This window comes from Misgurnus anguillicaudatus, chromosome 7 (genome assembly GCF_027580225.2).
Source record: "Misgurnus anguillicaudatus chromosome 7, ASM2758022v2, whole genome shotgun sequence".
Classification (NCBI taxonomy): Eukaryota; Metazoa; Chordata; class Actinopteri; order Cypriniformes; family Cobitidae; genus Misgurnus; species Misgurnus anguillicaudatus.
Window position 1 is genome coordinate 24948175 of NC_073343.2, and position 273702 is coordinate 25221876.

Here is a 273702-nt window from a genome sequence, read left to right on the forward strand (position 1 = left end):
CCTTTCCCAACGATGCAGATGGGTGGGGATACGCCCAAATCTATGCCAATGTTTGCAACAAAGGAAAGTCCCCTGGTACAATTGGATTTAGCCAAGTAGGGCATTTTTTCTGCATCAACGTTTTTTTGCATTGCTTAAAACATTGGAAAACCTAATCTTTTTCCTAACTATGACCTGCCTCAGAAGTGAAAAATAGGCCCTAACCCCAAAAAATCAAGAATGTTAAGTCTTGCAAAGCATGTTATGCGTGTCACAAAAGCTAGTAGTCGTATAAAAGCTATTTTGTTCCCTCGTTTCTCAATGCCAAAATTTTCAATTTGTGCATTTTTTCATATCTTTGAAAGATGAATATAATGCATGCATTTGAAAAATATTGAACCTTTTTAAAATGCCTTCTGCTTTCACTAACAATCTTTCTCTCACATACTGTAGAAGTGCTTGGTAACAGTTGTTGTTCTCCATCCGTGGCCCGGGCAAACAGCCTTCACATGTCTGAAATTCCCAGGTCTGTGTGTTGCCAGGCTTCAGCTGTGTATTCAGCAGTAAGGAGAAGTTCACTATGGTGACTGTCTCCTCTCTCCTACAGAAAACCGCTCACCGCGGTCGTCCATTAGTCATAATGGCGTGGAGGCACATCGCTCTCCTGCGCTATCTTGAAGCAAAATAAAGGAAGCAGGTGTGGGCAGGAAATTAATGTAAATCCATCAGTGTTCAATTAAGCCTGCACACAAAAAAAAGAAGGGGGTGGGGGGAGTAGAGCATCCTGCACGAAACCTACAGCAGCCCTTTTCTTTGTGCAAACGCCGGCCGCCATTCACTTCATTCGTCTCTTTGTGCCGAAGACAAATGGAGGCAACTTTAATTATGAAAAAATTGTTGTATGAATTTTCCAGGTGCAGGTTTTTGTGAGAAGCCGTCGTGGAGGTTTCACCATTTGGCTGTCAGCGTGGTATCATGTGTAATTCTGTGTGTAGTGTGCATGTGAGTGTGTGTGTGTGTGAGTGCCTGGAGGGGCAGAGAGCATTGGCCCTCGGTGCACAGCCTGAAAAAGCACTCTAACCTAATTTGTTTCTAATTACAAAAACAGGAAGTGCACCTGCCATGTATCAGGCCTCACTGGTTCTGACCGATGCACGGAGCGCAACAGACTTGAGATGTTTGAAATGTTACATTTGTTTCATTCCAGTCACTGAATTGGAAGTGTGGACCTATAGGAACCGTTTGAATGTGTGGTGCCTTAGATTTACAGTAGCAAAACATAGATTGCATTGATACAAATCTGAAAAAATAAGGACGTTAAAGACAGATGCTGTTATATGTGCCTACCTAGATGCCTAAAATTGGCCCAAAACTAAAGCAACACTGCATGCATCGTTCATGGATAATGGACCCTGAGAATGCATTGCTACATGCTTATAGTTAAAGAATTTGTTCAAGATGATGAACATCACCAGATTTATTATAACAAAACATAGACTGCATTGACAAGGATGATGGTGTTATATACAGAAAAATTTTGCAGCTTACTAGGATCTCTACCCAAATAAAGAAAAATTGCATACATTTCATATCCACACTGCAAAAAAAAAGACTTTCTTACTTGGTATTTTTGTCTTGTTTTCAGTAAAAATATCTAAGAATATTTTTTACAAAGTAATTCCACTACTTTAAGCGGTAATGAACCTGTAACGAAGTATTTTTTTTTTAAATCAAGTAACGCAGTTACAATTACTGAAATTTAAATTAGTTGGTTACTCACATACTCTACTTTGTGATAAATGAAAACTTGCAGACAAGATAGAGTAGCGTGAATATTTTAAATGCTTTAAAGGGGACATTTCACAAGACCTTTTTTAGGATGTCAAATAAATCTTTGGTGTCCCCAGAGTACATATGTGAAGTTTTAGCTCAAAATACCATATAGATAATTTATTGTAGCATGTTACAATTGCCACTTTGTAGGTGTGAGCAGTAGATGTCCTTTTAAATGCAAATGATCTGATCCCTGCACTAAATGGCAGTGTCATGGTTGGATAGTGCTAATTAAGGGGCAGTATTATCCCCTTCTGACATCACAAAGGGAGCCAAATTTCAATGACCTATTTTTTCACATGCTTGCAGAAAACGGTTTACGAAAACTAAGTTACTGGGTTGATCTTTTTTTTACATTTTATAGGTTGATAGAATCACTGGGAACCCAATTATAGCACTTAAAGGAATATTCCATTTTCTTAAAAGAAAAATCCAGATCATTTACTCACCACCATGTCATTCAAAATGTTGATGTCTTTCTTTGATCAGTCGAGAAGAAATTATGTTTTTTGAGGAAAACATTGCAGGATTTTTCTCATTTTAATGGACTTTAATAGACACCAACAATAAATACTTAATTCAACACTTAACAGTTTTTTTCAACGGAGTTTCAAAGGACTATAAACAATCCCAAACGAGACATAAGGGTCTTATCTAGCAAAACTAACAAATTAATGTCTTTGTGTCAGTTTATTGTTTACAATGGTCCGCAAATGTGCATTTTATATATGTAACACGTGACCTCCCTACGTCACTACGCATTTACGTTAGGTCGCGCTGGACCGGACCTTGACAAAAGTTGTGCTTTAAAAGTGTATATTTGTTATTTTTCTTGTCAAAAATGACAATCGTTTTGCTAGATAAGACCCTTATGCCTCGTTTGGGATTGTTTACAGTCCTTTGAAACTCCGTTGAAAAAAACTGTTACGTGTTGAATTAAGTATTAATTGTTGGTGTATATTAAAGTCAATTAAAATGAGAAAAATCCTGCAATGTTTTCCTCAAAAAAACATAATTTCATCTCGACTGAACAAAGAAAGACATCAACATTTTGGATGACATTGTGGTGAGTAAATTATCTGGATTTTTCTTTTAAGAAAATAGAAATATTCCTTTAAACATGATTTTAATGCTGTGTCCACTTTAAAATATATTTATCTTAAAAATATTTCAAAATATACAAAAAATGGCAAAAAAATATATTTGTGAAAAGTATACATGTAAACATATTCCAAAATAAGTTTCAGCAAATACATTTTTGGGCCATTTTTTGTATATTTTTAAATATATTAAAAAAATTGCCATATGGGCATTTAAGCTGGTCTCCCAGCCTTGTCAAGCTAGTGTTCAGCTGGTTTAGCCTTGAAGACCAGGCTGGTTTAGCTTGTTTGTAATGATACTGTGTGTGCATGCGTGTGTGCTGTGTACTTTTTGTGTTTCGTAGTGTATTGTGAGTATTGCATCATTAGCTTAGCATCATGCTAGTGCCAAACACTATTATAAGTGAGACGTTTCTCTCATACGTTTCTCTTGAACAACTCTACATACTTGTATTTATAACGTTCATTTAGTATGCTGCCTTTGAAGGCATTTGGCAAACAGCAAGACTAAGTTTTGGAACAGCGCATGTGATGTCAGGTCTATGGTGCGCTAATGTAATTATCACCCCATCACTTGAAAGTCCAAAACGTTGCTTTGATTCACTCAGATGAACCGTAACAGCACATGTAGTCTGTGAGAAGGCAACGTTTTATGTAGCTGCGCTTTGAAGAAAAGAAAAGAGGTGACCCACATCTCACCTGAAGACAGAAAGCTCGTTTCCAAGTCAGATGTGAGAACGAGTGAGCCAAACTCTGAGGGTTTGTTTTGAGACGTAACACTGTATGCTAATTAGCCCATGACATCAGCTAAGGGCTAAGAACCTTTCAAACAACGAGATGCAGTGAACGAACACGAGCGTATTGTGTTTCAATCAGTACAATATCATCATTTACAATGATATCAATGAAAACAAACTTGGTTTGGCTGTACAACTGAGGTCATTGCTTTTCATTAGTCTACATGGTTCTTTGATTTGTAGATATGGCTCGGCATGCTGAAATAAGTCCATTGCATTTCTGAAAGATGTCACGAGCGGCAGCTAACAGCCCTCTCTTCGCATGAAAACAGCAATTCCTCAGCCGTGCTAAGGTGATATTGATGTATTAGGAAATTATTAACGCATTCAACCCATCAAAGACATGCTGTTTATTCCTACTGTGAGGTAATAGAGTGGAATGCAGTTTGTTTTCAGTGGGATCGGGTTGTGGGGACCTAGCCTGAAGGTTATATCCGGCTTTAATTGCTTACCAAGGGTGTATCTGGGCACTAAGAGAGAGCGACAGGCTCCACTAACATCTATTAGCAAAGGCCATGGGAAAAGAGTCGGCAAACAGTCGTCCCTGTCAGGCCTTATCAACAGACAAATCCCCACTGGTTCTAATGGCTCGGTTTTGTCTGCCTTTCATTACGTTAACTAACAAGGCAGGAGCTTGTACCTCTAATGTGTCACTTCCTGTTGTATTGTCCTGGCAAGGCGGGCGGCTTGGATGGCCACAGCCGGAAAAATTCCACAGATCAGAGGAAACATTAGCCTGGCTATTTGCTCACAGAGGTGAAAAGGATGCATGCCAAGGAAACTCTATGCCCTTCGTCACGGAAAAGCCTAGCTATTGGGTTTGTTTAAGCACTAATCCTAAATTAGATTAGCCGACTAATAAATTGACATTATATCTTCTTATTCACATATAATTTGAAAACAGGCTATCGCTGCCGCAACATTACGCCAGCTTACCCTGCACAAATTCGCAAACACGCTCTGCAACTTTCATCTTATGAGTATTAGAGTCAATGCTGGCCTAATGCGATAGCAAATTTAACAGGAGCTTACGGAGGATTTTTTCTTTATTTATATTTTGCAGTACAGGCGGGAAGGCTATCTGAGTGGAGACAGAAGCCACAAGGGCTGGGGGTGCGTTGGTGGTGGGTTGCAAGGGGGAAAGAGGCTGTTTGGCAGTCTAGCCGATCGTAGAAGGAGCAGGTCAAGTTGTCGGTGAAGAAAGTGCTGGGTTTCCATGGCAACGGGAGATTTTCTTTCCCTGTGTCCCGGGGTTAGGGCGCCATCAGCAGTGTGAATGTTGCTTAAGACGCAGTGCAGTTCAACCTGTAATCGCCCCCCGATTTATTTTTAGGCTCTTTAAAGTCTGCCTGAGGCTACACAACAAGACATCAGGAAATACAGCTGTGAAGAGAACAAACTGATGAACACTCGGCCATGACGCTTAAATAAATTGTATTCGGTAGTTTCATTAATAATTACCAAAAATTGGACTCATTCTGAAATATTTTTGATTTATTGGCTCCCTTTAGAAAGTGAAATAAATTGAATGCGTCAGGAATATTGATCACATTTGGTGGTCATGAGGAGGGCAAATTATCTCGATTGTTTTTCCTACACTGTCAAAAAAATTATGGTTCCAAGTTGGGATAGTGGGGCAGTACCTTTTTCAAACAACATGATCTCACGGAAAGTCGTGTTATAGTCATGAAAAATGTGATTAATTTATTTGTGTCCATGGCATGGGATTCTGCTTTTTTGTGTTTTTTTGTGTCATTTGCACGAATTTCTATAAATAGTTTTTCGTGTCCGTGGCACGACTTTCTTTTTCATGTCATTTTATATGTTGTTTTCTCCTTTTTTTTTCCTATTGTCGCATCTGGTGACTGTGGGGGCCATTTTAGTACAGTGAACTCATTGTCATGTTCAAGAAACCAATTTGAAATGATTCGAGCTTTGTGACATGGTGCATTATCCTGCTGGAAGTAGCCATCAGAGGATGGGTACATGGTGGTCATAAAGGGATGGACATGGTCAGACACAATGCTCAGGTAGGCCATGGCATTGAAACAATGCCCAATTGGCACTAAGGGGCCTAAAGTGTGCAAAGAAAACATCCCCCGCACCATCACACCACCACCACCAGCCTGCACAGTGGTAACAAGGCATGATGGATCCATGTTATCATACTGTTTACGCCAAATTCTGACAGAAATCGAGACTCATTAGATCAGGCAACATTTTTCCAGTCTTCAACTGTCCAATTTTGGTGAGCTCGTGCAAATTGTAGCCTCTTTTTCCTATTTGTAGTGGAGATGAGTGGTATCCGCTGGGGTCTTCTGCTGTTGTAGCAAATCCACCTCAAGGTTGTGTGTGTTGTGGCTTCACAAATGCTTTGCTGCATACCTCAGTTGTAACGAGTGGTTATTTCAGTCAAAGTTGCTCTTCTATCAGCTTGAATCAGTCGACCCATTCTCCTCTGACCTCTAGCATCAACAAAGCATTTTCGCCCACAGGGCTGCCACATACTGGATGTTTTTCCCTTTTCATACCATCTTTGTAAACCCTAGAAATGGTTGTGCATGAAAATTCCAGTAACTGATTGTGAAATACTCAGACTGGCCCATCTGGCACCAACAACCATGCCACGCTTAAAATTGCTTAAATCACCTTTCTTTCCCATTCTGACATTCAGTTTGGAGTTCAGGAGATTGTCTTGACCAGACCACACCCCTAAATGCATTGAGCAACTGCCATATGATTGGTTGATTAGATAATTGCATTAATGAGAAATCAAACAGGTGTTCCTAATAATCCTTTAGGTGAGTGTATACATTTGGTACCAATATGTTCCTCTGAGGAACTAATTTGAACTCATTAGGTGCAAAGGTGTCCTTTTTGAAATAAAGCCCCAGCGACAGCTAGAAACCAATTTTTGACCATTCTTTCAGTGTAGACAGCACAAAGAGTAGACTTTTGTCTTATGTCTGCTACTTGTCACCTTCTTATTCTTAAATTAATGACTCTTTCATACTGTATTTGTCTGCTCAGAGTCTCAAAATTTGCTTAGATATGCCAAAGTCTTCACTAACATCAAGTTGCAGATTATTAGATAATGTGAGCTATGCTTATACATACTGTAGTATTTTTTTGATGTATACGCAAACCACAAGTAAACACTTGTTAGTTCTCCTAAACAATTTCTGGAAGTAAATCGGCAACATTTCCATTGGAAAGGCTCAATATCATTATCTTTGAAACTTTTATTTGATCTGAAACACCTTTTGATCTGATTAAATCTTTTTAAGTATTGGTTAAGCTTGTTGGAAACTTTCTCCTCGTTTTGTAGTTGTGTGAACGAGGGGGCTACAGTATGGAGAGAAAAATCCTTGGCAAGCATCATTAGTGCATGTGGATTTACGGTGCCAAAACGACTTTATTTATGTTTGAATGGCAGTACTCAGTTTAGGTTGGCACAGCTTGTCAGCTGCACTCGTTGGCTACCTCCAACTGTCACCGTGTGCCCGTGATGTGCCCTCACCTGCTGCTCTGGGAATCTATGAAGGAGAGGGAATCCTGCTCTGGTCCTGTTAACTCCCAATTTAATGCTTCAATAACTGTACGCACCAATAAGTATAAAACAGACTCTTGTGGAGCCAACTGAGGAAAGGTATTTAGGCACAACGTCAGATAAAGAATATGCGTGAGTCATCGAGTATCTTCTGTGTATAGAAAAGTATTTGGATGGTCTTTAAGCTCAGCCCAGCTGCTTTGATTTGCTGCTTTTAGAAAGTTGTGGGGCATATGTTTAGCTAAACCAGCTTGAAATATCACATAGACCAGCTAAAACCACATCAAACCAATTTAATATGTTTTTAACAGTAATAAGATGATTTTCCATTCAAGTGGCCAAGCTGGTTCTTACCTGGTTTAGCTTGCACGTTTGGCTCTCAGTCTAACATAAAACTTATTTTTTTAAAACAACCTAACCAGACGACAAGACCCACAGACGCTAAAACCAGATAACCAGTTTAGGCTGGCTTAAGTGGTTTACTTAAGCAAGGCTGTATTGCATGCTCACGTGTCTTCCAAGGAGATAACTCTGTCATACACTTTAGGAAGGGTCAACAGACACATCTGTTATCAGTTGAAAATAAAGTGCATGAGAGCATTCGCCAGTGTTTTCCATCTCTGTTCGAATCACTTCAAAAAGATCATTCCAACTTGGCATTCATTATATATATGTATAATTTATACTAGCATGTTTTTATACATCACAGCCAAGATTGCAGCCTTTAAAGGAAGAAAAGGCCTTTTCGTTGAGTCTGTGGAGGCTCAACAGAAGATCATCGACGGCCTGGGATCCTTCAGCTCGCTGCAGCTGGTGGAGGGATGGGAGAGGAGAGAGCAGCCCTGCCCTGGCAGCAACAGATAACAGCTGATACTGGGACTAATTTGGTAATGTGCAGCACCGCTGGATGACGTGAGCTGCAAGCTGGTGGTGTTGCTGATAAAAAGCATGCCAGCAGAGATGAGTCCTCGTCGGGATGCTGGTCTTAGTTTTGTGAAGTGGATATTTGTACGTATCTGTCCACAGTCAGGGCGGTTATGTATAAACCTATCCTAGTTATTGATGTAGGCAAGCGCTGTGTAGAAAGAAACATCATAAATTTTGTTTTCGTAGCATTAAAACTCAAAAACAAAGGGACGGACAGTTTATGAATACATTGCTTGTTGTATTTGTATGTCTCAGTGTTTGATTATTCCAGTAAGCCGGCTGCTTAGTGAATGTACACACTAAGTTTATTATTGTTGCATGTTGTTTAAATCAGTGGTGGACCCTAAAGGTGACATATTTGTCCAACACAGCATTTTAAAATAAATAAAATGTTAAGAAATGCACTCAACTGTACATCACATGAATTTTGTATGCAATGTGAATTGCAATGCAGTTCACTGTAATAAAAAAATGCAGCATGACGTTTATGAAGCCTTATTACAAGCAACATAGACAAATTTATCTTGACAAATTAATCCCTATTGATGTTTAATTCTTAGAACTTAGTTTGAAATTGAACACATTTGTGTCAGTCTACAGCACAAGCCCCACTGAACAGATGTCGTATCTTAACACATCATCCACACTGAACACACAACCTGTTCATGGCAGCCTACACAACACAAAAAGAGCAGATTTGTACTGTGTGTAGATGTGTGTATATGTATTTCTTGCACTTTGTAATACATGTATACGGTGTCTTTCTGTCCATCTTATGTCAGCACACGTAACAGTGCAATGTGTTGCTATTGACCATAAAATAGAATTATAAAAAAACTAAAACATACTGCACATATGCAACAACATGGCACACTTCAGGTTCAAATAGTAGTTCTGTGGGTCTCGATTGAAAAATCATTTCAAGGCCTTCTAAAAAATAACAAGTAAAGAATCATATCATCTAGATCTAGAGAAGCCCCTCAGGGCTATTTATATGTGTTGTCCCACCCAGGCGACCCTATGTTGTAGCTTTGGTAGCCCCATATGAAAATTATAACAAATAAAACCAAAAAACAAACATGTTCACTATAGTAAAACCATGGTTACCGCTAAGGCTTGACATTAACACCCGCCAACACGCCAAATGCGGGTAGATTTCCGCTGTGGCGGGTAATCCCACTAACCATTTTGGCGGGTTGAATATATATTTTTTATTGTAGTTTTCTTAAAAGTTATGCAAAATTATAAACAATGTGCAATGCAACACTGGGAAACTACAACTCCCATGAGCACTACCTGCACCCAGCGCAACGAACAGTAGAGGTTATTTACCATAGAGAGCTCAAGCGCTGATGGATTTGCGAATACACGGGACACAGTCTTCGGGAAAGTGCATGGAAGTGATTGAAGAGATTTAAAGAGTACAGGTATGCATACTCTCTGGGCAAGAGCGGAGAGAAATTCATAGCGCATACCTGAATACACACGTCCCAGTTTTGTCCGAAGTCAAGGGAAATCGGCGAGCGGAGAGGTTCGTGCATCATGTTTGTCAGTAGAAGAGCACCTTGAAGTCTTAAATCACTTAAAGGGATAGTTTGGCACATTTTCAGTTATTTTAGAAAATATCTTAGATGTTTCAGTTAATCAAATGTAAAGTTACGGGGTCCACTCCTTCAAGTCCAAAAAATGTGCATCCATCCTTTGCAAAATAAATCCAAATGGCCCCACGATGATAAACAAGGGCCTTCTGAGGGTAATCCCGCCGTTTTGTTTTAGAAAAATCCACATTTAAAACTTAATAAATGAAAATAACTAGCTTCTGGTAACACCGCCATCTTAGACTCCTCTGTATTCAGGAGAGTATCAGCGTAGTGTACACACTTTTCTTAAAGATGTATGACAAATTCGGAGGGCGAGGCACAAAACAGCAGCAGAGAAACCTCCATAAACTGCATATGCTCTCATCCTGAATGTGGACGTGACCAAGATGGCGGCATTACCGGAAGCTAGTTATTTTCATTTATAAGGTTTTAAAAATTGATATTTCTATAACAACACTGCACGGATTGCCCTCAGAAGGCCTTTGTTTACCCCCTGGAGCTGTTTGGATTTATTTTGTGAAGGATGGATGCACATTTTTTGAAAATTGAAGGAGTGGACCCCGTAACTTTACTTTTGATTAACAGTAAACATTGATTAAACATTTTCTAAAATAACTGAAAACGTGTTCGTCTGAAAAATGATGGACATATGCATCACGCAGGGCTGGGGAGTAAATCATTTAATATAATTTTTGGCTGAACTATCTTACTAGCATGTTTTATGCACCTAAATATATGATATGATACTGACATACCTGGTATATACCAGCTAATAAATGTAGTCTTAATTTGGGTGCTCAATCTGCATTTGAAAGGGTTTTAAATTTAATCTAGCTAAATCACCCTAACCCTAACTCTAATTAAAGTCATTTTAGAATGCCAAAGTCAAGTTTAATCATATAAAATGTATTTCACCAACAGCAAAATTGTGGCCAGTGAAAATGCTGACGGCTAGTAACTTTGGAAAACAACTAGCCACTTTGGCTGCATGGTGAGCAAAACAGTAAATGTCAAGACCAGGGGCCGGATTCACGAAAACATTCTTAAGACAAAAAATAAGAAAGTTCTTAAGATAAATTATAAGAAGTGCGTAAGAATGTTCCTAAGTGCAATTCTCAAACATTTCATAAGAAGTTCTCAATTTTTTTCTTAAGAATATCTTAAATTTGTGTCTTAAGAATAAAATGACACACTTTTAAATGAATTAAGATACCCTGCTAATGAGGTAACAATACACGTATCCATTAATCTTTTGACTACCTTGCGATCATTAACGCGATACAAACGAGTGATGCATCAACAGGATGTTATTCGCTGTTTTAACAGAGGTCAGCTTGTATTAAGGCGGTGCGGTGTGTAAATATAATTCCATAATATCTCAATCGGTTCGTCATGCGGGTCGAGCGCTCTGGGTGTGCGTGCTTCACTCTCCGTGCCCACGGCTTTGTCTCCTGCGCTCACGCGTCAAGAGACGGACGGGGAGGGTGAAGCGTGCCCGCGGTTTCGGAGCCCTCGACTTTCATGATGGAGCGATTACCGGTTCGCCTCCCGCTTAGAGCGACTTTTAGCTGTTAAGTAATTTCACAATAAATTTAGGCTACTACGGAGGAAGTTAAATGTTTGCTAATATTATCACTAATACTTATTTGTGTTTCATGACATATTAAGCCATAAAACTTCATTATATGCGTGTGGAATTTCTCTTTAAACTAATCTATGTGAAGTAAACTGATTAAATTCTCATTTCAGACTACAAAATACAACTTGTCACATTTAAAACAATCACATTAACTCATAAAACATCTTACATTTTGAGATTTAAGACTACTGTAAGGTTATCCTAACTTTAAGATGTTATTTAAGACAGTTTATTTTTCGGGAATTGGAATTCTTCTTAAGTTTATTCTTAAGAACATACTTAAGGAAAAAAATAAGAACTTTCTTAAGAAGCTTTTTTGAGAATACAAAATATTCTTAACTTTTTTCTTAAGCTTGAATTTAAGATAAAAATGGCAGTTAAGAAGATTTTTCTTCTTAAGAATGTTTCGTGAATCCGGCCCCTGGTTACCACAAATTAATCATGGTTTTACTACAGTAATCTGAGTTCAATCATAGTTTCTGTGGTAAAAATGGTAATATATACACCAAATAACCATGATTACTACAATTTTATTATTGGTTATTTAATAATAATGGGAAAATGTTGAATGGTTCCCTTAAGGCAAAAGGTAAAGTGTTTGGGACAATGGGTGCTGACAGGTATCCATGCTTGATAAAACTGTAAAAATAACGAAAATTATTTACAGTGTATATAACATGTTGGATCTTTGCACGGTTACAGCAAGAGCAGAAGGACAAAACTTTGACATGCACACATATACAAACATATGAAGAGTTTGGTTCCAAAACGTGATAAACGCCATTTTTGAAAAAAGTGAGTTACTGCCAGAATCAGTATTATATCAGGTCAGTATTTAAAAGTTCATTCTTAATTTTACGCAAACTCCAATATCCGCAGTGTTATTCTGTCATCTTTTCTCCCCTTTTTCCCAAAACGCGATAAACGCCACTCCTCCTTTTCTACAGAATGTAATAAATCCTCTCCAGTCTCCACAAATCACAGCGCACCATTCCATGCATTGTAAACAAACAATGGCGTCGCGTTGAGTACACAAAATCCTAGTTTTCCTCATCTACTTTGTACTTCATGATCAACAAACAAACAAAAACAAAATAATACTTTAATGGCATTGATAAACCTGTGATGGTTTTCTGTGACAGGAAAGAAACGTAAGCCTTCAACATTTAATAAGTTATGTGAGAGGAACTCCGGAGACGATCGCTTGTTCTCCCGACAGCATCAAGATTCTCTCATGCTAACACATTGACCCCAGGGGATCTTATGAAAAACTTTCCATAATTTTACTCAAAATAATAAATCTTTGAAAATTAAGTTATGGATTTGAATTTTTTATGTTTTTATAACCTAAAGATGCTATGTGAAAGTTTGTAACAGAAAATAGTGGTTTTCATTTTGTCACTTTCTTGGCATAGAAAACACATTTTTACAGAAATTTGTCAAAATGGATTTATTGCGTTTTGGAACCAAACTCTTCATATACACAAACACAATCACGCACAACAGACCCCCAGGTAGGAGAAAAACCGAGTGAAGTTACATAGCACATTCAATTTCCAGTGGCATACGTAATATAAATGTGAGGAGAGAACAGTGGACAGTCACTGAAAATGTGTTTACTTATATTCTTCATAGAAAATGAGCCACGGTCAATGAGTCTGAGGTTGAAAAAACAACTAATTCCTTAATATTTCTTTTAGTAAACATTAAAAACAGGCCTCACAAACCCGAACACCACACATGGGTTAATTGTGTTTAAATGTATTTTGTATTTTATCCTAGATGTATTAAACATTAACACAACTCAAAATGCTAATTTTAGGAAAAGCACTCAAAGTTATTCTCGTTTTTGCAGGGCATTCATTTATAGAGGCATGCTAAATTGTTACTGATGGGCAATGTCTGTATTCAGAGCCAGAAAAAGTATTATGTTAATAAAAGATACTGCTGGAAGAGTGAGAGTTTGGTAATACACAGGGATATTAATAACAGCATCTGGACTATGGACAGTGTTATTACCATTTAAATTAAGGCCCTTGAGCTGAGGGCCTCTCAACTGAGCAATCTTACAGTTAACTACACGCACATGAAACTACTGGGCCCGTTTCTCCTATTATAATTTTTTTATACATATATAATTATTGTTATTTTGTGTTGCGGTTCATTTTCGGTTTATTCCCAGCACAGCACAGGGTGGCATGATAAAGATTTATATTTTGGATCATTGTACCATATGTTCGCATAGCCTGTTTAACCCACAAAAGGGGAAAGCATTATGTAAATACCACGGTTGTCAAGGGTGACAGATTGACATTACCCGAGAGAGGCTGTAAGAGGCCGGCCTGTCTCGATGTAAATACGCCTAAATAAAACTGTTCTCGGAGCAGTGTTGGAAAAGTCTCCCATCACAATGACTGGGAAATGTCTGTGTCACATGTGCTATCCAAAGCGGACAGATACACAGAGCAGCAGTGAGTCTGCAGGCTTGGCCGCCACACAACGGCAGACATTTCTTACACATTCAGTCTGTCCCACGTTTGAGAGTGCATTGCAATATCAAAGCGCAAGTAGACCTCAAATCCCTGATCTTTTCATCAGCGGGATGCGGTCATGGATATCTGCTAGCCAGCAGATGAGATGTTATATTAGTAATGCAGTGTAGTTACATCAAAACATCACATCCTGATTATTCAGGCAAATGAGCAGGATCGCTGGAAAATGAGACGCATTAAAAGAGAGGAAAGGTGCTTGTTATGACATCCGATTTTGATTTGCGCCTGAAAGGTTTCAAGTTGTAGAATTAGCTGGGTAAAGACATGTGGCGTGCACCGGCTAATCTACACACAGATCTGTGCTTGCTCGCTCTCGCTGTGAAGCCAAGAGGCAGATCTGACAGCAGCTAACTAGCACCCCCTTTTGAAGTGATCGCATCTGTTCTTAACTGCTGAATATTTGAATATGAGGAACGAGTCTAAAGCATGATTCTTTATCATGATTAATAAATGTGTTAGCTTACATGAACTTACAATGAGCAATACAGTTTTTAACATTTATTTATCTTTGTTAATGTTAGTTAGTGCCAATACAATTGTTCATGTTACGCTGTCAGAAAAAAATAATCAAAATCGTCCCTATCTGTCACTGGGGCACTACCCTTTCAAAAAGTACACTTATAGAATTCATATTAGTACCTCAATTGGTACATATTGGTACCAAATGTATACATATATGAACCTAAATGGCACATGGCCTTTTTAAAGGGTACAGCTTGGGAACATTTTTTGATCACTCTCCGACAACGTTTGATTTTAAAAATGTATTAGTAAATGCTGAAACAAAAATAAACTAAAAATAACAAATGCTGTAGAAGCAGTCATTGTTAGTTCCAGGCTGCAAGCAATAGCCATCATTTCGCCATCTAGGTTAACTTTAGACCCAGTCTAGGCTGGCTATGAGTAACCCACTTCTAGCCAAAATAAACTTGAATTTGGTTGCATATTGTTTTTGCCAAAATAACCACCAGCGATATTCAATCATTCAAGTCAACAGTGAATACAATGTGTTTGGTTTATTTATTTATTTTTATTAATTTATTTTTGGCTATGTTAAGAGTTTATCATTATGCCTTGTTTTAGCATAGATGTCTTTTAAACGCAAAATTGCATGTTGGATTCATATTAGCTAATTCAGTAATAAATACAACCTTTTTGTAAAGTCTTGCCAAAAATACAATTTTAATGCAATGTTATCAAAATATGTTTGTCCTGTAACTCTTTCCATGCCATTGACGAGTTATCTTGTCAATTAAGAGAAAACATTTTCATTAAAATAAGTTTTCCTGTTAAATTTTTATGTCAATCTGCAATACCTCGATTATCCACTAGATGGCACTTACCCAATTTAAGCCAAAACGTTATTACAAATTTTAAACTCTGTGTATGTTTTTATGATCATTCTGAATCTGATCTCTAACAAAATCCTTCCCAAAAAACAATTATTTCAGCTTTTTGCTTAAAAATTTGTATTTAAAAAAAAAAATCCCAAATTTTAGAGTTTTAAAGGAACAGTATGTACGAACTGTATATCAATTAATCATAAAATGGCCCTGATATGTCACTAGACATTAAGAGATCATTTTCATTTTAAATACTTATATCATTGACAACAGTGGTCTGGCCAGGATATTGTCATGTAAAAAGTGGAGTTGCAGCCCTCAACTGATGTTTATGTTGTCATGTTGTGTATTGGCCACCGGTTGTGTGATTGCAGTACCAGTTTTAGCCACAAGTTTTGTGATTGCAATACCAGTTTTGGCCACAATCCTACATACTGTTCCTTTAAATAATTTTTTTTGCCCGTTTTGTTTGTTTGTTTGTTTATTGTTTGTTTGAAATCAGAGGTTCTATTCTTTCATTTTATATATTTGTATGTTTATATATTTTTAGAAGAAATTTTTGCTGGATAGCATTTTGTGAAACTTTTGTAAAAATCACAAAAAAAAATGGGAATGAGTTAATAATAAACATTTCATTCAATGCCCTAAACACTAAAGGGACAGTTCACATACAATAAAATTTTTGACATTAATATTTAACTTCTTTGTGGAACACATACGGCATATTTCTCAAGAGTTTATAACTAACTTTCATATCAAATACTATTCAATCGGAATAATGACATATTGGCATCATATTTACATCCGAAACGGCATGTTTTGTTTAATTACGTTTGGTTTAATTGTGTCAAGGATGCAGCACAGATTTAATAATATTTTGCATATTAAACAGATTAAAATACAAGTCAGGCTGGGTACACACCAGAAGATTTTTTACATCTTATAAGATTGTCAAAATGTGATAGACCACAAACATGAGGATAAAAAAATCCTAGATTTAACCGTTTTGCTCCTATAGTGTGTGGTGTGCCACTATGAGTCAAAGACAGCACACCACACACAAACAGATTTTTAACTCGACAGTCTCGACTTTGAACACAGGAAATCCCACAAAATTTTGCGAGACTTCAGAATAAGCATGGCGGATGATATGCAGGAAGACATTTCAATGATAGTGCTTGGAATAATTTTTACAAGACACTCGTGCTGTTGCCACAAATCAACAAGCTGATCCTGCATCTCTGCTGTCCACATCAACTTCACTTTGGCCGTTTCTCAATCGGAAGGCTGTAGCCTGCGGAGGTCGCATATGCAGGCTGCATACGTAGGAAACCTGTTTTTTTTTTCAAGTTAACTGAGCATTACATTTGCAAGTCATAAGTATATTACAACAATATACGATAAACTAGGAATAATAGTCAAATTTATAACTGTTAATATTCGGAAATAAGATGACGTCTTTGCAGTCTGGAAATGCGACCTACGGATTGAAAAGAACCTTTTGCTGCGCCATGACTGCGTCCGTCTTTCATCATCTCGCTTTCTGATTGGATATGGTTTCGTTTCACATGATAATCTCAAGAGCCTGCTCACGTTTGTCCCTAATATACGGCTATTTCCTACTTTCCCCCGTCATTCATTCAGATGTATGCATTTGGCAGACGCTTTCATCCTAAGCGACTTACACTACAGTCAGCTATACATTTTAATCATTACTGTAATTGTGTTCCCTGTGATAAGAACCTGTGACCTTGCTCTACAAACTAAGCTACAGGAACTACTGAATTCATATAAAAGTCAAAGTAAATAAACCAGCAAGCTTGCACTTTGCATTGTGTGTTGTTGCAAGTCACTAGTTCAGCAAATATGTGGTCAGATAATGTAACTTCTCAATAAACAGCATGTACAGTAAACCAGCCCAAACACTATTAACCCGCCTCTCTGAGGGTCTAGGATCAGGGTACAAGCTCTGAAACTATCAGTCCGCTATAGAGATCTGCCTACAGGGTAAGGATGGAGCCGAGACCCCTGGGCCATCACAGAGCAGTATGGGAGCGTTCCGATAAACAGCTCAGAGAGGATCATGGAGGATCCGTGGGGAGGGGACCCTCGTTCTATTTTACTTTCCCTTTCCTCACTCCACATGCCTGTGCACAGGAGCACCATATTACAGCGCTGATCTGTGTCTGTCTGTTTTTTCACAGAGTTTGGAACTGCTGTAGGTCAAAGAGGAGACTGGCGGGCCGGGGGTGCGTGCGGGCTGGGCGAGCATTAAGCTGGTCAGGTGCAGCGCCACCAGTGATCATTAGGGTTACAGCTGCTAGGGCCAGATTGTCTGCTGCCTGTGCCGGGCGAGATGTCTCACCCTGGGAAAAAGAGTGAGCATCTGTCTGTCCTTCCCCGTAGACACGAACCTCCTACCAGCCTGTCCAACTCAGCCCGACTGGTAACAAGGTCACCTAGCTTTTTTCCTCACTTTTTCTCACTACAGTATGTTAATGCTGGTAAATGTTGTATGTTTAAATGACAAGGATGCAGTTAAAAAAGTTTTTCTTAAAGGAATATTCCATTTTCTTAAAAGAAAAATCCAGATAATTGACTCACCACCATGTCATCCAAAATGTTGATGTCTTTCTTTGTTCAGTCGAGAAGAAATTATGTTTTTTGAGGAAAACATTGCAGGATTTTTCTCATTTTAATAGACTTTAATAGAGCCCAACATTTAATACTTAACAGTTTTTTTCAACGGAGCCTCAAATGACCATAAACGATCCCAAACGAGGCACAAGGGTCCCATCCAGCGAAACGACCGTCACTTTTGACAAGAAAAACAAAAAATATCCACCCTCAAACCACAACTTCTCGTCCAGATCCAGTCGTGATACGCCAGCTGACCCCACGCAATACGCCATGACGTCAAGAGGTCACAGAGGACGAACGCGAAACTCCGCCCCAGTGTTTACAAATGTGTTGAAAGAGGACCGTTCCTACGTTGTTGTATGTCAACTGATACTAATTAATGTCTTTGTGTCAGTTTATTGTTTACAATGGTCCGCAAATTTGCGTTTTATATATGTAACACGTGACCTTCCTACGTCACTACGCATTTACGTTAGGTTGCACTGGACCAGACCTAGACGAAAAGTTGTTGTTTAAAAGAGCATATTTTTTATTTTTCTTGTAAAAAATGACAATCGTTTCGCTAGATAAGACCCTTATGCCTCGTTTGAGATCGTTTATAGACCTTTGAAACTCAGTTGAAAAAAACTGTTAAGTGTTGAGTTAAGTATTAAATGTTGGGCTCTATTAAAGTCCATTAAAATGAGAAAGATCCTGCAATGTTTTCCTCAAAAAACATAATTCCTTCTCGACTGAACAAAGAAAGACATCAACATTTTTGGATGACATGGTGGTGAGTAAATTATCTGGATTTTTCTTTTAAGAAAATGGAATATTCCTTTAACATTTTTGTTAAATATCACATACACACGAAAAATTTTAGTCAAAATTATCCACGTTTACAAGGATCCACAAAAAAGACTAAAAAAGATATACTATGCATGTAGGCCAGTAGTATCCTCCAACCCATACGGTTGTTTAAGTAGTCCACACCCCCTTAAATATGACCCAAAGATGCGTTTAATAAATTAGCGCCTCTTCCAGCAGCAGGTTAAACTTAATAAATTGTGGAAATAAAAAATTATATATTGTGGAATAATTTTGCAATGATGACATGTATTGGGATATGATTTTCAATTTAAGACAAGGATTAATTCTATTCATATTACACGTTATACCATTCAGGCATTTTAATAATACTAAAAGGCAAAAAACATCAAACATTCAGTAGGATTATAAACCTTATAGGGATCAAATCTTTAAGCAACCTTCATAAGGCCAAAGATCAGAGAACTTTCAATATAAATGCGAGGATTTGCTTATTATAATCCATATGAAAGTGTCTCTATTGTTGATGATTTTAAGATTAACTGCGTTTATAATCTCAGCTAAAGTGAATCGATGGCTATTAATCAATGTGAGTGAGTCGGAGTTCTGCTATTACAGAGTCTCGTAATGAAATCACATCCCAGCTTTAAAAAGCCGCAAATAGCATATGGCCGGTTATTAATCTGTCAAAAGCAAGATTCTGCAGACATACTGGGGAGCAATTAATCTACATCATAAAAATATGGTTTTAAGGCAAATGATGATTTTATCGGACAGCAGATTGAAGCAGAGGTCAATCCTACTGCTCTGGTGGCATGGAGTCAAACACCAGCACTTGAATTAATGTAAACACAGTGGGTTAATCGACTCTATAAGAAACATAGAGGGTGTTAATTAGGGATGGGCATTTTTCAGTAATATAATATTTGAGTATTTGAGCTTTAAAAAACAAATATTCAAACATTTGTTTATTTAAATGACGGTAATTAAGACATAATTGATTGACATAATGAAGTTTTATGTATTTTTCAGAGGCACGAGGCCTATGGAGGCAATTACAGCAATATATGTGTGTGGGGGGGGGGGGGTTTGCAAATGTGGTTTACGGGGACATAAATAGTGTATAATGACATGTTATCTATGCTATAGAGACAGAGCGCAGCGCGTCACAACCTGAAAACCACGCCCACCGGGGGGGAAAGCAATCCAACCGTCTCCATTGACTTTGTATTGCGAGAGGCCGCCTCCTTATCATTTCTGGCTTATAACAAAAAACTGAATAATGCCTAAAAGCTGCTGTGTGACAATATGTACAGCTAACAAGCCAAAGAACCCAGAAATAAGTTTTTATAAGCTGTCGAGCCGTAAAACCCAGTCTTTAAGGAGAATAAAGTGGATCGCCGACTACGTTTCCCCCTATTGGACGCAGTTTTACTAATAGGAGTACTATGAAAAGTTGCCTGTTTCCATTTCTGTGTCTTTAAACGCTCGTTTTTTGAAGTCGACAGCTCATAAAAATGTTTTTTTTTTTTTTTTGGCTTGTTAGATGTACACCTTGTCACATCAGCTTTTATGTATTATTCTGTATTTAAGTTTAATCTGTAAATAAGTTTTTATAAGCTGTCGACCCCAAAAAACGAGCGTTACAAAAATGGATACAGTCAACTTTTCATAGTACTTCTATTAGTAGAACTGCGTCCAATAGGGGGAAACGTAGTCGGCGATCCACTTTATTCTCCTTAAAGGCTGGGTTTTACGGCTCGACAGCTTATAAAAACTTATTTCTGGGTTCTTTGGCTTGTTAGCTGTACATATTGTCACACAGCAGCTTTTAGGCATTATTCAGTTTTTTGTTATAAGCCATAAATGACAAGGAGGCGGCTTCTCGCAATACAAAGTCAATGGAGACGGTTGGATTGCGTTCCCCCCCGGTGGGCGTGGTTTTCAAATTTGCATAACTGCGCTCTGTCTCTATTACCATTACCACAGGAAGTGTCCCCATAAACTGAAACACTAAAAAAACATACTAAATGGAAGTTTTTCATAGAGTAAAGACTGGCAACAGGTTTTTGTGACATTGGGGTTAGGGATTGGAGTAGGTTAGGGGAATAAAATATAACAGTTTGGACAGTATAAAATGCATTGCGTCTATGGAAAGTCCCAATAAACCATGTATGCCTGACTGTGTGCGTGCGTGTGTGTGTGTGTGTGTGTGTGTGTGTGTGTGTGTGTGTGTGTGTGTGTGTGTGTGTGTGTGTGTGTGTGTGTGTGTGTGTGTGTGTGTGTGTGTGTGTGTGTGTGTGTGCGTGTGTGTGTGTGTGTTTGTCTCACATTTTTCTTTTCTTTATTGTTTGATTGACATTGAGACACGTCGGGCCCTATTTTAACGATCTAAGCGCATTGTCTAAAGTGCACGGCACGCGGTCTAAATGGGCGTGTCCGATGCCAGTTTTGCTAATTTGACGACGGGAAAAATGGTTTGTGCGCCGAGCGCAAGGTCGAAAAGCGTTGTACCCATTCTAGTAATGAGTAATGGTGTGTTTTGGGCATAACGTGTAATAAACCAAAGAGAGTCTTAGCTCTCATCCCCTTTAAAAGCCAGTTGCGCTGGTGCTATGTCTAATCCCTATTTAGATGACGGACTTTGTAAACTGAAAACTAAGCGGAGGAAGAAAACCCCCAGTTTAAGAATAGTGTAAAAAAATTGTGTTGTTTTCATTTTTATTGAAAATGTTATTTTTTTTGGATAAAAACTTTTGTAAGACGCCACCCATCGGCCCAACGAAGGTATCCAATGGCGTGGTGAAGGGATCACATGTTCTTTCCTTCCGTAGCGCTTCTAGAAGAATAATATTTATTTAATTTATTTCTCTGATCTCTGTGGTTAAATTATAATCTGACTCCAATTTAATAAAGTAAGAATTTAGTGTATTATTCCAATTATCTGTTGATCATAATTTAGATATTTGATTATTTATAAATTCCCATAGTCTTAGTTATTCGTTCATTAGGGACCCGGTATCGCACAGAGTATACGCCGGCCGTTGCGTATATCTCACGGACACAAAATTGTCAGTCTGATCTTAGTCAGAGGTTGCCGGGAAAACTAATATTTTTATGTCTGGCCGCTCCATGCTTGCTCCGATCATAAAAATTGTTACTTTAGTTTAGCGCTCATGCAACTTGCTAAGGCAGGTGATAGACATAAATCTGAGAGTTTTAATGAATGTGCCCCATGCTCCATTCGACCATCAAAACCCCAGTGTGATCATATCCTGACAGAATAATCTTGCGGTAATACCAGACTCCTTCTAATCTACTAGTCATAATAATTTCTGAAAGAATTAAAATAAATCAATACATTTTCAGAAGAATTAAAATGAATCAATTATAACAATTTATTATACCAGGCAGGTTCCAGCTTAAAGAATATCATATAATACAGAATATGATTCAATTCCAATTAAAATGATCAACAGTTGCAAAAGTTACAAAGTCATACCTGGCAATAGACACTCTGGCTACAGAGTACTTCTATCATGAATATAATACACATAAAGTGGTGTAGGAAGATTCTTGTTAAAGGTTTCTTTCATGATGTTTGAATACACACAGAGTGTGGGAGCTTCTGGGTACAGAATGGCTCCATAAGGTTTGAATACACACAGAGTGTGGGAGCTCCTGGTTACAGGATGCCTCCCAGAACATTTTGCCACGCCACCTTTTATACACAGCTTGAGACAAAAACATAAAAACCCAGTTTGACCTGTACCAAGTGATACTAAAGTACACCTGGTCAAAATCCAGTTTGACCTGTGCCAAGTGATACTAAAGAGCACCTGGTCAAACTAGCCAGAAGTATCTGGCAAAAACCCCACCTCTACAAGAAATGCATATTTTATCCTAAGTTCTAAAACCTTGATCCATCTTATCTTAGACTTATAGAAATGAGACCTTTTTACTCATTGCACCATGACCTTTAAAATGAAGCCAAACATGAATATAAAATTGCAATCTCAGAACAACATACATAATATCATATATATTTCAGCAGATACCCAGTGATGTGAGCCTAAAGGCTAACAGTGCAAAATACTTTGTGATGAAGAGATTAGGAGCGCAAAGAGTTTCATGTCTGTAACCAGTTCAACCTGAAGGTCAAATTTGGGTTAGCAACACCACCTGAGGTTTAATGGCTTTATAGTGTCTCTTCATTAATAAACTTAAAATTTATTATATACCAGCTGTACTACACTTTTAAAAGCCGTTTTCTTTCAGTCATAGAAGTAAAAATAGCAGGCTTTTAATTGCTGTAAATGTACGTAATATCATAAAATTATTTGCAAATATGCAAGAAAAGGTTTGTACTGTAAAAATACTTATTTGTAACAAGAGATAAAGAATTTACAAACGTCACGTGCAGAGAGCAGCGTTTCAGCACTGGAACAGCGTCATGGGATTTTAAAAAAGCATTACTTAAAATCTTTCTCATCTCACCATATCCACAGGTACAGAGTCATCATATACAATAAATCTGTGGGGTAGCATTTAAAAAACATTTAAAAACAGATGCATTTGTTTAAAGCAAAGCATTTATTTACTTACCACAGGTGAAGCAGCTCTTTGCGCCTTCTAACGTCTCATAATTGGTCCTCATTTATGTCCAAGAGACTCAATAATAATCTTTTACATTCAATCCTTTAATCTTTTCATATTTGAAAAGCGTTTTTGTGCTGCTGAGCATTCATATGTGATAAGCAAACCTGCGTTGTCGTTCCGTTTATAGGCGCATATTACTAACGCGCTCTTTAAATAACAAAAAACATTGAGTTTAGACTAGGTTTTTGTTGGTCAATGGCGTAGTCTATTTTAGTTGCCTCAAAATAGCAACGCGCCAACAATGCACCTGAACACACCTCGTTTTTAATCAGAACGCCCATGGGCGCAAACATGGGCGCAAATGCATTTGCTATTTAAACAATGTGGCGCTAAATGTGAAAATTATAATTGCGCCGGGTCGAAACTAGCAAAATACACTTGCGTCACACTTTGTGCTGCATTACGCAGATTGTAAGATAGAGCCCATACAGTTTTATGATATACTGGAATGCAATCTAATATAATGTTTCACATCAGATATTTTTACTTAAGACATAACAGATTATATATGTGTAAATTCTTGTCAAAACATATATTTTTAAAACTGTATTTTTTCTATGAATGCATATATCAGGGTCACGCATTTATGTGCATGCTTCAGATGTGTCTATTAGCATAAGGAAGATTGTTTTCGAGTCTTGATGCGTTTAATTAAAAACTCTTTTAACATCAATCAGGTCCTAAACTTTATATCTTTCTAACTATTTTAGCATCAAGCAAGTCTGTGATGCGGCAGAGCACGTCTAAAAAAAATAAAACGCATGAACCAATGGACAAATACAGACAACCCGGCGTTAAAACTCATATTTACATATTTAAATTAGTCTGCCATCTCAGAAAATCGCAGATTTTAATTTTCTGTCGATCTTAGTACACGATGTAACTACAGAAGAGTCAAGTTTTAAATAGGAAAATATCGAAACTCTTTGGTTATTTTTAGCGCGATGCTAATGGTCTAATCAGATTCAATAGATTGTGCTAAGCTATGCTAAAAGTGCTATTGCCAGACCTTAAGATCAGCTGAATGGATTCCAAAACGGTAAGAATCAATTTTTAACTTTAGGGAAGTTGGAAAATAAACATATTTTCAAAAAAAAGTGGAATGTCCATTTAAAAAGCATTACGTGAGCAGTACCCTTAACCCTGCAGTGGGGCATTCAAACAAAAGAAATATTCCAATAGCAATTTTTCTATTCAAATTATTATTGCAGATTGAATATTTGGGCATTCGTGTACATCCCTATTGTGTAAATCTAGTCTATATGAGACATACTCGGGAGCAGATAATCTATATCATAAAAGTATGGTTTAAAAGGGAATTATAGATTAAAGCAGAGGTCAATCCACCAGCACTTAAACTAATGTAAACACAGTAGCTGTGTCCCAATTCGAAGGCTGTGACCTTCAAATAACGTATTATAAGACTAGTACCAATTCGAAGGCTGCTTAAAATAAAGCCTTTAAATGTGTCCTTATTTCTCCGTGCTGCTAAGGATAGAACAAAAGGTTCCCTTACAGCCTATAGGCTATTACGAAATTTACTGCCGGATATTCACAGCTCACGGCTGAATATAACGGATAGATATTTTTTAAATAACCATTTAAAACCTTAATTAAATAAAAGTGTATTTAGCAGAAAAAAGTTTATAAGGTTGATTAATTTAATATACTGTTGGTTAGTTTAATCTACATTAATGTGTCATATTTTCTAAAATAGAATTAATATTTTTCTGGTTCCATATTTATTTTAATACGTCAGAAACGTCTCCGCTGTGTCCTGCTGACAGCAGGTGACTCAAACTATGGATCCTCCATAGGCTAGACCGTTTCATTTCAGTTCTCTTTGTGGACTTCAGAGGCTGCGACCTTCAAAGACTGAGTGCTTGCCTTCTGAGGTCGCGTGCTTTGAAGGTTGCAGCCTTCGAATTGGGACACAGCTAGTGTGTTAGTCTAGTGTTGATCAGGATTTTCTTGCATAAAATGATATTAAACAAAGTCTTTAAGTTGTATTACTAAATTCAAACAAAAATATATTTTTAATGTAGTGTGAAGTGTGATTGACTGGAACGCATAGAGGTAAGGTATACATTTAAACCTCCGAATTTGTCTCGTATCCACCAGTTCAGTAGTTGATATCAAATCTGAAAAATCACTGTCCCATGTGACCACCACTGTTCATTTAACAAGGCAAAAATAGAGAGCAATATACATTTCTCTCTCTCTCTTTCATGCCAAAGAGCGAGAAAGAACGAGACCGAGAGGGAACACAAGACCAAACAGGTGTGACTCCAACTTTCTGCCTCACAGGAGAAAATGAAGCGTTGTCAAGGACATTGCACCTGTGCTATTGTCTGCAACAAATGGCTTTTAAGTGCAAATTTCTGCCAGGCTTAAAGGAGGACTGTGGCCTTTGCACTTATATTCACCATCTGAACTCATACAATCTGCATAATGGGGTGGGAATCAAAATGAGGCTCCAATGGAGCTATTAGAGGAACACAGAACACATCATCCCATCCTGATATATTGCATACATGCTGCATCTCTTTGCAACACTTCATATATTTACATAAATATGTATAATGTATGATATTGTATGGTAACAGAGCTAAACAGTCATGTAAAAATCTATTTAAGTGCAAATACAGTGGAATAACGATTGAAAGGCATGCGACACATTTCAGGGCCTTGTGCTGAGGAAGGTCCTATTAATAGATGGGTCAATGACGTGACGTTAATTATTTTGTGTCGTATTTATGGTTCCATTAAATGTAAAAGGGTTAAAATTTCAAAATAAATTTGCAGATTACTTGCATACATTCTCTTTATGATGAGCAAATCTAAAATTTCTGTTTTTTTATTTTGAAAGAATATTTGGGGGATAATTGCAAAAATGTTAATGTGGTGAAACCAGTCTGTGTCAATTGGTGTAACTAGTATTTTTAAATATATTCATAAAAAATGTGGTTTATCTAGTTTAGTGTAATATGATTTTTTTAATTTTTACATAATTTGTCAAGGAATATTTAGAAAAAAGAGCTGTTTTCAACATATGTCAGGACAATAATTACAAAAACACATTAAAATTTATATTTAGACATAACTATTACATTTTATTTTTGATGATTACGCTTACATGCCATCAAGGTGGATAAAATATTTAATATTTCTCATTCTTTGGCACAACTGGCGGTTACAGAATTTGACATTTTCAGGTCCCTTTAGTCTTAACTTTCATAAAAATGGTGCAAATGTAATTTTTTATTGCATAAAATTAACATAAATACACTATGTGAATTAATATATACCAAATGCATGCTTTTAATAATGCAAGTTTTTTAAAAAAAAAATTGAATTTCTCTGCTAAACCGTTTTTGTCACTGACCCAGCTGACAATTTGATTAGGTGAAAAACCATAATAAAATTGTAATAAAAATGCAAAAAATTTTAAATGGACATTAAACATTAAAGGGACACTCCATTTCTTTTTCTTTTTTTAAATATGCTCATTTTACAGCTCCCTTAGAGTTAAACATAACATATTAGCATAATCCATTGAATCTGATGAGACCATTAGCATTGCACTCAAAAATGACTAAAGAGTTTCGATATTTTAGTCTATTTTCTAAAAAAGTGGAGTGTCACTTTAACAAGTCTTTGTCTTTACAGAATAAAACTATAAAATAATAGCCTCATGCAAAGCATTCTGGGATCCAGAAATCCTCATCAAAATTTTTCGTTTTTTCCTTAAGATTTTCTTTCCCAGAATCCTTTGCATGAGGCTGTTATTTCAGTTTTATTCTGTAAAGATAAAGACTTAGCTATTCATAATTGAAATCAAACTTTAATGCATAATTCGATTTCACAGATAGGATCACATTTTTATCTCCAAAACTGGATGCCACTTCCTACTACTTTTTTCATCATATTCACCATATCAGTTTACAGACAACTACAAGTGATCATATCACCTGAATGAAGCGGTTATAAAAATAACTAGTAGCATCGCTATTAGAATCAGGTCATAAATAATGCATGAATATGCTGATGCAACTTTGTTGGATCTCAAAAAGGCGTGAATTTTGAATGAACCTGTAATGCCCCAGGATATTTGATGTAATATGGTTACATCTTTGAGGAGGGGCATGAATTGAACAGGTTCTACCAATGGCATCTTGTGTTCTCGCTTTAATGCGTGTTGCTAACGTGTTGCATCAGTTGTCACTCGGCAGGTTTGTTTGCTAAACTGTTTTACGTACCGGCGTGCTGTTTTTAAAGCAGGATTTGTACCTTGAAATTCTGTTGAATAAAATTATACATGAGCCTGTGTTGTTAGATGAAGAATAAATTCAGTCTTAAAAACACGTTACAGTGATCTAACCCATTTTATGAATTAAAGATCACAATAGTTTGAATAGTCACTACTCTCAGAAAAAAGTCACTTGGATGGTACCTTTAAAGACGGTACTAATTATGTACAGTTATGCAACACCAGTATTTACCTCTATAGTACCAATGAGTACCTTATGCACCTTTTAGTTACAAAGGTGTATTTTTTTAAAAGTAGTGCCCCAGTGAAAACTTTTGTACCTTCTTGTACTTTTATTTCTGAGAGTGTACTTACTAAACTATTTTGTGTTTTTGTATTATGTAAGTATAAAAGTTGTAAATAGTAAAGCTTTTGGGGGGGCATCATTGGCTAATCTAAATAATATTGTTGGGTGGTCCCATATAAATGATTTACCGTATTAAAGAAAGTAGTATTCACATGCAAATCAAAAGAGGTGTTTCATCAGCATAAACTAGATTATATCTGCATCTTGTTGAATTTTAGTCAATCTTCTTGAAGGGTCTGGTTTGCTACACTGTATTAGGTGACTCAGCCTTAGTGTGATGCTAATAGTTTTCCAGGGGCGTCTGCATCAACACCTACTGTATGTGCTGCAACCACACTGCAGCAGTATGCAATGGCACAGTACACAGCGCCTCACCTGAACGTACTGTGAATTATCTTCATACATGCCATCTATGAGTCATTTCCACTTTTTCTGTTGTTTTCCATAGCAAGTGAAGCTTGCATTGATCAGCTCTCGGTGGGTACACCTCATAAATTCAGAACCATTATGTTTATTAGTCTTCATGGCGTGTTCATTTTTCTCATTGTGTTAGATCACTTCAGATGCCAGGTGGCTGCCAGATATATCATACACATTATTTAGTGTTCATAATTTAGTTGCATTGATCTGTGAATACTTAAAAATAGGTTTAGGCCTATTAAAATTCTGAATTTGGATTAACAGATAGTCTTTCAATGTCTATTTGATTGTCAATGTCAATGATTTTTTTAAAATGTTACATGGATTATATGATATTATATATATATGGCTATATTTGAAGAGCTCAAGTGTAAAACCCTCTATCTGACATGTTTTCTTAAAATGGGTATTTAAAGGTGCAGTGTGTATATTTTTGTGGCATCTAGTGGTGAGGTTGTGCATTGCAACCAACGACTTAGTCCACTGCTCACCCTTCACTTTTGAAACGCATAGAGAATCTACATTAGCCACCACGGGATAAACATGTCATCGTCGGAGACATCTTAGTAAAAAAGTTTGTCCGTTAAGGGCTTCTGTAGAAACATGGCTACACAAAATGGCGACTTCCATGTAAGGGGACCTTCGGTGTATGTATATAAAAACATCTCATTCTAAGGTAATAAAAACATAACGGTTCATTATAAAAAGGTCTTTATACACCCCTGATCATATAGTTTTGTATATCATTTTGCATTTCTGTCAAGAGATCCTTCTAAAAATTACACAATGCCCCTTTAAATAAATAAGTATTTTTTATCAGTCTCTTATGTTTATGTTGAGTAATTTCACTTTAATGACTAAGAAAAGGTTATTAGTCAGTAATTGAAATGCCTTATTTTCACAAATGTCACTTTTGTTTTGATATTTAACGTATTTGAATATCTTTTGCTGCAAAACCCTTTAAGTGCAAAAATCTCCACTTCTAATAAGTATCCAGTCACCTTTCTAAATAAATGTAAAAGGCCCAGAAATTTGTTCAATATTCTAATACATTTGGTAAACCACTTTTAGCTGGGTCAAAAGCTCTTGCATCTTGACAACGTTCGCACACTGCTGTTTTTTCTATTCTTTTTTGCTGAAAAATCGTTCTATACTGTCATTAAAAAAGTACAAAACTGGATACATTACCTTAAGGACCTATTGTGTACCTATAAATGTACAGTTAACTGTAAATTAAAAAAATTAACTGGTACAAAATTATTCCTTAAGGTACACAAAAGGTCCTTAGGGTATAATATGGTACCCCAAAAAGTTCAACATTTCAATGTGTTGTATACCCATAAAGGTACGAAAATGAACGGTGACACTTAACTTAAAGGGTTGTTCATAAGACTGACATGACACCTTTATAATCATGACATGACACATGTCATGAACATGAAAGAGATTTTATGCACATTTATGACAATTTTCATTAAGTGTCATTTGTTCAATTATGTAATTTTTAATGACTGTTTGAGATGTCTTTGTTATGACAACTTAACATAAACCAATACATCACAACTTGTCATAAATCTGTCATAAACATGAATAATTATCAAACTTAAGAATCTACCTAGTTTTATGGGTTAACATTACATTAAACTGTCATTTAAATGGCATTAAGTGTTAATACAATGTCAAATAATTTTAAATACCTTAACAAAATGCAACAGACAGATCAAAATATTATGTGTAACTTTATGTATGTGCACAATACATAAAAAACTGACAACTAACAGAACTTGTACTTCCCCACATAGAGAGGTCAGGAAAAAACAATTAATTAATTTAATTTAATTTAATGCAGTTAACTTTGCAGCGATATGGACCCAACGCTGCATGGCTTAACTTATTATTGTACGGTTTTCATTTAATTTTAGGTAAATCAGTCTCCAAGTGCAATAAAATATAATTTTATCAATTTTAATTATTATTTTTATTGAATGATTGATTTTATTTGTGAAACACAAAGAGGAAACTTAAAAAAAACATTATGAACTAAAGAATATTCATGATGTTGTTATAAAACTATTTGACAGAGTATTAACACTTTTAAGGACAAATAATATTTGTACCACTGTAGTTGAGGTCAAGAAAATTACTAAATTACTAAATTAATTACTAATTCAATTTGTATCACTGGTAAAAAGTGGTCAGTTATGCTGTCTTGGTAATGTCAAGTTGTCATGACAAGTTATGATGTATTGGTGAATGTCAAGTTTTCACAACAAAGACATCTCAAACAATATCATCTTTGCATTAAAAATGAAATAATTGAATGAACGACACTTAATGACAGTTGGCATAAACGTGCATAAAATCTCCTTCATGTTCACAGCACGTGTCATGTCATGATTATGAATGTGTCATATCAGTCTTACGAACACCCCTTTAAGTAAAGTGTACCAAATAACCCTTTGAGGGTACCACTCCAGCGACATGAAAGGTAAAATTTTGTACTTTTTCTGAATGTACTGATGCCAGGATTAAGCAGATTTAAAGTGATTATCTCATTTCTGATGGAAGTGGCATGTAGCGGCTTTTGCACCTGAGCTCTTCATTTACATATAGTCATTTATTATTCAAATATTGAATGACATTCATAAAGTAGTAACCATCTCTCAGGTTATCTTTCATCGCTCTGGCTAACACTGCAATGCTATAATATGCATTAAATCAATTCTGCACTAGAGCATTAGCTGGGCTTAATCTGCTTGAACTTTTGAACACAATAAACATTTTCGCACAAATACTTACATTGGCAAGGCAAACAACAACGCAAACCCTGAAGTCTTGTTCTCAGCTAAGGTAGATTATGTGCGGCTGCTGTGTAGAGCATCTCCTGGGATACTTTAGATGCAGAGTAATAAAACTCTTAGCATGCCTGTGCCAAGTTGGGACATCTGCTCACCTTATCACAGATAAGTGGGGGTTTGTCCCAGCATCTGTTAGAATTAATCCATTTTGCAAACACAGTTATCCTAATCTCCTAAATATGCCTCTCGCAAACCAGCGACGCACGAGTATTGCGCTTTTCAAGTTTTTTACATTAAGCGTTAAGCTAAAAGGCACTAAGCGTTACTAAAGAGCCAAGGCAAAACGTTTTAAACTCATCGCCCAAATGGTAAGCCAGCGTCCGAAATGGCTAAACCACACGGAGGCCTTCCGCTGTACCTACCGTCTCCTCATGCATATTCATGAGTTGCCTTCTCTCTTTTGTTGTCTGCCTAGTCAGCAGTCACAAAGCACATGGCGAAGGTTGGCAGTGCCTTGCCTAGGTAGAGAGGGGCGGTGGACGGAGGCAATGGCAGGAACCGGGACCTGTGAGGGCTGACTGACGTTTCCATCTGTGGCGAAGGCTGGTAATTATCGGGAAGAGGAGCGCCCGCAGCAGCGCGCCATCTGCTAAGGGGGAAACGGCTCAATGAGGTATGATCGGGCTCCGCAGTGCCGCCGTGCCATTGCCTGATTCTGACATGAGGGCCTCGCATCTGCTGCAGACGGGCCACGGTCGTGCCACGCATGCACACACTTGAACACATCCGCGGTCTGGATGCAAGGCATCTGACAGGAGGGCGGAGAGCAGCCAAACGCCCTCTACGACCCAGATCTCCATCTCCTGTGTGAGGCCCGTGCGACATGAAGCTTAAATGTGCCAAAGTTTCCACGCAGCTGTGATATAGTTTGTTTGTTTGCCTGTTTGTCTCTAATGCGTTGATTTTATTAAAAAATGAAAATTTGGGAATTGTGCACAAGTGGGAATTAAGGCCATGTACATCTTTTTCTTGGGTATCCATTGCAGCACTCAACTGCCCCCAAATCCTATTCAATCTCACATAAATAACAGTCAAAACAGCAAACCACACTAACCAAACTGGCAAACCAGCTTGCGTTCATTTGTGGAAGTCATAACAGCATGAGAGTTAGTAATTAATGACACGCTGTTCATTTTTAGGTAAACCGTCACATTAACGTCATTGTTACAAGGACATAAACATAGAATCAGATTGTATGTCTGATACGAGCATGGAACCGGATCTAATGAGCAGATGAGTAAAGCTGAAGGTGTGGATATGGGGTGTGAATATGCGTCTGTCGTACGGTAACACAATGCAGATGTAGCACATGACTCTCGCTGATGTATATCTGATTCATCAGAGTAGCAGCACATTATTTTGAGTTCAAGGAACCTGGTGATGGAGCTTTACAACTCTTCTCCACCTGGCAGGTGCAAACTCCCCCCTTTCCTGTCTAACTCTGATGGCTCTCCCCACACTTCCTGCAGACACACTAACATCCCCATTAACAATGAGCATGCTGTACTGGCCTCCTCAGGGGGCTGCAAAACCCATGATGAGGCTCCATGGTCTCCCATTGCTATTATCTACCGTATAAAGACAGCTGCACGTATGTGGAAGGGAACTTGCATCACCCACCACTAAAAAGTGGTACTTTAATTTGGAATCAGACTGAACAATGGTGGACGGGGGGTGTTTGCATGGCAAGCACAAAACAATTCAGTAGCCCATATGCAAAAGCCGCCCAATGCCACCTCCGTCAATATAGAGATAATGATATATGTTCATCAAATTCCTTCACTTCAAATCCGCTTAATACTGGCCTCAATCAGGTCATTCAGAAATGCTGCTTTGTTGGCAGAATCCACTATATGCCATGTCTATTATTTAACAATAAGTCCTTTAAATGCACGATAGATGAAATGGATGATGAACGATGGTGTGCAAAATGTGGATCAAATTTAAACTTGTGTCCCTTGTAAGTACTAAGGACCTGAACGCAACCAGAACGTGGCAGCGACATGGATCACAGCGCCCCCCAATGTGTGGTTCCGAATCATTTACAATGTTTCCAGCTGCATCCCTACCGTGGGTTCACACCAGCCGCGTTTGAGGCGTCAAATTCGCGTCTACCACGTCTAGTTTGACGCTTGAACATTTTGAGTTTACTCGCTTCATTCGCGTGTGAAAGCCGAACTAGATGTGGGAATGAGGCGGAATCGCGTCTACCACGCTAAACGCCTCATTCATTGCACAAGACCTCCAGACGTGTGTCAACATGTCTTCACATTGACTTAACATTGAAATTACCATTAGTCATTTTGTAAAATGTGTACTATGTCTATAGGTTTTTGCCCAAAAATCTTGAATGCACTTAGAGGGTTTTGCAGCAAAATACATTCAAATTTGTTAAATACCACTGAAATGATTAAAGTGGCATTTGTGGAAAAAAGCAATTTAATTACTGACTAATAACCTTTCAATTGTCTTTAAAGTGAAATTACTGAACTTAAACATAAAAAATGCTCATTTACAAAAAATGTCAGATGCACTTAGCCTACTTATTCCTATCTATCTATCTATCTATCTATCTATCTATCTATCTATCTATCTATCTATCTATCTATCTATCTATCTATCTATCTATCTATCTATCTATCTATCTATCTATAGAGAGATGAAACTCACGTATGTCCAAAATGGTTACTTTTCAGGAAATGAAAAAAACACTGTATTTCAAAAGCAGTCGAATGTAGCGTTGTCATACTTGGTACCGCATCTTTACATGTAACCATATTCTTGCCAGTGTAATGATATAATCCACATTTGACCAAAATTGAGTTTAAATGGACAGACGTGCATATTTTACAGTAACGGTGGTCGATACGTGTTCTTCCATCATTAATTAAAATGGCCAAGTTGCGTTTCATATTGGCAGATGAATACGCTCAGTTTATTAAATAGCCTATGTCTTAGTTTATTAATTACGCTTAGTTTATTTAATATTAATTATACATTTATTAAATGTCTCTTGCAAACTATGAAGGGACAATGAATCAATACACGGACATGGTAATGCTAGACAGATACTTTGTTTGCACAGTCCTACTGTAATTTTGTCACTCCTAGACGTACGTCTGGCGTCAGGGGGGAAACGTTTACCTCAATGAAGGAAAGTCAATAGTCCCTTTCACACATACAGTCTTTACTGGTAATTTACTGGTAAATTGCCGTTAACATGTCATGTGTGAACAGAACCTTTCTGGTAAATCAGTGCTCCCAATTTACCAGTAAGACAGGTTGTAAGATTACCAGTAATTTACCGGTAAGCGCTGTGTGTGAACGAAAATTATAGGGTTACCGGCATTTAGAACGGACGACGTCAGACCGTGATGACAGCTTCATGCCAATCATAGCGTTTTAATACAGATGACGCGTTTACCCCCGCAGTGTTTACTGACGTTTCCACACACATGCTGCTTGAAAGTTGAGCACACCTGAAGTTTACGTCCACATTTCTTCAACAAAGTTGTTTAAAACAGCTTACCGCCGAATTGCCGACGTCCTTAGCACGCCCTCTGTGAAGCCTAAAGTGCAAACTGTTGTTAAAAACGCATTTTCAGTTTGACGTCGTCTCATTCAATGTTGTTTGGTCATGAGCAACTTCGCGACTGTTTACCACAGACGTGAAAACAACAAAATACGGACCGTGGTTATGAACAACGTGGATTGTTTACAAATACAACACTGAGCTCGCCGCGTGCTACAGGTACTTCCGCTTTCTCAACGAATTTACCGGTATTTTGATACTGATGTGTGAATGATGTCTTACTGGTAAAATAACGGAACGCCACTGCGTGTGTGAACAGCACATTTTTGTATTTACTGGTAAATTCATTCTGGTAAATTCATGGTAATTACCAGAATTACTGTGTGAAAGAGGCTATTGTCTCACCAGGCTATGTTTATTCGCTATCCAGTGCTGAGCTTCAATGAAACTTCACGAGACCGGTGAGATGCTTCCATCGGGCGGGAGATACGCGGCGTGATTGACAGCTTTGACACCAAATGGATATACGTGAAAATCAGATGACATGATTTCACAACTTTTCATTGGCCATTAAGATATGTGAAGCATACTGTATACGGAAATGAACCTGGACATTCAATCCGTCGAAAAATCTAAAAATCGGCAAAATGGACACACGTGGTTTTCATCGGACAGCAACAATATAATATATCAGCTATGTCTGGCTCTCTCTCAGGGTTTTTTTCCTCCTAGGACTTTTCCCTCCTGACAAAAAAGCCTGGAGTTTCTTTCTCCTAGGGTTTTTTTCAACCCCTGTGCAGTCAGCAGACATTGGCTTAACTTAGCACCCTCTTTTATGCGTTACATTATTACTACGCTCGCTAGTACGATTTAATCTTAGCCGCTGTATTTTGCTGCTTATGTTGTCCATCTATTTTTTTTTGCTTTTGAACTTTGGAGACAGAGGTGGGGCATAAATTATACACTTCACCTTTAATTAATCTTCTTGGTTATGAGTCTTAAAGATAACGTTCATCAAACCGCATACAAAACCATAAAAATGTGAAAAACAACTAACATCAAAAGCACGCATGGTAATATTTCAAAATCTCATCGTGTTTCTCTGAAATGTGATGAGATGCATCAAAAATGCATGCAGATTTCCAAACTGTACATAATCTAACTTTTTAAAACTTAAACAATCTCTTCAAATCCTTTCAGTCTGCCACATTCCTCCAAATCGCTCAATATTGCAGTAGCTCTTTTCACCTTTGCGGTTCTGTGTTTTCGCGCCGCACTTTAGTACTTCTAGCCCCATCTGTGGCTGAATAAAAGAGGAGGAAATAACTTAACTCCCTATCACAGGAATTTGTCAGACTGTTTGGACAGATTGGTAGAATACAAAATGCAGCGGGGAGCTCTGATGTGGCGATAAAGAGCTCCCCTTTGATCATACTTTGCCTCCCCCATCACCACGCACATGTGTGCATCAAAATCAATTACATCATATACTGGGAGATGGGAAGCTAACCACCAAACTGACAATATTTCTTTGTTGGTGTAGTTTTGAAATCAGTTCCCCTCTTTTAGATCGTGTTTACGATCAGTGGAATTTCTGCGTGCATGTCAAAGCAACAATATATCAATGTAAAATGTACGAGAGCAGTGAGCACTAAAGAACCACAATGTTACCGACTTCATTCAGAAACTGCTTGCACGTTATTTCACAATTAACGTTCAAAACGTTCAGTGATGGGAAAAAATTGGAAATGCGATTTTTCTCTTTTTGTTGGAGTGGCTTTTTAGATGTTGCCAACACTTAGGAGAAATTCACGGCAGCATCAACAGCGGCCGTCTCCTCATTCAAAAGCATTAACTCTGTGCCATGTGTCTAACAAACAGAGGCCATTCTACAGCCCTTAATGACAAGGCAGGCGCTCCTCTTGCCTCCCTCTCCGCTGTTCAAATTGCTCTCCAAATGAAGTACAGCTGTGCCGACCAGGTGCTGCCATCCCTTTCAGAGAACAGGAAATTATCAAATCCCCAAATTCCTCAAACACAGCGAATGCCGGCTGCCTCCTTGTGTCTGTGGGTTTTTATTTGCGGTTGGTAGCCTCACATTGCCGCGCGTGCACTATGCATATATTAGTGTTGATGTGTATGGTTGTGGTTAAGATTATCAGAACCCTAGAACATGATGGGCGAACTTTTGCAGTTAATATTTTTCTTCTTAGTCACTGACCACATGCAATTCAGTTGTGGTTGATAATGAATAATAATGTAGTGCTGCATCATACAGCGGGGAAAATGAGTATTTGACACATCAGCATTTTTATCAGTAAGGGGATTTCTAAGAACAAGAATACAAGATGCATCTAGAAGCTGTAATCACCAACAAAGGCTTTTCTACAAAGTATTAAATAAAGTGTTTAATACTTATTCCCTGTGTAATTTCACTTTATTTATTATGACTCAACTTGTATACTTAAATGTTCTGATTTCTTTGTATGAATTCAATATTTGGCTTTATGGCTACATCTGATGGAAATTTTGTGTCAATAGACCACTTAGAAATCCCCTTACTGATAAAAATGCTGATGTGTCAAATTTACAATCCATGGTTAAATTAGTTAACCGATTTTTTTAAATGCAAGACCAGGAGTTGCTCAGTGCAGTTTAATCTTCCAGTTGCGATTGTGAATACATTTTTAAGTTACTGGAAATCCATAATTGGGTGGAAAAACAGCAATATAAGGCCTACATACAAATAAACATATAATAACGGCCAATAAATGTCGCAATTAATTCTCTGTGAATTTATGGAAATTGACTGTACATTTGATAAGAAAGTAAAACTACGCCTTTAAGCGGCCACATCCTATTTGTTCATTTAATAGGTTTAATAGATCGACCCACAATCTACTATATAATAAACAGCATCTTTATTATTATTTCCCACACATGCACACACCAACATAATAGCAGTTTTCAATGCGCTCTGCTCTTTTTTACTACACTTGTGCATGAAATGAGAGCAAACATCACGTTTCCCATTTAATGCAGCTGATGTGTATGCTCAGCTGGTCTAAAGGTAGTGCATGGCCTTGTGCTTAGGAGAAGTGCAGCTGTTAGTCTCTCCATTAAGGTCCTTATTCATAATACACAAAGCATTTCCATAGCCAGGCTTCATATGTGCACCCTCAGCTGGTGTCCCACCCCAGGCAAATCCCATTCGGGCATCGCTCCAGCCAGATGTGCACTTCACACCATAGCCTTTGGGTCAACACATGTTAAAGGTGTACACAGAGGCCACCATACGCATCAAAAAGATAACAATCAGCCCTAACAGTTTGAAAATTACTTTATTGTACAACCAAGTGATGTGCAGGCATCAAATTTTGTGGCTTTTAGTTTAAGTTAGCAGTTAGCTTTAAGACTAGCACCTTTGATATGCTAATGTACTTATCAAAGTCTTTTGATCGTGAATTAAAACATTTTAGCATTTTATCCAAAGCGACTTAAACTGTAGGTATAGTTCATTTTTTAACACGTACGGATGCACATCCTCGCAAAGCATATTTCATTTCACTCAAACACGCACATGGGTATTAGACACATGTAGTATCTATACTGGACTATAAGGGGTCTGTGAGGAGCAGTTAAGAAGGTCTAAAGAAGTGACGCCACAAGTTAAAACTCATATAAACATCTTTGTACTCTTTCATGGTACATTTGTATAAATGAGGGAAATGTATTTTCCGGACTATAAGTCGCATCAATCAAAAAGCGTCATGAAAATGACAAAACATATATAAGTCGCAATGGACTACACAGCGCATTTATTTAGAAAATTATTTCACAAAATCCAAGCCAAAGAGCAGACATTTAATTTGGAAAGGCGCATTATTCAACTAAACAATAGCACACAGAACAGCAGGCGGAATATGTGTCCGTACATGTTAACGTAACATTATCAGTTATTTACACATTAGCATACTGAACACACCCGGAAGGCTGATTAGGCTAAATGAACAGAACAAGCATAAATACAGGATCATCATATAGCGGACTCTCGCGGCTGTAGACCGTAATGATGTCTCTTGGTTCATATATGTCAAAATTACAGTAATTCATAGTGACTTACAAGTCGCGCCTGACTAGAAGTCACAGGACCAGCCAAACAATGAAAAAAGTGTGACTTAAGCCCGATTTATAGTCATGCTTAAGCTCTACGCCGTAGCTACATCGTAGGTTATCCGTAGCCTGTGCATAGCTCTGCGTAGCCTGAGGTGCACCTTGCAAAATTTTTAACAATGCGTCAGATCTACGCGGACCGCAAGCGCTGTGATTGGTCCACCAGAACCCCTCCTGTCAGGTAAAAAACTGCGTCATAGGTATTTCCGTTTGCGACGGTGAAAACAAAGATGAGCCAAGTTGAGGGGTGATTTAACTCAAACTGCAACAAAAGTCGCTGTTTATTTACTTCCAACATTGCTGTTCTTCTCAAATAATACACAACAAGTTGCTGTTTCTTCTTCGTTTCTGGGTTAACTTTTTAAGCTTCTTCTTTGACGGTGGCGCTGCTACTGTGGTTACACGCGTGGTTACTGCCAGCGGTCTGCGCGTGTGTTGCACGTCAACGCGGACAACGACGCAAAAGTATAAATGAAAGCCGACGTGGAACCTACGTCGTCGCGGTTACGCCATAGGACCTACGCACAACTATAACGAGCCCTTTACAGTCTGGAAAATACGGTACTTCCTGATCTCTTTGCACAGTCATATATGGCCTCTATTAACCCTTACAATGGGTTAATGCATCAACACGACAAAGAAAACTGAGCCCAATAAGCCAATTCATGGTGATAAATTGTAGATTGTTACCCATTTTTTGTTAAAAAGTGTCTTCCAAATGCATGGAAATAAATAAAGCTACATTGTGTACAAGCTTCTTCAAAAAGTAGAATTTAACATGTTGGGTTTTTAATAGACTTAGTTAAGCACCGAGACCGAGCACAATCTCTCCTCATGTTTACTTCTTCAGCATTTGCATGTGTTTCTGGCTCTTGTGCCAGGGTCAGACGGTCCAGGTGGATGCCTGGCTGATCAAGCCTTTTAACAGCAAGGCTTACCGGGATCACAAGACGCGACCATGCCGGCTTTTATGTCCCCTTGTGCGGCTAAGGGCGACCTGAATTGAAAGTAGCAAACCCCTGCTGAAACCAGATAACCTCAGATGGGCAGTCTCTTGGCCTGCGATGAGCCTCTGAATAAGAAAGCGCGCTCTTTGAAATGCAGAGATCCATAAAGAATTGAGAAGTAGGAAAGGAATCAAAGGATTCCGATTGGAAAGCGGAGAGCGAAAGTGATTCCTGAATTAAAGATGAAGAGGAAATGTGTCAGGTTGTAAATGCCAGAAGAGAAAATCAATGTTTTTATACAGAGACAATAATTCCTCCATAACATAGAGGAATGAGTGACAGTATACAGTATGATGCATGTATGATACTTGCAAAGTGTTCGGATAATGAAACTTTCAAAAATTTGTCTCGCATGTCGGTAATCTTTCCTCTTTTATCCCAGCCAGGAGAGGACAGACAATGGCAGCAGTCCTTGTGAGATAAATAAAAGGGGGGAATATTGTAATGCGGTGCCGACAAAGCGTTCTGGTGATGGTGGCAGCTGATGGCTATTATGTCCAGGTGGCCAGGGTTGCGCTGGGGCTCACAGAGAGCCTCCCAGCTGCCGGGATTCTTCGCATGTCAATTAGGAGAAAGGAAAGCGTGTTTGCACGCTTTACAAGGACACACGGCACTCCGTGTGTCAAATTGGCAAAAACATAGAGATCGTAAAGAAACTCCTGAAGGGGCTTAAAATACTAAGTTCATCAAGGTCATTAAGAGCGTTTGCATGGTAAAACTGCAAAGCAACAATGTAGAGCTTGAGATGAATTTGATTTCAATCCCAGTTGCTATTCCACTTGGCAATGACTGAACTGAATTCAAAGCTATTAATTGTGCTTTCACGTTATACATTAATATAAAGGCTTTTCTCCATAGGAATTAAATGCATGATGGGTAGTGCCACATGCCACTTAGTACTTCTCTATACACTGGTCCCTAGCATTACCCTTTGCACCTAAAGAGTTCATATACTGTAAGTACCTCAGATAATCAAATTTGTGCACAGGGTGCACAGTACCACATATGTACATATTGATACCAAATGTATACATAATAGTCTAATGCTTTGTCCTCCATTCTTTACTGTGAAAGGAGACCTGGGTTGAAATCGCAACCTAACATGGAGCATTTTAAAAAATCAACCGGAACAGAACTAGACAGTATACCATTTTAGATCACCTTTCTACATTCAATGTAATCGATCATGCTATCAAAAATGCAAACAAAAATGTATCCAAGAGTCAAATGAATTGGCACGAGGCTTGCGATCACACATTCATTCTAAATCGCACATGGCTGGGTTTCGTGTACCCTTTGATATCTGGTAAAGGTCGAAGTATGTTGAGACGTTAGCTGTTACCCTGCTATGCCTGCCACTTTATAGCATGTGCGGGGTCAGAGGGCACGGTGCAAAATTCATACCCTGCATCGCACAGCCGGTTCTGTCTCTGTCTGTGTTCGGGTCTTTTTGCATTCAGTCGTGACAGGCCTGGTGTAATTGGCTCAGGGAGGTGAATCCGTAATCACGTGAGTGGCACATTCCTCGCTACATTTTGACACAAAAGGTGAGGGAGAGGGTGCGTGTCAGAAGTTGCCATAAGGAGTAACCTTGTTAAAGGCCAGGGCGGCACCAGCGATGTGTTTCTATTTTTGCCATTAAATTGCGTTGGTCCGAAATATAATATATTAATATTTTTTGAAAAAAATTTTTACAGATAGCAATAGACTTATATTCTGGGAATACATCATGTATGAACTACAAAGGCATGGACATGCCTCGAAAGTTTTGCACATAGAAAAGCCCACACACAGACCATATACTGTAGATCCATATGGTAAAACTAGACTTGTCTTCATACTGGCCGAGACATTTGAAAAGAAACGCATCGTTCCTCGGAAACTCGGTCTCGGATGCAGCACACAGATGGTTATTATGGAGCTCCACATAAATTGATTATGTTGGAAATTAACTGTTGCTGTCAAAGGCAGCCGCCAAACCTGTCCCAGTGTGTCCCTCTGCCCGCTGATGCATAGTATACAGCTGATGAACCAGATGTTGCGCCAAGCTCTTCATTTTTAAGGTCAGCGCAGACGTGTTTTGGAGGTCCTTACTCCTAATCTTGCCTTGTTCGGTGAGCTTGTTAGCCATGTGTATTTGTCCGAAAGGAGAAACGTTACATTGTAAGACAGTTGAGATTGAAGAGCATTCTGATGTTTGTTTTAATGCACGCTTTTTAATAAACACTTTTTATTCATACCTCAATGGCGGTAGATACCTTTAAAAACAATAACTAATAGAAAATCTTCCCTTCTCAGCCTTTCTGTTCCTCACACCTAAAATATCACAGCAAACAGCCATCTGCAGAACACATTCTAGTCTTTGATTGGGAGCGCAGGCTACGCTCGCCGCGTCTGGCAGAGGATGGAGTCCAGGCGCATGAATATGGATGCTGTCAGGTGTAAAAGAGTGGGGTTCTGTGATGCAGTGCTGTCTGTGACACATCCTCTGCTCAGCTCCCTGCTCCAATCACACCCCAGATGTACCAGGGCTGCTGCTGCTGTCACTCAATCTGCGGCCCACGGTGTCTGCCAGCAGCAGGAGCCTGGGTCCCCATCTCTCAGCTTTGACAGAATAACACTTAAAGAGATACAGACGATTCAGGCGACCTTATTCAAACCTATCTTCCAACCTGTACGAGCGTTTAGGTCATAATGGACAATTCTCTAAATACATCCCACAGAAGCGTTTTATACTGTAAATTACCGGCACCAAGTACCCTGTTCCTACGGTATATTATTTGGCAGCATGCATACATCCTAAATCGACATTCAGAGTTTATGCTGTATGGGGATATGTAATATAAAATAATGTGTTAATATAAAAAATAAATGCATGCTTTCTAACACGTTACTCTGTGGTATAAATATATCACCTTTGGTTATCTTCTCATACACTGTAAATAAGCTTCACCTTGTAAGAAAGTACTCTTACGGTTTGGCCCATCGTTTATTGTGGTATTTTGGGACCTACCCGTGTCTCAAAGCGATCCTGAGGGGTGGCATATCACATTTGTGGCGCTTTTCCATTGCATAGTACCCCACGGTTTGGTTTGGGCCGGCTAACTTTTGGGGGCTTTTCCACTGGGTGCAGTACGTAGTTCCCGATACTTTTTTTACTACCACCTCAGTCGGGTTTCCAAGCGACCCGAGCTGATACCAAAACATGATGCGAAAACATTGTAGATCACCGATTGGTCTGCAAGCGTCACCGCTATAATGTAAAAGATTAGCTTTGACTTTATGCTAGCTTGCGGTGTCGCGAGTAAACTTGTTGTCATCTGTGCTTTGCTTTAAGTTCGCAAACTCGGGCAAAAAACGGCCCATTCTAAGGTAATAAAAACAGTTATTTATAGTTATGTATATTATATTGTTTTTCTGTCAGGGCTTTGAACCAGAATTTTTTCCAAATTGGTTTGTTCCAAACAGAAACAGTATTTTAGCATTTACGGTTCAACCCTAAAATTGACGTTCCTGAACCGGTTGGAACAAAAAATAAAGTTCCCGAACAGGTTAATAACGTTCCATGTCAGCTGTGGGACATTCAAATAAGTAGGCTGATCATTAGGACATTAAATATCAAGTCTCTATCTTGTCATCAAAAGGCTACATTATGTAAGCGGCATAACTGTAATTCTGACATGCCTACATTTTGTTGAGTGCACCTAAACACGCGCAAACACAGACGGAGGACGAATTCCAAACGACGCTTCGGGAAGAAGATGCAGCATAAACAGTCGCTCCATATAAAGTGAAAATTACTTTGTTTTTTAGTGCCTTATTCGTCAAATATACTTTAATAGACTACAGTATGAGATACAGTAGCGCAACTCTCTCAAGTTTATACATCAAGAGTTCTGATCTTTGAAGGGCGGAGTTGGACCGGACACATTCAACCGCATGTGCATACAGAAAATTGCTTAGCATCTTTTAGCGGTTAAATTGTTTAAAATCACTCAAGTGTTAACATTTGCAAGCCTTTGAAACACGTGCAAACAACCTGATCTCACGAATTTCCGTGGCATAGTCATGGAATTTTGTGCTCATTTTTCCGTGGCATTCTCACGGATCTCCGCATTTTTCCGTGGCCCTGCTACGGACTGTCTTTTTCCGTGCCATTCTCACGGATTGGTTACTCAACTGTTTTGTCCTATTTTCTTACCATTTTCGCTTCGGTTTAGGGTTAGATTTACATGAAATGACATCCCTACCCAAACCCAACTCTAACCCCAACGCCAGGCAACAATAGTTTAAAGTTTAGAAAATATAAAAAAATAAATCAGAAAAAATAGTATAAACCAATAGTTAAAGTGACATACTAACGCAAACACCAAATCTAACCGTAAACCGAAGCGAAAATGGTTTGAAAACAGGAAAAAGCAGTTGAGTAACCAATCCTTGAGAATGCCACGGAAAAAGACAGTCCGTAGCAGGGCCACGGAAAAATGCGGAGATCCCTGAGAATGCCACGGAAAAATTAGCACAAAATTCTGTGACTATCCCACGGAACTTTGTGAGATCATGTTGCGTGCAAATGATCAACTTTCAACAAAAAACTAAACAAAAAAAATAACGGTATGAACCGGTTGCCATTATTTTAAATAAACGTTTCTGTTCCAGAACATATATTTTTTGAAAGTTTCTGGTTTCGTTTCTGTTCCTTGAAAATATCAAAAGTTTCTAGTTTTCGTTCCATGAACCGGTTCAAAGCCTTGATTTCTATAAAGAAATCCTTTAAAAGTCCCACATGGCATCTTTAAATATATGACAATCTGTTAAATCAACTGTTGTTTTTTGCAAAAGACAACAACTATGACAATGGCATATTTTTTAAAAGAACACTTCCTTTGTACTTCCAATCCACTCAAATGTAGATGCCTCTGCTCTATCCTTTTCATCAGAAACAATGTACAAACTCAATTCTTCACTCTTTTGCATGGAGATGAAAAGACGCCTTTCTTCTTTTATGCGTAGGTAATATAATTGTTAACGTTATTTTTGATAACCTTGGTTATTTAGTCTTATGAAAGCACTTTAAAGATGACAACTTCAATGCTTGAATTTATTAAACTTCCAGCTAACATCCTTGACGACAAATAAGTTAAGCGTCTAATTTTTTAAAAAGTTTTAACAGCACAGTTTACAGAAGTTGATCTCACCCATAATCCCTCTGGGGTTTTTTTCCACATGGCTTTGTGAATCACTGCCTAGGATATGGACATCTATTTATTGTGCGTATAAAAAGATGGAGCTTTCTTTTCTTTTTTTAATGCGATGTTAATGGGATGCGACACGAAATATGAAACATAAGTAGAGGATGCTCTGCAAACCCAGATGGGGCCATTTAGCCTCTTTAAAATATATGAGAAATTAAACACGCTTGTAGGGGAAAGAAATGTGCTTATCTCATTTTACAAAGCACTCCCATAGTATATCTGCTGGTATCCAGGCGAATGGAAACAGAAGCGAAACAATGTTGAGATTTTGGAGCAATGTGCACTCATTGTTGCCGGAGTTAGATTAAGAATGAGGGCTGAGATGAGGGAGGGGGTGTGGGTATTTTTCTCGTGATTCATACCCGGCTGTAAACGGCGAAACTCTCTATTCCGGTATATCAGAACCAAACACCTTGGCTGATAGATGCTGTGAGGTGGAAAATAGCTAAATGAAATTTTCTGTGCTTAAACGGCGAGAAACGGTGAAAAATAGAAGAAGCGATATTCTCCAATAGCTCTGCCGCAATCCCTCTTTGTCCTGAGAGGCCTGTTTGCCATTCTGCACGATTAACAATATTATCTGTACCTGCCCGCGTCTGCCGGCAGACTGCACGCCATTGTGTTCCCGTCAGGGGTGAATGCCTCGGGCCTGGCGTGACACTGACGCCGGGCCGTCAGGTGCCACAGGGTTGGCTTCTCCCAGGTGGGACTGTGCTGGCATTTTGACCGATTTCTCAGCAGGGGGAGTGTGGAGACCCCCAGCAGGAGAGAATACGGGGGCAGTAACTTCACCGACACCTGCCCAAAAGGTGTGCATGTGTGTATGTGTGTGTGTGTTTGGGCAGTAGTCCCAATGGGTGTAGCATTTGTACAGTGTGTACAGAGCTCCATCTGGCTCTTAGGTCTGGAACAGAAAAGCGGTTTAATAGCCATTTGGATTACTTTATAGGTATTGCTGTTTTATCTAGTCTTAGCACTGGACAGCATGCCCATAGGCTGTCCATAGCCCGTTCACTGAGCACAGACAAAAATTGATATTGCACAGAAAAATAACGGGTACAATCAAATTGGTTGGGTGCTATGCTGTGAAATGAGGGCAAATAGGTTTCCATTGGTCTGCTGGGCAAAGTTGTGTTTATAAGCTACCAAGGCTGATGCAACAAACACTTCTGAGGGAGAAATAGTCACCAGATTCGCCAACAAACGCAGGGTACCAGAATCGTTAAAAGTTTTGTTTGAAACACTTAGTATAGTTCACAACTATACTTAATATTCCTAAACCTAACTATGTATTCTTGTAAAGGCTTGTCTGTAAAAAGCGTTGCCAACTTTGTCCCTACATTTAGCGAGTTTTTACAAAAATGTGCCTAGTGACAAATCAAGCAACATTTTGGTAGAGCGATAGCTTCAGATCTGTATGCATTTCAAGAGCGAGTTTTTGCCTTCCCGGTACATGCATGCACCTCTAGAGCTAAGCAGTAGCAAATATATCAGACTATACAGAGCTGACGCGTAAATAAGCTGCGTACAAAATGGCGTTTCCAAAGACCAGGCACTTATCTTTGCTCCTTATTTGTTTTGAAATTGGACATATAAACATGAACATAGCTCTGTTGCATGATGGACTTGATGGACTGGTTAACACAGGCAAACCTGTCAACATGAAAATAAGGGAAATTTTCCAACCCAACATTAACCTCCCTCCTTATTCCACGGCCCACTTAGACAGGTATAATCTATCTCAGGACCCACCTAAATATTTTTTATAAAAATATGCAGATAAAACATTAAGAAATACAAAAAGAAATTTGTTCTCATTTAGGAGAGAATGGTTTATCTTTTCAATGTATAATTTAAATTTAAGTTTAAGTTTAATTGCAATACCAAAAAAATACGCCCAGGGATTTTTTTACAGAAAGATTAAAAACACGGAAGAAATACGAGAAAACATTTAAACAGGATGATAGCGGGAAAGAATGATAAAATACAGGAGAATCGTGGCGCAATGTGACAGCACTGTTTCTTTTTTTTTGATAGTTTTTGCCCAACACAGTTATCATTTTCCATTATCCAGTGCAACATTTTTTAAATTACAATTTTTTCTCGTTTTAATGGACTTTAATAGACACCAACTGTTGACACTTGACTCAACACTTAACGGTTTTTTTCAGCGGAGTTTCAGGGTGCTGTGAACGATCCCGGGCGGGGCATACGGGTCTTGTCTAGCGAAACGATTGTCATTTTTGACAAGAAAAATAAAACTTTTCGTCTAGGTCCGGCCCAGCGTGACCTCAAGTAAATGGGTAGTGACGTAGAGAGGTCACGTGTTACATATATGAAACGCACATTTGCGGACCATTTTAAACAATAAACTGACAAAAAGACATTAATTAGTATCAGTCAACATACAACAACGTCGGAACGGTCCTCTTTTTCCATACTTGTAAACACTGGGGCGGAGTTTCCCGTTCGTCCTCTGTGACCTCTTGACGTCATGATGTATTGCGTAAGGTTGCACTGGCGCATCAAGACCGGACCTAGCCAAGAAGTTGTGGTTTAAAAGTGTATATTTTTTATTTTTCTTGTCAAAAATGACAATCGTTTTGCGACAACTTCAGGTACTCAAAATGGCGGAAGACAAGTTTGAGATGTGAGTGATGTCAGCTGATATTCATTAATCGGAAGGTGCACAGCGCACACTCTTCTTATTACACACACAGGGTACAGGCCTACCTGTTTTTCATGGCATTTGCAATGTCTGTAGTGTAAGTGCTGTCTTTTTGGCTCATTTTACTCTCTGTAGCTGTGGGTGCAACACTATGATCGAATTTCCAGTTACAACAAATCTGATACTTCCTTTTAAAACCTAGCGAACATTAAAGTCCTTGATGAGAAAAAAAGAAAGAAAAGAAAAAACAATACTCTCCCCACTTCTTCCTTTCTTCTTCTTGTCTCTTTCTCTGCCCAACAATCCTATTCACTCAGAATAATTGACTCAGCTGCAGTCTTTGTGATATAATAACCAGTTCACCTCACTGAATAACATTTCAGAGGCTTAGCTTCAGTATAAAGCTAATTGTTGCTGAAAGAGAAAGAAAGCAGTGCGTGTGTATGTGTGTAACCAGTGATAAGAGGAAAGGGGACACACACGCTCACTCCAGGCCTGCGTTTGTGCTAAAAGTGACATTTATTTCTCACTGTTATCCATGGCCCTCCCTGTACGCCTGTATAAAGGGGAATAGGCTCTGAGCCACACTTTTTTTTCTTATTACTTTTCAATAACTACACAGTTTCTTTTTCTCTCCCCGCAGGCCCAGTCCGGTATCCTGCTGAGCTCAGATAGGCAGTGCAATATTCACAGAACCTCCATTTCTTTCTTCCCTTTGAGATATAGTGTTATGGTACAGGACAGCTTTGCATTGTTTTTCAGATCTTTATTTCTTCATTTTCAAACCCACTTGGTGCATATATCAAACGTCCAGTAGATTGCTATTAACACACAACTACTCTACAGCGGTGGTTGTATAGTGTATACTGTATATTGTGTATGCTAAAGTATCATTAACAATAAGCACAAGTATTTTGACCAAATGGGTAGCATTAAAGCAATACTCCACTTTCATTAAAAATCCCAATAATTTTTCCCACATGACATCCAAGATGTTTATGTCTTTCTTTGTTCATTGTTTTTTTTTTTTAGCAAAACAATCGTCATTTTCGCAAAAAATGTACGCATGACGTACATGAAACTACCGCTCTAGTCTAGTCATCGAGACATTCACGAGGAAAATTCGCATCATGGAAGGGGCTTCTGCGACTTCGCTCGCTTCCTGTAACCAAGTCACTACTGGAGCAAGCTCCTGATTGGTTAATGCGGCTTGTTTTTCAGCCAAAGTTCAAATTTTTCAACTTGCACGTTTCCCGTGACAACGCTCAATTCGCGCCACTCATGCAAACTAGATGCGCGAATATGGTGGAATCGCGTCTACCGCGCTAAACGCCTGATTCGTGCCACGAGACCTCCAGATGGGAGTTAACGTGTCTTCACATTGACTTAACATTAAAATCACTCGGGTTTGACGCCTCTACCGCGGCTGGAATGAACGCAGCATAAAACAGATGTATAAAACTAACAATTTAAAATGGATTTAACTCACAGTCTGAAAGTTTAACTCTTTTACTCCTTGACCTTAAAACTGTTACCTATCATAACGCTTACGTTAAATATATTGCATTCAAATATATTGTTTTTTCTTTCTTCATTGTAAAATAACTCCAAACAGCGGACATGAGAAGGAGAGACAGGTCTCATATACTGCTTATGCTTTAGCTAAGGTTTCTACTCACCGCGCTTTACGGCAGGTTGCTCACCAAGTTGAGCTTTACATCAATTTGCCAGGACAGTTAAGGTCTGTGTTAGTACAGTATTCCCAAATATCGGACGAATATCGATACAGAATATCGGATCGGCCCACCCCTATAAATTTAAACGCCATTAAAACTGTAAACTGTTGAGGTACACTTAGGTCAACAATATGGAGAAAATGCTGGAATGTTTTCCACAAAGAACTTAATTTCTTCTCGACTAATCAAAGAAAGTTTACTTTAAGGGTCCATTATACTTCTCCGTAGGACTTTAGGCGTAGCCTCAATGGTGTAGGCATGCAGCAGTTTTCATATATACGTTTGCGTCAAAATCCACTTACACATGCAAATCGCTAGTAGACAATGTTCTCACCGTGCGTGTCATTGTGTATAAACAGTATCAAGGCAATGCCAAAGAAGAAGAAGCTTATTGTGTATGATGTTGAAGCATCAGCAGTGATGGAGGTAAAGACAGTGACTTTTATTGCAGCTTGTGTTAAATATCACTCCTCAACTTGGCCCATCTTTGTTTTTACTGTTGCAAGCGGGAAATGCATATGAGGAAATAATGTTTTTTGGCCTGAGCTTGACTTGAATCACAGCACTTGCGGTCCGCGTAGACCGGACGTGTTGTTATGTTTTTTAAAAGGTGTGCATCAAGCTACGCACAGCCTACGCATATTGCATAGGTCCTATGCAAAACTATAAATCACGCTTTATGAATAATGACTGAATTAATGTTGAATTAAAAGTAGTTGTTTTGAGCAAATTAATACAATAATACAATTGGCTCATCTTCGATTTCATTTTAATGAGGGGTATGTTGCTATCTGTGAATCACTTTGTCTTGAATAGTGGGAGGTCTTTTCAAGCTCATGAGGGATTTGGGACAATTTCCCTGGAGGTCTCAAGCTTCTGTTCATTTTCCAAATTTTCTTTGTTTTTCTTGAAGTCTACTGTTTCACAAAATGTGTCTAGTTGGAAGAGGGCAAATGTATTATTTTCAATTGTTTTTTTTTAATTAAAATTTGCATTTCTTACTGTACTTAGTTTATTACCTTTGAGATGAATGTTTTGCTCCATTTCTTTTACGCTTTTGTCAAAGTCACTCTTGGTATCACAGATCTGTTCCTGTAAATGCTATAGAATCAACCTTGAAATTGATGAAACAATTCCCTTTGGGAGAATATCATGTTTTTAATTCTTATTCTGCATTCCCAAAAGTATTGTAAGTTGTATAGCTACTCTAGGTGTAAATGAGGCTTTCGTTCCCTGAAGGAACATTTGATCTTGGACGTATGCATTGTTGTTTAATGTCTGTTCTGTCATTTAATTGACTTTTCATGAAGGTGCTGTATCTGGTCTCAGGCACAGAAGTAATACCCGAGTAATGCAATCTGTGTTGGCATTCCCATTCATTTCAATGGCAGTTGCTCGGGTGGTGCAAAACCCTTTTTTTGGGATGAGACAATGAATATAAATTTGATCTGGTAAATGTTGTTGATTAAAATAAGGTGCCAGCATTTAAACTAAAGGTCTTAGCTTAATATCAAATGCAAAGATGAAGATTGTGGTTGTAGCTAATCTATAGTTTCTACTAGTATTAACAATTACCTGAAAACCTTTAGCTGTGTTTTCCTAGTCATTAGTAATATTATTTAAAACTGTATTTTAGTACCGACAACAAAGTTTAAGGCTTTCATCAGCACTTAAACATTAAACAGTTGCTGTGGGACCTGTTACTATACAGCTTGCAACTTTCATAAGTTAGGCTTATATATAACATGAACAGACAGATGCTGTGCCTTCAAGCTAGAATTTTGGCATTCAGATGCTCGAAAGTAGAAGATGATGAGTCTTTTACAGATTCAAACATTCAGATTCGTTGCATCCAAACAAGATGAATTGCCTTGGTGCAGCTCAATTGGTACAGAGCTGGTATAGTGACCAATGAGTTTCAGGTTGAAGCAAAACAAGGGGTGGCCCATGAACACAACATATAGTACCTAACCCCTTGCTACTGCCTGAACATTAGGTCGTGCTTTTGAGACATTGTGTATATGCACATGGTACAGCCACTTTTCATTTGAGTTCTAGGGAATGCACATACTAAGTGATGAATATCATGGATGCATCATAACTATATGTCACGAAGACAAATTTCCCCATGCCTTGTTGATAGAGACCTAAGTGTCTAAAATGGTATGAAGGAGAAATCATGTGAAAGTCAGCAGATCTGGAGTGGATTATGAGGTCAGTAGATATTATCACATATTGTACATATTGTGTTTAAGCCCAAAAAACAATAACTCAGTTATAAAGTCTCTCTGTGTATGAACGCCTTGAAGCATGCACATGCGTTACGCATATGCGTAAAAAGTGGACGTTACTTCAGCCTTTACAGTACAGTGCATACAAAGTACACTTTTTCTGTGTGTTACCTGTGGATCGAACCCACAACCTTTGCAATTCTGACGCAAAGCTATACCAACAAAGCTACAATACAAGACTATTATGTAGTTCCCTTACAGCACTCGTCTCTCACTTTAAATATTTGAGATGCGAGTTGAACACCTGTATGTGTGCAAACAGCTGGGGTGACAAATGGGGAGTTGGGGATGACACTCCTGAGCTTGCTCACAGCAGAGTGGGAGGTGTGAACTGAAAGTCCCACCCAGCAGTTAAATCCCTTACGATCCAATTTGGATATCATGTGAGAGATAGTTATACCGACAATAAACTAGTTTTGTCCAAACTTTAGGTTCAAGAGAGGAGTGCTTGTAACTTCAAAGATGAAATGATTCATCGTTGGGTTGAATAACTTAGAGGCTTAGGGGCTATTACATTTCGTGTCTAAAACCATGTGGAAAACGCGAACGCGCCGCTTCCCATCCTTATTTCAAATGCGCTTTTACGCGACATTCTAAAAAAGTTTTAGTTTTTTAAACTGGCTACAGCACCGCCACACCTGGAAAAAAAGAGCGCATTGCAACCGTGTGCACGTCACGACCGCGTTGCTCTCTATTTAAAGGTGCAGTGTGTAATTTTTTAGAAGGATCTCTTTACAGAAATGCACAATAATATACAAAACTATTTTATCAGGGGTGTATAAACACCTTTTATATTGAACCGTTATGTTTTAATTACCTTAGAATGAGACGTTTTTATCTACAAACCAAGGGTACCCTTACATGGAAGTCGCCATTTTGTGCCACCATTTTTCTACAGAAGCACTTAACGGACAAACTTTTTTTTACTGACATGTTTGACATGTTTGTCCGGTGGCGGCTATCGTAGCTTCTCTATGCATTTCAAAAGCAAGGGGTGAGCATTGAACAGAGCCATTGGTTGCAATTCGCAACCTCACCACTAGATGTTGCTAAAATGTACACACTGCGTCTTTAAGAGCGCTTGCCGTACTGCTACATTCAAAATAACGTATTTGCATGTGCAAAAGATGCAAAATGTGAATCGCAACAATAGCATTTTATTTAAATGCGACAACGCTGTATGTCTAAATTGATTGTCGACATTTTTTGGTTTTCAATATTCTCATTCTACTATATCACCGTGATATGAAAACCCCAATTGTGCATTATTTTAGTTAACTAAAGAATCGTCTAGTTGGTAAATGTAAATATTTTATGCATCCATTGATATTTTTTAGCACTGCACCTAAAACATTTCAGGTTGTAACTGATTAATTTCAAAAAAGTGAGGGGAAGGTTATAATGGTAGAACTGTTATAATGTACTGTTTTAATTCCCTGGTAGAACTGGTCTACTATAAAAATAACGATATATAAAACAGGTATGTATTACACAACATTGTAATTCTCGGTCAGTAAGTCGTATAAGCTGATTCTTGGCTGCTATCGACGTGGCGAGTCTTTGTACATTAAAGGTCCGCTTCCCCTACTTTTTCTTCTTCTCTCTACTCATTGTTCCACATGCCAGTGCTTGCACGGGCCGCAGGAGTCCGCACGGCAGATGGGTGCCTCGCTTTTACATCTCACTTGAGGGACTGGAAAAAACAGCGCAATCTGCGACCCACAACGCACCATCGGCTGAGCCACGCGAACGAAACGGGGCGCAGCCCAGATTCTTAACAATCCCTTTGAATCCCCGCTTCCCCCTGCCTGGACCTTCAAAGTGTGCCCAATGTTTTATTTATCTGATGCAGGGAGGAAATAAAGAGCCATACCCCTTCTGTTTCCTGAAAAAGTCGGCCGTTATCGAGAACAAGGGGAGGGACGACGGGGAATCGCACATGTCTTTGAGAAAGAACTACAAATCCCAACAGGCCCGCATGGTGGAAACGGACCAGCTGTCCACAGTTTCGGCAGACCAGATCTCGGCGTCTCGATTATGAAATCAAGAAATAATGAGGAGTAAAGTGCAGGCATGAGTGTATTCTCCTTTGTTCTTGCGTCTTGACAGAAGTTATTTTTCTCCCGTTGCCTTCAAGCTGTGGTCTGCGGTTGCCAATGTTTGGTGCAGGACTGCATTTGTTCCCTCAGACAGAAGACTCGTGGCCTGCCCTGCTTAAAGCTGTCATCCAACTCCCGCCTTGTGTTTTATTCAATTTTGACTGCGGCCCATACGCCTCCCATACCAACTGTCATCATCAAAATTGCAAAAGTCCAAAGCAATTAGACTTTTTTGGAGACTTTCGGATAACTTCTGTTCTTTTCCGCATTATTATAGACGGATACATACAATCCTTTATGAAAAAGCTTCTTGCAAAGTGAGTTTTTGATGAGTTTTTTTCTTGCAAAGTTTCATAAAGGCCACTTGAATGAATGAAAGGCCTTACTCGGAAACATATCGCACCTGCTTTTTTGAGGGGGCAACATTTTGGCTCACATAGTGAGCTAGACAAGACAGAACTTGACTAAACACTAAAAAAATACTTGTGTGAAAAATATTTTAGGATTGTGACATAGATTTGGTTAACAAAATGTGATAAACATGTATTTTAGAGCTGCCTCACGTAGATTAGTCGCGATTAATCGTTTGCAAATTAAAAGGTTTTGTTTACATATTAAATGTGTGTGTGTGATGTGTATAATAATTATGTATATGTAAATGCACACACATGCATGTATATATTTAAGAAATATTTGCATGTGTATTAACATTTGTATATTTATTTACATATAATTTATATCAATATTTTTTTCCTTAAAATTATACATACATGTGTTTGTATTGATATATACATAATATTTGTTGATGTACTGTGTATAATAATTATGTAAACAAAAACTTTTCGTGACTAATTATTAGGCAGCCCTCATGTATTTATTTAAAGAGCTCAGATGCAAAACGCTCTAATGCTACGTACACACCAAATGCGGGGCATCGCGGTACTCGCTTTAGATTACTCGCCGGATTTAACTTCGTGTCATGCAAATTTTTGTTCAAGTTGAATATTTTCAACTTGGCCAAAGAAGCGTTTGAGGCGAACAGCGTGTGTTTTCGTGGCAAATGCGCCACCCATTTCGCGTCTTTGCATTGACTTTGTATGTCATCTACTCGCGCAAATCGTTGAACTCGCATCTGGTGTGAACCCACATTAAGTGCGTCTGACATGTTTTCTTTTAAATTAGCATTTTTAATCAGACTCTTAATGAATTCTGCCAAGAAACTGGTATTTCTGTATGGCTTGAGGCCGGGATTTAAGTGGATTTTAAGCAAAAGTATTTGATAAATGTACAATAAGTGCTGAGAGCATTCTGTTAATATCATTATCTCATTTTTGATGGAGGTGGCATTTAGAAGCTTTTGCATCTCCTCATATACACCTTTATATTGCAATGCTCACTCAGCAAGCAATAGTCGTTATTTTACCCTCTAGGTTAACTATAGACTATATATAGTCTGGCTATGAGTAATCCACTTTTAGCCAAAATAACCTTAAATTTGGATACATTGGTTTTGCCAAAGTAACTTGCGAGATATATGATATTCCATCATAAAGGCAAAGTCAACTGTGATCACAAGGCGTCTGGTTTCAGTTATTTATTTATTTCATTCATTTTTGGGCTACAGTAAGACGTTTATTAAATTTTCACTGACAGCCCAAATTTTGCCTTGTTTTAGCCGCAACGTCTGGTGGTCTATGTTTTATATTAGATGTCTTTGAAATGCAAAATTGGTTGCTGGGCACCATGCTGCATAAAAAAACATCGTATTTAATGTAAACAACTCATTTTGTGTTCCCTTGTTGTTTTATAACAAAAGGTCAAATGAGTTTCAAGCTAAGTGGGTAAATGTTTAAATGATGACTTTTCAGTTTAGGAGCAAATGATCTGGAGAATAATCTGCAACTTCATAAAAATGTAGACATTGTGATTTCCTACACATTGTTTAAAGCCAGCGATACACAGCAAGATTTTTGGCTGTCCCAGACGAAAGATTGCCATCGTAAAAAAATAGTTGCGATTTCAGTGATCGTGGCTCTTTATCAACATTGGCCTATGTCGTACAGTGACAGGGGTTCAAGGACGCTCGTTTTCCCGGTCTTGCGACCAAAGATAGCCTATGATAGTTTTCTGACAGTGTCAGAAATTCAGCATGATCTGTGTTTGCTGCTACGACCTGCGTACCTGTATTTGTTTACCAGTAGCGCACGCTATTGACGTTGTGCTAACGTGTGCCCCAGCTGTCACAGCCTACGATTCAATTAGTGTCATCATCGCACAGTCTACAGGCTTGTCGTACCCAAGTTTAAACGCTCCATGTCGCACAGTGTGATAAGCTAATGATCTTACAAAATGGCAAAAATCGTGCAGTGTGTCCTGGGCTCAAGAGCTTAAGGGTTTTAAAGGGACACTACATTTTTTTAAAAATAGGCCCATTTTCCAGCTCCCCTAGAGTTTGGAATCCATTCAGCTGATCTCCGGGTCTGGCGGCACCACTTTTAGCATAGCTCAGCATAATCCATTGAATCTGATTAGACCATTAGAATCACGCTTAAAAATAAGCAAAAAGTTTCAATATGTTTCCTATTTAATGACTCCCCTTTTATGACTCTTCTGTAGTTACAAAAGTGGTACCGCCAGGCCTGGAAATCGGCAAAACTGTTTAACTCTAGGAAGCTAGAAAATGAGCCTATTTAAAAAAAAGTGGAGTGTCCCTTTAATCTGTTATAAAGATAGAAATGTATATATATTGCACTTATAATACACCTCGTTCTAAAATATAAAGAAGGGTTTGGGAATTCTGTAGTTCCATATCTATACCTTCAGAAAAAAAGTCAAAAAATGGTCCCTTTCTGTCACTGGAGCAGTACCCTTACAAAAAGTACACCATTGCACCTAAAGGGTTCATATTAGTACCACAAAGATACATATTAGTACCTCAAATGTAAATATTGATACCAAATGTAAACATATCTTTACCTAAATGTACTGCTCCGGTGACAGCTAAGGACAATTTCTGGACCATTGTTGTATGTTTGCAAGTAAATAAAACTACTACTGTGCCTTCCGATGACTTCTGAGTTGACGTACGTAAAGAAAAATAGCTAATATTTCAAGCTTTTACAAAGACAACAGGCTGTTGTAGACAGATTTTAACTTTTCACGACACAGCAAATGAGCAAATCACAGCAGGCAGTAAAAGCGGGCAGCATTGTCAAAAAAGATTTAGATATGAACAAAAAAAGCTGACAGCGTTAATACGGAACCAAAAAGAGGAGCGCAACCTGGCATTCGCTCAAATTCTGCACCTGCACCTTAACAAATGGAGCTCTCCTGTGAGCTTCTCTGGCTTTCTCTGACTCCATCTCTCACTTCTATTCAGCAAAAATCTCTCCTCCTGCCCTACACCCAGGCTCTGGGCGTCATATTTGGGGTGTTTTTCCCTGCTCTGCGTGTTAATTTGGACCCAACCCTGAGGGAGATCTATGGAGTAGACCTGTTTGGGAACGCGGTGCCAGGTTTGGGGCGGAGTGACACAGCGAGCAGTAAGAGACACCTGGTCTGCCTGAAGGGCGAGCGAGAAACTTCTTCGCACTTTCTTTCTCTTTCTTTCGCTCGGAGAAAACAGCTGCATCTCACAGCCATTTTACCAGACTGGCTCAACCTGGGCCATCAATCAGCCAACACCTCCTTGGTGAGAGAGAGAGAGAGAGAGAGTATAAGTGAGCAATTAGCAATACCTCATTTGCTTTGGCACGGATGTTCAGTACTTTCACACAAGTCTCAGATCAGCTTTGATGGTCTCAGCTTGTTTACTGAAACTTAGTTAGTAATGTTTCTAAACAGGATTTGAAACCGTGTTGACAGAAGCACTCAAACTTTCAGTGCTGGGCAGGAAATATAAGAGCATCTTTTGTCTTATCAAGAACCAATTTTGCTATTAGGGATTCACCTGCAAACTATATTTTGTATTTTTTTGTGAAATCCATAGGGAACTTAGGAAACATTTGAAGAGTTTCGTTGCAAAACGAGATAAATCCATTTTTTAACATTTTTGTCAAAACATGTTTATTATTTTGTTATCATTATTATTGTTATTGTTATTATTTTGTTTTATGGTGCTACTTAGCTGTATTTTTTAAGTTATGAAGGTTTAAATCAAAACAAACCAACTGCAGTTGCATTGAAATTAATTGGAATCCACAACCAAAAAACGAGATTTCTGAACAATTAAAAAAACGGTGGTTATCTCGTTTTGCAACGAAACTCTTCATTTATACATTTAATAAATGTTTGATTTCAAATGGTATTTTAGAAAGATTTGTCCATTCAAATTATATGAAAACTTAGATCCAAAACCCTCTAAGTGCATCTGATATAATTTCCTGTAAATTAGCATTTTTAATCAGGTTCTTATGTTTAGGTTCAGTAATTTCACTTTAATAGCATTAAGAAGGTTATTAGTCAGGAATTGAAATGCTTTATTTTTACAAATCTCACTTAAAGGAAAACACCACAGTTTTTCAATATTTTACTATGTTCTTACCTCAACTTAGACAAATGAATACATGCCTGTCTTTTTTCAATGTGTGCACTTGGTCTTTGTGCAGCGCGTCGTGTGTGTGTTGGCATTTAGCCCAGCCCCATTCATTCCTTAGGATCCAAACAGAGATGAATTTAGAAGCCACCAAACACTTCCATGTTTTCCCTATTTAAAAACTGTTACAGTACATGAGTAGTTAAACGAGTAAGTATGGTTGCACAAAATAAATTGTGGGGATATTAACGCAGATAAAAATTAGAACTATATTGTATGGCGGAAGAGCACGTAGTTTGCAGCACTTCGACCTCAGCGAGCAGTAACATCATCACTCCTGACTGTCAATATTAATGCCCCCGAGGTCGAAGTGCTGCAAACTAAGTGCTCTTCCGCCATTACAATATGGTTCTCCTTTTTTATCCGCTTAAAAAATCGTCAAGTTTTATTTTGTACCACCATACTTCCTCGTGTAACTACTCATATAACAGTCTTTAAATATGGAAAACATGGAAGTGTTTGGTGGCTTCTAAATTCATCTCTGTTCGGATCCTAAGGAACGAATGGGGCTAGGCTAAATGCTAACAAATTCACGACATGCTGTACAAAGATTAAGTACACACACTAAAAAAAGATAGAAATGTATTAATTTTTCTAAGTTGAGTTAAGAACACAGCAAAACAGGGCCGGGCAGAGACCATTGGAGGGGCAGGTGCTCAAAGAATAAAAAGGGCACTTTGCTCGCTGACACGCAAGCACACAACTGAAACAAATAATAAAGTAATACAGAATAGAAAGATGATAAGTCTAACGTTTTTCTTTATTTTCCTTGCAAATAGAGTGAGACAGAAAAATCTATATAGACTGAGTTTTATATCTATATATTTATGCATTTGGCAGCAGCTTTTATCCAAAACGACTTAAAGTGCATTTCATAGTGTTTGTGTGTGTCAACACAGTATATGCAGTTTTGAAATTATATGATATTATATATTGCATTGTGACATTAAGATATTATTACGTTTACAGGCTTGTGTTTTTGTTGTCATATTTAAAATATAATTCTATTCTATTCTAATCCTGTTCGAAATTTGTATACAAAGAGAGTAGCCTACATATTTTAGTTTTGAATCGTGTTTGTGTTGTGTTTGTGCACACTTTGATGCCTTGATGACAGGGCAATAAAATAATGACATTCATCTCTCCTTTCATTCATTTCATGAAGCCTCTACTACTTATTTATTTTCAGGTAAACTAAAACTGGTTGCAAAGCTGGAGAGTTTTTGATTGAGTTAATAATTTAGCACGAGTATAGCTATATTACCCAACATCAGCTCCCATTGTCTTTTATCAAAGGCGAGTCCAGGAATCGTAAATTCAATATGAAACAAAAAGTAAGAGTTTTTTTTACCGTATTCATCGGATCTTGCTCTTCCAACAAACTCCGCGTGACAGGTGGATGACATTAGAACAGCGCGAGAGCGATTTGAAATCAAACTCCTCCGTATGATTTCCCGAATATTTCTCGCGGTACTTTGATGTCATGTGCGTTTTGTTCTTGCATTGCTGCGTGAAGTTGAGCACACCTAAAAACTCGAGACAGCTACCTGTATGAACTCACGGCAGAGAACCTCCTTGCCTTTGCTTCATCCATTGTTTTTATATGGGAAGAATGTTTTATTTTCAGCGTTAGAATTACAAGGTGTGTCGTGTGAACCATAGATATGTATATAAAGGCTAGATGGCTCGTCCGCGCTGCTGGCCAATTGAGTGCAACGTCCGCATTTTGGCGGCCATCTTACGACAGGGCGCTCGCTCACTCGTAGCATTGAGTTTTAATGATGCAGGTACTTTTAAATGACCATAACTTGCTTAATTTTTTACCGATTTTCAAACGGTTTGGTTTGTTATAAACGTCAAAGATGTACATATGACACTGCATACCTATACTAAAAATAAAAAATAAATTCATGAAACATGTTAAAGCATCCAGAATTATAGCCACGTTAATAACGTTTGTAAAAACCCAAACCGTTTGAAAATCGGTAGAAAATTGAGCAAGTTATGGTCATTTAAAAGTACCTGCACCATTAAACTCAATGCTACGAGTGAGCGAGCGCCCTGTCGTAAGATGGCCGCCAGGTGATGCCGTTAGGGACTCCGCCTTGAGCCATCTAGCCTTTATATACATATCTATGGTGTGAACTACCTGAAATGCGTGTCTCCCGCCGAATGCGTGAGACTTGAGAGCCCTGTTTGCATCTAACGTTCTAGAGATGTTAATACACACAGACAGCAATAAACAAAAGCTGTGCATGCTCTCCTCACGTTGTTCTTGTAAAATAATAATAATATAACGAGCATACCGCTTCGGTTCAATGCCGGCTCGAAGGGGATCCTCCCTGTACTGTGCACCGTGTCGTGCACGTGTGGGCGCTGCTGCGCTGTGAGCTTTCCCTAAAGAGATTGTCCAAGGTCAATACGTCATCATGTGACTAATTTTATTTGCGGCTAAATTATTTTTTATTAATTTTACTAATAGTTATATTGGGCAGGCCTTCACAAAAGGGCATTTAATTGCAAAAAAAATGCCTTGACAAAAAGGGCACTTTGGTCATCCAGGGGTAAAGGGGCAGGTGCTTGGGCACCCACCGCCCCCCCCTTTGCACGTGCCTGCAGCAAAATATTGAAAACGGTGGTGTTTCTCTTTAAGTCATTTCAGAGGAATTTAACAAATCTGACTGTCTTTCGCTGCAAAACCCTTTAAGTGCACGCAAGTTTTTTTAGCAAAAACCTCCACTTTTAAAAAGAAAAATACAAGTCTTTGGACAACACATAGTAGACAGTTGCAAAATCACTAAAGATGCAACAAGAAACATTGCAAATGATGAAAGTTAAAATTAAGAAACTGAACCACACATCACAGGGGGCGCTGTGATCCATGTTACTGTCACATTTGGGGTGTATTCAGGTCTAAGTACTCATAAGGGACACAAGTTTGAATCTGATCCACGGTCTTTCGCGAGCCATGGTTCATCCGATTTATCTTGTGCTCTTCACGGACATTTCATTTAACGGATTCTGCCAACAAAGCGCTATTTCTAAATTTACTGAAATTAATATATTACATCCTATATATTTTTTGTATTACAGTATGAGAAGTTTGTGATTGTGAGTCATCTTTTCAGTTGTAGAAAAATTACAGATTGCAATATAAGCTTAAATGAACAGTATGTCAGAAATTTATATCAATGAATCATAAAATGACCCTGATGTCACTAGACATTAAGAAATCATTTTCATTTCAAATACTTATATCACTGACAACAGTGATCTGGCCAGGATATTGTCATTTAAAAAGTGGAGTTGCAGCCCTCAACTGATGTTGATGTTGTCATGTTGTGTATTGGCCACCAGTTGTGTGATTCCAGTACCAGTTTTAGCCACAAGTTTTGTGATTGCAGTACCAGTTTTGGCCACAATCCTACATACCATTCCTTTAATATGATCCTAATGCTTACTTGCAAATGCAAACACTTTTTGACAAGTGGGTCTGTTTTATCATAAGAGTATGCAGTATGTCTGCACTTTACAGTACCAAGCTTACTACACACAAGAAGGTACTTTTCGACCACCTTCAAAGTACAGTACATGCTTACAGTGTGCAGTCCTCCGTGCCTTAAGAGTGAATCTTCTTTTAGTCAAATAATGTAAAGTTGCAGGAAGAGTGCTCGTAGGCAGAGCCGGTGACAAACGGACCCAGGCACGTACTCCGCCACACAACTTGGTCAGCACAGATGAGTTGTGGGAAAACAGGCAGCTGCGGGTGGAAGAATAGACCATAAGGCTCAAGCGCTTGCCAAATTTCATCATCTATTATGGATTGCCTGAGAAGCATACTCCACTGCGACCGGGGGCACGTCTGAATCATATGCAATCGCAAATCAGCGCAGCGAGCGCTGAGATATTGGAGATGCACCCTGAGCCTGCCTGGCTTTACAGAATTTACCACGTTACAACAGAATTAAAGGATTTTGATCTTTAAAAAAGGCTTGTATTGAGATACCCCTGCAATTTCAAATCAGATATAAGGAGGATTTTCTGACTTATTGAGAGATTTATTGCCTAGTAGCTCAGAATGTTAAGCATATGATAAATCCAATTAACTTGTTAAAACTATAAACTATAATAAAAAGCATCCAAATCTAAATTGACAACACATTTGTGTTTAAAAACCTCTGAATACATACATAAAGGATCATAATCTAATTATGAAATTTGAAGCATCAACATTTGATTTTATTCATTAATAAAGATATCAAGGTATTTTCACCTGATATCACATATTTTGTGCAAACGTCTTAGGCCACCACCACCAGACTTGTTGTTTTAGAAGTTTAATGTCCATCCATATAGATTTCAATCTATTTTATTAAAGGTGCAGTGTGTAATTTTTAGAAGGATCTCTTGACAGAAATGCAAAATAATATAAAAAACTAAAATATCAGGGGTGTATAAACACCTTTCATAATGAACCGTTATGTGTTTATTGCCTTAGAATGAGACATTTTATCTACATACACAGAGGGTCCCCTTACATGAAAGCCACCATTTTGTGCAGCCATATAGAAGCCCTTAACGGACAAACTTTTTGTCTCAAACGATGACATGTTTGTGCGGTTGCGGCTACCGTAGCTTCTCTATGTGTTTCAAAAGCAAGAGGTGAGCAGTGGACTGAACCGTTGGTTGCATTTCGCAACCTCACCACTAGATACCACTAAAATTTTCACACTGCACCTTTAAGATACAAACAGAAAATACAGGAAATATGTACAAAAAAATATATTTTTAGGACTAAATGTCTTCTTTAGGCATCCTCGGTGTTTAGTGTGACCTCTCTTGGCACTAAACACATCTTGAGCGTTTTTTGAGCAGAATGAAGTAAAAAAAAGACTAATTTCTTTAAAATTAGAATATAATTTTATTTATGTTTAACAGATCCTGCAGTTTCCTGCTATTGCTCAAGTGGAAGGGGAGTTTACCCTAAATACTTGACACTTCAGCTTATACTTTTATACAGTTTTTAATACTACATACACATTTCCTGTATTTTCTGGTTGTATTCTAATAAAGAGATTGAGAAATAATTATATATGATCACTATACAATTGCAAAAACAACAAATCTATTTGTGGCCAGAGTTGTATAGTACTTAAGTATTTTTAATTTCTACATAAAAGTAAATTTTCAATTATTCGTATTTTATTAGTGTTTTTCTTTGGGAAAATTATTATTATTATTCTTTTATAAAAATTATTATATTATCATAATTTTTACTCCACAACATTTTATAATTTCAAGTTTTTGGTTTATATTTAATATTTAAGTACATTAAACATCTAGTAATTTTTTGTACTTTTACTTAAGTAAAAAAAAAATTTGTACTTTTACTCAAAAAAGTAAAAGTACACAATGTTTATGTAATTAGGCATTAAATAAATTTTAATTTGCAATATATAATGAATACACAGTATGATTTTATGCTTTAGAATGTAGTGAACATTTTTTAGTAAAGAAAAGTAATTTTTTTCCCAAGACAAACACTCTGATAAAGCACAGATGCTTGGAAAATGTAACTAAAATCCTTAAGTATTATACACCTCTGTTTATGGCATGGTGGCCTAATGCTGCGTTCCGACCATCTGCGGTAGAGGCGTCAAGCGCAAGTGATTTCAATGTTAAGTCAATGTAAAGACGCGTTGACGCGCGTCTGGATGTCTCAAGATGCGAAGTAGGCGTTTAGCGCAGCAAACTTTGGCGGAAAAGCGCGCCAATCAGAAGCTTGCTCTAGTAGTGACGTGATTACAGGAAGCGAGCAGAGTCGCAGAACCCCCTCCCATGATGCAAATTTCCGAGTGAATGTCTTGATGACTAGAATTTCACACGCAAATAAACTCAAACTGTTCAAGCTGCAAACTAGGCACGGTAGACGCGATTTTGACGCCTCAAACGCGGCTGGTGTTAACGCTAAGACTTTTGCACAGTAGGCTACTGTATATAGGATGGTAATAATAAACAGTAAATCACAAAAAAATACTTTAGCTGGGCTTGGGTCACAAATAACAAAACTTTACTACAGTTACTACAAATATGTGCAATCCCAAGGTATTTCAAAGAATACCATTTAACTTTTTGTGAATTTACTGGTCCAAAAAAGTACATGAATTACCTAAAATGTGTCCAAGAGACTAAAGTAATATACAACAATGCAGTAAGGCATAATAAGTGCCTACCTTTCATCATCTAGAGTGCGCAAGCCCACTCGTAAGAAGCCAGTTATAAGAGTTTCGATATCTTTTCTGAGGGACCAGTTTGGCAGGCATCATCTCCACACAGCAGTCAATTGCCATGTAAATTACAGGGCCCGGGTAATAAAAACTGATTTGTATATCACCAGGAGTGGAGAGTGTGTCTGTCTTGTAAATTTAATTAAACAGCAGGTGCAAAATCAGGTCATATGGCTTTGATGTGCCCCATGTGAGAATGACAACCAGACAAAGATCCTAATATGGGCAGCATTTACATATTTCTGCGTTGGAACAGCTATCACCTTGAATCCCTCCACCCTAAAAATCCAACAGGATTCAAATGAACCGCCTGATCATCTGATTTTGCACCAAAATAAACGTTTAAGCTCTTAAAAACAGCTTTGACTTGCCTAATGTTGCATAAATGCACCTATTATTGTCGCCTCACCATTACAGACACACTTCAGCTGGTTATGGTCTCACTACGAGGGAAATTAACCGATGCAACTAATATGCAAAACAAAATAAGGAACCAATAGAAAGCACTATCAAGTCACACTAAGATTCCACTCATGCAAGCACCAAAGCCAGAAATTCTCCTTTTTATTGGACGATGTGACCTGTGACATCAGTCCCACTTCCTTCCCCACAGGACCCTCTTGATTTGACTTGTAAGAGGTGTCAGAGCCTGACCTGATGGCAATACCCATCTTGTGTTTTTACTTTCTACTTTCTTGCCTTTTTCGAGAGGAGGTGCTGGATAATTACCACCTAGGATGTTGCCATCTGCGCCGCCTTTTCACGGTCTGTTAACTTGCCTCTCAAAAAGTTTTCTGGTGGCAGGGGCCACACATGTAGGAGAGAGCGCACATTCAAGGATCATTAAATCTTGTGCTAAAGAGGATAGACTCTACTTATGGCTCAGAGCAGTATGTCACGCCACCCTAAAAATAGGGCATTGCGAAAAAAAATATTCAATTCCATGAGCATCATATGTTTTTGAGAACCGAGGTCACGTTATCTCAAACCGGTCCAAATCGCCCAAGTTGCCCTGGCACACAGTGTCCTTCTAAAGTCAGTCTGACCTTTTCCACCTTATGTCCAAATATGTGGAAAGAATTCCGATATCCGAGAGTCCAGTGACTTTACCGCTATTTTCTCCAACGTTGCCGCCGACGTTCTGAACAAAAGCTGCTTATTGTTGTTGTGAAAATCTGTTATTAACAAGCTGTCTGACATATTCTTTGTGAAACCCTCACTTAGGAAACCGCCGTGTCAAGCTGAGCAAGTTTTTAATGAGAAATGCCAAGCAAAACATGCCGTACTGCTGCAGGAGCGACGAGGGGGTGCAGGTGCATGGCTGGAAGCGGTGAATGGCTCAATAGCCAAGAGAGAACATATCTGTGTTCAGGATCTCCTCTGATTATTGCCACATATCATCGGAGAAATGAAGCAACATCAACACAGGTGCACAGCAGTGGCTTATGGGAGCCAGTTTGACATGTTTGGTGAGAGTCCACGCTGTTTTATTGCTTGTGATGCGTGCAGAACCACCAAAACATCAGACGTTATCTGATATGAAGCAGTTTATCAAAGCTACAATACAAAAATCTAATATTACACCAGATTTTGATCATGTGGAGCTTTTAGCTGATTTGATATAGCCAGTTGTGATCAAAACAGACCCGAAACAAAGGTGAGCTGCTTTTTCTCTGTAGACAACTCCAGATCCAGAGCCAGCCTATGTGCAGTAAATTCCTCAGCTACGCTCCAGGTCCTGGGTGTATCCATTGATTTATTTGGATGTGCCTGAAATATTTCTAACCAGAAAGTGTCGGTCCAAAAGAAATGTCACGGACGCAGCTGAGAAAGCTTATAAACTCAGGTGAAACACTCCAGGCATCAGCAGACAGAGAAGAAAGGTCCTACAAACAGACCTGTACTGCTGATGGATGTGACAGTTCTTCTTCTTTATAATGAATTTTAACCGTTTCAAAGCAGGATATGTTGACAGCTATGTTCAAGTAAGCTGCATTCAAAATGTTTGCTATGTTGAAAGTTTGTATTATACAGTATAAGCGATGAAGTTGACACAATCTATTCGCTTGCATGACTTGTAGGTGAATAGGACAGGTAGTGTGAGCATGTTGTATCATATGTAGGCCTGAACGTGTCTACACTGCAGTGCAGACCTGAATCCATCATCAACCTCATCATCTTTTACTATTAACCTTTCTCCCCTGTGGTGATATGCTCACGGTTGCGGCATACAACCTTACTCCAGTCAGTCCAGTGATATGCAAATCTAGAGCAATCTGTGACTTACACCAGTATATAATGGTTTCGGAGAGACATGTGATACCTTACTTTGTTCTGATGAACAGAAAAGAAGATATTTTAATAAATTATGGAAAGCACACAGCTGATTGTAACCAAAAACAAATATGATGCAATTCAATGGGTACTATCAACTGTGTGCTTAATGGGCCCTTATTTATAAACCATCCTAAATATTTCTCAAAAATGCATATGTGTAATTCATAGAACAAACGTATGCACGGAAAATTAGCGTACCTCTTTCTTTCGGCTGTGAAATAAATAAAAAATCGCAAATAATCTTGAACTTGTGCTCAACGGAGCAGTTTCAGATCTCCGCCTTTAAACAATGCCAAATTAGTGTCATCGACATATAAAAGAGCGCCTGTCAATAAGGCTGTCACAATGATTAAATAATTACAGATCACCACAATGATTGCACATCTCTTTAAAAAAACACAAGGGGGAGCTGCAGCGTCTGTATAAACGAGACAGTATCAGTTGGCGCTCCTTACTGACAGTGTAACGCGATACATTGCAAAGCCATTTAATAAACAGCATTTAAAGAAATTATGCAAAACTTTGATATTAGTATGAAGCAATTCCAAATTTAGGGAAGTGAAGGATGCTACTCTTAAAGGCACAAAAGAGGATGTTTCCACCGACTGAGAATCCAAAGACCATTACTGAGTTTTTTTAAATGAGCGCATGCGTAAGAACAGCCTCCCTCCTTCACAGCTCATTTCTAGGGAACGCCTTCCAAAACTCGTAGCACGAGTGTTTGTTTACCACTGGCATATGCTGTGTCGAGTCTGTGGATTCATTATGTGAAATGATATGATAATAAACACATAAGACGTAAAGTTAGATGAGTCAACGCTACTCCCATTTCAACTAGCATGTAGCAGACTGGTCAGTGCCTTACAACTACAGTACAAGTACAACGTCAATATACGTGAATAACAGTACAACAATAATTATTTCACAAAGAAAGAATAATCACTGTTACCTGTCGAGGAGAATTTTTGCAAACTGCGCGTCTGTCTTGACACCTCTCTGTTCCTTCATTGCTCTCCAGCGTTGAAATGTTTCTCCAATAACGACTCTATTTAGATTACGTTATTCTGACAATTTTCTCCTCTTCTCAGTGACTTAAAAAGTCTTTCTTTTATGTCCTCCTTCGGGTTTCTTCTCTTCCATGGTGGAGGAGGATTCGAGGAGGAAAGCAGGAGCAACAATGAAAACAAACCGAAACTAAAGACGGAGTTTCATGAGCTATGCGCATGCGTCACTCGTGTAAAGTTACTGGAGCGTGCACGTCTCTCACAAGGAACGTAAAGGCAGTGATTGACAAGCCAGAGGACCAATCGTTGACGCGATGATTGCGTCAACGATTGGCTAATGTTTTTAAGGCCCTACCTTATGCACAGATGACATATATTAATATTATTACTTTCAGTGCACCTAATAAATATCATTTTGTCTTTTATCATTTAGTAAAGACAGTTTCAAGTAATATTGCAAAAATGTATTAAACAAACATCCTCTTTTCACCTTTTGAGGATCTGTAAGGAATTGATTTTTTTGCAGCTAATACAGACATGTGGTCCAGTACTAATATGATCTTAGTAGGATTGGTTATTATTTAAAGCCTGTTTTGGTATAGTCAGTTTATTTTGAAATATATATTTGTGTGAAAATTATTTCATGAACAAACAAAAAATTATGAAAATGAAATGTCAAAGCAATAAAATAGACAATTAATCGTCACAATTTATTAGACAATTAACTGCAGCCAAATTTCATAACTGTGACAGCCCTACCTGTCAATGTTCAAATCCTTTTCTAGCAGCAAGAATGGCTTATATTTCCAAAAACCTGCAGCAATAAAAGGTGCGTACGTCTCTTTTCCACGTCAAAAAGCATTTCATAGATGTGAATGTTGCCGTGGATTTTTGCGTACACACACTCTACGATCAAATCTGTGCATACACTTACTTTATAAATGAGGCCCATCATCTTTTATTAAAATATCTTCATTATTTATCACAATACTTCCATAATATTTGTTTTCCTACTATATAAGTCAATGGTTATAATCAGCTGTGTGCTTACCATTATTTTTTATAAAATATCTTCTTTTGTGCACTGCAAAAAATTATTTTCAAGAAAAAAAATTCTAAGTATTTTTGTCCTTTTTTCAGTAAAAAATATCTAAAAATTCTTAAATTAAGATTTGCTTGATGAGCAAAACGACCCAAGAAAATAAGTCTAGTTTTTAGACCAAAAATATAAAATTTAAGTGATTTTGTGCATAAAACATGCAAAAAAGCTAATTTTTCTTAATTTTCTTGAATTTAGTGTTTAGGAAAATGTTAAAGATTTTTTTGCTTATCCCATTGGCAGATTTTTTTTTGCTTGTTCTATGTACAAAATCACTTAAATTTGATATTTTTGGTCTAAAAACTAAACTTATTTTGTTTGGTTGTTTTGCTCATCAAGAAAATGCAACTTAATTTAAGAATTCTTTGATATTTTTACTGAACACAAGACAAAAATACTAAGAATTTTTTTCTTAAAAATCATTTTTGCAGTGTGTTTATCAGAAAAAAATACATTAATACAGGTTTAGAACAACATGACAAATGATGACATAATTAAAATTTTTGGGTGAACTATCACTTTAATGAAATTTATTTATCCAAGTTCTAGAGAAGCACATGGTCATGTAATTCATCCAGTCAGCGCAAAGAGGTCTCTCTATATAACCTTTGCGTTTATTGTTTCGGTCACATGCTGAAACTTTTTCTACGTACTGTAGTTTTTATTGAGTGTTTTAGGCATGGAAATACTAATGGTGCAAACAGGTTCAGTTCTAGTAAGTTCCCATGGTTACTGATACTTTGGTTCCCTCACTTGGTAAAGAGATGCAGTGCAAACAGCCCATAAACAGTCAGAATATAATGTTTGTGCAATATGTTTTTACTTCATTATAACAAAAACATGAGTTAAATATCAACAGTTCATGTGAAGAACAAATTTAGGTGAGCCCAAGAGCCTAAAAAAAATTTATTATAAAAGGTGCGTAATCGTATAGAAGGCAAGAAAACTGTGATGGCTAATTAATATTAAAGGTGATAATGAAGGGATTATTTTTTCCAAGACGATAAGCAAATGGCTGTTAATTACAGGTGCTCTTTCTCTCACTTTATGCAGCCTTTGACGCAGCACTGACAGAAATAACCCCTCATTAGCACTTAATCATGTTAACCTGACTGAGTGTTCAGTGATGGGGAGCTAACTCGATTTTGCAACCAGAGATTGATTTCTTACAATTAAATGAACAGGTGCGATGCTTGTAGAGTTTCAAAATTAAGAGTTCTGAACAATCTCACTAGTTTATTTTAAACAGAGTTGATTTCTATAATAACTATTTTCACTTCTTTCCACATTTTATGAAGATCACAGGGCTGGGTATCGATTCAGATGTTCCAGATCGATTTCGGTTTCTACTCACACGCTATCAAATCAATTCGATTCTCGACTTAATTTTCGATTCCGGTTCTCGGATCAGTTTTTATACTCAATTCTCGATTCAACTCAATGAATAAAGATTTAATAAAAATACTATATTCATAAAAAAAGAACAGTGAACAGCAGTTTACAAGTGGGTAATTAATAAAAAGAAATTAAAAGCCACAACACTTTCGTTGTCGTCTTGTGAAATCTAAAATGCTTCCATACTTCTGACTTTTTATGTGAAGGTGGCATCAACGTTGATGAAGCACCTAAAACTGCCATTTTGAGCACCAAATGAATGAATGACAGGCTTGCCTCTCTCGCTCCTTGGTAACATCGCGCAAGGCAAAAAAGAGGGTGACATCTAGTGAAGAAGACTAGTAATTAGATTAACGTTAATCCTACGTTCAATGTTTGCGGAAATAAATATAAAAGAAAAAAATCGCTTCTGCTCTTTAAGAATTGATTTTTAATCGACCACATTTTCAAAAACAATTAATCGAAAAATCAAATTTTTTGCCCAGTAAAGGGCTGGAAATGTTTCAACATTTTAACTTAAAAAGGTATTTTTTTTAAAGATTTGCACAAAGCAAGACAAAAAAAATGTATAGCTTACATAAAAAGGTCAATCCTATAAAAACATTTATTCCTACTTAATATCCCTACACACTGCAAAAATTTGCTTTCTTATTACTTAATTTTTTTGTCTTGTTTTCAGTAGAAATATCTAAAAACTCTTAAATTAAGATGCTTTTTTGATGAGCGAAATGACCTAAGAAAAAATGTCTAGTTTTGTAGAAAAAGTAGGAAAAAAATATTTTAGAAGTATTGTAATAAATGATGAAAAATATATTTTGATAAATGATGGTACTAAACACACAGTTGACAGTACCCCCCGGTACTCATATCGCAAAGCTTCTGTAGTCCCGATATTGCCTACAGTATAGGTGTATGGTTGTAGTTACCTGCATGACATGGTTAACCTGACTAAACATGGCCTTATAATCCACTGGTGTACACAGGGGTTATTGATGGTCACGAGGGTCCTATGGCATCAGGATGGCAAAGTGCACAGTGAATGTAAAACTGAAGGTGCAGAATAAAGAAACCATCACTCTGGTCGTACTCTGCATGCAAACGAAAGTAATGACGTCATCTTCTCTACATACTGAGTTGTTATATTATGTTTGCAGCCTTTCTAATGAATGATGTGTGGCCTTTTTTGTACACAAAAGCAACAATATGGGTTGGTTGGTTGGTTGACTGGTCAATCATAACAGCTAATAAATAGGTACACCGTCAGAAATACAGCCTAACTGTTACCTAAAGATAAAACATATGCCCCCAAATTAAGTTACTGTAGTACCAATAAACATGAAAACGCAGCCACTAAATGTTACAAAATAAGATACCAATCTGGACACAGAGGCACTGCGAACCAAGAAAAGCCACTAGATTTAAATTTTGGCACATTTCAGTAGTATTGAATGAAATGTGTTTTGGTCAACAATTCTAGAATGTTTAACGTTACCTTTTTATTGACGTTTTACCCCTGAAACTATAGGACGTTCACACTACGAAACTTTTCATTTTTCTTTTTCGTAATTTTTCAGGTTTGCAGCTGACATACTTAATATAACATAAGAATTAATTGATTTTACCTTTTGTAACCGGAATAAAAAGGCCTACCTGTGACGCGAGGAGGATGAGCAGGATTGCGGTCTCATGCTTAAAGTCAATTCGTGCGCGTGACCAATCACTGATACAACAGCGCCATCTTTCCGTGACGGATTGATTTACAACTAAATCTACTGTGAATGATGATATATATACTGTGTTCAGATAGGACATCATTTCATTTTGAGGTATTCAAAGTATGCATATTTTGTTTCGGTTGAGTTTAGATTGAAATTGACTTCGGTTGTCTGCAATAATACGTCACCTACTTAAATAAACAATATGAGGGAACATCATGATGGACACAAAGATTTTTTTAGATTTTTTCCATTATACTGTAAGGGTTGGTCTAATTATTTGTGACACTGTCTGTGAAATCCAGGCTAAAATGTCAATTTTTAGGTCAAAACATCAAAGATTGATTTCACTTTAATCTCAATATTTAACATTGCCTTATTTAATATTAAATATATTCTTTTTTCACTTAGTTATTCTTGAATATATAAGGTTATATATTTACAGACTGTTCTTTACCTTATATCAGATGATTTTACATAGAAAACAAATCTCAAAGAAAATACTTTATCTGAGTTTTACATTCTTTTCTTTACTGTATTTATTCTGCAATGTAAGGCATTTTTCCAGTACTATGTATATAGTGATTTTTGGTTGTTTGTTTCCATATGCTACATACATTGTTTTCCACCATTTTATGCTTGACTGGAATGCATTTATCATGTTAATAAAGCAGAAATTAAAAACCTTGTCTATAATTGAAGCATCAGATTCCTATAGCTACACACTACAATTGTCCCTATACATTTAAATGCTTTTCCTATATTTGTTGATGACTTCACAAAAAACACATAAGAAATGTTTGACAAAAAAATTTGAAAAGACTGCTTATTTTATTTATTCTGCATCCACACCATACAGCTCCAAATAAAGAGAAGTGAACTGGTTAATTGTTCTGATGTATTTTAAATGTTTGAGGGTGCCGACCATAAACTGAATATCTATTCTGAATGAGGCTGGATGACAGAAAGGTCACTTAACCATAATTGTGAAATAGTAATTGCATTATTAATAAATTCAAAACTCTACTTCCTATGAAAAAAAATGTCCTTCCAAAACCTAAGCAAACGTTCGTGAATGTAATTCTTCTCCACTGTCAGCGACAGCAGAACATAAATGTTCTCATTTTCGGCCCACCTTCATGGGTCTCAAAGAAGCGGTGCTGTTCAACTATGCTTTTTCAGTCTTTGCAGTATGATAAACAATATAATGCAAGTCCCTTGAATGATTATGGCAATACTGGTTTATTCTTTCTTCGGTTAGTCATCAGCCTTGGCCTCCATCTCTTCTGCATCATCATCTCCATCAACCTCTGCATTCTCCCTCTCCAAACGCTCCAGCTGCCGAGCCAGTTCTGTCTCATCCGTGTCCGTTACGACTTTAGCCTGCAGGGATAAGAATAAAAATACAAGGCAATAAGCTCTATACAACATACAAGTAAAAACGATTCGAAACACCCGAATATATCAGGCAGACACTTAACAAGTTAATATTTCTCACCTCCATTTGAATGTTGAAGACACCTCTTTTCTCCTCAATCCTTTCTTTAATAGCAGCCATGGCCTGATTGAGAATAGAGAGACCCTCTGTGCGCTCTAGTGTGGTTGTGGTCATAACATAGCGAGGAGGGGCAATCAAGTTGATCTGGAACAAAAACAATGTGATAATGAACAAGTCTGGATCACAAAAATGTGTGTTACATGCATAGGTGTACATACAGTGACAAGAAAAAGTATGTGAACCTTTCGGAATTTCAGGGTTTTCTGAACAAATGTGTCACAAATGTGATCTGATCTTTATCTAAGTCAAGGGTATTGACAAACATAATGTGTCTATAAATAATTACACAAAAAATTATTCCATGTCTTTATTGAACACACTCATTGAACATTAAAAATGGCAGTGGTAAAGTAAGTACAACATTCAAATGAATAACTGGTTGACCCTTGGCAGCGACAATCTCAACCGGGCACTTCCTGTAGCTGTGGATCAGATCTGCACATCGTTGGAGGAGGAATTTTAGCCTATTCTTCCTGACAGAACTGTCAAATTATTTAGATGTCTCATGTGTATGGCCCTCTTCAAGTCAATCCATAGCATCTCTGTTGGGTTGATGTCTGGGCCACTCCAAAAGGTGGATTTTGTTTTTCTAAAAGCCATTCTGTTGTGGACTTGCTCCTGTGTTTTGAGTCATTGTCCTGTTGGATCACCCACCCACCTTCTACACAGTTTCAGTTGATGTACAGACATTCTCACATTATCCCGGAGAATTTGGGAATTCACCTTCCCCTTATTAATTGCAAGCTGGCCAGGCCCTGATGCGGCAAAGCAGGCCCAAATCATGATGTTTCATCCACCATACTCTACAATTGGGATGATGTTTTTATGATGATATGCCGTGCCCTTTCTATACCAGATGTAGCGCTGTGTGTTTTTCCAAATAGTTCATCATCTTAGTTCATCATCCGTGGAGTGTCAATGTGCTCTTTTGCAAACTTCAGGCGTGCAGCAATGTTCTTTTTAGTAAGCAGTGGCTTCTTGTGTGGAGTCCTGCCGTGGATACCCTGCTTGTTCAGGGTTTTACATATTGTAGACTCATGAACAGAGATGTCAGCAAGATCAAATGATGCCTTTAAATCTTTGGCTGTATTCCGGGTTGTTTTGGCGAGGCATGGCTTACATAAGCGTGTGCTTCTTGTGCAGAGCAAATTCCAAAAGTTTAAGGGGGTTTTATCAGTCAAAGTAGCTGTAGTCCACACCTCCAAACATATTAGGTGTGTTCGACATCGGCTGTGGCTGGATGTAACCGATCGGCGAGATTAGCCGCGTGCAGGCAGGGAGGAGCTGAAAACCGAGACGTGAAGTCGGACGCGCTGTGGTTCCCGTAGCTTGCTGCATTTACGCCAGGCATGGCTGATCACGTGCCGTTTGCTTGCTTAATCGCATTAAACATGATTTGTAAGATGTAAACTACATAAAAAGTGAATTATACTGTTTTGAATGTCCGTGCATGAGCATGAGTGGAACTGAAGAGGCTTACAGCATTTGTTTTTACAAGAATAAAGTTTAACATAAGCATATATTATTTAAATATCAATGGGGTCTACGTTTTTTATACATTTTATTTAGATGAAGATGACACAATATAACATCGCGACTACATGAAAATAGCTTTAACTGTTATAAAAATACAGTTTTGTGAGCATTTGTGGAACTGAGGGCGTGAAAATAAACACGAAATACACGTGATTGTTGTCATATGGTGAATCCGACCAATCGTGAAACAGCTGTGTCGTCATTACAGCCCGTGCAGCTCCTCTTCGGGAACTGCGCTGGCTAACTCTCGCGGTACTTAAAAGCCATATGACACAATCACGTGCCTGCAGCGCCAGCTGAAGTCGGACAAAAATACTAACCGGAATGCACTGCTTCAAGTCAGCCGCCGATCGGTCTGCGCAGCGCCGCATGAAGTCAAACACACCTATTATCTTAACCAGACTCCAGGTGTGCAAAAACTTGACTTCAATTACCTTTTTCGAGGTCATTAACTCAAGGGTTCACACACTTTTCCACAAGCACTATGAGATTTTTTGGTTGTTCTCAATAAAGACATGAAGGATCAAAAATCGTAGTGTTATTATTTTTATACGCATTAGGTTTGTCAATACCCTTGACTTAGAAGATCATCACATTGTATGAGAAATTTATTCAGAAAACTATGAAATTCCAAAAGGTTCACATACTTCTTCTTGCCACTGCATATGGCATGTAAAGTCACAAAAAGAAAATAGTGTTATGTGATCTTGTCTGTAAAATCCAGACTAAAGTCTCAATCTAATTATGAGATTAGAAGCATTAAAGGAATAGTCTACTCATTTTCAATATTAAAATATGTTATTACCTTAACTAAGAATTGTTGATACATCCCTCTATCATCTGTGTGCGTGCACGTAAGCGCTGGAGCGTGCTGCGACGCTTCAATAGCATTTAGCTTAGCCCCATTCATTCAATGGTACCATTTAGAGATAAAGTTAGAAGTGACCAAACACATCAACGTTTTTCCTATTTAAGACGAGTAGTTATACGAGCAAGTTTGGTGGTACAAAATAAAACGTAGCGCTTTTCTAAGCGGATTTAAAAGAGGAACTATATTTTATGGCGTAATAGCACTTTTGGGAGTACTTCGACTCGCCTGAAAAGTCCGCTCCCCTTCTCACTCTCATAATGGGAGAGGGAGGGTGTTACTGCGCCGAGTCGAAGTACTCCCAAAAGTGCTATTACGCCATAAAATATAGTTCCTCTTTTAAATCCGCTTAGAAAAGCGCTACGTTTTATTTTGTACCACCAAACTTGCTCGTATAACTACTCGTCTTAAATAGGAAAAACGTTGATGTGTTTGGTCACTTCTAACTTTATCTCTAAATGGTACCATTGAATGAATGGGGCTAAGCTAAATGCTATCGAAGCGTCGCAGCGCGCTCCAGCGCTTACGTGCACGCACACAGATGATAGAGGGATGTATCAACAATTCTTAGTTAAGGTAATAACATATTTTAATATTGAAAATGAGTAGACTATTCCTTCAAGGTTTGATTTAAATCACTGATTTCAATTTAATTTCAATATTAATAGATAAGCACCAATATATTGGTCAATAATCGGTATCGGTCCATAGAAGCACTTTTGGCCAAAGATTAAAACAGTCAAAAGTCATGGCCGATATATCCTGTCAATCAAAAGAGGACAGAAACATGCAATGAATTTGAGCTCTGTGGATAGAAAATGTAAAGAAACATTACTAGCTTAATGTTCAACATTAAATGGTCATCATATGAATAAATAACATTCATTTAATCTTCAGAATTTAGTTAATATTGCCACCAAACTAGCGGCAGATATCAGTCTGAATACTTGGCTATCAGTGGAAATATTGTATATCGGTGCATCTTTAAATATTAAAGATATCAAGTTTATATTTTCACAAAATGTTCTTTACATTAAGTAGGATGATTTATGTAGAAAAAAAGTAAATCACAAAAATTGACATTAACTAGGTTTTTCCAGGAAGGATCGCATATTATTACAAATTCAAAGTAGTCAATCTGGGCACTAAGTGCTAATTGAGAAAAACTCGTACCTTGATTGGCATGGCCTCTGTTGAACATGCCAGTCCAGCCCGCAAAGCCTCTTTGACTGCATCAATGCCTTCATAGCCATAGCAAGCCACCTCAATGTCTGTTTGTGAACATTAAAAAACAATTTAATTACTTAAGTTTCATTTAGTTTTTTTTATGTAAATGTTTTGTATTTATAGTTTATATATATTTCCAGTTTATGGCTATCTTAGGGTGACAATACGTGCCATTCTTCCCGGACGCGTCCTGGCTAAAATTTCGGGTGCGTCTTCCCAAAGCACACATCATCTAGGTTCTCACATTTCAGTTAAAAACATAAGACATACAATCATAGTTTCATTCTTACCTTAAAATGTAACGGGTGCTTTTCTGAAATAAAACCTAAAATAATAATAAACCTCAATGACGTATGTGGTCAACAAAATATGACTTCCAGAAGATGCACCCGAAATCCTGGCCAGGATGCGTACGGGAAGAATGGCACGTATGGTCACCCTAGGCTATCTATTGAATAAAAGTCTGACACCTGCTCTTATTTTGACAGCTTGGGGAGTGAGGCGTCTGTTGATGTTATCAATCAAAACGGCCCTTTCCTCTTCTGTCAAATCTAGGTCATCTAAAATGGATGTGTCTCTACAAAAGAGAAAACAAATCACTTTTAAAACAGTTTACACTGAAAACAAGTTCATATATAAATTCAGACGATTCATACTTACGACACAGCCTGCTTGAAGATATCGTACGCTCCGTATCCAGGTCGCTTGTATTTTTCGTCGAACACCCACGCCGCACGCTGGTACAGACTCTCCAGCTGTTCATCTTTAGTGTACTCCAAAACTTCAGCTACATGCCTCAAAATGCTGTAAACCTAAAACAACACATTTGTTGATAATTTAACCATTGTGAACCAGGTGGTCAAAGGATATTTACCAGTAAATAGACAAAATTGATAGATCAGGAATACTCACGGTTTTGGATTTCGTGAACTTGTCTTCGCATTTAATGGCCTCTTCGGGTGACACTCTTCGTTTGGATAAATCAATGTAACCTGGAGAAAAAATATATATATTATATTTTAGATTATAATAATAGTTTCACATAATTATGTAGGATGACATATTTTAGGTAGACAACAGTAAATTACAAAAAAAGACTTTTAACAGCTAGGTTTTAACAGGCAGGGTCACAGAACAAGCAACATAAATTGAATGCAATGATCCACACCTTTCTCTTTATCCACACGAATGACCACCACACATTCATTGCGTCCGATACGGATGAGTTTGTTGATGGATCGGATACGTCGTCTGGAGAGCTCGCTGAGCAGGATCATACCCTCGATGTTGTTGTACTCTAATAGACTCACATATGCGCCCATCTCTGCGATCGACCTTACATTAACCATAACTACATCTTCCACCTCCGGAAACCGGTGCTGGTAAAATCTACAACTGAGCCCGGGCATCTTGAACCTGCTAAAAACAAACACACAGTCACATCGGTTTTTTTTAAGCAGAAAGAGCTGTCACCTCGTGCTGTCTATGTAGGGAGCGTACTTGGTTTTGAGATACAGCCGATGAATTACTAGACAACGTTTAACGTTACTGTTAATTACATTAACAATTAGTGGAGATAAATTCCCAGGTAAAAGAATATTCAGATACAAAACACTTAAACAAAGTATCTTGTAAGAATAAAAACTACCTATAATAATTTGTAAATAGCGAACTAACAGTAACTGGTAGGAGAGTCATTCAACACAACCCAGTACTTTCTCGGAAATCAGTCACGATCTCTTTTACTTACCAATGTGCTGTAAATGGGTAAATTGAAGTTACTTGTAATCCTCTACTTGCTGACGCAAATCCAAGTGCGTATATCAAAAAATAAGATAAAATCGATGGACTAAATATCCGAAGCTTAGTAATCTATTTCATCAGCATGTTAGCATACAGCCGGAAAAGGAAGTGCTTCATTACTTTCTCGTCTATCTGCGTGTTGAGCGGCTCAATAGCGCCATCTAGCGTTTCGGAGCTATACGGTTTAATTCTCAGGATTTGTTCATGACCAAAAGATTAAAACGCATTATAACATATTTTATTATGCTCTTAATTATTTTATTACTCTAATTTTGTTACAAACCTGTATACATTTACTTGTTCTGATAAACACAAAGCAAGATATTTTGAGAAAATGTTTGTAACCAAACCGTTCGTGGACCCTATTCACAACCATAGTAGGAAAAAAGAATACTATGGAAGTAAATGGGGTCCACAAACTGTTTGGTTACAAACATTTCTCAAAATATCTTCATTTGTATTCATCAGAACAACAAAATGTATAGGTTTGTAACAACATGAGAGCGAGTAAATGATGACAGAATTGTCATTTTTGGGCGAACTATCCCTTTAAAGGGGCAGTTTCCTGGACAGGTATAAGATTAATTCCGGACTATTTTTACAAACATACCTTCACAAAAACAATACTGGTGTGCATGTTAAGACACACCAATGACACTGATATATGTTAAGATGTGTCAGTGCAAGATGTTTTTTTTAAATTAAGACAGCACAAATGGGCAATTTAATCTGGGACTAGGATAAACCCTGTCCAAGAAGGCGCCCCAAAGTGTATTATAGCCATATATATTTAATTGGCATATATTTCCTGGGATTCGAACCTATGCTAATTGAATGCTCCACCAATTTAGCAACAGGAACAGACAAAAAGCTACATAGTTTATCCACTACTACATGGTTTTAAAGTAAATGCTGCCAGACTGTGTAGTGACCTTTGAGCAATATTTTATGATCTAATGCCAACTGACTGAATACAAGACATTTGGTTTAGACAACCATGTTTCATGTTCCCAAAAATTAAAATTTGCCCATATTTTACTCACCCTCGCCATCCTAGGTGTACATTAGGCCAAACACAGTTGGAGTTGCATTAAATAACACCCTGGCTCTTTTCAGCTTTATAATGGTAGTGGATAGTGCCCCATTATTAAAGCTTCAAAAGGCATATTTATCAATCAAAAAATACTCCATAAAGTTATTAAATATGTCTTCTCAAGTGAAGCAAAGTAGAAGAAAGTTGAGGGTGATAAAAATTTGGGTTAATTTTAATTCAGGGGTGAACAATTCCTGTAAGATTTTCTGATAGAAAGCCCGACTAAGTTTTTGTAAACCAAACAGCTTATTTTTCAGAATTTGGATAACATGGCAGATTTTTATCCATCAAATCCACAAAGAGGACAAAACAACACGCATTCTAATAATCTGTGCTTTAATTCACTGGTATAATTAATACAAAAACAGCTGAGAAGGAAAAGGTGATTCATCTTTTACATTCATTAACTCTACTTCCAGTTCACTGGCTTGTAACTAGATCACATGAGACTGAGGTGTTGCACAGCAGGTTACCGCTCTGTCCATCATCATACATGAATACAGAAACCAGACTGTAGTGCACAATAGTAAAAAGCTTAAGGGTGTTGTCAGACTGATCTATTACATTTAAAAAAAAATGGAGACTTCTAAACACACATTGAAGAAATCAAAACGGTAAAAACTGTTTTGCAGAACAAATCTTACTAAAGCTGTTTTCAGGGTGTGCTTGAATCAACTACAGAGATAATACTTGCCAGCAATAACTGACACACAGTCCTTCATTTTAAGAGGGATGTTTTAGGTGATGTACTGTACATATACTTTCTGTTGATCATGATCAAGTGTTCCCTACTTCCAGCATTTGCTCTCATGGGCCAAATATACACACACAAGAGAAAATCCACACATTCACAAGCATATGCACAAGCACACACGACATGGATCTGACGTTTCATATTAAAAAAATTGGAAAAATAAATTTTGCATAAGAAAAATGTTACGTTTTCATATCAATCAAGCAGATCCTCTTAAATGCTCAATACTGTAATGCATTTATAATTTAATAATGTAATTCTACCAAAATGGTGATTTTTATAACTGTACCAGTAATTTTTACAGTATTACAATAAAAATTACTAAAAATGCAATTATTTAAGTCATCACAAATTACAGGCGGTACAACAAGTACTTCCTGATTATTTTCATATAAAACAGTAAGAGATTTTTAAATATTGAGTATTTCAGAGAACAAACCTAATTGACTTTTTCATAATGCAAAAAAATCATTCATGAGGATTCTTGAGATTGACCTTATTGTAGGGTATTAACCATTTATATTAAAAGCATAATACACAAGCTCCGTGTCAGTATTGAGAGCCCATAAAACGCACAAAATCTTCAAATGCAATCAATCAAGGGAAAATGACTTGATCCAAGAAAACATAAACAACTTGAAGACGTGCAGAAACGTAGACTTCGGCTTTGTTGACGCTCAGATTGTGAACCTGACTGTATTGCTGTCAAACACTGTTTACAATACTGGTTACACTTCTGAGTGTTGGAAGTGCGTGTGAATACTGAGATGGACAGCAAAGACCTTACAGACTTTCCACAAACATTTAACCTGAAGTTTACTACCAAACTCCGTCAGTGCTCATTGCCACTCTCAGGCAGCGCCACAAGGGTAGAGAAGGAAGAGGCATACGTAGTCACTTAAACATTCATCCAGTTTAGTGTCTTGGAAGCTTGGAAGAGTCGTGCTTGATGAGAACATCTGATATATCCGCATAACTTTGTACATCAGAAATTAAAGGCAATTAAAGGATTAGTCAATTTTTGTATAAAAAAAATCCAGAAAATTTACTCACCACCATGTCATCCAAAATGCCGAGGTCCTCCCCTGATCAGTCGAGAAGAAACCATGTTCCCCGAAGAAAACATTCAAGAATTCTTCTCATTTTAATGGACTTTAATGGACCCCAACACCCAACAGCTCCAATGCAGTTCAAAATTGCAGCTTCAAAGGACTCTAAACGATCCCAAACGGGGCATAAGGGTCTTATCTAGCGAAACGACTGTAATTTTTGGCAAGAAAAATAATCTAATAATCAACTTCTCGTCTTCCTCTGGTCCTGTGACACGCAACCTCACGTAATACGTCATCACGTCAAGAGGTCATGGATGACATATCGAAACTATGCCCAAGTGTTTACAAGTGTGGAGAAAGAGGACCGTTCCAACGTTGTTATAGTCGAATGATACTAATTAATGTATTTGTGTCAGTTTATTGTTTAAAATGGTCCGCAAATGTGCGTTTCATATGTAACACGTGACCTTTCTACGGCACAATTTCTACGCAATTACGTGAGGTCGCGGTTTAAAAGTGCATATTTTTTATTTTTCTAGTCAAAAATGACAATTGTTTTGCTAGATAAGACCCTTTTCTTGTTTGGGATCGTTTATAGTCCTTTAAAGCTCAGTTGAAACTGCAATTTTAAACTGCATCAAAACTGTTAAGTGTTGGGGTCCATTAAAATGAGAAAAATCCTGGAATGCCCTCCCCAAAAAACATAATTTCCTCTCGACTGAACAAACAAAGACATCAACATTCTGGATGACATGGTGGTGAGTAAATTTTTTTAAGAAAATTGACTAATCCTTTAAGCAGAGAACAATAGTGTTTCTCCTATTTAAAGGGTTACTTCACCCAAAAATGACAACTCACCCTCATGTTGTTACAAACCGATATATATGTATTTTTTTATCTGATGAACACCATTCATGAGCCCCATTCACTTCCATAGTATTTTTTCCTACTATGGAAGTGAATGGTGCTTCTGATGGGTTTGATTACAAACATTCCTCAAAATATCTTCCTTTGAGTTTATCAAAACAAAGATATTTACACAGAGACATAAGAGTGAGAAAATTTTGACAGAATTTTCATTCTTGGGTGAACCATCCCTTTAAATGTCTGACAATAAGTGATATGTTTGGATTTTGGTGGAGGGCTCATGACGTTCACTTGTCCACACATATCCCTCAGCTGGATTTTTATAACAGTGGCCCCTTTATCGATCACAATTCAAACCCATCTCCACATGTCCATGAGTGTTTTAAAAAATACATACAGAATATATTTACAATCATAAATAGTTATCAAAAGCAGTACAGAAGCCCTAATTCTACTGCTGCACCAAGTGCTGCTAACTCTCTCACAGGTCTCTGGAATGTGGGTGAGTGGAATCAATAACACACCATGATCAAACGAATTATGACGTAAAAACTATCATTGCCCCAGCCTGGTGACAGCATAGTGCAGACAGACACTTCTGTCAGGGTCTGAGGTGGCGTAGTGTCCTTATCTAGTGGAATTTTGTAGTGTAAATACATGAAGTCAATGACTGGATGAAAGATTTCTTCATTTACACCCGTCTGTAGATGCGTCACACTGTCTGGGTGGGATTTATTTCAACGCAGCCAGGTTGAGGGGACCCACTGAGGTTCAGTGTCCAGTTTATCGATGAGGCGAATCAGCTCCTGATACGACTTTTCCAGGTCGGTGTTCACGATGGCGGCGTCAAACAGGTGTCCGTAGTTCTGCTCCATCTCGCGAGCCTTTTCGATGATGTCTCTCAGCTCCTCGGGCTGACACAAGAGAGAAGAACATGGGTGTAAGTCTTTCTTGCCTTTAAGTTCTCTTTATTTAAATTTTTGTTAATAAATGATTTGAAATGTATAATGTTTTTCCAGAGAGTTATTCTAAGTTGGGTGTGTAAGATACCAAAACCAATGTTATGTCATATTAATCAGTGTCTTGTTGACTAAAACATGGCATCGCTTTGAAATATGCCTGCAGCTCTTAGCAACTGTTTTGGTGGGCTAAAATATTTTGACCCAGCGGGGTTAATTGTAACGCTGTGTTACAACGAACCCCTCAGCACTTACGATATGAAAACCACAAACGGTAGCGTAATTCTTGCCGATGTTTTAAATAGGCTACACACGAATGATTGCTGGCTGCCAACAAATTAAATGTGCATGTCTTATCAAAAATCGTGTGTCAAATTTATTTCTGTTAATATCTTTAATATTGATTGAATAAGATTGAAATCATAATGAAATGAATGGCTAAAATCAGACTTTGATGCGTATTATCTCAGAATTTGATTTTTGAAACTGTAGTATGGTTATTACAGACTGGGTCACATATAAAAAAAAAATTTTTGTCATAATTGTGCTGCTTTTTCTCCCATATTTAGATATTTGTATCCATTTATAATTGAACTGTTGTTAGAAAAGGGCTGGATGAATGAATACAGTGTGGATACCCGTCTATTATAGACAGATATATAAACAACATCCACTTCAAGTATATAGACAAAATAGTATTGAAATATATGCCTGCAAACTTAATATTTAGCAAGTGCTACAACTAACCCCCTACCTGTTACAATTAACCTCACCTATGGGGTAAGTTGTAACGTTTGCACTTCTGTCATGTTTGGTGTAATTGTCCAAAAATGGTAAGTAGGCTACTAGAAACAAACTTCAAATGTTCATTTGTAGCAGAGATGTGTGTGTTGCTTGTGTAAAAAATATCATTATAATCAATCTCAAATATTTTTTGAATGATTGAGCCAAAACAGAAAGCGTTAGGTTGTGCCCCACTCTCCTCATACATAAAAATTGTACAGTACAATATTAATTTGCTTCTAAAATAGTTTAATATTGACACCCAAAACTTTTCCCACAGTAAATACAATATTGTGGTGGCATTCATGTGCTCTCAAATTATACATATGATTACTTCAATGTGACCTCAAGGTATGTGAGAGCTAAAAGTTGATGTTTACCTTTGGATTTTTGTTGTCTTTAGCTAGGAGTGCCCTCAGTCGTTCTTGCGATGGAGGAGCGATGAAGATAATGTAAGGCTTAAGGTCGGAGCTGCGCAAAACCTTTAGAGACTGAAACGTGAAACAGATTAATGAGTATTCACTTTTTACATTAAGTTTTACAAAGTTTTTGTTTACATCACATTAATACATAATTAGTTGTTATGCAGCCCTATAAAGGGCACATATTATGTCCATTTTTACAAAATGTAATATAAGTCTCAGGTGTGCCTAAAATGTGTCTGAAGTTTAAGCTCAAAATACCCCACTGATAGCACATTAAAGCATGTCCACAATGCCCCCATTTGGGTGGAAGCAAAAAAGCTCTGTTTTTATTTGTGTACCTTTAAAGGATTAGTCCATTTTCCCAAAAAAAATCCAGACAACCAACTCACCACCATGTCATCCAAAATTATGTCCCTCCTTGTTCAGTCGAGAAGAAACCATGTTCCCTGATAAAAACACGTGACCTTTCGACATCATTACGTAATTACGTGAGGTCGCGCTGGCTCGTCACACAGCCGGAGGAAGAAGAGAAATTGTGCATATTTTTATTTTTCTTGCCAAAAATGACAATCGTTTCGCATGCCTCGTTTGGGATCGTTTAGAGTCCTTTGAAACGGCAATTTTAAACTACATTAAAGCTGTTAAAGCGTGTGTTGCAGGTTAACCACCACTGTCGATTAATGGGTACATAAATCACTCAAGATATGTGTATAATTTTTAAAATGTCTCAAAAATGGTCTTAAAGACCACTTTTTTTACGTTTTTGGTATTAACGGTTTTTTTAACGCAATTCTGCGATGACGTCACGTTGGGGAGAAGTGGAGAAAGACTCAGCCAGAGCCATAGAGATAGATGAGACATTTATTGCTGTTTAATACTTACGTATATAATTTGGAAATCATATATACATCGTAGGAAATATATAATGTGTTATACTGCAAAGTTACCTTGCTAATTATTATTTATGATATATGTGGAGATAAATAAAACTTCGCAAATCTGCTGATTTGATCCATTCATGTCCTGACCACCAGGCTAGAGATTTTTAAACATCCTTAATCCACACTTACTAGTCTATCAAATAATATCTCAAATATATTGTTTTGTGAAATAAAAGGATGCTTTGTTATATTGTTTATGTGATTATAACGAATCACACGATCATTTTAAATGCAGCAGCAGTCAGCAGCTGCAGTATACTCGGATCCGACCGCATACTGTAATAAACAGGCGTTCGGCGGCTTTTTACATCACGACAGACTATGCCATTTGAGGAGGAACCGCTCATTGATCACCGTATTTTTATAAATCCTGTACATGTTTGGGCCTGCCGAACAGGTTGAGCACTTTTATATACTTTGTTGAGCAGAAAGGCTGCTCACAGTTTGACCAGCGGGCTGCGGGAACCGGCTGCACATCACGCCGCCAGACGGTGTTGCTAATATAACTCGAAATGTATAGCTATTATCAGATCGGCCCACCGGGAAATAATTAAAAAGTTTCTGTAGAAACCTACTGGCTGTAAGAAAGTGAGTGCGTTTGGGTCGCTGGTCCCCGCGAACAGACGTGACGTGCTTCACTCACCTTCAAGGATTAGAGACATGCTGCCAAATCCGTTTGTGCTGAAGATCGCATAAAGTTACACCCATTTCAGGCAGGATCATTGACCCCCTCAAGCCAGCATGCACGAGTATGTTAATTGTTTATTTACTTTCTACACGAAGATATGCTAACCTTATGCTATCTGGCTGTCTGCCTATCTCTCTATACTAGCCTATCCATCTGTCTATCTATCTATCTGTCTATCTATCTGTCTGTCTATCTGTCTGTCTATCCATCTGTCTGTCTGTCTGTCTATCTATCTGTCTATCTATCTATCTTATCTATCTATCTATCTATCTATCTATCTATCTATCTATCTATCTATGTATGTATGTATGTATGTATGTATGTATGTATTTATATATTATCTGCGCTATCAGAACTGTACTTTACTCATCTTTCTACAGTATAGTCATTCTCAATGCTCTCAAGGCGGCTTTGGTAAATTCTCTCCCCAGCGTTACGTCATACAGTGCGTTGTGAGGGAAAGGAGAATCATTGCAAAATGCTGTACTTTTTCATACTTTTTCGGGTTTTGTGATACCCAACAACATAAAATACAATGGATAACAGTTTAAATGTTTATTATCAACAAGCAAATTGCACAAATTCGTTGAAAAATTTTACCTGCAAAACGCCCTTTAAGTGTTGGGGTCCATTAAAATTAGAAAAATCCTGGAATGTTTTCCTCAAAAAACATAATTTCTTCTCGACTGAACAAAGAAATACATGAACATTTTGGATGACATGGTGGCGAGTAAATTATCTGGATTTTTTTAGAAAATGGACTAATCCTTTAAATGCAAATAAGCTACAGCTCCTTACTGTCTTCTTACCAACAGACAGTGAGCACTTTTGGTTAAAAATAGATATACTTCCTGTTAATACAGTCTGACACAATAGTATTAGCATTAGCGCTACAATGTGCTAACAAACACAATGGTTTGGGTAAAATAAACCAGTCAGTGGCCATGGGTGGGGCTTTGTTTCTGTGATGTCTAATGGCGATTAAAAAGGGTGGATTTTTCATACTAGGGTTGTTGTGTCCACACACTCCAAATACACATTTATGTCCAAATGTATGTTTTGAATAATATGCACTCAACTACACTCCGTCCGCACTCACCTGAGTGTGCACACACAAGAGGCAGATCTTGCCTGTGTTAATAACTTGTCGGACCGAGTCCGTGCTAGTGCCATAAAGGTTCTTCTCAAACTCTCCAGACTCGATGAACTTCCCCGCCGCAGAGTCCGTCTCAAAGGCCTGACGGGATACGAAGTGGTAGTCACGGCCGCTCACCTCAATATCTCTACGGTTTCTTGTGGTGTCTGTAAGAAAGAGAGGCTCTTTTATAGGTCATGACGGAAGATAACATACTGACAAACTATAAATTCTTTTTTAAAATGTAAGATAAACAGATGGATTACGTTTCAAAGTTTCAGGTACTTACGAGGGACAGCGCCAGCAAACCGGTCTGGCTCACTAGAAAGAAGTCTCTGTCTGAGCTCATTCTGCCCGCAGTTTGGCGGGCCGATCATGGCGATGGGGCGCTTACGATTGGCTGGCTGGTGGTACAGTGCCATCTCTTCATATGTGAGAACCTCCTCATTATCAAAGTCTGCAGGAAGAAGGAGGAAAGATACAAAAAATTTTAGGAGCACCTAAAATACTTTCTTTTTATCTCAGCATATAGTCACATATGCAGGAAGTGCTAATGTCTGTTTGAGGTTCAGGTTCCTCTAAAGACCTCTGTATTTGACTCACCATCATTTTTGTTGGCATTGTACTGCATCTTCTTTCGCTTTTTCTTGTTCTTTTTAGCACACCAAAGTTTTCCTGATAAAACAGGAAATACAATATGTGGTTATAAAGGATGAGTTACTAATACTCTAAACAAGAAGGTTACTTATCCAATATCTGAAAGATTTTTTACTTAAACAGTGTACTTTTTTCTGAGTAACCTGCCAAAATTGTTGCATTTTTGAGATGAGCATGTTTGTTGCGTGTCCCTCACCTGATTTCTCAGGCTCTTTATCCTCCTCTATGGTTTGCTTCATTGCCTCTCTCTGCTGCTGGAAGCTTTTACCTGGATCATCAGATATAAATCAAAGTTTTAGCTGCTTATATGTATTTCAATTGGCTTAAAACAAAGTTTGCAAAGATAACCTGAGAAATACAACACATGAAAAATGACTACGTTTCAGTACCAGGGACCAAGCCGGCGAGAGGCTGGTTGTCTTCGTCTCCATCTCTGTAGGCCTGCCACCAGTTAGGGTCATCTTGGCTGATGATGTGGAGGATGTCGCCCTTTTGAAAACAAAGGCCAAGCTCTCGACAGGGCACGTAGGGGTCATCTGAAGGGTCGTAGTCAAAATGTGCTTTCACGTGCACCTGTGTGGAGAGATACAATGCATGACGGTAGCAATATGTGTTTGATTCCTTCATTTCAGTTCTGAGTTTAGACTGACGGCCTCACCACTGTCTCTTTAATGGGAGGTGGTTTGATCTGTGGGCTGGGGATCAGAACAAAGGTCAAGACGCCATGCATGTCCGCCTGTTTACGAAGGGAAGAACAAATAGTACTGTCATGGATGTATTGCTATTATTAGATTTTTGTAATGTTCATACAATTTTATATGAATGTTACTGTTTTTATTTATTTATTTTCTCTCACTTTATACTTAAAGGGACCCTCCACTTTTTTTGAAAATAGGCTCATTTTCCAGCTCCCCTAGAATTAAACATTTGATTTTTATTGTTTTGGAATCCATTCAGCTGATCTCCAGGTCTGGTGGTACCACTTTTGGCATAGCTTAGCACAATCCATTGAATCTGGTTAGACCATTAGCATCGCGCTTAAAAATAACCAAAGAGCCAAAAATAGTCCCCTTAGTAACTTCCAATGGCAGTGGACTATTTTCGGCTGCTGAGTAATATCATTGCGCCTCCTGCAGCCATGTTACAGCAGCAAAGTCCTTGATTATTACGCCAGAATGAGAGTATAGTTCCTAGCTGTATCTGCCTAGAAAATCTCAACTTTTAATTTTCTGTCGGTCTTAGTACATGATGTAACTACAGAAGAGCCAAGTTTTAAATAGGAAAAATATCCAAACTCTTTAGTTATTTGTTAGCACGATGCTAATGGTCTAATCACATTCAATGGATTATGCTAAGCTATGCTAAAAGTGGTACCGCCAGAACCGGAGATCAGCTGAATCGATTCCAAAAAGGAAAAAATCTAATGTTTAACTCTAGGGGAGCTGGAAAATGAGCATATTTTCAATAAAAGTGTGTCTCTCTAAAACTGCTGTATTTCTCTCTATTTCTTACCAGGATGTCAAAGACCTCATTGACATCTTTGCCACGAATCTCCACACCATTTATCTCTAGGATTTCATCTCCTTCATGCAGCAGGCCACTGTGTTCTGCTGCGCCCCCCTTCACAATTCGGCTGATGATCACGCTGTCCATGTCGTTTCTTACGGTTGCTCCCTATGCACACACAAATGCAGAGTTTTTAAAATGTGTAATCATTTACATGCATTTCTGGGAGAACTATTTCTTTAAGCTAAAATACAAATAAATGCATTGTTGTCCTCACCAATGGGATGTCCTTAGCTTTCTCAATCCGCACAATCTTGACAGTCTCTCCTCCCCACTGGGTGAAGGTTTCGCTTGAACTGAAGGAAGGAGCGAGTGGCTCCAGCTGCATCTCTTGTTCAGCTATACTGTCATGGGCCACCATAAGAGCCTGGAAGATTCATACAGAGCGAGAGAGATGAAGAGCAGCTACATTCAGGATGAAAGCCACTGAACCTTTTCACTGGCAGCCCATTTCAAAACTCAGAGTAGCCATGAGCTTGACCTTGATATCTAGTCAGATCAAAGAGCTCTCAGCCATTTAAAGAGGGAATATGATCACAGCTGTGGGCAATAGCACAACAGTGTACAGGAGACATGGATAGAATGTGTAGGACTGACTCAGAAATGCAGTCGTGTACATTAAGTATTAAAGTTTTTAGGATTGTTAATTGGCAACCTAACTGGATGTGATGGAGACAGACCTGCATGTGAGGAGTTGTGAGCAAGCTGTTTAGCTCCAGTCCCTCCTTCTGTGAACTGTTGTGTAGCATGGCCTGGACCTGTGAGGACAGTGGATTATCCCAAATCAGATCCAACAAACCAATACAGCACTACCAACGCTATTATACCCCTACTGCAGTGGTTCTCAAACTGGGGGCCGTGAGATGGTGCCACGGGGGCCCCAGTTTTATGGCATTTTATAAAATTCATAAATTTATCATAAAATTAAGGTGTAAGGAATTTGTTGCCGCAACATGGCTGCAGGAGGCAAAATTATATTACGTAGTGCCCGAAAATAGTCCCCTGCTATTGAAATATACTAAGGGGACTATTTTTGGGCAGTGCATAATATCACTACGCCTGCTACAGCCATGTTACGGCAGCAAAGCCCTTGATTGTTATGCCGGAATAAGAGTATAGTTCCTAGCCATATCTGCCTAGAAAATCACAACTTTTAATTTTCCGTCAGCCTTAGTACACGATGTAACTACAGAAGAGTCAAGTTTTAAATAGGAAAAATATCCAAACTCTTCGCTTATTTTTTTAGGCACAATGCTAATGGTCTAATCAGATTCAATGGATTGTGCTTAGCTATGCTAAAAGTGGTAGCGTCAGACCCGGAGAACAGCTAAATGGATTCCAAAACAGTAAAAATCAAATGTTCAACTTTAGGGGAGCTGGAAAATGAACATATTTTCAAAAAAAGTGGAGTGTTGTATAATTTAAAATGTTTTGTTTAATTAAAGTTTTATGTCATACATTTTTTTGAGGGTGGCACGAAGGGATGGACCGTACACAAGGGGGGCACAAGCCGAAAGTTTGAGAACCACTGCCCTAGTGTAAAAATGTGAATGACCCACTGTTTGAAGGACAATTGAACTGAAGTAGTGATTTTATAGATAATAAACATAACAGGATATCAAATTGTACTACATTAATTTGCTTGATAAATGTTCCTGAACGCATGCATGATTGATCAACGCACATTCATTTAGCAGACTTTTTTATGCGTACGTGGGGGTCCGCATGATGCAATTTTCGTGATTAGAAGAGTGCACACATACTGTACGCACAAAGCAGGATTTGACAAGAGAATGTAGTATGTAGCCCAGGAGATGCATATCATTTTGTCTCAATGCACATGTGTCGAATGTCTGTCTACGCATACGAGTCAAATAAACTATACTACGCAAGGCTGTGCATTCGACCGTGCATTTATAGGCTTTACTCTGGATTTTACCGTGTGAGCAGAATACAGGTCAGTGGATCTTGTTTTTAATGAATACAGAAGACAGAGCGGCTCACTGTTTGTAATTGTCCAGCACTTAGTAAGAAAACTCAATACAACAACCATCAGTTTATCAACAATGAGCTTCTCATTAGCATTGCACACAACAGTGAGTCTATCTAAAAGCCGTTTCACCAAAAATTTGATTCATTAGTGCAAATACTCACACCGTCAATCATTTCACCAGCTTTGAGGGTTTTTTTAGGTTCACATCTAATATTTAGTTACAAAATTATACTTAATATATTAAAATGCTTATTAATGCTGGCAAAGGTTGTGCTTAAAATAATGTGTCAACAATTTTCTCTGTTTTTTAGAACTTAAAGTGTAATTGCAGCCCTTGTTATAGGTGCACCCAAGTTGAGTGTTGACTGATTTATGCAAACAATTCACATTTTGTTTTTATTGTGTCCCTACACATCTTTTGTGATCTTAAAGCTACTTAGCAAATCGGTAACTTGCCAGCTGGCAAAATGTTGTTGATCACTGGATAATACAGGATTTCATTTTCATTTGAATCAATAGATATAGCAACATAAAAAATAATTTGATCTCTCACGTTGTCTCTCGTCAACTGTTGCTAAAAGAGGCAATATATTTAATCTGATCATTTAAATAGAGCAGGTGAAACTTGACTTTCATATGGCAGAATGGCTCCATGAACCTATTACAGGGACAATCCCTCTGGAGTCACCTGAGGATAAGAGCCTTGCTCAAGGGCACAATAATGATGGCTCATGATGAGACTATATGTTGAAACAAAGGGAGCGTGCACACTAAAGCTTTTACGCCGGCAGTCGGCGTATGTTTTAAATTGTTTCCAATGGAAGCGTAGCATTTTTCAAAAAAGCCAGCAGCTGCCGTTTCTTTTTTGCGCTGAAAGCCAGCGCTCTGCGTTTTTTTCCGCGCTGAGCATCGAAACATGAAAAATATTCAACACTGAGTGAAAGCTCAGCTTGTCATATCAGTTTTCACACGGCCTCCAATTACAGTGAAGGAGGGGCGGGACAAATATCACAACAACCAACCGGCGCATCGTACAACGATTCATAAACAAAGCAGAAGTATCACTGCAATCAACGGGCTCAGCTGAAGAAAGCTGGGAGTCGGCGTCCACCTGGGATTTTCAGGAGCGTTTAAAAGCTTTGGTGTGCACAAAAATAGACTTTCCTAATAGAATTACCTGAACAATTAAAGGGAAATAGGTGGCCTGAAATATCACACCAAAAAATAAAAAGTATTTATTTGGTCAATCAGAACTCTTTATGTCTGTCAAATATCAAATATAATAAATATCTTGAGATCTTTAAACCTTAAACAAAGACTGTAAAAAAGATGGACGTTGTGTCCTTGACGTCACCCATAGGTTTCTGAAGACCGTTTTAAAAGCTTAAAGTAGGCGTTGCCTGCGTTACCGCAGATATACAAAAAGTGGTAAAACTCACGGATATACGAAAATGGGTAAAAAGGCAGGACATGGGTGAAGCTGAGGGGACTGGTTGCTGAAACCATGCCCGCCTAGCTCGACTCTAGTGACAGCAGTGGCTGTTCAACCGTCACTCAAGTGGCCACGGCCATAATTATGCAGAACTTTAAGGCTTAATATCATTTAAACAGATGATTTACAAAAAATTCACCCCCTCACAGTTGTAATAAAGAGCAAAATTACATATACAGACCAAAAACAATTTTAGTACCAGGCTGTAAACATATTTTCTACTGTAAAGTGGGGCATTTTAACATGGAGGTCTATGGGAATTGACTCTATTTTGGAGCCAGCCTCTAGAGGCCAGTCGATGAATTGCAATTTAAGTCACTTCTGCATTGGCTTCATCAGAGAGATCGGAAGGTTGCCCCTCATTTTTAAAGCATCTTTTTTTTTCAAAAAAGGACTCCATGAGGTACAGACTAACAGTTGAAAACGAAGCGAAGGTGTTAAGCCATCCAAGTTACAATTAAGCACTTGTTGCCATGCAACCCTGGAGCATCAAATAGGACGTTCTTGCACCTGTTATATGCATGAGGTCCTTGACATCAACTAGTTCACAAAACACTTCAGGGGCTTCTTCTTTTCAGGCTATTTGCACGTATGCTGACATTATGTCTGTGGAATGCTGCATCCAGCCATGAGTAGATTGAGGAATTCAGAAGAAAATGCAAATAAGCCTCGTCAGGGCTCTGTTGTTTGTTTTTCAAGCCCCTAGTCTTGTCAGCATTTAAAGAGGAAAAAAACTCTGTCTTCATTAGTTTGCATGTTTAGTTTGTACTAGTCTGATCTCATATGTGACACAGCATTGATATAACACCTCGGCCTCCGTCACAAATCTGGACCTACTACAGGCTGACACTGTGTCAATTTCCTATTTTTCATATTATACATGCACAAATTTACACCTTAAAACGCATAATATTCTGAAGTGCTCGACCTTCTGCATCCATCCATACATGTAGCAATCTCCGCTCACCTCTTGCGTGAGGGTCTGTGCATGGTCCATCAAGGGAAAGGGAGGGCTGGGCCGGTTCATATAGTGGGCCACAGCGTTGTGGATGTTGAAGGCTTTCTGGAAGTCAGGCTTCTGGACCAGTTGGAGAACCAGCTCCACGTCCTCCTGACTCTGAGAGTCATTTAAACAATGCTGCACCTGCTTCAGGGACATCAACAGCTCCTCCAGATCTGAAACAACACAAACGAACACAATTCATATTCATGCTTGTCAAAGCTCTGAAAATCCTACATCAAAAAACTTCAAAGAAACAATGGTACATGCCTCCGAATCACTCACCTGGAAAACCGATGACGTTGCCACAGGCAAAAAACACTCCCCCATTAAACTTTTTACAATACTTTTTCCAGACTGCATGTGGCTATTCTAACGCTTTTCTTAAGGAATGAACTACAGCTATGCTGTAAATCTCTTCTCTAGTGTCTAAGTTCACAATGAGGGAACGTTGAGACATAATGGCAGTGAGACATGGGGGTGTGTTTTCCTTTGCAAGATGTGTAATGCCTAAGTGGGTGGCTAATAAGAGTTATTTGTGGGCAAATCAAATATCCTTAGTGTTCCCTCTGCACTGACCTTAATGAAATTTTTCAAGCATGCTTGTTAAAGCAAAGGTTTAAGTCCACATAAATGTTTGGGCAGTCCAACTTCGGAGGCGATAAACAGCATAACAAAATGCAAAAGAAAGAACGAAGAAAAAAAAAGAAAACAGCAAACGCGGCATTCTGGGTCAGAATGTTTCATAAAAGGCTTTTTAATTAACCTCCCCCTCCGAGGGTCCTCTCCTCCCTCCCTGAGGAATTTCACAAACACGCATCCCTCGGCCATGACTTTGAGGAGCCATGCCGAGTGCCTCTCTCATCCGCACAGTAACTATGCTTTGCACGCTGGACTTCCCCTAATGTGAAGTCCATTCAAAATCAAGAATTCACTTTAGGGACTGAATGCGTGTGTGTGTGTGTGTGTGTGTTTCCAAACCTCACGGATCAAACTCCAGAAAAAGGTTTCATGCAGAGAGGAACCAAAGAGAAGGAACACACAGTTGAAACGACATCAGAAAGCAGAAACAGTTGAGCTGCAAAACTGAAAGAAATCTGTCCAAACCAGATATGAATAATGGGGCGTTTAAGTGGACTTTGGTGCTCATTTATTTTCAAGACCTATCTGTCTCTGGCTCTTGAACGCTCTTAGTCATCAGTTACATGGCCTTGAGGATTCCTGCTCTGAATTCTCTAAGAATGGCTTCACTCATGCACGCTTATTTTAGCAGTCAAGTGCCCTTCAGATCCAATGCATCATCTTCAAACCCATGTCATATGACCTTTAAGTAGTGGTTGACTGATATGGGTTGCTTAATGGCTGATGCCAACAGCAAAAACTATTTGCAACAACAATTCACTAAAAGTACATAAAAATAGACAAAAATGCATCCGTTAAGAGATGCAGAGACAACGTGAAGATAACAGAAGAGTCACCCACATGATCACTACAGGTCAACGCGCTGTGCACTAATCACTAGGCCATAACTCTGGCTAATCCACTGCTGGCTGCTTTTCAGTAAACAGGTGTTAGGGGAGGGACAAATTTATCGCCCCAATCTTCCGAAACAATGCTAATTAGCAGTTTATGACACCCACCTAGTAAAGCAGGTGGTGCGGTGAGGCTCTGCAGGCCTCCCATGGAGCCTCCGGAGCCCTCCATTTGCTCAAAGGTGGGGTTATCGATTCCCACTTTTGGATTCTGGGAGAGCTTTTTGATGCGCATGGATGAGTTGAGGTCGAGCTCCTTGCGTCCCTCCTCCTCCCGTCTCCTGCGGTCCTCATGCTGCTGCCGAATTCTCTCCAGCTGAGCACTGCGTCTGACGGGCAGGGTGCGGGCACCCAGGTCCCCGGGGCAGTCCACCGCCATCTCCCTGTGCTTCAGCCCCACTTCCTCCTGGGCATCCATAGCCACGCCGCTACCTCCCCCACCGTCTGATTCAGTCACGTAACCGTTCATGTAAGAGGTGGTCATCATGGCTGTGTGTGTGAGTGGTGGTGTGTGGTGAATGCGTGGGTATGTGTGCGTGTGGGGGTTGATGGTTAGCAGGGATGCTTTCTGCATTGTGTGAGGGCTGATGCCATGACAGCGTGGCTGAGGTCAGTAGCGGCTCCAGAGAGGGAGCCACACCTGGAAGAGAAGGGAACAGAGGTTAGAGAAGGATAGCTGAGCCTTAACCGGCAACTTGATTTGAGATTTTATTGTGAGGAATATCCACCATAAGTGACCTTTGACCACAAAACTAATAGTAAAAGGTAATAAAAAAAATGATTTACACATTATTACACATCAGCTGAATAAATAAGCTTTCCATTAATGTGTGCAAATAAATAAAATGTTGTCCAAATGAAGTCCTTAGCAACACATATTACTAATGAGAAATACATTTTTGGTATATTTACTGTACGAAATTTACAAATATCTTCGTGGAACATGATCTTTACTAGGGTTGGGCATCGTTTCAAATTTATTGATTCCGATTTCAAATGTGATTTATTATATTTATTATATAGATCAAAAATATTTATTTGCTGGAATTATTTACAGCTGAACACAAAAAAGGACGCTACATAAAAACTTTTTAGGAGCTCCAAAACTTTTAAACAAACATGGCTAGGCTACCTCAAAATTATTTTTAAATAATTTTCCCACGTAACGTAACACCTACCTAAATGCTGGTGACTCAACAACAGAAAATGCATGCAGCCCTTTTACATAAATGCTGTGAGCCTTCCTTTTGAAGCAATGGAGAAAGGGGTCTCACGTGTGGCATGTGCCGGTGCTGCTGTCGGCGGCGACTAATGATAAGCACTCGACAGAGTCGGCACTCGAGATGCACAAAACAAACATCAAACGGTGCATTTTTTTTAATCCGATATGATGAACCAACTGCAGATGCTTTGCCATATTGCTGGTGACAATGTTTTGTCTGATTTTTGTCACACTTTAGAGCGCCTTCCACCATAGTCCATCGTGCAAACTAGAGGTGGGCGATACATCATATCACAATTGGTTTAGGCAAAAACGCGATTTTACGATGTTATCACCATTCTATTTCATGTTGGTTTTTTTAAGACTATTTTGCCATTACTGAGCCTTAATACAGCCATACTAATGCCCCCATTTAAAAATTCAGTCCTATAGATGGGTTGCTTGGCGACGTCATCACTGCTTGCGCACGCAACCGAGAGGCAGAAAGAAGAGACGTGCCTTGTGTTGTAGGCTGGTAGCGGTGTCTGTAAGGCAAACTGCCAAGGAGTTGTTGCGTGGATAATAGTACCAACAAAGCCAGTGTTGGGTGCCTGATGTTAACATACCAGTAGATGCAACTATTACGTTACTAGCCTAACATTCAGTAGGGCCAAGCTCAAATCGCGGCAGTGGCAGCTAGTAGTGGCACTTCCGGCAACAGTAGTGGCACTTCCGGCATCTGGCTCATTTTGAGGCATCTTGTAGTGGCACTTGAGGTATCTGACTTATCTTGTTTGTGGCACCTCCGGCATCTTAAGGCAGCTAATCGTGGCACTTCCGGCATCGGACTCATTTTGAGGCAGCTAGTGGTGGCACCGTGACTTTTTGAGGCAGCTGACAGTTTTTTGTGTCATTTAGGGGTGGCACTTCAGCGTCGTATATTTGTACCAGCTGTTTTACGCAGTTTTTGTGCTGTCATAATGTTTGCGTGCTGGCTGTCAGTCGCGCATTCCGAGATTGCTCGGGAACTAGGTGCCACCACTCTTGGCACTATATGGCATTCGCGGCCGTTCTTTAATTCACGCGGTGTGTGTGTGTGTTTCTGTTTGTGTGTGTGTGTTGTCATGAATGTGCGCGCACGCTGGCTGACAGTCGTTTGTAGGTGCGGGCATTTCGAGATGCCACGGTTACTCTTGAGATGCCACACTCTGATGTTTTCTTGACTTTGTTTGCAATGGTGGATCAGCTACTTTTCTTCACTTATCCTAAATTTTTTAATGTACTGTAAATGTCACAAATCAGTGCTGCCCGGACGACCTGGTAGAGTAATAATTAGAATAAGAAATCATTTGTATTGCGTATGTGTCAAACACGGCCATCCGCTGGTAGCCGCGATGACTATACTTTGAAAGCTTCGCGGACGCGCGAGCAGAACGTGGAAAAAGGTATTCACGGCTCTTACCTCGCCTTCACGTAGCGTGTGCCTTGTCGCGTACTTGATGTAGGCACGAATCATAATACAACGATGTTTCCGAAAAAGTGGATAGTGGAGACATTTTAATCGTTCACAATCAAATATCATCATATCGCACACCCCTAGTGTGAATTGACTAAGTATTCGAGCAAAAGGCAGTAACTTCGTTTTTGGTTGAAAATTTGTTTTTGATATTTTGGGACATTCAAGACCTCCTTTATCATGTGGATAAGTATAGAGTCAATTAGTTGTTTTTTCAAGAAAATAAAAATCAAGAAAAAAAATAACTGACAACTAAAATCACTAAAAAGTCTAAACTTTAAAGTCATTTTTCTAAGTTCTAAAATAAATCGAGTTAAGGTCTTTTGTCTTTGTAGGGCAGAATAGATCAGGTGATGATCACGTCTTGGCAGATGACGTGAAAATTATGTGACCGCGCAGTATGGAATCGTAACGTGGAAGTGAAATTGTAATTTTATAACAAAGATCTGATACCTTTCTTATGGACCCGAAATTCGATTCCCAACCCTAATCTTGACTTAATGTTCTAATTTTTGGCATCAAAATGATATGGAAATGGCTATTGCTACAAATATACCAAAGACTTATGACTGGTTTTGTGGTCCAGGGTCACATATCATTACTCCAAACCAATGTACATATCAAAACTGTATAATAATGGCCATATAAAAATAAAACCTATGCAATACATACTTGGGTGCATAATGCATATTCTCATTTATTATTTGTATTTATTGAAACGCATGTTTTTTTATGTTGATCAAAACTTAGATAAATTAAAGGAAAAAAATGCCGTTTTTCAATATTTTACTATGTTCTTACCTCAACTTAGATTAATTAATACATACCATCTTTTTTCAATGCATGCACTTTTAACCTTTGTACAGCGCTTATTAGCATTTAATCTAGTCCCATTCATTCCTATGACTCCAAAAAAAAGTTTTTTTTTGTGCCACCATACTTATTTGTGTAACTACTCATGTAACAGTCTTTAAATAGGGAGACATGGAAGTGTTTGGTGGCTTCTAAATTCATCCCTGTTTGAGCCATAGGAGTGAGTGGGGCTAGGCTAAATGCTAACACATTCAAGAAGCACTGTACAAAGATTAAAAGTGCACGCATTGAAAAAAAGGTAGGTATGTATAACGACACATTACATTACACAAGCTGCCAAAAAATATGCAAAACACAAATGCCTCGACATTATCACAACAGGAAGTTATGTTCATGCGGATACCTCATATAACACTGTTGATTCATTCCTGTGCGGTTTATGGCATTCATCCCTGCATGAGTGTACAGTTATTTAAGGAACTGTTTCAGATGAATAAAAATGTCACATGCATTACTTTCCCTAAATAAAGCTAAACAACCACCACAGGCACAGAGAACTACAAGCACACACGCCTTTTCCCCACATTAAGGGCTTTGTGGTTGTTTGTCAGCTGCATGAGACAGACCAGATCTTTCTGCTATCTGCCCCTTTATCATCCTCATTTCTGACAGCTGACACTTACGAAAAAACCCAAACCGCATTCTCACCCCCACCCAAGAGCCTGCAGATGTGAGCGGCCACGACCCTTAACCCCGCAAGCTTTCCCTTACATCCTCTCAGACGGATTTCAGTCACAAACAGCCCTGAGTCACGTCTCTGTCACTTGGTGAGACGTGATGGGGAGTGCATTAGAGGGGAGATGCTATGCTCATGTAATGAGAGTATTCATGGAGTAGTGAGTTAAGATTTAAGTGTGCTTAAATGCTCTACTACTGAATTATGCATGAGACACCACATTACGTGGGTGTCTTCTTCCAGGAAAAGGATCTCATAGGATAATGGAAAGACATGGGATCACACAGTGAGGATAACGGATGGGACCTTTGTCCCTCTTTTGACCCTCCCTCCATTTTGCAGTTAGGTCCTCATGTCTCTGACTAATTTTTTGGAGGAAACAAAGTAAGAACCTGTCCACACTTTAACCTAAAACACATAATCACATGGCCTTCTGTCAGGGAGGAGGAAATTGCATAAAAGTTGTAACAGTTCAAGTGGTGAGTGAAATAAAATAACTAGATTTCCTTGTAAACTTTTGGCTCGTTTATCTATTCATTCTGACCTTAGCAGAACATTATATATGATACCAGACTTTCAAACAGAACCGCCATCCTTCACTTTCTTATCTTTAACACTATCATTCATTTAGTCTACTTTCCCTCCTTGCTAATGGATTGCTCCTCTTACTTCTACCATATCCTCCCTAAGCTCCCCCCCTCCCCTTAGCCTGCTCCGAGATTACTGTGCCGCACGACTGCCTAACCCATTGCCATGACAACAGCTTTGTCAGTGGTTGGGAGGTCCGAAGGCCTAAGAACCAAAGAAGAAAAGCACAAAGACCCATACAAACACACAGGGGGGAGAAGCTACATGGAGATCCTCACCCGTGTTTGCCAGTCAGTCTGGGAAAAATCCTCCAGATTGAGAGAGATTCTCGTCTCTCCTTACCCGTCTGCCTCCTTGTTTCCTCTAGGTGATAAAAGCTTGTCTCTCGACACCACCTGAAAAAGAAAGAAATTGTGAGGAATTTTAGGGAACAGTACGACTGACCTGTGTACAAGAAGGTATCTGCTTTATAGACAATCTAGAAAGGCTTATCAGATAAGAAAAGAATTTACTGACTGTGTTTATATTCACATGAACATTAATTTAGTAATTAGAATTGGGTAATATGTGAATTCCAGAATAAAGTCTCATGGGTAATTCCAGCTTTATGGATGTGTCATTTGCAGTCAACGCTTGTAATATATTGTTTTTAGAAAATGCATTTACTACCCATATACTGAACCACCTGTTTATATTTTCATAATTCCCTGATGATTGAGTCCAAACATCAGAAAAATATCAGTCTATACTCTATACTCATGTTTTTTAATTTTAGATGAGGGAAATATGCAGGTATTATTGATGTAACAAATACATACTTTGTAGGAATTCTGTGAATTAAAATGTACAAACCAGAAGCAATAATACCCAACAAATGGAGAAGGGGTGGCTCTTTAACATTTAATATTAATTTTAAGTATTGTATGCGCATTTATAAGAAATTGCGTTATGAATGTGACATTTCTCCGTTATGGACAAGACAATTTTAAAATTTGCACTTACTTAACTATGGAACATAATAAAAAATGCTTTAAAAACTGTAATCGAGGCTTTGCATGGATATTTAAAACACCAAATATTTATATCGGAGATATCAGTAGGGTTAAAAACTTTTTGACATTTGCATAGAATAATTATTTTTAAACATCAAAGTTTTATTTTACTTCTTTGACATGGCCAATAATTAAAGATATTAAGGTTATATTTTCGCAGAACTTCTTTACATTACATAGACCGAATTTATGTTTACGTCATATATTCCAATAATCTATGCTTCATGTAATGGCGCACTCACATTATCCAAACCAAACCAAACCATGCCCCAGCGCGATTGTCACCCCCTCCCTACTCCCACAGGTGCACGCACTCACCCTGTACTTTTTATCGTTCCGAGTCCGGGCGCGCTTTCGTCATTAAGATGCTATTGTTTTGAAAAAAGCATGAAGTAAAGCTCTCACTGAACACTGGAACCCACCGTAATGATAAGTCTGTGTTTTTTATTCGGAGTCGTTTGGTGCGCGATTACAGACAGCCCTCTCACATGTCATCATATTGCTTAGTTGATCTGTCACGTGCGCAGCTCGGACATTCAGGTAACCCCGCTGGGCGCATCAAAAGGTGGCTGTGGTGTGAGCGCAATCGCGTTCCGCCCCACCTCTGCAACCCGGCGGCGGCGCGATTAACCAATCCGCGCCAGGTCGTGGAACAGAGCGATCACACTAGTCAAACAAATCAGGCTTTGGGGGTCAAACGCGCCCGAGCGCGGTTTGGTTTGAATAGTGTGAGTGCGCCCTAAATGTGTTGTAAATGTGGTCAACAAGTGTTACTATTAGGTGTGCAAAAACTCCATATGCGCTGCAGTCGAAGAACCATACACACGCAGCTATGAAACGCAGCTCCAGGAAATGGCTTAAGGATATATTTATATTGCTGTTCATCAAACCTTTTCAGGTATTTTCATGATAATGAAGAATATGTATAATGATTATGTTTGACGAGTGTTGCTTTTTCAAATGCATGTTATAAATGTTCATTTAAATCGTTTAAATTAATGATCAATCAATTGAATAATCGTTTACAGTAATAGTGCAATAAGCCTTTACAGCAGTGGCATATAGCCAATGACATAAACGTGTGTAAAACTTCAGCTTCCTCACGCCAATTAAAAGATTTTATTTTGTCTACATAACATGCTAGTGGGATTGTAAAAGGAGTCAATGTAGTTGGTTTTTTGATAAAAATCATCAATTTAATCTTGTAATGAAATAATGACACAGTATAACTCCGCCTCATATTGGCACTTGAAGTGGTCGCATGAAAGTCTATGCGTCTATGATAGGGCTGTGCAAAAATATCGATACAACTAACTATCGTGATAGTTAGCTCTATCGATAGTGTATATTTCGATCTCTACTATCGATATTTAAAAAAAAACATCAAATTCCTCTGTGTGCGTCAAACGACCTCCTCTGCCGCTGCTGTAGTTGTCACTGTCCAGTTGTCTGCCATATACGGCCTTTCGGACAATGTCTCGGAAGTTAAAGGGAGTGAGAAAATGGCTGAAAATGTAAAAACAGCTGCAGCTTTCAAAGAGCTGCAGGTGTTCAGCTCTAATTTTTTACATTTTTGATAAAAAAAAAAAAGAAAAAGTATTGCAATGTATCGTAGCATGCAATGTATTGTATTGTATCGTGATGCACCGTATCATGGCACATGTATCGTGATATGTATCGTACCGTGAGGCCTTTGCCAATACCCAGCCATAGTCCACGGCAAAATAAAAGTTTAAATATCATCAAGTGTTATTTTTCTAGTTGTTCACCTCGCTGATGATTGATACACCGTTGTTCTAATTATATCAAAGAAGCCCACAAAGGGCACTTTTTCCGTTGTCACCTCAGCTCAGACTTGCGGCGCACTTTCAGCAAAGATGCATATATTATGAAGACTTCAACTTTCTATGGAGACCTTCACGGTTCACGTCACAGGTGGTTCCCACTGCGCATGTCGGGGTCAGAAAAGCCATTACAGCAGATTGAGTTGCGTATTATTCTGTATCGTCAAAAATGCCTACTTACGTCGTGGGCTGTGAAAATCGCACCAGGTCTTCCGTTAAGTTTTCGCGATTCATGCAGAATCTCAAAAACAAAAAATACAACATCTGCGGCTGCAAGCAATTAACGTGCAGACTGGAACAATGCAAATATCAAAGAGGCTTGTGTTTGTAGTGCTCACTTCATTTGAGGTAAATCATCATTTTTCAGCCCTGTTAGATAAAAAGATAAAGCCTGGATGGTATGAACAGTTTGACCCCATGCTGCGCGCGCACCCGATAGTCATTCAATGTTTACAAACCTTGAAGGGGTCTATTAGAAAACCCATAAGTGTTTAGTGTGTAGCGCCTCAGCCAGTCAATAATAATGATCAATGATATAAGTTGCGAATGTTCAGAGTGTAACAACAGTCATTTACAGTTTACATTTTAGTTTCTTGCCAGAATTTAAGATTACATTTTAATCTGTATATTAAAAATGACTTCTGGTCTCCTTCCCGGTGTATAGCAGCTTTGCTATGCTAATCTTGCAGGCTTCCCTAAAGAGGGTCTTTGTTTTCATAATTAATATCTTCAATTGTGTCCAACAGAATTTTTTTTTAAAACAACATGAGAGTGTGTAAATGATAAGAGGTTTGTCATTTTCAGGTACACTATCCCTTTAAAAATGAAACAAATCAATTTAAAGTCTTCTTATTGTTCTTTTGGGTGGTATTGTTAATGACACAAATGAGAATGAATTGAGTGAGTATCTTTAGTACTCGCAGCACAAAATAACAGAAAAAACAATCATCATTGCTTATTCAGAATATTATCATGTACAGAGGAATAAACATACTTTTGTGAACACATGAATATTACAATAACTAAAGATCTTTTTGGCTCCAGAAAAGTCGTTTTATCAATCAAGTGACTTTAAAGCAAACAGCTCTCGAACATTGTAGCTACTCGAAACAAGAGTGTGATTTGTTTACATTCCCCTTGAATGTTTCTATTTTAATACCCATAGCAGTCTATGATGTCATTGTTCTGCTGCAGTGACGGAGCAACAATCCCATAAAGCACAAGGCAGGAATGCAAAACAGCCTGGGAACAGCATTCCTGATTCCTCTACAGACCAGAAGAGAATAAGGGGACTATTGTGTGACTATATGTGTGTGCATGGTTTCAAGGTCACATTAACAAAATAAGATACAAAGTGAGATATTACATCAAGCCCTCTAAGCCACTGTTGTTTGTTTGGATGTGATGGTACTATCGACAAACGAAAATCCAATTAGTCTTCAATAAAAGGTAAGCAGATTGCAGCTCTACACCTCCACACAGACGCTTCCTGAGAATAGCCAACTTCCATGTGAGCGCAACACACTCCCTGCATTATTCAGGTACTCATGGTGATGTCATTGTTAAAGGTGCTTTTCCATTCTGTTGGCTACAGATAAGAACAATCCCAAGGCTGTCCGCTACACTAAATCAGAGTCAATGAGTGATACTGAGCCAAATCAAACAATACCCCTACTGACAATGCCAAATGGCTGGAACATTTATATAACAGCCATCTATGTTCATGAGAGCAGCTCAGGTGGAAGAGTGAGGAATAGTGCTGTCCAGGGTCCAAAATTAACCTTCAAGTACCAAAAGAGAGTAATTTTACTAGCTTGTAGGCCATCTTTTAAGGAAGAGAAACATAATACATGGTTTAAATAGCAATGCAAGGATGTCTGATCCTTGCTACTTGAACTGTGAACTCTTTATCACAGATAAACAGATATGCCGATTGTTGTGCATCTTACAACAACTACCTACCTCAGTTATTTAATGTTTAAATGTTAGGTGAATAAGTTTAGTTAGAAAGACAAAAAAATTCACACATAGAGGCAGTTTTCACCTGGTATTAAAGGGATAGTTCCCACAAAAATGAAAATTCTGATTTCTCACTCTCGTGTTGTTACAAACCTGTATACGTTTCTTTGTTCTGATGAACATGAAGAAAGATATTTTGAGGAAAGTTCATGTAGTTTGGTTAAAAACATTCCTCAAAAGATCTACCTTCGTGTTCATCAGAACAAAGAAATTATACAGGTTTGTAAAAACATGAGAGTGAGAAATTGATGACAGAATTTTCAATTTTGGGTGAACTATCCCTTTAAGATGCATTTTGGTTTATCGGATCACAAGTGGACAACGCCAAGTACATGTGTAAACTGGGTGTAAAAAGTTTTTGTAAACGCATTTGACCGGATTGCTTTTGTGATGTAGACGGTGGAATGTGTTCGAGCAGCAAAAAAAAGACCTCCTACTCTCTGCCTATTGATGTAATGTATTGTACACTGGACAATGAAACCTGACATCTAGCGCAAGCCCAGAGTGTTAAGCGCGACCTTTAGGTTTTTTATTGATAAAACTACTAACGTTGTGCAGCATGTTTACTAACAACACAAGAAAGTGGACTTGAACATAATATTAGTGAACGTCAATTTAAACCCGTCATTTCTCCTGCTCGCGGTTAAACGAAAGCAGAGGGAGTCGCCCACAGACCATCCCCTAACTAATCAGAACAGAAGCAGTCGAAAGTCAAAACTGCCATTTTTATCTTAAATTCAAGCTTAAGAAAAAAAGTTAAGAATATTTTGTATTTTCAAAAAAAGCTTCTTAAGAAATGTCTTATTTTTATTCTTTAAGAATGTTCTTAATAAAAATTTCAGAAGAATTCAAATTCTTGAAAAAGAAACGGTCTTAAATAACATCTTAAAGTTATGATAACCTTACATTAGTCTTAAATATCAAAATGTTAGATGTTTTAAAAGTTAATTTGAACGAGTACTCGATTAACTGGGGGCGGGCAATCAAAGGGGCGGGGCGTATACGTCAGTGAAAATGAATATATTTTTATTAAAAGCACTCAAATAAAACTTAATTTTGAAGAACAATGACCACATACTAGATTATTGATTAATTAAATGTTTTTAACAGAAACTTCTAACAGGAAAAGCTGCTTGATAAAGTGAAACTAAAGGGTTAATAAACACAAAGTGATGCGCTTTCTTTATGACGCACTCTACATAATATTAAACCTTATATACAACATAAATGTATTATACAACATGCATCTATCAAACACATCAAACACGCACACAGTCTTTACTACCAAAGGCGATTGTAATGCTAACCAGACATCCAAATGCCGCCAAAACCACACACAAAAAAAATAAACCCACATAATCATTGTTTTTGTGATCGATCATCGATGCCATGTTCGAGTACTTAAAAACACATAAGTATAATATTAGCTAACATTTTACTTCCTTCATAATACATTCATTGTGAAATTACTAACAACTCCACTCAAAGACGCTTTGATCGGAAGTCGAACCAGCAATCGGTCTGTCATGTGAGTCGAGCGCTCCTATAGCCTGGACACACTTCACCCTCCGCGTCTGTCTCTGTGGACGCGTGAGACGGAGCCGGGCACGTAAAGTAAAGCACGCAGAGTGCTCAACCGTGTTGGACCGATTGGTAGATTAAGGAATGATATTTACTTACACACTAGCTGGCCTCTGTTACAAAAGCAAATAACATCTATAGTCTTATCACATCACTCATTTATATAGTATATATCACATTAATGATTGCAAGGTGGTAAAACAATAACTTGACGAATATAACCTCATTAGCAGGGTAGAAAAAATTATTTCAAAGCTTGTCATTTCATTCTTATGACAAAAATTTAAGATGTTCTTAAGTAAATATTTAAGAACTTTTTAAGAAATGTTCAAGAATTGAACATTCTTACGAACTTATAATTTATCTTAAGAACGCTCTTATTTTTTGTCTTAATGTTTTCGTGAATCCGGCCCCAGGCGTAAACATGAATGTGTCTTTCTCGTCCACTCGTCATCCAATCTACCAAAATGCATCTTAATTCCAGGTATAAACAGCCCCATAAACATTCACATCAAAATGGGACATCTTTCTACAATGTTTCACCCTCCTTTATGACACAGCATGCAGTCGAGAACCTCAAGATTGAAAAACATATAAATAAAGCCTCTAGCCATCTGCTGCTCAAGAGCTTAAGTAGCCTACTTCAAACCCTCCTGCTCCATTCAGTAGCAGTCTGGCCGGGGTTCAGCACACTAAGCTTCTGGCCTCTTATACTGGCAATTCGGACATCTGGGCTCTTACTAGTAGAATTTTCTTAGCTGTTCCAACCCGGATCCAAAATGTTTATTTGGAAAATGTTTCCAGGTTGATGTCTGACAAATGCAAAAAGAAGTGCAAATGTTTTCTACTACAGAAAAATAGAGATGTGTTTGGGCAGATTAGGAAGAGCAGGTTCAATGCAGGTGCTTCCCCAGCCAGAGCAGGTGCAGCACGACTGGCTACAAGACTGTGGGTGTGGCCCTTTCACGTCAGCCAATGGGACACAAGCATGAGTAGACACCGAGTCAACAACCCTGTTGTTTTTCATTCCACCTGAGAAACTGTCTTCACAGATACTGCGGCTGTGAACACACACTACACAACAGATATGACATGCTCTCGCCAGCCGCATTCCTGGCAACCTTTTGTAATTGAGTAGTTTTAGTAAAGCAAACGAAAAAGAAAGTCAACAGTGTTAAAAAAGTGATCAGATATAACTTTCACAATCGGCCTGTTCAGTTCTTACTGATATGATATTCTTAGTCAGAAAAATTATAAAATAGAATAAAACAGGCGCTGTTAACTAAAGCAAAGAAAATGACTTCAACTCAAGAACAAAATAATATTATTTATGTGCAAGAAGGTTTGGCCTTGGCCTTGTAGCCTCAGTCCTGCACAGGATGAACCAGTTTTACTGACAGACATGAAACAGCTCGCCTCGAGGAGTGGCAGTATGGAAAACAACAATACCTAAACTATGGGAAAGGGAGATACCTATGCATTAGCACCTGGGCTTCCTAAATTCCCTTCATCACCCAGCTCATAAATCTTTACATTTACAGTTACATAGTGTTTACCAATAAACGATAATATAACAAATACCTGGGGACCACTAATTGATACTGTGTCTGTGAGGTGTCAATCTCTGACAGATGTGGATAATGAAAAACCGAAGAAATCTGGTAAGACACTAGACAGGCTGACACTTCCATGGCTGTCACTATAGAGAAGAAACAGACCAGGATTGTTATCTACCCCAAAGCTCCAGCTCAACATTCCAACACCCAATACTAACGTACCAAAAAAATCCAGATTCCAAGCTACTAAGAATCGAGCACGTACCACTGAGTACCAGGAGGAAGACAAATGCCAAAAAAAGAGGAAAAGAGAAACACAGAAGGAAAACTCAGGCATCAAAGCGAAATATGAAGCTACAGAAGTTTGTAATCATGCCAAAGAGCATAGTAGGAACCCACCTATTAGCAAAAATATTGAATTTATAACATTTGGCAACTGCAGTCCAGGCAAGATTTAATAGAAACAGCTTTGAATTTGGAAACAGAAAACAGAATTAGTGCATGACCTTCATCTTGATGTGTGTTGTCAAAGCTGTTAATGAGTAAACCATTACACTTGCCAGTTAAAATCTTACATGGGAGACAAAAGTTGAGCGTGCACCTATGCATTAAGAATGAAATATTCAAGTAGGTGTGAAACCTAACTTAAACTTTTTCAAAACATCAACCTCTCAAGTTAGCGAGGTTTAGTTATAATTTTGTGCAAGAAGGTTGTTGTGGTTCATTTGAAGTTGTTTTTGACATTTACAGCGGAAGAAAATCATTGGTTTGGAAGGTGTGTTGACGTTGTAATTTATAGCACCCATCAGATGCAGTGAGTGTGATCCGAGGCTCTTCCACCCTGGCTGGATTTCTTAACCAGGACCAGCCAGGAATCCCTTAAAGGAGACCCTTAAAGGAATCAAGTGATTTACAAGGATTTCCTCACTGCCAGCATTATCTGAGACGAGCAGTCATAATTTTACATGAATCAGTTATCAGCTCCAGTCATGTGAGAGATAAAAGCTTTCTAATGATTAGTTTGAACACATTTAGGGGACATCATGCTGTTGTGCACCTTTACAGGCCCCCTGAAAACAAGCGGTAAAATCCAGGTCTAGACAACAGGCCCAAGGCTGGTTGGTAAGGCTCTCGAAGAGAATCCATCAAGACAGCAGAGCTTTTTGCATATTAAGAATTCCTAAGGGGACACAGACAGGTCAAAAAGAACACAGTGGTTCTGAATAATCTTGGCACAGGTCCCAGTCCATCCCATACCACTGCCAATGTAATAAGAAGACCTGTCTACACATTCATACCTCTACTAGCTGGCCAATGCATCATACATGTCTGGGAATAAGGCTGGTACACTTGAGACTATCGGCCTAATTGTAAATTCCTTACATATCTACAGAATGTTTGCTGACAACATTTGATCCTGGTATTTGTCATAGCAAAGATATGAATGAGTGGCTGATGAATTTAGGTGTTTAAAGCTGCAATCCACAACTTTTGCCTCTCTATCGAGATCTCTGGTTTTTGCAGTTATTTTTGGAGTTATTGTCTTTATGTGGGTTGTGCTTCGGCATTGTACATCAACATAAAAGTAAGAAATACTTTCTACAAGTCATATCCAAAAACATTTCTTCTGAACAAATTATAGATCTGTCACTTTTGTTATACCAAACTAAAATATAAAATCATGTTACTGATGTCTTACCTGTTGCAAAAATCAATCACTGCATCAGTATATAATCCTTTCAGATCCCGAAAAGCCTATATGATTAACTTTTGTTTTGGCTCCATCACTTTCCCTTTTTGACTCCAGGCTCTCGGTAGTTCAAGCTTTCTTGGTTTTAACAACGTAATCATGCAAAGACAAATTACTCTTTTACCAGTGCGAATCAGGGAAAGGAGAGTTTAGTTTTGAACACTGATTTTTTACCAAAAAAAAGGTCAATGCCAAATTTAAATTACCATGCATTTTGCAGAGCATTCAACTCTTCTACAAAGTAACATTTAGGCCCTGTGCCCACCAAAGTGTTTAAATGCATCAAAGTGCTCATACTGTGGGCACTTTCCAGTTTCATCAGCTGTGCGCTTTGGTTACTATGATACTTCTGTTTTATATTTTAGGCATTGTAGGATGCGCCGTTGGTTGGTGTGGTATTTGTCCAACCCCTCCTCCACTGTGATTGGGTGGATGAGTGAAAAGTGAAATTAACAAGCCCAGTGTTTTCCACAAAGTTGGACAATTTTTTCATGTGATGTAGCACGCTAGCGCTGACTGACTGACTCTGGCGCAATTTCTGATCACACTGCGCATTCCACGCCTGAGCAAAAGTAAACCTTGCTCAAGCCCACATCTGCAAGCCGGCCAGGGCACGATTAACCAAACCGCGCTAGAGCATGGTACAGAGCAATCACACTAGTCAAACTAACCAGGTTTTGGGGGTCAAACGTGGCTGGACACAGTTTGGTTTTGATAGTGTAAGTGTGCCCTTAACTGTGGTTTATCACACCCGAGTTCAGTTTCTCTAGCCAAACCCAGATCAGATAGATTACTGCCTGTTCGCAATCAAGAAATCACTTAAAAGAAGTGAAGTAGACCAAAAGATCTTCAAAAGCTACACATCATGTTGAGATCCAAAAAAATTCAGGAACAAATGAGAAAGGTTGATAAGAGCCATTATCCACAAATGGCAGAAACATGGAACAGTGGTAAATCTTCCCAGGAGTGTCCGGCCGGCAAAATTACCCCAAGAGCGCACCAACAACTCATTCAAGAGGTCACAAAAGACCCCACAACAACATCCAAAGACTTTTAGGCCTTACTTGCCTCAGTGAAGAACAGTGTTCATGACTCCACCATAAAAAAGAGACTGGACAAAAATGGCAGAGTTCCAAGATGAAAACCGCCGCTGAGCACAATGAACATAAAAGCTTGTCTCAGTTTTGCCAGAAAACATCTTAATGATCCCCAAGACTTTTGGGAAAATACTCTGTGGACTGACTAGACAAAAGTTTAACTATTTGGAAGGTGTGCGTCCCATTACGTCTGACGTAAAAGTAAAACAGCATTTTATAAAAAGAACATCACATCAACAGTAAAATATGGTGGTCTTAGTATGATAGTCTGGGGCTGTTTTGTTGCTTCGCTGATTCAGGACCTGGAAGACTTGCTGTGATAAATGGAAGCATGAATTTTGCTGTCTACCAAAGAATCCTGAAGGAGAATGTCCGGCCATCTGTTGCTGACCTCAAGCTGAAGTGAACTTGGGTCCTGCAGCAGGACAGTGATCCAAAACACACCAGCAAGTCCACCTTTGAATAGCAAAATTAAGACTTTGGAGTGGCTGTGGAATTCCTCCACAGCGCTGTAACAGACTTGATTGCAGTTGTTGCTACTAAGGGTGACCCAACCATTTATTAGGTTTAGGGGGCAAGCACTCCACACAGGGCCATGTGGGTTTCGATTTTGCTTTCCATTAATTAAAATCTGTATGTTCTGTTTACTTGTGTTACCTTTGATTAATATTTACACTTGTTTCATGATCCAAAACATGAAAGTGTGAAAAACATGCAAAAAAAAAAAACAGGAAAGAGGCAAACACTTTTTCATACCAGGTATGTCCTACAACATATTCTAGCATCCCGGGGCTATTGTGCCTTGAAGTCGGGCTACCAAAATGCATCTCCGCCCTGCCTGTCAGGCTATCTTGACTTATAGGGAGGAAAAATATATTTAAATGCTTATGCGTTCTTTCTGAGATTTGGACTCGCTATTAAAGCTAAAGTAGCCTCTATTTTTCTGTTCGGAAAAATTATCCAATCTTTAACTGGAAAAACATTATATGATCCAAACTGTGAGTTTTGGGACCCATTGAATCACTATTAAATGGTAAGTATATTCAGTGTGGAGATGAGCAGGCTTGGCTTGCATGGAAATGTTATGTTTTTGTGTTTGTTAAAAAAACAACAATAATAGCAGAGAAAACATTGTGGTCAGTGGCCCAATAGGCTTTGAATTAGCAAAATTTGGCCCGTGGTGAAGTGTTAATTTCGTTGACGAAGACGAAAAATATTCGTCAACGAACCTTTTTCACGGACGAAAACTAAATAAAAGTCAGATATGATGACGAAGACTGTAACGAAATATAACTGACACTTTAGTCAACGAATAAAAATAAGACGAAAATGTTGGGGCGGGATGAATGGAGAAGAGATCCAATCAGAGCTACTCATTTTGTGGGACAAGTTGGGAAGAAATCCAATCAGAGCGAATCTTTGAGGGTAGGTTGATCTACGCAGGCAGCAGAGGCATTTTAAAAAGCCGCGGCAAAGTTCCATTTTCAAAACAGGTTGTTTACATTATATTTAGTTGTACAGTCTTATTTACCCAGCTTTGGCTGATTTCAGTTGACTTCGCTCGTAAGCAACATGCTAACGTTTTGCGGTGCACCTGGTCCGAAGACATGTCTCATTAACAACAAAATTGTCAGAGCTAACGTCTAATCTGGTCACACTTCAAATATGACAACAAGACTGCCTGTAAAGACGACTCATCCAGAAATACATGCTAAGGTTATTTTATCAGATAAACCACTGTGTTTTCGCTAAACTTGGAATAACATTGAAACTAAAGGAATACATAAACCTCTGAACTGTATTGATTGTCTGAATTAATACGGAGTATAAATAATCAATGTCCTTAAATTGAATGAAATGTGTAACGTTACTATTATAGTAGATGTTGTGCTGTTACATGACTGGACAAAGTGCGTGCTTAAGTGCCTGTGTGTGTCTCTGTCTGTGTGTCTGTTCGCGTGTGTGTTTGTGTGTGCATGTCATTTAGGGAGAATGCATATCTTTTTCATGGACCATGTATATTTTTTGGGTAGAGCGGGCCTTATGCTTGTTTTAAGTTAGATTATTTTTTGTGAAAAAGCCACGTTCAGTTTTTTTGACATTAAGAATAAAATAAAATATGTGTTTTCTATAACAACCATTAAATCTGTGTCTGTATTGCATATTCAAACCATTCCATAACAACCTAAAAAAAACTTAAGACTAAGACTAAAAGATTTCAGATTACTAAAATAAGACTAAAACTAAATGGTGTGTTATTCAAAAGACTAAGACTAAGACTAAATCAGAATTTGCTGCCAAAATTAACACTGGTGATGAAAACTAATTGAGGAACCCTCGATCAGGAACTAATTGAGGAACCCACATCAGGAGCTAATTGAGGAACCCAATATCAGGAACTAATTATGGAACCAACCAACATCAGGAAACTTCAGTTAATATTTCAGAATCTGAAGTTTATAGATATTTCAGCTCAGTTAGAAGCAAATCTTTTTATGGATGACTGTAATTTGATTATTTTATGTGTTATTTGTGTTTTGCTAGATGTTTTTTCTCATAATTCTACATTAAAAGTAATGTCTTTTTGATTCGGGCTACTTGCATTCATTTCGGGCTACCAAAAACTCCCATGGTAGTATTAAACTACATCTTGTACAGGCTGACATCATAGAGCCAATGAAGGAACGTCTCGAATCCTGATGAGTAATCTGATTCTTGCGTATGTTGGAATTAACACCCTCTCTCACTACACTGAAAAACAACACCATGTCCCCATGAAAGATAGCTAGATCAACTCAACTGAAACAGATCCAAAATCCTGTATGATCTGTTATATGTGTATCCATGTAGTAAGGCAATACCTTTTCCATTACAGCATTTTATTTTTATAACCTTTATGGGCATGCAATGACAGGGAAAACAAGATTATAAAAGGAACTATGTAACAATAACATTTTTGCTAATATAATCAATAATCAGTATACAACAAATGACCTATTTTGGGTTAAATCATTTAAGTCCATGAACTAAGAGTAGAAAAGGTTATCTCCCAGCTGATACATGTTAGATAGACCTGCCTCTGAGCTGAATTATATCCCAGCATGCAGTGAAGAGTTATCTTTAAACAACACAGAGCTGCCAGCTAAATCACAGCTTGTGATTTGAGGAAATGATAAGACTGCAATTGTGCACCTTATGGAATGGTGAAAGCGAGCCTGTGCTGGGATTTTACTTTTGGTGACTTGGTAACATTTGAGAAATTACAAAAATGTTTACAATTCTAATACAAAGAAATAAATGTGTAGACAGTCATTACAAAAATGTATGTGTGTCAAATGTTGTCCTTGTATGCTTTTGCAAAATTAGATTCTGTTTAACCTGTTACTGACGTGACATACACCAATAACTAAATGAGTTGATTTTAAGGTATAAAAGTTATGCTAAATCAGTTTTGGGACGATGCAATATTAAACATGCAAAGTGCACACCTCTCATTCAGTATGGTGAGTGAACTTCTGCAGCTAGAAAACATATACGCAATAAGAGATCATCGCTGAATCTACCTCCTTTACTAGCACATTAAACTGTCAGATCCTTTTGCACGTGCCAAAAAGTGGGTTGATGAAATAAACTCGACCACTTAGCACATCAGGTTTTATATGCAAATAAACACTGTGTAAATGCCTTGTAAACACGCATACCAGTGAGTTAAGACACTGACACGCTCTTCATTCATGATACAGGATCCTCAATTCATTAATAAAACAAGAAAGATAAAAGTGTTACTTTTTAAAGACCTGTCTGGGCTGTGGGATACATTTACTTCACCTCCCAAGTAATTCACAGTCATAAAGTAAACTGATAACGCCCTTTCCATGTCAGCTTTGATCCCTAGTTTCCTACTAATCATTCCTGTGAGAATATCACATTTCTGCATTAAACCAACGACCATTCTCAAATGGTATCGGAAAACAATGCCACATTTGTGTCCAAATGGCTGTAATGAATTAAATGAACAATCAATAGTAGCCACATTTGTCGACTAAACAAACTTCCACACTATTTCAACAGGTTGTTTACGGTGATCGCTTTGTCAAATATCCGGTAGCTTCAATTCACAGTGACTTAATCCACAACGACAAGGTGTTTGTCTCGAAACCTAGTGAACTGCCAGCGTTGAACACAATTTGGGGGTATTTAACGCGCCAACGATGCTCACAAACGCAGGCTAGAAGATAGCCAGCTTAATATGTTATAGGGGCATCTGTTGTACGAGCTTGATATGTACTTTAAGAAAGAAATAGTGAAACGAAATATGTTAAACTTTTACAAACTGTCTACTGGACGTTTAAAAAGCTTTATTTGAGATATTTAATAGTGTGTTTTGCCGTTATTTGCATAGCTAACACGGCTAGCTCGTCACTTCCCGAAGTGCAGGGCAGCTTTTCTTTTCCAGGCAACCTGTTGCAAACACCACCTCCTCTGTATTTAACAACCAGAAACAACTTTAAACAAGCACGTAACTTACCTTTTTAGTCAGTTTTGCGAACCCTTTAGTCCAATAAGTGTATAAATACTTCCTAACTCGCTGTTTTGTTCACAGATACGGTGTTTTCATGTTGTGTGACGGGTCACTGCTGCTTGAGTCTCGGGACTGCGTGCGACTGTGACGAGAGTGGCTCGACAGCGCCTCTGGCAACCGAATAAGACGAAGCTTCTGATTGGACAGATCTGCCATGCTTAAACTCCACTGTCCAATCAGGCGTGGCTTTTCTTAGGACGGAGAATGGGATAAAGCTTCAGTTTCGATTATGAATCTCATCTAAATATTCGGATTATTAATGCATAGGCTTCCATAAACTGAACTGATCTATGTTCATGTTAATTTATACAATTCAGTATACACAAATTTTATTATAACTATGATAAATAATAACTTTAATAATAAACATTTAACAACTAATTAAATAGGATAGATACATTTTATAAAATTATTGATTATTATAATTTACTGTAAAAGGAGAACCCAAACTGTAAAAACATCAAGAACATTTATTAAAGGGACACTCCACTGTTTTGGAAATATTCTCATTTTCCAATTCCGCTAGAGTTAAATATGAGATTTTTAGCCGATCTCTGGGTCTGGTGGTACCACTTTTAGCATAGCTTACCACAATCCATTGAATCAGATTAGACCATTTAGCATTGCGCTCAAAAATAATAACCAAAGAGTTTCAATATATTCAAAACTTGACTCTTCTGTAGTTACATTGTGTACTAAGACCGACAGAAAATTAAAAGTTGCCATTTTCTAGGCAGATATGGCTAGAAACTATACTCTCATTCTGGTGTAATAATTAAAGGACTTTGCTGCTGTAACATGGCTGCCGGAGGCGCTATGATATTACGCAGCAGCTGAAAATAGTCCCCTTAGTAACTTTCAATAGCTAAAAGTGGTAGCGCCAGATCCAGAGATCTGCTGAATGGACTCCAAAAAACAGTAAAAATCAAATGTTTAACTCTAGGGGAGCTGGAAAATGAGTATTTTTCAAAAAAGAAAGTGGAGTGTACCTTTAATCATAATGGCACATCCATATTATTTATATGTTTGAAAATAAATGACAGATGAAGAGAACTAAAACTTGAATCAGCTTTGTGTTTATTTAAAAAAAGAAACTGAACCACGTTCTTTACATAATGATCAAGAATTTTAATTCTCGCATTTGATCAGTATTACAGAAAATGATATTATAGTACAGAGTTTTTCAATATCTTTTCAATACCTTAGTATATGCCTCAGTAGTGCTGGTCACTTATCTGTACAATGTCACTCTTGCATTTTTTTGACTGTACATTTTATGTAATTCGTTTAAAAAGGCTGTCAGCACTTAAATAAGCTGTGTCTTCATCTTAAAGAAATAAAAGTTTCCAGGAAGCTCAGCCTCTAGGAGTGGGCCGGGCGAGTTTAAATGTAAGGGTAGTGGGTAAAATAGAGAGTAATAAGGGCAGAGCTATGAGGGCGAGTTTATGATGAAGTCTGCTCCAGGCCAAGGTAGTCTACGGGTGCGTTTAAATAGCACAGAATTTACACAGACCCGTCAGAAGAAGTTTACTGACTGGTCATCGACTGCAAAAATGATGTTTCAAAATAAAGGATCTGTACAAAATCTGCATTACCCAGTAGCACCCATTGCCTTTCCAACGCCAAGTACTCACCCCCAAAGCCCTGGCTTTTGGCACTGCGCACATAAACACGACTCACAATTTAAACGACAAGCAAAGCGGTTTTGTAAACCCTTTATAAAGCATTATGAAGTCTTATGGAGCATATAATACTAAAGGGAAAGATAGCTGGGTCACCTTGGTGCACTTTGAGGAGAGATGAAAAGATCCACGCTTTTGTCATGGAACCAAAGGGGTCTCTGTTGTAGTTTAAGATTTTTTCATCCCTCAGTGACACATTTTCTACCGATGAGAAAATAAGCTTTCTGATGGATGTGTGAGAGGCGCCAACAGCTGTCTATTAAAATGCTACCGCTATCTATAAGTTCTAGCATTGAACACACAAAGCAATTGCAATGAAAGAGAACAAAGTTGCTTAATATGATAATATTCATCATTATATTAATAATCATAATAATTATAACAATATATTACAGAATAAATCTCTTATAGTTAATATATATATATATATTTTTCACTTTAAAAGGTATAATATTTTCTCTCTTTGAAATACTATGATGTCTTTGAAGTCATATTTTCATAAATTCACGTATTCGTCTTCATTTGAAACGTTGATTATACTGGATCAACTTTTTCCAAATCAATAAAAACTAGCTGTGCCGTTGCATATTACAGAATAGTAATGATATGTGGACATGCACCACTTTCTTGCTCTTCGCTTGGTCTGTCCCTTAAAGATGACATCATAGTCGCCCTATGACCATGACGTCCACAACTTCGCCTTTGTGCAGCTCCACGTATTGCTCTGTTTTCGGAGGCAACATCAGAAGGCCGTTGGCACTGCGCATGCTCATTAGCCGACTACTCATTTGGTTTCCTGCAAAACATGGAGAAACATGCTGTTAATATACTTATATTTACTATACTAATATACTTGCCATTCAGCAGATATTTTTAAAGGGACACTCCACTTTTTTTGAAAATATATATATATTTTTTAGTTCCCCTAGAATTAAACAGTTGATTTTTACCGTTTTGGGATCTATTCAGCCGATCTCCGGGTCTGGCGCTACCACTTTTAGCATAGCTTAGCATAATCCATTGAATCTGATTAGACCATTTAGCATCAAGCTCAAAAATAACCAAAGAGTTTTGATATTTTTCTATTTAAAACTTGCCTCTTCTGCAGTGGCGGTTCTACACGGAGGCCAAGGGTGGCCCGTGCCTCTGTAGACATGTCCCTGGCCACCCCTGTGGCCACCCCATGCTGACCAAATAAAAAAGTAGAAATTTATTTTGATTTTACACGCGAGCGCCAAAAGCGGAACTAATGCGACGCAGCGTTCTTCACGGGCAAATTAAAGCGGCGCACCCAACCACTGTAGCTGGCTGCGGGTGCTGCTCGGCGAGTGTCTCAATTCGTTCACAATCTCCCGATGTTGTGAATGTGTATGCAGGTTTGGGCACTGGTAAGGACTCTAGATGACTTGACATTGGGACACAGTTCACTTGTTCTCCTGTGACGTGGCTGCGTAAGCGCGGTGATCATTCACAGCTGTTACTCATCAACAACCGGTAAAACCAACATCTAGCTATCTTTTTAAAGTTTACACATTGTGAAAAGCGCTGTAATTATGCTCTTACATATACGTGCATAACATTGGAGTAATATAATTAAATGTTACATATAAAAATGTTTACAGTTTAAAATAAAAATTATTTTAAATATTGATTAGATTGTGGTCCCTAACTGTCTAGCAATGTGTGTTTATAAGTAAACTAAAACAAACGTTTGTCTTTATAAAAGTTTGCATTTCATAAAGTTTATTGAGTAGGCTCGCATGCTTTTCGGTTGGGGGGCTTTAGAAAAGACCCCGGCTCCCCTTTTGCACCTGCACTCACTCTTGTATTAAATAAATATTGATATGATTGTAAAGTAAAATAACGTTTACGGGGCAGTTTCCCGGAAAGGGATTAGACTAGTCCTAGTCTAAAATAAATGTAAGAGCTGTCCAAACTGAAAACAACTTGCAATGCCATATCTTAAAATACATCAGTGCCCTTTGTTTTGCTTCAAAATGCACACAAGTAATGTATTTAGTAAGGCATGTTTGTTAAAACTAGTTATATTTCCTAATTAAACTAAGGCCTAGTCCTATCTTAAACTAATTCCTGTAACCACCCCTATAATCTTTAAACATAATTTCTTGCCATTTTTATGTGCCCCTCTGGTAAAACACTGGCCCCTCCTTGGCCCCCCTAGTGAAATTTGTCTAGAACCGCCACTGCTCTTCTGTAGTTACATCGTGTACTTACACTGACAGAAAATCAAATATTGCTATAGGCAGATATGACTAGGAACCACACTCTCATTCTGGTGTAATAATCAAGGACCTTGCTGCAGCAACATGGCTGCAGCAGGCGCAATGATATTACGCAGTGCCCGAAAATAGTCCCCTGCTATTGAAAGTTACTAAGGGGACTATTTTCGGCTGCTGCGTAATATCACTGCGCCACCTGCAGCCATGTTACGGCAGCAAAGTCCTTGATTATTACTCCAAAATGAGAGTACTGTATAGTTCCTAGCCATATCCTAGCCGTGTCTTAGTACACAATGTAACTACAGAAGAGTCAAGTTTTAAATAGAAAAAAAATATCAAAACTCTGGTTATTTTTGAGTGAGATGCTAATGGTCTGATCAGATTCAATGGATTATGCTAAGCTATGCTAAAAGGGGTACAGCCAGACCCGGAGATCGGCTGAATGGATTCGGAAGCTGTGAAAATTGAATGTTTGACACTAGGGGAGCTGAAAAATGAGTATATTTTCAAAATAAATGGAGTGTCCCTTTAATTGTAAAACTATTTATGAAATTTCTGCTTGAGCAACATGGGTCAAAAGTGCTTTTAGGGATATAATGTTGATATTGATTTCGACTGCGATTTTTTCACCCCTTTTCCACCAACTGGGTTCCAAGTGTACGTGCTGGAGCAATTGGTCAATCCATACATACACATTTCAATCAAAGAAAAAAGCATTAGCATTTTATCAACCACATTTGTATACCTGTGCTCTGTGCCCAGGGCAGTGGTTCCTGGTGATGCCACGTCAGTATACAGCGATGATACTCCGGACGTGGATCCAACTTTACATCACAGGACAGCTGCAGAGAAATGGGAGCAATAATGATGAGATCCCAGCACAACAGGTGCATAATGTACGGGACACTGAGATGTGCAGTTTGCGTACCCTGGCTTTTATGATGGTGGGTCTTGGATCCAAAATCCCCTGCATCTTTCTTAATGCAGGGATGACAAAAAGATTACAGGTTACAACAGCTGACACTGGGTTACCTGAGAGAGACAACAAAAATGACTGTTGAGGTGACTGTGTAGGTACAGAGTTTAAGGCTTTGGGATGGAGGTCTGGGGCAGAATGTCTGTACAAAAATTCAAAACAGTTGTGGATCATCTAATGTAGGTGCAGGTGTGAATGTATTTGCTAAGAGTGTTTTTGCAGATTAACTCGAGTCTTTCTAAAAAAAAGGGGATCTGGGTTATGGCTATTCTAACTGTATGACTTCAGGAGTTCACAAAATTAAGATCAAGGAAATAAATTAGGTTTTCTTTTCAATAGCATGTTATTGTAGGTAAAAATCATTTCCCCCCGATTTCACAGACAAGACTTAAGCCTAGTACTAGACAAATGGTGCCCTTCCACTGCACGGCACCCCACGCTTTGGTTTGATTTAGTTTGGGTCGGGTCAGCTCACTTTTGGGAGCTTATCCATTGGGCGCACTACGTAGTACCTGATACTTTTTTTAGTACCACCTTGGTTGGGGTTTCGAGCGATTCATGCTGATACCAAACGTGACGCGAAAACATCATAGATCACCGATTCGTCTGTGAGAATCGTCACTACCAGTGTCATCGCTATAATGTAAAGATTAGCTTTACTTAGTGCTAGCTAGCTTGCGCTGTCTCGAGCAAACATGTTGTCATCTGTACTCTGCTATAAGATCCCAAACTCCCTTTTAGCAATGAATAACATCCACAAGTTGAGAACCAGGAAAACCATAACAGTTTTTTTCAAGGCTTGCAGTTTGTAGCGGCACATTCGCATTATATGTGTATATGCAACTTAAATGAGGTTCAGTGGAGCGCGTTGACTGACAAAGCCATCTGTGTTTGTACAGAAACTGTCATGTGATACAGAGGTAGTGATAAACACGATGTTAAAACATCTTTGTGGTGGTCTATTTTAATTTTGTGACGGACTGAGAAATAAATGAATGTATGGGGATGTTAAGCATTCCAACAACGCTCTCATTTGTACGATACAGCAGCAGGCAGTGCAAATATAACGATACGCCTATAATCCCTCCCACTAAACTCGATTGAAAAGCTAACAAAGCCAACCAAGTGAGGTGAGCTGACCCGACCTGACTCAAACCAAACCGTGGGGTACTATGCAATGGAAAAGTGCCATAAAGCACATATTTGAGCCATCTCAACTGAAAATAATCGTAAAATATGCCAACAATTTTTCCCAAGATACACACCAGTAATGTCTTTTTTAAGGCATGTTCAAAACAGATGCTTAAACATCTTAATTTAACTAAAGGGCTCATTATACTTCTGTGTATAGCCTACGCAGGTTCGTAGGCTACGCGTCAGTTTTTATTAATACTTCTGCATTGTTGTTCGTGTCGACGTGCAATTACACATGTAGACCGCTAGTAGGCAGTATCCACGCGTGTAACCCATAATAACAGAGGAACAGTTGAAGTCGTAAGTGGAAGTCCGTATGAGGAAATGCAATGCAGACATTATTGACCTGAGTTGTAGAAGACCAATCACATTGGGACGCTGTTACATTTTGGGAGCGAGGCACAGCAGGCTATGCCATAGGCTACTGCCTACATTCGCGTATCTGCATAGGCTCCACTGTACAATCGACGCAGAAGTATAAAGCCCACTTAAGTCCTAGTCCTGGCTTTAGCTAAGCCTTGTCTGTGAAACCAGGCCTTCAAATAAAAAAAAAACAATTACGCATCTGGCGGACACTTATTGCAAGCGACTTACAGTACAGTGCATTCAAGCTGTATATTTAATCAGTGTGTGTGTTCCTTGGGATTGAACCCATGACCCTTTGCACTGCTAACGCAATGCTTTAACAGTAAAGTTACAAGACAAGGCAAGCTAAGCATCCCTTTCTATTTTGTTGTGCTATATCTAGCTGTTTTTGAACACATGAACATATTTTGTGTGAAAGCCCTATAAGTCTCCTCTTTGATAAGGTGTACCCCACACTACAGAAATTAGACATGGTACAACAGTGTGTCAGGTACAAAGCTGCCCTTCAACACATCAACAGGAAGGAAAGACTGAAAGCAAAAGGAGGACATGAGGAGAAATAGGGTAGGAATTTCTGACAAACAGCAGTTTCAAGAAACTAAGCCACATCACAGTACACAAACAGCAGGCTTGGGGTCACCACAGAACTAGCAGCTACAAGTAGAGCCATAAACTCGAAAGAAATAAAAAGCACAAAGCTTTTCTCTCAGAAAACAGAACAGAAAGCGTCACAGTTGATGATCAAAAATTAGTTTTTGCTGATGAGTTCCATTCTATTGTGTTTGAGATGTTGTTAGATTAGTCAAGGCTTTTCATGGTTTGGGATCTCAAGTCTGCCATAATTTTAAAACGCAAAGAGATTTTAATTTCAATATTGTTCTGGTTCAGAAAACCAGTTAATAATGGTTTGGGGTCCATTTCCGTTTTCTGAGCTCAGGCTGAAGACAGGGCTTATTTTCTTGAATTAAAAGCACCTACTTCCACGTGTGGGAGGGGGCGCGGGAAGTCTGCTGGCCTCGATGTCACTCAAGGGCGCAGCCTCCAGTAGAGTCGCCCCCGTGTCTCTGTAGGTGAAATTACCTTTAAAGGGGAATATAAAAATTGCCACTGTCACCTCTGCCTCAACTACCTGGGCTCTGAAGGTACAAGGTGGGAGCACAGTGGGCTTGGGGGCAAGCTTGGAAGACGAAAGACATGGACCAAATGTGTGGGGCTCATGTGTACAGGTAGTGAAGACTGCGGGCTGATACAGTACCAGTACCATTTCATGGTATGGGGACCATTTAGACATCTGGCCTGAAGGTGGGACTTAATAGTAAAGTATGATAATATATTAATGCGAGAAAACCTGTTTTTTGTGTGTGATCAGTGTTTCAGTTTCAGGAGTAGGTAAGAAAGACACTTTCTGCCAGTCAAAACAAAACTGTGCCATTCATTCATATACACAGACACACAGAACTAGTACAAAACACAGCACAAAATACCTGGAAGGGCAAAGATCAGTTTTCTGGCACCGTCAATGTCTAAGGTGGCAAATGTAGTAGGCAAACTGCAAATAAAAGAGAAGAAAGCACATCAATGTTTATTTTTTCATATTCTAGATTGCTCTTATCTCAGACTCCACATTCAAAGATGAATCATGGAGAGTCTGATCCACATTAGGCCTCTGCATGTATGGGCAGCAACTGGATATGATGTCACAAAGTGTTGCTTTTTTATTCACACACCATGGATTCCGACCAAGCCACAATCTTCCAGTCTCACGGAGGTGACTTAAACTGCAGTTCATTGAATTTCCAACTTTAAAGCAATAATAACAATAAATGCTTTTGGTATAAAGCTATTTATTTGAATTTTTTTAGGGTGAATTTTTTTATTTCATCCATCTGAATTACATTAAGCCTTAAATTTCTGTATAATTAAGGGCATGGCCACTTGAGTGACAGGTGGATTGCCTCTGCTGTGGTTTCATCAATTAGGCACCTCAGCCCACCCACATTACGCCTCTTTGCCTATTTTTGGTTATCTGGGATTGACGCGCTGTGACTCGCTGCCATGATAGCGACACCAGATCCACCCACTTTTTCAAAAATGCTTCTCAGAAACCTATGGGTGACATCACAGAAAGATATTTCATATTTACAAGACGTGGAATTGATATGAATTGGGGTCAATAGCCCCCACTTCCAGTAAAGAGAGCCAATTGTCAAACATTAACAGAAGGACATCCTCTGGCGGAGGGACTTGCGTGTTTTCCAGAAAGTTCTTCAATCAACACTTAAATCAATACAATTTTTAAGTTTAATCAATTTGAAATTACAATTCATTTAAACTTTCTTGACTAGTAAGGAGTTGCAATAAATTATAAAAAATAAGTAAAAATAACTTAAGCTAATTCAACTTTATTTTTAGCCTGGCTAACACCAGACCAGTCTCAGAGAATGAGACGTGGCCCGGGAACCACATGTTCATTTTCTTGTATTTGAGGCGTGGTTTACGAATGCCCAGAGTCGTTTATTGGGCGCTATGAATGTCTATCAAATGCGTCTGTACGTAGCTCATAGCCAATCGGTGTGTCGCATAGACGTCGTCATCGTCTTGCTGCTCCCTCCCCCTTCTGTGATTGGGTCCCTAATTCAGGCAAAAATTTTGGCCATGGTTTCCATGCTAGACTTGCAGTGTGAACAAATTTGTGCGCAAGGCAGCATGGGGAAACCCAGGCTACTTTATTTTTATAATTTACAGCAACTTCTCACTCATCAAGAAAGTTGTCTAGTCAACATGTTTTTTCTATTCCATTTATACAACAATAAATAAACAAGTGGGCGTGTCTAACTGACGTGAGACTAACCATGATGATGAAACAAGGAAAAAGATAACACATAGATCAAGTCCAACCACAAATAAATCCCCAAGCAGGAAAAGAGCTTATAATTAAAATAGGTGCAACATCTGTGGTCTGGACATGTTTGGGTTTCTATGCAGGCTATATTACTTGTATATAACTACATATTGTTACCAGGAAATAAAATTACTCAAAAAATGAAACAGGTTTTTTGCTCATACTGTCCTACTTTAATCTCGTCTTGTCTGTAGAAACTCACAGAAACTGCTGCACCATTATTTGTTTAAGCTAGCATGTTGCACAATGGTCTATTCCACTAACATACTGTAATCAATTTAAGATTAACCAGCTATTAAATGTTCAGTGGTTGTTCACTTCACAACGGGTAACCATGTGGTTCTTACCGAAATAAGCTACACTACCGGTCAAAAGTTTTGATACACTCACTCATTCTTCATATCGTTTTTTTTTACAGAATAATAATAAACTCTTATGCCAAATTATGGCATAAAACAAATGTGACTGTGGGATTTATGTTGGTGACTGAAATCCAAAATAAATCAAAACGCTGTTATATTTTATTGTATCATCTGATGTGCAGTCACCCTTTGCCTAGAAATTGCAAAAAGCTTCTTGAAGTTTCACCTAAGGATGAATTTTAAAGAATATTGAAGGAGTTCACATTTAATCTGGGCTCTTATTGGCTGCTTTTGCTTCAATATTCAGTCTAAATGATCTATTTCAAAATTAATATTTTAAAATAAAATTGTAGTTTTCTAATAACTGAAATTAATCTGTTTGGAATAGCTATATTTTTGTCTACGAAAGTAGTTTCAAGCATTTAACCATACAATTTTTAAGATCATAGTTAACATTTCAGTAAGGTGTTTCAAACATGTTGACAGATATATATTAGTGATATTTGACTGTGTATTTTAGTGATGCACCGAAAGGAAAATTCTTGGCTGCTATTCATTTTCCTAATTATTTTGCCAATTTTATCACCCATTGCACAAGTTACATTTTCAGAATTACCTTTTTTACAATATTTATTTCACATAATTTAACAATAAACATTTTATAACATTCCAGCAGACATTATAGGGCCTTTATACACCAGGTCACTTCTCTGATCGGAACTGATTTATTAAAACTGTCCCATTTACATTCAATGAGTTTTTGCTAAACGGATATTAATCTTATCTTCTATTTTCCTGCACAAAATGCAATAACATATTAATTACTTCAACTCAAGAAACTTGCAACGATGCTTAATACTGGGGTATAGTCTATTTTATAGGTGTACGCAAACGTAAGCGCACTGTCGAACGCACAGCTGTTGCTTCTAATTTTTGCAAGAAAAGGCAGTACTTATGTTGAACAGTAGGGGTGTGCAAAAAAATCGATTCACATTTGAATCGCGATTCAAGCTTTGCCGATTCAGAATCGATTCATAGAATTCCAAAAATCGATTCATAATTTTTTTTTTTTTTAATGACGTGTTACTATTGTCCTGAAATGAGTTTATCTCAGTATTCCCATAGATGGCGCTGCGTCGTATTCACACTGACGCCCGCACACTGACGCCCGCACACTCTTGTCACAGTCTTTCCTACACATTGCTGCTGCAGCGCTGCCCAGTTATATTAACAAGTGCCCAAGTATATCTGGCATCAAATTTTGTCTTTTTTGTTTTTACGTGATCATGACACTCTTTAATAATGACATTTTGTGTGCGACATGAGGAGTTCGGTATGCGTTCACGTGCTCTTTGTTTCTCAATAAATTGGGATGCGACAAGCTCGTGTCACATTGTATCCTTCATGTTTCTGAACTTGAGCAGAGTTTTAACATTAGAGAACTTGACGGAGCACCCGCGGCCCGTATGGTTCCGGGTTTGTATTTGAAATTGTCAGTCGGGTCCGGGTCAGTCATAGTTAAATTACTTCGGGTCCAAAGTCTGATTAATATTATGTATAAAACCTGCCGAGTTCAGACTGTATGATTTTCAAACTAGTCGGGTCACCTGTGGTTTCGCACTGCGTGATTATCTGGGGAAGGGTTCAGTCGCTGCATGGCGACAGGGGTTTCATACTGCATGACTTTACCGTAAGAAGAATCGCCGATAACTTTTTCCCGGTCCGCAAACTACGTCTCACAACCAAACGCACGTGAGAAGTGACGCGAAGGAAACAACGCGAGGTCACGCGTGCAAGACCGGAGTTCTCACGTGAGACTGGGATTATTATTAAAAATGGTCACCCGCAAGAAGTTTACCCTACAAATTGCATGTGCGCTCATTTGCAGCAGAAAGAAGAAGAAATAAAAATTATGAAGGAGGAAATGTTTTAAGAGACTCCTCCCCGAACTTCCAGCTGTCCTGTATGTTGCTCTCTCATTGGATGTAGGTCATCGCCGATGTTATTGTCAGTCAAAACACATTTCACATGGCATGAGTTTGAATCACCGACCGGTCCAGATATTTAGCATGCCAAATATTTCAAGGGTGTCGGTGACTTGTCGGCGATCCTCTCAGAACGCGTCTTTTATAATTCACACTGTGTGATTGTCACTCGCGTGCACAAGCATCGATTTGCCTGTGATTTCGGGCATTTGTCGGCGATTTCTCGGCGATTTCTCGGCGACTTACCCTGGTTTCATAAAAACTCTGCCAAAGTGGATCTGAGCATGGAGGTCTATATCCAGTACTTGCTTCAGATAGTCCTGTAGGGAAAAAGAGACCGTAGTGGTGAGTGTGTGTATTTGGGTTTCTCCTCTCATGCAGGACAACACATCTACTCCAGCCTGTCCAACAGTACTATGCAATGAAGTGATACATAGAGTAATTCAAGATCTCTGATAAATAGAGCAGAAAAATCCAGAGCAGCAGAGGGTCGAAGCAATGCTGGGCAAAAACCCAAAACAAAAGGTCAAGTTATCAAGTGATGCTTCATAGTAAGAAACAACACTGAAAGGAAACACAAGATGGCAGTACAACATATTGTGACCTTCGACTGGAGTTCTTAAAGGGAAAGTTCACTCAAAAATGAAAGTTCAGTCATCATTTCATCATCAAACCTGTATGAGTTTCCTTCTTCTGTTGAATACAAAAGAAGATATATCAAAATATCTTTTGTATTTAACAGAAGAAAATACTAGACAAACCAGATCTTATTCCTCCTTTGATTAGCTTTAAGACTGAGCAGGTGACTTTTCATATATGATAGTTCTTCATAAACTATAGCAACTCCAATCAACTTACCTTCTCACCCATGGACACGCCCCCTGATGTGATGATGACATCGGCACGACTGATACCTTCATTGAGGGCATTCAGTAGGTCGTCTGGGCTGCAGGGGGAATCGGAAATGGCAATTACACACAAAATACTGGCATATTGGTAGAGTAACACAAATAGGTGGCCTGCAGTACGTACTGTATGATTATTGCCAGAGTAAATTTAAAAGGGTAGTCATTACATGTTCACATTCTTAATGATTAAGACAAAGGCAGTGTTGACTCTGTGGTATGTGTGTGGTGAGAGGGTGTGATGCTAACTTGTCTCCGACGATGCCGAGGTTGATAGTGGGGTAGCCATGCTCCTGGATGGTGGCCAACAGTGTGGATCGGTTACTGTCCCTGATTTTTCCTGGGTGTAGGTCATCCTCCGGATTTAACAACTGCAACACACCCGGACACATTCAAACAAGCAATGGTAAAGCCACACAGGACAAAGAAGATAAAGACAAACAGAGTGTTGTACCTCATTGCCGGTAGACATGACTGCTACAACTGGGAATTTCTGCACCTCCACTTCTGTGACTCCTACAGTGGCCAGTAGCCCAATCTCAGATGGACCCATGTGAGTGCCCTTAGCCAGTACGCACTCCCCTCGCTTTATATCATGCCCTATAGGCCTGTGTGTGCCAGACAGGAGAGCAGAAACGAAACACATGGAATAGATAAAACATGGATTGAAGGGAAATCTTTTACAACAAATAACAAAAATGTGGCAACATGTTCAAAAAATAGTTCTGGTGCAAAAAAAATGGGCATGGATGAGTTTTGTTTATGTTGCAATGGGCATACATTTCCATATAACTATTATCACCATATTACCATATTAGTATTATTACATCTATGTCTGTTTTTCACAGAATTTAACGGATTAATACTATCAAATTGTTAAAAAGTAACTGGTAACACTTTATAACAAGGTTGTATTAGTAAACATTTGTAAATGCATTACCATAAACAAACAAAGAACAATATAGTTTTATTAATTATTGTTAATGTTAATACAGTTATTTATGCTAGTTCATGTGCAATGACTAATGTTACAACTTAAAATGCTTGATTTTATAAATTTAATAGTAAATTCTGAAATTAACTAATATTAATAAATGCATTAGAAGTATTGTTTACTGTTAGATCATGTTAGCTAATCCATTAACTAATTGTTAACAAATACAACCTTATTGTAAAGTGTTACAGCGTCATTTTTTAAAGGTGCCAAAGAATGCAGTGATACATTGGGCCCTATTTTACCGATCTAAGCGCATGGTCTAAAGTGCATGGCTTAAAAGGGTGTGTCCGCATCCACTTTTGCTAATTTAATGATATGAAAAATGTTTTGTAGCGCAGCCTAAAAGGGTTGTTCCTATTCTCGTAATGCGTAATGGGTGCGTTTTGGGCGTAACGTGCAATAAACCAATGAGTGTCTCATCTCCCATCCCCTTTAAAAGGCAGTTGCGCTCGCGCCATGCCGATCCCTATTTAAATGGCGGAATTTGTAAACTAAAAATCTAAACGGAGGAAGAAGACCACCAGTTTAAAATTGATGTTAAAAAATTGTGTTGTGTTCATTTGTATTGAAATTTTTTTGGTTCTCTTTAAAAGTCGTTTTCTTTCAGTCATGGAAGTAAAATTAGCAGGCTTTTAATTGCTGTAAATGGAAGGATAGCCTACATGATCAGTGTAATCTCAAAGAATAATTTACAAATATGTAAGAAAAGATTTGTACTTTAAAAATACTTTATTTGTAAAAAACAAGAGATAAAGAATTTACAAACGTGTGGAGAGCCAAAGAGTTTCAGCACTCGGACAACGCCGTGAGTGTTTTGAAAAGCATTACTTAAAAAAGGTTCTCATGTCACCATATCTAGAGGTACAAAATCATATACAATAAACCCGTGGGGTAGCATTTAAAAAAAAAAAGTTTCAAAATAAATGCAATATTTGCATTTGTTTAAAGCAAAACATTCAATTACTTACCAGGCTACAGGCGAATCAGCTCTTTACGCCTTCTAACGTCTCAAAATCGGTCCTCATTTATGTCCAAAAAAACTCAATAATAATCTTTTACATTTTAACCCTTTAAATCTTATATTTAAAAATGTTTGTGTGTGTAATGTTGCGTTAACGCCAGTCGTGGTAGAGGCGTCAAGCGTGAGTGATTTCAACGTTAAGTCAATGTAAAGACGCTTTGACGCGAATTGAGCGTTGCCACGAATTGAGCGTTGCCGCGGGAAATGCGCAGGTTAAAACATCTGAACTTTGATGGAAAAATGCACCACGTTAACCAGTAAGAAGCTTGCTCTAGTAGTGACGTGATTACAGGAAGCGAGTGGAGTTGCAGAAGCCCCTCCCATGACAGGTATTTCTGCGTGAATGTCTTGATATCTAGAATTTCAAGCGCGGCTTTCAAGCACGAATGAAGCGAGTACACTCAAAATGTTAAAGCGTCCAACTACGCGCGGTAGACGCGAATTTGACGCCTCAAAATGCATCTGGTGTGAACCCACAGTAATAAGCAAACCACGTTGTCGTCCTGTTTATAGGCGCATTTTAATAATGTGCACTTTAAATAACAAAAACAGTATTGCACAATTGACTTTAGACTAGGTTTTAGTTGATCAATGGCGTAGTCTATTTTAGTTGCCTCAAAATAGCAAAGCGCCAACAATGCACCTGAACACACATCGTTTTCAGACCAGCACGCCAATGGGTGCAAATGCATTTGCTATTTAAACAACGTGATGATAGACGTAAAAAAAAACTGCGCCAGGCTGAAACTAGCAAAAAACACTTGCGTCGCGCATTGGGACGGGTTTATGATAGGGCCCAATATGTTACATTGTTCTCTGATATCTTCATAGAAATGGTCTATTACTACTTTATTTGAAAGGGTCATGAATAAAATGTTGAGCTCTTCTCTGATTGGCTGTTTCTAAGAGCAGCTTATTTGAGTAGCTCTGTGTGTGTGTAAACAGACCATATGTTTGAGCCTGTATCAGATGAAGACAAAGAATTTGAGGAACAAACAATTATTCGGAGATTGTTAATGGATGTTTCAGAGTGATACGTTTGTGTTTTTTGTCATTATCGACCTCCAAAACATAACTGTAATGTCAATAGTAGAACTTGGCAGCCTAAACGCTAGCATATAGCATTAACTAGCATATAACACTAACTCAGCAGTCACATATTTGTTTTTAGCATTGTTATTAATTTAAGGTTGGGGCGTGTATCTCGAGTGTTACGTCACAGTTGGTGTTATGTTGAGATTGGCCTATTTCCAGCGGTCTTTTGCATGCATGAGGATTACATAAGAAAGAGGAAACAATCGCGCTTGAGGCTCTTATTATTCATCTATGATTCATCTATACAGTTTTACATTTTACGGCACCTTTAAATAATTTTTTAAAGCTATTTTAAAAATGATTGCTGCTTGGTTTAGAAAAATACACACATACAGTATCAAGCAGAATAGCATTCACGAGAGAAAAAAGTCACAATTTATTATTATAAAAAGCCATTTTAGTTTCCCTCACTTAACAATGAAAAAATAGCTTTATTTAGTTATAGATTTCTAGTACAGCTACTTGGCAACAGTGCAAAATTGAAAAAATGAAATAAACTTGAAATGAACTGAATTTATGCTTTATGGAAAACAGATCATAAATAACGTCTCCAACCTGATGTCTTGTCCTGGACGTGCCTGAACCAAGATCCTCACCTCCAGCTCCTCTGTACCCTATAATTCATATGTGTATTTAAATTAAAACCTAGAAATATTTTTTTGAAATTTTATGACTAAAGTAAGAGTTGCACATGACATCCCCTTTATTTGATATCTAGGTAAATGAATGAGGTGGGTTATTGTAGCTACAGTATAGTCTGGTGACAAAATCGCAAGAGAGATTGTGGCAAAAAAGTGTGATAAACGTACCATCTTCAGACTCTCGTAGCAGTTCTGTGTCTTCTACTTGCACGACGGCATCTGCACCACATGGGATAGGAGCACCTGTTGTTACCCTCATCACCTGCCCCGGCATGACTGTGAGACTTGGCTACAAACACAAAGACACCAGCTTACTTATCCCAGAACATAATAACAGTATATATATATATATATATATATATATATATATATATATATATATATATATATATATATATATATATATATATATATATATATATATATATATATATATATATATATATATATATATATATATATAAACATTATATTATCAGATAAAACAACAGTATGACACGCAGGCAAACATGCACGCGTTTGCTAGATGAACATTCTTTTTTTTAAAGTTAAACATGTTATAAAACACCTAACATGGCCTTACCAATAGGTATTTTTCATGTTCACTGTATTTGTGAGCAAATTTACATAAATTCGGCCTTTACAAGTAATGCCAATACACACTGTTCTTTATCTGTGTCAGCTATGAGATCTGGGGTGCTGAATGGCTCTCTGCTCTACATGACCAAAGGGGAACCCTCTTTCTCTTTTTTTCTCTCTCTCTCTCTCGCTTTGTGTGTGTGTGTTCGCGCGTGTGTGTGTGTGTGTGTGTGTGTGTGTGTGTGTGTGTGTGTGTGTGTGTGTGTGTGTGTGTGTGTGTGTGTGATTAAAGCATGGTCACTGGGTTTGAGTTGTCTTGTCATCCGAGTACACAAAACTCCTGCAGTGCAGAGGTATTTCCAGTGTGCGAGTGTGCATGTGGGAATTAACATCAGGTTTTAGGGCACATGAGAGTGGATGAACTAATGTGTGTCAGAAAAAGCATTAACATATTTTAGTTAAGCTCACCTGCTCCCCAGCCTGAGACTCCCCGATGATAAAACGATCCCCAGGGCCATCGGCAGCTGAGAGACAGGAAAAACATAACCGTGAATTAATCAACCCTCTTAGATATACTAAAGTTTAACTTTCAACGTAAGGATTACCATCTTTGTGATGGTAATAAGGTAAAATTATTGCTACTGCATTTAATTATTAAGAGAATTATGATAAACTAATAATATGTTAAAAAGACCATAATTTCAACCGTCACTGGTGGAAGTGCACATGCATATGGATTCACCAGTATATAAAACTGGAAGTGCATGATGTAACATACATTATACAGTATTTCATGCTGTAACACTCTTCTTAACTTCAACTTAACCATAACAATCAACTTAACCATTTATTCTGAACTGTCTTTCCATGGCTTGCCATCCACTTAACACAATGCAGGCGTTTTTAGTAATAAAATTAGAAAAACTGTCATTGGGAGAAACTTAAACAATGCTGAATAAATTCCCAAACCTGAATAAATTGCATAAAATGAATGATAAAAATAAATTTGTGATGTGCCATAAGTTGTGGTCTTGACCGGTCTTGAAACAAAATTCCGAGTCCTCTTTGTCTGAGACCTTGACGAGACTGAGTTAAAATGCGGTCGCTTCCAAGACGAGAAAAGACCTTTAAAAAGTGGTCTTGAGACCGGTCTTTAGGCCGAGACCGGTCTCGAGAACTACAACACTATCGGTTACATCATTGACCACGTTTACATGCACACCATTAATGCGATTATTTCCAATAATGCGAGTAAGGTCTTAATCGCAGTAAGATGTTTACATGACTGGAGCTAACCTCTTCACTCCGGTTTACATGCAGTTTTTATTTTCAGATTATTCACACATAGCCCAATGCAGAGCACAAATGATGAACTCACATATGGTCCACTGTTTTAATGTACTTGCGTTAAATGACAAACACGTTGTTATAGATTCATTATCCGGTGCCGTGATGAAGATATAAATATGAAAGTGCCTGTAAAGGGCGTTCACATTATATAAAAATATAGTTTTAAAAATCTTTTATATTAAAGATAATATCAGAGCTCACACAACAACTATAGCGATAGCGATTTTGGCACATGATGAACGATTAACAATTGACAGACAATCAAATCTATTTGAACTTGAAGTGCACGCGCACTTAAAATGCAGTAGAAAGCTCATTCATTGCTGAGGTTATAACATAAAATTACCTCAGGTATCCAGAGCTGATGCAGTTGTTGCTGTGAAATTTTTCTACCACACTGACTACGCCAAAAGGTAAGATATTATTACACAAACTACTACATTCATTGTTCAGTTACGCGAAACGCAGCGAGTTGAGGACATCTGGTTTCCCGCTGTGTAAATGCAACAACAGCATACATTCAGTGACATGTAAACAATTGCAAAAAAGTTTTTATTACAAGAAATATCCAATATTAGGTAATGCCGCGCTTGTTGAGCGAATTAGCATGAAGTTATTATCATTATGATGTGGTCACTAATATATTTATCGTTATAATTATCGTTATAATGTCCCTTAAAGCTTTTATACACTGCTGTCGTGTTATTTGAGCTGTTTCTGAATGAAGGCAGACTGCTGACAGCGAGTCGTGTTGGCAGAATTCATGTAAAACTTCCTAATGTCAAGTTTAAAACGAATTTGTGCTTAAGGTGCGTGACTAAAACACACGTGCACTTAATTAGTTGCGGTATAAATGCGATTAAAGCATTTACATGGACGCATACTGCGATTATAAACGGCGTACGCCACCTCTTTTAATGCGACTATACTTACTGCGATTTTGAGCTTAATCGCATTATTTTTTTCGAATTATTGCGTTTACATGAGGTAAAGTATAATCGCAGTATTGACAAAATCCCATTATAATCGCATTATTAGGGTGCATGTAAACGCGGCCATTGTTCTGCTCCTAAGTCTCTGAAAAAGCAGAAAGACACTAAAAAGAAAATCTCTAGCCAAGAACCTGCTTCAACACCTGCACCATTTCAGTGCAAAAAGCTAAATGAGACCTTATACCAGTGGTTTCCAACTTTTTTCACTTCAAGGTCCCCTAGTTGCCCACAACAATATTTGAAGGCCCTCCACTCACCATTGATTCGCGGGTCGCGGTCTGCGGACACCCGCGTTACGAGTCATCCAAAAATATTTTAAATGATATTCAAGTCGCGGTCGGTTGGGTCGTTTGGAATAAAGATCCCAATTAACTATTTTAAACAATTACTACTTTAGGAAGCGGGTCGGGTACAATATATATATATATTTTTTACAGTGTTGTTTTGTCCAATTTTTTTATAATTTTAAGTCATCTTAAGGCCCCCTTGGAAATCTGCCCCCTGGGCCCCAACCCCCTGGTTGGGAAACACTGCCTTATACAATACCATCTCACCTCGTACAGCGTAGCCATCTTTAACTGATGCTGGGAAAGGTGGCAGGTTGTCTTTGGCGTAGACGTCCTGAGCCAAAACGCGGCCCATTCCATCTACAAAAACAAAAATGATAAAGTTTTAATGTGATTGCAAATACTGCTCCAATACACAAACATGATTGTATTTGGCACTAGGAGTGTATGAATCGGAGGCCGGCAAACGCTGCATGAGAAAGCAAACGTAGGCATGCGGCCACATGGATGATGAGAGCAGGAATGGAGTAAAGTGGAGATGAACGTGAGGAGATGATGCAGGCTCCCAATGAAAAGATGGGTGCGAGTGTGCCATTTCCTCCGAGCACCAAACACACACAGTCACGTACACAGCCTGAGATCTCTGGAGCGAGCAACAAGCGGCCACCCACACGTGAAAAGAAGAATAAAAACAGACAGAGAGAAAAGAGAAAGAAAAGAGCCAGAAGGAAAGAGAGAGAGACAGAGAGCAAAGGCGCTTGTGTAGAGATAAAGAATGAGAATAAGACAGGGCGAGCGAGCTGATGCTAATGAGGCCTCTGCTCTGTTGGAGACTGATTAGAAAAGACTTATTTCTCTAAAACAGCACATCTGACGAGGCTCTAAATATAGCGAGTGTCTGGAATGGGAGATCAAACAGATGGGTACGGTGTTATCTACACACAGCGATGAGTACACAACCTCGCATCACTGACAGCGCTGACAACCCAGCCTCAGTGAAACGGCAATGATTCCCCGCAGCTACAATACAACAAGCCTAGGTCTACTCAACACAGTGGAGCTCACATTTAGTTTCTAGGACCACAGACAGACCAAGTCCATATCAACTACTCAAAAAACTAAATCTACAGATGCCACAATAATGGGAAGTTCACACAGAACAACAAATGGAGTGTAACAAAACAAAGTTTGTAAAATAATCTGATGGTTCAATGAGTGTGACTATGTTAGCTTCAAGGACCTACAAACTAGTGTGCTCTAAAAAAATATCAAAATTAGTACTTGCTTACAGTCTCGTTTTTGCCAATGCGATTTTTATGACATATTCTAGGGATGCACCAAATGTTTAGAAACCGAAACTATTCAGCTGAAAATAGCTGAAAAGTTTATTTCTCAGACACTTAAATACAGGGTTCCCACTCAAAGTCAAATTCCCTGACTTTTACTGACTAAAGCCCTATTCGGATAGGATTAGTTTTACAGGAGTAGATGGCGTAATGTAATTTTACCACAGGACGTCTGTAATATTTATGGTCAATTCGGACGGGATTAGAAATCTCAGTAAAACATTCAGAAGTGGGAGGGGTAACCTCTCGTTGTCACGTGCACATTACCTTGCTTCTTGATATCAGATGTGCAAACAACATGAAACAGGCAAGAAAAACGCGAAACACTGTTTAATTTCAGTTTGGGGAGAACGTCAGTTTCAGAAACAGTTACGTGCCTCTGAGAAGTAAATTTGACTTAAAAAAAAAAAAGGTTTGTGTCGTGTTATTCAGGAACTGACTTGCCACTGACTTGTTTTTCCATCTTGAACGCAAGTAAATGCTTCTTTAAGCGCTTTTATATTTAAAAGAAACCCGCAAATTAAAAGGAAATGATGCGATTTACGTGTATATTTACAGCGGGTCTATTCGCACTGGATTAGTATTACCTGAGGTAATTTCTCCAGACCTTTTTACCGAAGGTAAAAGTGGCCGTAATCTTTACTGACATTGTCCGTAATGAATACTGACATGGAGCATTCGAACAGGACTAAAATCACTGAGAAGCTCTGACAAAAACTTGCTTTACCCCACCTCCCTATATAAAACTAATCCCATCTGAATAGTACTTAAAGGTGCAGCGTGTAATTTTTAGACAGAAAGGCAAAATAATATACAAAACTATATTATCAGGGGTGTACAAAGACCTTTCATAAAGAACCGTTATGTGTTTATTACCTTAGAATGAGATATTTTTATCTACACTGTAACAAATTTGCTGTAATTTTGCAGCTGGTTGCCAGTAACTTACTGTAGAAGATAAAGACTGAAAATGTTTCACGTTCAGTTAACTTTAAACAAACTGTTAACAGTAAATAACATACATGTAAAATCTACGGTAAGTTACTGGCAGCTAGTTGCCATACCCAGTAATTCTGTAATTTCTACAGATTTTTTTACAGTGTACATACACAGAGGGTCCCCTTACATGGAAGTCGCCATTTTGGGCCGCCATGTTTCTACAGAAGCCCTTAACGGACAAACTTTTTTTACTAAGTTGTCTCAGACGGTGACCTGTTTGTCCGGTGGTGGCTACAGTAGCTTCTCTATGTGTTTCAAAAGCGAGGGGTGAGCAGTGGAGTGAGCCGTTGGTTGCAATTTACAACCTCACCACTAGATGTCGCCAAAATGTACACACTGCACCTTTAAGGGCACGCTCACACCATCCAAACCAAATCGCGCTCAGGCGCGTTCGACCCCCAAAGCCTGGTTCATTTAACTAGTGTGATCGCTCTGCGCACGGGCTCGCGGTTTGGTTAATCGTGACCTGACCGGCTTGCAGAGGTGGGTGCCAGAACGCTTTTTTAAAAGGAGAGACGCCAATTGCGCGACCAATCACCTTCATCTGCCTTCTTAAAAATCTTCTGATGCGTGCAGGAGGGTTACGTGAATGTCTGAGTTGCACACGCAACACACCTCAGATCAACTAAGCAACATGATGGCATGTGAGAGGGCTGTGTGTCATCGCACACTAAATGACTCCAAAAAAAAAAACAGATTTGACATTACAATGGGTTCCAGTGTAAAGAGAGTACTTTACTTCCTGCTTTGTTCAAAACAATCGCATCCTAACGACGAAAGCGCGCCCGGGCTGGGTTCGATAAAAGTACAGTGTGAGTGCATGCGAGTGCGGGAGGGGGGACAATCGCGCTGGGGCATGGTTTGGTTTGGATAGCATAAGTGCCCCCCTAAAAAGCTGAATTTTCATGACCGTGAGCCTGGATAATGTTGAGTTTATAAAAATTTAGCTTAAATGCATAAAATGAATCACCAGTGCCAATAAACAACTGTTTTAGTTGTTGTCAGCGGAGGCTTGGATCTGGAAATGGTATTTCTTACGTCATAAGTTAACTTCCGGATGATAAATGGAAACTAAAATTTAAAGCAATAAACAAAAGTCTCTGATATTCCATGACTTGGACAAAAAAACTAGAAAAATTCCCTGACTTTTAATATCTGGAAATGACCTTTTAAAATTCCACGACTCGTGGGAACCCTGTTAATCGGACACTAAATGCTTCTACGCGACATGTTTGCTGCATTTATACCAAGTGTGGTTGCTATTTGATCACGTCATCAAAAAAAGTTATAGTTCGGTAACATTTATTTAGGCTGTGTCTCAAACCAGCTCCCGAGGTGATGAATCAGTATATCGTGTATGCAGGTTCGGGCACTGGTAAGGTCCCTAGCTCACTTCACATTAAGACACTGTTCACTTATTTTCCTGTGACAAGACTGCCTAAGTGCGTTGTGATAATTCACAGCTGTTATTCATCAACAATGGGCAAAAGCAACATCTCTCTGACTTTATTTTTGACTTTATTAATTTGTTAAAGTATATTGTGAAAAGCACTTTCATTGTTTTCTTACAAATCCGTAAATAAATCATTTTAAATATTAACTAGATTGTGGTCCCTTTGTGTCTAGCAATGTGTGTTTATATTAAAACTAAAACATTTGTCGCAAATATAAAAAAATACGTTGTCGCATTTTATGAAATTTATTGAGTTGGCTCGCATGATTTTCGCTTGGAGAGCTTTAGAAAAGGTCACGTGATTTCCAGTAAGGGAACATAGGGACCATTAATGCTCACTGGTTTTTGCTTGCATTGTGAGAATTTTTAAGGAACAAATGCGATTATGGCATCACTTAAAATGGCCCCTTTATGAAAGAATGGAGAGATGAGGGAATGAACAGATGTGTGACAGATGAAGAGCTACAGGCATGAAAGATGAAAAACAACAGACTACTGAACAAGGGGCTGATTGGGACACAGTCTTGGTCTTTTCGATCAAATTTATTTGGTCTTTGGACCGTTTCGAACAACAAAAATACTTGTTTTGCTATTTTTGGCAGAATAGTTTCGGTTGCCGAACAGTTTCGATTGCCAAACATGCGGTGCATCCCTAGGCATCTCATCATATTCCTGATGAGTTAAACTGAACAACACCACTTATTTAAAAAGAGGGGAGGAGCCACTCAATATGCCCCACACCAACTTTGTGTTTCAGTGGAAATTACGCCAAAGCATTGACCGAAGCTGTGCGTTTCAAGGCACTGCAATGGGTCTTTAAAACTGTCATTGACACATAAAATGCAGGGCATCATAGTAGTCAAAAGCATCAGTTAAGAAACATGTTTACTGTAAATATACCAAGAATTAAAATTAAATGCAATGTGTAGAATTATTGCTCCGCATATTGAGGGATTAATCAAAATTGAATCGTAATGTGTAACGTGAAATATGCAGCAAGTTTGTGCCAGAGCAAAAGCATGACTGCCCTCTTTGTGACCGTCTTACTAACCAGTTGAGTAGTGTGCCTCCGTTCTTCCCAATCGGTTCTGCTTTTGGTAATGGAAAAATAAAAATATAGATTCTTATGTTATTATTGCTACATAAACTTTGACTAGCACACCATTTCTAATTCGTCTATGATGCACGTTCGCTATTCTTAATTCAAAAGAGCGCACACACAGCCTGTGTTCGTAAATGATTTTCATATCTGATTTCATATCTGCGCCTTGCTGCATGCACCGCATCAACTAAAACGACCCAAATGAGGTTTAAACTTGATGCAAACGCGCAGCCTTTTGTCTCTCAATGCTTGTTGAATACTTACATTTGGTTTCACATTTAAAGGGATAGTTCACCCAAAAATGAAAATAATGTCATTAATGACTCACCCTCATGTAGTTCCAAACTTGGAAGACCTCGGTTAATCTTTGGAAACACAATTTAAGATGTTTTATATTTAGTTCGAGAGCTTGTTGACGCTTCATTGAAAATCTACATACGGTATACAGTCCATGTCCAGAAAGGTAATAAAAACTGCAGTGGATGACAGATGACGTACGACATGCTGACGTGTTATCTGGTGCGCCCCAGCTCAGTGTTGTTTTTGGCAGCCCTTTTAGTTTTCGTTTTAGTCTTAGTCTTTTGGACGAAAATGCTTTTAGTTTTAGTCACATTTTAGTCACTTGTAAAATTTATAGTTTTAGTCAAGTTTTAGTCGACGAAAACGCAAAAAGGTTTTAGTCAAGTTTTAGTCTACGAAAACGCAAAGAGGTTTTAGTCAAGTTTAAGTCAATTTTAGTAAAAAGGTATTTTTTAACCAATGAATTTAGGTTAAAAAGTGTGATGTATTTAATACAATTAAAATGTGCATTAAGGTTGTCCCTGAGGGCTTGCCGTTGTTTTAGTCGGTGTGCCTTCTGCGCATGTCATAACAAAAAGTTATGAAGAAAAAAGTTTAGCCTAATATACCATCATGTTGAGTTTGTGTGTTACGCTGAGACCTCGCTTATAAAGTTGAGAAACGCGTGCCTTGCCTTATTTAAATACACCACAAAAAGTATTGGAAATGGGCTTAGGTTTGACAAGCAGATACATATAAAACCTGAAGCTTACCATGAAATGTGTCACAAGCCGATTGTCGAGTAAAATTGAATGTATATGATATCTTAACAGCGTGACTTGTTAGTTACCTTTAAAAAATATTAGCGTAATGAGCCTTCAGGTGCCGCTTGAGATTGGTGGTATTCTTCCCACCTAGTTTGTGGCCAGATTAACCGTCGTCTCCCAATATGCATTCCGTTTTTCTTTCTGATGGATTATACTGAAAGTATGTCCATAAATCATCTCGTCGTTTCCGTTTATTGGCGTCACCGCTACGGTCCTTCGAACTCGCCACAGCCGCAGGTGTGTTGTTGTTGGAAATCCTGTGCGCGTGCGCGGCATGGCGGTCGCCGGGTGGTGGGCGTGAGCGTGAGTGAGACTGTGTTGAAAACAAGGATAGAAAGCGGCAGCATTGCTTATACTTTTGAGCTAAAAACAGACAGATTTCACGCAAAATAGGCAGAAATGACATGCATTATGAACGTCAGACTTATAATCATTTTCGTTCCGTCTCGTTTCGTCAACGAAAACTCGAAAGCGTCTCGTCATGTTTTCGTCATCTTAGAGACATTTTTAGCTAGTCATCGTCGCGTTAGCGTCATAAAAAATATGTGCGTCAACGAAATCATTTCGTTATCGTCATCGTTGACGAAAACAACACTGCCCCAGCTGTTTGTTTTTTTTGGGGGGCGGGTTTGTGCGCCCAGGCTTCGTTTACAGTCTGAGGGACACGCAGACTGCAAGTTTGAAAAAAAACTTGTCTAAAAAAACTTGTCTGAGGATAACACGTCACGTGACTTTAGTCTCGCGCATGAGCTTCACAACAGGCGCGGAAGAGAAGACAATGCTGAATAAAGTCATCATTTTTGTTATTTTTGGACCAAAATATATTTTCGATGCTTCAACACATTCTAACTGACCCACTGATATCACATGGACTACTTCGATGATGTTTTTGTTGCCTTTCTGGACATGAACAGTGTACTGTATATGGATTTTCAAAGAAGGGTCAACAAGCTCTCAGACTAAATATAAAACATCTTAAACTGTGTTCCGAAGATGAACGGAGATCTTGCGAGTTTGGAACGACAAGAGCGTTATTAATGACATTATTTTCATTTTTGGGTGAACTATCCCTTTAAAACACACCGAAATTCCATCTAACCTTTTTGCTAATTTCACTTGGATGAAATGAGATGACACATTCAATACATTTTCTAAATTAAAACGCAAACCGATTCGCAATTACTGTAGATATTTTCCAAAATCGCACATCCCTAGTGCCACAAACAATAATACACTGCAAAAATAAGGATTGTTTTCCACCAAACACCAAAAACGGTCTCATTTTAGCAATGCTAAAATACATAATATAGTAAAACTATGAGAAATACTAAAGAAAACACTTCAAAACAAGGTTGTATTTGTTAACATGCTATTGCATTAGCTAACATGAATTAACAATAAACAACACTTTTCCAGCATTTTCTTTACATTTTTAAAATCAAAATGTAATCAAATCAAAACAGTTAAAGGTAGGGTAACAGATTTGATCCTGAAACATTTTTTGTTATGCTGATTAAAAGTCTCCTTACATCCTGATAGTAATCACTGTGTTAAGTTGTTTAAATGTATTTGTAGAAATTTATGTTATCTGTGAAAGGCGTAGGACCAAAAAATGTTAAACAAATCATAGATTTCGGTCCGAATGGACGTTTCCATTTTTGTCCCTCATACGTAAGCGTAATTTGAATGCCAACTGCGCAGCAAGTCCACGCAGACACCATACGTCATCGGCGCGTTCACGTGAGCTCACCTCCTGTCTGTAAACAGTGAGAACAGCAAACTTTTCTGCTAAATTGACAACCTACACAGGAGGCACAAAACTAAAGGCATCTTTTATAACAACAACAGCAAAAACTGCCTGGATCAGCAAGAGCAAAAAACGAAATGAACATTGCTAACTTTACTGCTTTACCACGAGATGAAACAGCTGCAGGAGCTGCAAAGGGTCTGAAAGAGTCGTTGCACTGTTTATTTTGGTAAGGTAGGTATGCGATATGTTTGTATTGAGATGGATTCAGATATTCTACTTTGATGAAACATTGTGTTGCTTATGAAATTTGTGTTCGTTTACGGATTAGCGTAACGATATAGTTACTACGTCTACACAACCGAACGTGTGCTTAAACTAATTCTGATGTAAACCAGTTGTTTGGTTATTTTGGAAGTGTTATTCACTTTGTACTGCAAAGCTGTCTCACTGCTGAATGAGAAATGAGATGTGACCGTCTGATCTGTGCGTGTTCATGTGTTTTGAAAGAGGCGTGACTTTGGATGGCGATTTGACTTGAGGGTGGGATCGGGATTTCATTGCTATGCGGCTACCGTTAGCATTTTTCAAAATGTGTTACCCTACCTTTAACATTAGTTAGGGCACAATAAACTAACATGAACTGCACCGGCATTAATCAACATGAACAAATATTAACAAATGCTTAAAAACTATATTGCTTATCGTTGTTTATATTATCTAATGCATTTAATAATGTTAACATACACAGATATACTGTATATATATTCTGTACTAAAGGAATACCAAAGATATATCTTACAGATAAAGCCTTAAAGGAACACTATGTAGGATTGTGGCCAAAACTGGTATTGCAATAACAAAACTTGTGGCTAAAACTGGTACTGCAATCTCACAACTGGTGGCCAATACACAAAATGACAACATAAACATCAGTTGAGGGCTGCAACTCCACATTTTAAATGACAATATCCTGGACAGACCACTGTTGTCAGTGATATAAGTATTTGAAATGAAAATGGTTTCTTAATGTCTAGTGACATATCAGGGCCATTTTATGATTCATTGATATAAATTTCTTACATACTGTTCCTTTAACCATGTTTTATAAAAAAAAAATGCTTTCAATATTTTTCTTTGGTATTAACTAGTTTAAGCAAAAAGGTACTTAAGGCCATGAGAAATTGTACATTCAGTAACAGCTTATGACTACATTCTGCTGCTTTTATCAACATACAGAAGCCACGACTACTTTCACAATATAACACTCATCCGAACTTCACTTTTTATGTACCCCAGATATACTACAGATGTACTGAAGTATCTCTAAATATACTGGTTATTGTTCGTAACAAAAAAGTAATTATCAGCGGTTGGTATTTTCAGGAGCATTTGCTTGCCACCGACATCCAACAGAACACACAGTTCTCTGCTTATGCTAAATGGCCAATCTTCTCCAAGGCCGAGTCCATTTATAAATCTTTAAATTCATTTTATTAACCGTAGTGACAGAGAGACGTTTTAAAACATACACCCGCTCATAACTTACACCCATCTTGGTGCGTGAACAACGCTATTTCAAAAATTTATGAGTGACATTACTTGGCTGGGTAAGGATATTTCCTCTATTTACGCTGATCTGAACTTGGTCTCCATGTGCTCGCACTGAGCTAAAAATCCATCACTTTTATCTGTCATGAAACAGTGAGGCTCTCCGCAGGGTTACTGATGGATCGAAACTTAGTTTAAGGCATTTGGTGGTTTTGTAAAAAGAGGTGATGTATGAAAAGTGTGTTAATAGAATGTTTGGTTTAGGTATTTATGTGTATTTTTTGATTTACAATGCTTTAAAAATATAACATATTTAGCGATTATTTTTATATAGTTTTCTAAATGTGACATTGTTTAGTGTACACCTTTTTGTATTTTTACACAAGCACACGGATGTTTTTAACCTTTGTGCCATGTCTTGTGTCATACGCATTGTGTTTTTCTAAATGCTGTGGCTTTTTTTTTAGGTCTTGTTAAACACAAGCATGCTATGTAAACACCCCTAAAAACAATACATTTCATTATTACCAATTAGGCACAGCTTTTTTAAAGATAAACAATTAGTCAGCTTTGACTGATGGATTTTTGCTAGTTTCCATAGCAGTAATAATGCAAAATGACAAAAGCCATAGAAACACCAAATTTTGATCAAAAAGCTGAGATAATTGCATTTTGTGAAGGACTTTTGATAGAGATCAGATTCAGAGCGATCCTCAAAACTTACACGGACATACAGCTGTTTGCCCTAGGGCGATACTTCCGGGTTTTATAAGTAGCGGAAGAGCGCCACCTGGATAACCAAGAACGCAAGAACTAGTGGTATTGCGGAAAGCCGGAAATACTCTTCATTGGCAGGGAAGCGTTTTCTCTTAAAGGTAAGATATTTGCAGTAATATATCCCAAAACCACTAGTCTGGTGTTATATATTTTGTCCAGCTGATTACTAACAATATCTATAATGTTTTCAACTACTTGGAAATTATGAAAAAATTCCTGCCCTAAACAGTGACACGGGGCAGTGCAGTCACCTGTAAATGACGTTAATATCCACGTTACCCTTTGTTACCACCTTTGCTGATGTAAAAACCACATGACAACAGTGTCGTGGACAAATGCGGAAGTAATAGCGTCTGTCGGGCCACTCGCTTTTTTATGGTAAGTTTGTTCATCTGAACACTTAATTCTGTGCTGTGTTAACAAACCATCAATACGATGGTTACGGACTAATACTGCAACATCTATGACTAACAATTGCGTTTTGAACATTACATGAAACCTTACATAATGAAAAAAAAAACTATGTCATCAAACACAACATTTATAAAACTTGATTACTTTACCTCATGTGTAACATGATTAATCGTTCCCGTCTTATTGATGGCCATCAGCGTTTGAGTTAAAGACAACAAATCCCATCAGTCCATGCTGCTTCAGAGCATCATTAAACTACTTCATTGTTATTGATTTGATCTGGCGCCCTCTAGCGGCGCGGATAATACAAATTGCATCTTTAATTGTCGTGTTAATGGCGGGGAAAGAGTTAATTCAAAATGTTTTTTACGCTAGTTTGAGGTAAGTGCGAATAATGGGAGATGGAAACGCATTTGCCAAATAAATTCTGACGTAGCAAACATTAAACCCACGGGACTGACTGTCTAGCTGTTTCCGCTGACTTTGTCTTTACCATATATGGGGCTTGACGTCGTCTTAAAGGGATAATTCGGACAAAAATAATATTAAACCCATGATTTACTCACCCTCAAGCCATCTGAGATGCATATGTCCTTAATTTTTCAGACGAACACATTTTCAGTTCTTTTAGAAAGTTTCCTAGATCTTTCAGTTTATAAAATATAAGGATATGGGTCAACCCTCCTTCAAGTCCAAAAAATGTGCATCCATCCTTCACAAAAGTAATATCAACCGGCTCCAGGGGGATAAACAACGGCCTTCTGATGGAAATCTGCGTGGTTTTGTTGTAGAAATATGCATATTCAAAACTTTATAAATGAAAATAACGCTGACACTTTCTCCTGAATGTGGACGCAACTAAGATTCTTTAAAATCACAGGAACAAGTAAAAAGTTGCACCACTATTACAGACTAAATCCAACGTCACATACTGCCCAATATGGTATTGTCTCATCCCAGATAAAAACAGTATGTCAAAGGTGATTAATGGGCATACTATTTCTAGTGGACTGTCAATGGATGGATTCATGCATGCAACGCAAGACAAGCAACAATACACTGACACAGTACCATTATGCGATTTTAAAACCAAATATTCTTCAACTGTATTACTTCAATCACATATTTTACAACTGCTGGCACAACATGCTTGGCTAATTTTTCAAACCAAATCTATGAATAGGGATTAAGCCATGTCCAAATCCGTTTTTTACAATAATACAGTATGCAACATCTCATAGCAGTTACAAACTCTCTATCGCCCCTTGTTGGACTGGAGGTGAAATGGTGCTATTGCATGAATGATAGCCATCCCACAGCATAATTGGACCCTGATGAGCACTGGGCATGCTCAAAGGTGCGCGCCGGACATGAAGGTGCTCACTGACCTGTGCAATACTTGGGGGTATGGGCAGCCCTGGCCAAGGACCTCCTCTCTGCCTTTGCTTCAGGGCCAGAACAGAGAGGCATTTTCCTCCAACTGGAGCCAGTCTGGCGCCAGACGCCTTTTCGTGCCGGAGGGGCCATGTCACCTGGGTTGGGCCCTGCCAGACGCACGGCATATTTCACTACCACAATCCCCCACCACATGGACCGAAATTAATGTCCAACTCACTTGGTGGTATAACTGACATCCACATGCAGGGGTGACTGCTATGTGTAAGTGATGGCCGTGGAAACCAAAGAAGATTGTATTTGTAAACCAAACAGAAAGTAGAAGAATAGCCCTCCGTGTCTCGACCATGAAGTAAATTTCAAAACAAAACTATGGGATGCAATCTGGCTTGCCGGATTGGTCAAATTCTGCATTTGTGATGTCCGATTGAGGGCCGTGAGCAATAGAAAACCTTCCAGAGCTTTTATACTGGGTTTGTGTTGTAGGCAGCCACATAGCTGTTGGAAACTGATCACAGGATAACCGCAAATGACATCAAAGCTTCAGAGGAGGTCAGGGAAACAACAGAGGACAAGAATAAAGCTGAAAGAATGGAGGGATGAGGGAATGAGAGAAAGAAAGAACAGATGTATGACAGATGAGGAGCTACAGGCATGAAAGATGCAAAACAACAGAGCAATGCTGAAAGCCTGAAAAGCATTGAGAGTATGGCAACTACAGTATGTGCCTTTAGCACTTACTGGCCTATATACACCACAGACCAACAACCAATGGTTCATTTAAAAGCAAAGTATTATATCAAGGGACAGTTCATTCAAAATCAGTTCTTATTATTTATTTGCGATCCTGTTGTTCTAAACTCATATGATTTTCTTCAACAAAACACAAAAGGAATGGTTTTTCATGGTTGTTCACTAGAGATGGACCAATATTAAAAAAAAATTACCGATAGCCGATTACCGTATTTTATGGACTCTAGGTCCCACTTTATTCATAGTTTGGCTGGTCCTGCGACTTCTAATCAGGTGTGACTTATATGTCAAAATTATTTCATATGAACCAAAAGAAACCATTACGTCTACAGCCACAAGAGTCTGCATTCTGCTCCTATATTTATGTAATTCAATGGATTCGGTGATGCAGAATGACTTGATTTGACTTGTCGTGTTAATTTAGCCTATTCAGCTTCCCAGGTATGTTTGATATGCTATTGTGTTCAGTGAATAAATGGTAATGTTACGTTAACATGTACGGACACCTATTCAGCCTGCTGTTCTATTTGCTATTGTTTAGTTGAATAATTTGGCTTTTCAGATTAAATGTCTGTTCTTGGGCTTGGATTTTGTGAAATCATTTTCTAAATTAATGTGACGTATAGTCCAGTTCAACTTGAATATGTTTTTCCTCTTCAAAACGCATTTTTGACTGATGCGACTTATACTCCGGAGCGACTTATAGTCTGACGATACTGATAGTTTAAAGGTTATTTTAACTTAAATTTCTGAATGTTATTCATACATATAGTGACTATTAATATTGAACATAAAGAGCCATTCACACTTTAACGCTAACGATATTAGCGTCCACATCACCGGACAATAACGATAACTTCGTTAATTCGGTCACATGTGCGCTAATTGCGAAAATCACTTACCTTCAATGGCATTAATGAATACTGCATATTTCCGGTAATAACAACTTTTGCAATTGTTGTTGACATGTCACTAAATGTGTAAATATGCTGTTCTTGTTGTATTACACAGCGGCTATAACCAGCACATGTCGTCAACACGCTGCGTTTTGCGCAATTCTAAACAGTTTGTGTAATCTTATATCTTACCTTTTAGGGCTGTAACGATTAATTATGTAAATGCGCATTCTCTCAATTAATGAATTTTAATGAATTATGGTGAAATCCTGGCACATCCAAAAGCCAGATGGCGCTCTCGTGCAGAAACTCCAATTGTGCCACAAAAGAAGTACCATTACATCCACTATTCCAGCCTAAAAGAATATTTATATCGCCGTTCTTCAAACTGTTTAGGTATTGTAAAGGTATTTTCATGATAATAAAGAACATTTTGAATTAATTTGATTAACGAGTGTTGCTTTTTAAATGCACGTTAGGCTATACTGCCCTACAAAGGCTAAGTGCAGTAACTACGCAAACACTGTTACTGCAAAGCGCCGCCATTATTGTTTACAATGCGTGGAATGGTGTGCTGTGATTGGTTAAGCGGATTTATTGCATTCTGCAGAGAGGTAGGACTGGAGTTTGTCGCGGTTTGGAAAAAAAATATTGGAATATATTGGATTTTGCGTAAATTAAGGAATTGACTTTTTAATACTGACCTGATACAATACTGATTTTGGCGGCAACTAATTAAAAAAAGCAGTTTTTCGCGTTTTAGAACCAAACTCTTCATCGATGCATCTCTAATGTTCCCCCTGTTTCTTTTCTTTATAGTGAGCTGTGGCTGTAAAAGTAACATAAATATGTATACTTAAAGTTTCAAAATGTATACTTAAGGTGCCCGTTTTGACATCAATAGTTTGAATATATGAAGTTTGAATATCCAACAAGTATTACAATTACAACTACTTTTCTGAGATTTTTGTACTTCATTTTTTGTGATTGGACATACAGATCACGGTCTGGTATTATTTTTACCTTAATGTATACCAACTTTTAAAAGTATAAAGACTAACATATTACCTTTGGAGAAAAAAGCTATAAATGCATATAATAGCTCATGAAAACGTTCCCATCAAACGTTCCCGGTGTCACCAGGGCTTTGGTCTATGTGGTATAGGCCAGTCTTACCTCTGTAATTGATGATTTCGGTTCCCAGGACAGGAGTCATCTCCAGCACAGTGATGAAGGCTTTGTCCATAGAAGTGAGTGGGAAAGGGGACATGCGGTGTCTCCGAGCTACCTTAGTGATGTCCACTGCGCTGTGACCTGAGACCAAAGTCAAGAGTTTACACACGTTAGCATGCGCTCGCAGATGCATGCTTCACTAATAATGCACAATCGGTCACCCACTTGCTCTTAAGATGTTCTCCTTGCTGCTGCATCGCGACTGGACCTACACATATAGAGAGACAGAGAATGAGAGGAAATGAGGAAGAGAGAGAGACGAGATTGGAAAAGGAAATAAAGAGAGAGAGATGAAGAGGGTTAGAGCACAAAAGGAGCTTCATCCTTTGTCCAGGAGTGTTTGCATTCCACTGACAGGATTCTTTCAGATCGAAATGATCATCTACACATTCAGACGAAACAACCAAATGGAACTAGTTACAGTTTTGGAAAACAAACAAACTGAAAACAACATTTTCAGTCCTACTGCCATTATTATCATTATCTTCATGGTCTTGATATAGTGCACCATGGAGAGTTACGTAGCATAATGTATCATTCTAGTACCCAAAACTTCTCAGTTTCAGAAGAGTTTTAATTATAGCTAGGGCTGCAAACTTTAGGAATTTTGGAAATATGCCAAGTTGGAAACTTAAGGAATTAAAGGGAATTATTTGTAAATTTAATCAAACTGTATACATACAAACATTAGCTTCCTTGATCCGACTCGTCCCACAACTCCCATATATTCCCGTGTAATTTCCATGAAAAGTTTCAAAAATATTCCTGGAATTTTGCAACCCTAATTATAGCCAACATTAAAGTCAACGTGAAACAGAAATTAAATCCCATTTTACTTCAATAAATTAATTTTTTTGAAGTATTTAGAGCACGACTTGTTTTAACCATTATAATTTGCTGGGATAGCACAATGGAGCCATTTTGCATATTGATGTATCCAACCTGATCTCACGAACCTCCATAGTATATTCACAAAATACCCCGCCAACTCTTCCGCGGCACCGCCACGGATCCCCGCACCTCTCGGTGGCCGTACCACGGACTTTCCTCTCCGTGTCATTGTCACGTATTGGTTACTGAACTGTTTTGTCCTATTTTCTTACCATTGCCGCTTCGGTTTAACGTTAGAAAATGATATGCTTACCCAAACCCAACTCTAACCCTAACGCCAGGTGACAATGGTTTAAAATTTAGAAAATATAAAAGAATAAATCGTCGCTGCCCGATGAAACTCACGTATGTCCAAAACCGTTAGTTTTCAGGAAGTGAAAAAAACACCGTATATCAAAAGCAGTTAAATGTAGCGTTGTCATACTTGGTACGGCATATTTACATGTAACCATATTCTTGCCAGTGTAATGATATAATCCACATTTTACCAAAATTGAGTTTAAATGGACATGCGTGCATATTTTACAGTAACTGTGGTCGATACGCGTTCTTCCGATCATTAATTAGAATGCCTAAGTCGCGTTTCATATTGACAGATGAATACGCTCAGTTTATTAAATAGCCTACGTCTTAGTTAAATACGCTTACTTTATTTAATATTAATTATAAGTGTATTAAATGTCTCTTGAAAGCTATGAAGGGACAATGAATCAATACACTGACATGGTAATGCTTGACAGCAGGGGCGTCAGTTTGTGTTGAAAAGTGGTGGGGACAAAAGATCAGATAAAAAACATTGCAGGACGGGGAAAATATTGAATAACGGCGCATCAAAAATGAGCATAGCGTAGGCTAGTCAACAACAAGAAAATACTCAGCATAAAACCCTCAACAATGTCGACTGCACACATGTAACAGTCCCTGCAACACCAGCTCAACCGAACAGTGCCAAAGCACCATACCGTAGAAAACAGCAGCGCGTTTAGTCAATGATTGCAATGAATTTCATTACATATGTACAAGAAAACACACCATAAGCATACAACGCAACATATGTGACCCTGGACCACAAAACCAGTCTTAAGCATCGCTTGATTTTTCAGAACATTTTAACCAAACTCCTTCAAAAAGCGGTGGGATGTCCCCAGCGTAAATAACACTATGCTAGACAGATACTTTGTTTGCACAGTCCTACCATAATTTAGTCACTCCTAGACGTACGTCTGGCGTCTGGTGGATTGTTTACCTCGATGAAGGAAAGATATTGTCTCACAGGTTATGTTTATTCGGCTATATCCAGTGCTGAGCTTTGATGAAACTTTACGAGACCGGCGAAACGCTTCACAGGCGGGAGATACGTGGCGTGATTGACAGCTTTGACACCAAATGGATATACGTGAAAATCAGATGACATGATTTCACAACTTTTCATTGGCCATTTAGGTATGTGACACATAATGTATACGGAAATGAACCTGGACATTCAATCCGTCGAAAAAATCTCAAAATCGGCAAAATGGACATACGTGGTTTTCATCGGACAGCCACGAAATAAAAAAAATAGTATAAGCCAATACTTAAAGTGACATCCTAACGCAAACAACAATTCTAACCCTAAACCGAAGTGACAATGGTTTGAAAATAGGAAAAAGCAGTTGAGCAACCAACCCGTGACAATGACACGGAGAAGAAAGTCCGCGGCACGGCCAAGGAAAATGCGGAGATCCGCGACAACGCAACGGAAAAATCAGCAAAACACTCCGTGACCACACCACGGAAGTCCGTGAGAACATGTTGGATGTATCCCAGTGGTTGTTTTCTTTAAAAATCAAACATTATTTGCTATTAATACCTTTGTGTAATAATGCCGTAACTAAAATGTTAATTTTAGATATGTGTATTAACGAAGAAAAGGGTAAATTTTGATTTCATGTTGACTTCAAGACACTCACCAAGTGATCCATATACAAGACACTCCCACCCATCCTATTGACTTTTAACCACTTTTATGCTGAATTTCTCACAAATTGACCCATGAATGTCTATAATAATAATAATAATAGCAAATTAATCATACATTTAGCTATACTGTAACTGTCAATCTACCAGTACATACAGTAAATATCATAAAGTATGGAATTTCCTTTAGGCCAAGAGTAATGGTATGAAAGGGCAATCATTTTCCATGCAAAACAAATACGCAAAGACTTGAGGCTATAAAAGTTTATAAAAATTAGTTAAGTCTTTGGATTACTGCATGAAAGTTTTGTGTCCTTTGTAATGAAACGCAATGCCCCTGGCCTATAGGTGGAGACATACAAGCAAGTCCCAAATCCTTTCTACTCACGATCCAGTTACGACAGACTAGCACCAACACAACAAATCAATGATCGACACAGAGCAAAGAAAGAGAGAATCAGAGAGAGAAAGTGAGAGAGAAATGAGGCGCAGCTGACACACAGCAGACGGTGAGAAAACACTGCGTCTAAATGGAGATCAAAACGTAAAAGTAACAGAAACCATAACAAGATCTAAGAAACAGAACTCAAGGTCAACAAGAGACTCCAACACACCAAACGTCTAATAAAACAAAGAGCGTTAGATAGAGCAACGTCCACAGACAAGATCATGAGAGAGGGCAGGAAACAGACAAGGAAAAAAGAGTGTGAAGCAAGGAGTTTGGACTCCTGACGCAAAGCAGAGTTTGCGGATGGAAGCAGCTCCTTTTTTTTTGACACGGGTGGGGAATAGTTACTCGCGAGTCGAAGGTCCTATGGTTCCTGCGATCATCTTTGAGCCCCTCCAGCCTAGAGTGGAGCTTCGGCAATGAACAGAAACAAAAGGATTTACAACAGACAGAGCAAAGGAAAAGCTTTGGGAGACCAAAGAAAGAAAATAAGAGTTTCAAAGACAGCAGTTGCTCAGTTTACACAAAACAAGCCGAGAGATGACAGGGAACGAGCACTGAGGAGGTGATCTGATTGGACGATAATTCGGCAGTGGGCTAATGTTTAAAAGGGAGGTGGGTTGTTATGCCAGCCAGCCAGGAAGTTAGCACAGGTTAGCGGGGAAAGGGCTGCGGTGAGGCACAATGTCACTCAGCACAGTTAGCGGAATCACACAGCACATACTGCACTTGTGGTCCAGTCATTATTTTTTGTTAGACAAAAAAGGCACTATAGTGTCATAGGTGTTGAGTGTATTTGTGCAGATGGCCGAGTCAGAATTTACATCACATTGATTTAAATTTCTATATGAGGTCTGAAGGGAGTATGAATGTGCAAGTGGGTGAATGGGGAGATTACTGTCAGGAGGGTTATGGGTGGATAGATGGGTAGATGAAAAACAACATGACTGATTTTACATTTACGCATTTGACATCATACACACAGACATTTTTATTTAAAGCGACACCATGTAATATTTCAACCTTCATAATAAATTTTCAAGACCCTTGTGATAGTACATTGACTTTAAATAGGTTGAATGACATGTCTACCATAGCCTGACGGGGTCTGTATCGCTTTTACTCGTACTTTAAAACTTAGGGTTTCTGGTAGTAACCAGAGCACACACAAAAAAAACTACAAAATTCGACTGCTTTACGGCATACGTCACTTCCTCAACACAATTTTTTATTTACGTGAATTTTGCTGGAGGCTACTGAAGGAGTGTAAAGAGCAACTTCTATTATGTGATTCTGTGGCACTGTGTTAGTGTCACGTACCTATGACACGGGTGACCCGGGTTCGATTCCCCTTTAAGGCAATTTTTTATATAAACTCACAATCTTGATTCATACATAAATGCATACATTAAAAAGTAAACCATGGCTGATTTAAAGGATTCAGTGAAATGAAAGTACTGCTTACAAGCTGACCAGTCCTCGCACACAAAGGATGGAAAGTGATGCATCAGCATACAAGCAGATGAAAGCTGATCCCTGGTCAGTGAAATGAAGATGGAGTAATTGGGGAAACAGCAGTGGGCAATGAATTCCTAAGTAAGTGTCAGGACCAGCATAAGGAACGTAACCAATCAGGAATGATTGATAAGACAGTGTGTGAACTAAGAACTGCAATGCTAGCGAGTTGTTTTATAAGCTATGAGTCTAGAATGGGACTCTGTTTTAAAACTTAGTGAGCTGCCTACCTAGACAACATGACTATAAGCATCATTTAAATGACTGCGCAAATATTAGACAGTAGCTACGTTTACATGCAACCAAATAATCTAGTATTGATGGCTCAATCATATTGAAAAGCCTTCACGTAAACACCTTAATCAATACGATTGAGGTCGATCGGATGCAAATTTCGATTGTATTGAAAGGGGTGGTGGTGTAGTGCGATCTGTGATCCGATCATCAGTAGAAACTAGGGCTAGGACTCGATAAAAAAAATTAATCTAATTAATTAGAGGCTTTGTAATTAATTAATCGAAATTAATCGCATTTTAATCACATATAAATATTTGACCTGAGAACATTGAGAAGTTATTTTTTTACATGGATTTTTAGTATACCATGAATACTGACTGAATACATAAGCTTAAGCAACAAAATATTGTTTATTTTTGTTCAACTAAGTCGTTTTACTCGGAGTCGGGCTAATGTCCACGCTAGCTGCTATATGTTTTGTGTTTTTATAGTGTGATAACGAAAATATAACGAGGCTTAAACTAACTTGTGTGTTCTGAGCAGGTGTTGTCAGTGAACAGGCTGTAAACTGGAAACATTCTCTAACAGCAGTCAAGTTGTCATTGTTTGTGTCATTTGTTGTAACATTAAAACAGGAGATCAGACTTACTCTGTGCTGCTTAAAGTGATGCTCCGAGCTCCATTCCTCTATGGGTGTGCGAGGTTATGCTTTTTTATTGGTTGTTGCGTTAAATCTTACCCAGATACAACAGTGCTATTTTCCGATTGGCTATTGTGTAGCTTCTTTCTTTATTTTTTGATTGGCTGATAGAACTCCAGGGGAGACGAGCTTGATAGAGAGAGCAGTGAGGCCAGATACATTTTGAGCGCTGAAGCATATTAAATATATGATAAATAGGTTTTAGTGTGGCTGGAGTGCATGACTAAAGACTGAAAGCACGGCTATTATCAGACCAGCCCTCGCAGCCTTAAAACACTACCGGCCCACCGGGAAAAGTCCCGACTCTCTCGATTGCCACTCCGCCACTGCACGGGGCCAACCAAAGCGAGTTCATCAGCTTCTTCATTCATGTTCATTGTGGTTTATTGTGGTCTGAAGTCATAAACGCTAGTTGGTGCTCCAGTATAATCGGTCCGCCGAAACTCATCCAATAAGAAATGTTCCGCGGTGCAAAAATAAGTGCGATTAAAATGCGTTTTTTGTGTAATTAATTAATATTAATAACGCGTTAAAGTCCCGGCCCTAGTAGAAAAGTTTGCATGTAAACGCGTGAAATGTAGTATTTTCTCAGTCGGATGCAAAAATACATTGTGCACATGCGTAGAACATTTGTGTTCAAGTTCACGTCTTAAATTTACCTAATTTTTACGTATCACATAATTCTCGTCAAATAAACATGCAATAGCAAGGCTATGGCAACACGCAATATTAAGGTAATGTGGTCACGCGCTGTACATATTTGCAGCGTCCGTGTGTACTTTCATAACATTAGGCTACATAAAGCAATAAAATAGCATTGTGACTTTCAAAAATTGTGTTTTCATTGCCTATATCTAAAATTTCTTAAGGAAATTTTTTGTTTATTTATCTAGAGATTCTGTGCGCTGGGTTGCGTTGCCAAGTCCTCTGTTTTTTTTTCGAGTTCAGATTTGGGCTACTGTTTAAACGGTCTCCGCGGCTTGGTTGTTGTCTGCGAAAGTATTGCATTCATTAGTTATTGGTTTTTGGGCTATGAATAGTCATTGGGATGCTTTTAGGCTAGTTTTGAATGTCCATTGGGATGGTTATGATACGGGAAGCTGGCAACCTTGGCTGTGCGCTTGCGCAGACATTCGGTGGCTACACAAAGCAAGAAAATAGCATTGTGACTTTAAAAAAAATTTTCATTGCCTATATCTGAAAACTTCTAAAGAACGACTTTCTCCAACTCAGCTTTGTACATTTATCTAGAGATGCTGTGCGCTTGTTGGCGTTGTCAAGTCCTCTGCTTTTTTCGAGTTCAGATTTGGGCTACTGTTTAAACGGTCTCCGCGGCTTGGTTGTTGTCTGCGAAAGTATTGCGTTCATTAGTTATTGGTTTTTGGGCTATGAATAGTCATTGGCATGCTTTTAGGCTAGTTTTGAATGTCCATTGGAATGGTTATGATACGGGAAGCAGGCAACCCTGGCGGTACGCTTGCGCAGACGTTTGGTGGCTACACAAAGCAAGAAAATAGCATCGTGACTTTCAAAAATTGTGTTTTCATTGCCTATATCTGAAAACTTCTTAAGGAAATTTTTTTCCAACTCAGCTTTGTACATTTATCTAGAGATTCTGTGCGCTGGGTGGCGTTGCCAAGTCCTCTGTTTTTGTTCGAGTTCAGATTTGGGCTACTGTTTAAACGGTCTCCGCGGCTTGGTTGTTGTCTGCGAAAGTATTGCGTTCATTAGTTATTGGTTTTTGGGCTATGAATAGTCATTGGGATGATTTTAGGCTAGTTTTGAATGTCCATTGGGATGGTTATGATACGGGAAGCTGGCAACCCTGGCTGCGCGCTTGCACAGACGTTCGGTTTATATAGAATGTACATTTTAATCAGATTGCAATGTTTAGGGTACATGTAAACTGCATTTTCTTAATCTTCAATCGGATTAAATTCAGTCAGATTGACAAAATGTTATGCACGTAAACATAGCCAATGTAGTTAGTAGTTAAATTACTGTGGTGTTGGGTATAGTAGATAATAGATATACATTTCTGACCACCACACCAAGTGTATTGCTGTTATCAAGTGCTGTGTGCCATGAACACTGTGACAAGTTAAGATTAGACTTTAAAAAATATGTTAAGAGCTGCATTCATTTTCATTACATTCTGCTATGATTAGCAAACACCACATTGTATCCGGTTGAAACATTCCCTTGGAAGTTAGCTTCCAAATTAAGCAGTATCTAGAAAAGGCAGCTCACTAGTTTTTCAAACAGATCTTGAGGAAAAAGTGCCCTAACACTCCAATTTTTAGGATGTGGCCGCAAGCAAAAATCGGAGAGGACGCTTGTGCACGCTGGCGTGTGTGATTGACTGAGTGCTAATAAATGGGAAAGTTAGGGGAGAAAGGGAATATCCGTTTACCTGGTCCAAGGTAGAGTACCTTGACTTGAGTGTGATGACCTCATCCAGGTGAGCCCTGAACTCTCTCCGTGAGGCCTGAGGGAAGCCACAGGACAGTAACTCACCTGAGACAGCCATCCCCATTAACATACATACAAACACACATCACAGTAAACACAAACACACACACACACAAACGCACAATCTATCTACGGATCAGCTAACCCTGGGATGAAAAATGTGAGGGGGAAGAAAATGAAAACTCAAATCAAAAAATCCTTGCGGTTACTACATGACCAAACGAGAGGAAAGCAGGGGTAGTGTGTCTTTGTATGGGATGCAGATTTTTCAGGGGATTTCAAAGAAAAAGAGACCAATCAAATCTCAAATCTAAATCTTGTTTCCGTAACCCGTAAAAACAGAAGTGTTACGTTATTATGTTACGTAGTGTTACACTACGTAACAGAAAATAACGTTATTATGGGGTATACTAGGTTGGTGTCTTGAGGGAGAAGAGAGTATTTTAGATACATTTGTTAAAGGACCCATATTATGTCCTATTTACAAGATGTAATGTAAGTCTCAGGTGTGCCTGGAATGGGTATGTTAAGTTTCAGCTCAAAATACCCCACTGTTCATTTGTAATAGTATGCCCAAAATGCCCCTATTTGTGGGCGCTGTTTTCATGCGTGTACCTTTAAATGCAAATGAGCTACTGCTTTTGGTTCAAAATACACCTGATTTCTGTGAATACAGTCTGGGAGTTTAGTATCTTTAGCTGCATAAGTGCTAAAAGTGCTAACAAACACATTTAGAAAAGCTTTTAGGTAAAATTAACCAGTCAGTCAGTGGTTGTGGGCGGGGCTGTGTTTGTGTGACGTCACATTAACAAGAGAATCAAAGCAGCATGTCTAATGAGCCTGCTTTGGTTTAAATGGGAATTAAACACACATTTATGTCCAAACACATTGTAAAAATGGATTTTGGATAATATGGGCCCTTTAAAGGTCATGTGTTTATATCAGTTAAAACTCAGACTTCAAGAGTACTTAATGAGCTGGAGCCATCAACAGATGAATTACACACAGTCAAGCACACATACACGCACTAAAACTAGAAAATGTTTTGGAAAAAATGGGCCGCGGATGAGACAGAGTTGCCAAATAGTGATGAGTGAGGTGTGTGAGCAATGATTGGCTGAGTCTTAGAGAGGGGCGTAGTTAGTCGCTGGGAGATGAACAGTGCTGTGTAAAACATGCTGTACCTCTGTGACACTATAAGTGGATGAGCAGGAGGTGAGCCGGGCCTGGTGCAGGGAGAGAGGGAACAGGAGGGTTAACACTGCAGCCACAAGCAAGGAAAAAACACACAAACAGCATTCCCATTATGACAGAGGTACATGGGCAGATGCTGGCCGTTACTCTACATGAAGAGGTAACAACATCAAGACACCAAAATCCCACTTCATTTTGTATGAACTAGGGCTGCAACTAACGGTTATTTTCATAATTAATTTATCTGGTGATTATTTTCTCGATTAATCGACTAATCGGATAAAAAAACTTCACTTATAATAGCTAAATAAGGCACTAAATTAGGGTACACACTACTACACAGTTTTGCTAGTATAATCTTTTTGATTTTAATATTTTAAGCATTAAAAAAACTTTGTGCAGTTTCTAAACAGTAAAACAACTTTAAACGTAAAAATATAAATAAACAAAAAGTGATACACATAAGTTGTTACAGTAATAAAAACTTGGATTTTCCCCTTACTTTAAACAAATGCTTGGTTTGTGGTTCATTACTATTTTTATGAAAAAAAAATATATAAAAAAACAAACTCACTTAAAGGATGAAATTAAACCTTTATTAACCAGAGTTCCTTTACGCTTTTGCTTCCGTCACTGTCCTGTTAGGTGGCCATTCAAAATCAATTTAAAAGCATTTCAATGACTATTCACAGACCAAATACCAAAAACTAATAACCCAAATCCTTCCATCTCTAACCCGCAGAAAAACATCAACCTACGAAAAGAGTTTAAATGTAGCCCAACTCCGAACTCTGCAGAAAGGCAGAGGACCTGGCAACGCTGCCTTACTTAAACAAGCTGGTTGCGTGGTGAGAAGCAGCACCAGCATGTGCTGTATAAAGTAACAGCTCCTGACTTTAATTATAACTGTCTGACGGTGGTGCGGGAGCATGTGTTGTCAGAGTTGACAACGAATTTCTTAATCGATTATTATCGATTTTATCGATTCATGGTTGCAGCCCTAGTCTGAACTCAACTTGCACAATCATCAAGACCCTTAATATAGTGGAAATCTATTGAGGAAGTTAATGCAGTCAAAACTGTGTTTTAGTTTCTAATGCTGTGTTCACACCAGCCGCGGTAGAGGCATCAAGCGCAAGTGATTTTAATGTTAAGTCAATGTGAAGACATGTTGATAAGCGTCTGGACGTCTCGCGCCGCAAATGAGGCGTTTAGTGCGGCGCGGTAGACGTGATTCTGCCTCGTTTGCGCGAATGGTGCGAATTGAGCGTTGCCGCGGGCAACGCGCGAGTTGAATTTTTTTTACTTTGGCAGAAAAAGGCGCCGCTTTAACCAATCAGTAGTTTGCTCTAGTAGTGATGTAATCACAGGAAGCGAGCGGAGTCGCAGAAGCCCCTCCCATGACACAAATTTCCACGTGAATGTCTCAATGACTAGAATTTCACATGCGGCTTTCACGCGCAAATGAAGCGAGTAAACTCAAAATGTTCAACTAGACACGGTAGACGCCTCAAGCGCAGTTGGTGTGAACCCACAGTAATATGCTCCTAATATATTTGCACATGTAGGGTCCAAAATTAAGCATTGAAAAAATCTCTCATAATTCTCAAACAGGACAAATCTCTCATCTTTGGTTTTTGCATCTTTTGGTCTCGTGGCAAAACACACATGATATGCACAAAAAAAAATGTTTTCGTTTAAAGGGGACATATCATGAAAATCTGACTTTTCCATGTTTAAGTGCTATAATTGGGTCCCCAGTGCTTCTATCAACCTAGAAACGTGCAAAAGAACAATCCTGTAACTTAGTTTTGGTAAACCACTCACTGCAAGCATGTGAAAAAAACACGTCATTGAAATCTGGCTCCCCTTGTGATGTCATGACTATCCAACCACAGTACTGCCATTTAGTGCAGAAATCAGCTCATTTGCATTTTAAAGGACACACCGCAAAACTGCACCTTTTTTCTTACACCTACAAAATTATCTGTATGGTATTTTGAGCTAAACCTTTTCATACGTACTCTGGGGACACCAAAGATTTATTTTAAATCTTTAAAAAAGTCTTGTGAAATGTCCCCTTTAACATCATAACTGGCGTACCATGTGTTTGCCTTAATTCATAAAATTAAGCCACAAAGACAAAAAAATGCAGGCTAGCGCATGATGCTACTAGTGACCCAATGACCTGCGCTGTTTGCTGCAAGTTTACTTTTTCAAGAAAAAGTCACAACAAAACTTGTAATTTTATTTAAATAATACAGAAAATATTATTTAAAAAAATTGACAGATAAATTCACCTGATATTAGCAATTGTGGCAAGAAGCTAATTTTGGACCCGGTGTACATGTTAAAACAGGTGATAAAATGATGCACCTGTGAAAGGGTATAGTGAGATGCAGGATGAATAAGTGTTTAAATAAAGAAAACAGGAACTGTGGTCAAAACTATGATAATGGACATTGGACACGCACACACTTTTTGAATAATCAGTGCCTGTCAAATATAATAAGTACACAACTGTGCATGCAGAGAGAGAGAGAGAGAGAGAGAGAGAGAGAGAGGAGAGAGAGTAATGAAAAAATTAAATTCAGAGGCACTGCCAAATACAATATGTATCTCTTCCAAAACTGTTACACACCTGTCAAATTCAATGACAGGGCCATGTAGTAATCACCACGGCAACCGTAAAGACCCTGTCTTCCTTTAGCTGACCTTCATCTCCTCTCCAATCATCAATTAAGTAATGAGGAGGTGGGGTCATCAATGTCCAAAGGGACTGTCAATGTCTACGCATTATTATTGGAAATGGTAATCAAGGTACATTCTGGTCACACTATTCCTGCTACTGCCTTACTGCTAGCATGTGCGTATCTTCAAGATGATGTTAATATTTTGACATTAAAACACTTTCTCCTATTACAGTGGAAAGTGCTTAAAGGCACAATATGTATTTTTGGCTGCTAGAGGTCGAAAAACAATAACAAAGGTTTAGCTTGATGATGCTGTGAAGGAGCGTGGAATGATGGGAGTTGTGCTATAATGTACTTTTGTGCTATAATGCAAGCAAACAAAGTGGCATGCAAGACCCTACAACTAATACTTCAATAACGTGGACATGACAATGCCGACAAGCAATAAAAAAAGGGACAGTAGACTGTTTAAAATATCTCTGGATTTAAACGCTGTTAAAACATTTGGGATAATGCAAGTACACAAATAAACAAAATATATAACACTGCTATTTTAATGCAATATTTTTTACATATTGTGCCTTTAAAGGGACACTTTTTTTAAATATACTAATTTTCCAGCTCCCCTAGAGTTAAGCATTTGATTTTTACAGTTTTGGAATCCATTCAGCCGATCTCCGGGTCTGGCGGTACCACTTTTAGCATAGCTTAGTTTCAAATATTTTTCCTATTTAAAACTTGACTCTTTGTAGTTACATCGTGTACTAAGAATGACAGAAAATTCAAAGTTGTGATTTTCTAGGAAGATATGTCTATACTCTCATTCTGGCATAATAATCAAGGACTTTGCTGCCGTAACATGGCTGCAGGAGTCGCAATGACACCACGCAGCAGCCGAAAATAGTCCCTTAGTAACTTTCAATGGCAGGGGACCACCCTCGGGCAGTGCGCAACATCACTATGCCTGCTGCGGCTATGTTACAGCAGCAAAGTCCTTGATTAATACGCCAGAATGAAAATATAGTTGCTAACCATATCTGCCTAGAAAATCGCAACTTTTAATTTTCTGTCAGCCTTAGTACACGATGTAACTACAGAAGAGTGAAGCTTTAAATAGAAAAAATATCAAAACTCTTTGGGGTTTTTTTAGCGCGATGCTAATGGTCTAATCAGATTCAATGGATTTTGCTAAGATATGTTAAAAGTGCTAGCGCCAGATCCGGAGATCAGCTGAATGGATTCCAAAGCGGTAAGAATCAAATGTTTAACTCTAGGGGAACTGGAAAAAGAGCATATTTTCAAAAAAAGTGGACTGTCCCTTTAATGCCTGTTTTTATGTAACAAAAACAATATTTTATACACAAACGTATATAAAATATTCAACTATTTTGCCACAAAAAAGCCCCTCTGGAGTTCACAAATAATGTATTGCTTGGCATCCAAATATTAAATAAAAATTATCATTACAAATGTGATATTTTGGACTTGTTGTAAAGGAGTTAAAGTAAGAGTTTCGCTTAAAAGTTTTGTCACGCATATTCTCATGTCCTGCGTAGGTGAAAGATCCAGCTCTTATTCAGTATTAACACTCTTTGTTTAATTACAGTCTGTCTGCACGACTGAAAGGCCTTTCAGGCGTATCTTTACCCAACCTCACCACCACACATACACATCAGTGAGCCCACAACACACTCGCCTCAGTGAGCACACACACATGCACTGTCCCTCTGAGCATCTACACAATCCTTTCCACACAATTCAAGTCAGCAGAGAACAGAACTTCAGTCTCAATCAATAGTCAAAGGAAAACTGTGATACTAGAGTAACAATACACAATATATTGCAGCTCAGCAGGTGGGTAATTCTGCAATATGTTTAGAAACGTTTACAGAGAAGATCTGACAAAATGTCTATATTTGATGTTTCCACATGCTTATTCAACAATAAGGTATGTGATGATTTTCACAAATTAGTTTCGTTATACAAAGTGGTTTGCCTTTTCCATCCATATTAAAGACGGTTTTATACCTGCCCCCCTCCTCCTCAGACTCAATGCTCACATTGGTTGCCAGGAGCGCAACTGACGATGGAAAGCATTAAGCCTTACACTGTAATGTAAGTTTACCGTCTAATTTTTACTTTTGCAATGTTTTTGTTGTGTGCAAATTACCAAAAATGTTTATGCTAAGGACTTCATTTGGACAACTAAAGGCGATTTTCTCAATATTTAGATTTTTTGTACCCTCAAATTTCAGATTTTTAAATAGTTATATCTTAGCCAAATATTGTCCTATCCTAAAAAAATACATAATATTAAAGCTTGTTTATTCAGTTTTCAGATGATGTATAAATCTCAAAAATGTACCCTTATGACTGGTTTTGTGGTCCAGGGTCACATTAAAGTAACCGTAGCTGTCAAACTAAACAAATGAGTATATTGGCAGTGAACGGGATCACACAGACCAAAACAAAAACAGACATTCCAGAACAAAAATGTGCATTATAACTGCAATAGCAGTTTTCAGAGAAACATTACTATGCATATATTGTAGTATTTTTTTATTTAGTATAGTCAAAAACCTACATACTGCTCCTTTAAAGCTCCCATAGCACACGCTGTTTCTGCATATCTGATGTTAATCTTGAGTACCTATATAGTAGTACTACCTCGTTCATATCTCAGAAGTCTTTAGCTTTATCAGATTTATAAAAGACAGATCAGCTCTAGCGATTCTTTCCGATAATGTACAAAAAAAATTGGAAGGAGGAGTCATCGGCTACGGGAGGAGCGAGTCACGAGCCGTGCAACACTGTATACAAAACAACTGATGACTACATGTTCGTGTCGTTTATATTATATGCACTTACGCGCCGATTTCCAACATAACACAGAAGTCTTACTTACCAAATGCAACTCATGTCCCAGTTGGGATTTTTCAACGAAATCTAGCAGTAAACAAACACACACAATACTCCGCTCCTACCCCGGATAAACAAACTATATCCATTGTTTCCATAATGCTGGCTTTCTTCTCCTTACATCGAAAAAAACCCACTTCTTTTATGCCATTGAGAAGTCTTGATATAAAACAAATCTGTCGCGTGAAGTGATGCATGTAACTTCTAGCGTCCTCAGTTCTCGCTTTCCCGCTGATTGACGTGTGGGCATGTTTTTCCGGAGGAAGTGCCCATAAAAAAATTATACGTATGGCTTACCCCTGATACGTCAACTCGACCCATATTCTAAAAAAATGTTCAGAAGCTAGTACGAACCCTGGCGGAGCGCATTCGGCACAGAAATACTCTGTAACACGTCCAACTGCTTTTTTGACACGTTGCATTTGTTTAGCATGAGGAAACCTACTCTTAAACTGTGTTAAAGGCGCTCTAAGCGAATTGACACGTTTTAGACCATAAAACATTTTTTGTTACATACAGCAAACATTTCCTCACTATCTGCTTGCTGCCTGTCCGCTGATCAAACTGATCAAAAAACGCGATCTCTGTAGACAGCTCAGACTCGACAAACGGCAAAATCAACATAGTGGCCAAACCTAGCACAACAAAACATAACAAAGTGTTCCAGCCAATAAACGACAAGAAGGATTTGGGGGTGGGGGTTGGGCGCGTTAATGAAAGCACGGACGAGAGAGGGAGGGGGAGGCGTTAGCTACGCTCCGTTTGTTTGAAAACAGTTCAAACATCAACAGGAAGTGACGTCGCACATTATTCGCTTAGAGAGCCTTTAATAAGTCAGAATGCATGAAATACCGTTGAACACCCCACCTTTAATAATGCATAATTACTATATGCATATTCATTAACAATTATAATAATTGTTATATAATAAAAAATATTAAAATATAATGATTAATAATTTTTTTAGTAATTTAAAAGTAATAGCAATAAAATATAATAAACAATTATGTGAAAATGCAAATACCAAACCAAACATAGTCGTAAATTTATTAAAGCCTATAACCAAAATGATTTATTCTATGATATTCAAAACATCTTTTGAAAAATCATAAACCTTTATCATAAGCTTTCCTCAAACAAACAAATGCATTGCCATCTCTGTTTAAAATATAATCACTTAGTATTTAATTTAAAATATTTACTTGCATGGTTTTCCTATTTCTTTTTTCGTGTAAAGCTGCTTTGAAACCATGTAACACTGTAAAAAAGCACTATATAAATATACATTTTGATTAACTAATTGTTTGATTTAAAGAACTAAACTTTCTTATCTTTCAAAAATGTGAAGAACCTTTTTACACCACAAAGAACCGTTTGTGAAACCAAAAGGTACTTTCGATGTTAAAGGTTCCCAATGGAACCATTTAGACAAAAATGGTTCCTCTATGGCAACGTGAAACACCTTTATTTTAAGAGCCCTAGTCGATATCAATCCTAATCAAACCTTAATTTCAGATTGTTTAAGCAATTTAACATAATATTGTACTCGATCTGTACTACTGCTATTTTTCTACTTTTAGCCACATTATTTCACATATGAGGTTATGTGTATCAAAAAGAAAAAATAACAGTGTGTAACAGAAACCAAGTCCTCTACCACTAAACACAACACAGACACACAGTGCAAATGCACCATATTCAAATAACATGCATGCATGTGTGCGTGTGTAAATTTGTTGTTGTAGAGCTACAAAAAAGCACAACAAAATGCAATAAAGCAACAAGATCCTAAGGTCTTGGAAAAGCACTTATACCACACCAAATGCAACTCCAAACAGCAGCGCTGCTCCATTCACAGAGCCCGATACTAACATTTCCTTATGTGCTACACTAAAGCACTGCAGCTGTTATGAAATCACAGGACTCGATCCCAGCGAGGGGCCGCTACATACACCACACATCACACACTGAATTCACCCCAAAACAGAGCATCCCACCCCGATGCATCTGCCACGGATTCCCCCGGAGTTTGTCTGAAACCCTACCATCTCACACACACGCAACCACTCACGCACGCACATCTGACATAAACACGCTGACGACAAAACACAGTGACGCATCAGAGCGGAGAAAGCCAGCGCTTACCATGCTTGATCCCGACATGCAGCAGAATGCTGCAAGTCTCCCATGCGCACACAGGCACACAAACGCACGCTACACGCATGAAGCTTGCTTGAGTGTAGGAGGGGAGAAAGAGGTGGAGACATGGGAGAAAAGAAAACGTGCAAAGCGACTGATCTAGCATTAATAACATGCATTTATCACGCAAGAAAAGGTTTTCAAATACACTGAGACGGGTTTTAAAATTCTTCACAATTATCTTTGTTGTATTGTTTCGCCTTTTTAAAAAGAACAAAGAGGATGATGAAAGACCACAAGGATCTAAATTTAGAGGCAATAGATCTTGGCGCTGTGTGGTACAGTACTGTACAATGTAACGGTCCTGACTGCTGTCTGTGGGGTTGTGTGTGTGTGCCAAGTGAGTTTTCTGAATTTAACCGATTCAGGGCAAACAAATATAAAAGATTGTGGGTGAGATAAAGAAGAGGGAAAGCAGGGTCTTATGTAACAGCTGGATGCATTTAGATCTACACTGAAAAAAAAAGATTCATTCAATCTACTCAATTTTTTAAGGTAAGTGGTTGCAATCAATTTACAGGGTTCCCACACCTTAGTTAACTTCAAATTAAAGGAACTTTAATACACAGGATACATTGTTACAGTTCCCTTTCAAGGGAACTTGCGCTGCGTCACTGCGGTGACACTTTGGGGACGCCTCCATGGGTAAGTGCTTCTGAATTTGTATATCAAATTCAACCAATGGTGAGGCTTAACAACAAAGACAGGGTAATGCGGGAGCCAGGAAGTATATCACTATCTGAAATATTGCCAAAGACGGCGTTACAGGGATGCAGGAAGTATGGCGAGGGAGATGCAGCGTCTCATTCCCTTCTCAGGGAACAACAGTTATATACGTAACCCGAGACGTTTTCATGTGTCAAACACAACTATACAAAAAAGCATTTTGGTATCAACATTCGCATACAGAAAATATAAGCATTCAAAGCGAACAGTTTAGCACGTGTGCTTAAAAGGCTAGAAATTTTATTATATTATCCTATACTACACCGGGAATAATATGGATTTTTTTCCAGAAACTTCTTGCATAAAATAGATTCAAGCACTTTCAATGACCTGTATCTACGTATGTATATTTTCAAAAACTTCCCAGGGCCTTGAATTTTTTCCTCCAGATTCATAAACCTTCAGATTCAGAACCCTGAATTTATTTAAAGCTAAATTTAAACAAAAGTTTTTTTTCTACTTTTTTGTTTAAATAGCTTAAATAATTTGATTGCAACCCCTTACCTTAAAAAAATGGGTAAATTGAATGAATAATTTTTTCAGTGTACTGAGGGAATGCGGTGGGCTTCTGTGTGTCTGTGTGTGAGTGTATATTGATTTTGGTTGTTTCAGATGATGTATGCTTTTATTCCGTTCACTAATAAGTCACCATCTATTTATATGGAGAGGAGGAGTACATCGGCCACAGATAAAACCTGACTGTGCTGAAATATTATTAGTTATGGACAGCCAATCCAGAGCATACTTTTTTCTTTTATGAAATATATTTTAAATATTTAACAGCAGACTCACTCATTGGTTGCAGTAATATTGTAAAAAGTACTTTTTAAAGGGTTACTTCACCCCAAAATTACACTTAACCCTCCTCGGCTTTTATCAAAAATATCTTAAAAATGGTGTTCTGAAAACAATCAAAGGACTTGGTGGTTTAGAACGACACAAGGGTAAGTGATTTATAATATTATTGTAATTTTGGGGTGAACTATTATTATTTAATAATTTCAGATTTTTCAAAAAAGTTTAGGTTTTTCACCATGTCTGATATTTCCTTAAAAAATGGAAAATAAATATAAAGTCAGTAAGCTTAGCATCACTCCTGTTTGTGTCACAAATGCATTTTACCCACATACATTTTCTGCACGTTTCAATAACATAATATGTTATTGAAACGTGCAGAGAATTTATGTGGGTAAAATTATTTTTGCTCTCATGTCAAAGGCGCGCTCACAAAGCACACACGTAATGGACTACACATACATGTCAGCACTAAATTTACTTTGTGTAGCCTCTTTCGGTAACCACTAAGTGCCACCTGACATGACTGTTTAGTATCGAAAGCTAAATCACAATACGCTTGTCAAGAAAAACAGCAGTAAGCAGAATTACAAGCTAGCCTGAGGTCACATCTGAAGATCAGACTTTATTAAACTTCTGCTTAACACGGGCAATTTCTTTGCACCCTGGCAAAAAAATGAAAACAGAAAGTTAAATACTTCTAATTCTTTGCAAGATCAACTCCTTGGTGTCTGGTATATAGATGGTTTGTGTTGTACAACACATTATGTCCACCAGAGGGAGAGAGAGAGAGAGAAAGACAGAAAGAGGATAAATAAAAAAGAGAGAGATTGCTGATATAGTTAATCTATGTTTCCATTTCCACAAATGATTTTTGGACCCATCCTCATATGGGTTAACAGCAATACACAGTGGTTAACTAAGGCCTGATCAATCTTTAACAAAAAGCAGTGCATTGGGAATACCCCAAGTAGTGACAAGGAACCGTCACCAAACTGCAGAAACTACTAAAAAGTGAAGAAACTAAGTGAAAAGATCTCTTTATGTAAAAGAGCAGAAATCAAGGATCCTGCCCTCAGACACTTGTCAAAATGTACAAAATGTACATTCAGATGAAACTAATAACTTGACAGCGACTACAAACTAGAGTTCATTAAACTGTAACACAGGACCTACTCGGTTACGATGAAAGTCCAAAGTTGAGATGATCGAGTATGACCATGAATTATGAAGCGACTAAACACACAATGGCTACCAAAACCTGAAAAAGGCTTCAGTTTGTGATGCGATACTGTACTTTAAATACTGGATATAACAATGATATAAACATAAACAAGGTTTAAAAACACACAAAAGTCAAAAGCAACTCCTGAACCTTCCCTAAAAAGATTCACGTCCGTAACGATGTCAAATCACACATTTTGGATCTGAAATATAAAACTGGTCACATCAGGTATATCAGCAATACAAACAGAATTAAACCAGTGTGGAAGCTCCGCCTTTCCTCTCTGATGGCCCAATGAGCAGAGTCTCTTCTGTATGGAAATCAAAGCAGTTCATCAACGCGGCCAATGAGGTGGCGGCAGATGAAGATCCAGCCATGAAGGATAAGAGGAGCATGACGAAACAAAAAGCTGAGCTTGTGGGAGCAAGGAATAGTGTGATTGAAGTGGAAGGGGCGGGATCTTACCTTAGGGGTGGGGCAGGAGGCAGTGGAGAGGCGGGACTGCTGAGCACAAGGAGATTCAGAAGGCGTTGTGCTAAGAGAGGCGGTGTCTCGTGGTAACACTTGCACGCCTCGTGAAATGATGGATTCTGGTATCTGCAAATACAAGACCATCCAAGCAAATGTCAGTCAAATTCAGTAAATCACTATCAAAATTAGAAATTTTTACCATAAATAATGAGATGTGGCAATGATTTAGCTCTTAAAGGGACACCCCACTTTTTTTGAAAATGAGCTTATTTTTCAGCTCCCTTAGAGTTAAACATTTGACTTTTACCGTTTTGGAGTCCATTCTGCTGATCGCCGGGTCTGGCGCTTACACTTTTGGCATGGCTTGGCATAGTCCGTTGAGTCTGATTGGACCATTGGCATCAAAAATAATCAAAGAGTTTCAATATTTTTCCTATTTAAAACTTGACTCTTCTGTAGTTACACCATGTACTAAGACAGACGGAAAATTTATAGTTGCGATTTTAATAGTGCCCTGCTATTGAAAGTAACCAAGAGGCCTATTTTCGGGGGCTGCGTAATGTCATAATAATTTAAACTTATTCTCAATTGCAAAACTTTATAAACACATCAAAATTTTAACCCGTCGCTCTATTTTTATTTTTTATTTTTGATAAACAGCATTAGTTTATTTATTTTGCATGAAAACGTAAACAATTTAATAATATGATTTTTGCAGTTAACAGTATCATTATCCTATAACATGTAGAAACAGACCCCTTTTTATAATTAGCAATTTGACAGTGTTGACGTCAGCCAATCACAAGGTCATTTACATATTAAAGTGATAGTTCACCCAAAAATGATAATTCTGTCATCCTTTTCTCATCCTCATGTTGTTCTAAACATGTATGAATTTCTTTTTTCTGATAAACACAAAAGAAAATATTTTGATAAATGATAGTAAGCACAGATTGATTGTAACCATTGACATCCATAGTAGGAAAAACATTACAATGGAATTTAATGGGTATCGTCAACTGTGTGCTTACCATCATTTATCAAAATATCTTCTTCATCATTTATCACAATACTTTCATAATATTTGTTTTCCTACTATGGAAGTCAAAACTTACAATCAGCTATGTGCTTACCATCATAGATATATATATAAAGGCTAGATGGCTCAAGGCGGAGTCCCTAACGGCATCACCTGGCGGCCATCTTACGACAGCGCGCTCGCTCACTCGTAGCATTGAGTTTAATGGTGCAGGTACTTTTAAATGACCATAACTTGCTCAATTTTCTACCGATTTTCAAACGGTTTGGGTTTTTACAAACGTTATTAACGTGGCTATAATTATGGATGCTTTAACATGTTTTATGAATTTATTTTTTATTTTTAGTATAGGTATGCAGTGTCATAGGTACATCTTTGACGTTTATAACAAACCAAACCGTTTGAAAATCGGTAAAAAATTAAGCAAGTTATGGTCATTTAAAAGTACCTGCATCATTAAAACTCAATGCTACGAGTGAGCGAGCGCCCTGTCGTAAGATGGCCGCCAAAATGCGGACGTTGCACTCAATTGGCCAGCAGCGCGGATGAGCCATCTAGCCTTTATATACATATCTATGCTTACCATCATCAAAATATATTTTTTGTGTTCAGAAAAAAGAAATTTATACAGGTTTGTAACAACATGAGGATGAGAAAATTATGACAGAATTTTTATTTTTAGGGGAACTATCCCTTTTAAACTATTAAAGGCACGGTCCCTAAATGAGCTTGAAAATTGCTGCAAGAATCCTTGACTTAACAGAACAGTTCACCCAAAAATGAAAATTCTATCATCGTTTAATGCATTTAAAACAGATCTGGGGCACAATTTACTTCCATAGTATTATTTTCCCTACTATGGAAATCAATGGTGCCCCAGTTTGGTTATAAACATTATTCAAAATATCTTCATTTGTATTCGGGAGAACTAAGACATTTATACAAGTTTGAAGCAACTTGATAGTAAGTAAACGATGACAGAATTTTCATTTTTGGGTGAACTATCCCTTTAAGTTATAATCAGACTTAAGGAGGAATTAAAAAAAGCTACAAATGCACACATACATGAAAAATCATTACTTATACAGGCTGAGATTTTTTACTGCAGTCAGGCGAGTCTTCGTGCAAAACCAACTGCAGTAGAAGCGTGGTGGGATTAAAAGCGAGTCTGATGGGCAAAGGGGTGAAGAGCGCTGGGATGTTCCACAGTAACGTTGGGGCTTAACATATCGCTAATTAACATTGGGGCTAAATCAAGTCCTCACAGCTCCAAAAGTGCTTTAATTACTCAACACTGTGCTATTAATAGCGCTCGACTCTGCATTCCCAAGAGACTTACGGTATGATCGCTCCCTGTGGAGAACACAGTAATGCCAATCTGCATGACCTCATTATAAGAGAACTAATACAGAATATATATTCAAAGCTCTGTTAAAAGGAAAGCTTTATAAGACCTGGTTGAATAAGAATAAAAATATTGCTTACTGGTAAATAGTCCGACAAAACGTGCTGTGGTATGAGCTTACTCGGATTATACATTTTCTGAGGAAGACGAGAGGTGCTCGCGTATGCAAAACTTAAAAAGATAGGGTGTCACTAGGGCGACACACCCTATGCGGTTTCTAGGGAGTTTGGGACGGTTGGGTGTTGGTCAGAGGAGCCCAAGCCATACTTTAAAGGACTTTGTGGTCCCCAAGATTTGATGCACTGTATCGTCTATGTCTGATATTGAATGAATTTCACCTTAAAGGAATAGTCTACTCATTTTCAATATTAAAATATGTTATTACCTTAACTAAGAATTGTTGATACATCCCTCTATCATCTGTGTGCGTGCACGTAAGCGCTGTAGCGCGCTGCGACGCTTCGATAGCATTTAGCTTAGCCCTATTCATTCAATGGTACCATTTAGAGATAAAGTTAGAAGTGACCAAACACATCAACGTTTTTCCTATTTAAGACGAGTAGTTATACGAGCAAGTTTGGTGGTACAAAATAAAACGTAGCATTTTTCTAAGCGGATTTAAAAGAGGAACTATATTTTATGGCGTAATAGCACTTTTAGGAGTACTTCGACTCGCCTGAAAAGATTAAAGGTGCACTGTGTAACTTTTAGAAGGGTCATTTGACAGAAATGCAATATAATATACATAACAATATTATAAGTGGTGTATAAAAAAACCTACATAATGAACTCTACTGTTTTTATTACTTTAGTATGATCCGTTTTTATCTACATTTACGCGGGTCCCCTAACATGGAAGTCGCCATTATGTTTCTACAATAGCCCTAAACACAAAAACTGTTCTACAAAGAGCATTTCATTCTTACGTTGTCTCAGACAATGACATGTTTGTCCTGTGGCAGCTACAGTAGCTTCTCATTGCATTTCGTAATCGAGATTGCAATTCAAAATCTCACCACTAGATGCCGCTTAAAAACCCATAGTGTACCTTTAAAAACTGCATGCTCAAATAGCCAATGAAATAGCAGGATGTGAAAAAGCGGGTGGGGATGCCAGTGTGTGTGTGGCTTACCGAGTGGCTGCAAGAGCAGGTGAAATGGGAGGGAATTGAAGTGGGAGGGATGAAGCCACTCAAGGGCCGCCCACCTTTCCCCATGTAAACAGCATGGCTGGAAAGGGACTTCATGCTCTGATGATGAACACGAGACGTGTCAACATGACAAGAGACTTCACACAAATCTTCTCACATACATGCACACACAAAACACAATACATGAACGATGGAAACGTCAACAATGTGACATGGAAAATCTTTAACAAATTAAATGTCAAAATGAATTATATGCAAAAATAAAAATTATTACATTTAAATTAAATTTATATACATTTTTGGGAATATTTCCTTAAAGCCAGTTTAATGCAGCAGGCTGGGCAACCATTTTGGGTAACACTTTACTTAAAAGGGGTGTGCATAAGACCGACATGACATCTTTATAATCATGACATGACACGTGTTATGAAAATAAAGAAGATTTTATGCACGTTTATGACAACTGTCATTAAGTGTCATTTGTTCAATTATGTCATTATTAAAGCAAAGATGACATTGTTTGAGATGTCTTTGTTATGACAACTTGACATAAACCAATACATCATAACTTATAAATCTGTCATAAACATGAATGAAACTTAAGAATCTACCTAGCTTTATGGGTTAACATTACATTAAACTGTCATTTAAATATTAAGTGTTAATACTAATAATACTAAATAGTTTTATAACGTCATCATGAATATTTTTCTTGACCTTAACTACAGTGGTACATATTGAACTTGTCTTAATGTCATTAAGTGTTAATAATATGTCAAATAATTTTAAATACCTTATTGTACTGCTTTCATTGAATTTGGGGTGAAAGCAATAAAAAATAATTTAATAAATTTTTATTATTATTATTATTATTATTATTGGATGATTGATTTTATTTCTTTAACACCTGGAGGAAACGTAAAAAAACATTATGAACTGAAAAATATTTATGACGCTGTTATAAAACTATTAACACTTAATGATATTTTAATGACAAATTATATTTGTACCACTGTAGTTGAGGTCAAAAAAAATATTCATGACACTGTTATAAAACTATTTGACAGAGTATTAACACTTAATGATATTTTAATGACTGGTAAAAAAAAAATGGTCAGTTATGTTGTCTTGGTAATGTCAAGTTGTCATGACAAGTTATGATGTATTGCTTAATGTCAAGTTGCCATAACAAAGACATCTCAAACAATGTCATCTTTGCATTAAAAACTACATAACTGAACAAATTACACTTAATGACAGTTGTCATAAAATCTCCTTCATGTTCATAATACGTGTCATGTCGTGATTATGAAGGTGTCATGTCAGTCTTATGAACACCACTTTATGTAAAATGTTACCCAGTTTTGCAGCTAGAGGCGCTCACCTTAGCAGCAATGGCAGCTGCTGTGATGTGAGAAGAGCCGCTGTCTTCTGTGGACGCCACACCACTGTCCTTCTTCTCCTCATCCTCTTCCTCACACTGCACACCCTTGTCTTCTGTCTGCTTGTGTAGGTTGTTGGTGGGTGGAGGGGAGAGAGGTGGAGGAGGAGATGGCAGGTCCTCCAGGGCGTCATGTACCTCCTTCACTTTCACGATAGCATCCCTCAGCAAATCGATGGCGTGAGGAAGAGCGGGCAGGATAAACTGGAAGCACTCCTGAAAAAAAGGACAAAGAGTAAAGAACAGATGGAACAAGTTAAGAAATTCCGTATTATATTTGGGCCACTGTAGTTGAGGTCAAAAAAAATATGCATGACACTGTTATAAAACTATATGACAGAGTATTAACACTTAATGACATTTTAATGACAAATTATATTTTGTACCACTGTAGTTGAGGTCAAGAAAAATATTCATGACACTGTTATAAAACTATTGCAACAAATATTGCAATTTAATAGCCCCAACCAACATCTCTCAGCATCTCTTTGGAGCTCTACATGTTTTAGTCCTTCTTAACATCATCTGCTCAGGTTTAAGTGTACCGTTTAGCAGCATGTCAGGTGTTCACAGCACAAATCTCTCTTGTTCTGCTTCAAAGTAACGGTCTTTTAGCAACGACCCACTATCTATCCAAACCCCTAATAGGACGACTTACAGGCCAACCTATTGACTCGAACTTAATGGAATTTCTAATACAGTTGGACATCCTCCATTTTGAGGCACTAATGTCTGATAAGGGCACAGCTTGTGAATGTAACACAGGTGGCCGAACTGGATTGCTCTTAAATTGCATTGCTTAAGTAGTTTAGACAGCAGACATTAATAATTATGAAGTAATGGACAGCAGAGGGGACGGAGAACGGAGTCCAGGATTTTGCGGTGGTGCGTTGCTCACCCCAGGTCGGATGTGGTCTCCATTATGGCTCAAAGTTAAAATGAAGATTAATGAGTGGAGACATTAAAAGTCTATAGGCTACTTTATGTCCTCACGGTGTGTGTAAAAACTGTCTATTTTCGTCTTCCTGGTACAAGGTGAGGCACATGTGTGTGTGCATGTGCTGACACTTCAGATCTGAGCAGGATGCTATGTAGGAGAACTGGCACCATCAGCTCCAAGGAAAAGTGATGGCAACTCACGCAAAATTACCATGTGAGAACGTATGAAAGTGGATTTTGACTATATCAGTAACTTAAGGTGGGAAAACACCAGCCACTTGATGTTAAAAGTGAAATTTGTAACTTTTAAAAGGATCTCTTGACAGAAATGCAATATAATATACATAACTATACTATCAGTGGTGTTTAATTTGTTTTGTTACCTTAGAATGAGCCGTTTTTATTTACATACACCGTGGGTCCCCTTACATGGAAGCCATCATGTTTCTACAGCAACCCTAAACGGACAAACTTTTCTATTCCTGAATATCAGTCATGTGACCTTTTACGTCATTTCAGTTGCCTGCCGCCATCTTGAGTACCTACAGCGTACCAGTAGGCTACTGACAAGCATTGGCTAGCTTGCTATAATTTACGGATTTCTTATCTTTTACTGTCTATGATTCTTACAGATATGGGAAATGGCTACGAAAGACAACATTTCGCACCTCGACTGTCATGAAAAGAAATGATACTTTAAAAAATATCTTGGTTAGGGTGTGATGCCTACTCGATCCCTGATGCGTTCTTTCAACCGCTGTCTGCTGCTACCGAACCACCACTAATTTTATGACACTAAGAAGGCATGACACAACATGAAACTTTGCTCGAAGTATCACCTGGATCTATACACATGAACGTGAGCATTGAGAACATTGTTTGTGTACACAGAGTTTACTAAAAAGAAAGGTTTAGAACAACTGACTTTGACTATTGTGGTGTTCGCTCGCAATCTTTGCCAGACATTAAGAATCGATTTCCGAATGCGAAAATGAATGAATCTCATATGAGGCTCCTTTTTCAACTAGAAGGTCAATATTGTTTTTCCCTGTGACAAAACAACGAATTATCTGTGCATTTATATGGAACTATGCTTTAGGAGCTATCCATCTTTAATCTTCTCCCCCCTTACGTCGCATTCGGAGATCAATACATCGTGACTGGCAAGATGGCGGCGAGCAGACACCAAAAGAACCACAGTCAGTTGTTCAAAACCTTCTTTTTAGTAAACTCTGTGTACACAAACAATGTTCTCAATGCTCGAGTTCATGTGTAGAGACAGGTGATACTTTAAGCAAAGTATCATGTTGGGTCGAGCCTTCTTAGTGTTGTAAAAATAGCGATTTTGATGCTCACAACAAATTGAAGGCATAGCTTCTAGTTCTCTTGCGACCACTTCAGGTACTCAAAATGGCGGAAGACAAGTTTGAGATGTGAGTGACATCAGCTGATATTCATGAATAGATTGCGTTTTGTCGAAACGTTGTCTCAGACAATGATGTGTTTGTCCTGTGGCAGCTACCGTAGCTTCACTATGTGTTTCAAAAGGGAGGGGTAAGCTGTGGACTGAGCCGTCTCAACGCTACATGAAAAAGCATATGTAAAAATAAAAAATTAACCCTTTATATAGAAACAACTCCAAACTGCATAAATTAAAGCTCACATAACACACGCTGTTTCTGCTTATCTCATGTTAATCATGAGTACATATAGATTAGTATTACATCATTCATACATCCAAAGAGTTTTTGTATTTCTCAGATTTATTAAAGATCACGTTCTTCCTGATCCCATTTTTTAAACCCTAGTTAGTATGTAATGTTGCTATAATAGCATAAATAATACCTGTAAAATGATAAAGCTCAAAGTTCCCTGCCAGGCGGCGATATATTTTCTTTAACAGAATTTGCTTTTTAAAGCCTACAGCGAACGGCCGGTTTGGATTATTGCCCTCTACTTCCTGCTTTAATGACGTCACTAGAACAGTTTTTTACTAAACTCCGCCCACAGGAATATGTCAGTTGGCAGCTAAGCTAACAGCAAGCTAAGCTACTATCGAATCACAACACACTAAACAAGCTACACAATCAGAACTCGATACGTATTTCTGAAGGAGGGACTTCATAGAACAAGAAAGACATCAGCCCGTGATGAAGACAGTGAAAACAGCACTATACCGATAAGTAAATTGTGAAAAATACTGTGTTTTTTACACGTGAAACATGAACACATGTTATATTGCGCGCTGTAAACACAATCAAAGCTTCAAAAACACAGAAAAAACGGGACCTTTAAAAGACAGATCAGCTTTAACAAGTCTTTCCGAATAAACCCGAACTCTTGGAGGCGCACCGCGGGCAGAGCGAGTTATGAGCAAGCAACACACACAAAACTTTATCCCACTATCTCTGGATAACTTATGATTCGCCACATTTCGTGTCGTTTACCATATAAACAAACAAACACACACGTTCAACTCCACTGCTACCCCAGGTAAACAAACTATATGCCTTGTTTCCATAATTTTGGGTTCTTTGGGAAGCTGAACGAGCTTAAATTTCCCTCACAAACAACAACACACTTCTTCTGCTACGTTGATTTTGTGTCAGCTCTTGCTTGGTGTGTGCATGCGCTATTCCGACTTAAGTGCCCATATAAGGACTATCAATGTACTTCCTGCACTGAAATTGCCCATAAAAGAAATAAAGCAAGATTGATGTTACGTATAAATCTTTTACGTTCGCATGAGGAATCCAACTCTTAAACATTGTTAATAAGTGCATGAAATAGCTCCCTTTTTAAGATGAATAAAATAACTCCTACTGTTCGACCATTATTTAGATCTGTGGCATTACAAATCATCTAGACACTAGCGCTGGGTTCTAACCATCCATGACACAATAAAGCCTGTGCAACAAGACATTAGTTTATAATGCTTCCCTGGATCTAAATCCTGCTTCATCAAGCCGTATATTAAACAGAAGTTATGATCCGATTAACTGAAATTTTATCACATCAGGCCTGTGTACTGTTTGCACCGTCTCTGTTGATCAATAATACACACTCTGTTATGAGTACTACATGCTTACAAAGAACGTGTAGATTAACCGTGTGTATATTTATCAAATATATTTATAATTAGACCTAGCTTCCTTGGTATAGATGGTTGTCACAAAGTTAAAGGAATATTCAATTTTTTTAAAAGAAAAATCCAGATAATTTACTCACCACCATGTCATCCTGGGTGTTGATGTCTTTCTTTGTTCAGTCCAGAGGAGGTTGTGTTTTTTGGGGAAAACATTGCGGGATTTTTCTAGTTTTGATGGACTTTAATGGAGCCCAACATTTGGTACTTGACTCAACACTTAACAGTTTTTTTCAGCGGAGTTTCAAAGGACTCCGGACGATCCCAGGCGAGGCATGAGGGTCTTATCTAGCGAAGCGATTGTCATTCCCGACAACAAAAATAGAAAATATATACTTTTAAACCACAACTTTTCGTCTAGGTCCGGTCCAGCGCGACCTAACGTAAATGCGTAGTGACGTAGGGAGGTCACGTGTTACATATATAAAACGCACATTTGCGGACCATTTTAAACAATAAACTGCCACAAAGACATTAATTAGTATCAGTTGACATACAACAATGTAGGAACGGTCCTCTTTCAAGACGCTTGTAAACACTGGGGCGGAGTTTCGCGTTCGTCCTCTGTGACCTCTTGACGTCATGACGTATTGCGTGGGGTCAGCTGGCGAATCACGACCGGATCTACATGACGAGAAGTTGTGCTTTAAAAGTGTATATTTGTTGTTTTTATTGTCAAAAACTACAATCGTTTTGCTAGATAAGACCCTTATGCCTCGTTTGGGATTGTTTATAGTCCTTTAAAACTCCGTTGAAAAAAACTGTTAAGTGTTGAGTTAAGTATTAAATGTTGGGCTCTATTAAAGTCCATTAAAATTAGAAAAATCCTGCAAAGTTTTCCTCAAAAAACATAATTTCTTCTGGACTGAACAAAGAAAGACATCAACATTTTGGATGACATGGTGGTGAGTAAATTATCTGGATTTTTCTTTTAAGAAAATGGACTAATCCTTTAACTTCCATTCTGTGGCTGCGTCTGAAATCGCATACTGTAACAGTACTGAATTAGATAAAGTACTCACTCATTGACGGTTAAAACAGTACATTCTACATAGTATGAATATGAATAGTATGAATTACTTCTGAGGTACTACATACGCAATGTTGACACATCACGTGACATATGTCGTCATAACAACAAGTGAATGGAATGATGAAACATGATGAAACTGGAATGACGTTAAACTTGCGCAATTTAACCACAAGGAAGAGCTGTTTAATATATGTATTTCCATTTGAATAGAGCTGTGTTACCGCTTTTGGATTTTTTTTAAAGAGCACCTATTTCATTGCTAAAAAACAACGTTATTTTGTGTATTTGGTATAATTCGATGTGTTCACGTGGTTTGTGGTTCAAAAAACACATTATTTTCCACATACCGTACATTTTTTTACCTCCAGATTTCACTCTCTTCCTAAAACGCACAGATTTAAAAAGTGCCGTGTTCCTGATTGGCCAGCTAATCTGTACGGTGTGATTGGCCTGAATACCTTTGATGTCAACCAGAAATGTGATGCTCCTTACCATGTTTGAAAGATTCGCTCACAATGCAATGCTAACAATGCAATCCTACATCACCAATCCCAATAATCGCGACTAATCGTTTGCAGAATAAAAGTTTTTATTTACATTATATAAATGGGTGTACTGTGTATAATAATTATGTATATATAAATACATACACATGCATGTTTATATTTAAGAAATATTTACATGTGTATATACATTTTTATCTTTATATATAATTATTTAACCTTACATATAAATATATATTTTTCTTAAAGTTCTACATAAATGTGTGTGTATTTATATACCGGTATAGACATAATTATTATACACAGTACACACATTTATATAATGTGAATAAAAACTTTTATTCTGCAAACGATTAGTCGCGATTAATCGTTATGCAGCCCTACTTTGGGATCTTGCCAGAAGTAGTATGTACTTTACGCCTATTGTTTTTTGAAAACTTTTTGAATATTCGGACATACTACTCGCCTCGCCTACTGCTTTTTGCCTACTATGTAGGGAAGTAGGTGGATTCGGATGCAGCCTGTGTTTGTTCTTTTGGTCTGGCTAGTGGCCAAATTGACCTCTGGAATAAATACATTGTCGAAAATTAAAACTGTTTTGGTTTTCTGGAGATGAGGGGAGACGGACAGTATGGACCACTGTATGAATGGAGGTTCGGCGGCCAGGCAAGACACTGAATAGATAATTTTTACACAGTAATGTTAACTCGGTGTAGTAGTTGATACGCTTTAGCTATGATTTGAAAAAAAGTGACTTAATGGTTATTTATTTTGCTTGTTATAAGAAATAATCTACTCAAGCTGTTCTGTTGCTATTGATTCTTTGCGGATGTCTACCAGAAGTTAAGTTTGGGCAACAAAAGCCTTTTTTATGTTGTTGCCCCTGTCTATATGTAGACATTATATAGAGCGATGCGACTGACGTGAATTGGACGCTGTGATTGTCGCGAATACGCGTTATACGTGTCTTTCGAGCAAGTTGAAAACATTCATGATGTGAAGTTAAATCCCACGAGTTAACTTACAGCGAGGAATGTGATGCTTCGTGTTTGGTGTGTACACAGCATAACACTTCTACGTTTGTTTGTATCAAACTTTACCCCATCATTTATAGTCAGAATATTTCTTTTTTGAAAAAACACAACTCAGTATCAGATCAGTATCACTCTGTAAACTCATTGTGTGATGTCCGGGTTTTGCTTTCATTTAAAACCAAGCAGTCCAGCCTCTGTCAAAGAGGATGCTGCTTTTATAGGTATTGGCTGTGGGATGGAGGGATGCTTTAATTTAGGAACGGAGAAGGGGAGAGCTGTAGCTGAGCTGGACCGGGCATAAAGGGTTTCTTAAAAGTTTAATCCCCTTATCGGCTCGGCTTCTGGACTTCAAAGCGCCAGTGACAGTGAAGCTCTCCGTGGCCGAGGCTGATGGGTAATGGAGATTAATACCATTGCCCTATCACGAGGAAGGAGCAGTAATAGGATTGGCCACAATGTTAACACGGTAAGCGTGGGGAAAGTGTATGTGAGAGGTGAAGGAAGGGGCTCAGAAAAGTTCTGACATTATTAACTCCTTCCACATAGTTTTATTTAACTCTTTCCCTGCCAGCGCTTTCTAAAAAGTTGCCAGCGCCAGCATTTTATGATTTTCACAAACGTTTAATGCCTTCCAAAAAATTTTCTTCTTTAGAGGTGTAGTGTGTACATTTTATAAGGATCTCTTGACAGAAATGCAATATAAAATGCATAACTATATTATCAGGGTTGTATAAAGACCTTTCATAATGAAGTGTTATGTTTTATTACCTTAGAATTAGATGTTTTTATCTACACACACAGAGGGTCCCCTTACATGGAAGTCGCCATTTTGTTTCTACAAAAGCCCTTAACGGACAAACGTTTTTTACTAAGTTGTCTCCAACGATGACATGGTTGTCCGGTGGTGGCTACCATAGCTTCTCTATGCGTTTCGGTGAACGGTGGACTGAAACTTTTTTGCAATTTCCAACCTCACCACTAGATGTACTAAAATTTACACACTGCACCTTTAAATAAATATCACCTTTTAAATATGGGTAGGTTTTTTCAAAAATTTCAGAGATAATTGCATTCTTGTAAAATACTTTTGTTAGAGATCAGATTCAAAGCGATAATCAAAACATACAGTAGCAGCGTCCGAAACCGCTCCCTCGTTCACTCATCCACTACTCCCTATATAGCAAATGACAACTGAGTCCACTATATGGGGAAGAAGGGATCGAAAATGAGTGAGCGATTTCGGAAACTGACGCAAATACCAAACGTCCGAGAGCTGTCGCAGAGATTCGTCATAAACCCTTACAACTGTGTGGCTTCATTGATTGTACTGTGAAACGGTAAAGTTTACTTTCTTACTGTTTGTCACATTTGTCATGTTTATTGATCGATCGAATGTACCCTCAAAATCAGAGTGTATTGTGGGTAAAAAGTAGTGAACGAATGTAGAGAATGAAATTGTTCACTCAGGTTTCAGACACCACTACAAAATGGCCGATACCCGATATAGTGCACTATATAGTGGATAGGGAGCGGTTTTGAACACAGTTCCTGAGTTTTTTCTCTTTTTTTTGGAATCCATTGATACTTTAGTTTTTTATAAGTTGGGTAAGTGCGCCATCTAGTGAATAAGAGCGGAAACATGGATTGCCATAAAAACTTGTCATTGGCAGGGAATAGGCTTTATGCCCAGCTGCACTACTTCCTGAACTTCAGCCAGCTCCTTGTTTCCTGTCTGCCATTATTGGACAAACTGATTAATCCAGGTGTGCCTGACCTCAGTAGTCACAACAACAATAATCAGACACACCTGGATTAATCAGTTTGTCCAATAATGGCAGACAGGAAACAAGGAGCTGGCTGAAGTTCAGGAAGTAGTGCAGCTGGGCATAAAGCCTATTGTTTTCTCTTTATTAAAAAGATAACTCGCCAATGGCGGGGAAAGAGTTAATACCGAACATAAGAGACCCTGCCTGTAAAATCCAGGCTAAAGTCTCAATCTAATTACGAGAATAGGAGCATTAGGAGAAAAATTGTATGTAGAAAACACAAAAAAAATTACTTTAGGTGGGTTTTATAGGCAGGGTCATATCTATAGAAATTACAAAGATTAGTATCTGATTAGTATTTAAAATACAAAGATATACACCACACTACTTTTATAGCACTTATTATTTTTGGGCGCTATTTAGCTTCATAAAAAGTCTTCATAAAAATTAGAGAAGACAAATGAAGAGTTTCGTTGCAAAACGAGATAAATGCATTTTTTTACATTTTTGTCAAAACATGTTGATTATTATGTTATCATGTTATTATTCTGTTTTATGGTTCTACTTAGCTGTATTTTTTAAGTTATGAAGGTTTAAATCAAAACAAACCAACTGCAGTTGCATTTAAATTAATTGGAATGCACAACCAAAAAACAAGATTTCTGAACAATTAAAAAAACGGTGGTTATCTCGTTTTGCAACGAAACTCTTCAAATATTGAATATAATATACATAATTAAAGATGGATAGATTTTGAATCCCTATATGAACTTCCTTAAAAAGTTTTCGAAAGTTAAAATTTAAGGTTAAAATGTATAAAACCATTTTTAAAAGATATATGCTATTTAAGAAGTATGAAGGACATCCATACTGGAGCATTGGAACGGGTAGCACACGAGAACACAAGCATTCTGCTTACCTGTGAGCCCTTTTTGCTCCCAGGTAAATTAATGATGAGGGTTTTGCCTCTGATTCCACACACAGGTCTACAGGAAAGAGATGATTAGCAGTCAATCTGATTAGTATTCAAAATACCTCCTTCACTAGTGTTCAAGTGTGACAGGAGGAGAAAGGGAATGAGAGGACGTGTCCGTGCATTTACCTGGACAGCATGCCGAGCGGCGTGACATTTAAGGAGCCCATAAGCATGGCCAGAGCCATCCCTGGAGCTTCACGCTCAATCACCTCTCTGGTGGCCTGTAGAGGAGACAGCGTGCACACAAATTGTGTACAGTATAAGAGATACACAACCAAACAACAGCTTATCTTTTGCATTTTTTTGCATTATATATCTTTATATAAAGATGCTGCTGCGTCTACATGAACATATTTGCACACACTCACATGAACACACACATACCTCAGGTGTGACATCACGAGGGGCAAAGCCCGTTCCACCGGTGGTCAGAATCAAATTGAGTTCCTTCTCATCACACCAGTCTACCAGTGTCTCCTTTAACACACAAACACACAAATGCTACAACACTGACAAGTCTGTGGCAAACTGTGTTGGGGATGCAGCCATTAACCGGTTTTATTATTAACCGTGCTTTAAAATGTCACTGTTAAGTAATCGTAAAGGCTCCGTTACACCACATGTTTCTGTTTCACACACGCACGTCTTGATGCAGAATGGTTGGCACACTGTTGGTGGTTTGTGGATCTTTTTTGTGTGTCTGCGTGAATGTGTGAAACAGAGGCTGCGTCCGAAATCTCTAAAATAGAAAGTACATTAAAAAAGGCAGGAAGGTATCAAGGCACGTCCAAATCTAATGTTTGCGTTACTTCCTGAATCCTGAGATACATTCATTGTATTTTCCCGTAATATTATGCGTGTGTGTGCACAGGGAATGTGATTGGTCGAGCCTAAAAAATGGCGACCAGGAAAGCATCTGGATCACAAATTTAGTGTAAATAAAGTTATATTTTCATGTTTTGATTGCATTTCTAGCGATAAATGATTATTAAAATGAATAGCATGAAATTACATTTTGAGGAAAACATTAAAAATTTTTTCTTAATTTCATAGACTTTTTTGGACCCAACAGTTTAATGGAGTTTAAAATTGCAGTTTCAACGCAGCTTCAAAGGGCTCTAAACGATCCCACGTTTAATCTAAACGAAACGTCTTATCTAGCGAAATGGTTGTCATTTTTGGCAAGCCAAATAAAAAATATGCACTTTTAAACCACTTGTAAATTTTTTTTTTTTTGCTTTTAATTTTTTTTAAAACTTATCGTCTTGCACCAGCCATATGATGTCCCAGTGCGACCTCACATAATATTATTTGTTTTAAGCGGTTCTTATCATTTTTACTAAAACTTCAAACTAATCAAAATAATAAATAATACTAATATAAATATAAAAATAATATAAAAATTATATTTTTATGTAAAATTTGATTTATTAAAAAATATTAAAATTAATACATATGGACAGTTTATAAAATCTCTACTCGGTCCAGAATATGTGTAGAAAAAAATACACAAACTGAAAATACAAAAAAAAATTAATGTAAAAGTGTGTTCATGTGATTTCATACAATAATGTTGTAAAATTAATGAAACCGTAATAATCGAACAATCGCGATTATTTATCAGACTATAATCGTAACAACAAAATCTATGATCGTTGCATCCCTAAATTGTGTGCATGGGCACTATGTGAGCAGTCACCTTGTGCAAATCATGTTGTCTGCTATTTTAGTTTGCTAAAGCCCATAGTTTGGCCTGGTGTGCACTTTTGTGGTGTGTATTGTAATGAATAAAAGATCACATTTTATAAACTGCTGTTTATAAGAATGAATTCATCTTTTGCTTTTCATACATACATACATACATACCGGTACGTACATTTAAAAATGCCCAAATACATGCCACTGTATTTAAAAGCTATCAGATAAAAATTTTAATAATTTTATAGAAAATAATACATCTGAAGCCAATATATCTGAAGTGCAACACTGTTTATGCATGTTTAAAGCATGTCTAAACATCAAGTAAACAATGCATATGGTTAGAGTCCAATACTATTACTGGCCTCAAGGGGGCAGCAATGTAAGAAGATATTTGTGTAAATGCATGTATAGGCTTGTGGAAAGGGTGAGAGGAAATGCTACCTTGATCTCGTCAATCTCATCTGGGACTATTTTGTATGCAGAGATCATGCCTCCGAGCCTGTGAATAAAGCACACACATGATCACAAGTGTTAGCGGTCCCAACAGCAGGAAGAGAGAGGTAAAAACCAAATGTGACAGTGTGCAAGAAACCGAAAGAGCAACACAATGCCAGAGGTATCATAAACCTGCCGAAATATATCCCCTCCACACTGCACCCACAACAGGAATGACAGTTACAGGGGAACTTTCCTCTTTCATGGGGCCCTTGCAGTTTTATTCACTTCTGTGTTTTTGCGGGTGATGCCTCGTGAAGAATTAAACTCTGATCGTGCTGTTTCTAAGGCCACAAAACAGGAAGGTTGGTGCAGTGGCTAGATTTCAAGTCTACCAGGCGTAAAATCTGAACACACGTTCTTTGAACTTTAGGAGAAGCAGTCAAATTGTGAAGTGCAGCACAGACTAGTGGCTGCTTTTGGAACTGCAGTGTGTAATAATTTAAAATATATTTAAAGAACATAATGAAATATCATCCAAATAGCTAGATAATAAAACAAAACTACATTAAACAGTATTTTGCATATTTTCTATATCTTTTATTGTTTAGGGCCCAATCTCCTGTGTAAGACCCTACTACTACTGTCTTTAGGAATATTATTCATATTATTGGTGAGACACAATTCACTTGGTTATATATTTTCCTCAACATGTAGGTTACATTTTATTTATTTATTTTTGACCACTGCACATTGTTTCCCTTGAGGCACAAGGTGGTGATGGAGTTAGGGTGCCCATGCCTAATGTTTTTTATTATTTAAAATACCATTTATTAGAACAAAACTTGTGTGTTTATCTTTTTATTATATTTAACAGAGACAGCAAATAACAATAAACTATTGAAAGACAGGCCATTCAGGCTTAAACCTGTATAACCTAAGCAATGGTATGTAGTAAATGCAATGTCACATTTACAACCAAAGAGGCTTTTTAAGCCAGGACAAGTTCACGTGTTCGAAAATTTAAAAGATCCAAGCTGTTTTCATTGTGTGCATGTATATTTGTTTCACTTTGCGTGAATTATGCTGCCATTATGCATCTAAATTTCTTCTTAAGGATCAACAAAGCACATCTATCTGTCCATCTGACTATTATGGTGTAATGCCCACAAAAGAGCGAGAAATAGAGACAAAAAAAGAAAGAGAGAGAGTGGAGACTAAAAGAAGAATATGCTGAACACAAAGATGCAGAGCTCTTTAATCCGGTTGCCAGGGAAACCACTGGTGTGTGAAGATTGGGGGTTTGGGGAGAGGTGCTTTAAGACGGAGATGAGTTTGGGATTTCAACCTGGGTATTTTGTTTGTGTAAGTGAGTACACACACACACACACACGAAAGTGGCCGAATGTCGAATATGAAAGAAGTGCTTCCTGAATCTGGACAGAACCGTGTGTGTGTTTGTGTGGTTGAGATTTTATTAAAAAGTGTGTATGCGGTATGAATGGCAGTGCTTTTGTCAAACCCAAACAAGAATGTGCGTATGTGTACAGATTTAGCAGATGTTTTAGCCTGAAAATAGCCTATACACTATTTTCCAACTCTGATGGAGCTGTCATGCAGTGGTTAGTGCACATGCTCCAGATACTCCAGTGGAGCTTCAATGGGTGGGTGCACAGATTTTTTTGTAAATTTTTTTAAAGGAAAACCTCATTTTTTAATGTTCTTACCTCAATTTAGATGAATTAATACATACCTATCCTTTTTCAATGCGTGCACTTTTAATCTTTGTACAGAGCGTTGTGAATGTGTTAGCATTTAGCCTAGCCCCATTCATTCCTATGGCTCCAAACAAAAGTTTTATTTTGTGCCACCATATTTACTTATGTAACTACTCATGTAACAGTCTATAAATAGGGAAAATATGGAAGTGTTTGGTGGCTTCTAAATTCATCCCTGTTTGGATCCTAAGGAATGAATGGGGCTAGGCTAAATACTAACATTTTCACGACATGCTGTACAAAGATTAAAAGTGCACGCATTGAAAAAAGATAGGTATGTATTAATTTGTCTAAATTGAGGTAAGAACATAGTAAAATATTGAAAAACAGTGGTGTTTCCCTTTAAGAGAGACATTCACGTGATTTTGAGGGCTGGATCGAAACTGGGTGCAAAAGAATAGTAACGAACTACGATAATAAAATTAGCTGAAATTTCACAAATAAAAAGCACACTGTCAGAAAAAATGGTGTAATGTACACTGGGGTGACAACCTTTTAAAAAGTACACCTTTGTACCTAAAGAGTTCATAATAGTAACTCAGAGGTACATATTGGTACCAAGGAATGCTTATTAGCACCTCAAAGATACATACTCATATCTCAAGAGCAAATATTGGTTCAAATGTGTATATATTTAGGACCTTATTAAAGGTTACAGCCCCAGTGACAGCTGGGGTACATATTTTGACCATTTTTTCTAACAGGGCAAGACTGAGGGCACTTTCTGTAGCCAATAAAACAAGGCTTTGAGACATATACTGATATTATTGAAAATAATAATAATTTAATAAAAAATTATCAATTTAAGCTGTTCTAAATTCTCATAGCATTCACTTTGGTCCGGTACACACTGCATATTAATTCGGTTGTCACTTCACCTTTTAATGCTTAATCTGGTTCTGTACACACACAGTTCAGTCATTTACAGGACTAACAAAATGCAGATAGTGACAACAACATTTACAGAATCTCTGCATAGTGTGTACATAACTGAACTGAACAACTAGTAGTTAATAAAGTGTTTTAAGCGTGCATCATGGACATGACAGGTCTCTCTTCTGAAAAAATAAATGCCTAGTAGGGGGAAAAGTCTTCTGTACGTGCGGTGCAGAAAATACAGAGGCACATGCGTTTGCCGACTAGTGTTGCCAGATCTTACACAAAAAAGCGAACAAGAAAAATGCAATAATAAACCGAAATAAATTCAAATGCTTTACCTTAAAGATCAAAATATTGGGACTGGTACCTTCACACTTTAAAAACACCAAAAACTTGAACGCTTCATGAGCTAAAAGCCATAAATGGTTAAGGGGCATGCACACAAAAACTTTTAAACGCGGCTGAAAACGCCTGGAGGACGCCAAATCCCAGCTGTTTTTTCAGCTGGGCGTCAGCTTTCTTCAGCGGAGCGCTTTGGTAGCTGTGATGCTTGAGCTGTGAGCCAGTTGGTTGTTATGATATTTGTCCCACCCTTCCTCCACTGTGATTGGAGGGCTGTGTGAGAACTGACATTGACGAGCGGAGCTTTTGACCCAATGTTGAATCTCTTTAAACTCTCAGTGCTGAGCGCGGAAAAACCGCCAGCTGCTGGCTGTTTTGAAAAACGCTGCGCTTCCGTTGGAAACAATTGAAGACATGCGCCAGCCGCGGGGGTAAAAGCTTTGGTGTGCACGCCTCATTAAGCACCAAAACGGTAAGTGAAAAAAGACGAGGACCTGGCAACATTACAAGACAGCGCGCTGTGAAGAGTAGCCTCACAAATGCGTATACCGTAAAACTTCAAATAATAGCCCGGGCTTTTATTTTCCCAAACCTATCATCACACCAGGCGTCTAAAAGAGACAGGTGTCTATAAGAGACAGGCTTTTAATTTAATTGTTCCAGCATGACAGCAGGAGGTTACCACATATTACGTTTTATTTTTAATTTGAATGTGTTTAACAAATTAGTTCGTGTAATAACAACAGTCTTAAATTATTGGCAGTATAAATAAAGCAAACAATGATATGTTTTTTATTGGTTGTTGCGTGAAATCTTACCCAGATACAACAGTGCTATTTTCTGATTGGCTATTGTGTAGCCTCTTTCTTTTTTTTGTATTGGCTCGCTCGACTAGAACTCTAGGGAAGACTGGCTTGATAGAGAGAGAGAGCAGTGCGGCCAGATACATTTTAGGCGCTGCAGCATATTAAATATGATAGTGTTTCCGCGTGAGAAATACAATGTGTGGCGGGAGTGCATGCATGACAAAAGACTGAAAGCCCGGCTATTATCAGCGGCCCCAAAACACTACCGGCGCACCGGGAAAAGTCCAGACTCTCTCGATTGCCACTTCGCTACTGTCATCACCACCTCAATACTGGCGACGAAGCTTGTTGTGTTGTCATAGTGATGAGTAAAGGAACGACTGCGTCTGTCACGTGACATCTACCGGTAAGCAAAAAAAACTTTAGCGTGTTCAATCTGCACCATAAAACTGTCTTAAACAGACTATCTGACGGGTTTTAGAAGATTAAATACAACCCGAAACTAAAAAACAGACCAGGCCTTTATTTGAGACAGGCGTTTATTTACCCAAACCTGTCATCCCACCAGGCGTCTAAAAGAGACAGGCGTCTATTTGGGACTCGGCTATTATTTGAAGTTTTACGGTAATACACAACGCCAAGACCAAGAGGTTTATTGCAAAACATAACGCTGTTCATTTTTTTGGTCAAAGCTGTTTCTAGAGTGAGTCTTGTTCCGTACAGACATGAAACGAACATTTAGGGGATTCACTCCCGCATTTAAATGCGGTTGTCACTCCCGAAAGTTTGCGGTGTGTACGAGGCCTTTATTCTTACGTGTAAACATACCTTTGTATATTTGTATTTCATAATCATACTATAACTTTTACCTAAATATATCTAACGTTGTTGGATAAATATGTGGCTACACATTGAACTCAAATTTTAGTTTTGTCTTTTCTTGGAATTTTCTTAGGACCCCTTAAAAAGTTCTGGGGATGAATTTGGGTTTAATGAATGAAATGTCTGCTACATGTAAATAAACTTGCATCTTGATGACGCTTATATGAGAAACACAAATTAAAATCTGATTTAAGCCTCTAATAAAAAAAACTTTAACCCCCAAAAATCTCGAAGTTGAAAAGAGGATCGCACTCACAGGCACATGAAAGTCTACTAAGACCCTTCATGACCATGGTGGCAAATTCTGAGTTTCTGCTCTTCATGTCTGTCGTGAGGACACGTCCATCTCAATTTCTCAAGCGAACAGGTCTCCTCCCTTTCCCTTTCTAAAACGTCTGTTCGTCTGCCTGTCCATAGGCAAAGACGTCGGAATTGCATCCATCCAGAGGATGGCGGGCGTCGCATATCTCCGGCATGATTAATTCGGCTCTATTTTTACCACACTTCATTAGTAAAACTGACAGCTCTTCCAATGAATCAATTCACCTGAGCTGACAGAGCACCAGAGAAAGATGCTCACCAGTCAACAGACAACACACACACCTTATCCATCAATACTCGCTCAAGCATTTCTACCTTCTGGCGGTGCCCAATGTTTCTCCACCTCAGGACCTACACTTCCTGCGGTCTTGGCCGGTCAAGTTTAGAAGCCACAGTCTGACTAAAGCTTTTGTTTTTGATGCTGAAGCAGAAACACATTTGCGGTGGTCTGGTACTATGCAGTCTGGAAATAAACTCATGATCCATCACGGAGATTTCCGAATTTACAACCCCGCCCTCTTTAGCCATCATGCTGCACAACACAGATAAATCAATTATTCAAAAGGGGTAGTGCTGCAACAGATCGCGGTTAATCGGATCACGGCCCACTGTTCTGCTCGCATGTGATTCGCGGATTAATACGCAAATTTAAATAGGGAAAGATTATCATTTGCACGTGTTTCAAAGTTTGCAAATGTTAACATTCAAGTGATTTTAAACAATTTAACCACAAAAATGTGCTAAAGTGAGCAGTTTACGCACAAACCCACGTGCCGTTGAATGTGTCTGGTCCAGGTCGAGTCAGAGGTGATTATCCTTCAAAGATCAGAACTCTTGATGTGTAAACTTTAGAGAGTTGCGTCACTGTGTCTCATACTGTAGTGTATTAAAATACATTTGGAAAAACAACGTAACATTTTTATGCTGCGCTGTTTGTAATTCTACCCTTTTGTCTGTGCGTGCGCGCGTAAGGGCACTCAGTAGTGTGCACACGGAGAGACGCGTTTCAAAAAGCTAGCGAACATAAAATCGTTCTGTTCTTGACAGGGCACATACAAACAAAATTATCTCCACAGTATTCTTTTTCTAATAAAAACATTTGTTTATGTCTAAAGTGTGCGTAAAGATTAGAAGCAGAAATCAGTCTGTGCCTATTTGGTCTTAAAGAGACAGTAACCTCAATTGACCTACTTAAGTCTGTGTCATTAATGTTTATCAAACAACCCAAGACAAGAGAAAATCACTTCTGTGGCTCTAAATGATAATGAATTAATTACAAATAATTAATTGTATTAATTAAATGGAATAATTACATTTAATTAATACAATAAATACAGTGTTATTATTCATTTGATTCGATTTATGTACCTAATGATAATTTTAGACCTTACTTTATGTGCAACTTTGTCTTCCTTGATTTGTTATTAGATTTTTCCCATCCTTTTTTTTGCTGATCCAAAAAATTATCCGATCCGTGCCTTTAAAAAACGCAATGTGATCCGAACCATGAGTTTTGTGATCCGTCGCACCTCTAAAAAGGGGAAATTGGCTGGGAGCAAAACCAATGTTAGCTGTTTGGTGTCCCAATTTACTCCCAATTTGCCTACAATTTGTATTAGTATTTAATATTAAAATCGTAGCGTGTTGAAATGAGTACTCCTACATTATCCATGCACACTCAACGGGTGATATTCCCAACAACTCACAGTGAAAGGGAGGAGTTTAATGATGCTACATTGAATTAATAAATTAGATGTGATGCTTCACTGAATTAATAAATTAAATAAGTGATGCAATACATAAGAAATAATGAAAGAAGAGAAGCCGAAATGGGAAAAGTTGTATTTGGATGGGTGTGATTGTGTCTTGGCAAGTGTCACATCCGTTTATCCCAGTATACTTGTATACTTTCCCATAACAAATACAGTGCACATAAGTAGATAAATTAGGATGCAGCAATTTGTCTACGTATAAATAAAACCAAACAGACTTCCAGACAGGCTTCATGTCTAATGATCCAAAACAAATTTAGTGAGTGACTACTTCTTACTAAAGACACCACTAAACAACATGCAAAGGATTGTGGGATGAAAAACTGAACAAATGAAAGAATCCCAGCATGCTACATCACCACTGACTTTACACATTTAAGGACATAAAGTCCTTCCTACCTCCATCTATCTCTACTTACATGAAAAGGTAACATTTTTCAGGATTCACAACCACTAATCTTATTTGAATGACAAGTTTTAAGAAAATTGCTCTCACTGAGACAAGAGACGAGAAGGCTTCCAAAAGCAAGAGAGATCTCCAATAAAGTAGCAGCTGGCCACAAGAGACCTGCATTATGTGAAGATCCCGTCCTCACTATGTAATGCTGTCCTTATAGTCAAGAAAAGACTATAGAAGACAGAAAGGGTGTAAACATAAAACGCTGACTATTTGGCAACATCAAATGTAGACAGGACCTGGTGAATGTGCTGTGATTTATTGCATACAGTAAACTGAGAGTTGTGTCACTTACAAGGAGGGGTCATGGACGAGATCTTTGAGGTTGACTCCGCTGCGGTCCTCAGCGAGGTTTCTGAAGCAGCTGTCACTCACTGCAGAGAAAAGAGAGACGGAAAGAGTATGAGAGACGAAAGAGATAAAGTGCACAACATTTCAAGGAAAAACACAATGTCTATTCGCAGGCCTAAAACGTCTCATTCCTTAAACGTCACTTTAGTCCCGAGGTTTGAGAGAATATGAGTTATGTCTAAACACATTATTCATCATACGCACGCGCCGACTATGAGCATCATTCGCTAAGGCCTTGATGCAGGGCTCCAGACTAACTTTTTTCACTAGGAGCACAGTGGCCCCCAACTGAAAATTTTAAGGGCGCAACCAGAAAATTTTGGGGCGCACACCGTAAATCAACATGCTAACCAAATATTCACATTTCTACTAATTTCCACTGTATTACTAATAAATACTTTGATGATAGATGCAGAAAGTACAACGTGCTGTTTCAAATTCAGTGTCACGTCACAAAAAAAGGTCAAATTTACTGGTCGCACATGTGCGACTGGATGTAAAATTCAGTGGCACACTCTGTGGCAGTCTGGATCCCTGTGATGCGTTTCATGTTACAAAGGCAAGAATACCGTTACACGCTATTCAAACCAAAAAGTAAAATTCTGTCATACTTCACTCGCCTAATGCCGATTTATCGTCCAGCCCTATCTCTATATGCTATCTTAAAACATAAAATCGCAGGTTACTTTATGTACCCATTTTTAAGTGCGTTGAAGTCAAATTACGCCAAACTGACATTTCTGGTGAAATCTTCCCCGACAACTCAAATGAAACTTATTTAATAAACTTACAATGGAAATTGAAGGTAAAGTAAGTAGACCGTTTTGACCACATGTAATCGCTCAACTACTGATTTTTTTTGTAACCCAAATAAATAATTAATTGCAGCTTAAATCAACTTTCAGATAAAATCACACCACAACCTTTTTTTAACTCTTTCCCCGCCATTGACTTGTCAATTAAGAGAAAACGCATCCCTGCCTGCCAATGACGAGTTTTTCCGGAAATTCGTAATACCGCTATTATCCACCAGGTGGCAACTTATAAAACCTGGAAGTATCGCCCAGGGGAAAAACAGCTCAAACTTTGTGTATGTTTTAAGGAAAGCTCTGAATCTGATTTGTATCAACAGGCCTTCACAAAAATTGAATTATCTCAGCTTTTTGCTCAAAATAGGCATACCTGTCAAGTATCCCGTTTTGGCCGGGAAAGTCCCGTATTTTACCCTTCTTTCCCGCCGTCCTCCCGTATTAGTATTTTCCCGTAAATCTCCCGTATTTTAACCTGCGTTATTACAAAAATAATAATGCCCGGTCGGAGTAATAAAAAACATTCCCAACCCAAGATCGCTAAAGGTCCACTGATTCCGCTAATCCACTTCGTGTTTTCCCACCCGCTCCAAAGCATCTCTGTGTGCACTCTCTGCCTGGAAAGCGAAGACGACAGTTTCTGTCTGAAGTTTGTTGCATCAACAGGTAGATTTATTACATTATATCAGTTGTTAAACCGCAGAATTACTAATTTGGAAGTTTGTTAATGTATTTCTTCGGTTAATGATTTGCTGTCGGTGTTCTAAAAGTGCTAACAAGTTAGCAAGCAAACAGCAACAAAATATCCACATTATTATCGTTAAAATGCTAGATCTAAGTTAACATAAACACTAAATTTGCTGTTGTTGGCACACTTTGTAGACAAAAATACAAAAAACACCAATGGCTTCACAAAATAAAGACAGAGAACGGAAAGGGAGGCTGGTAAAGGCAGTTCAACATTGCAAACATGGATTCAAAGCTCCATCAAGCCAGCAGGTAAATCATATTAAATATCTATTGTCACACTTTAATTCTTGTTATTATATTTTCCCATTATAATCACTTGTAATCACTTATCTAAGTTGATGCTAGTAATATAGTAACACATCATTTATTTATAATACTTTAAACCATAGTATCTCGGAGAATAGTGTGGATGCACTTCACACCGTGAGCGGGCACGCGCACCACATGGCCGAAATGAGAGAAAGACATGGTCCGTCACTGTCTGGGGGATAACTAGCCAGTTGATGAAACATTTAATTCATTAATAATCTAGTATGTGTTCATTTTCTGTCATAGTTTTTTTTAAATTTAGTTTTATTTGAGTGTTTTAAATAAAAATCTTTTCATCATGACGCGTACGCCCCGCCCCTTTGATTGCCATGCCACCGACCCCGCCCACCCGCACAACCCTACAACCTTAACTAACAAATTTTCTGCGTGAAACCCTGAACAATAAGGGGCGGTTTCCCGGACAGGGATTAGACTAGTCCTATACTAAAATAAATGTAGGAGCTTTCCAAACTGAAAACAACTTGACATATCTTAAAATACATCAGCGCCATTTGTTTTGCCTCAAAATGCACACAACACAAGTAATGTTTTAGTAAGGCATTTTGGTTAAAAAAGTTATATTTCATAATTAAACCAAGACCTAGTCCTGGCATAAGCTAATCCCTGTCTGGGAAACCACCCCTTAAGGTACCTAGGCCTGGTCGTTATGGTGGAAAATTCAGATACCGTGAAATAAAAGTCAAACGTAACAGATTTTTCTATTCCGTGTAATGTAAATAAGTGGGCGTGGCCAACTTAGCACTCCTGCATATTAGACTATATGTGATACGAAAAATAATCCACTCATAACAAATGAAAGAGTAATTTCCAAACCGTTCATGAGCCTCATTCACTTCCATAATTGGGGAAAAAAAGAGCACTGGAAGTGAATGGGGCTCACAAATGGTTTGATTACGAATATTCCTCAAAATATCTTCCTTCAGGTTAATCAGAACAAAGAAATCCATACCGGTTTGTAACAACATGAGAGTGAGTTATTGGTTTTTGGGTGAACTATCCCTTTAAAACCCGGAATGCACTACAGGATTTTTACACGCCTATAAGATCACTACCTTATCACACTGTGCGGCATGGAGCGTTCAAACTTGGGTACAACAAGCATGTAGACTGTGGCCCTGTCCCAATATTCACACTACGCCCTAAGGTCTTCCTTGAAGTGGACATTTGTTGAAAGTGCACTTAGCAGAGTAAGTGCGCAAGGGCCCGAAGCTGTGAAGCGCAGAATTGGGACATTTTTGCACACGTCACTATCTATGTCACTTCTGTCGTGATCTGGGGCTATTCACGAAAACATTCTTAAGATAAAAAATAAGAAAGTTCTTTAGATAAATTATAAGAAGTTCGTAAGAATGTTTCTAAGTGCAATTCTCGAACACTTCTTATATTCTCAAATATTTACATAAGAACATCTTAAATGTTTGTCTTAAGAATAAAATGACAAGCTTTGAAATTAATTATTCTACCCTGCTCATGAGGTTATCCGTCCAATCATCTTTTTACCACCTTGTAACGCGATATATACTACATAAATTAATGATGTGTTAAGACTATAGAAGATGTTATTTGCTGTTGAAACAGAGACCAGCTAGTGTATGAAGACAGAGCAGTGAGTAAATATCATTCCCTAATCTTCCAATCGGTCCATCATGCGGTTGCTTCACTCTACGTGACCGGTTCTGTCTCCGCACACAAGCGTCTGCATGACAGAGATGGACTCGGAGGGTGAAGTGTGCCCGGGCTTTAGGAGCGTTCGACCAGATTGCGGATCGATTACCGGTTTGACTCTTGCTCAGAGCGTTTTCATGCTGTTAGTAATTTCACAATGTACTATAAAGTCAAATGTTAGCTAATATTACCACTAATACTTATGTGTTTCGTGACATATTACTGAAGTAAACTCTTATTATTTTAGGAGTATGAAATTCCTCATTAAACTAATCTTTGCGAAGTACACATTTTAAATGTTTTCCTTCTGAGTTTTCCCGGCATCCGACCATAGCAACTGTTTTGCTCCCTCATTAGTTAGCTGTTCGAAACGTCACGACACTACAAGGATTCTGGGTAATAGCCTATAGCAAAGTGCGATCTGATGCGCACTTGAGAAAAGGGGTGCATTAAGTGCACTTATGTTCACCCCTGGAGAACACCATTAGAGAATCGGGACAACCTACGGTTTAGCACCCCTTAGCGAGAATGCGCATTGAGGGGCATAAGGGCGGAAGTGCGGATATTGGGACAGGGCCTGTATGATGATGACATGGAGGCTTCGACGGCTGCGTCACACGTTATACGTCACCAGCATGCGCTAGTGGTAAAAAAATACCAGTACGCATGTCGTGGCAGCAAACACAGTGTGCGTTGATCATGCTGAATTTCTGAGACTGTCAGAAAACACCCGTAGGCTATCTTTGGAGGATAGACCGGTACAATGGCCGTCTTTGAACCTCTCTCACTGAACGACATAGGACCACCTATGAAAAGCCACGATCACAGAAATCGCCACGACTGTTTCAAGATGGCAATCTTTCATCTGGAAGAGCCAAAAATCGTGCAGTGTATCCCGGGCTTAAGTTGCAAGTCCAAGAAAGTAAAGGGCGACACGATCACCTCAAAACAGACTCCATGATCATCACCTGTCATATTTATAATCTCTATATCTAAAGATCTTATATACAGATATTTTTCCCTGTCTGGTTTGTGCATATTTATACTTGTTTGTTACATGCCTATTTTTAATGTAATGTATGCATAAATACAAAAATACAATGCATAATATATCTTCAATAGCCTACAAAATAAATGACATTTTAAAACAAGATCCTGTCAAACAAGACTTATCTTTTGTTATCTTTAGTGCATTTTCACTTTAACATTAACTTTAACTTATTATATTTTTAAAACCGCGGTGAGCACTTAGTTAAAAGCTAATTAGTGAGTGGCAAAAAAACAAATATAAACAAAGGTGAAAAACATGTAACATATACCTTGTAACATATACCGTGAAAAAAAAACTGTAACCGTAAAATAAAATGACTCATTCCTTTAAAAGGATTTTTGGTGATACCGCCCAACCCTAGTAGGTACCAGCCTTAGTACTAAAAGCATATAGATATACAAGAAATAAATACAAATTTCAAACACGGAACATAAAATACCCTAGTGCAGCTCGAAACAGGTCAAAATCGTGCAGAATGACCTGTGCTGTGTAAATAAATAATAAAGCGCTAGTGTTCGCCGTCACATTCCCCATCACGCACAAGTGCTCGCTGCAACACTTGCTTCATAATTGCAGTATTTTCTCACCCCTCTCTCTTTTCTCCTCATCTCTTGCTCTCGCTCTCTCTCTCCTTCTAACCCTTGATCTATAAATAGGCTGGTGTTCCCTGCAGGAGGCAGAAGAAGTGAGATCTCCTCAGAGAGACAGCAAAAACGTCTTGTCACAAGCATGCAAACCAACGTCTGTTTGTGTGTTTGTATACCAGTGAAGGTAAAAGAAGAATCTACTGCCAATGTGTAACATAAGTTACCGAGAGTGAGAAAGAATCATAGAGATTAAGACATCAAAATGTTAATGGTCAGAAACAAGAAGAGATACTGGCAGACAATTTTAATTTATGGCCATTCTGACATGATTAGATTATTAACAGAAGTTATTTTGTGGTCATTTAAATTCAACAGTTCTCATTACAAAGCTTTTTTTCCTCATTACAATTTTTTACATTGTCACTGGCCACCCAGATCTCTAAATATCATAATCACCATTGACCAATTAAATAGGTCAACATCACAGACGTTTGATACGTATCTTTGTCCTTTAATATTGACATATTAAATGCCATTATTGGAAGTATAGGAATAAAACACCATATTACTACAGTACAGCATCCACATCACTGGCACCTAAATAACTATCAGTATTCAGTACATATATAAAAAACGTTACTCTAATCAATTAGTATATTATTTATACTTCAAATAGAAATGGCAAAGCAAATAAAATAGTATTTCTATGGTAATCCAGTCCTTCCAAAAAAAATGTGGAGTTTTTTTGTGATTGTTGCGGGCAAAAATCCTTGATCTTGCGGCAAGTTTTCTTAAAAAATGTGAATATGCGAGATATGCATGCAATTTTATGCAATGAAACGGCGGGGACTTGCAAAAGCTGTGGGGAACTGCGGGGACTTGCGAAAAACTGCGGGGACTTGCGAAAAACTGTGTGGACCTGCGAAAAACTGCGGGGACTTGCGAAAAACTGCGAAAAACTGCGGGGACTTGCGAAAAACTGCGAAAAACTGCGGGGACTTGCGAAAAACTGCGGGGACTTGCGAAAAACTGCGGGGACTTGCGAAAAACTGCGGGGACTTGCGAAAAACTGCGGGGACTTGCGAAAAACTGCGGGGACTTGCGAAAAACTGCGGGGACTTGCGAAAAACTGCGAAAAACTGCGGGAACTTACAAAAACTGCGAAAAACTGTGGGAACATGCAAAAACTGCGAAAAACTGCGGGAACTTGCAAAAACTGCGAAAAACTGCGGGAACTTGCAAAAACTGCGGGAACTTGCAAAAACTGCGGTTGGGGTTTGTGGGTTTTCAATGACGTTCACGTCGCGCAATTACATCACTTCATTACGTACCCATAGCAACATGTCCCCGGCTGAGCTTTTTTACAGCATCTACATCATGGGCACCTAAATAACTATCAGTACATATATAAAACGTAACTCTTATCAATTAGTATATTATTTATACTTCAAATACAAATGGCATAGCAAATAAAATAGTATTTCTATGGTAATCCAGTCCTTTCAGAAAAATGCTGAGTTTTTTTGCGATTGTTGCGGGCAAAAATGCTTGATCTTGCGGCAAGTTTTCTTAAAAAATGTGATAAAATATGCAGGATATTTATGCAATTTTATGCAAAGAAACTGCGTGAACTTGCAAAAACTGCGTGAACTTGCAAAAACTGCGGGGACTTGCGAAAAACTGCGGGGACTTGCGAAAAACTGCGGGGACTTGCGAAAAACTGCGGGGACTTGCGAAAAACTGCGGGGACTTGCGAAAAACTGCGGGGACTTGCGAAAAACTGCGGGGACTTGCGAAAAACTGCGGGGACTTGCGAAAAACTGCGGGGACTTGCGAAAAACTGCGGGGACTTGCGAAAAACTGCGGGGACTTGCGAAAAACTGCGGGGACTTGCGAAAAACTGCGGGGACTTGCGAAAAACTGCGGGGACTTGCGAAAAACTGCGGGGACTTGCGAAAAACTGCGAAAAACTGCGGGAACTTACAAAAACTGCGAAAAACTGCGGGAACATGCAAAAACTGCGAAAAACTGCGGGAACTTGCAAAAACTGCGAAAAACTGCGGGAACTTGCAAAAACTGCGGGAACTTGCAAAAACTGCGGTTGGGGTTTGTGGGTTTTCAATGACGTTCACGTCGCGCAATTACATCACTTCATTACGTACCCATAGCAACATGTTCCCGGCTGAGCTTTTTTACAGCATCTACATCATGGGCACCTAAATAACTATCAGTACATATATAAAACGTAACTCTAATCAATTAGTATATTATTTATACTTCAAATACAAATGGCATAGCAAATAAAATAGTATTTCTATGGTAATCCAGTCCTTCCAGAAAAATGTGGAGTATTTTTGTGATTGTTGGGGGCAAAAATCCTTGATCTTGCGGCAAGTTTTCTTAAAAAATGTGATGAAATATGCAGGATATTTATGCAATTTTATGCAAAGAAACTGCGTGAACTTGCAAAAACTGCGGGAACTTGCAAAAACTGCGTGAACTTGCAAAAACTGCGTGAACTTGCAAAAACTGCGTGAACTTGCAAAAACTGCGTGAACTTGCAAAAACTGCGTGAACTTGCAAAAACTGCGGGAACTTGCAAAAACTGCGGGAACTTGCAAAAACTGCGGGAACTTGCAAAAACTGCGGGAACTTGCAAAAACTGCGGTTGGGGTTGGGGTTTGTGGGTTTTCAATGATGTTCATGTCGCGTAATAATGTCACTTCATAATGTTCCCAAAGCAACAGGGGACATGGCTGCGCTTGTGTGAAGTAAATGCAACATTTTTCAACTTTCTGCTAAGATATATCCGACTTTTTGCTACGAAAATGCGGGGATTATGAAATCATGCAAGTCCCGCATATTTTGCGCAAAGAAATCTGCAATTTATGCAGCGAAAGTGTGGCATATTTGAAAAATGCACTTTGGCTGATTATGCATTGAATCATGCGATCGCATAATCACGTTTTTCTGGAGGGACTGGTAATCCAACATATACCATATACCAAATAATTAGTAGTAAGGATGTACAGATACAATATTTGTGTGGCGATATGAAATCTGATTACTAAAGCCTGATTTATGGTCCACATAGGATCTATGCCGTAGGCTGTGCATAGCTCTGCATAAGCTGACGTGCACCTCTGCAAAACTGTGACTGCAAGCGCTGTGATTGGTCCACTAGAACCCCTACCCTATACGGAAATGCGACGGCGTAAGTCCTACGCAAAAGTATAATGAGCACTTTAAAATGAAATATGGTGATACCAATAGATACCGATAGTTTTGTTTAAGTGCATACACGGGGAGATGCGTTACAAAAAGAAAACAAAAATAAAATCTTTTGGTTCATGACATGACACAAAAACCCCATTCACACAGACCTTTGGTCCCAGAAAATACCCATAAAATTGCCAGACAAGCATATGTGTGAACACAATCTCGTCCCGTTAATCTTCTGGGATTGTTGCCGGAAAGAGGACCTAGTCAGACACACGGAAAACCCTCTGTGTGAACAAGAAGCCAAAACCATGCCGTAATGGGCGTATCGTAGTAAGGACGCGTGCATCATCACAACAAAAGTTATGGTTCAGCTCCTTAAACGAGAGATAACATGCATATAAACATTCACCACGAGAAATGTTGCAAACTAGATTGAAGCAGTTATCAGGAAATGATAAATGAGACGCATAAACAATGACGCACGTGCCGTAGTGAGGACGCACGTGTCATGGCAACATGAAGTTGGTTCAACTCTTTAAAATGAGGGATCCACAACATTCACGTCGAGAAACGCCAGCAAACTGGACCGAAGCAGACACCAGGCAAGTTAGCTCGTCACGTACTGCGTTGAAACGGAGATCATTCAACAGCATAAAAGAATATCGCGTCACGTGCTCATTTGACTTATAATATACTAAAATACCTGCGCGTCATCCCAGCAAGATATATCGTTCAGCTCCTCAAAATGTGGGCTTTAAATGCATATAAACAATCACAATGAGAAACGTCTGAAACTGTATTAAAGCAGAGATCAGCGAGCTCGTCATATATCCACTCTGAAGCTGAGATCATTCACCAGCATTAGAACGGCGCGTCACACGCTCCTTTATAGTGTTATCATAAACAAAAATGCATGCGAGTGGTTTCTGGAGAGAGAAATAATAAATAATTTGCAAACTTCAGACGCTGCGTAGAAGAGAGGGCGGGACTTTCAACAGGTCACGTGTCTTTCCGGGACCATCAGATGCCGGGTAATCATGGCAGTGTGAATGAACAAATAATCCAACGATTCGGGAAAAATCCAGGATGCATTTTACGTGTATTTTCCGGAATGTCTGTGTGAAAAGGGCTATACAAATTATCTCGATATACCACGTATTCTTTTTCAAATATTTCAAAAATTTGATTCGATTTCTGAATGTGCAACATTGTTCTTTTTTATATTTGTAATTTCTTTCTTTGCTCTTATTACATTTTTCCCTCCCTTTTTTTGCTGATCCCAAAAAATGATCCGATCCATGCCTCAAAAAACGTAATGTGATTCGAACAGTGAGTTTTGTGGTCTGTCACACCCCTATCAGCTGTATTTAAACAATCAAACACTGTCTGGTAGTGCATGGTGGAAAATGCTTTTCTCTGCCGATACTGGTCATAGGCCGATACATCGGTGCATTTAGTGCGAACGAATATATCGGCCGATGTATTTTTATTATCAGCCAAAAAAATCATTTCACTCCTTAAAATCAAGAAAAGCCACACGGATGTCTGACAGACATTAAAATTACCAATCATCATTCAGTTTTTAATGTGATGTTACATTATGTTACACACAGCAACACTCCGGGGTATGCAGTCTTATTCACACAGTATTGTGATGTGTCTCATCTGCAGCAAAAAAAATCAAACAAACTGAACATTTCACTTCACGTACAACTGTTCTCATATCCATCGACCACTAATGATTAGCATATTCATCTACAATACCGCAGTTTTTACTCATTATTGCAAGACACATCAAAGAACAGTGTGACCAAAACCAGGGTAATGTTACAGTACATTTTGTACTGTATTATTAGTAAAATTAAAGACATTTAAAATATAAATATAAAAGGGTTTTCGAAGGCCATCAATTCTCAAGTCACACAGAAACAAAACCTGCACGTACAAACACCGTCTTTCTACCTCATGTCTGTGACTCACAGCTCTGCAGACGTTAAAGTCTGTCTGCATGGACACTTTGGTGAGGTGAGAGTTTCCCTCTCAGTGCGAGACTGCGTGTGTTGCCTGCGGCTGTGAGTAGGAGTTAGACTTGCATGAGCCGAGCTGTTGTAAAGCCCAGTCTGGTTAACCCCTGCCTACATTCAGAGCGGACCCGTGGACCTCTCTTTGTTCCTCAAACACCGCAGGTCCGACCCAGGAGAAGATAAGCTCAGCTTAGGGTAACAACGTCTGAGCTGCATTCACAGTCAAGAACACCTTCTGATAGCTAGTGGTACAGCTTATGGTCGGTAAGGTATTTGTTTCTGATTGGATGATCGGTTAATCAAACTTATTTAGTTGTTTGAACCCTCTCTAATCAAGGACTTTGCTGCCGTACCATGGCTGCAGGAGGCGCAATGATATTACGCAGTGCCCAAAAATAGTACCCTGCTATTGAAAGGTGCCATCTCTCCACTGATCTAGATTAAACAGAAAATAAAAGAACAGTAAACACAAGAGTAGCTAAAACATCAAGGGGTGGTTTCCCGGACAGGGTTTAGATTAATCCAGGACTAGGCCTTATTTATATTAGGTCATTTAAGAAGTTTTGCAAACATACCTTACAAAAACACTACAGGTGTGCACCTTAAGACAAAACAATGTCACCGATAAATGTTAAAATTAAACAGAACAAGGTTTATAAATTAAAGCAGCTCAAACATGCAATTTAGTCTCTGACTAGGAAAAGCCCTGTCCAGGAAATCTATGGCGTAATATTTGTGCCTCAATCCTGAGCGAGCAATTGTAAGTTTTGAGCACAGAGAACTATATTTTGCAAGCACATTACATTATATTTTGAACAGAAATTAACAATCGCAAAAAAAATTTTGTTTGAGCAAATAAAAAACGATTCCGTGTTTAATAAATATATTTGCTTGTTTGCTATTATCCATATATTTACGTGCAGTAATAACCCGTGCTCTCTCACAAACCTCTCTCTCTCTCTCAACCTCTTCTGTGCGCGCTCAACTCGATGCACACGCTCGCTCAACTTACAACAGCGTTACGAGTGTGCCACAAAATCAACCAATCAGAAAATTAAAGGTAAATTTTGATTGGCTGTTGGTCTCCAACCAAATCGCTAGTATAACCAATGGCCAGTTGCATAAACCCTTTAAGACTAGTCTTAAAAGTTAGTCATGAATTTTTTTCTTCAAGACTGATCATAACTGTTTTAAGTATGTTCCATAGAAAGGTAGATTGGTCTAATTTAAATCCAAATAATAAGACTGATTAGCCCTAAATAATTGCTAGTTAGTCAGAATCATTCTTAAGACGCAGTCTTAAAGTCACGGCTATGTTTATGCAACTGGCCACAAAGCCTGTCCGGTAGAACTATCTACAGCATCCCGAAAGCTTACTGAAACAAATCTAAAAAAATAACTGACTACAGCACTAATGGATTAAAACACATTTTGGTAAGTTTTTTATTATTAACTTAAAAGTGCCTTGATAGTTTTGTGTATTATAATGCTGTTGTGTTGTTTAACTTACAATATTATATTGTGACTAAAGTTAGCTTAACTTATCCTTTTCAAAGCACAGCTGCAGACAATGTCATCAGAACAGCAACCCCTAAATGTCTCACCAAAGCCACATTTGAGTAGTTTGTAATATTTTGGTTATGGTTACTGTGTTTATTACCTTTATTTTGTTTGTCTGCATTCTTAGCGTGCAAACTACATTTCGTTGCTTACGTTAACTAATTTTTTTTTTTAAATGAATTACTATTTTAATTCTGCTAATAATGCAAAATGTTACTTAATGTAACTATTAACATATCTGTTCTTGCTCCTGTAATGGAATACATGTACTTTGTATGTTGATTGCAACTCTCATACATCCTCCCTAAGCCTCAAGAAGACCAATTTCAATTTAACATCTGAAATTTCTGGCAGCAATGTGCATTCAAGGTAACGTTATAAATTTAAATAACGTTTAAATCATTATGAAGAACAAAGTTAAGCCTTTATTTTTCGCTTAGTTTGCTAAATAAAGTTATCCTGGGAGTTAGCCTACTGCTTTTTTATATAAATTAGTTAACGTAAGCAACGAAATGTAGTTTGCACGCTAAGAATGCAGACAAACAAAATAAAGGTAATAATCACAGTAATTAACCAAAATATTACAAACTACTTACATGTGGCTGTGGTGGGACATTTAAGGGTTGCTGTTCTGATGGCATTGTCTGCAGCTGTGCTTTGAAAAGGATAAGTCAAGCTAACTTTAGTCACAATATAATATTATTGTAAGTTAAACAACACAACAGCATTATAATACACAAAACTATCAAGGCACTTTTAAGTTAATAATAAAAAAAACTTACCAAAATGTGTTTTAATCCATTAGTGCTGTAGTCAGTTATTTTTTTTATTTGTTTCAGTAAGCTTCCGGGATGCTGTAGATAGGTTATACTAGCGATTTGGTTGGAGACCAACAGCCAATCAAAATTTACCTTTAGTTTTCTGATTGGTTGATTTTGTGGCACACTTGTTACGCTGTTGTAAGTTGAGCGAGCGTGTGCATCGAGTTGAGCGCGCACAGAAGAGGTTGAGAGAGAGAGAGAGAGAGAGAGAGAGAGAGAGAGAGAGAGAGAGCACGGATTATTTCTGCACGTAAATATATGGATAATAGCAAACAAGCATATACATTTATTGAGCACGGAATCGTTTTTTATTTGCTCAAACGAATTTTTTTTGCGATTTGTTAATTTCTGTTCAAAATATAATGTAATGTGCTTGCAAAATATAGTTCTCTGTGCTCAAAACTTAAAATTGTTCGCTCAGGATTGAGGCACAAATATTACACCATAGATTTCACCCCCAACTGTTCCTGTAGCTTAAACGTCAGGAAATTGCATTAGCATTGCAAAATTTCATGGGTTCAATCTCAGGGAACACATACTAAAAAATGGATACCATGTAATGTAAGTCGCTTTGAATCAAAGTGTCTGCTAATAGATATATGCAGGGTTCTCACACCTAAGTTAACTTCAAATTCAAGGACCTTTTTAAGGACTTTCCAGGTCCAATAACCTAAAATTCAATGACTAAATGTGGGGACACATTTCAAGTGATAGCAAGGTTACATTGTGTTACCTTTAAGATACATTGTTACTGTTCCCTTTTGAGGGAACTCGCGCTCCGTCACTGCGGTGATACTTTTTGGACGCCTCCAGGGGTAAGTGTGTCTGAATGTGTATATCAAATTTAACCAATGGTGAGGCTTAATGACAAAGACAGGGTGACGCGGGAGCCATGAAGTATATCGGAACCCTGTATATGTAAATGTAAGAAATGTCAAAATGTCCCACTTTAGCAAAATATTTGGTCTCTAGCGTGTTCAAAAACCACTAACAAAACCGAATGGAACCGGTTTGGAATAAGAACCAGTTCTAATATAAGAGGAATCTGGCCTGGGTAGGTATCAGGTGAACTCTATTAGGGAAGCCACAGATAGAGCAGTGACAGGAACACGCTGATCTCCAGGCACATAGTTAACAGCGCTGGACACAACGTGTGTGTATGTGTGGTGATGTTACAGAGAAAAGAAAGCCACAATGGAACCCACATCTGTGAGCTGCATTTCAAAGCACCTTTATACAAATTGTATCGTATAAAGTCTATAACAAAAGCTCAATTTCTAGATAAGCGTTTCACAAGACCAAAGAAAGGAAAGGAAGGAGAAAATAATGATTTGGGGGAGGGTGCATAGAGGGAATATGAATAAATATATTAGATATGATCTAGAGGGGAATCAGGGACATCGAATTACATCTATAAGAAAACACCACCATTACATCTTTTCTCCATACATACAGCCTATACGTATTTACACAGGGAAGACAGAAACTACCAGCCATTTTATCATTTAGCACCCATGACTTCATCCAAACATTTCTTATAGGCAACTCCATCACTTTAAAACATCAACCAGAACCATTTCTTTGCACAGGATTGCATTAAGATATTGATATTTATTTTAGTTGACCCATTGTCAAGTATTGACAAGGTTATGATTGTGACATGATTTTTTTTATAATCGACTAATCAGAAGAGCGCATTATACACAACTGGACAACTGCCTTTTAGGTCACATTTACACTGCCTCTTTGAAGTGACTCAATTCCGATGCGTTTTGGTCGATCGGACCACAAGTTGACGACGCTAAATACAGGTGTAAACGGGTTGTGAAAAGTTTTGAACTATTCCACTTTCGACCACAGAAAACGCATTCGACCAAATGTGTTCGAGCAGCCAAAAGACTACCATATTTTCCGGACTATAAGCTGCACCGCAGTATAAGCCGCATCATTAATAAAATGCGTCATTAAGACGAAATAATATATGTAAGTCACAGTGGACTATACGTCGCGTTTATTTAGAAAATTATTTCACAAAATCCAAGTCGAAGAACAGACATTTAATCTGGAAAGCCAAGTTATTCAACTAAACAATAGAAGACAGAACAACAGGCTGAATAGATGTCTGTACGTTAAAATAATATTATCAGTTATTTAAACGATAAACCATAGCATACAGAACTTACCTGGATGCCTGAATAGGCGAAATTAACCGAACAAGCCAACTAGCGTGAAGTTCACTCGTCATTCCGCATCACTGAATCTATTGAATTACATAAATACAGAAGCAAATAGCAGACTCTTGCGGCTGTAGACGTAATGATGTCTCTTGCCTCATAAATGTCAAAATTAATTCATACTGACTTACAAGGCGCACCTGACTATAAGACGCAGCACCAGCCAAGTTATGAAAAAAACACGACTTATAGCCGAAAAATATGCTAGCTACATGCAGCGAACTCTGACACAATATTGGTGTGCGTCAATTTAAACCCGTTATTTTCTCCTGCTTGCATTTAAATGAAAGCAGAGGGACTCGCCCACAGACCATCCCTTAGTAATCAGGACAGAAGCGGTTGAAAGTGGACAAGAGACGGATTAAAATACCAGGTGTAAACGTGAATGTGTCTGTCTCGTCCACTTGTGATCCGATCGACCACAAAATCTAAATACCAGGAATGAACAGCCTCTTAAAAGTCCATCTTTCCATTAATTGACAGGTCTCAAAACAGCAATTTAACAATTAGGCGTTAGATATTTTCTAAAAGAGAACATTGTTTCCTTACAATTTAATTTAAATTAACCATTGTTTCCATATACTCACTCACACTGCGATAACTGTTAATGGGGGAGGGAGGGAGAGAGAGAGAGAGAGAGAGAAATAGGGGGAATAGGAGACTTAGATTTATGGAGGAATGACGCAACCCCCTTATAACCAAAAACACACACACAGAGCTGTTTCCCATGTGAACACTGGTAATTATCTTCAAGCCCATTGCTGATGACCCCTGCGCTTTCATTAGCACTTCTGTCAGCATACAAGCACACACACACAGACATTGAAAGACTAACCTTCTTTCTTGCCGTCAACTGCAACATGTATGTTTCTATAAAGATTTTGTATTCAACAAAGGTAGAGATATATACAGTATACATGACTGTAGTCAAACCACAGAAAATTACTTCAATTTGCTCCTCGGCTTGCTAATACTAAACAATCCGTAATGAACTGTGGACTAAAAGTCTCTTAGGGAAATACTTCCCAATTACAAAACATTTCTTATGACATTTCATATCAAAAGTGTCCCAGCAAATCTATAACAGATGCTTTCCTGCTTAAACATATAACACAGGTTCAAGTCATATAAATACTACATAAAACTAAGAATGTCAAAAAAAAAATGTTTACCATCATGTTTGAGTACAATGACAGCAGCATCATCTTTCACTAGCACACATTATGGTTTATTCAGTGTGGAGTGATATTGCGGTGGGAAACCCAATGTAGCTCCAGTGTGCGGATTCTGTAATCCCCCAATCCAGGGCTGCAACCGGATCCAATGCTTAATCTGCTGCGCAAAGACCTGCTGAGACTCACATACCAACCTGCATCATAGATGCTCTATTCAGCCGGACTGTACTTCACTGCCACTTCACCTACTTTTTGCATCAGTTTTATCAGACGGAGGTGATTTTTGAATAATTTCCATTGTGCAGACATTATACCATAACCTGCAGGTTTAAAAGGGACACTCCACTTTTTTTGAAAATATGCTCATGTTCCAGCTCCCCTAGAGTTAAACATTTGATTTTTATCGTTTTGGAATCCATTCAGTTGATCACCTGGTCTGGCGGTTCCATTTTTAGCATAGCTTAGCATAATCTATTGAATCTGATTAGAGTTTTGATATTTTTCCTATTTAAAACGTGACTCTTCTTGAAGTTACATTGTGTACTAAAACCAACGGAAAATTAAAAGTTGCGATTTTCTAGGCAGCTAGGCTAAGAACTATACGCTCATTCCGGCGTAATAATCAAGGACTTGCTGCTGTAACATGGCTGCAGCAGGCGCAATGATAGTATGCAGCGCCTGAAAATAGTCCCCACCTATTGAAAGTAACAAAGAGGACTATTTTCAGGGCGTTCGCAACATCACTACGCCTGCCGCAGCCATGCCACGGCAGCAAAGTCCCCGACCACCACGCCAGAATGAGAACACAGTCCCAACCATATCTGCCCAGAAAATCGCAACTTCCAACCCTCCAGTTGTGTTTAATGGATTCTGCCAACAAAACTGTATTGCCAGGATTATGTGGATTTGAAGTATTTGATGAACGCATATGTGCCGAGAGCATCAATATCATTATCTAATTTTTGACAGGCGTTTAGCAGCTTTTGCATCTGAGATTTTTACACAACATCACTTCTGACCTCTCTGATGGTCTCTCAACACACTCGATCTCATTAAACCACCATGTTATATTACCCAATTACGATGTAATGTGCATGTTTCCCTTTAACTCAAACACAAGTAGTGCCACTCCAACCAGCAAGCACAAGGCTAGGATATTGTTTTCAGAAGTGCGATGATTAAACCTACTGAATATAATATTACATGCTTACATGTCACAATACCCTAAAAAGTATCAAAACTTCAATTATCATTATGGATGTTTTTTGTAATTCAGAACCAGTTGTGCTGGTTTGAAGATCTGCTTTAGAGGGCAATAAACTTTTGGAAGTTACTGCAGTCTGGCTGCGCACATTGGAGACACCACATCCACATAAGCATTGAGTGTGTGGATTCATTTAGCCTTTAACAGTATCAGAGAAACAAAAACTTAATATGAAACACGCAATTTGCAAGCAATGAAAGCCTTATTGCAGTTTAATAAGTCTTTGCAATTCTATGATTTTTTTCTATTTCGGCTTATTAAAATAACTGTAATACGCATTGCAATATGATCAAAGCATTGGTATAAAGTCGTATTGAGGAATCTCTGGATGGTGGATCGTATAAAGCAGTGGTTCTCAAACTTTTTGGTGTGCACCCCCCTTGTGTAGGGTGCATCTCTTCGCACCCCCCCCCCAAAGAAAATTAATGAAAAAACACAACAATATCAAACTTCATAGTTACGATCCCAAAAAAACGGAACGAAACAATATAGACAAAATGCAGTTTAAAATGCAAATGGTGCTTCTTTTGTTCGATAAAAAAAGAGATCCTTGTTAAAACATCCTTGTTATTTGGCAAAGACCACCTGATAAAGACAACGACTAGCTGTCTTCTCAAGACCGACAAAGCTCTCCAGCCAATGGCTACACGGAGACCAGACAAGCCCAACTTGTGTCAAATACAAAACAAAATCTCCAACGTGACATTTACCATTACTTGCGCTAACAGGTAAAAAATTTAAAGGACAGAATGTCAGTTTGATCAGCGCAACAGAGATTCGTGAGAAGAGGATGGTTTCTTTAGCAGAGCTGTCTGTGATTAATGTCCACATTCTATTATCTAGGACGTTATAGTCACGCGGTGTCCAGATAAGGATTGAGTTAAATTATTCATCAGGACACGAGCCAACAGAACGCAGGGACGTTCAGATGGAAAGGCATGTTTAAGAGAAGAAATCATTACTAAGACACTTTGGCAGATTCTCTCGCTCGAACAGTCTGTTTCGAGCATATGGGCTTTTGGTGCTGTTACTGATACAGTTTTACATCACTCCATATGAGGGGTGTTTCCACAATATCACAGTTGCTTCCTAGTTTACACCATCGCTGCTTAAAAGATGTCAACACTTTTTTTTTACAAAGTAGGCAACCATCAAAACCATTTACTACCATTTGCTCACACAAATACACAGTCATGTGTTCGCTTCTCAATCTACTTGATAACGTACCGTCTTTCATTTTATTAAGGGTTGTGTTGTGCAGATGTGAGTTTAGAGTGCTGTTGACAGTAGAGGGTTGTATTGAATGTAATGATTAAAGGCCGATTAAAACTGCATGAGGATTATTATGCTCATTTTAAGCCTCTGTTCTCCTCACCATCTAACACTGTTGCATTTCCACCACTGTGCTGGTTTATCTATGTGTCTATAGCCTAGGGATACGCAAGCACGAGTAATTGATTACTCGAGTACTCGAACGTGGCATTGACGATCGATCACGAGAACGATGACCATGTGGATTAAATTTTGTATTTTTTTGTGGCTATGGCAGCATTTGGATATTTGGTTAGTGTTACGTCGGATTCACACCGCAAGCATGAGTAGGGCGCATGCGTAGCGTTTAGCAGCACGTGAGGAGAACGTTTGCTGCGCGTGGCCATTTCACACCAGCTGCGTTTGCAGCGTATACTGTGCAGTTTAATAACAGTATAAAAATCTCAAGTTCACATTACTTTATTTTACATGCATTTATGAGCAAAACCTCTTCAAGACGCTTTTTGACGGGCAGTCAGCTGTGATTTGTTTAATCCACATTGTTTTTGTGTTGTTCTGGTCATACATACAAATATATACAGATTTATATATGACCATAAACCATAAACAATGCACTGTCACTTTAATTGAGCGTGAGCAGCTTGTTAACTTGTTAACATGGGCGCCAAAAAAACATGCGCTGCTTACGCGGCACTCGCGCTTGCGGTGTGCATGCTTTAACTTGTTAACATGGGCGCCAAAAAAAACAGGTGCCGCTTACGTGCCACTCACGCTTGCGGTGTGAAACCGGCTTTACAAGCACCTGTGGCAGTAAAGACCTGGTGCGTGTTTGACGTTGACGTAAACTGTGCAGACTGGCGTATGACATCAGTATAGGGGTGGGCAATAAACCGGTTGACATTTTTTACCGGTCCACTTTTTTTTAAAAATGCTCATTTTCCTCTCCTAGAGGAGAGGTAATATCATTGCGCCTACTGCAGCCATGTTACGGCAGCAAAGTCCTGCCTAGAAAATCGCAACTTTTAATTTTCTGTCGGTCTTAGTACAAGATGTAACTACCGAAGAGTCGTTTTAAATAGGAAAAATATCCAAATATATATATATATATATATATATATATATATATATATAATAAGAATTATGACAAATTCTTTGGCATTAAAGATTTTAATATCATAAAAATCCTATTAAGAGAAAACTCTACTGTGATACTTATCGTTATCATGATATAAAATGAATCCTATCGTGATATAAGACTTTGATCATATTGCCCACCCCTAGCGGCCGGTCAAACAAATCTATTTGGCTAATTAATTTACTTAAATTCTAAGAGTCAAATTTTTTGTGTGAGAGTTAAAAAATATCTTTAGCCTGGTAAAACCAATGTAAGTCCATGAGACAACCCTGTGTGTTGCCTGTTTAAACTTTAGATCATATGATAAATACATGACCAGCCTTGATCCCTTTTATGGTGCTCTGTTTATTCAGCAGTATGACAAATCCTGAATTTGAAGGCAAATGTTCAGGGCGTCATGAGACAGAGGAGGTTAAAAGTCATTTTGTAATTATTAACAGCAGAACACAACATGAGGTCGCTGGACTAAAAGCGACGATTTGCAAATAATATCTTGTTATGCATGATTGTCTTGTGAGCATTTGAATGTATACAGTAAATGTCTTTTAAATGTATGAAATTTATTTCTCATTCTCTATTTTTAGCAAATGCTCTTCTGCTAAGAAATACTTTCAACAAAAAACAACTTAACTGTGCAACTCAAATTAAATACAGCCAAAAAAAGTTCACAAATGTATGTAAATACTAAATGGACAGTTGTGTTAAAGAATTGCGCTTGTAACCCGAAGGTTGCCAGTTTGAGTTTCACATCCGGCAGTTTGGGACTGACTGAGGTGCCCTTGAGCAAGGCACATTTTCCTGAACTGGTTCCCGGTTTGTGTGTGTTCATAACTAACTGGGATAGGTTGAATGCACAAAAGTCTCATTTCTAGTATGGGCTAAAATACTTGACAGCTACTTCACTTTAAGACCACAATCCATTTACACCTGTCAGACAAATTATTCCTGCTATACAAATGCACTCATCATGTTAATGAAATATTCTAGGTTATTATTAAACATAATGTCTATGTACAAGTTAAGATACGTTATGATATGTTAAGATACTGGAGTGCAAGATGTTTTTAAATTAAAGCAGCTCAAACACGCATTTTAGTCTGGGACTAGGATAAGCCCTGTCCAGGCAGGCTATGTTTAAAAGTTTATTGATATGTTTTCAAATCTTTCACTCACAAACTTGAATCAAATGAAATCTGTGTGTCTGTGATAATGATTGCATGCGTGACCGGCTCTATAACGATCACACCATCCCTGTGACTATAACACAATAAACCATCTGCAATGAGTTCACACGCTTTCCACACAATATGAGTGCAAGTGGGAAAGTGAAGCATAGGCTAGACGGTATGGCATAAAAGTTCTGTTGGATCATATTTCCCACTGCTCCAAATCCCCAGCAGGACACAGACACAGAGCCAACACGTTCATGAGCCATTACGCATTTATGAATGGAGCTTGTGGTGAGGTAATAGAAGCAGGATTTGGAGCCAACCCTGCTGGAACAGACTGCTACAGGACAGAAGAACTATCAGTCATCAGATCAACCAATAGCAGAGTGGGAGAGCAAAATACATCAGCCTGTACCAACTATATGCTTGGGTAACAAAACATCTTTATGATGATGACATAAATCCTATTATATATATATATATATATATATATATATATATATATATATATATATATATATATATATATATATGCATGCAAAAATATAATCTTATGTGTAATAGCACAAATCAAAAATAATTTATAATGTCAACATGTAAACGAATAGCCATGACAAAAAGTAAACCATATATCAACCAAAATATAACCGTTACGAAGAACTTAAAGAAACTATTTAAGAATTTTTAATAGGTAAATGAAATAATAAAATATAGTGTTTTCCATTCTTTACTAAGAGTATGGAGGCCCGTCAAATTCTTCTGCCATAGGCTGCGTCCAAAAACACATTCAGAAAGCCTTAATAGGCAGTGTATGGAATTCTGTTTAAAACATAAACAGAGAGCGCCTCACTAGAAATGCGAGGCGCCGCCCATATCGCGTCATTCGCATTGCACCACGCAAGGGCGCGTCTGATCAGATCTTTGCATTGATTTTGTATGTAATCTAATCGCTAATTTCTAAGAGTATGGAGGCCCACCATGGTCAAATTCTTCTGCCATAGGCTGCGTCCAAAAACACGTTCAGAAAGCCTTAATAGGCAGTGTATGAAATTCTGTTTAAAACATAAACAGAGAGCGCCTCACTAGAAATGCAATTAAAAGGTGTAAAAAGTAAGGGGCTTTTTTAAAAAAAAGGGCTGCGGCCTTCCAAGTCCGTATTTGAAGGCAAATGACATCACCGGGCCGCGACAAAGGCTGCCCCAATTCGAAGCCTCTTTAACATACAAGACGGCATTTAAGGGATAATTCATTCACGGTAAACTTATCAGACAGATTTATTTATTTTTTACCACAGAAATAATTTCAGGAACATGAAATATAAAATTGTGATTCTCAAAAATAAAACTAGTTCAAATGTTTTCAGTGTGTGTGTCTGTTCTTTATGAACATTTACATCTCATTTTAACAAAACCATGATAATATTGATAACCGTGATAACTTTGGTCACTATAATCATATGAAATTTTCATACCGTCCCATCCCTAACCCCAAGTAAACCTAACTTTGGATTCGGATGTGCCTTGATGCCTTCCTTCCCTGGAATGCAGCCTTCAAAGGCAGCCTTTTATGCTATGTACACACCAAACGTGGGGCATCGCGTTACTTGCTCTAGATTACTTGTGGGATTTAACTTCACTGAAAAAATAATTCATTCAATTTACTAAATTTTTTTTAAGGTAAGTGGTTGCAATCAATTTATTTAAGCTACATTTTAAAAAATAGAAATAAAAATAAAACTTTTGTTTAAATGTAACTTAAAAAAAAAAATTGCAACCACTTACCTTAAAAAATTGAGTAAGTTAAATGAATATTTTTTTCAGTGTTTGTGCCATGCAAATTCTTGAGTTGAATATTTTCAACTTGGGCGAAGACGCATTTGAGGCGAATAGCGCATGTTTTCGTGGCAAACGCGCCACCCATATCGCGTCATTCGCATCGCACCACGCAAGGACGCGTCTGATCGCGTCTTTGCATTGACTTTGTATGTAATCTAATCGCGCAAAACGTTGAACTCGCGTCTGGTGTGTATACCCCATTAGAGCTCTTGGACTCAGCCAAAAACTAACAAAAAAAAATGTATACCAAGCTCTCTAACATTGGGTCATCATAGTTACATCGTCATCAATATGCTAATTGGGGTATGATGTAATCCAGCACCACTGTATCACTTTTGCACAATTGCACGTGAATGAATAATATTTATTATAATAATAATAATACAACCTAGCTACCTTTAAAAAAAACTGTAAATCCAAATTAATACAGAAACTGTATATGAAACCAGTTCAAATACTATCTGTACTAGCTGCACTAGAAGGGCTCCTTAATCCTTTTGAAAAAACATATATCATTGTCATTGAGTTAAACTATAACCGAGACTTACATAAAGTGTATCTCAGAATGAGATATAGCTTTCTAAATGACAGAAAGATGTTTCAAAGATAATCCGCTTCAAAAAGAAACTCCTGTGCCCATGATGAGAGAACTGAACTCTAAACATATTCAGATAGCAACTGCAGTGGATTTATCATTTAGCATGCAATTTCATCTCGTCCGCATCTGGACGGATATCCCTCGTTGAAATAGATTAATAATCCGCTAAACTGACACTATACCTTCAACATAATATGACTACCAGAACAAGAACAGCTTTTGTCGCTGTGGTTGCACTGTAGGACAGCTGCAATATCGGCTACACTGTTTCACGAAACATGAAGGCGTGACAGGGCGCGATGTTATTTATGCACTTGTAGCTCAGCCATTTTTATGATTAAAAGCCTCTGGCATGATATAGTAATAAGCGACTGTAGGTCTGGAGTCTTTCAACTAACTTGTTAACTCTAAAAAATGATCGTGATCTTTAAAATCCTTCAAAATGAGGACCTTACACGTGGCCCTATAGTAAAAACAAAAGGGCTGACAAACTTTGAAGTACTATAAATGTATATACATCAAGCTGAAGTAATTTGTCCTCTACATCCCCAAAGGGCAACCCGAGTCTGAAAACACAGGCATAAATCCCCAAAAACATCATGTGAGTAGACATGGAATGGGTTGGTTTGTATAAACCACTCCAAAAAAATCCATATGCTGTTGCTTTTACTTTTGCTGATGTAATGTACGGGCCATTCCGAGAACACTGACCGGAAAGCTTTGTTATCAGTGTTCTACAAGGCCGATCTTGTCTAAATTTCCAACACCTGTGAAATTATGCCCCTGTAATTCAATACTGATGGCTTCGAAATGATACCTGGGGACTGACATCTGAACTATCTTTCATTAAGGCTTATTAATGGCAACTGTTGTCGTTCAGCTGAGATTAGATCTTGGCAAAGGCCCATGTCTTTCAAAGACAAGGTCTTCTACTGCCTTTTAGTCTGGCACAAGGATTCCCAATTGCTATTCAAGCGTCTGCCCCTTCACCAGCCGAGGGTTTCAGAAGGTGTTAAAGGTGGTTGAAGTGCAAACTTTTGAGAGACTGAAGATCCGGGTTTGTGCGTGTTTGAGTGTTATCAGAAAGACACTGCTCACATGGCTGCTAACATGCTCTGACACCACTGCGGCCAAGAGGAACTTGTGAAGATGGTTCATAAAAGGGCACCAAGAATAAAAGACTTGATGACTTGTGACTAATAGGCAAGTTTGTGAGAAGCTAAAAATCTACGTTAATAAAGTCTTGTTACTGGACCTGCTGAAAAATTGTTTAAAACAAAAAACACTGGCAACCCACTTTACTTTTGTAATGTGACATACTTCAGAATAAAACAGGTTCCATCGACAATGAGAAAAAAATTAGGGCGGGACTTGATTGTACTTATTTGAAATTGATTGAATTGTGAAATGTGTTTGTTATGTAGTAAAATGAAGTAAAGTGTTCAGGGAAAGGTAAAAAGAGGACTTTGTAAAATGAGCCAAAAAGTCGCTTGAAAAGAGCAGCCCATTTCAATTTTGACAAAACAGTACCAAGCAGGGCTTGACAATAAGGATTGTTCGGAAAGGGTAAGGGTTAAAAAAAACAATCCCTTAAAAAAAAATAGGACACCACTACTACACCGTCATACATCATCATACGTCCTACGTCAAAGTAGATGCAATGTTTAGTGAGTTAAAGCTAGTGCTGGGCGATAATTCTCTAACAATTATTTTACCGATATAAATTTCCCGATAAACCGATAACAACAGTTCGATAAGTGATCGATAATGTTTACGCACTGTGCATAATGTTGCGCAAGCACTTCCGGATGCGGCACGCGCTCTTGGTTTACAAACACAGTGTCAGGTAGACTTGAAGAAGTGAAGTAAGATGAGGCAAGTTATTTATTTATTATTAGGGCTGTGCAAAAATATAATATACAGCTAACTATCGTGATACATTTTCACCCGATAGTGTATCGCTATTTCAATCCCTACTATCGATATTTTTAAAACCCCATCAAATCCCTCTGTGTGCGTCAAACGACCTCCTCCGCCGCTGCTGTAGTTGTCGCTGTCCAGTTGTCTGTCATATTCAGCCAATGTCTCGGAAGTTAGCGGAAGTGAGAAAATGGCAGAAAATTTAAAAACACCTGCAGCTTTCAAAGCCGACGTGTTGAAGCACTTTTGCTTTAAAAAAAGTTGTTGTTTTTTATATTCAGCTCTATTTTTTTTTACATTTTTGATAAAAAAAGAAAAAGTATTGCAATGTATCGCAACACGCAGCGCATTGTATCGTATCGTGATACATCGTACAATGGGCCATAATCGTGATAGGTATCGTATCATGAGGCCCTTGCCAATAATACCCAGCCCTATTTATTAGTAGAGAATGATTTTCACAATGCGGATAACACGGATGGAATCACAGAATCCAAATATGCGGAAACACTTTCCTATTGTGTAATATTGTGTATATATATATGACCCTTTTCTCTTACCTGACCCCTCTAACTAAATGAGAATTGAGACATCCCCTGCCCATTAGCCCGCACTAAATGGAGAAGTAGGGGGAAATGTTGGGGGCCTTAATCAAAGAAGCTGTTTGAGAAGCGTGTTCCCAGAAAGCCGCATCTCATGGTCTCAGACAAGTGCGCATATGGAGTTCACGTTGTCTTGCATTTGAGTGGACGTTTCAATAAAATGATCTCAAAGTGTGGTGACTATCCTCGTAAACCTAGTAAGTTATGTCATGTAAACGTTAACAGGTCAGAAATAAAATGCAAGTGTAACAGTATAATGAATCCGTGCAGGTCTTAAAGCGACAGTACATCAAATAAACAAAAAAAAGAGCCCCAAAGGTCTGATTCACGATATCCTTTGGTGTGTAAGTGTATATTAGTACATGTTAGTGATATGCAAAAGGTACAAACCCCAAAGGAAGCGATGACGCGACTTCTCATTTCCAACGTAAATCTCTTTTCTTGGACTACAACAAACACACGGATTGGTGGTGTAGACAAGACCGACATTGTCATAACTCCTCCCACTTCGGACTCACAGACTAACAGTTAACTACTGTTAGCATGGCATTGTGAGCGAATCTTTCAAACATGGTAAGGAGGATCACATTTCCGGCTCACGTCAGAGGTATTCAGGCCAATCGCAACGTACAAATTAGCTGGCCAATTAGGGACACAGCGCTTTTCAAATCCGTGTGTTTCAGGAAGAGAGTGAAATCTGGAGCTACAAAAATGTACGACATGTGAAAAAGAATATGTTTTTTAACCGTAAAACACCCAAACACATTGTATTATACCAAATACACAAAATAACGTTGTTTTATAGCAATGAAATAGGTTCTCTTTAACTAGTGTTAGTGAAGGTTAATCAAAGAACAACAAAGAAAAAACAATCACTGTTCTTGACTAATTCACGTTTTAATAAGTATTAATCTATGTTTAATTTATGGCGTAAGGACTATGCAGTATTAGGGGGCGTGCACACAATTGTCAATGTCAGTTCTCAAACGGCTGTCCAATCACAGTGGAGGAGGGGCAGGACATTACCACAGCAACCAACCATCAACCAAGTATCACAGCTACCAAAGTGCTCGGCTGAAGAAACAACAGCTGGCATTCGGCGTCCTCCAGGCGTTTTCAGACGCATTCTAAAGTTTTGGTGTGCACAACCCCAAATTTACATTTAATTGCTTTCAGTTTCATTTCTGTACCTGAAAAGTACAATACTGTTAGATCGATCTCTTTGTTCTGTTGCATTTACTTATGCTATTGCTCATAATTTGATTATTTGTTCTTATTATATTACTTAAAGGAACACGCCCACATTCTGGGAATTTAGCTTATTCACCGTATCCCCCATAGTTAGATAAGTCCATACATACCTCTCTCATCTCCGTGCGTGCTGTAACTCTGTCTGGCGCGGCCCCCGCTGGCTTGGCTTGGCACGGAGACTGGAGGTGGGTGGCTTTAGCTAGCATACTGCTCCCAATAAGTGACAAAATAACGCGATCATTTTCCTATTTATGTGTTGTGATTTGTATAGTCAAACCGTGTACAAATGACAAGGTGATGTGAGACACAGCGATCTTTTGACGGTGTGCATGCTGAGAGCTGTATTCTCTGGGGGCGGGGCACTGCCGCATGGGCGGAGTGATCTGCTCGCAGCACACGAGAAGCCCCTGGTGAGGAGCAGAGAGTTCGGTCAGAATTGTGCAAATCACTCCGCCCATGCGGCAGTGCTTCGTCTTCAGAGAATATAGTTCTCAGTATGTATACTGTTAAAAGATCGCTGTGTCTCGTGTCACCTTGTTGTTTGTGCACGGTTTGACTATGCAGATCACAGCACATAAATAGGAAAATGATCGCGTTATTTTGTCACTTATTGGGAGCAGTATGCTAGCTAAAGCCACCCACTTCCAGTCTTTGTGCTAAGCTAAGCTAGCGGGGGCTGCGTCAGACAGAGTCACAGCACGCACGGAGATGAGAGAGGCATGCACGGACCCACCCAACTCTGGGGGACACGGCGAACAAGCCAAACTCCCAAAATGTGGGCGTGTTCCTTTAACTTGTCTTAAAAAATATTTGAAATAGTAGTTTTTGGAAATATAGCCTTATTTATTAAGGCTTCATGGTTTAAAGCTCCCGTTCTGTCTGTGATTTTGAAGCTTTGATTGTGTTTATAGTGGGCAATATAACATGTGTTCATGTTTCACATGTAAAAAAAACCCCGGTATTTTTCACACAATTTACTTATCTGTATAGCGCTGTTTTCACTGTGCTCAAAACAGGCTGATGTCTTCCTTGTTATGTGAAGTCCCTCCTTCAGAAATACGTAACAAGTTCTGATTGTGTAGTTTGTTTAGTGTGCTGTGATTCGATAGCAGCTTAGCTTAGCTAGAGCCGTTTGAGCCAAAGCTGGTGACTGACGTATTCCTGTGGGCGGAGTTTAGTCAACAACTGTTTTACTGACATCATTAAAGCAGGAAATAGAGGGCAGTAGTCCAATCCGGCCATTCGTTGTAGGCTTTTAAAGGTGCAGTGTGTAATTTTTAGAAGGATCTCTTGAAAGAAATGCAAAATAATATACAAAACTATATTATCAGGGGTGTATAAAGACCTTTTAAAATAAACTGTTATGTTTTTATAACTTAAGAATGAGACGTTTTTATCTACATACACAGAGGGTCCCCTTACATGGAAGTCGCCATTTTGTGCAGCCATGTTTCTACAGAAGCCCTTAACGGACAAACCTTTTTTACTAAGTTGTCTCCGACGATGAAATGTTTGTCCGGTCGTGGCTATTGTAGATTCTTTATGCATTTCAAAAGTGAGGGTTGGGCAGTGGACGGAGTCGTTGGTTGCAATACGCAACCTTACCACTAGATGCCACTAAAATTTACACACTGCACCTTTAAAGAGGAATTCTATTGAAGAAAATATATCGCCTGGCAGTGAACTTTGAGCTTTATCATTTTACAGGTATTATTTATGCTATTATAGCAACATTACACACTAACTAGGGTTTAAAAAATGGTATCAGGAAGAACGTGACCTTTAACAACAACAAGACAATAGTGCTGAGAGATAATTACATAACGATAATTTCTGCTATATCATTTATACATTTTTTTGTGATAATTTTTTGGCCATATCGCCAAGCCCTAAAACATAATAATCATTTTATTTTAGTGCTTTTTGTTGGGGCCATGGACAAAATGCATGTTTCTCCAAAATGACATGCAGCAATAAATTGTGCACAATAGCACCAGGATAATTTTTACACCTTAAAGAGTTAGGCTGACACGGAAAATAATAAATTGTTAAACAAAGTCTTTCTGTTTTGTGCAAGTATTTTCGTCGCTTCATGGAATAAAAGATTGAACCAATGTAGTCACATGGACTATTTTAGCAATGTCTTTACATCCATACTGGGTCGTGAAAGTAGTAGCTGCATTACTGTCTTTGGCGAGTCAAAAAGATCTTGGATTTCATCAAAAATATCCTAATTTGTGTTTACGAAGATGAGCGAAGGTCTTATGGGTGTGGAATGACATTTGGGTAGGTAATTCATCACATGGCATAAACAAACCCTTCAAGTATGCAATTTTTGAGCCTCAATCCACATTAACCAGAATGGCAAAACTCACAATTGTTTTCTGAAAGGTTTCCCAAAGACCCCGTCTCCTGTTACCACCCTGTCTCCAGTTACTCCAAGGTAATAAACGAAAAACATCAACAATAAAAACTTAGAAGAACTTCTTGACATCCTGTCTTTGAGGAAATACAGGCCATCAATGATGAGTTTGTACCTGACTTTAGTCTATGCATTGAAGCACGACAGCTGGAAACATAGACTAGTCGTTTCCACACGGGAGGATCTCTCTGAACAATTTAGAGAGAGACCCTGACAGCCTCTGCAGCCATGAAGGTAACTCTGATTTGAAAAGCTTGAGTTTTTATTCTGTGTTATTTCAGGTATCAAAGAGATCGTTGATCTACTTGAGGACAGAAATACACTGTGAATATGATTCTCTATAGTGTGCACAATACATGCAAAAACTTGATGTTTAAGCTTAATGACAAACTCTAGGTCTAAAAACCTGATCTATGATGTATATATACAAGGTATGATAAATAACAAATTTAGTCCCTATGCATGCATTTCTTCATTTTCAGGATTCTGAATTAGCACCTTTTAATCTAACTTTCCTCCTTAAATGTGCCAGGCCAATAGATACTATATGCAAATATACATATTACTAGTAGACAGCACCATGAATCATGTTTTGTTTGCCTGGAAACCATTTAGAAAATCTGCACACTAGCTTTCAACTACAACTCTAAAAATAAATGCAAAAATCAAATCAACTCTGAATACCACAAAATCAATAGTCTCTAATTCAAATTCTGTTTTCAATGCAGTTTTTAAATGCTGGGTAAATACTTTCAAGATCTATTTTTGGAAAAGCCCACTACACAAACCATAAATACCGAATCTATTAATCGCCTCTGTTGTGTTTTCGCTTCACGGATTTGCAACATCTGAAACGCCCCACAGGTCAAAAGGTTTTTGCTTGCCAATGCATGACTATTTAAAACCTGCACTCTGTAGGCAATAAGCTTGCTCACTATTAAGTATGCATGTTCCGTAGTTCTGTGTGCTTGGTCCCATTTTCATCTCACTCCAAGGCATCCATACTCCCGCTCCCTCCCTGCCTCTTTCACACACACACAGTTCCTCATCAATAAGCGTGCGCTACCACGAAATGCCCCTACACAGTGAAGGCATGCTAAGCAATCTCCTAGAAGGGCTAGGCGTGACTGTGACTAATGATGGACTACATCAGCTGATGTTAGTATTAGAAAAAAAGGAAAGGAGGGGGGGCTTATAATGTCCTCGGGAAAATCCCCCTCACCTTCTCAAACATATTCTCTACTGGCTGTATGGAGCTCGGAAAAAGGTGCGACAAGCACAAATATGAACTGGGCGACATTTCAGCACTACAAAGCAATGGACAGCACCCCCGACTACAGGGGTGTGTGCGTGCGTGCGTTTGTGGGTGATAGGGGGAGGGGGATTCCCATACTGTTTTATGCCCCTCGCGACAATAATCGCAGAGGCTCGTGCACGCGAAATAGGTGCACGAGAGCGGCAGGAGCACGCCGAGAGGAATGTCATGAATACGTGACACGCCGCAAACTCACTGACATTTGCATTCAGCCGCTGTGTGCATTTCATCACTCATTCCGTCTAAGCTCCCGTGGGGCAGCAACGGCAATATTTAACGGGAAGGCGGCTGCTTCATCTCCCGTTAAGAAAAAAATGGGGTGGTGATCAACGTAGACTATTAAAATGCTTCTGACAAGAACATCGCCTAATCGCGTGCACATACTTAAAACCATTCATCATAAAAGTAGCGTCTGCGATGCATTTCCGAGCGTTTAAACACAACTGGGTCTATTGCACTGTAGATATGTCACGTTGCATGTGCACAAATAAAACCTCAAAGCAGCCCTGAAGCCGAGATGCTGCTGTGCAGAAATGCACGAGAAAAAAAACACTGCGTGACCAACTCCAAATACCAACTCGTGTCCATAAACCAACAGCATTCGTCTACCAAACACATCGATATGACTGAGGAAAGACATATGTGAGCGATCGCTCGGTTCATTCACGGATTTATGAGGTTTTCCCGTGTTCTGCTTTATGTTAGTTGGATGTCTTACGTGCAAGGTATGAATAATTCATCACACAAACTGTTGTCTTGACACTGAGCTTTGCTGCATGACAGACCAAAGGCAGATCTCTGAACGCCGGATCCATACGTGCACAGATGTATAACTGAATTAGAGAAAACACAGTGGAATAAACGCTCGGGTTTTGATCACTGTCGCCTGCAAACGAGTCGAGAGAAACGCGCGCGACAGGCAGAACGCTCTCAGATAGTAATCACCACGCGACACACTACAACCGGCACGACAGACCGCAAAGAGCAACAGCATGAAGAAATACATGAGGATGAGCGACGACACGCGAAATGAACGAGTGTCATTGCGTATTTACCTGTTAATATTCCAACTCGGATTTGGTGGTCGTGGTTAGTTAAAATCATCCCGTCCGACGCCATGTTTAGCAGCGCTCTCGCCCGCACTGACGAGCCTGAGCGGAGCCGAGGCACGAGCGCGTCGAACTGAAAAGGCGGAGTCAGGCCAGAGCAGCCGAACCCAGAGCAGTGCTTTAAATATTTTGCAAGTGTTTCATTTAAAGAAAAAGCGTGACATTAAAGGGGACATTTCACAAGGCTTTTTAAAGATGTAAAATAAATCTTTGGTGTCCCCAGAGTACGTATATGAAATTTTAGCCCAAAATACCATATAGATAATTTACTATAACATGTTAAAATTGCCACTTTGTAGGTGTGAGAAAAAATGTGCCGTTTTGGGTGTCTCCTTTTAAATGCAAATGAGCTGATCTCTGCACTAAATGGCAGTGCCGTGGTTGGATAGTGCTGATTAAGGGGCGGTATTATCCCCTTTTGACATCATAAGGGGAGCCAGATTTAGGGTGGCCATTCGTGCCAGTTCCGCCGGACACGTCCCGAACATGTTTTCGGGTTCGTTCTCCGGAAGTCGCGTTGGTCGACCGCATACGTCATCAAGGTTTAATATTTCGGGTTTAATTTCAGAAAAGCAACCGTTACATTTCAAGGTAAGAATGAAACTACAATGATTGTATGTCTTAAAAGAAATAAATCCTAATTTTCTAATGTATTTTAACTGAAATGTGAGAACGTTAATGACGTACTGGGTTGATCTTTTTTTACATTTTCTAGGTTGATAGAAGCACTGTGCACTCAATTATAGCACTTTAACATGGAAAAAAGTCAGATTTTCATGATATGTCCCCTTTAAGATTTTGTTAGAGATTGTAAGGATGATCATGATGATCACGATTTGTTCACATTAATGCATCCAAAAAAAATTATTTAATTTTCATAGCCTTTGAAACCTTTAAGCACAGCTCATATATATATATATATATATATATATATATATATATATATATATATATATATATATATATATATATATATATATATATATATATATATATATATATATATATATATATATATATATATATATATATATATATATATCCACTTCAAATGTTGACTGTATATATATATATATATATATGTATATATATATATATATATATATATATATATATATATATATATATATATATATATATATATATATATATATATATATATATATAGTAAACTAGTAAAATTAAATGCTAAAATGTTTTTGGAACTAACCATATAAAATTAATATAGAAATCTTTTAAATTTTTCAAATAATTTTTTCAAGTTAGAAACACCTACACCAAAGTATATTTATATCAACTGTCACGTATAGTGAATATTAATGTTGCTCCTGCAGATAAATGAATAGAGGAGGTTTACCCCTTATCTGGCTCCATGTACTTTTTCAAACTTTTTTTAAACACATAAAAGACTCTGATGATGAATGTTTGTTGGGAATTATGTCCATGTTGCATTGTTTTTTGAGATCTTCATGCGCGATGATGCGACAACGTCTGTAGTCCCATGTAGCAACTTGTTTAAAGACACGTTAAGGCTTTAAAAATCAATGGTGGGGGTAACTTTAAAATAGCTTGGGCTTGTGTGTCAACCCAAGATCTTATTTAAGGCATTTAACCAAAACCCCATTTAAAAAACCCACTGACTTTGCTACGACAGAAGTGCTAAAATGCTAACTCGCTCCCGGGTTTTGCCTACAAAGTTATTGCCTGGGTGTCAGTAAGGGATAGATCTCTGAAGGAGACTGAGGAATTGGTACCTGTATCAAAAATTAATTACACACTTTATTGCATCACAGAAAACCAAGCTCAGATAATGGATTTGGCACTAAGTTGCACAGCTTCAGTGAAAACACTCCAGCGTTATTAACATGAAACCATGAGCATTATGGGAAATACAATCGAAAGCAATTGGGATGTCCATGAATAGACATGACTGCTGTGGTAAAAATTAAAGTAACCCTTTAATCTCCTGAAGTTGCGAGGGTCAGGGGAAACATTTTCTGGCAACCAGTTCTAACCAACTAACACCATACAGGAAGTCTGACTTTTTTGGAGTTGAGTGAAAAGTCAACACGTCAGCATGAGCCTGGTAGGACAACGGCTCTCTGCGGGTCATTATTTAAGCATTCTTAATTGGCAGCCAGCTCAAGCCAACAAAATGAGTGGCTGTTTTCTGCTGGCAGAGCACAAAAATAGAAATGCCGGCTGTGTCAAGCTCCATGCATCTCCTAAATATCTAAATTAACCACAAACAATATACTGCCAATTCTAATTGAAGCACCTGAGGCCATGTGGTCACGATACATGCTCCAAAATAAGATTTCTTTGATAACAACTGTATCATAAAACTTTTAAGGGTAATAATGTTTTCCTTTACATATAACGTCTGTTGTGGTTTCATGTAAGAGCCAATGAAAGCCACAATATTTGGAATTAGCCAGCTATTACACTTATATATAAAAATAAAGGTTTCTAAAGCTCTTTTAAGAACCTGACTGAAAGGTTGCTTTGGGATCCAAAATCAGTTCTTTGACATCGCTGCAAAGAACCCTTAAGAACCTTTATTTTTAAGTGTGTACTTTATGCCTCTATAACTCTTTTACCTAAAGCAATCTTATGGCCTTCCTCCACTTCACTGTGCCGTATGTGTGTACTGCAATAACAGATGAAGCTTTCCCTTCTCACTGGAGGTGACATGAATATTCCAACTGTTAGCACTCTATAAGGAAAGCCTTAGCACTCATAAAAGAGACTGCTCTCCAATTCACATATATGCAAGCAGAATTTTAAGCAACCTTACGACTTCTTTCCAAGATCGCTCCGCTTTTCCATTCTTTCACCTCCCCCATCCTCTCAATCAGCCTCTCTCTCTCTCTCTTTCTCTCTCTCTATATTCATGTATACATTTCCATGGTCAAAATTATTTAGGCTGGCTTTTGCTGGGTAGTTCTGGTTTAGTCTCAGCCTGGTTGAGCATCTGATGCATAAAGCACACAAAATAATACTGCAGGAGTTTCAAAGTCGTGACCCGATTGGTTAAATTCTGCAGGATTACTAGGAGATGTGTGTCCAGTGCTGATCCATACACTCTACAACAAACGCTGTTACTCAGGCAGTATACTTTCAAAAAGTGCATCCTTGTACCTAACGGTACATTCACATGGGGCGTCATTGTTAACGTTTGGAGGCTGTGAAACACAGTGGAGGCAACACATGCTCCTCTGTTCTCTGGTCTTGCATAAACGTAATTGGCTGGCTCTGCACTAGGTTATTTGCATAAAGCAAACTGATTCACTGATGCCTGTGTTGGCTCTTGAAAAGTTAAGAAATGTTTTTTTTGCTGCGAGTGACGCATGACGTCACCTAAATGAGAAGTGTAACGCTGACGTCCCGTTTGAATGTACCGTAAAAGGTTTATATAAGTAGGCTACCTCTCATATTGGTAAGTACATATCTGTACACAAATGGTACATATTCAGACAGTGACAGGTTTGTACCTTTATTTCTGACAGTGTATGGAAACAAAGCAACATTATTAAATACAAATGATTAAATAAATAAAATGTGTTTCTGATTCATTTTTTTATTTTTTTTATTTTTATGTTAATCTGCAATACCTCGGTTATCCACTAGATCAGTGGTTCCCAAACTTTTCAGTGTGCGGTCCCCCTTGTGTAAGGTACATTCCTTCGCGGCCCCCCAAAGAAAATTTGTGATAAAAAACTGTTCTAAAACTCAAAATTTTAATTAAAAAAACATTAAATTATACAAAAAAGTAGTGCTTTTGGTTAGTAGCCTTATTTTTTTTAGATTTAATTACACAGAATTCATGAAAATGTCATAAAACTGGGGCCCCCCTGGCAACATCTCGCGGCCCCCAGTTTGAAAACCACTGCACTAGATGACTTACCCGCTTTATGAAAAAACTGAAGCCAAAATGTTATTTACTAATTTTAAACTCTATGTTTTGATAATTGTTCTGAATCTGATCTCTAACAAAATTCCTTCACAAAAATGCAGTTATTTCAGCTTTTTGCTAAAAAAATGTATTCTAAAAAAAATACCCATATTTAAGAGTTTATAAACAGAGAAAAAAATATAGACAGGATGAAATGTTTTTTCCCCTTTTTGTCTGTTTGTTTGTTTGTTTATTTTTTGTTTGAAAGCAGAGGGTCTGTTTTTTCATTTGATATATTTGTATCTGATTTTCCTGAGAGGCATTTTGTGAAGCTTTTGTGAAAATCACAAAAAAAGCAGGCGGGCAAATTTTCAAAAAATGGCTGGCGGGGAATGAGTTAAAACCAAATGTAAATGGGTTTTCCTCATGTAAGGTCTGCATTTGTTAAAAATGAGCTAATAAAATATGTCAAATCAATATTTAATGTTCCTTACCTAACTTATAGTGGTGTAATAAGCAGGATAATGTACAGGCAGCAGGATGTTATCGCTGCGCGTCGGTGTCGAGGCTTATTTCTGCCATATAAACAACCTGCTGCCTATACATTATCCTTTACATATATAAAAACACACATGCATGTATAAATTTAAGACATTTTTTTAAAATATAAATATATAATATTATATATAGTAATTTATAAAACGGTTAGTTCCAATCCTTGATTCTGATAGGTGTGCTTTATTCACGATAAAACACTGCTATGACCGCTTCACCCAACGGTTTTGTTTAATATCACTGCTCCCTTAGCAACACCCTTAGCAACACATAAACATATAATGAGACAAAGTCTGAGAACAGTTTGTTGTTTTTATTTGAGCTTTTTATGTTGTTGTTCGCAGTCAGGGACTATTTTTTCTAGCAGAAGGAATGCTTTTATTGATTTAACTTCATGAAAGTTGCACTAATATTTTTTTTACTTTAATATTGTGTGGTAACCGTTTTATAAAAGCAATAAGGTACTCGAGGCAAGTGCCGTATCGTGAACAAGCAAAGGCTGAAGGGGTTGCAGGCACTCCGCTTCGCGTCGTGCCTAACAACGCCCCTCAGCCGTTACTTATTCACGATACAGCACAGCCTCTCGCACCTTACTGCTTACATAATGTATATATAATATCATAATGGGTATATATAATATATTATAAAACGGTTAGTTCCAATCCTTGATTCTGATTGGTCAATAGGTGTGCTTTATTCACGATAAAACACTGCTATGACCGCTTCACCCAACGGTTCTATTTAATATCACTGCGCCCTTAGCAACACCCTTAGCAACACATAAACATATAATGAGACAAAGTCTGAGAACAGTTTGTTGTTTTTATTTGAGCTTTCATATTGTTGTTCGCAGTCAGGGACTATTTTTTCTAGTGGAAGGAATGCTTTTATTGATTTAACTTCATGAAAGTTACACCTAACAACGCCCTTCAGCTGTTACTTATTCACGATACAGCACAGCCTCTCGTACCTTATTGCTTACTTAATGTTTATTAATATATTATTAATGTGTATTTATATTTACATAATAATTACATGCAGTACACATGCATACAGTATATTATGCAAACACAAACTTTTACTTTGTATGTGATTAATCGCGATTAATCGTTTGACAGCCCTAGTTTTTATGTGTCTTTTCCTGTGTTGTAATTTGAAGTTGATTATTTTACATTAATAGACGAAATGAATTAAACTGGCTGAATGACAGTGACACAGTTAAACAGTCAAATATGTATTTTGAAATGTATAAGCATTAAAACTGTCTACACTGTCTCTTTGACTTAATGAATGTCCCAATACTCAAACTCGATTGTGAATCGTACATAACCAGAGATGATTGACTGGATAAAGGCTGGTTTAACAAGAAGGCAGGGCTGTTGGAGGATGTGTATATTACCCCAGTCCCAATTTCAGCACCACTCATATATTCCAGGAGGTAAATGAGAAGGGCTGTGTGGTAACAGAGATTGAAATACATTCATTAACTTTTCCCTTTTTGCTAATATAAGCCTTTTAACGCTGGCGCATCTCTAAAAATTTACATTTAAATTAAATTGACTGGGGGCCAGATGAGAAGGCACCCCAGCCCCCGGGGTGACTGTTATTTACTGATCTTCCTTCCACATTGGTCAGTCTCCATCGCATGTCCCCCCTCTCTGTCCCCATTTCTCTCTTCCCATTTCATGATGGAAAAAAGACATTGTCTATCGCCTTTAAGACAGGCTTTCAAAACTTCCTGTCAAAGGAGCTGAGAGGGCTAAAGCTGATAGATGTACACAATGACAGCTTGTGAAAGAAGACCGCATGTCTGGAAGTGAAGTGGATGACTGTGATGAAGGATTGTGTGTGTGTGTGTGCATGTGTCGAGGTAAATACGATATTGGTGGGTCATTGGGTGCAGGAGGGATCAAACAGAAAGGTCACATCTTCATTACTGTCCTCTCTCTCTCACACACACATACAGACCAATGTAGCTTTTCAGTCCATCCGGCTAATTCCACACGACAGAAGCGAAGGTTTACTTCAATGAGAATCGATATCCTATTTATGCTAATGTCAGTGTAATGTGCATTTCCAGCGAATATGCCGAGTTTGTACTCAAGAACATCTCTAGTGGGTGAAATGCACTCTGGGTCCATTTTTCATCATAGCATGTTTCAGTTTAGCATCTTTCCACAATGGTTGCTTTGTAATTGGATTTCAGATGTATTACAGCCAGTGAGACAAACAGCCGTCTCTGGACATTCTCTGACCGCATAAAAGCAAGGTTTAGGATCATCTGAATTCATTTTGGTATCGATTTGCCTTGGCGGAGAAATGTAAAGGGGGGCAGAAGAGATGGAGCCAGTGGCCGTCATGATCCTGCTGAGTAACGACATATAATTTTCATACGTGCTGCAACAACGATCGTAATTTTAATCAGGCCGCAGCAACTCGATAGCTAAATCAGCAGATCCTCTCAAAGTAGTTCCTCATCTATTTTTAAATCATACTGAATCTATATTACAGATGCAGTATTTTAAATCATTTTTGTTGAGTATGAAACGTTTGTTAGAAACATGAATCCGTATTAGTGGTGACCAGTATGGATTTTTCTTATTGGCGACCATTAAACATTTGGTAACCGATGTTTTATTCTGACCTTGGTTTCATACCCTTGCAGAGGTCACTGTTTCCATTTGGGTCTGTGTTGTTGACTGATCAATAAAGACACCCTGTTCATTTATATTCTGTGTCCCTAAAGACCCGTGGATTTCAGATTCCCCAATGAGACAATGACCTCTTCACACCACAATCCAATAGATAGTAAAACTCATTTTTTCAATGCTTGACAATTCTTTATAAGCAACAGCTGAATATTTCTTATATTTGGCTCAACTCACCTCTACCCGGAGCGCATTCATGCAAATGCACAATTAAACCGAGCCATTACCCTTTAAGAATGCAAAACTTTTATCCTGTTATTATGACTAATTGAGGCTTTATAACATATTGTTTGGGATTTGTTTGGACAGTGACTCCTGTCACAACAGAGAAAAATAAAACTAATAGACACATCAGGGTAGAGTTATACTCAAGAGTAAATGAAGGACATGAACGTTTGTAAGACACTCGCTACTTGAATATTTTTAAATGCTTTATGAATATACACTGTAAAAAATACTTTGCTGCCTTGAAATTTTTTGTTGAATCAACTCGGATTTACAAGTCATTACAACTTACTATTATTTGTCTTGACGAGAGATGAGTTGTTATAACTACAGATGAGTTGTTATAACTTATCAAATTAAGTTGACTTTTCTCAACTATATTTTATAAGTTGTGACAACTCATCTCTGTTGACATGACTTGTAAATCTTGAGTTGATTTAACAAAAAATGTTAAAGCAGCAAAGTATTTTTTACAGTGTACGAGTACGTCATAAATATTGATTAGTGCTTGATTATGTCCGAAGGTGAAGCCTTCGCTCATGAATATTAAGTAGGCTACTGATGGTTTTGTGGGGCTTTCCTTACGAAAATTAACCATGGTTTTAATGTGGTAAGATTGTAGTAACCATGTTTTTTTGTGTATTGATTACTATCAGCAAAACTATGATTTTACTACACTAACCATTTAACTATGTTTTTTGAAAACCATAGTGGTTGTGGTTACCATTGTTTTACTACAGTAACCATGTTTTTTTTATTTTAACTGTAGTAAAACCATGGTTAATTTTCGTAAGGGTTTCAAAATGAACAATTTGGTTTGCATTTCACTTACGAAAGTTAAAAAAATTTTGTGTTAAAAGTGCAATCACCATGTTTTTTGGTGTATTGATTAAATAATTTTACTACACTAACCATGGTTTAACTATGGTTTTTGATAAACATGGTTATTTTGTGGTTACCATGGTTTTAATATACTACAGTAATGAACGTTTATAAGACACTCGCTACGTGAATATTTTTTACGCTTTATGAATATACGAGTATATTGAATGAATATACGTCATGAATATTGATTAATGTTTGTTTACGTTGCACCGTCCAAATTGGTGAAGCCTTCGCTCATGAATATTAGTAGGCTTCTAATGGTTTCGCGGGGCTTCCCTTACGAAAATGTACCATGGTTTTATTGTGGTAAAAGTGTAGTAATCATCATATTGATTACTAATTACTATCAGCAAAAATATGATTTTAATATGGTTTAACTATGTTTTTTGTCAAAACATGTCTTTTTAGTGGTTACCATTGTTTTACTACAGTAACCATTTTTTTTAACTGTTGTAAAACCATGGTTAATTTTCGTAAGGGGTTTAAAATGAACAATTTGGTTTGCATTTCCCTTACGAAAATTAACCTTTTTTTTTGTGGTAAAAGTCCAGTCAACATGTTTTTGGTGTATTGATTACTAGCAAAATTATTTTACTACACTAACCATGGTTTAACTATGGGGTTTGATAACCATGGTTGTCAAAACCATGGTTATTTTGTGGTTACCATGGTTTTACTACAGTAATGGTTTTTGTTTTGTAAATGTAATAATAAACCATGGTTAAATTTCCTAAGGGTTAAGAGTCAATGAGCGCCAACTATTTCAATTTTTAAGTAAGTTTGAAAAGCATACTTTTTTTTTACAAAAAAGATTTATGCTTTTAATCTTACTTAAAAAAAAAACGGAAAAATAAAGCTTGTGACGTTTTGAAAACGGTAGTTGGCGCTCATTGATCGAAACCCTGCAAATTAACCATGGTTTTACTACAGTTAAAACAAAAAACATGGTACATATAAAAAATATATAAAATATAATATATATAAAATATTGTTACTGTAGTTAAACCATGATACACAGATAACATTTGTAGTCTATCGCTTACAACAAATAATAACCAGTAGGCTTCACCAAAAACATGGTTTGCTACTTTTACTATAATAAAACCATATGGTTAATTTTCGTAAGGGTAGTACATAAGCATCATTGCTTTGCTCTGTTCTTATCATTATACTCGAATTGCAGTGACTTGGTGACTTGAACAATAAAATTGGCCGGTAGATGGCAGCAGCATGCTGATAAAAGGTGCTGCTGGGTCTGAAAGCTTATATTCATACTCATTCATATCATCTATTTGTGTAGTTTTGGCAACAATTTTGGCACATCTCAGTAGAGATTGTGACACAAGTGTGAAATAAAAACGACCCCATAAACTTTAAGCTGTAAAAAAGCACCTCATGAAAGCATATGGACCAGAACTGAACAGAGTAAGCCAGTACCAAATATAAATAAGATGATAATACACATTTAGATTTAGTATGAAATTGATAGAAACCATGTTATAAATAATAAGACACCTCTGGAGCCTCAGGACGTGGATCAGGTGTTGTCATCTCCACCTAAACCCCATGAGCTCAAGCATGTCTATATTTGACAGCAAAAGTGTCTGGATGGATCCCAAAGGCTTGTACACTTTCCTGTACTCTTGTATAAAATATGTTCAGTAAATACAGCTGGCATTATAAACAGACTTGTTAGATGGTACTTGGTACCTTACACACACATCTTACGGCTTTCTTATAAGTACTGCCATTTAAAGGAACGTTTCCCCTTTAAAAATGAAAGCCCGTTCATCATGTACCTTAAGTTTTTTTTAAGGCTTTCTTGAGTGAGTTACTTAGCATAACGTCTATACAGTGTATCTGAATGGTGATCACAGCTGGCAAGCATGATTTCCAGTGCATCACAAAATAAATTTTATTTTATTCCTCACACAAAGCTATCGTATTTTTTCAAAGACCTGCATGTGGTGTTGTATAGGCTGCCTTTATGATGTTTCTAGTGCTTTTTGGAGCTTGACAATTCAATTCACTTTCATATAGAGGGAAGCAGATCAGACATCAGCCACATTTCATTTGTGTTCCACGGATGAAAAAAATTCATGTACGTTTGAACTCATTTTTGTGTGAACTATCCCTTTAAATGCATACACGGGTATACGGCATCACAACAGGATGGGAAGATAGTTCAGGGGAAAAGGAAAAAATGGAAGGAGGAAGAGAAAACAAGAAGGTCAAATAAAGGATTCCACCATGCAGCTTAGCAGGGAAAAGTGCTTGTCAGGCAAAGGGGGTGCTGGAGAGAAACTAAAATAGTAGTAAAGACAGATAAGAGACCTATGTTTTGATCTGTGAGCTGTGAAAACTGTCTAACCCCAACCCCCTACTAGCCAAGAGCTATTTCTCATTTATCGCTGTACATGAATTTGGTGCAATATTCTTCTGGGGCCATAAAATAAAGGTGGATTAGAAGTGAAGAAGGGTCTCATAACGCACACACGCTATAGCCTGTTAAAAACACCCTTCTCATTGTTATTATTACATTACTTAGAAAATGTGAGTGCAACCTGCTGTACTGAAGTAAGCACTGCAATTATGAACACTGTATCTCTGTGTGACTCCAATTATTCCTCAACATGTAATCTCTCTTACTCGCTCGCTGAATTTATGTGACTTTCAACAAGAAAGAGCTGAGGGGTGAGATAATGATAAAAATGGCATTATTACATTTTCTAAAGAAAAACATTTTCTGCCTGTGTAGAAGTCACTGTCATGATGCTAAGGTGTTGGTGGTTATGCGGTGTTGTGCGTAGGTTGTTGCTCACTGGCTGTGTAGGCTGTGGCTTGGGTTTCTCCTTCAGAGAAAATCAATGGGACTTTTTTCACCCATGTTATTGTGCACAAGTTTGATTTATGTCCGTACCGCAAACAGTATGGAATGAGTAACATGCCAAAATGTATTACATCGGGTCAGGGGGTTGTTCAGAAGTATTAACAATCTGTCTATCTGTCCGTCTATCTACTGTATTCATTCATCCATCTGTCTGTCTGTCTGTCTATCTATCTGTCCATCCATCCATCCATCCATCCATCCATCCATCCATCCATCCATCCATCCATCCATCTATTCATTCATCTATCAATTCATCCATCTATTCATCTATCTATCTGTCTGTCTGTCCATTTATTTATTTATCTATCAATCCATCCATCTATCTGCCTTCTATTCATTCATCTATTTGTCTGTCCATCAGTGGCGGATGCAGAACGTGACATATGGGTGGGCATGGATTAAGTCCGGGTGGGCCTGAATCTATGGGTGTCACTTTTGAATAAGAAACTATAACAAGTCTATAAAATTCGTCAAGACTTCAGAACACTAATTTAAACAGCATACACACAGACCCGAACTGCACGTCACATTTTTGACATTATTGATATTTTAAATTGTAATGCAACGTGACATTAATTAAGCCTTTTTGGTAAAAAGCCTACAAAAAGAACCTGCACACAGTGACAAGAAATATAAATGAACCCCAAAAAACCTTATACTTTTTTAAATAGCCTATTAAAGTGTTTAAATAAATACGGCTACTAAATGCTTAAAATGAAGCTTCTAACATCATATTCTCTTCATGCAAATCACTAAAAATATATTTTCGTTCTCACATATTTAAGTTAACTTACTAAATAAAGAAAGAAAAAGGGAATGGCTAGAATAATGTTAGACTCTGAGGTTAACTGAAATGACAAATAAATAAACATTTAATATACTTTTTGATGAGCATAAGAGCAAGCCTACTCGTGAAGAGCGGAGCCGAGGAGCGCGCATATCAGACGTGAACGAAAGGAATAATGGGTTTAATTATGCGTTCATTTCCTGACAGTTTCACTTGTTAGTGAGGATATTAATGACTAACAAGATGACGCCGAATTACATACAATATAATTACCTAACTAAATCTGAGAGAATGCAAACACATTACAATATTTTTTCCTCCGCCCGACGGGCAGGGCGCATAATTTTTTTTTAGCCCGACAGAACGGGTAGATTCGCCATAGCCCCGGGACTTCGGGGTAGCAATTTTGCGAGTCCTGCATAGGTTTGTTTTGTTGAAAGACTTTCTTTAAAGTGAATTTCGTTTTGTATAAATTGTATCTTAATATTAATCAATGTTTAATCAAACAATTGCCTCGATTTAATAAATAAGAAGCAAACCAAGAACGTCTGTGGTGTGAATTGAAGTGAACCCATAATTCCGCAGCCTACACGTCTTTCTGCTTTTAATGCATTTCTTAAATTAATGTCTCAATTACACAGTAGGCTTATAGGTTGTTATGATAGGCTATTTGTTGCTTAAAAGCAATAGGCTATATTGTATAAAGTGTAGCAAAAAACGTGGCGTGACTTATAGTGCTGAGTTAGAGAGCTGGTATGGCTCTCGGTATAGGGTATCAAACAACATCAGTGTGATCAGATGTTTTCTTTCTATTTTTTACCCCGCTGTCATATTTGTTGTGTGTTTATGTTATTGAGAGGAAAGCGCGCAGCACATATTTATAACGTGTTGTTATTCAAAATACGTTTTCCACTTGCTTGCAAAAAAGGTCTCAAAGTGATCATGGCTGAAAGCTGCTCGGGAATATTTTTCTCATTAACCATAATGTAACGCAACATTCAACTGCTTTATAATAGTTTTTAGTTATCAGGCTTACTTATAATTTTACTGTTTTTAACATAACATGCAATAGATAAAATACACCACATAAAGAAGTATACATGTCTAACTATACAGAGTAGTATTTTTTACATTTCTGATTGGGCGGGCCAGCTGTCAATCTGGGCGGGCCCAGGCCCGCCCAGGCCCGCCCATAGCTCCGCGCCTGCTGTCCATCTATCTGTTTGTCTGTCTATCTATCCATCTGTCATCCATGCATTTGTCTGTGTTGTCTATCTATCTGTCGGTCTTTACGTCATCTTTTCATTCATCTATCAATCTACACTGTAAAAAATTTCTGTAAATTTACAATGGAAATTCAACAGCAAAATGCTGTTTTCATGTAATAACAGTAATTTGCTGTTTTTTACAGTGCATTGTGGGTAGACTTTCTCACTTCAGGCCGGTTGTCGAGCAACAACAGAATGTCACTGTTATTTAACGGTATTATAGCATATTTTTCGTTGGGCACGCCATTTTGGATTGTCTGCATGAGGTAGGTCTGCAACTTAATCGATGCTTGTGCTATTTTAAAATTACATATTACTTTTAAATATTGCATTTTATTCAGTAAAGCTTTTAAAAAATAAATCAGATTCAATTTCCTATTTTAATCAGGCAAACCAGGTATTCTACCATCACATCAGTTACACTCACATCAAATCACAGGTAAGAATTCACCAAAGTTTTATACAACCTGTTTATTTTACTAAAATCTGTGTAAAAGATAAATGAGGAACGATCAAAATCAATTATGGGTTTTGTGTCTTTACATTTTTAATGTGTGCATTCTGTCTATGCAAGTGAAAAATACACTTGTGTTATCTGCAAATTCGCCTGTTTTTTGTATTATCTTAAAATCCTTTAAAAATCCTTTGTTACCATGTATATCTACAAATAACACTAAAAAGATCTGGTATTTGTAAATTCATTACATGCTCGTTAGCTGGTTGAAACATCCTGTTGTATGTGGCACGCTTTTTTTGGTGGTAAGACACATTAAGTTTATAAAATGGACATATCCTGGCTTCATTGTTTACAGTAAGTTAAGGTAGGTGGGGTATATAAATTCGTAGCCTGATTACACAAAATTAAACAAAGGCACCCTAATACATAAGACTTGAGCAGTCAAAATGGTTCTTGGTGAAAAACCAAATGTAACTCATTTCATTCACTGTGCATCTAGAAGTCTTTGTTGCAAACATGATTTCAAACTTGTTAAGTCATTATGCATCAAGTACAAGAAAGTGCAGTCAAACTGAATTTATGATTATGGTTAGAAACTGATGTACATTAAAAACTGTTACAGTTTTGTATGTTGCAAAACCATTTGAATCGCATCAAAAGATTACTACTTGACTCATCTGAATTACTTTTATCCTCCATGTAGATATATTTTGGTGCTTTGGTGCTATTTTGGTCCCTATTCCCTTTTCGTGCATTGTATAGACCAACAAATATTACAGATTAAGGTGAGTAAAATGTCTTTGTTGCCTCTGTAAAATATGAAGTCTTTTTGCAGATGTTAATTATCATAAATTGTTATCTTTGCTTATAGATGTGTGCCACTCTTGCTGACTTTGAGAAGACTAGTAACTTGTAACACCTCGTTTGATCCTGTTTGGTAAATATATGAAATTTGACATTTTTTACTAAACAAGGCCCATACTCCAGGCTGACACAACCTTTTACTATCTTTCTTTTTTTCTTATTCTTTATGCCATTCCAGCATCTTTGGCTATATTCATGGTGAGAACTGGTTAATCCATACACAAGTTTTTATTCACACAAGTCAATCCAGACACTGGTTGGGGTAGAGACAATTTGGCATCTGTGGATACCCAGAGTAAACCCACGCTGACACAGGGAGAACATGCAAACTCCACAAAAAAAGCCACCTGACCTAGCCAGGGCTCAAACCGGGGACCTTCTTGCTGTGCCTATTACTATCAGGAGAACATCAAGCTTTATGTGCCTCATTCTGGAGGCCAATGTATTTGAGAACACTAAAACTGAGAACACTCTTAATATCAGACTTTACATGGACACTAAATTAATTTGTGATTTTCAGTTTACCTTTAGAAACATTAGTGGCCCTCAATTACTATACATTTAATTGTACCATGACAATGGTCTCTGAAAATAACATACTGTTAGGTTGAAGGACATGGCACTTTGTGTCTTTGCCAGTGCTTGCATATTCTTCTCACTGCCTTTTCTACACTTAGCTCTCCGGATATTAAGGATTATACATTAATCTATACATTCATTTGGTCCAGGTGATTCTCAGGGACAATGGATTAAACAATGGATGATCAGCCTGAAAGCCAAAAGGGTGTTCAGCCAACGTGTCTCACTGGACTTGCTGCATTGTTTTCTTGCAAAAAGTGAAAGCAGCATCCACACTGGAAGTCCTTCAAAGGTAACAAGTTATTTTAATTTTTTTTTTAAAGGAATGGTTCCACATAAAATAATGATTTCATTAACTTAACTTAATTTTAACTTGTGACTGTCTTAAAAGGTTGAATTTGTATCTTTTGAGGAGGCAATTTTGGTAAGGCTTCACAATCAGGTCTCATTTGTTAAACGGGATAGTTCACCCAAAAATGAAAATTCTTTCCTCATTTACCCTCATGTGGTTCTAAGCATGTGAGTTTATTTATTTTGTTGAACACAAACTGAGATATTTTGATAAATGATGGTAACCACACTGATGACAGTACCCAAGTCAACGGGCAGTGGCAACCTTGTGCTTACCATCATTTATGAAAATATCGTCTTTGGTATTTAACAGAATAAAGAAACGCAGGTTTAGAACAAAATGAGAGTAAATTATGAAATAATAATTGGTTAAACACTTTAACATTAGTCAATGTATTAGCTAACATGAACTAACAATAAGCAGTTCATAGAAGTATTTAGTAATTTTTGTTAATAATAGTTTATAAAAAGTAATTTGTTGTGTTCGTTAGTTCACAGTTCATTAATGTGAACAAATCCAACTTTCAATAATGTCTTAGTAAGTGTTAAATTAACTCAAAAGGGCTGTGTAAGTATTGTTTATGTTAATTCATGTTCACTAAAATAGTTAACTTATGTTAACTAATGACACATTTTTGTAAAGTTTTACTGGAAGTTTGATAATCTAAGTCAGAGTTTTAAATCATTGTTCACTGAAAATATTCTCTTTCTATTTTCCAGACGCTTCATTAAAATCAAACCGGGAAACAAGGGTGCAAAGGGAAAGTGACCTCTAAAACAGGAAAACTGCAAAAGAAGACCATCAACAGTCAGTCTCAAAATATCAAATCTTTTAAAAAAGACTTTTGGACTTTGAGTGGTACTTCATTTAAAATGTAGCTGACACTTCCCACCAATACAGTTTTTTTTTTTAAATATGGTGGGCTGCAGTGATGGCAGGTGACTTCTCCGAGGAGGCACGAATGCAAAGCTAGCCAAAACATTGTCATGTGTGTGGCTCGTCACTTCAAAATGTGTGTTTGGCGCGTCATGTGAACCTGTGCATAGCGTGTCATGTCAAAATACGTGCCTGACACGTTGAAGGGGATTATGATAAAAGAGATGCTCGCTTTTGCCATACTAGCTTAATCTCATGTGTAATCAGAGTTTAGTGTTAAATGAGTGTCTTGCGGGTATCATGTGAATGTCTCTTTTTTTCTTTATCATATTTAAAGCGTTTGCGGGAGGCACGTATTTTGACATGATGTGCAATGCATATAGATTCACATTACACCCCGAACACATATTTTGCATCCTGGCCACCACTGGTGGGTGGTGTTTTTTTATACTGGTTTGTATATTATAGATCATGTTTTCATATTTAAAATTGGGCTGGTGTCTGTTAAAGAATAAGCAAATTAATGTTTTATTGAATCCTTTTAAAAATGTGCTGTTTTTACAGTTGTTAAACTTTTGTGCTTTTTTTGAAATCTAAATTTTAAACTACATTTGTATTCTAAGTAAAGATAAGGCATCTCAATATTGTTCTTTGTTTTTTTTTATTTTTTTTTTGTATTTTAGTATGTTATTGGTGCGTTTTTGTTGCACCACAGTTTATGCACTGAATATTAAAATATATCTGCTTGTATTTCTGCCTGTTTTATGGCATAACAAACATAGCATAACAGTCAATCTGGTGTTGAATAGAATAAAGAATAAAAAAATCATAACCTGGCCTTTTTTGTTCTATGTTATCCACTTTGACAAATATAAAATGCAGGGTATAATAGCATTTAAATTAAAAAATAATGGAGTTGTGACTAATATGTGCTGTAAATTAACAGGTATATGATGCTAAATAACAGTTTTATGCTGTAGATAACAAAAACAATATCATGCTATTAAATAACAGCTGTATTCTGTAGGTGACACAAACAGTACCATGCTGTTAAAATAACAGTTGACTGCTGTAGGTAACAAAACAGTATCATGCTGTTTTTTTTAATAACAGTATCCCGCTGTAAATTAACAGTGCAATGCTGGCAACCACAGCTTCCAGCATAATACCGTTTTTTTACAGGGAAATTTTTTACAGTGTATCCATCCATCCGTCCGTCCATTCATTCATTCATTCATCCATCCGTCCGTCCGTCCGTCCGTTCGTCTATCTGTCTATCCATCTGTCATCCATGCATTTGTCTCTGTCTCTATCTATCTGTCTGTCTGTCTTTCCATCCATCTTTTCATTCATCTATCGATCTAGCCATCCATCCGTCCGCCTGTCTGTCTGTCTGTCTGTCTGTCTGTCTGTCTGTCTGTCTGTCTGTCTGTCTATCTATCCATCTGTCATCCATGCATTTCTCTGTGTCTCTATCTTTCTGTCTGTCTTTTCATCCATCTTTTCATTCATCTATCGATCTAGCCATCCATCCATCCATCCATCCATCTATCCATCTGTCCGCCTGTCTGTCTATCCATCTATTTATTCATCTACCTATCTATCTTTCTGTCTGTCTATTTATTCATTTATCTATCAATGCATCCATCTATCTGTCCATCTATTCATTCATCTATCTATCTGTCTGTCTTTCCCTACATCTTTTCATTCATCTATCGATCTAGCTATCCATCCGTTTATCCATCCATTTCATCCATCTATTCATTCATCTGCCTATCTGTCTGTCTATTTATTCATTTATCTATCAATGCATCATCTGTCCATCTGTTCATTCATCTATCTGTTTATCTTTCTGTCCATCTATTTATCTGTCTGTCTATATATCCGTCATCCATGCATTTGTCTATGTCGTATATCTATATGTCAGTCTTACCGTCCATCTTTTCATTCATCTATCGATCTAGCCATCCATCCATTCATTTATTCATACATACATACATATATCCGTCCGTCCATCTGCCTGTATGTCTGTCTATCCATCTATTCATTCATCTATCGAGCCATCCATCCATCCGTCCGCCTGTCTGTCTATCCATCTATTCATTCATCTACCTATCTTTCTGTCTGTCTATTTATTCATTTATCTATCAATGCATCCATATATCTGTCCATCTATTCATTCATCTATCTATCTGTCTGTCTTTCCCTACATCTTTTCATTCATCTATCGATCTAGCTATCCATCCATTTATCCATCCATCCATTTCATCCATCTATTAATTCATCTACCTATCTGTCTGTCTATTTATTCATTTATCTATCAATGCATCATCTATCTGTCCATCTATTCATTCATCTATCTGTCTGTCCATCCGTCTTTCTGTCTGTCTGTCTATCCATCTGTCATCCATGCATTTGCTGTGTCGTCTATCTATCTGTTTGTCTTTCCATCCATCTTTTAATTCATCTATCGATCTAGGTATCCATCCGTTTATCCATCCATCCATTTCATCCATCTATTCATTCATCTACCTATCTATATTTCCATCTTTTTATTCATTTATCTATCAATGCATCCATCTATCTGTCCATCTATTCATTCATTCATCTATCTATCTGTCTGTCCATCTGTCTGTCTATCCATCTGTCATCCATGCATTTGCTGTGTCGTCTGTCTATCTGTCTGTCTTTCCTTCAATCTTTTTATTCATCTATTGATCTAGCTATCCATCCGTTTATCCATCCATCCATTTCGTCCATATCTATCTATCTATCTATCTGTCTGTCTGTCTGTCTGTCTGTCTGTCTGTCTGTCTGTCTGTCTGTCTGTCTGTCTGTCTATCCGTCTGTCATCCATGCATTTGTCTGTGTCTATATCTATCATTCTAGCCATCCATCTATCCATCCATCCATCCGTCCCTCCGCCTGTCTGTCTATCCATCTCTTCATTCATCTACCTATATATCTGTCTGTCTGTCCATTTATTTATTTATTTATCAGTCCATCCATCCATCTGTTTTTCCATCTATTCATTCACCTATCTATCTATCTGTCCATTTATTTGTCTGTCTGTTTATCTGTCATCCATGCATTTGTCTGTGTCATCTACCTATCTATTGATCTAGCTATCCATCCATTCATTTATCCATCCATCCATCCATCTATTCATTCATCTACCTAACTATCTGTCTGTCAGTCTGTCCATTAATTCGTTCATGTATCTATCTATTTGTCTGTCCATCTATGTGTCTGTCTATCTATCCATCTGTCATCCATGCATCTGTCTGTGTCGTCTATCTATCTGTCTGGCTTTCCATCCATCTTTCATTCATCTATCGATCTAGCTATCCATCCATCCATCTATCTGTCTGACCATCTGTCTATCCATCTATTCATTCATCTACCTATCTGTCTGTCCCTCTGTCTGTCTGTCGGTCTACCTATTCATCCTGCTATCTGTGTGTCATCTATTCGTCTATCTATTTGTCCATCCTCTCTGTTCGCTACTTATCCATCATTCGTCTATGTGTCTGTCTGTCTGTCTATCCATTCATCCATCCATCAATCCATCATGTCCGTCACATCTTCTTTGATCTTCAGTCTTCTGCAGGTCATATGGAACCTAAGGGACCTTTGGTTCCTGTGTGTGCAGAAAAGTGACCAATTATTCATCAAAGCTGAAAGAAACCCACCTCCACAGGGTTCCTTCTGGCTATTTTCTATTTGTGTCATGTTTGTATGTCTTTTATCACATTTCCACAGTTTCCCCTCAGGTATACCGAATGTAGACGCATGCTCAAATGCAAAAACAATTTGTGGTCTTAATAATACCATCAAACACAAGACTGCAACATACTAAAGCCTGGACGCAACACAACAGGTGCCCGAGTATTGAAACGAGCCCACTAAATCCTATTTCGTACTACAATATCTTTCAGGTAAAGAGTTTTTGGCAAGCTTATGTGTACATTAACTATTAAAGCTCTGACTCTCTGTGGTCCACCACATCATAGATTTATTTTCACCAAGTAAACAAGTCAGTATGCAAACATGTGAAAGCGAGGAGGCATCAACACGGAGACCATACTGTAGAGGCCAACCCATATTTATCAGTTCATCAGAGGAGACAAATGAAAAAAGACAAGCTTTATTTCACTCTCATTATTTGATACTCGCAAATGGAGCGCTTCCCTCTCATTCTGTGCCTGTCACAGTGAAACAAAAAGCTTTTTAGTTGGGAGGAATTATTTGAGATAATGTGCGTTCTCCCTGTGAGACTCACAACTGATTTAACCTGGCTGCGAGTTGCCGTGGAGATGCGCTAGAAGGGTGTGCGCCACTGCGCCGCGTCTCTCTTGGTTGCTGATGGAAATAAACTGGAGAAATGAGGAACGCTGAGATTCTAATGAGTCTGTGCTACACCTTCACGCGCCTAGTGAAAATAAAAAAAAATATTTGCCCTTTGTTTGACATTGTTGCGATCACATGACCAGTTAAAAGGCAGCATGTTTTTATGGCGATGTAGAGGTGATGGTTTATATTTAAAGCTAAAGCTTTGCATGCATATGAGTATTTAAATGCATAGTAAAGACTTCATGTCAGCATCTTTAGTTTTTGCAAGCACGCACAGAATCTGATCCAATAGAATATGGCAGAAACTGGAACAGACTCAATTCACTTTAATGTCCACGTATAGGCCCATATTTTCCCCAGTCGCAGTACTCTTTGAAGTTTTTTGTACTTTTTAGAGATAGCACCTTATATATTTGTATTATAATTTCAAATATATCAATAATAATAATAATAATAAAGTCACTTTCTTGTCCCTACAGCCTAAACTAGTATAATAATAGATAATACAGATCCAGCAACCTTGCAGATTTCGTGACAAGATTACCTACTGTATACTGAAAGTATGGAAAACACAATACACTTAAGGGCTTTTCACCCTGCTTTCACTCTTGTATTTCACAGTTTTTCTCAGTCGCTTTGGAGCATTTCTCAAACCATTCTGAAAATTTGCAAAATAATGTGTGCATTTCTCAGAACAAATCGTACAAACTGCAGAACATTATGGATGTCCTGCAAAAGCCTGTAACTTGTTGAAAATCCTTAGATTTGATTATGAGAGGCACATAAATAAAATAAAAAAGCTCACACATAAGTAATAAAAAAAAACACAATATAAATAAATAAATAAAGTTTTTAATTTCAATTTCATTTTGACATTAACCAATACATTATAACTTGTCGTGACAACTTGACATTATCAAGACAACATAACTGACCACTCGAATTTGTCATTAAAATGTCATTAAGTATTAATACTCTGTCAAATAGTTTTATAACAGCATCATGAATTTTTTTCTTGACCTCAACTAGCCCAGTCTCACCAAATTGTTTTATATAGTCACGTGCATTTTTGATGGTTTTTTCGTTATATTATCACAAATTTCCGCGTTTTTTCGTGATCGTATAACGAATTCCTGTTTTCGTGTGATTATCACGTATTGGTAACTGAACTGTTTTGTCCTATTTTCTTACCATTGTCGCTTCGGTTTAGGGTTAGATTTACATAAAATGACATCCCTACCCAAACCCAACTCTAACCCTAACGCCAGGCGACATATAAAAAATTAATCAGAAAAAAATAGTATAAACCTGTAATGACTTGTAAGAGACGGAAGCAAACGCAGGTGTAAAATGAAACAATGTTTATTAAATATAAACAAAGAGAGAGTATTCAATGTCAATGCGGAAGAAATCCAGTCCGGTGTTGTTGCTGGCAATGGTGACGATGACTACGGTGGAAGTTGGTGTTTTGAGTGCGACGTTGGTGGAGTGGTGAGCAGTGGTGAAATCCAGACTGACACGGAACATCCACACGAAGACGACGACGACAATACACATCCAAACTGAAACACGTAATCCAATGCACACGGAACAACCAAGCAACACGGAGACAGAGCAAACAATAGAATCTGGCAGGGAACAGAAAGTCAGGTGAGTACTTATGGAGATGATGTAATGATGAACAGCTGGAGCGAGACAATCAACACACAGGTGACCGGGATTGCTCTAACGAGCACATGGCAGGGTAAGTGAACAACACACACACACACAAACATGACACGGAGGAAAACAATGGATTCCCTACTGTGACAGTACCCCCTCCCCTAGGAACGCCCCTCGGCGTTCCCAGCCTGCTTTACCGGGTGATTGAACTCATCAATAAGGCGGTGATCCAGTATGTCCCGAGCAGGAACCCACCTTCTCTCCTCCGGACCGTAACCTTCCCAATCCACCAAGTACTGAAATCCGCGTCCCCTCAGTCTGGAGTCCAGAATACTGTTAACCGAATATGTTGTTTCCCCATTAACGATACGAGGCGGAGGGGTAACCGGTGCAGGCGGATTAAGACGGGAAGAAATCACCGGTTTAATTTTGGAAACATGAAAGACGGGGTGAACCCTCCTGTACGCAGGAGGAAGGCTAAGACGCACTGTTACCGGATTAATGATCTTGGTAACAGAAAACGGGCCAATAAATTTGGGAGCAAGTTTATTCGAGACGGAACGCATCGGAATATTCTGGGTTGAAAGCCACACTCTTTGACCGACGACGTATCGGGGAGGCTTCGACCGGTGGCGATCGGCCTTGGCCTTGGTGCGTGACCTTGCCTGGAGCAGAGCTCTGCGAGCTCTGGTCCAGGTGCGGTGGCACCTCTGGACTAGTGCGTTTGCAGAGGGAACCGACACCTCGGATTCAGTACTGACAAAATTAGGTGGTTGGTACCCTAAACTACACTTAAATGGAGACATGCCCGTAGATGACACCGGCAGAGAATTGTGTGCGTACTCCACAATTGAGAGTTGCTGACACCAGGACGAAGGATTCTTGGAAACCAGACATCGCAACACCCTTTCGACGTCCTGATTGGCTCGCTCGGATTGACCGTTGCTCTGGGGATGAAACCCGGATGAAAGACTAACAGTCGCCCCTAGCAATTTGCAGAACTCTTGCCAAAATTTGGACACAAACTGGGGACCCCTGTCAGAGACCACGTCTGTCGGGAGGCCATGAATTCGGAAGACGTGGTCAATGACAGCTACCGCTGTTTCCTTGGCTGATGGTAATTTGGGCAAGGGAATGAAATGGGTCGCCTTCGAGAACCGGTCCACTACGGTCAAAATCACCGTATTACCCTTAGAGGGTGGGAGGGCGGTAATAAAATCTAGCGAAATGTGGGACCAGGGTCTCGAAGGGACAGACAGCGGTAAAAGTAACCCATCTGGAGGACGATTGGAAGTCTTACCAACGACGCAAACCGAACAAGCCAAGACGAAGTCGTGGACGTCACGAGCCATACCAGGCCACCAAAATCGTTGCTTGACTAGAAACCTAGTTCTACTAACCCCTGGGTGACAAGCAACACTGGAACCATGACCCCACTGGAGAACGTCTGACCGTAACCCTTCCGGCACAAATAAACGGTTCGGTGGGCAGCGAGCCGGGGGCGTTACCCCTTCTAAGGCTGTCAAAACCTTCGATTCGACCTCCCATCTGAGCGCAGAGATAATGATTTTCTCTGGTAAAATGGGCTCGGGAGTAGCAGTACGATCGGAACGCTCAAAAAGACGGGATAAAGCATCGGGTTTGATGTTTTTGGAACCCGGCCGGTAAGAAAGTGTCAAATCGAAACGACCGAAAAACAATGCCCACCGAGCCTGCCTGGAGTTAAGTCTTTTGGCAGTTCTAATGTATTCGAGATTCTTATGGTCCATCCATACAATGAAAGGTACACCCGACCCTTCAAGCCAGTGACGCCATTCTTCCAGTGCTAGCTTGACCGCCAACAACTCTCGATTGCCAATGTCATAGTTAACTTCCGCAGGAGATAAACGATGGGAATAATACGCGCAAGGATGAACCTTTCCGTCTGAGGATGCGCGCTGGGACAACACTGCTCCTACCCCCACCTCTGACGCGTCGACCTCCACTATGAATTGACGTGAACGATCAGGGGTAACGAGAATGGGAGCTGAAACAAAGCAGCTTTTCAGTTTGGCAAACGCAGCCTCAGCTGTGTCTGACCACCTGAACGTCAAACCAGGGGAAGTCAAAGCGGTCAGAGGTGCGGCTAGTTGGCTGAAATTGCGAATAAAACGCCGGTAAAAATTGGCGAACCCCAGAAATCTCTGCAGGGCCTTGCGAGACTCTGGGGATGGCCAATCTACCACAGCCTTAACCTTCTCAGGATCCATGCGAACACCCTCAGTCGAAATGATGTGTCCTAGAAAAGAAACAGACTGTGCATGAAAAACGCATTTTTCCGCCTTGACAAAAAGCCCATTCTCTAACAACCGCAGAAGCACTCGTCGTACGTGTTGCAAATGTTCCTGGAGAGACGAAGAAAAAATCAATATGTCATCCAGGTAAACATATATGAACTGGTCTACCATGTCTCGCAACACGTCATTAACGAGTGCTTGGAAGACTGCCGGCGAGTTCGTGAGACCGAAAGGCATCACGCAGTACTCAAAATGGCCACGAGGGGTGTTAAACGCAGTCTTCCATTCATCCCCCTTCCTGATGCGAACCAAATGATATGCATTACGTAAGTCCAATTTAGTGAAAACGGACGCTCCCTGCAACCTCTCGAAAGCTGAAGACATCAACGGCAAAGGATAAGTATTCTTTACCGTGATGTTGTTCAACCCTCGGTAGTCAATACAAGGTCGCAAGGATCCGTCCTTCTTCCCCACAAAAAAGAACCCCGCCCCCGCTGGAGATGAGGAAGGGCGAATGAACCCCGTTGCCAGAGAATCAGAAATATATTTCTCCATGGCCTCCATCTCCGGAACGGACAGAGAGTATAACTTGCCCTTAGGCGGAAACGTACCTGGCAATAAGTCTATCGCACAGTCATAGGGACGATGAGGAGGAAGAGAATCAGCTTGCGACTTACTGAACACCTCCTTCAGGTCGTGGTACTCCGCGGGCACGGTAGACAAATCCACTGCTTTCCCCTGAAACACAGACTCAGACACAGAAACACAAGCAGAGACAAGACAGGACTTATGACACTCCTCGCTCCAGCTGGTAACAGAACCCAGTTTCCAGTCAATTCTTGGGTTATGGGAATGAAGCCAAGGATGTCCAAGAACTATGGGGGAGAGAGTAGTGTCAGTAATAAAAAATGAAATAGTCTCTGTGTGGTTTCCGGAAGTAATGAGTGTGATAGGTGCAGTGGTGTACTTGATAGTGGGTAACTGATGTCCGTTGAGGGCGAAGGGCGCAATCTGGTGGGTGAGTGGAATGAAGGGTAACTTGAGCTTACGTGCAAGAGCGCTGTCGATGAAGTTGCCCTCCGCCCCCGAATCCAGAAGTGCGTGCCCTGAGTGTGACATAGTGGACCACCGTAGTCTCACCGGAAGGAGAGTGGATGTTGTAGAGGTCTTCTGTGCGGAGATCCTGCCCGATAGTAGCCTCTGTCTTACTATCGGGCTTGGTCTTTTACCGGGCACCTCTGGCATTGGTGACCCGACTCGCCACAGTACATACAAAGACCCAAGGATCTCCGCCGCTTCCTCTCCTCCCGGGGTAACCGAGCTCGACCCACCTGCATGGGTTCCGGATCTGAGAGACCACCGGCGGAAACTTCGATGAGTGGATCCGTGGATTCCGCTTGACGTTGGGACGGACCTTGAGTCTTCCTTCTGGCAACGGTAGAAAGGCGTGCGTCAACCCGGATCGCCAAGTCCACCAAACCGTTGAGTGACTTCGGTAATTCCGCCGTGATGGTCTCTCGATGGATCCGATCCGCCAACCCATGCAGGAAATGGTCCCACTGCGCTTCCTCGTTCCACCTGCACTCCGCCGCCAGGGTACGGAACTCGATGGCGTAGTCCGAGACCGACCGCTCCCCCTGCTGGAGATCCGTGAGGAGCCGGGCGGCCTCCCTCCCGGCGACGGAGCGATCGAAAACCCTCTTCATCTCGTCAGAAAGCGAGGCGAACGAGGAACAACAGCTGTCCTTGTTTTCCCATACCGCCGTCCCCCAGAGGGCAGCCTTGCCCGAGAGCAGCGAGAGCGTGAACGCTACCTTGGTCTCCTCGAGGAAGAATGTCCGGGGCTGTTGGGCGAAATGTAAAGAACAATGAGAGAGAAAAGTACGACAGTAGTTGGGCTCACCGGCATATTTCTCCGGGATCGGCAGTCTCGGTTCCTGGATGAAACTACCCCCTGAAGGTGAAGATGGTGCGGGCGGCATGGGTGGCGCAGTGGGAGGCGTGATGTTCGGAGATCGCTGAGAGAGCTCGGAAACCTTCGCCACCATTGCCTGGACGGCCTTCCGCATGTCTTCGATGGTTTGATCCTGATGATCCATACGAGCCAGAGATCGCTGGAGAAACTCCTCCAACGCGGAGATCGGCTGACCACCTGCTGCTTCCATGTTGGCCAGATTCTTCTGTAATGACTTGTAAGAGACGGAAGCAAACGCAGGTGTAAAATGAAACAATGTTTATTAAATATAAACAAAGAGAGAGTATTCAATGTCAATGCGGAAGTAATCCAGTCCGGTGTTGTTGCTGGCAATGGTGACGATGACTACGGTGGAAGTTGGTGTTTTGAGTGCGACGTTGGTGGAGTGGTGAGCAGTGGTGAAATCCAGACTGACACGGAACATCCACACGAAGACGACGACGACAATACACATCCAAACTGAAACACAAGTAATCCAATGCACACGGACCAACCAAGCAACACGGAGACTGAGCAAACAATAGAATCTGGCAGGGAACAGAAAGTCAGGTGAGTACTTATGGAGATGATGTAATGATGAACAGCTGGAGCGAGACAATCAACACACAGGTGACCGGGATTGCTCTAACGAGCACATGGCAGGGTAAGTGAACAACACACACACACACAAACATGACACGGAGGAAAACAATGGATTTCCTACCGTGACAAAACCAATATATAAAGTGACATTCTAATGCAAGTACCAAATCTAACCCTAAACCGAAGCGACAATGGTTTGAAAATAGGAAAACGCAGTTGAGTAACCAATACGTGATAATCACACGAAAACAGGAATTCGTTATACGATCACAAAAAAAAAACACGGAAATTCTTGATAATATCACGAAAAAAGAATAAAAAATTTACGTATTGACTATATCACGAAACCTTGTTAGACTGGGTAGCAACTACAGTGGTACAAATATAATTTGTCATTAAGATGTCATTAAGGGTTAATACTCTGTCAAAGAGTTTTATAACAGCATCATGAATATTTTTCTTGACCTCAACTACAGTGGTACAAATATAATTTGTCATTAAAATGTCATTAAGGGTTAACACTCTGTCAAATAGTATTATAACAGCATCATAAATATTCTTCACAATGATTTTTTTTACATTTCCTCCAGGTGTTAGAGAAATAAAATCAATCATCCAATAATAATAATAATTAAATGTAACGTGGTGCTTTAAAGAAAGCAAAGGAGAGATGAATCCATGTGCTAAAGGTTTATTAGTGGTAAAATCACAAAATGGCCAGCAAACACATCCAATAAGGACAAATCCACAATCGTAATCCAAATACAGGCAAATGTTCAGGGCAGGCAGCAAAACAGGCAAAATCCAAAAGACAGGCACAGGTCAACAACAGGCAGGTACAAAAAATTACCTAAAATTAAATGAAAACAGTACAATAAAGGGTTAAGCATTGGGGCAGTATCAATGAAAACAGTTCGCAAAAAACTATTTCGCACAAAAACAAAAAAGGTAATTACAATAAATAATTAAATATTTTGTTTGTTTTTTCTTCTATGTCAGAAAATTTCAGAACCCTCTGTGTGAGGAAGAACAAGTTCTGTTAGTTGTCAGTTTTTTATGTATTGTGCATATAAATTAAATATAATATTTTTACGTGTCTGTTGCATTTTGTTTAAGGTATTTAAAACTATTTGACATAGTATTAACACTTACTGAGATTTTAATGGCAAGTTTAACACTGTAGTTGAGGTCAAGAATAATATTCATGATGTTGTTCTAAAACTATTTGACAGAATATTAACACTTAATATTTAAATGACAGTTTAATGTAATGTTAACCCATAAAGCTTAGTAGCTTTTTAAGTTTGATAATTATTCTGCTATACCATGTTTATGACAGATTTATGATGTATTGCTTTAAAAACTATTGAACATAATTAAACAAATAACATTTAATGACAGTTGTCATAACATGCATAAATCTCCTTCATGTTCATGACACGTGTCAGTGTCATGATTATGAATGTGTCATTTCAGTCTTATGAACACCCCTTCAAGTAAAGTGTTACCGAATAACCTATTTCAAGTGAAAGGCCATTTACTGGACAGTATGTACAATATTCACAATGTACACACAATAATTCACAATATATTGGGTACTGTATGTGGCTCTGGAGTGTAATAACAGGCATTACTATTCATAAGCTGTCAATGTGCAGAGTCCAGCATAGACTAATAAAGAGTCCAGTGTAGACTAATAAAGTGCAAAGGGTATCAGAGTGCAGAAGTCTTATCGCTCGGAGGAAAACCCGTCCCATAGCCGGCTGGTGAAAGACCGTCTCTCCCACCCGACTCTATAATGATCCTCTGGGCTTTTCTCAAATAGCGTGGTGTAGATGTCCTGGTGGAAAACCACCGAGTTAATTCTAGTTGTAGCCAATTTCTCAGGTTAGCAATAAATAACATTATTTTATTGAGAAAATAATATCTTAATAAAAGTAATATTTTTCTAAACAGAAAATGAGTCTGCAGTGAAAAGTAGAAACTATTTTAATAAAAATAACAAGAGGTAGAATTGCAACCAATTTAAAGGGATAGTTCACCCCAAAATAAATATTATATCATTATTTACTTACCCTCAACCTGTACACATGTCTTTGTTTTGCTCATCAACACAATGGAAGGTATTTTGAGAAATGTTTGTAATCAAGCAGTTGGAGCACCATTGATGTCTATAATAGAAAATAGAAATACACTGGGAGTCAATGGTGCTCCAGAACTGTTTGGCTTTAAATATAATGATGATGAATGGAATCACATACAGGCAAATATTCGGATGAAAAACAAACATGTAAAGTGTCGTGAGGACACACGTTGCATACAAATGGCACAGTTTCAGCTCCATTAATCACATTTTACCATCTTTAAATCCTTTCCTCAGAATTATGCAAATCTTTCCCTGAAAATCCATCAATGTTTAAAATGTAAAAAAGGAGCATTGATTTAATTTGTCCCTAGTTATCTGCACTTTCCTTCTTTTCTCAGGGTGTTATATGTCCTTTACCTTGTTGTTATGGATGATGGTGAATCTGATTTGTCTCTTGTGAGGTTTAACAGAAGTGAAACCCCCCCCCTCTCCTATTATTCCCTTTTGCATTCTCTTGTCCCACTTTTTCTTTTCTTCAGAAAGACCCACCCATCCACACACACACCACACGCACAGCCCGTTCTTACCTTTCCGTCGTCTCCACCCCTCTTTTGTTACTTTGTCACTCTCCAGTTTCCTTTAAACTTCATCTGTACCTCCATATATTTTATCATCCACACACCTTTCATTGTATCCCTCTCACGCTCCCTTGTCCCCAGTTTTCTTTACCTGTCTTTCATCTGTTCTACTTTCTCCTTTGTTTTTCTCCCTCACGTCATTTCTGCATCACTAAGATGTGGAGTTAAATGTGGAAATAAAGTAAATGCAAAAGGAGGCAAAAGTTAAACCCATTCAGCAGAACAATCCATCACTCTGTGCGGTACGGCCTCTCAGCTGATTAATCATTACATTAACATTACAGAGGCAACGGTATGTGAAATGGGCCAAGGAAATTTTTAAATATTAAATTTAGGGGATCACTCCTCATCCCATTCCAATAAACGGCATCATTGTGACTTTTGCTATTCACAATTTAAGAGTAAGCTTGGGTAAATTTGGGTAGAGTGTGCATGAGTATTACGAGTACTAAGAAAAGGCATACTATACACCACAGCAAGGATAATTTGCACAGTATGGACATTTCTGTCTGCATGGAGCAATCTAATGACCTGGAACGTTTGACTATGTGCATGTGCAGTATTCAGCGGAGCTCACTGTGTGGAAAACTGAACCACAGTGCAATACACTTGACTTCCTTTTTCAGTAAAAAGAATAAATACAAACACAGCAAGCAATTTTGTCGTCTAATAGTCGTCAAAAAAACCTGGGCCTATATTCTTAAAGCTTCTTAGAATCCTCTCACGGAGCTCCTAATTTAGCTTAAGAACTTCTATGTAGGATTCTTAGATTAAGAGCAATATATAGAGAGGGGAAAATAAGTTTTTGACACATCAGCATTTTTATCAGTAAAGGGATTTCTAAGTGGGCTATTGACACAAAATTTCCACCAGATGTAGCCAAATATTAAATTTATACAAAGAAATCAGAACATTTAAGTATACAAGTTGAGTCATAATAAAAAAGTGAAATGACACAGGGAAAAGGAATTGAACACACTTTATTTAATACTTTGTAGAAAAGTTTTAAATAAGAAGAATGGGCCAGAATCACTTCTGAGCAATGCGGACAACTGGTCTCTCCATACAAAAGGCATCTAGAAGCTGTAATCACCAACAAAGGCTTTTCTACAAAGTATTAAAAAATGTGTGTTCAACACTTAATCCCTGTCATTTTACTTTATTTATTATGACTCAACTTGTATACTTAAATGTTCTGATTTCTTAGTATGAATTCAATATTTGGCTTGATGGCTACATCTGATGGAATTTTTTTTTGTCTTTTTCGTGTCACTCTATTTCTATAAATAGTTTTTCGTGACACGACTTTCTTTTTCGTGTCATTTTATGTATTGCTTTCTCGGTTTTTTCTTATTTTTAAATCATTGTCGTTTGGGGTTGGGGTTAGATTTGGGGTTTGGATTAGGATGTCTAAAAGTGTAACAGAAAGTGATTTTAGCCCCAACCCCAAGCGACAATGGCAAGAAAGTGGGAAAAATCTATGAGAGAACAATACATAAAATTACACGAAACAGAAAGTCGTGCAACGGACATGAAAAACTATTTATAGAAATAGAGTGACACGAAAAAGACATTTGTGCTCAAGGCACGAAAAAAATCATAATTCCGTGCCATGGACACAAATAAATTAATAAAAAATTTTGTGACTATAACACGACTTTCCGTGAGATTTTGTTTTCATGTACACTCTCAGAAATAAAGGTACAAAAGTTGTCACTGGGACAGTACCCGTGCATATTAGTAATTCAAAGGTACATATTGGCAGTTCAAAGATACCTAAATGGTACATATTACATGCTTTCTTTCTTTCTTTACTTATAGGATCTTTTCTTTAATTTTAAGGGGAAACACCCACATTTCTAAGAATTATCTTCGAATTTTGTCACTCTTTATCAACTCTTTGCGCTAAATTTTTTCGTGAATACGGGCACAGATGTCAAGGCTTAAACAAGGCAAAATTTTGGTCTAGCCCTAAACCAAATGAAATAAAACCAAATAACTGAAACCATACATCTTGTAGTCACTTACATGATGGAATATTGTCTAAAAGAAGTTATTTTGACTAAAAGAACATGTAACCAAAAATTAAGCTTATTTTAACTCGAAGTGGGTTACCTTTAACCAGTGGCGGCCAGCGACTTCTTTTCGAGGGTGCACGATGCAAAGCTTGTGAAAACGTGTATTTAGTCCATCATGTCAAAATATGTGTCTGCTGCAAACACTTTGAAGGGGTTTATGATAAAAGCGACGCTCGCGTGTGCCAGATACTCAATCTCATGTGTAATCAGAGTTTAGTGTTAAATTAGTGTCTTGTGAGTATTTTGTGAATGTGAGCGTCTCTTTTATCATAAACCCTTTCGACTTGTGTGCAGCAGGTACGTATTTTGACATGAAGCATGATGCACATGATGCACCAAACACATACTTTGAAATGACGAGCCACACACATGACACTCCAAACTCATATTTCGGAAGAGAAGTCACCAGCCACCATTGCTTATAACAGACCATATCGTGTCTATAGTTAACCTAGACAGTGAAATGATGGCTATTGCTTGCTGGGAAGTAATACATACACCAATCTTCTCCAAATCTTTTCCAAACATAGTCCAAATGTGTTACATTTGTGTTAGATTTAGTTGGATACAATCAACAATCCGTACAAGCAAAATAACTTGATGAACTAACCAAACTGTTTATGAAAATCTAAAAATGATGGGTGATGTTTAGAGGTAAGAGATAAAGAATATCATTAGCTAGTAAAAATCAATAAAAGTCAATTGAAAGTGATAAAAATACACACATACACCTGGAGTAGGATGGAAAGAGACATCTTTATCATCTCTCCGCCCATATGTTCACCATCACTACCGTAGTTTACTCCAGCAGGAATAAGACATTTGGAACAGCTGCTGAAATTGACTGTTTGTGCGTGCATGCATACGTGTGTGTGTCCTCATACATATGTCAACTTGGAGGAATTATTCATCAAAGTGAGAGCTGCTGCATGCTGAGCGTCACTATTGGTTCTGTGATTGGATTCCATCTCAACTTGGCAAAGAAGTTTCCCCTGCGGAGGAGAGAGAGGCACTTTGTTTGTACTTTCTCTCGATCGGCCGGGGACGTGATGGATTGCAGTGTTTGTGTCAGCTGAGTAAACAAGTCCATTTAAGCTGCTTCATCAACATTGTGTGAGCCACGTCCAGCCCGGTTGACAACAGAATCGACACAGACATGGAGACACTAAGTAACAATGCATTTTATGTATAATTGAGCAAGCGGTCATTTAGCGGACGCTTTCCAATCCAAAGCGAAGTCTGGCACGATTATTAAAGGGACAATAAATTGGGGATAAAAGGAAAGTATATCCAAAAATGGAGAGATGCTGGGCAAAACTTTAGTGATGGTTAGATTCATTCAACATTCACTTTCATTCTGTGGAGAAAACCAGCAATGTCAGCATTATTTAATATCCCTCCTCTTGTGTTTCATTAAAAACAGTAATGCAGGTTTTGCGCATGCGGACATATAAAGTAATAAATGAATATATGGATGTTCATGTGTGAATTTTATACATGAAGAGTTTGGTTCCAAAACGCAATAAATCCATTTTGACTCATTTCGGTAAAAAAGTGTTTTCTATACCAAGAAAGTGACAAGATTAAAACCAACTATTTTCTGTTACAAACTTTCACATAGCATCTTTAGGTATAACAACATTAAATTCAAATCCATAATTTGATTTTCAAAGATTTATTATAATTTTTTTCCGCACAATGCAATAAATCCATTACATCCAAGTTATTTTTTCAAAATGCTATAAATCTATTGAATCAATATATAAATGTGCATTCATCTTTGCCATGTAATATTCATTTAGTTGACTAGTGGTATATACTGATTAAGAAAAATAAACATTAATGGCATTAATCAAAACACTTACTTTGTCATATTAAGAACACTGTCATTGCCGCTGTCATCCTTGGGACGTCGTCGCTGAACTTTTTTGACAGCGATCAGCTGTAAAATGTTTTGGTCCTGCTCTATTTTCGTTGACTTCGGGTAAAATAATGGAATGTTTTTCATAAGATCCCCCGAGGACCTCAGGGAATGAAGTACAAAGTAGATGAGGAAAATTAGGATTCTGTGTGTATTCAAAGCGCTGCTCCATTATTGTTTACAATGCGTGGAATGATGCGCTGTGATTTGCTGAGCGGATTTATTGCATTCTGCAGAGAAGGAGGAGTGGTGTTTGTTGCGTTTTGGAAAAAAAGGGAGAAAAGATGACCGAACAACATGGCGGATATTGAATTTTGCATAAATTAAAAATTTACTTTTTAATACTAACCTGATACAATACTGAAATTTTATTTAAAAATGGCGTTTATCGCGTTTTGGAACCAAACACTTATTATTATTAAAATATGCCACATATATTGTACAAATATTTCATAATACTACAAAGTTGTCAGATGTACAGTAAAGAAAAACACGGCATATATTATTTTAAATTACTCCTACTTTAAATAAATGTATATACACTCTAAAAAATGCTGGGGTATTTTCAACCCAGCAATTGGTCAAAAAGGGATGAGCCCAGGTTTTAACCTAAAATGCTGTGTTGTTTTAACCCATTTTTGGGTCAAATATAACAATTTTCTTGGTTAATTTAACCCAAAGACTGGGCTTATCCCTTTTTGACCCAATGCTTGAAAAAATAACTACCATTTATTAGAGTGTGTACACTTTTAGAAAAAAAAGGGTCAAAAAATTGTCCAACAATTTTGGCAGCACCCTTTATAAAAAATCCCAATATCTAATATTTAAGTACATATATATATTATAAGTATGTACCTTGGAGATACTAATATGCACTCCTTAGGTCCCACAGTGTTTTTGAAAAGGTACTGCTCCAGTGACAGCTACATTAAAAAAAGAAATGCTGTTATTTTTTTAGAGTGGACAATTTCGTGACCATTTTTTCTGACAGTGTAAGGTTGTATTAATAAAAAATGAAAATTTTCATATTTTATATTATGTCTTGAAATATACAGTACTGTGCAAAAGTCTTAGGCCACCACCACCAGATTTGTTGTTTTTGAAGTTTTAATGTCCATCCATATTTATTTTTCAATCTATTTTATTAAGATACAAACAGAAAATACAGGAAATATGTACAACAACAAAAAAATTAGTAAAAAGTAAATTTTCAGGACTAAATGTCTTCTTTAGGCATCATCGGTTTTTGGTGTGACCTCTCTTGGCACTAAACACATCTTGAGCGTTTTTGAGCAAAATTAAGTTAAAAGACTAATTTCTTTAAAATTAGAAATTGTGATTTAATTTTATTTAGGTTTAAGAAATCCTGCAGTTTCCTGCTACTGCTCAAGTGGAAGGGGAGTTTACCCTAAAAACTTGACACATCAGTTTATATTTTTATAAAATTTTTAATACTATATACACATTCCCTGTATTTTCTGAATGTATTCTATTAAAGAGACTGAGAAACAATTATATATGATCATGCAAAAACATCTAATTCTGACATGGTGGCCTAAGACTTTTGCACAGTACTGTATATAACCTTTTCTATCTTACCTTTTAATAGCCTTAAGAATCTGTATCTACTAAAAAGATCCGTTTGTGAAACAAAAAAGTTTTCAAATGTTTTTCTACACTCTGAAAAAAGATACAAAGTTGTCACATGGGTGGTACTTTTTCAAAAACTACACTTTTGTACCTTAAAGGTGCCTACTGGTACCTCAAAAGTACACACTGGTACCTTAAAGGTACATACTGGTACTTACATCAATACCGTTGTACTTTGCTACTTTTTTGTCCTCTAATTTTTCAGTGTTTTCTCTTGTTTTTATTAACGTTAAGCTGCTTTAAAAAACAAACAATTGTGAAAAGCGCTATATGAATAAAATTGAATTGAATATTGGTACTTCAAAGGTACATATCTGTAGCAAAATGGTACATATAGAACCTTTTTAAAAGGTACCGTACCAGTGACAAATTTGTATCTTTTTTCTAAAGGAGATCAATCATCAAGGGATCATTTAGCACTTTTTTAAGAGTGTAAGGCTCAAAATATATTATAAACAGGTATGCAAACACAGTGTCAGTGTTACAGTACTTTCTGAATAATGGGAAAAGAAATACATGTGGCACAAGTATGCATGCTGCTAATTACTTTTTGGAGTATACTCCAAATTCTTTATACTGTCAGCCTCGGTCACTGCTCACAAATAGGCATGTTTTTCACTACAGGAACGTGTCACATTGACATAGTGCAGGAAAATGACTACAGAGCTACACTCAGTGGCATTAAATCTATATTTAGTTATGAGAAATCAGTGACCTTCTTTGTGCACCTTTTAACTGGATGTATTGTACAAGATCTTTTCTAATCAAATGTAAGTTTACAGTCTTACAGCAGGTGTGTTAATTAGAGTTATAACCTCTTTTTCTCTCTCTATTTGCCCAAGCACAAATGAACAGCCACAAATCAAGTGATTTTATCCTGAAAAATGAAGCTTTTGTGCTTGTTGAACATCTCTGTCTAACATCGCAGTTTAATTGGAAGGCACAGTACGGCATTTCACACCAGAGAGTTAGAGCTGGACACTGAAAAAATTTGAAGGGGTCAAATCCAAACTCTTTTTAATCATTATATTGTATTTTTTATCCATGAGATCTATCTTGTTAGTCAAAGTTATTTGTATGGTTTGTCGTGACCACATTTGTCAAATCAACACATATTTTTATGTTACTTTAACTTAAAAAAAATAAGTTAAACAATTTCAACTTAGCCAAAACTTAAAATATTAGGTTGAATTGACTTGTTGTTTTAACATGCTGCATGTTTTTATCTCATAGACCCAGGGTGTTTTTTGATGCTTTACCTTTAAGACCTGTACGTATACATTAACCTAAAGGATTATTAGGAACACCATACTAATACTGTGTTTGACCCCATTCGCCTTTAGAACTGCTTTAATTCTATTCAACAAGATGCTGAAAGCATTCTTTAGAAATGTTGGCCCATATTAATAGGATAGCATCTTGCAGTTGATGGAGATTTGTGGGATGCACATCCAGGGCACGAAGCTCCTGTCCACCACATCCCAAAGATGCTCTATTGGGTTGAGATCTGGTGACTGTGGGGGCCATTTTAGTACAGTGAACTCATTGTCATGTTCAAGAAACCAATTTAAAATGATTTGAGCTTTGTGACATGGTGCATTATCCTGCTGGAAGTAGCCATCAGAGGATGGGTACATGGTGGGCATAAAGGGATGGACATGGTCAGAAACAATGCTCAGGTAGGCTGTGGCATTTAAACAATGCCCAATTGGCACTAAGGGGCCTAAAGTGTGCCAAGAAAACATCCTGCACACCGTTACACCACCACCACCAGCCTGCACAGTGGTAACAAGGCATGATGGATCAATGTTCTCACCAACAACCATGCCACGCTTAAAATGGCTTAAATCACCTTTCTTTCCCATTCTAACATTCAGTTTTGGAGTTCGGGAGATTGTCTTGACCAGGACCACACCCCTAAATGCATTGAAGCAACTGCCATGTGATTGGTTGATTAGATAATTGCAATTTATGAGAAATTGAACAGGTGTTCCTAATAATCCTTTAGGTGAGTGTATAAGTTTTGCTCTGTTTACAAGGTTTCAAGGTTTTACACAATGCACCTTTAAGACCCCTGACCTGTACACACACAAAAAAGTTTTGCAAGCTGAGAAACTGCCTTTGAGATGCACTGGAATGCTAAAAGATAGCATTTTAGACTTCATTCATGCTCACACATCAGTAAAACAGTATGCTTTCACAGAAAATACAGGAAATATGTACAACAACAAAAAAAATTGTAAAAAGTTAATTTTCAGGACTAAATGTCTTCTTTAGGCATCATCGGTTTTTGATGTGACCTCTCTTGGCACTAAACACACCTTGAGCGTTTTTGAGCAAAATTAAGTTAAAAGACTAATTTCTTTAAAATTAGAAATTGTGATTTAATTTTATTTAGGTTTAAGAAATCCTGCAGTTTCCTGCTACTGCTCAAGTGGAAGGGGAGTTTACCCTAAAAACTTGAAACATCGGTTTACATTTTTATAAAATTTTTAATACTATATACACATTCCCTGTATTTTCTGAATGTATTCTATTAAAGAGACTGAGAAACAATTATATATGATCATGCAAAAACAACACATCTAATTCTGACATGGTGGCCTAAGACTTTTGCACAGTACTGTATATAACCTTTTCTATCTTACCATTCTGACATTCTGTTTACAAGGTTTCAAGGTTTTACACAATGCACCTTTAAGACCCCTGACCTGTACACACACAAAAAAGTTTTGCAAGCTGAGAAACTGCCTTTGAGATGCACTGGAATGCTAAAAGATAGCATTTTAGACTTCATTCATGCTCACACATCAGTAAAACAGTATGCTTTCACAGAACATCAAGCACTTTAGTTTCAAAAGATCTATAAAAGTTTTTTTTACTAGACTATAAATGTGCCCAACTTCCACACAAAAGCCATACTGGGCCTGCAGTCTTTTCCCGCACTGTAATAGGGTTTCCCATTGGAGTCCGCAGGGGCCTTGGCATTGCGGAGTCAGCACATTTGATCCCATTAAAGCTGTCACCACAAGGGCAGCCCACTTCTCCTTTATAACTATTTCAAACATGGCGGCACACAGGACAGAAGACTCTGACAGCTCCGCAGCTGCGGCTCTCATTCCTTTCAGTCAGGAGCCATTACCCCTCCATGCTCAGACAGCAAGATCTGGGCACTGACCCAAAGAGCAACTTCAGGAGTTTCACCCGAGAGTGACTTTCTGCATCCATAGCGGGCCAGGAGATTGTCAGAACACAAGCCTCATCAAATATGCATCAGAGTGAGACGTAAGTCTCTCATCTCAGTGATCAGCGGGGAGAAGAGCGAGAAGTTTGTCTTTTCACACTCAAAGTGAGCAGAAATGAAACCTTTCACTCCAGGATCTTCATTCGGAGACAGAAACAAGGGCATCTACACTATAATCTTATTAAAGAATAAACATTAAAGAATCTTCATGTGTATTGTGACCATCAAGCTTAAAAAACACATTTAAAGGAAAACACCAGCATTTTTCAATATTTTACTATGTTCTTACCTCAACTTAGATGAATTAATACATACCTATCTTTTTTTTAATCTTTGTACAGCACTTCTTGAATGTGTTGGCATTTGGCCTGGCCCCATTCATTCCTATGGCTTCAAACAAGTTTTATTATAAAACGGCTCGTTCTAGTTCTTCATTCTGATTGGTTGAAACGCATTTTAAGCCATAATAAAATACCTCGGTAACCCCACGGTTCAGACCTATTTACAGAAGTATCACTGCGCCAATGTTGCTACATACTGATTTATGGAAATAAACACCACAGTTTTTAATCATATTTTCATTTTTCTACGTTTGCACAATTATGGCGATATCCAGATAAATGTCAATAAATATTGTTGAGTCATTTCGTCAATAAAGAGAAAACGTTCTCTGAGTTGTTTTTGTCTTAAATGGATATTTCCGCTATTATCCACTAGATGGCAATCTTACCCAACTTAAACACTGACACATTCACTCGACACAACAGCGTTGTGGTGGATTTAGCGTGACGTGTATACGTTTTGATGGCTCTGAATCTGATCTCTTAAACAGTTCTTCACAAAAATGGAATTATCTCCGCTTTTAGCTGAAAATTTGAGAGGTGATAACTGATAAGAGAACAAATGAAGGTAGGATGAAAAGTTTTTTGATGTTTTTGGAAAGCGGATGGTCTGTTCTTTCATTTGATATTTTATGTTTATTTAAAGAAGATAATTATTCTGTAAGACATTAAACTAAAACTGGGTGGCAACTAAAAAAAAAACGCTGACGGGGAAAGAGTTAAGCATGCTTCCAAGCATATTTGATCATCACTTCAACAGTTGCACGATATAAATGTTAATGTATAAATTAGATGAATGTTGATTTATAAAATAAACACCACAGTCTTAAATCATATTTTCATTGTGTTTTGCTGCATCTGTGTTGGTTGTGAACTGCGCTTTGTTGCAGCCACACTTGATTCTGAGGAACTACTTTGTTTGGCGGAAGACTAATATTTGTACTAATATAATTACAACTTATTTGTGTTTTATTTTTTGAAATCCTGCTATGTATATGAAGTAACTGTTTTATAAAAGCAATAAGCCCCGCGAAGCAGTGGGGTTACAGTGCACTTTATAACAGCTCCGCTTCACGTCATACCTAACAACGCCCCTTAGCTGTTATAAAATGCACTGGTAACCCACTGCTTCTTGGGGCTTAAATCGTGTAACTAGTCATGTAACAGTCTTTAAATAGGAAAAACATGGAAGTGTTTGGTGGCTTATAAATTAATCTCTGTTTGGATCCCAAGGAATGAATGGGGCTAGGCTAAATGCTAACATTCACGACACGCTGTACAAAGATTAAAAGTGCATGCATTGAAAAAAGATAGGTGTGTATTATTTCAATTAAGTTGAAGAACATAGTAAAATATTGAAAAAACGGTGGTGTTTTCCTTTACCATAGAAGTAGCCTGTGCAACTGTATGCTCAAGTCATGAGATGCACAAAGCCACCGTAAACCTTCAGAGACCTTGCAATATACAATAATGTATATTGTAAACAAACTTCAATCTTTTGTTCCACAGAGGAAAGAAGGTGAAATGGATTGAACTGATGTAAGAGTGAGTAAATAATGACGGAAATTGCATTTTTGCACGTTCTTTCTTCAAAGGTCGTTCAAGGAGAAACACATTTTTATTTTTTCCTTCTACACAATCACAAATCCTCACAGGATACACCCACAGCATACGTCCTTAAAGCTTGTGTCAGTCTTCAGAGTAAACCGTATGGACCAAGGCACTATGTTCCTCTAAATTATTCAGCCTGAAAGACTTCTTCAGCTTAGCTTCACTTGAAAACATCTCCACACAGCCAACTTCTGCATGAACTCACAAGCATCTTATCATATAAATGGCCCATTTTTACAGACATTGTCGAGCTACAATATATACAGCATCACTGTAAGACTCTAAGACGCTCATTTGAATGTTTTGAGCTTGAAGGTCACTCCATGACAGCTCAAAAGATTTGAGATATCTCAGTTACAGTACGTCAGAGTACCCATTTTGTTTCATCTTTCTCCTAAATTGTCTTAAAAAAACTGACAATAGAATGAGATACAAATGAGATAAATCGGTAACACTTAACAGTGGGGTTCATTGGTTAACATTAGTTAACAACATTAGTTAACATGAACTAACAATAAACGGCACTTATACAGCATTTATTAATCTTTGTTAATGTTAATTTCAACAATTACTACTTTTTAAAAATCTTGTTAACGTTAGTTAATGCACTGTGAACTAACATGAACAAACAATTAAAAGCTTTATTTCTATTAACTAACATTAACAAAAATGTATAAATACTGCAACACATGTTAGTTAATACAATAACTAATGTTAACTAATTAACCTTATTGTAAATTGTTACCAATAAATCTATAATTTGCTATAGGGATGCTAATATTAAATCAACCAAACAAAAAGCATACAGTGGCATAAAATAAAAAAGTGTGCTAAAATCAACCAACCAACCAATCTCTCTTTTAAACTACAATAATTATCCAGACTTTTTTTCTTCAAGTAAGTTTTTAATCATTCTTTAATTTGGGCCCAATTTTTATGTGTAAATTTTAATTTCGACCTTCCTCTTCCGAAATAGTGAATTAACTCATATTCATCAATATAAATTATTATTTTGGCTTCATTGATTTTAAAAAGAATTGGTCCCTTATAAGTGTGCACTTAAACTTAAAAAGTAAAATTTTTCTTGCTTTTTTGCCCCATTTTAATTTGTATTGTTTTACTACTGACACCATTGTTTAAAATATGTTAGGAATAATTGACGACGAGCCATTTAATTATAAGATAATAATGCACACCCAAGTTGGTAATGCGTTTCAGCGCGGCTGTGCATTATTTTCGAAAAAATTATTCTGCTTATACCACGGTTACCACAAACATTGCTCTGGTGCCTATTTGTAAGACATTTGACAAGTGCAGTTTACAGAAAAATAATCAACACCCATGGAACATTTCTTAACCAATCAGAATAAAGCATTCAAAAGCCCTGTGATATAAATATATATATATTTTATTTATGATAAATTATATTTTTAGGAGGGACAACATGGGGGACTTAAAAAATGTCCACTGTAAAAAAGTTCTTTCAGTCCTTAAATTTTAAGTTAATTCAACTTAAAAATATTAGTTGGTGCAACATTTTTTGTTAACTAGTATTTTAAAGTTGGCCAGCACAAACATTTACTTTTTTTTAATTGAACCGACAAATCTTTTTATTTTTACAGTGGACTTTTTTAAATCCCCCATCTGAGGGTTGCCCCCCCCTAAAAATATAATTAAAGACCACGTGTTACATAGACAAAATATAGATATATATTTTAAACAATTGTGTCAGTAGTAAAACAATACTACCGAGCTCCTAAGGTGACATTGGAGTAAAAAAATCAAAAGTTTAGTTTCATGTGCAGAATTTTTTTAAAGTTTAGTTTTACGTGTGCACGCGAAACTAAACTTCATTAATTTTTGCTCAAAGTTAAAGTTATTTAATTCACTTTGAACATCAAATGAAATGACAATTTTTTCTTTAATACCGATGATGATGATAACTGATGTGCTTTTTCATGAGTCCGTTCTGTTAGCCATTATAATGTTAGCTAGCTAACACATTACTTTTAAAATTAAGTTCAAATTTCATTGGTGGCTTGATTGTAAACAATTTAATAAAACATTGCAATAAATAAATGAATTTTGGGTAAAAGGACATTTTTGGCGGTATTATTCATATTAATGGCAACACCACACCGTTTAATCAAGACTTGGAAGAAAGAGAAAAAACAGTAAAGAAATTAGAAATTCTTAAAATCATAAAAAAATTTTATCTTACCTGCTGTGATCACCAATGAGTGAGTTCAACTAGAGAGTGGTTTACTCTGTAAGATGGCTCTTTAAGTCAACAGCTACTCTCTATTAAGTACTGCCACCCCAGTTGCATTATAAAGGCTTCCATTGGAACATTTATCATATTTATGTGCATAATATTCTTTAATGATTTTCATTTGATTAACTGTCGTGGACACAACTGATTTAATATTTAATGAAAGAGGGAAAAACAAGTGAATTAAGTTGTATACTCCTCCATTGTTTCCTTTTATTTTACAAGGGGATATAAATATAAAAAAACGGACAGAACATTCTCACATTGGAGACGAGGAAATCGGGTTGCAGAGGATTCTTGGAAAGGGACTGGACAATGAAATGATAATAAAAGCCTCTCATTTAGCGCACCTAACAGCCAGCTGCCCACCGAACCATTCACACGGGCACGCACAGGAGTGTTTTTAACAGACTCATTATTCAGCTCTAACCAGGCGGCAGTCACGGCAGCTGAACCAGAGAGAACTCTGGGAAATCAAGCTCCATCATTCTTTCACAATCTCACTTCTCCACCAAGGACTAATCTTTCACAAAGACATTATTATATGGTACACATACACACAGGTGGGGATGTCTCCAGGTCTGGCCAGATGTGGTAGATAGTCATTGCTCAAAATGAATAAAAACCAGAGAAAGAAAAGGTGCGGGGCATGTTGAGGGATTTTCATTCTACAAACATGGATTTAAAGAAGTGAGGCGCATGTGCAACTTTAAATCAGTGTTCATGCAGCAAAGGTCATACGTTCGATCATAAGGAACATACACTCGCCTAAAGGATTATTAGGAACACCTGTTCAATTTCTCATTAATGTAATTATCTAATCAACCAATCACATGGCAGTTGCTTCAATGCATTTAGGGGTGTGGTCCTGGTCAAGACAATCTCCTGAACTCCAAACTGAATTTCAGAATGGGGAAAAAAGGTGATTAAAGCAATTTTGAGGGTGGCATGGTTGTTGGTGCCAGACGGGCCGGTCTGAGTATTTCACAATCTGCTCAGTTACTGGGATTTTCACGCACAATCATTTCTAGGGTTTACAAAGAATGGTGTGAAAAGAGAAAAACATCCAGTATGCGGCAGTCCTGTGGGCAAAAATGCCTTGTTGATGCTAGAGGTCAGAGGACAATGGACCGACTGATTCAAGCTAATAAAAGAGCAACTTTGACTGAAATAACCACTCGTTACAACCGAGGTATGCAGCAAAGCATGTGTGAAGCCACAACACGCACAACCTTGAGGCGGATGGGCTATAACAGCAGAAAACCCACCGAGTACCACTCATCTCCACTACAAATAGGAAAAAGAGGCTACAATTTGCACAAGCTCACCAAAATTGGACAGTTGAAGAAAAATGTTGTCTGATCTGACGAGTCTCGATTTCTGTTGAGACATTCAGATGGTAGAGTCAGAATTTGGTGTAAACAGAATGAGAACATGGATCCATCATGCCTTGTTACCACTGTGTGGGCTGGTGGTGGTGGTATAATGGTGTGGAGATGTTTTCTTGGCACACTTTAGGCCCCTTACTGCCAATTGGGCATCGTTTAAATGCCACGGCCTACCTGAGCATTGTTTCTGACCATGTCCATCTCTTTATGACTACCATGTACCCATCCTCTGATGGCTACTTCCAGCAGGATAATACACCATGTCACAAAGCTCGAATCATTTCAAATTGGTTTCTTGAACATGACAATGAGTTCACTGTACTAAAGTGGCCCCCACAGTCACCAAATCTCAACCCAATAGAGCATCGTTGGGATGTGGTGGAGCTTCGTGCCCTGAATGTGCATCCCACAAATCTCCATCAACTGCAAGATGCTATCCTATCAATATGGGCCAACATTTCTAAAGAATGCTTTCCGCACCTTGTTGAATCAATCCCACGTAGAATTAAGCCCCCAGTCAAACTGGGGGTCAAACACAGTATTAGTATGGTGTTCCTAATAATCCTTTAGGTGAGTGTATAGTACATACTGATAAAATGTATAGCTCTATAAATCGCATTTGATAAAGGGTTTATATAGTGAGCAGTAAGCAGGCCCGGGGTGGGTAATCGGGAGAACCGGGAGAATTCCCGGTGGGCCGCTTCACTTTTGGGCCGGTCGAGTTTTTTTTTTTTTACATTTGTCACGTTAGTGAGTCTATCTTCTCTTAAATGACACTTCACACGTTTCGCATTGACACTGCAGCGCGCAGCCTCTGCATGGGTTGTACCATGTGAGGGAGTTTTCCCCTCCCCTCCCATAGAGTTGGTTCGGTCCATAGCACGTCCCAGAAAACTTTTACCGTAACAATACGCGTCTGAGAGGAGGAGGGCGTAAAAACAGGTTGAAGAAAAAATCTATTGGAGGAGGATGCTGCCAAATGTGCCAAACTTACAGATTTATTTTCAAGAGGACAACAACAGGTAACTTAAAGAGAAATAAGCCTAGTAATGATTAGCATTAGCAACGTAATTATTCGGCTAATACCGTTGTCAAACTATTTACAAGCCAACTTTTTTTTTAGTTAAAATATTAGCCTTTTGTGTATACATGGCGATTCATAGACTTTGCAAATATTATGCAAGCAGCTTCTGAGCAGCAGATAAGCCAGTTCCCCGCTGAAAACGAGTAGGCCATGAGAAAACAATATGAATTAAAGTTATTTAACCCTCAGGTTGTGTTCAGAACCCTATAACACCTTTTGTGTTCCCAGTCAAAAATGACCAGCCGAAAAAAAGCTTATAAATCACTTGTTATGCTATATATTTACACAATGGATTCAATATTTTTGTCAAATTGTTTTCTTTTTTAATTAGGACTGGGTTTTATATTTCTATTTGCAT

At 38.2% G+C, this 273702-nt stretch overlaps 3 protein-coding genes and 1 long non-coding RNA gene across 7 annotated transcripts; 1 reads left to right on the forward strand and 3 right to left on the reverse strand.

Moving 5' to 3' along the window:
* Positions 1–73325: 73325 nt before the first annotated feature.
* Positions 73326–79635, reverse strand: eif2s1a (eukaryotic translation initiation factor 2, subunit 1 alpha a). 2 transcript variants are annotated; one of them, XM_055172918.2, is made up of 8 exons: positions 79453–79635; positions 78871–79118; positions 78615–78694; positions 78363–78514; positions 78173–78279; positions 77649–77746; positions 74012–74155; positions 73326–73896 (listed from the first exon to the last, which is right to left on the reverse strand). In XM_055172918.2, the coding sequence occupies exons 2-8, from the start codon at positions 79109–79111 to the stop codon at positions 73771–73773; spliced, it is 948 nt and encodes a 315-aa protein (XP_055028893.1). In that variant the 5' UTR covers positions 79112–79118; positions 79453–79635; the 3' UTR covers positions 73326–73770. The 2 variants fall into 2 exon arrangements, with proteins under 2 accessions (XP_055028893.1, XP_055028892.1); XM_055172917.2 differs by having other exon boundaries at positions 78871–79121; positions 79453–79634.
* A 1282-nt stretch (positions 79636–80917) lies between these two features.
* pals1a (protein associated with LIN7 1, MAGUK p55 family member a) lies at positions 80918–116881 on the reverse strand. The gene is made up of 15 exons (XM_055172215.2): positions 116724–116881; positions 101575–101691; positions 96551–97082; positions 94878–95086; positions 91106–91183; positions 90643–90792; positions 90372–90533; positions 89518–89595; positions 89249–89432; positions 89056–89127; positions 88806–88877; positions 88492–88659; positions 88167–88369; positions 85394–85504; positions 80918–84185 (listed from the first exon to the last, which is right to left on the reverse strand). The coding sequence occupies exons 3-15, from the start codon at positions 97014–97016 to the stop codon at positions 84009–84011; spliced, it is 2130 nt and encodes a 709-aa protein (XP_055028190.2). The 5' UTR covers positions 97017–97082; positions 101575–101691; positions 116724–116881; the 3' UTR covers positions 80918–84008.
* A 950-nt stretch (positions 116882–117831) lies between these two features.
* gphna (gephyrin a) lies at positions 117832–227940 on the reverse strand. 3 transcript variants are annotated; one of them, XM_073869638.1, is made up of 25 exons: positions 227789–227940; positions 195667–195745; positions 188141–188198; positions 186383–186475; positions 186125–186219; positions 185942–186008; positions 176546–176818; positions 171562–171693; positions 160530–160571; positions 159287–159361; positions 154770–154832; positions 151289–151331; positions 151067–151204; positions 136619–136711; positions 134191–134246; positions 133313–133432; positions 133058–133116; positions 129844–129997; positions 129639–129760; positions 129343–129430; positions 128731–128804; positions 124720–124784; positions 121628–121731; positions 121445–121541; positions 117832–119255 (listed from the first exon to the last, which is right to left on the reverse strand). In XM_073869638.1, exons 1-25 carry the CDS (start codon positions 227850–227852, stop codon positions 119122–119124), a joined length of 2388 nt encoding a protein of 795 aa, XP_073725739.1. In that variant the 5' UTR covers positions 227853–227940; the 3' UTR covers positions 117832–119121. The 3 variants fall into 3 exon arrangements, with proteins under 3 accessions (XP_073725739.1, XP_073725740.1, XP_073725741.1); XM_073869639.1 differs by lacking the exons at positions 154770–154832; positions 159287–159361; positions 160530–160571 and adding an exon at positions 175144–175260; XM_073869640.1 differs by lacking the exons at positions 154770–154832; positions 159287–159361; positions 160530–160571.
* Positions 227941–241111: 13171 nt separating this feature from the next.
* LOC129435689 (uncharacterized) lies at positions 241112–244372 on the forward strand. The gene is made up of 4 exons (XR_012370369.1): positions 241112–242297; positions 242384–242449; positions 243105–243247; positions 244027–244372. It is a non-coding gene; the product is annotated as an uncharacterized lncRNA (long non-coding RNA).
* The last annotated feature ends 29330 nt before the right edge of the window (positions 244373–273702 follow it).

Excerpts from the sequence above, each read along its gene's own strand:
- pals1a (XM_055172215.2), bottom strand. The coding sequence starts at position 97,016 with ATGCAGAAAGCATCCCTGCTAACCATCAACCCCCACACGCACACATAC. Across the intron at positions 88,370-88,491 it reads GTTTGCTGGCGCTGTCCCTC|ACACCACAAGAAACCGTAGA; the intron begins GTAAGTACCTGA and ends TCTTTCTTACAG. Across the intron at positions 84,186-85,393 it reads AAGACAACAAAAATCCAAAG|CCCGAGGAGCTGAGAGACAT; the intron begins GTAAACATCAAC and ends CTCTTGTGTCAG.
- gphna (XM_073869638.1), bottom strand. The coding sequence starts at position 227,852 with ATGGCGTCGGACGGGATGATTTTAACTAACCACGACCACCAAATCCGA. Across the intron at positions 186,220-186,382 it reads CTCGTGATGTCACACCTGAG|GCCACCAGAGAGGTGATTGA; the intron begins GTATGTGTGTGT and ends TCTCCTCTACAG. Across the intron at positions 133,117-133,312 it reads TGCTACGAGAGTCTGAAGAT|GGTACAGAGGAGCTGGAGGT; the intron begins GGTACGTTTATC and ends TATGAATTATAG.
- eif2s1a (XM_055172918.2), bottom strand. The coding sequence starts at position 79,111 with ATGCCCGGGCTCAGTTGTAGATTTTACCAGCACCGGTTTCCGGAGGTG. Across the intron at positions 78,695-78,870 it reads TCGTGTGGATAAAGAGAAAG|GTTACATTGATTTATCCAAA; the intron begins GTGTGGATCATT and ends TTTTTTCTCCAG. Across the intron at positions 74,156-77,648 it reads CAGAGGCCATGCCAATCAAG|ATCAACTTGATTGCCCCTCC; the intron begins GTACGAGTTTTT and ends TTTTTGTTCCAG.